The sequence below is a fragment of the Chiloscyllium plagiosum genome, unplaced genomic scaffold (assembly GCF_037043375.1).
Source record: "Chiloscyllium plagiosum isolate Xiang-an unplaced genomic scaffold, Cpla_swu_hap1 HiC_scaffold_32, whole genome shotgun sequence".
Lineage (NCBI taxonomy): Eukaryota > Metazoa > Chordata > Chondrichthyes > Orectolobiformes > Hemiscylliidae > Chiloscyllium > Chiloscyllium plagiosum.
Window position 1 is genome coordinate 10,859,032 of NW_028270170.1, and position 234,075 is coordinate 11,093,106.

A 234,075-nucleotide genomic window follows, 5' to 3' on the forward strand; every position below is an offset into this window, starting at 1 on the left:
AGGAGGGCAAAAAGGGGACATGAGCTAGTTTTGGCAAATAGGGTTAGGGAGAATCCAAAGGGATTGTACAAATACATTAAGGACAAAAGAGTAATTGGGGAGAGAATAGGGCTCCTTAAAGATCAGCAAGGTGGCCTACATGTGGAACCGCAGAATTTGGGGGAGATACTAAATGAGTTATATTGCCTCGGTATTTACTGTGAAGAAGGACATGGAAGATAGAGAACTTGAGGAAATAAATCGTGATATCTTCAAAAATGTCCACATTACAGAGGAGGAGGTGCTAGAATCGGTAAAACACACAAGTGGATACATCAGGTGTACCTAAGAATTCTGTGGGAAGCTAGGGAAGTGATTGCTAGGCCCCTTGCTGAGACATTTGCATCATCAGGTGAGGTGTTGGAAGACTGGAGATTAGTTAATGTGTTGCCATTATTTAAGAAAGATGGTAAGGAAAAGCCAGGGAACTATAGATCAGTGAGCCTGACAGTAGTAGACAGTTTGTTGGAGCTAGTCAGGATTTAAATGTATTTGGAAAGGCAAGGACTGATTAGGGATAGTCAACATGGCTTTGTGTGGGGGAAATCATTTCTCACTAATTTGATTGAGTTTTTTGAATAAGTATTGAAGAGGTTTGATGAGGGCAGAGCAGTGGACATGATCTACATGGACTTCAGTAAGGTGTTCAACAAGGTTCCTCATGGGAGACTGGTTAGCAAGGTTAGATCTCACGGAATACAGGGAGAACCAGCCATTTGGATACAGAACTTGCTCCAAAGTAGAAGACAGAGGGTGGTGGTGGAGGGTTGCTTTTTAGATTGGAGACCTGTGACCAGTGGAGAGCCACAAGGATCGGTGCTGGGTCCAATGCTTTTTGTCATTTATGTAAATGATTTGGATGTGAACATATGAAGTATAGTTAGTACGTTTTCAGCCGACACCAAAATTAGAGGTGTAGTGGACAGCAAAGAAGGTTACCTCCGAGTACAAAAGGAACTCAATCAGATGGGCCAATAGGCCAAGGAATGGGAGATGGAGTTTAATTTAGATAAATCTGAGGTGCTGCATTTTGAAAAGGCAAATCAGAGCAGGACTTATACACTTGAGTGGTAAGGTTCTGGAGAGTGTTGCTGAGCAAAGAGACCTTGCAGTGCAGGTTCATAGTTCCTTAAGTGGAGTCTCAGATAGACAGGATAGTGAAGAAGGTGTTTGGTACGCTTGTCTTTATTGGTTCAGTGCATTGAGCATAGGAGTTGTAGCAGTACAGGATATTGGTTAGGTCACATTTGGAATACTGCATTCAGTCTGGTCTCCCTGCTATGGGATGGAGGTTGTGAAACTTGATAGGGTTCAGAAAAGTTTTACTAGGATGGTGCCAGGGTTGGAGGGTTTGAGATACATGAAGAAGTTGAATAGGCTTGGAGTATTTTCCCTGGAGCGTCGGAGGCTGAGGGGCGACCTTATAGAAGATTAGACAACCATTAGGGGCATGGATAGGGTGAATATCCAAGGTCTTGTTCCCAGGGTAGGCAAGTCCAAAACTGGAGGGCATCAGTTTAAGGAGGGAAGGGAAAGATTTAATGGGGACCCAAAGGGCAACCTTTTCATGCAGAGTTTGGTGCATATGTGGAATGAGCTGCCAGAGGAAGTGGTGGAGGCTGGTACAATTGCAACATTTAAAAGACTTCTGTGTGGGTTAATGAATAAGAAGGGTTTAGAGGGATATGAGCCAAATACTGGCATATGGGACTAGACTAATTTAGGATATCTGGTCAGCATGCATGAGTTGGACTGAAGGGTCTGTTTCCATGCTGTATATCTCTACGACTCTATGACTTTACTCGGAAATGCCTCCAATGCCAGGATATCTCTCCTTAGATAAGGGGAGCAATGTATTCACAGTATTCCAGCTATGGTCTAAGCAGTGCCTTGTATAGTTTTAGTAAATCCCCCCATTTTTATAGCCAGACCCTTTGAAATAAATGTCAACATTCCATTTGTCTTTTCTACTCTGTTCTGAACTTGATGATTTTTGTTTTATTCACTCATGGAATGTGAAGATTTCTGAGTTAGCCAGAATTTATTGCCCATCTCTAGTTACCTTTGAGAAGATGGTGAACCACTGCAGTCTAATTGCACGAGGACCCTCAAATCCCTCTATGCTGCAGCTTTCTGCAGTCTTTCCTCATTCGAATAATATTCAGCTCCTCTATTCTTCCTACCAAAATGCAGATCATCATATTGTATTCCATCTGTCAGGTTTTTGCCCTCTCAATTGATCTGTTTATTTCCCTCTTTAGACTCATTGTGTCATCCTCAGCACTTGCCTTCCCACCTGTCTTCACGTTATCCATAAACGTGGCAATTGTGCATTTGCTTCCATCCCCAAGTCAATAATTGTAGTTCTGGCATTCCATTAGTTACATGTTGTCATCTACAAATATCCCTTTTATCTCAACTCCTTAACTTCTATTAGTAAGTCAATTCTCTTATCCATGCTAATAAACTATTCCTGACACCATGGACTTCTAAGTAGCTTTAAGTACGAATACGTTTTGGAAATCCAAATATGTTACATTTTCTAGTTCCTCTATATCTATTCTGCTTGTTACCTCCTCAAAGGACTCTAATAAAAGCTTCTCTCTCTAATCTATCCTACACTGAAATCTTGCAATGTTAAGTGTTTTAGATTGAGTCAGTGATGGAGGCAATACCTCAATGTTACCTTTGTATTTAAATAATTATTCCTGTTTGCATTTAGAAAAATGGTTTACAATGCTGTGTGAGCTTGAATCTTCTGTAAATATCAGCACATTTGCAAGAATCATTTACAAGTTATGAAAAATCCTGGAAATTACGGATATACTCTAAGGACTCAAATTGTACATACCTCAGGGACACAATACAACAATTGATACACCCCAGGGAGCCTCAGGGATCCATTACAGCAATTCTCACTACAGTCCCAATATGCATCCATCAGGGCCAATACAATTATTGATTTATCCCGGGGAGTCATTTCAAATCTTGTTGCACTCCCAGTGGGCATCTTCAAATGCATTGCTCCACTAGTTTTGTTGCTGGACAAATAATCCAGAGACCGTGAGTTAGGTAGCAAAAACAAGAAGGCAGGTTATTATCTGAATGGCTATAAATTGAGAGAGGTAAATTTGCAATCAGACCTGGGTATTACTGTACACCAGTCACAGAAGGTAAGCAGCAGGTACAGCAGGTGGTGAAGGAGGCAAATGATATGTTAGTCTCCATAACAAGAGGATTCAAGTACAGAACCAGAGATGTCTTGCTGCAATTGTACAGGGCCTTTGTAAGATCGTGCCAAGAGCATTGCATGCAGCTTTAGTCTCCTTATCTGAGAAAGGATGCCCTTGCTATAGAGGGAGTACAGTGAAAGTTTACCAGACTGATTCCTGGAATAGCACCACTCACATGTGAGTAGAAGTTGTTTCAGTTAGGATTATATTCTTTGGAGTTCAGAAGAATGAGGGGGATCTCATAAAAACAGGATCTCAGAGTAGGCATGGTGGCTCAGTGGTTAGCACTGCTGCCTCAGCACCAGGGACCCAGGTCCGATTCCACCTTCAGGCGACTATCTGTGTGGAATTTACACATTCTCTACTTGTCTGTGCGAGTTTCCTGTGGGTGGTCCGGTTTCCTCCCACCATCCAAAGATGTGCAGGTCAGGTGAATTTGCCATGCCAAATTGCCCATTGCATCCAGAGACGTGCAAGCTAAGGGGTTAGCCACAGACTAGAAGGATGGGGGTTGGGGGATAAGTCTGGATGGGAGACTCTTTGGAATATCGGTGTGGACTTGATGGGCTCCCACAATGTAGGGATTCTATGAAATGTATAAAATGCTACAGGACTACATAGGGCAAATACAGGAGGGATGTTCCCAATGACTGGAGAGTCTAGAGCCAAGGGTCACAGTCTCAGGATATGGGGTAAGCCACTTAGGGCTGAGATTATGCAAAATTTCTTCAACGAGAGAGTGGTGAGCCTGAGAAATTCTCTACCACAGAAAGCAGTCCAGGCAAAATCATTATATGATTTCAAAAAGGAGTTGGGTTTAGCACTTGGGGCCAAAAGGATCAAAGGATAAGGGAGTTAAAGTAGGAACAGGCTCTTGAGTTGGATGATCAGCCATGATCTTACTGAATGGCAGAGCAGGACTAAAAGGGCCAAATGGCCTATCCCTGATCCTATTTTAGAACAGAATACAATCCGTATATTCCTATCTCTGCAGGAATTCCTCAGGGAAAGGTTAGGGCTAGGATCAGCAGTTTCCTTTCTATTGACAAGACCAAATGCGGACTGGGTGACCACTTCCCACAATACCTCCATTCTGTAGGCTAGAATCACACTGAGCTTCCAATCGCTTGCCACTTCAATGTACTATGTTATTCTCCTGCAAATACTTCCAGCCTGCTGCAGCAAAGGCCAATTTCAAGCTGAGGAACAGCATGTCATTTTCCACTTGGGCATTTTACAGCCTTCAGCGCTCAATATTGAGCTCTGTCTTCCTTTTCAACTATTGCCCTCCTGCCAGTGTCCTGTTTGCATGAGTTCTCTCTCAGTAGAGCTGACCTACTTTCTGCCAATAACATTTCTCACTAATGCCTACATTGAGAGTCGTAGAGTCAGAGAGACGTACAGCATGGAAAGAGACCCTTCAGTTCAACTTGTCAATGCTGACCTGATATCCCAACCTAATCTAGTCCCATTTGCCAGCTCTTGACCCATATGCCTCTAAAACCCTTCCTGTTCATATACCCATCCAGATGCCTTTTAAATGTTGTAATTATATCAGCCTCTGCCACTTCCTCCCACAGCTCATTTTATACACGCACCATACTCAGAACTGAAAGGGGCTGGAAAATGATGGTTGAAAGTGGGAAGGAAGAGCAAGTGGAGCAGATGGAAAAGGTGCCCAGATCAAAAGGCAAAGGGTATACTCACCATGTATGGAAAAAGTTGACCTTTAGGTTTATTTTATATCTTTCCCTCTATGCCCTTGAGTTCTGAACTCCCCCACCCCAGGCAAAAGATCTTGTCTATTTATCCTATCCATGTGCCTCTTGATTTTATGAACCTCTATAAAGTACCCCTCCGCCTCCAACACTCCAGGGAAAACAGCCCCAGCATACTCAACCTCTCCCTATAGCTCAAATCCTCCAACCCTGGCAACATCCTTGTAAATCTTTTCTGAACTCTTTCAAGTTTCACAACATCCTTCTGATATGAAGGAGACCAGAATTGTATGCAATATTCCAAAAGTATCCTAACCAATGTCCTATACAGTTGCAACATGACATTTCTTTATTTCATCTGTATCAGTCCAGTGCTATCATGAGCACTCCCTTTGCCTTTTGATCTGGGCACCTTTTCCATCTGCTCCACTTGCTCTTCCTTCCCACTTTCAACCATCATTTTCCAGCCCCTTTCAGTTCTGAACAGGAGTCATAGTCAACTCGAAATATTAACACTGTTTCTGTCTCCACAAACATTGCCAGACCTGCTGAGTTTCTCCAGCATTTTGTTTCATTTTAAATTGAGGCTCTCAGATGGACCCAAAAAATTTCCATGGCACTTTCCTGAAGAAAGCAGGTTGGGTTCTTCCTGGTCAATATTTACCCCTCAACAAACAGATCTTCGGATCACTATTGCCTTGACTATGAAAACTTGCTATATGGTTCTCATTTTTCCTAAGGTTTAAAAGGGCTAAATATTGGCAAGTCGGGCTAATTAATTTAGGATATCTGGTCGACATGGACCAATTGGTCCGAAGGGTCTGTTTCCATGTTGTACACCTCTATGACACTGTGACTACCTTGCCAAAAGTGAGGACTGCAGATGCTGGAAACCAGAGTTTAGATCAGAGTGGTGCTGGAAAAGCACAGCAGGTCAGGCAGCATCCGAGGAGCAGGAAAATCGACGTTTCAGGCAAAAGCCCTTCATCAGGAATAGAGGCAGAAAGGCTCCAGGGTGGAGACATAAATGGGTGGGGGGGAGGGGGGGAGCTGGGGAGAAGAGTTGGTAGCGAGTCTGTTTCAGTACATGGTTGAAGAGTTTCAGGGCAGAGAAGATGACCTGGGGGTTGCAGTGGGAGAGAGACGCACTTTGTGGAAAGAGGAGGAGAACTTCTTCAAGGTAGGCATCTTTGCAAGAGGATTCACAGTAAGGTTAAAATCAATTTGGCAAAAGTGAGGACTGCAGACACTGGAAACCAGAGTTTAGAGTGGTGCTGGAAAAGCACAACAGATTAGGCAGCATTCAAGGAGCAGGAAAATCAACGTTTTGGGCAAAAGCCCTTCATCAGGAATAGAGGCAGGAAGGCTCCAGGTGGAGAAATAAATGGGCGGGGTAGGGGTGGTGGGATGGGGGGTGGGTGGGGCTGAGGAGAAGGTTGCAAGAGCCCCCCCACCCCCACCCCCATTTATCTCTCCACCCTGGAGGCTTCCTGCCTCTCTTCCTGATGAAGGGCTTTTGCCTGAAACGTCGATTTTCCTGCTCCTCGGATGCTGCCTGGCCTGCTGTGCTTTTACAGCACCACTGTGACTGCCTTCACCAACGACTTAATTGGGAAGTTCTGGGCGTGTGAAGTGTGCTGTTTGCAAGTCTGCTCTGAGAGAAGGTCACTAACCTGAAATATGAGCTCAGTTTCTCTGAATGCTGCTAAGGATTCCTAGCATTTAATGTTTTCATTTCTAGCCTTGCTTTCACTATTTTGGCTGCTGTCTGGAAGTATCCAATATCTTTATAGTATTCACAGTGCTATTGGTTGCTACAGGAGAAGAAGCAAGGCCTTTAAGTGCTACAGTAATGGCAAAAAGAAGTGTGCAACTGAAAATGAGAAATTTCAGTTGTAACTGGTTGAGATATTGTCTACAGTATTTGGATGGAATTCACCTTTGATCATCACTCTACAGTGCCGTAGTTATGCTGGTGTTTTTACTGTAAACATAGTCTCGAGCCACCATGTTTCCAAAACAGTGTGTGTGACGTGGAAACAAGGCACTGTATAGGCATAGGGACTAAAAGCAATGTTTCTTATTATAGCCAACAGGAAATCACAACAGATCGCATTACTGAAAGGGCCAGCAAGCTACCAACAGGGCAACTGAGTCAGCTGTGCTAAGATCAACAATCCCTTGGGTAGAAACTTTGAGCTCCAGCTGAATTTTGCTCAGTACACCAATAACTCATTATTTAACACAAGGTGGTAGATTTTAAAAGCAGAAAATGCTGAAAATACTCAATGGGACAGGCAGCGGTTGTTGAGAGCAAGAAACAAGAATGAACATTTCTGGTCAGCAACATTGCATCAGAAATCTCAAAGAGTTGAAGATCCTTACTACTGTCTTTAATGCATGTCCTCTGTTTACTTTCAAGAGTGGCACCTTTCTTGCATAGTGTATTAAAGGACTTGTAGCAACCCAGTCTGTAGCTTCCACATTGCTCCACTATTATGCCTATGTGCAGTTTGGTGGAGTTTCCTTGTAGGGAGGGGGCGATATTTGGAGCAAATTGAAAACCAGGGTGAGAATTTCCAAATCGAGGCATTGCTGCACCAAGAGGAAATGTAGATCAGCAAGCACCGAGCTAACCTACTTGGGACAAGGTGAAAGTTAGGATATGTGGAGCAATGCGGATTGGATAAGCTCAGAATCACACAGTGCAAAAGAGGCCCTTCAGCCCATCAAGTCTGCACCAACACATGGGATAAATTTAACCTCAACCTAATCCCATTTACCAGCATTTGGTCCATAGCCTTGAATGTTAGGACTTTTAAAGGTACTTTTTAAAGGATGAGCCTTGGTTGAAATGTGGGAGGCTGACCAGGAAAACACTGGATTCTCAATGTCAGAAGAGTAAAGCGATTCTGAAGAAGTGTCATTGGACTCGAAATATTAACTCTGTTTTTCTCTCTCTCCACAGATGCTACCAGACCTGCTGAGTTTCTCCTGCAATTTCTGTTTTCGTTTCAGATAAAGAAATAAGACTGAGTTATCAAGATGTCAAGAGCTGGATTACACATTCACTACAGTTTGGGCAATTTGTTCTAGCCTCAAAATTGAAGTAAATCTCCTTTCACCAGGTACTCAGTGTATGAGATGCCTATAGCTGCCACCTGGTTCTGCCAGGACCACCTTTGGGTAGACCTGCTGTACCAACCCATCTTCTAATATTAGTCCATAGGCCTTGCTCATATTTAATGGTGCAGAATTAACCACTAATCACTTTTGGCAGAAGCGCCATGTACTCGAGTAACAACAGGTAGATTAGTAAGGTAGCATGTAACATTAGCTTAAGACTGAATAACTATATGAACACTAGGAAAGAGCAAATTTTATCTCCTAGGGGTCTGTGCTACATGGTTATTCACTGCAGCATACAGACCAACAACTGACTATCGCCTTGTAGAGACAGTCATTTAAATATCAGTTACCAAAGCTCCACTTGCCCCAACCAATGCATCTAACCTACACATCTCTGAACACTACGGGCAATTTAGCATGGCCAATTCACCTAACCTGCACATCGTTGGACTGTGGGAGGAAACCAGAGCACCCGGAGGAAACCCACACAGACACACGGAGAATGTGCAAACTCCACACAGACTATCACCCGAGGCTAGAATTATACCCAGGTCCTGGTACAGTGAGGCAGCAGTGCTAATGACTAAACCACTGTGCCTTATACAACAGCAGTAACGGGAAGACAGGGGGTCACTTAGCTCAATTGACTGGGTGGTTGGTTTGCAATGTAATGTAATGTTTGCAATGTAACAGTGTGAGTTCAATTCTTGTACTGGTAGAGGTTACAATGGAGGTCCCTCCTTATAATTCTTTCCCCTCACCTCAGGTATGGTGACCCTCCGGTAAAACGCACCATGAATCATCTCTCTAATGAGACAGTGGTCCTCTGGGACTATGGTGACTTAACTATAATGGAAGGTTATAATACAATGAAGAATTCTGCCCCAGTAACAATGAGAGTCACAACTTTCAAATGGATGGATCCTGATGGAAGAGGGAATTAAACTGATAAAGTGGGATAGAATAAAAATGAAAAAAAGAATAATTTCACTACCAGTGTTTAAAATAGAACAAAGGGAATATAAAAGTTTGGAATCCCAGTGGGAGTTAATTAAAACAGCGCTATACAGTTGATGTCTTTCCTCAAAGGTTTAAAGTCAATAACCTGCAGCTATTTCTACTTGTCGGAGAAAGCAACATAAAAATATAATTATTTTGTGTGTGTTTCACAGGTTGGGAATGAATATGAATCCCAGAGGAATCCTCAAGGAAAATGAGAATTATTATTCCTCATTAGGAAGAGATTTCTCAAACCCATTGGTGGTGATTGGCTTGAGCATTTGAAAAGTATATGTACCCAGAATGAGTTTAATCTTTTAAGTCTGTTTAATTAAATCCAGTTGTTAAGGTGAACACTGGGACTGCATTTGTCTTTCCATCTTCATGTGAAGGCACACAGGGGCATCCACTGTAACTGTGGCAACAGCAAAGGATGATGATTTTGCCCTGAAGTTCTTTCCTCAAACATCTTGATGTTAATCTGTTCAAAAGGGAGAGAAGATGGAGAAGAAGGGGACAAATGGCAATTAGAGACAAAGTGATATAGAGACAGAGACAGAGTGTGTGTCTGTGTGAGAGACAGAGAGAGAGAGAGAGAGAGAGAGAGAGCTATGTTAAAACTCATGTGGTCCCACATTCATTCCCTTTCCTGTTGAATTCGGGTTGGGAAGCTACAACGGGCCATGGTTAGAGAGCGGCGGATAATCAGCCAGGGTTTTCAGCATCAGATTTCTGTAAGATTTCTGTTTCAGATCCTCATCCAGGGATTTGTGCTGGAAAGCCCCCCTCCCGGCAAGAATGGAACAAGTGTGATGTCTCCTGTGGTTGAATACCAACCGAGATCATTCCTGCAAAATGATCACTTGAAGGAAGATTTCTAGTCTCGATGTCGCAGGCAGCAGTACAGGCTTTTTTAAATTATTCATTCGCGGGGTGAGGGTGTCACAGGCTGGACGAGCAGTAATAGAGTCATAGAGATGTACAGCACGGAAACAGACCCTTTGGTCCAACTCATCCATGCTGACCAGATATCCGAAGCTAATCTAGTCCCACCTTCCAGCACCCGGTCCATATCCCTCCAACCCCTTCCTATTCATATACCCATCCAGATGCCTTTTAAATGTTGCAATTGTACAGCCTCTATCACTTCTTCTGGCAGCTCATTCGTACACACACCACCCTCTGCACAAAAATGTTGCCCCTTAGGTCTCTTTCATATCTTTCCCCTCTCAACCTAAACCTATGCCCTCTAGTTCTGGACTCCCCCACTCCAGGGAAAAGACCTTGTCTATTTACCCTATCCATGCACCTCCTGATTTTATAAACCTCTATAAGGTCACCCCTCAGCATTTGAAGCTCCAAGGAAAACAGCCCCAGCCTATTCAGCCTCTCCCTATAGCTCAAATCCTCCAACTCTGGCAACACCCTTGTAAATCTTTTCTGAACCCTTTCAAGTTTCACAACATCCTTCTGATAAGAAGGAGACCAGAATTGCACACAATATTCCAAAAGTGGCCTAACCAATGTCCTGTACAGCCACAACATGACCTCCCAAACTCTATACTCAAAACCTGCCCAATAAAGGAAAGCATACCAAATGCCTTCTTCACTATCCTATCTACCTGCGACTCCAATTTCCAGGAACTGTGAACCTGCACTCCAAGGTCTCTTTGTTCAGCAACACTCCTGAGGACCTTACCATTAAGTGTATAAGTCCTGCTCTGATTTGCTTTCCCAAAATGCAACACCTCGCATTTATCTAAATTAAACTCCATCTGCCACTCCTCAGCCCATTGGCCCATCTGATCAAGATCCCGTTGTGATCTGATGCAACCACCGTCCACTACACCTCCAATTTTGGTCAATGCCCATCCATAATTGCCCTTGAGACAGTGGGGGTGGTGAGCTGCCTTCTTTAACAATCAGTGCCTTTAGATGTGTTGGGGGGTGGTGACGGAAAGCAGGAAGGTAGGGTGGAAGTGAGGGACCAAAGCAATTGAAAAGATAAAAAGTAAGTAGCAAGTTGAAAGATTCAACAAAAAAATAGCCCTTGCTACTCCAAGGAGCAGTTGTTACAAGTGGCACCAATAAATGGAAGGGGGAGCCCGATAAACAAATGAATGAGAAACAAGTGGGAAAACATAATGAGGGTTAGATGGAGAGAGGTTCAAAATTGGATCCCAGCTCCCAGTACTGAATGATTAAAGCGAATGGCCTTGATGTTCTGAATGCAATACCTCCCTGGTCGTCTACCTCAAAACTCAATGTTCTGAGATCCGTGAAAGTTAGGAATTGAAAATGAAAAATACCTGTACCACAATACTGCAGCGATGTACCACTTTACACAACATCAGGGCATCCTGAGGTCCTGCAACAGCAAAGAGACGTGCACAGCAAGATCCCACAAACTGGATGTGATGTGTGACCAGGATCATCTGTTTTCAATGGCATTGATTGAGTGCTAGTTGCTGGCCAGGACACCAGGAGGTCACTCTGTTGTTCTGTAAATGTTTGCTGAGGGATCTTTGTCATCTACCCAGTTTCATGTCTCATCCAAAAGACGTTAGCTCTGACATAGAAGCACCTTCTCAGGAAATTTGGGATCCCCTGCCCTGGAGGTGGTGCTCAATGTTAAAAAAAAAATTGGATCTTGGAGTGAGACAAAGGTTATTTGGTCTACTGAGGGAGCTACCCACACCCTGCTCAATCCCCATAGCCATATAATGTTTTCTCACCCTTTCAACGATTTATGCAAATCCCTTTGAAAGTTAATCTTTTTTAGTCACTCATGAGATGTCAGCGTCACTGGCTGGGCCAGAGTTTATTTCCCATTCCTGGTTGTCCTCGAGAAGGTGGCGGTGGTGAGCTGCCTCCTTATACCGCTGAGTCCGTGTGCTGTAGGTTGACCGACAATGTTTTGAGGGAGAGAATTCCAGGTTGTGACCCAGCATCACTGAAGGAACAGAGATATATTTCCAAGTCAGGATGGTGAGTGTCTTGGAGAGGAAATTGCAAGTGGTAGCATATCCTATGTATCGGTTGCCCTTGGCCTTCTAGTTGGAAGTGGTTGTAAGTTTGGAAGGTGCTGAGTAAGGATCTTTGGTGATTTATTATTGGATTTGCCTCTACCAGCCTTTCAGAGAGGGCATCACGGGTTTCACAATTTGCAGGATAAAGATGGTTTTCTGTATCTCATCTTGCGCACTTTTGCACATGATCTTAAACCTGAGTCCTCCAGTTAGAGACATTCCTGCCACTGGAAATATTTCCTCCTTATTTATTATGTCAAAACCCTTCATGGTCTTGAGCACCAAATCTTCCATCCTGCTCCAGGGAGAACAAACCCAGCTTCCCCAGTATCCTTATAAAAGTGAAGTCCTTCATCTCAGAATTATGGAATCACCGAAGTGTTACAGCACGGAAGGGAACCATTCGGCCCTGATGCTTGCACTGGCTCAGTAAATGAGGATCATTACCTAGTACCTATTTCCTGACATTTCCACAAACCCTTGCACCTTGTTCCTATCCAAATAATCATCCAATTCCCTTCTGGAATGCTTCAACTGAACCTTCCTCCACCGCACTTCCAGGCAGTGCATTCCATACTGAACTCATGGTGAGGGTAAATGTTTATTTCTCATATCACCCATGCTTTGTTTGCAAATCACATTAAACCTATGCCCTCCTGTCCTTTATCTTTCATAAGTCAGAGCATAGAACATAGAACATAGAAGAATACAGTGCAGTACAGGCCCTTTGGCCCTCGATGTTGCACCGATCCAAGCCCACCTAACCTACACTAGCCCACTATCCTCCATATGCCTATCCAATGCCCGCTTAAATGCCCATAATGAGGGAGAGTCCACCACTGCTACTGGCGGGGCATTCCATGAACTCACGACTCGCTGAGTAAAGAACCTACTCCTAACATCTGTCCTATACCTACCCCCCCTTAATTTAAAGCTATACCCCCTCGTAATAGCTGACTCCATACATGGAAAAAGGTTCTCACGGTCAACCCTATCTAAACCCCTAATCATCTTGTACACCTCTATCAAGTCACCCCTAAACCTTCTTTTCTCCAATGAAAACAACCCCAAGTGCCTCAGCCTTTCCTCATACGATCTTCCTACCATACCAGGCAACATCCTGGTAAACCTCCTCTGCACCCGTTCCAATGCATCCACATCCTTCCTATAGTTTCATCCTACCTACTCTATCCAGCCCACTTATGCTTTTGAAAAACTCTATCAGATCTCCTCTGAGCATTCATCTCTCCAAGGAGAACAGGCCTAATTTCTTCAATGTATCCTCAGATCTGAAGTTTCTCAATCCTAAAATCATTGCTCCTGCGCTCTCAACAATGCATTTGTAACTTTCCTACAATATGCAACCTAGAACTGCACACAATACTCCAGCTGCTGCCGAACAAACGTATTAGACAAATTCAAAATCATCTCCTTACTCCATACCTGGATTAATAAAGCAGATACTGTATGCTTTACTTTCTGCTCTCTCTGCTTAGCCTGACACATTGAATGATCAGTGTCCATATGCACTCAGTTCCCTCTGCTCGTACACCCCCTTCAGAATTCATGCTCTATTTTTTATTGTCTTTCAATGTCCTTTCAAACAAAACATATCACATTACACTTTTCCCACCTACCACCCATCCATCCATTCCACCAACTTGTCAATGTCCTTTTGGAGTCGCACATTGTCCTGCTCGCAGCTCACAATTCTTCCAAGTTTAGTGCCTTCTGCAAACCTGTCTCTTGCATTTTATTATTAAAGTATCAGGAAAAGCAAGGGTTCCAATACTGACCTCTGGGGAAGTCCTCTACAAACTTTCCTCCAGCCCAAAAAATATCTATTGCCCATTATTCTCTGTTCCCTATCACTCAGCTAATTTTACATCCTCTTGTACATTTCTGATAAATCTCTTTTGTCCCCTCTCCAAGTCCTTGACATCCTTTCTAAAGTGCGGTGCCTGGAATTGGACACAATATTCCAGGATGTTGGAGCTGTTGCCCAGTGTCTGAGGTTAAGAGTTCCAGCTGTAACTGGATGAGATTGTATCGACTGTATTCGGGAGGAACTTACCGTTGAATCTCACTCTGTTACACTTACTGGTGTTTGTAATGTAAACACAGTCTCAAGCCACCATGTTTCCAAAACAGTGTGTGTAATGTGGAGACAGAGGAAAAGAGTGTAAGCAATGGCTCTTATCACAATGAAAAGAAACTCATAACAGACAGCACTATTGAAAAATCTCAGCCAATGGGATAGCATGAGTCACCGGCACTGAAATCAGAAAACCTGCAGATGCAAATGTTGATTTTATGATACAGAATGGATTGCATCCTGAATGCATATGGTACTAGATAAGTCTTGGCTCCATCTAGTTTGCCCTGCAGAATGGACAAGTTAACAGAGAAACTGCAAATGTACCTGCAACCCTTTGATAATTTGGATTTGTAACTCTGACGCCGGTGACTGCATCTTGTCCAGTGTGATCAAAACATAGGGTGTTATCATGTAGAAGGAGGTCATTTGGCACATTGGTTCTCTATAGAGCAATTCAGCCAGTGTCCCATACCCGTGCTGTAACCCCATAGCCCTGCTGTAACCCCATAGCCCTGCTGTAACCCCATAGCCCTGCTGTAACCTCATAGCCCTGCTGTAACCTCATAGCCCTGCTGTAACTCCATAGCCCTGCTGTAACTCCATAGCCCTGCTGTAACCCCATAGCCCTGCTGTAACCCCATAGCCCTGCTGTAACCCCATAGCCCTGCTGTAACCTCATAGCCCTGCTGTAACCTCATAGCCCTGCTGTAACTCCATAGCCCTGCTGTAACTCCATAGCCCTGCTGTAACCCCATTGCCCTGCTGTAATTCCATAGCCCTGCTGTAACTCCATAGATTAGAGTGGTGCTGGAAAAGCACAGCAGTTCAGGCAGCTTCCAAGGAGCAGGAGAATCGACGTTTCGGGCAAAAGCCCTTCATCAGTAATAGCCCCATTGCCCTGCTGTAATCCCATTGCCCTGCTGTAACCCCATAGCCCTGCTGTACCCCCATTGCCTTGCTGTACCCCCATTGCCCTGCTGTACCCCCATAGCCCTGCTGTACCCCCATAGCCCTGTTGTAACCCCATTGCCCTGTTATAACCCGTAGTCCTGCTGTCATCCCATAGCCCTGCTGTAACCCCATAGCCCTGCTGTAATCCCACTGCCCTGTAATTTAGTTTACTCAAGTTACCATCGAATTTCCTATTGGAATCACTAATTGCCTGCACTGCCACCACTCTCATGTACTGCGAGTTCCAAGTCCTTGCCACATACTCTATAAAAACATTACTACTATCATCCCTCCTGTATCTCGTGCACAAGATCTAAAGAAGATTTAGAGAAGATGCTTAACTGCTAGAGAAGTAGAATTAGACAAACTAATGGGGCCCCCTGGCCCTGTTGGCTTGCATCTGATGATCCTAAAAGAGGTCGCTGCAGAGATAGTTATAATTTCCAAAAATCCTTGGATTCTGGAGAAGTACAGGAGGATTGTAGATCTGTTAGCAAAGTCAAAGAGAAGTTTAGACAGGCACATGAACAGGCAGGGAATAGAAGGATACATATCATGTTGAAGCAGATGGGATTAGTTGAAATGGCAGCATGGTTGGCACAGCCATGCTGGGATGAAGGACCTGCTCCTGTGCTGTACTGCTCTATGTTCTTTGATCCCTCTGAGATCAGCATAAAAAGATCTCATGACACTATTTTGAAGACTCGCAGCAAAGTTCTGCTTGGAGTCCAGGTCAATATTTATCACTTACCAAAACAGACCAACTAGTCAATGTCACTTTGATGCTTGTAATAACTCGCTCTAAGTGAATTGGCTATTATGTTTCCCACATTGCAAAAAAAAACCCATAATATTTTAAAAGTACTTTTTTGGCTGGATCTCCTGAGGTCAAGAAAGATGTTGTAGGAATGCCACATCTTCCTTTACCTTCACAAAGTCGCATTTTACAAATTAATACCGAATGACCAGATGTATATTTCCCTCAATGGTTTGGTGATTAAACTTTGCAAAGTCCATTTGTTTGAATAGCATCCTGGGGCTTTGATCTCAAGAAGTGTAGTCATCCCCAATGAACCTCCCTACTCTTCTCATCACTTGAAACCTTGTGAGGTACCTTCCCCCAGTCTCGGACGAGATCCTTCCTGAAAGCTAGTGAGAATTTCAACTGTGGAATTATGGGCATGATTTTCACAGCTCAGCAACTCAAATAAAAAATGCCAGGAACAACACCAATGACCCTATTGGCCTTCATTGATCTGATCAAGGCTTTTGACTCAATCACTTAGGAAGACCTTGTTCAAGGTTGGCTGTCCAGTGAAATTCATCAACATTCTCTGTCCCTTCCATGATAAGATGTAGATGACAGTCCTCACTAATGGTAATATGATAGACCTTTGTGGTCAAGACTAGGGGCAAGTCATCATATCCACCATTTTCTCCATCTTCATCTTGTCAAGAACAAGCTTCCCATTGGTGTGGACGTTCTCGGCAGAATGGACAGGACCTCACGATCAACCCATTGAAAGCCAAGAAGAATATGACTCTGACCTTGCTTGTGGATCTTCAGTATACAATTGACCATGTCAGCTCTGCTCTCAAATAATCAACATGCCTTACGTAAAAGCCTACATGGAAGCATACCAAAGAATTGGTCTCAGCCTCAAATCCTTCTTCAAACTGTCCCAGGTCAGGTTCCGGGTCTATCCTTCCAGTAAGATTAATGGAGAAACCGTCCCAAATGTGGAACATCTTCCATACCTGGGAAGCTATCTTACATCTAGGGCTGACATTGTTGTGGAGATTCACATTGCATCCAATCTGCAAGCACTACATTTGGACACCTAAGGAGGGGAGTCTTCAGTGATCCTGACATCTGTGCTGATACCAAGGTCCTTGTGTTATCCTCTGAACGCATTTTTATGATTCCAAAACTTGGACTACATGTAGATGCTGCCTCAGAACCACCAATAACATTGTTTGAGGTGAATTCTCTGCATCATCTGGGCGTACTTAGTAGACAACAGAGTTATTGGTGATTATGCTGTTGTGATGAAGCCTGCAGTTCAAAGTCTCTGATACATATTCTCATCCATATTATAAACTACCCTTTGGTAAATGCGCTGGATTCCTACTCCTGGTCTGTGCTCAATGGCCCCTAACCCAAAATGTCCATATTGGATGAAAATTGGGTTCACCTTCAATGGTGTCAGTAGCCAACTGGCCTGAGAAGAGTCAGTGCCCAGACACATACTGGCTAAATGGACAATTAGGTTACCACTGGACAACAAGAGTCAATACCTTCAGGTAAAGGATATCTCTTACAGCCTACACACTTAAACATCCAGCTGAAGGAGCTTACTTGTCTCTTGTGATACAGCTTCATGTAGAAAGTATCACATGGTAATTCCCAGTTTAGAGAAAAAGCTCTTTGATATTTAGAACCTGATACCTATTATTTGGATGTAAATACCTGTTATGTTTACCCTTGAGCACAATCATGCAGAACATACTGATTCCACTGGATAGATCCTTTGTACAATAGGTCATTGTAGCAGACGCCAGAGTAAGTCATTTTTAAAGGGATGACCATTCACAGAATTAACCCTTCCATGTATGTCAGCATATGGCAAAAGCATTTCTTCAAATCAGAAGACTGATGTTCGTGTACTTTATTCAACAAGAATGAGGTGTAGTAGCAGCGTCAATTCACAAATAATAAATGGTCACTATTCTGCATGCACTACTCATTATAACTTCTCTCTCCAATATTCCTACTCCTCTTGAAGATTCTGAGTCATCCTGCAGTCAGAGGTTGTCTGACTTTCCAAGTAACCATTCCCTGCCCATGAACATTCTAGACCACAAGACCAATGGTGTGATGTTGCGTTCACCTCACTCCCACCCTCCTGTGCTCATCCATCTCCCTTATCAAGCATCAATCTATTAGTACATTCCAGCACAGTGGGTGGTTATTGGTGGGGACCAGTGACAGGTACTACATTCAAGGAGTGCCATGAAAGTTTGATTCTGGGAAAACAGCTAACTGCTACCCCATCTGGTATCAGTGGGTATCAACTCCAAACTCTACTTTGACCTGCACATTTGTCAAACCAACCTGTCAGAAGAAGCAGATTCCTGAGCAAGGAAAACTACCAAGCAGGCAAACCCAAGTCATATTCCAGAGGTTGTACAATGTACATATCAGCAGGGATAAAAAAGCAGCCAGTATCATTAGTTATGTCACCACTGAGTGACAGTAATGGACTCTGGAACAGTGGTATCATGTAAGATTTCCATTCTGGTGAACTGGATTCATTTACCAGATAGTGCAGGCTATTGAGTACATTTAAGATTTGGAGATGCCGGTGTTGGGCTGGGGTGTACAAAGTTAAAAAGTCACACAACACCAGATTATAGTCCAACAGGTTTATTTGGAAACACTAGCTTTCGGAGCGCTGCTCCTTCAACAGGTGGTTGTGGAGTATAAGATCATAAGACATAGAAACAGCTGGCTTCTTGAACCAATGCAGTCTACATGCTGGAGATAGACCCACGGTGGGGAAATGGCAAGGAATTTGCAACAAATATCTTTTTCAAAACTAAATCCTGAAGTGTATGTGGTATTCACTGGCCATTTTCTGGAAACAAAGTAGTCCAGCTGGAGTGTTTCTTTCAGTCAGAGACATGACAACCGGGTGTAAGAGTCTTGGAGTGGGTGCAAAGGAGATTTCCTCAAATTCCAAGGACAAGGGACTTATGTGGATGGATGAGAGAAGTTGGAAGTATTTTTCTTGCAGCAGAGAGGGCATGAAGAATTTGCATTGACGTTCTGAGGGAGAGGAGCAACGACAGGAGCGAGCAGGGCAGAAGATTAAAAGCTTGATCACGGAGAGGAGGAAAGGCAGGTGGAAATCTTTACAAAGGGAATCTCAGAGATTAGGTCTTGGCTGCCATTGGTGGAATAATTGAAACCAGGGACGAGTGAGAACCCAGAATTTGAGAAGCACATTCCTGGGAGAACTGTGGGCTTGAAGGAGGGACAAAGCCACAGGGATCTGAAAACAAGAATGACAATTTCCAAACTGACGTGTCGCTCAGCCAGGAGACAGAGGAGCTGGCCAAAAAAGAAAAACCTTGAGGATCCGAACGAGACAGGCAGGGAGTATTTTATTCAGTTAATTGATTGTTCAGATGACTGATCTGATCATAAACAAGCTGTTATTAATGAGTGCCGGTTATCCGAACATGCCTCAGTTATCTGGCAATGCATGCCACAATGCAGTTTAACTGATAACAGGATACTGAGTTGCCTAATGCCGTTTTTACGGGACCTTGAGATCTTGTTCAGATAATCTGAAATTCAGATAATTGATGTTTGGATAATCGAGGTTTCTCTGCACTAGTTTTTGTCAAGTTGGAGCACTTGGCTAAGACAAGGTCCCACAGGACCCTGGACCTTGTTGATACCTCACTCAAACAAATCACCAAATATGTCCAGCAGAGTTCCAGCATTTTATTCCATCGAGTAAAGCATCAAGATAAAGTTCTATCACCACTTGCATGTCAGCATAGATTGAATTTTTCAGTGGGATAATGATCAGGAACTTGATTGTTTGCTAACTTTCCAGATAATTGCTATCCTGAAACCAGACAATATCTAACCCAGGCTGGGAATCAAATTTGGATCTTCAGCACTGTGTGGCTCATTGCATATTGTGCTCTTTACCTACTGTGGGAACTAGGGCCCATTACAACTTGCAACTGTACAGATCATTAACATGGCCAAACGCCCCAGGCATCTTCACAGGAGCTTATCAAACAAAATGCAATCACAAGCCACAAAACAAGATGTAAAGTCAGATTTCCCAAATGAGAATACAGAAGGCACGGTTAGTAAATTTGTGGACGACACCGAAATTAGTGGCATAGCAGATAGTGAAGAAGGTTTTCTAAGATTACAAAGGGATCTTGATCAAATTGGTCAATGGCTGCAAAGCACCAGAAGAAGTTCAATCAGTATAAATGCAGGGTATTGCATTTTGGTACAACAAACAAGGGCAGGGCTTATACAGTTAATGTTAGGGCCTTGGGTCGTGTTCTAGAACGGAGGGACCTAGGGGTGCAGGTACATAATTCCTTTTCTTTGAAGTTTGAGTCACATATAGACAGGGTGGTTAAGAAGGTGTTCAGCACGCTTGCCTTCATTGCTCAGACCTTTGGCTATAGGAGCTGGGAAGTCATGTTGAGGTTGTACAGGATTTCTGGAGTATTGTGTCCAGTTCTGGTCACCCAGTTATAGGAAGGATATTATCAAGCTGGAGATGATTCAGAAGTGATTCACCAGGATGTTGCCAGGTATGGAAAGTTTGAGTTGTAAAGAGAGGCTGGATGGGGTGGGACTTTTTTCACTGAAGCATAGGAAGTTGAAAGGTGACCTGATAAAGGTTTATAAAATAATGAGAGATATAGATAGGATTAATGGAAGTTGTCTTTTTCCTAGGCTGGAGGATTTCAAGACTAGGGGACACGTTTTTAAGGTGAGAGGAGAGAGATTTTAAAAAGACTTGGGGGGAAAATTCTTTATACGGGGGTGGTTCACATGTGGGAATGAACTTTCTGGGGAAGTGGTGGGTGTGGATACAATTACAATGTTTAAACGATAATTTGGGTAAGTACATGAATAGGAAAGGTTTGGAGGCATATGGGCAGGCAGGTGGGACTAGTTCAGTTTGGGATTATGATCAGCATGGACAGATAAGACTAAAGGATCAGTTTCCATGCTGTATGACACTATGACTCTATAAAAGCATGGTTTAATCACTGGGTCATAGTCTAAGAATATGGGCTATTTAGGACTGAGATGTTGAGAAATTTCTTCATCCAGAGAATGGTGAGCCTGTGGAATTCTCCGCTACAGAAAGCGATTGAGGTTAAAATACTGAATGCGTTCAAGAAGGGGTCAATGGGTGTGAGGAAGATAGCAGGAACAGGGAACTGAGTTGGATGATCAGGCATGATTATGTTGAAGGCTGGAGTAGGCTTGAAGGGCTGAATGGCCTACTTCTGCTTGTATTTTCTGGGTTTAACATCCCAGTCCAAAGAAGACACTTCTGACAATGCAGCACTCCCTCGGTGCTGCACAGGAGTATTGGTTTACATACTCTGGACCTAGCTTTCTGATGCAGTTTCTGAAGTGTAATTACCAGTACATAATGGTAAGAGGACAGCGTTCGGGAATATTTATACAAGTAAAGGATCCATTAAAAATGATGAGCTGGAAGAAATACAGATCCAAAAGGATAGCAGATCTATTGACTCAAAATGAGTGATTAAATGTTTTAAGAACTCAACATTCTTTCTGCTCCAATTATTTTACCAACTTAGTTTAAACTGTTCAGCTTCCCTGTGGAAATAGCAGGCAGTGCATCAACTAAAATGTTTCTCTGCAAATATTGCCAACAATAACCTGCAAACTGAAGAAATAAAGTGGGACAAAATGAAGAGAAAATCAAAAATTAGGTTCAATCCAAAACCAAAAGTACTCTTCTTTGCAAAATGGCACACTGAAACTTTCTTGTTTCTGGGGATTTGAGTCAAGCTGTTGCAGCAACATTTTGGGCTGAGGCCAGGCTTTCCCTGGGCGTGGACTGATCATTTACCTGAAATACTGTTTTATTGCAGTGCCCCAGGGGATTGCTTCTCTTCTATTTGCATGTAAATTGTTGTGTAGAACTTTCCACCCACTCTCCTCCCACTGCACCTGTTGAAAGGCACAGCTTGCAGAATATAAGGACAGGGGTGCGGGTGCTCAGGTTCCAGCTCCTTCAGACGCCCAGCAAGCCTGTTTGCCCTTGAAACTTTTCCACCCTGGAAATACATAGAAACACCATGTTGTATTGGCACAACCAGACTGAGCATTACTGGCCAGCTCAAACAGAGCATTACCACCAGTATGTCACCACTAATGGAGGACGGTGAGTAAGAACATCACTTACCCACGGATGGCTATGTTGAGTATCTTTGCTTTGTAAAATAAACTGTGTGCATTGATTGTTCCTTCAAATAATGCAGCTTTATTTCAAGAAAATGTTTATAACAATGTACTTTATTGCTTCGTAGTTGCATTCTCTTGAGTCGGATGTTTGTGGGTTCAGGTCTCACTAAGAGCAAATATCTGGAGTGTGAGTGCTGAGGGAGGGTTGCAGTGTCAAAAGGTGCAATCTTTTGGATGAGGCATCAAACTAAGTCTCCATCTGTCCTGAAACAGAATGTGCTGGAGAAGCTCAGCAGGTCTGGCAGCACCTGTGGAGAGGGAAAGAGAGTTAAACATTTCAAGACTCGTATGACTCTTCTTCAGAATTCATCTGTCCCCTCAGACAGATGTAACAGGTCACATGGCATCATTTTGAAGAAGAGCAGGGGCATGATCCTCAGCATCCTGCTCAATGTTTATCTTTAAACCAGTATCACAGAAACAGGTTATCTAGTCTGGTCATTATCACATTGCTGTTTGTGGGACTTGAGAGTGTGCAATACAGATAGGTTGTCATTATTTCATTACATTTTGATACCTGTGCTTCAAAAATTCTTCACTGGCTGTAATGCACGTGGAACATCCAGTAATCATGAAAAGAGCTGTATAAATACAAGCTTTCATAATGATTACCACAGTAGATTTGTTTAAGTGCTATTTACATGCAAATTAAAGTCAAGGTTGATATTTTGGTCTTGGGTCAGGAAGATTGCAGGTTTAATTCCCACTGTGGAAGTTGAGCACATCACTTGAACTGATACTGCGGTGCAGCAGTGAGTGAGTGAGTGAGTGATTGCTGCAGGTGGGGAGTCATGGTTAAATAATTTATTACACCTAGACTCTATCATTTGTCGTCATAGCTCACATGAAACCTAAAGATCTAGTTTGGCCCTAAGCACTGTGAGCAGCTCTGAATCCTGCCTTTAGGAACGATACATTGGTCTTTGAGGGATTTACTTGAATGATCATTGTGCCCCAAAGTTATGAGAAGAATTTAAACAAGCCAAGATCACACTCTCTCGAATTTAGAAGTTTAAGGAGTAAGACAATTTTAGAAATTCCAGATTTTCAGTGCATTGCTACAAGTGACTACATTCAATGTGTAGTTGAAATTGCAATGTAAAAGACAATCTACACCCAGAAAGCTCATACAAACAACAATAAAATAAATCATGAGATACCCGGTGCCTCATCTGAAAGAAGTCACCACCAAAAGTATAGGGTCCCTCAATGCCACGCTGGAATATTGGCCCAAACGATTGGTTCAGCCCTAAAACTTAAAAACTCAATGATTTCAATGCATTATGGACAGATACATTTATTTTAATCTATTTTAGTTCTGGATCGTCCTAATCACAAACTTTAAAAGCTTTAGTAATTCTACAAAAGATAACATTAAAATATGTTGGCTGAAAGAAATTTCTCTTGGCAATTTCTCTATAGAGCATTGAGATGTTAATTAATGAGAATTAAGATTTGAGATGCCTGGGTGCTTGAGCAATCATTTGGAAACTGATTGAATTATTTTCCTTTGAAATTCTCGCTCTACATTTTGGTTTAAGTGAATGTCTCTCATCGTCTCCTGAAAGTATTATTACATACCAGTGTAAGGTTCTGCATGAGTTCCCTGTTACCTCGTCCCAAATCACATGCTTCTCATATGATCCTAGACAATGATCACTAGGTGGGCTATTCAGCTGTGGCTGCAGCACAGCAAATTCTCAATTTGGTCTGTTCCCACGCAACTGGGTGTCAGCATTCCACTGTGGCAGACATTTTCTCTTGTCCTGTGGACACTGAGCTGAAGTGTGATACTTCCAGGATCACCCTGGGAGAAACAAGAGATTGAACATTAAAACTACCCACTCCGTGACTCAGCAACATGGAATCAGCTACACAGGAGGCCATTCAGCCTGTCATACCAGAACCGGCTCTTTGAAAGAGCTCTCCCATCAGCTTTGCTCCCACATCCCTTTCCCGGAAATGCCTGAATTTTTTTGTGTTTAAACATTACCTAACTCTCTTTTGGTAGTTATTAGTGAATCTGCTTCCATTGCCTTTTCAGACATGGTTCACCAGTCTGTCAATGAAGCTAAAAACCTTGCAGCGTTGTTCTGCTAATTTAAGGAAATATATGCTGCTTCAATCTAGGCTGAGACTTCACCATATCACCGAGAAATCCCTCACTGCCATTTTTCACATAGGACAATAGAGTCGTAGAGTTGTACAGCATGGAAATAGACCCTTTGCTCCAACTCGTCCATGCCGACTAGATATCCTAACCTAATCCAGTCCCATTTGCCAGAATTTGGTCCATATCCCACTAAAGCATTCCTATTCATGTATCCATCCAGATAACTTTTAGACCTTGTAATTTTACCAGCCTCCACCACTTCCTCTGGCAGTTCGTTCCATATATGCCCAGCCTCTGCATGAAAACATTGCCCCTCTGATCCCTTTTAAAGCCTTCCCCTTTCACCTTAAACCTATGCCCTCAAGTTTTTGACTCCCCCACCCTTTAAAAAAGACCTTGGCTATTCACTCTAACCAGGTCCCTTATGATTTTACAAATTTCTATAAGGTCACCCCTTAGCCACTGATGCTCCAGGGAAAATAGCCTCACCTATTCAGCCTCTCCCTATAGATCAAACCCTCCAGTCCTGGCAACATCCTTGTAAATCTTTTCTGAACCCTTTCAAGTTTCACAACATTTTTCCCGTTGAAGGGCAACCAGAATTGTATGCAATATTCCAAAAGTGGCCTCACCAATGACCTGTACGGCCGCAACATGAATTTCCAACTCCTGTACTCAATGTTCTGACCAATGAAGGCAAGCGTGCCAAATGCCTTCTTCACCGTCCAATCTACCTGAGATACCACTTTCAAGGAACTAGGCACCTACACCCCGAGATGTCTTTGTTCAGCAACACTCCCCAGGGTCCGACCATTAAGTATATTAGTCCTGCCCTGGTTTGCCTTACCAAAATGCAACACCTCACATTTATATAAATTAAACTCCATCTTCCACTCCTCGGCCCATTGGCCCATCTGATCAAGATCCCGTTGTATTCTGAGGTAACCTTCTTCGCTGTTCACTGCACCACCTATTTCAGTGTCATCTGCAAACTTATTAACCATATCTCTTATATTCACATCCAAGTCTTCATATAAATGATGAAAAGCAGTGGACCCAGCACCGATCCTTGTGGCACACCTCTGGTCACAGGCTTCTAGTCCGAAAAGCAACCCACCACCACCACCACCCTCTGTCTGTTTACCTTCAAGCCAATTTTATATCTACTTGGCTAGCTCCCCCAGATCTCATGTGAACTATTTTTGAAAACCAGTCTACCATGCAAAACCTTGCCAAATGCTTTGCTGAAGTCCATATAGACAATATCCACCACTCTGCCTTCATCAATCTTCTTTGTCATCTCTTCAAAAAACTCAATGAAGTTAGTGAGACATGATTTCTCATACACATAGTCATATTGACCATCCCAAATCCATCCTTGCCTTTCCAAACGCATGTAAATCCTGTCCCTCAGAAACACCTCCAACAACGTAGCTACCAACGACATAAGGCTCACTGGTCTATAGTTCCTTGGCTTTTCCTTCCACAGCCTTTCGTAAATAATGGCACTTCATTAACCAACCACCTATAAAGTGAGGAACTTTTCCCTCACACGCTAAATGGAAGATGTCATGGCATTAATTTGAAGAAGAACAGGATATTTCCTCCCAATATTAGTTATTCTTTCACCAACACCGCTAAGATCAGATCATTCTTGTATTATCGTGTATGAGACTTTACAACTGCATATGGCTTTCAAACACCCTCCTTGTTCTTGGCTGGGATTAAGAATAACTCTGGTTTGATAGATTTGGAGATTGCTGTTAAGTCCAATGCGCAATCTACAAACTCTGCCACATATGGACCAGGTGACATAAGAACATAAAAGCATAAGAACTAGGAGCAGGCATAGGCCATTCAGCCCCTCGAACCTGGTCTGCCATTTTGTATCATCATGGCTGATCTCACCTCAGACTTAACTTCACTTTCCTGTCCACTCCCTATAATCTATCAACCCTATCTATCTCTTCCTTAAATCAATTCACTGTCCTGGCCTTCAACACAATCTGGGGTCATTAATTTCCCAGATTCCTGACTCTTTGAGAGTTGTAATTGCTCAACACCTTTGTTTTAGATCTGCTATCCCTTATCCTAAAACTATGACCTTGATGGGTTGGGCAGGTGAGCTGTTTGGGGGTGTTGTGTGCTCCTTCAGGCACATCATCTTCACCTCTTGAGTCTCGCTGATGAAGTCCCTTGAGGTGTTCAGTACTCCATTAAATGAGCCAGTCACTAGCCTGTGTCTCCCAGGAGCCAGCAAGGATTTCTTCAGGAGATCTCTGAAGCATTTCCCTCTGCTCTCCCCTGCTGGGAGCGAGTTCTGATCAGAACAACTCCTTTGGGAATCTGGCATCGAGTACAAGTTTCTGGTTTCTGCTATAGGAAAGATGTTGAGAAACATGAAAGAGTTCCGAAAAGCTTTACAAAGATGTTGCCAGGGTTGGAGGGTTTGAGCTATACAGAGAGGTTGAATAGGCTGAGGCTGTTTTCCCTGGAGCATTGGAGGCTGAGGAGTGACATTATAAAGATTTATAAAATCATGAGGGGCATGGATAGGGTGAATAGCCAATGTCTTTTCCCCAGGATAGGAAAGTCCAAACCTAGAGGCATAGGGTTAAGGTGAGAGGAGAAAGATTTAAAAGGGACCTAAGGGGCAACGTTTTCACGCAGAGGGTGGTACATATATGGAATGAGCTGCCAGAGGAAGTGGTGGAGGCTGGTACAATCACAGAATTTAAAAGGTATCTGGACAGATATATGAATAGGAAGAGTTTAGAGGGATATGGGCTAAATGCCGGAAAATCAGACTAGATCAGTTTACAAAATCTGGTCAGCCTGGACAAGTTGGACCAAAGGTCTGCTATATGATTCTACAACTTTATGCCTCAACAGCTCTAAAACACCTTGGGACATCCTAAGAGTGTGAAAGGTGTTATAGAGGTGGAAATTCTTTAATTCTTCCAACCTCAAGAGAAAATTTGCACCACAGAGATAGAATCGATAAGGAACAGGTCTCAATGTTACACTGGATGTTAACAAAATAGCAAAGGTTTGACTCCATTCAGTGAAGTGACAGGAGGTTCTTCTTTCAGTGACATGCTGCCGTTACCTCTCTTCAAGCATGAAGACTCTGCTCTTTCTTCAGACCATGACGCTAGTGCCATCACCTTCCAGTACGTCCTGGGTGCAGCCACATCACCTGCTGTGAAACTGCATGAGGAGACACTCACTTACCTTAACCAAGGTATGGGGAGCAAAACAGGTGAATCAGATAGGAAGGGGAAATATATCTGAGCTCAAGCATCTAAATAATCATTGCATACCACCCCTTCACTAAAGAAATCCTCTCCCAACTAACCTATCTAAAAGTCTGCTATAATGTTCACGTAATATGGACCTTACATCGGTTCCAAATTAGCCTTTCATTAATTTGAATCCATGTCACTTTGACTTACCATTTTGCCTGAAGTCATATTCTGAATTAGATTTGTTAATCAATTATTATCTTGCATTTCACATCTCTGAGGTCCTCCCTCAATCACCTCCTTTCTAAAGCAAAAAGCCGCTAGTTTTTCAACCCCTCCTCTTCAGTCAGACTTTGTTTCGATGAAAGGTCTGCAACATGATGTTACTGCTGTGTGCAAGCTGGAGTTGCCATTTCTTTCCAGTTGCTGAGTAGAGTCTAAGAGGCACAGAAAGTGATCATTCAACCCACGAATCCATGCCATCGAGAGAGAGAGAGAGAGAGAGAACAACTTAATCCCCTGCTCTAATCCCAACACCCTGTAGGTTTATTTCTCTCAAATACTCTCCCAATTTCCTTTGGAAATCATTGATTTTTGTCAATCCCATCACCCTCATGGACAGTGAGCTAGAGGTCATTATCACTCAGTGAATTAATACATCCTTTCTCATGATTCACACATGCATTCTTCCATTAATCATAACATAATCCTTTTTTCTTCCTGTTTAACTTTATCTCCTCACCCTCTGAGACTACAGTAGTTGCCTTGTTAGCAACATCGTACACTGTGTACAGGTGACAATTCTGAGTGTTGCCAAATTATTTGCTTTTGGGAAAGTGTTATATATAATCTCAACCCTGGTGTCCTTTCTCACCCACTTTAATTGGTGTCTTTGGATTAATCAACAGCAATTTGCAAATCTACATAGCACTTAGAATTTATTAAAACATCCCAAGGGGCTATAGGGAAGAGTAAGTAAATAAAACCTGGCACCAAGTGTCATACAAGGGGATTAGGATAGACCAGTGAGCAAAAACCTGGTCAAAGAGGAGGGTTTTGAAAACTGTTTGAAAGGAGGAGAGAGAAGCAGAGAGGTGTAGAGTTTTAGGAAGAGAATTTCAGAGCTTAGGACTTGAGCACGCAAGGAGCAGAGAGGTCTCAGAGGGTTGTCTATCTGGATGGGAGGCACCAAGGCCATGGAGTGGTAACTCTGGTTAACTTCCTTCTTTGGATGTTGCATACTTTGCCAATTTCCACTAGCACTGTCCCATTTGAGATCAAGCCAGGCCATGCCAAGCAGATATGACTCTTTTACACCTTAGATATCTGAAGATGTCAGGAGAGCAATAGACCAACCTGAAGATGTGTGAATGGTTTCCATGGTTATATGTGTGTTGTTTCTTGTTCAGGTCAATCATATGAGATCCGTATGATATGCAATCAAAATATGAGGGGACTGTTGGAACTGAATGGGAAGATGCTGAAGGTAAGTCCTCTAGAGTGAGAAGGGGTAACTATAGGAGAGGAGTGAAAAGAACAGGCAGCTCAAACATGGGTCAGAAAGTCCCACACCAACATTGAGAAACGACTTCAATCAATGTTAAAACAGGTTCTGCATCTGCTTACACATCTGATCTCTACGGTATATAAACAGAAAGTGCTAGAGAAACGCAGCAGGTCTGGCAGCATCTGTGGAGAAAGAAACAAAGTTAATGTTTCAAGTTGAGTGTGACCCTTCTTCAGAACCTGAAGACAGTTCTGGCAGTCGGATCCAACTTGAAATATTAACTTTCCTTCTCTCTCCAAGGATACTGCAAGACCTGTAGAGTTTTGTTAGCATCTTGTTTTCGATTTAAGATCTGCAGCATCCACACTGTCATATTCCTAAACAAAAATAGAAATTGCTGGAAAAGCTCAGCAGGTCTGGCAGCATCTGTGAAGAAACACCAGAGTTAATGTTTTGGGTCTGGTGACACTTCCTCAGAGGAGAGACCTGAGACATTAACTCTGATTTCTCTCCACAGATGCTGCCAGACCTGTTGAGCATTTCCAGCGATTTCTGTTTTGGTTTCTGATTTACTGCATCTGCAGTCCTTTTGGTTTCTGTTGTCCTTCTACTTCTACGTGGTACGCAACATCATAGAACCTACTCAACACAAAAGCAAAATACTGCGGATGTTGAAAATCTGAAATAAAATTGGAAACCGTTGGCAGCATCTGTGGAGAAAGAGGGAAAGAAACAGCAGGGGATGAGCTTGGAAACTGCAGGGATAATATCACCTTATGGCTGTCAATGCACCAACAATGATGGTGTTACAATTTGTGGTGTCTGATTTGCCCAGATAGCAAGATGCAACACCAAGACCTGTTGGGGAACAAATTATCGGGACACTGCATAGGTAGGGAATTCTGGAGTTTAAGGCCTAGGCAATCGAAGGCATGGAAACCAAAGGGGGAGTGGAGGAAACTGAATTAGACAAGAATCCAAACTCGGAATGGTTCTTATAGAGTGGATATAGTGGGTACATCAAGTGGTTTGAATGGGAGAAAATGTATTCCCTAAATTGTTTTTAATTCTGACTCCCTCTCTACAGCTAACTTTGCCTTTTATGTTTTTCTGTAATTCATGAAGGGTTTATGCCTGAAGCATCAATTCTCCTGAAAGATTGATTCTCCTGCTCCTCGGATGTTGCCTGACCTGCTGTGCTTTTCCAGCACCAAATTCTCGACTCTGATCTCCAGCATCTGCAGTCCTCACTTTCTCCCTTTTATGTTTTTGCAGAGTATAGTGAGGGTGGTCTTTCACGACAGGCGCTTACAGTACAGTGAACACCAACAGTTCCAGGGCTGGAAGTGGAGCAGACCCGGAGACCGACTACTCGATATCGGTACATCACAGAAACACTGTCAGCATTGTGGACTGTGAGCAGAGACTTCACTCAGACACATTGCCATGAGAGAGCTTCGGGTGCTGGGTGACCCTGGTGGACCCTGGTGAATAGCAAAGAAAACTGCAGAGCACTAGTACACAGTTAATTACACACTCCCAGGAGGGCTGCAGATTTTAAGGAGGGACAAAGGACTTCCACATTTCATCTTTCAGAAGACCTAACTGGATGCTCCATAATTGCCTTAGTTACAAAATACTTGGTGTGCCCAAACTGCTAATACCCAGATTGGGTTCCTGGTCTGTGCTGGACTCATCTGAATCAGATGGTCGGATTTTACGGCAGTGGTTTATTGGGGATTGCTCATAGTTTTAAAAGGGCTTTCAGCAACTCCTTACAACAACAAATTACATTTCTCTAGCGCTTTTATCACAGCCAAATGACTCACGTTTCTTCATAGGAGTGAAATCAGACAATAAACAGTTGGCACTGGTCTAAAGGATATATCAGGGCAAGTGACCAGGAAGTTTGGTGACAAGGTTATATTTAAATAAGATGTTTAATGGTAAAGAGAGAGAGATTTAGAAATGGAATAAAACAAAGAACTGTGGGTGCGGGAAATCTGAAACAAACAAAACTAGGAATTGCTGGAGAATCTTGCGGATTTGGCAGCATCTGAGGAGAGAAAGCAGAATTAATGTTTCAAATCCAGTGACCAGTCCTGAAGAAGGGTCGCTGGAGCCAAAACATTAAATCTGCTTTCTCTCCACAGATGCGGCCAGACCCGCTGAGTTTCTCCAGTAATTTCTGTTTTAGTAATGAGGTTTCCTTATTCAGGGACAACGTGAACAGTGGCAAATGCGTGAAAACATAGTGATTGATAATAAAGACAAAACAAGTAACAAATAGAATGTTCCCCCTCAGAGAGACACAAGATTCCCCCAGGCTGCAGACAGAGACTATAAAGATGGTTAATGAATAATTCTGATAATTGGTACATTATTAAATTCTTTGTGAGAACATGAGGAGAACTTTCTGGATTTGCAGCTAATGTGGAACACTGCCTGTTTGAGAGCACATATTGAGAATTTGGAATGACGATCACTTGGCTTCATTACAATTTCCCAACATGGAAATCGGGACAAATCTGCAGAGTGTATATTTGTAAGGTTTGATGCTCTAACTTGTCAACTGTTGATTAATGAGTTGGCTGCACAGGAGCAAGGCAGACCTGTGCTCACCTTATGTCTTGTTTTTATGGCATACATTGAGACTTGTTCCCTTGACATCTGATAACATCAAAGTGTTTTGTTGTTCATCATACAAGAAGGCCCTAACGAAACTGAGAAAATAGAAAGCAGCTTTTGTTACCTCAGTCATTCTTGACAGGATGAAACAACTGAATAGCTCATGCTTATCTTCATTCTCCAGGTTTATGGAGTCATAGAGTCATACAGCATGGAATAGATCCTTCAGTCCAACTCGTCCACGCTGACCAGATATCCCAATCTGACGTGATCCCATTTGCCAGCATTTGGCCCATATCCCTCTTAATACTTCTATTCATATACCCATCAGGATACCTTTTAAACATTATAATTGTACCAACCTCCATCACTTCCTCTGGCAACTCGTTCAATACACGCAGCACCCTCCATATGACAAACTTACCTCTCGGATCCCTTTTATATCTTGCACCTTCAACATATGCCCCCTAGTTTTGGACTCCACCACCCCAGGGAAAAACACTTTTTCTATTTACCCTATCCATGCCCCTCATGATTTTGCAAACCTCTATAAGGTCACCCCTCAGCCTCCGACGCTCCAGGGAAAACAGCCTCTCCCTATAGCTCAAGCCCTCCAATCCTGGCAACATCCTTTTAAATCTTTTCTGAACCCTCTCAAGTTTACCAACATCTTTCCTCTGGAAGGGGAACAAGAATTGTTCGCAGTATCCTAAAACTGGCCTCACCAGTGTCCTGTACAGCTGCGACATGCCAGATATATTGGCATAAAATGGATTCCGTGTTTGTGCCATTGCTGTCATTCTTAAAAAAAATCTTGTATTTCCATGGCACCCACCATGATTGCTGAATGAACCAAACCACGAAACAGAGCTGAAAATGTGTTGCTGGTAAAGCACAGCAGGTCAGTCAGCATCCAAGGAACAGGAGAATCGACGTTTCGGGCATAAGCCCTTCTTCTCGACGTTTCGATTCTCCTGTTCCTTGGACGCTGACTGACTTGCTGCGCTTTACTAGCAACACATTTTCAGCTCTGATCTCCAGCATCTGCAGACCTCACTTTCTCCTCAAACCACTATACAGCCAATCAAATAATTCTAAAGTGTAGTCACTGTTGTCTCTTATCACACAGCAGTAAGTCCTTATTGCTGTTTGTGGGATCTTGCAACATAAAAAAAAGTAAATTCGCTGTTGGAATGTGGAAACTACAGCAGTTAATATGTATGTAACAAAGAGATAAAGGTAAAGTCATCACCATCCTATGATCTGCTCTCTCATGAGAAAGATGACCGGTGGTGGCTTAACCTGAGGGTCAGCATGCCTCAGGTGAGGGGGGGAAGTTGTGAAGGATATTAACCTTAGACAGTGTGGGAATTGAACCCACACTGCTGGCATTGCTTTGTATCACAAACCAGTTGTCCAGCCACTCATTCTCCACACTGGCTAAGGTTACAATAAAGAGCTATCCTTCTCAATCTCTCTCCTCACCTGAGAGGTGGTGACCTTCAGATTAAAGGCGTTTGTCTCTAATGACAGAGAAGCTCTTTGGTCTGCTAAGTCTATGCTGACTTTGGATTATTTTACAAAATAAAATCCCACAAATAGCATTAAGGACAAACAGCTGAGCAATAAGAGACCGATAAATTTATTTTACTGATATTGAAGGAGTTCTCCAACTGGTTATGTAAAAAAACCTGTAACTCCCATCAGCCAGTTTTATACAACTTTTCAGATTATGCCAAGATGCATTATAATTGAAAACATAATTTTCCTGCAGAATGACTTGTATACTTAAAATCAACAGAATTTAAAGTAAAGGTTGTTTTTTTGATGCAAACCGAACTCTCCATCTTTGCTTGAATTGGCAAATATCTCATTGACAGAGGCAGTATGAATAAAATATTAATATGTACATAATGCTGCAAGCAACTGTGTAATTCCCAACTGCCACTTGCTATGATGGCATACTGCAAATAACGAAAAGTGCTCGGAAAAGGTACAGAAACACAGAACGGTTCAGCACAGAGTGAGGTTGTTCAGCTCATTAAGTCTATACCCGCTCTTTCAGATAACTATCCATTAAGATCCATTCCCCACCTCCTGCCCTATTTCCCCTCGAGGTATTCTCCTTCATTATTTATTCTATTCTCTGTAAAAGCTACTGATGAATCTATGTTGATCACTCTATCAGGCAGTAAAACCCAACTCCAAAACACTCATAATAGACTTTTTTTATCGTTCTACGGAAGACATTGCTCATCCTTCACATTTAAATTGCTTGCACATCTTTGAAGAAAAGCAGAAATATCTCTCACACTTGAGAATATTCTAGTTCTCACCAAATTTCTCTCACCATTGCCTGTACAGCAGAATACAATAAAAGACAGATATATATCCATCAACTGTGAATACTGTCCTTTTCGAAGAGTTTGGCAGAAAGAACTGGCCAAGCTGTCATGAACAGTCATTCCAATAAAAAAAACTAATTAGGCTATTGTGCCTTTTCTGTCTCCCTGCTCAAAACATGAATAATCCTGGATAGGTGTTCAGATGGTACAAAGCAGCCTAGCATTGTGCTCGCTTGCTGTCTCCCAAATTGGCAGCAGTTATCGCTGGCCCTCTCTATGCTTTACAAGAAAAGCAATTTCCTTTGATTTAGAGCGGACTGTTGGAGCTGGGATAGAGTAGCTCAGTGTCGCAGAGAAATAAAAGGTTTTTGCTCAGTCAGAGAAACAGCCTGCTTCTAGTAACAATCAGCAAGGCATTGCAAGAAGCATTCGAGATTCAGAATAATGCCCTGCATTGGTACGTTAGCAAGTTCCCTGATGCCATTTATTGGCAAATGCTTTGCAACTGCTCACATATGATAATTTCTTTGGTGCTGTCAAAGTGGGAGGGGAGGGGGCTTCTATTTCCTTTGCCACAGTTGAATCAAACGTAGAGACAGAGGCCTGTAGCATATTGCCTATTGTCCTTCAGCCAGCAGTGAGTCTTTGGTCTGAAGCATTCGGACTTAGTCGAACTAATCCATCATTTGCCATGGTTTTCTTTCACACTGTGACATTCTCTCTCTCTCTTTTCTAAATGATTTTGTCACTTCAGATATTCCTCTGTCAGTTGGAATTGTCGACCCGCGAGTAAACCCCACGCTGCTGAATGCTGCGGAGTTTTTCTGGGACCCAAAGAAACAAACCTCTGTCTCCATTCAGGTTTGTGTCTTCCTCACTCTTGTTCAATCCTCCTTCCTTTCCCTTTGTCTCATGCCTACTCTCTTTGCTTCTCCTCTAATTTTCTCTTCTACTCGCTTTTCTGTAACCTTCCCCCACTGTTATCCCTCTAGAATACTTGTACCCAAGTCTCTCACTGTCCTTTGCCCCATATTCCCTCCCCATGTGTCCTTGAGCCATATGAAGAGGGTAGGGTCCCACTCCTAGATTTTATACTTCCTGATCCACCTTCATGATGAGATAGTCCTCGTTATGCCTCATGGTTAGGTTTTCCTTTCCTCTCTGGTATAATGTCTCTGCTCTAATGACTCAGCAATATCTGATGGCCCACCATAGTACAACACTGGAATTCAACCTGTTATAGCACTGAGTTGTAGCGCTAGCCTCAAGAAAAACAACATTCATCACCTTTTCCTCTTTACAGTCTTCTTGTCAATTTGACAGAATAAAATATTCCACAAACTTTATCACTGACTGAGCCAGCAAGGCTGAACACCACATTGTTCACAATGAAGGGGCACATAGTGGGCAGGATGGTGAAATGATGTGATAGTGTCACTGGACCAGCTATCTTGAGGTGTGTACCAATGCTTTGGGGGTGAGGGTTCAAGTCCCACACTCATGGAATGTATATCAATTAATAAAGTCCGAAACTGACAATGACAACTATTGCCAATTGTTGTTTCAAAAACCCATCTAGCTTACTTATGCTGTTTGCAGAAGTAAGTTGGTCATCTTTACCTGGTCTAATGGGTGACAAGAAAAGAAGGGGTAATCTTTAATGCAATTTATCTTGATATCTCGTACTTATTTTAAAAATAAGGTTAAAAAACTTTTTTTGATGCAGTCAGTGCCTTAATAACTTCAATTTCAGGAGTGGAATATTCCTCACTTTTAGTCAGGAGTGAACTGCAGAATCTTGACCAAGAGTGGCATAGACACAGGTTGTGATGCCTTCTGTGTTGCACCAACTCCAATATTTACCTATTCTCTGAATTGGCCCGCATCACATGTCAATGTCCTCGTCAGTTAAGGTTAAGTGGAATTCCATTTAAATCCCTTCGAGACTCATAGATGTTTAGTCACACTCCAGCACCAAGAAATAACAAACTTAATTCCGTAGACTAAGGAATATCAGTCAGATCTGGAATCACATTACTAACTCTCCCCTTCGTTTTCAGGTTCACTGCATCAGCACAGAATTCACCCCCAGGAAAAATGGTGGCGAGAAAGGGGTACCCTTCAGAATTCAGATTGACACCTTCAAACTAAGTGAGAATGGAGACTACACCGAGCACCTGCACTCAGCGAGCTGTCAGGTTAAAGTGTTTAAGGTACCAAACCTTTCCACTGCAGTTTGAAACAGAAAGTGGTTATAACTCATTCATCATTGTCAAAAACCAACCCAGAGCTGCAGCAGAGCTCTGTATTTCACAATGTAGCACGTGATTTTGCTACATTGTGTGAGTAACCTGACCATGTAGTTAGACAAAGAATTTAAAGAACAATTATTATGAATTTATATTTCTTACATCATCTCCTTTTGGATTAATCAGATCCACTGAATTCCATCACAAATATCTTTTGCTTTTGCCTAGTTTTCTTTCTATCCATTGTTCAAAGTATTGAGCTGATTTGGACTCTATGGCCCTTAGAATGATTGTGGTTTAGTGGTAATGTCCCTACTCTAGAGAGCTAGGGCTGTGGGAGGTCACAGGTTCATAATCTCACTATGTAGAGCTTGAATTTATTAAATAAAGTGGTATCAGTGATGGTGACCATGACAACTATCACTGATTATACTTTGAATATCCATCAGGTTCACTGTTGCTTTTTAGGGGGAAGAAAATCTGCCATCCTCACCCAGGCTGTATCTTGGGGCTACAGCAATGCAGGGCCTTGGACAGGGATGGACAGTAGGACCCAATAACATAGAGCAGGGGCTGCTATTCTCAGGTCAGGGCCAGAATGGCCCAGGGAATGGCATCTGTCACTGACCCAGCAGCAACCCAGTGACTCCTAGCTTCCCTATGAATGGACAGCAAGCTACTCAGTTCAAAGGTAACAAGGCAACGATTCCCAACATCTCAGGAACGAATAAAAGAAAAAACTTCTTAAGACAATCTGAGAAGCAAAATACCACAAGTCGTTTTGCTATAACGCATGTATAGCTATATCGCTGTAAAGCGATTGTCGAATTGGGGACATTTTGTGCAGTGCAAACTGTTAAAGCATATATTGGCTTTGGCGTGATTCTGGCCCCAATAGTTTAAACGATGCTGCTATTACACGATTTCCTTATAACCTAGAACTGTGCGAGAACAGTGGCTTGGTGGCAAGCACTGCTGCCTCACATGACCAGCGTCCCAAGTTCGACTCCAGCCTCAGGTCTCTGTCTGTGTGGCTTTTGCACATTCTCCCTGTGCCTGCATGGGTTTCCTCCCACAGTTCAAAGATGTGCAGGTCAGGTGAATTGGCCATGCTAAATTGGCCATAGTGTTAGGTGCATTAGTCAGAGGGAAATGGGTCTAGGTGGGTTACTCTTCGGAAGGTCGATGTGGACTTGCTGGGCCGAAAGGCCTGTTTCCACACTGTCGGGAATCTAATCTAAACCGAGCTACAGCGGAATCGACTGTATTTGACTGCAGGACAAAGAGGCAGATTAGCCAGGATGCCTGTGCCTCACTGCTGACCCCTAGTGTATGATTCTGTTATTTCCTAATCAACCTGAATCAGATTAAAAATCACACATCACCAGGACAACCACCTGTTGGGCTATAACCTGGTGTTGTGTGATTTTTAATGTTTAACTCCAACACCAGCATCTCCAAATCATGACTAACCTGAATCAGAAATGTTATTACCCACCTCTGGAGCAGGTGGTTCTTGAACCCAGTCTTCAGGCCTAATGTAGGGACATTACCAGTGCACCTCAGGAGCCCTTTAGTGTATGGTTATTGGGTATGGCTGTGATGTGCCTATAGGCCTTCACCACTCCCAGCCTTACACATTCAGGAGAGGAAAATCAAGACTTTTTTTTGAGAAGCACTTGCACTGACAGTGAAACGTGCTCCAAGTCAAAGACTCCTTTAGCTTGAACATTGAATAGATGGGTGCGAGACCAAATGGGCAACATTTTCCTGTTGTTGAGCAGAAGCAGTCAGTTCCAGATTACTCATTTATTGAAAGACCTGTATTTCAATAAAGTTGAAGAAGTACATTTTCTGAAGTGGGTTTACCATTGTAAAGCTGGAAATACGGCAGCCAATTTGTACATAGCAAGCTTCAATAACCAGCAATGCAATAATAATGAGATAATCTGTTGAACTCCAGCCGAAAGGTGCTGACAGGAAACTGAAAACTGATAAGGAGAAGATAGAGAAACGGTCTCCACAGGAGAGGTCCAAGTACCAGCCAGCGTACGAAACCACGGTGCTGACTGAGGTGAGGCATTAGCCCTTATTAGCTGTACGGGTTGTAAAGATTTAATCCTGACATATTCTTCATAGATTATTCTTTCATTGTTTCAATTAGTGTTCTCCCTGGCCTGACACCCCACCCTGTACAAATGTTAGCCCAGCTGGAAGCCCAGGGTATAGCCCAGCATCTCCAATTCCATTCAACATCCCAGAAGGGTAAGTTGCTGCTTATTCTGAATTTGTTGTGAACACAAACTGTAACTCAAGTCGTGCAAATGTACGGGGTGAAGTTAGAAGGTCATGCAGGCCATCAAAACCCATTGCTGGAGGTGCATGATGGGTTTTGATCGAAACTGGGGAGGTGGGGGTTGAGGTGAAAGTTAACAGAGGATTCAGAATTGAATTGACTAGCAAAACAATTAGAGAGCAGAGTAGATCTTCCCATCATGAGCTACTCAAGTCACTGCCAAGAAAGATGATAGAAAGATGATAGTAACATTCACAAAGAAGTTGGATAGCTATTTAAAGGGATAATAATCACAGGGATAAAGGAAAAGAGAAGGTGAGTAGGATTAATTGGATAGTTTCAACAAAGGGCTGACACAGGTATGATGGGCAGAATGGCCTTCCCAGCACTAGGCCATTGTATGTTTCTTAAAAAAGCAAAGTATTCCATTGTAGACTCCATGAATAATCATTGAATCCACTGAGGAAAGTTTGTCACATGTCTCCAGTGATTACTCAGTACGGTGGCTCAGTGGTTAACACTGCTGCCTCGGGATCGGGTTCGATTCCATTCTCAGGTGACTGTCTGTGTGGAGTTTGCATGTTCTCCCCGTGTCTGCATGGGTTCCCTCTGGGTGCTCTAGTTTCCTCCCACAGTCCAAAGCTGTGCAGGTTAGGTGGATTGACCATGCTAAATTGCCCATAGTGTCCAGGGATGTGCAGGCTAGGTGGGTTAGCCATGGGAAAGAGCTGAGGGGAGGATGGGGGTGGGTCTGGGAGGGATGCTCTTTGGAGGGTCAGTATGGGCTGCATGGTCCGCCCCCAAACTACAGGGGATTCTATGATTCGAAATTCCTATTGCCAAAATCTAACAAAGGAAGAATAAACCCACTGAATTATGAGGAAGGCAGATAGTTTGACAAAAAAAATTCCTGGTTTCAAAGTGAATTTGACATTTGGAGATTGAACATGTCATTCAAGTCTTGAGTCTGTTTGGGTGAACTTGGATGGCCTATAGAGACAAAAAGACCAGATATAAATTTGATGTTCATGCTTCCACTAAATGGCATGAATCCTAACTGGCTTAGCAGAGGTTCTTTGCACTTAATCATCAAAGAGGGAATGGCGATTTTTAAGACCATAAGACCATAAGACATAGGAGCAGAAGTAAGGCCATTCGGCCCATCGAGTCCACTCCGCCATTCAATCATGGCTGATGGGCATTTCAACTCCACTTACCCGCATTCTCCCCGTAGCCCTTAATTCCTTGTGACATCAAGAATTTATCAATTTCTTCCTTGAAGACATTTAGCGTCCCAGCCTCCACTGCACTCCGCGGCAATGAATTCCACAGGCCCACCACTCTCTGGCTGAAGAAATGTCTCCGTATTTCTGTTCTGAATTTACCCCGTCTAATTCTAAGGCTGTGTCCACGGGTCCTAGTCTCCTCGCCTAACAGAAACAATTTCCTAGCGTCCGCCCTCTCCAAGCCATGTATTATTTTGTAAGTTTCTATTAGATCTCCCCTTAATCTTCTAAACTCCAATGAATACAATCCCAGGATCCTCAGCCGTTCCTCATATGTTAGGCCTACCATTCCAGGGATCATCCGTGTGAATCTCCGCTGGACACGCTCCAGTGCCAGTGTGTCCCTCCTGAGGAGTGGGACCCAAAACACACACTCTGTTCCTGTTCCAAACAGGACAAACTAAGACATAAGAAATGCAAATGTAAATCTTGCTAACTTGTTTGGGCTTTATAGGTCGCATTGCCCAAGGTTGAGGATTTTTTGTGGATTATTGGCCAGCACATTTGATTATCCTGTGTTGAATGGATGGGGTGAAAATTGAAATATGTGATGATTTTTGCTTAGCTTCCTTTTGCTGAAATAAATAGGTTCGAATACAAGATCAACCAGGACATTTTTTTAAAAATTTGCTCTTGTGTTGTGGTCATTCTTGGCAAGGGGGTAACATTTATTGCCAGACTTCATCTGCTCTGGAGATGAAGAGGGTGGTCTGCTCATCTTGAACTGTTGCAGACCTTGGGGTGATGTAGGTGCAGCCACAGTGCTGTTGGGGAGGGAAGTTTCAGGAACTTGGTGTTGAGATACTGAAGGAACTGTGATATTTTTCCAAGTCTGGATGTTGACAGACTTGGAGAGGATTTGGAATTTTGGGAGATGTGGAGAGGATGTTTCCTATTTTGGGGCAGTCTAGAATTCGTGCTTGCTGTTTACAAAATCAGAGGTTGTCCATTTTAAACAGAGATTAGAAACATATAACCATAGAAGATAGGAGCAGGAAGATGCCATTCAGCTCTTTGAAGCTGCTGTGCCATTCATCATGAGATTGGGTGATCGTCCAACTCAATAGCCCAATCTTTGATCGCCTTTGCCCCAAGTGCTTTATCTAGCTGCCTCTTAATGACATTCAATGTTTTGGCGTCAACTACTTTCTGTGGTAATGAATTCCACAGGCTCACCACTCTTGGGATGAAGAAATGTCTCCTCATCTCTGTCCTACACGGTCCACCCTGAATCCTCAAACTGTGACCCCTGGTTCTGGACGCACCCACCATCGGGAACATCCTCCCTGCACCTACCCAGTCTAGTCCTGTTGGAATTTTATAAGTCTCCAAGACATTCCCCTCACTTGTCTGAACTCCAGTGAAAACAATCCTAACCCAGTCAATATCTCCTCATCCGTCAGTCCCGTCATCCCCGGAAACAGCCTTGTAAACCTTTGCTGCACTCCATCAAAAGCCATTAGGCAAACATCTTTCTCTCAGAGGGTTTTGAGCCAGTGCTGCTTGCAAAATCCTCAGACAGCACCTTCCAAACCCATGACCACTTCCATCCAGAAGGACAAGACAAGCAGATACATGGCAACGTCACTGCCTACCCCACCAACCCACTCGCCATCCTGACTTGGAAACACTTCACCGTCCCTCCAGTGTCGCTGGGTCAAAAATCCTGGAATTCCCTTCCTGACGGCTTTGTGAGCTCTCCTACAGCAGGTGGACTTCGGTGGTTCAAAAAGGCAGCTCAGCATCACATTCTCAAGGGCAACTAGGGATGGGCATTAAATGCCAGCCAGCAATACCCACGTCCCACAAGAGAATAAATATAATGCCAGCTGCCTATATTTTTCTAGTTGGGTAGAGGTCAAGGGATTGGGGGAAGAATGATGGCCGTAGACATGTGTGTCTGACTTTGCAGGTGGAGTAGAGTGATGTCTGATAGAAACATTATTTATTGCAGGAGCTGTTCATCTCCAAACCATCAGGTGGATGGATCAGTACAGAGCACAATGGAGGTCAGTATTCTCTCTTTCTCCTGCATTGAGCTTTTCTCCAAAGAAACCAGAGCTGCAGAATCTGATAGAACATTAGTTAGCGTATGACTGACATCTGAATAAATCCATCTGTGTAATGTCTGAATGGAAGGAAAATCTAAATGACTCATCCTCGGGTGGCATTAGGAAAAAACAATGTCCAAGGCGGTATATTTTGTCTCTTAGGTAGCAATTTTTATGATGATGATGATGTTGACAGGTTTGCCCATGCCCGGTGGCCTGCAATAATCTTTGATTTGACACCTGATCAAATGCTTTCTGGAAATCTAAGCACAATGCATGTACTAGATCTCCCTTACTGACAGCACCCACTACATCCTACAAGAACTCCAGTGAATAGACAAATTGTGATCTTTCACAAAACCACACTGACATTGACCGATTACTTTGAACTTCTCGAAATATTGTGCTACAATTTATTTAATAAAAAACTTCTAATATTTTCTCTGTGACAAGATGTGAAGCCTGTAGTTTACTGCTTTCTGCCCTCCTTTTTGAATAAAGCTAAAGTTCACCATCTTCCAACCTACTGGGACTGTCTCCAAGTCAAGGGAGTGTTTGAAACTTCAGACCAATGCATCAACTATCTCACTTGGTACTTCTTTTAAGATCCGAGGATGAAATCCTTCAGGACCTGGACACTTGTCAGTGCACAGCTCCTACACAGTACCAATTCTCTAGTGATTGTGATTTTCCTGAGTTCCTCCCTCGTTTACATTTCCTCATTTATTGCTGCCTCTGGGATGTTACTTGTATCCTCTATATTGTAGACTAATGCGAAATACTTATTTGATTCATCTGCAATTTCCTTATTTTCCATTATTAATTCTTCATTCTGGCTTTCTACAGCGCTAGTTCTCACTTTATTAAGTGTTTTGTTCTTTAATTATTTACAGAAACTCTTACTATCTGTTTTTATATTTCTGGCTAGCTTTCTCTCATACTCTAATTTGTCCCACCTTATTTTTTGGTCATTTTTTGTTGTTTCTTGTATTCTGTCCAATTTTCTGACCTGCCACTTGTCTTAGTACAATAATAGCCTTTTTCTTTAATTTGACACTATTTTTAACACGTGGAATTACCAATGGATGATAGGTGCAATCTTGGAATTTTGTTCACTTGCTCAGATGTGCACCACTCCCTCAAATGACTTTACTATATCTACACATTCTAAAAGATGAAACAAATTTAGCTTGAGTTTTTCATCTTTTAGAATGATAATTTTAATTTTGGTTTCTTCATATGTAAATCCCAGAACTTTTTAAAAGTTACATTCTCAAGATAGCTTTTAACAATAGGTGCCATCTCAGCTCAGATAATGCATTGATGGTATGAAGTCCCAATGTTAGGTCAGACTGATTCTATTTCTAAAGTGTGATTTACAGAATCTTACATGGATTTATGCAGTTTTTGAGCAAAATAAAATGTAATTCTGCAAGTACAAATTCACCCCATATACTTGTGTGTGTGTGTGTAGGAGAGACCGAGTGAGTGTGTGCATGTAGGTGTGTGTGTTGGGGTGTGAGTGTCTGTGAGAGAGAGTGTGTCTGTGTGTGAGTGTAATAGGGCATAAGTCTGTGAGAGGGAGTGTGTGTATGTTTGAGTATATAAGAGAGAACTTGTGTATTTTTTTAAGCTCACCCACCCTCTGAAGAGTAACCCACCCATAGCCAATACCCTCTGACTAATGCACCTAAAACTATATGAGAGAGGGTCAGTGTGTGTGTGTGTGTGTTTTTATACACGCGCGTGTGCTTGTGTGCGTCAGACCTTCAGGTGACTATCTCCAAGGCAGACTTTGGGATAGGCAACAACGCAGAGTGGCTGAGCAGAGGCTGATAGCCAAGTTCAATAGTCATGGGGATGGCCTCAACCGGGACCTTGGATTCATGTCACCATACAGGTGACCACACACACACACAGACGCACACACACACACACACAGACACACACACACACACACACACAGACAACCACACACACACTCAGGCAGACCCTCTCTCATACACAAGCTCTCTCTCATACGCTCACACATACACCCCCACACACAGGAGAAAGTGAGGATTGCAGATGCTGGAGATCAGAGCTGAAAATGTGTGGCTGGAAAAGCGCAGCAGGTCAGGCAGCATCCAAGGAACAGGAGAATCGATGTTTCAGGCATTCCTGAAGAAGGGCTTATGCCCGAAACGTTGATTCTCCTGTTCCTTGGATGCTGCCTGACCTGCTGCGCTTTTCCAGCAACACAGTTTCAACCCCCATGCACACACCTACCTGCACACACTCACTCAGTCTCTCTGGCACACACACACATATAAGTTTGTGGGGTGAATTTGTACTTGCATTTTATTTTGCTCAAAAACTGCATAAATCCATGTAAAATTCTGTAAATCACACTTTAGAAATAGAATCAGTCTGACCTAACATTGGGACTTCATACCATCAATGCATTATCTGAGCTGAGATGGCACCTATTGTTAAAAGCTATCTTGAGAATGTAACTTTAAAAAAATTCTGAGATTTACATATGAAGGAACCAAAACTAACATGATCATTCTAAAAGATGAAAAACTCAAGCTAAATTTCTTAAATTATAAAATTCCATGACATAGCAATCCTGTTCCTATAAATTGTATGTTGTATGATCCTGCTCCACAGCCACCTGATGAAGGAGCAGTGCTCCGAAAGCTAGTGCTTCCAAACAAAGCTGTTGGACGATAACCTGGCGTTGTGTGATTTTTAACATGGATCTTGTAGGCAACTATATGTTCCCATATTTAAAAATTAATAATGAAGCAACTCCACTTTAAACATCCATCTGGCAGCTTACTTGCTCATTTATCTATCTTCAGATTACCAAAATATTGAGTTCACAAACATGGTTACATTGTGACCCCTAATCTCCAATGCACAGAAGTGAATTCAGATACTGAACTGTGGTGGGACCAGAAAGGAATGGTTGAATTGTGTGTAATTCAGGGGATGCCTTCAGGGAGTAAACCCCTGAAATAGTTCCAAGAGTGAAATAACTCCATGAAGGCGGTATCCCGTCACCATGTCACCTCTGTATTTACACATAGTGCACAGTTCATGACACTGACCCAGCTAGCGCAGAGTGAGCAGTATCCCTGGCACTCCTGTTTATTTTTTTTCTCTTCTTTTTTTTCTGGTATCCCTTTACCAAGTCACCCTGTATTTAAACATGGACAGTCCTTGACACTGATGCAGCTCCCTCAGAGCCAGCTCTCAGAGTGAATGGAACTCCTAACACTCCTGTTTATTTGTTTTTTTTTATTTCCCCCCACACTACCGCCTAACTGCAGTAGTGCTTATTTTTTTCCCCAGCACCCATGTTGTGTGTGCAGGTGTGAGACACAGTGAGAGACACAAGGTGTACGAATCTTTATTCAATTTCCACCACCAGGAAGATAGGAAAACACCCAGGTGGCCAGTGACAAGCAGTGCCCTTCACATTAAAGGGCAATGCCCTGTGATCAAAACAGTGAAGGGGAGGGTAGGGATTAAATCAAAATCGAGTTGGAGGGGGAAATAATGCACTCCACTCCCTGCGGCGCCCACCTCTCCCTGAACAACTCCAGGGTGTTGGTGGACACCGCGTGCTCCAAGGACACCCGGGCCCTAACGTAACCGCGGAAGAGGGGCAGGCAGTCGGCCCTAATGACCTCCACACTCCTGTTTGTATCTGTCAGCCAGAGCTCTCTAATTGGACCAGGTTAACAGCTGCAACCAGGGATCCACCTGGTTAATGTCATTCCTAGTCATTACAAAGAGTATCGCTGGATAACCTTAGCATCAACATCATTAACAAAGTGGAGAGTGTGTGTATGATCAAAATTCCTGTTAACTGAAGCAAGCTGTGGTAATTTTACAGCAGCTGCAAATATGAAGTAATCTTGATTTGTCAGTGAGATTTCTCTCTGTCTTGCAGCATCTGTCACCAACGTTAACAATTCAGGAAACGCAACAGTGGCTTCATTTACATCGATTCACACCTTTTTGTAAACTCTTTGCAAATTTCTCAGGTAAGAGTCCTGTTCACTGATGGCCCAAAGAGAATGGATATAGTGACAAAGAAAGATGGACAGTCTATGGCAATGATTGAGATTAGGCAAGAAAATGAGGAATACCCTGGAGAGGATCATTAGTTTGAGAGCTTTATTGCCATCAATGGTGGCTGCAATGCATCAATAAATTGAGAAGTGTCTGCAATAACTTTATTATGTTGGGGAATCACTTCCTAGCAGTTGTTAAAATGCAATGATTACAACAAAGAGTTCAAATGACTATTCAAAAAATGAATAGTTTGCAGTTGACCCTCTGTATCAGATTGCAGTATTGTCTCTGAGTTACACAATTTCAACTTCACCAGATTCTTTTAGCAGTCAGTTTTTGTCTTGTCTGCTGTCTATTGGAATTTTTTTCCAATCAGTTGATTTGCAATAGTTTTTCCACAAGACGTTAGGTCATCTATACCTTAGCTCATAGTTACCTTTATCAGGGAGGAATTCTCTTCTATATGTACCAGAAGTATGTCTATATATAATATCTAAGTGTCGTGGACTTATACTTACTTCAGGGCTTTGACTAGACAGTCCTCTTTGTCCAGAAATTTCATGAAATGCTAAAAACAGTGAGTAGTTTATTTCCCTACTCCCCACCATCTGTCTGATATTGTCTGTCTGTCCACCATCTACAAGGCGTAAGTCAGGAGGATGATAGAATATTCCCCACTTGCCTGGATAATGCAGCTCCAACAACACTCAAAAAGCTTGACACCATCCAGGATACAGCAGCCTGCTTGGTTGGTACCACATCCACAAACATTCTGTCCCTCCATACCGACGCACAGTGTGTACCACGACCATCTAGAAGGTAAAAGGGTAGCAGATACATGGGAACCCCACCACTTCCAAACCACTCTCCATCCTGACTTGAAAATATATCCTCATTCCTTCAGTGTCCCTGGATGAAAATCCCAGAACTCCTTCCCTAACAGCATTGTGGGTTTACCTACAGCACGTGGACTGCAGTGATTCAAAGAGGATGTTCACCACCTCCTTCATAAGGGGCCCTGCCAGTGACACCCATGTGCTGCGTGAACATAAAAGAAAGCCTCACTCCTCAGATCTTCCTATAATGTGCCAAAACAGCCCGGGTTGAGCATCACTTATCACTTATCTTTAGGAATGATCTCCACTTCTTCATCATTGAGTTTAACCATGGGTTGTATCACACATGATGGAGCCTTCATTTAGTTCTAAAAGTTGGGGTAAAAGTCCTTTATTTTAAAATTAGAAGCCCATTCTATTCATTCTGTATGCTGACTGCCAGACAGACGACACAATTGGATTGATTTATTGTTGTCACGTGTAACGAGATACATTGCAAAATGTTGTTTTCCATGCTATACAGGCAGATTGTACCTTACAAACTGCATCAGGGTAGCAGTGTTACAGAATACAGTGTTACAGCCACAGACAAGGTGCAGAGAGACAGACCAACAATAACATTTGAGAGGTCTGTTCATGAGTACGATAACAGCAGTGAAGAAGCTGTTCTTGAAACTGCTGGTATGTGCTTTCAAACGTTTGTATCTTCTGCCCAATGGAAGAGGGTGGAAGAGAGTATAACTGCGGTGGGAGGGGTCTTTGATGATGTTGGATGCTTTCCTGAGGCAGTGGGAAGTACAAATGGAGTTAATAGACAGAAGGCTGGTTGTGTGCAATGGACTGGGTTGTGTTCACAGCTCTCTGTAATTTATTGTGGTCTTGAGCAAAGCAGTTGCCACGCCAAGCTGTGGTGCATCCGGTTAGGATGCTTTCTATGTACATCTATAAAAAATGGTCAGGGTTCAAATGGAAAATGCTGAATTTCCTGAGGAAGTAGAGGCATTTTTGTGCTTTCTTGATGATAACATTGACATGGGTGGACCAGGACAGATTGTTGGTGATCGTTACTTCCATCAACTTGACGCTTTCGACCGTTTGTACCTCAGCATCATTGATATGGACAACGGTGTACCCTGCACTTCCTGAAGTCAATGACCAGCTCCTTCATATTGCTGACGTTGAGGGGGAGATTGTAACCTTTACAACATGCCTCTCAGCACTCAATCTCTTTCCTGTATTAGAGTTATAGAGTCATAGAGATGTACAGCATGGAAACAGACCCTTCGGTCCAACCTGTCCATGCCGACCAGATATACCAACCCAATCTAGTCCCACCTGCCAGCACCTGGCCCATATCTCTCCAAATCCTTCCTATTCATATACCTATCCAAATGCCTCTTAAATGTTGCAATTGTACCAGCCTCCACCACTTCCTGTGGCAGCTTATTCCATACATGTACGACCCTCTGTGTGAAAAAGTTGCCCCTTAGGTCTCTTTTATATCTTTCCCCTTTCACCCTAAACCTATGCCCTCTATTTCTGGACTCCCCGACCCCAGGGAAAAGACTTTGTCTTTTTATCCTATCCTTGCCCCTCATAATTTTGTAAACGTCTATAAGTTCACCCCTCAGCCTCCGCCACTCCAGGGAAAACAGCCCCAGCCTCTTCAGCCTCTCCCTGTAGCTCAGATCCTCCAACCCTGGCAACATCCTTGTAAATCTTTTCTGAACCCTTTCAAGTTTCACAACATCTTTCTGATAGGCAGGAGACCAGAATTGCACACAATATTCCAACAGTGGCCTAACCAATGTCCTGTACAGCCGCAACATGACATGTCTTGATGTTGTTTGAGATCCAACCTACAATGGGTGGTGTTGTCAGCAAACTTGTAAATGGAGTTGGGGGTGAAATTTGGCCACACAGTCATGACTGTAACAATGTATAGATTTAAAGCCAACAGAGTGTGTGTGTGTGTGTGTATATATGTATATAAAAGAGAAACCTCTGAGCTGCTTTTGATCACGTGTAGGGTTTATTTTCCAGAGCCTGATTTGCCTTTGAGGTTTATTTTGATGCTTTTTACCTGCTGCAGTAGATTATAATCCGCAGCGGGTGAGTATGAGGAGGCCTGGGGTCACGGGCTTTGGGGCATGGTGTTGGGGGCGGGAAAGGAGCGCTTAAGTAATGATGGGCTGCCCATCAAAATGTGCGACACACTCAGATGACCAGCTTCATCAGTTTTACAAACTTGTACGTCTGAATGAATCGTTCAGGATTTTAACATTTCCACAAGGTGGATAATGAAGCTTAAGAGTACACTCCTGTCCTTAGCAATGTACATTACAACATTAAAGACATCTGGATGGGTACATGAATAGGAAGGGTCTCGACCAATATGGGCCAAATCCTGGCAAATGGGACTAGGTTGGTTTAGGATATTTGGTCAGTATGTATGAGTTGGAGCCAAGTGTTTGTTTCTGCGCTGAACAACTCTGTGACTTGATGTGTCTATACTCTGCTTCCTTCCAGTGTTGAATTTTGTTATTGTACAGGCAGCATAGAAAGTTGGAGCACTTAGCTGAGATATGTTAATAAAATGACAGAGTTAGAGTCCTGCAAACATCTCAGTGAGTTACTGTTCATTTTATTCTTGCTTCCAGCTAAGATTTAATTGACAGGAGGGGTAACTATAAGATACACTTTAGTGAAGGCCAATGGCTCTGTGCAAATCTTACGGTACATTGCTGAAGGCAGCAAAGACAAGGCATGTCAAGTTGTCACTCTCTGTCGGTGGAGCAACCCACTACAAATCAGCCAACGTATCCACTAACCTGCAATGCAGTAACAACATCCGCCTGACAAAAGGGAATGAGAGAGGAGGAGAGAATGGGAACTGGGAGGTGAAAACAGCAAGAGGATGTCAGGTGTGGAAATTTGAAATGAGAGGCAGGAAACAGGAAGGCAAAAACGAGAAAGAGGGAAAATACCGAAGTGCTTGAGAGGTTCTGACAAAGACGACGGGTCAAATGAACGGAAACTGGAAGGGTGTGATGGTGAGGGGATTGAGACGAGACATCAAAGGCCATGTGTCAATCTGATGGATTAATGGAAATCGCAACACAAGGAGCCTGCAAGACACCAGTCGGTTAAAGAAAGTTATTCAACTAAATGACAGGATGTTATTGGCTGTATCAGAACATGAGCGAGTGTACTTATAAATCTCTATAAGGTTACCCCTCAGCCTCTGACGTTCCAGGGAAAAAAAGGGTTAACAGCCTCTCCCGAGAGCTCAAACCCTCCAATCCTGGCAACATCCTTGTAAATCTTTTCTGCACTCTTTAAAGTTTAACAGCATCTTTTCTATAGCAGGGTGACCAGAATTGAATGCAGTATTCCAAAAGTGGCCTCACCAATGTCCTGTACAGCCACAACATGACCTCCCAACTCCGATACTCAGTTTTCTGACCAATGAAGACAAGTATGCTAATAGAGGTTTATAAAATCAGGAGAACCATAGATAGGGTGAATATCAAGGTCTTTTCCCCAGGGTAGTGGAGTTCAAAACCAGAGGGCATAGGTTTAGGATGAGAGGAGAAAGGGCGACTTTTCCCACAGAGGGTGGTGCGTGTATGGAATGAGCTGCCAGAGGAAATGGTGGAGGCTGATATAATTACAGCATTTAAAAAGCATCTGGGTGCATGAATAGGAAGGTTTTAGAGGGATATGGGCCGAATGCTGGCAAATGGGACTAGATTAGATTAGGATATCTGGTCCGTGAGGTTGAGTTGGACTGAGGGGTCTATCTCCATGCTGTATAACTCTATGACTTGTCCAGGGTGTCTGATTAGCTATTTGTCAATAATCTCTTTCTTCTCTCGGCTTCCCAGATAGAAACAGTTTGAGAGACCTGCGTTGTGTTAATAATTAGGATGAAAATAACTCTCTGGTGCAATAGTGGAAAGCAATTGTCTTAAAAGCAGCCATAGAAATGGAGTAAGTGTGAAATTCTACCCGGAATCAGGGAAGGTAGTGATGGTGAAGGAGCTGTAAGAGTGGACTTGTTGAACGGAGGGAAGGACAGATTGTTGTTGGTCTTGCAATACAGGAAAAACTCTGAAGGATTGAAATCTAAGTGGCATCCAGGAGACCACATTACTGGAATGCAAGATGACTGGACTTTGTGTTTACTGAATATGTGAGGATGTTAGAATTAGAACTAAATTTTATTGTGACGTGTATAAAGGTGACTAGATACAAAATCTTAATTATAAAGTAGAATAATAAAGAAATAAGTTAAACGTTCAACATGACAGTTCTTCTTTAGCTAGATACCTGCACACTGTGTTTTCGAGAAGATTTATCAGTAACATGGACAATCCTGGGCACTGAGTGGAGGTATTTCTAACATAAGAGTCCTCTTGATCGTTCAAAAGGAGGGGACAAGAAAAGTGCAGGACACCAAAACTCCTAAAGAAACATACTCAACAGAATGACATGAGCAGAATGCTCATCAAAGGCAAGGATCAGGGAGGGGCACTGTCCAGTTTAGTTCGTTCCTGGTTTGAAATACCACCGAAGAGTGATTGAACATGTTCGAGTCGTGAGACAGGTTGATCCATTTCAACAACTTGAAATACTGGTTCGGAAGGAAAAGACAGCTTGGAATTTTGGGAATTGTTCACACCCACAAAATACCTGCACCATCCTCTGACCCCAGAACCGACCAACAGGTGAGGGCAAAAGAAAACACAGATCATGTCAGAAAATTGCGGTGACAGCAATATAGCCCAGAACAATTACAACAACCCACAGGCAGAAGACTCCAGCTTGCCAGCAGTGTGGTATTAATAACAGTCTGCCAGAAAAGAATGAGAGAAAGGGAGATAATGAGGACAAGCTGAAAAATAAGAGCAAATGCAAGTGAAATAGGGATAGAATTGCCAGCATTCCAGGAGCTCTGGAGTATTCACAAATCAATGTTAATCTTCTGGACATGGCAGCGAGCAACTCAAGACTGAAATGTGGGACTTCATTTCATTTTCTTTGAAAAAAAATAGTTATAGGAATTTTGGAGACAACACAAAGGTCTATTTGGGCTGAGGGAAGTGTTGAAGCCTCTAGTAATACATCAGATGAGAATTGACATCAATAACTAGAGTACACTAAATTATCAGAACACAGGGAACAAGAACTGTACAGATGGAATAAAATATAAGGAAGAACAAATAATTATTTGGTAATGTGGAACTTGAGTATCGCTGAAAAAATGACACATTTTGTCAAAGATTTTCATCTTGCGCTAATGAGGACACCTTGCAAGAATACCACTCTTTCACCTTGACAACATAAGTGACAGCCATATGCAGATTCATCTCTCAGGTTGATAATCGGGAAGCTGGAAGAACACAGCAAGCCAGGCAGCATCAGGAGGTGGAGAAATCAACATTACGGGTGTAACCCTTCTTCAGGGAGAGCTGCAGATAAAGGGGGTGGCGGGGTCAGGATGGTGAAGTGGGGACAGGTGAAGACAGGCAGAGGGTATGACCTGTTTGGTCAATGGGAGGTATGAATCCGGTTGGTGGCAGGGAGGAAGAGGTGCTGGGAGGGGAGTTGGGGGAAGGGATGTTATTTGAAATTGGAGAACTCAATATTGAGTTCTCCAGGCTGAAGGCGGCACAGGCAGAAGACGAGGTGTTGTACCTCCAATTTGCAGTTTGTTTCATTCTGGCAATGGCAGAGGCCAAGGATAGTCATGTAGGAAAGGGAGTGGGAAGGAGAAATAAAATGGGCGGTGACTAGGAGGTCTGGTCAGCTCCTGCGGGCCCAGCTGAGATGCTCGGCAAACCATTCCCTAAATATATGTTTCTTCTCCCTGATGTGGAGAAGACCATATCGAGAGCACTAGTTTGGAAGAGAGGTGGGTGAACCTGTGTCTCACCTGGAAGGACTGTCTGTTGACCTTGGATTCTAGCTTCTGCAGTTTGTTTGTCTCTAACCAAGTTCATATCCCAGAGCAATGGCTTGATCAATCAGATTTAACCTGCCTGGCTTAATGTTTTAATGAAGCCTGGCTGTTAACTGTCAATCATTAACTGGTTACATCTCCATGGTAATGCCTTTACCAATCAATCCAAGATCACTTGGACAGCATTCTCCTCTCTTCCAGTATAAACACTGTTTTCCCTTTACATTGGCATTCTTGTGAAGTGTTCTGATGTGGGAAAGATGAAAGGCTTCGAAAAAATGTCTTTCTTTTTCAGCAACAAGGAGGAAGAACTTTGGAGAGAGGGCAAAGTCTGTGAAACAAGATAAAAATAGCAATAAAGAAAGAATACATTATGGCGAGAGCTTGGGGGCCAGAGAGCTAAGGGCATGGCATTCAATTTGGAGTTTGATCCGAAATGGACAAAGTGTGATATCTCTGAACTACATTGTCCTGTTTGGGTACATACAGAGTAAAGCTGCTAAGCAAGTTTCTTACCATCTACCAATGTCCACAAAAATGATGATTACACCTGGTCCATCTTCCTTCCCACCTATCAGCTCCACCCTCCCCTCCGACCTATCACCATCATCCCCCCAACCCGCATCTACCTATTGCCTTTCCAGCTACCTTGCTCTGAGCCCCACCCCCAACCTTCTATTTATCTCTCAGCCCCCTTTGCTCCACATTCCTGATGAAGGGCTTATGCCCGTAACGTCGACTCTCATGCTGCTAGGATGCTGCCTGACTGGCTGTGCTTTTCCAGCAACACACTCTTCGACTCTGATCTCCAGAATCTGAAGCCCTCATTTTCTCCTAGTCTTAAGGAGCATCTACCTGGCTAATATTGACCAATTACAATAGATTAGTCAATGAAGAATGCACAAGAAAGACTGAGGATTCATGTGTCATCTTTATTTAAAAAGGACAAGAATATTTGAGATTTGATTTACTGGAAACATTTTTTTGTATCTGAGACAAGTTAAACTTGATTTCTGTTCAGGAGATTACTTTAAAATAACCTATCCCAGTGGACTGGGAAAGGTTGGTGAGTTGATTTATTTGATAAATTGACCTCTCCCTGCTTTTGATCCATTATTCAATGCTCAATTACCTGCCCACCACTCACCCCACCCCAAGTTGGTATCATTTTATATGGCTCCCTTTAACTGTTACCAGATTGTTTTGTAATTGTTCCATGTTCAACCCTTAGGGGCCGATCTACTTAAACTCTCACGCGACGACATCATTCAAATTTGCGGGCCAGCAGACGGAATCAGACTCTTTAACACACTGCGATTGAGGTAAAGCTGTCAGCGTCTGCCACAATGTCTGAACAAATTAATGATTCCTCCGCTCTGTTTTGACAGCTGGCCACACAGCACCTAAGGCACTCAGTGAAGTCTTCAGGTTTCTAAAAGGGGGAGATGCAGAGAAGATATGTCCACTTGTGGAGGAGATTGAGAACTGGTTTATAAATCAGAGATATTAACCAGAAAATGCAATAGGGTATTCGTGAGAGACTTCTCCACCCAGAGAAGGGAAATGTTTTAATTTGTGGATTAAACATAGATATCTAACATAAGAGCAGGAGTAGGCCATTCAGTCCGCTCCACCTTTCATTATGATCATTGCTGATCGTCCAACTCACTAAAGAGATATAGTTAGTAAGTTTGCAGATGACACCAAAATTGGAGGTGTAGTGGACAGTGAAGAAGGTTACCTCAGATTACAACAGGATCTTGATCAGCTGGGCCAATGGGCTGAGGAATGGCAGATGGAGTTTAATTCAGATAAATGGGAGGTGCTGCATTTTTGGAAAGCAAATCTTAGCAGGATTTATATACTTAATGGTAAGGTCCTAGGGAGTGTTGCTAAAGAAAGAGACCTTGGAGTGCCGGTTCATAGCTCCTTGAAAGTGGAGTCGTAGGTAGATAAGATAGTGAAGGAGGCGTTTGGTATGCTTTCCTTTATTGGTCAGAGCATTGAGTACAGGAGTTGGGAGGTCATGTTGCGGCTGTACAGGACATTGGTTAGGCCACTGTTGGAATATTGCATGCAATTCTGGTCTCCTTCCTATCAGAAGCATGTTGTGAAATTTGAATGGGTTCAGAAAGACTTACAAGAATGTCGCCAGGGTTGGAGGATTTGAGCTACAGGGAGAGGCTGAATAGACTGGAGCTGTTCTCCCTGGAGTGTCAGAGGCTGAGGGGTGACCTTATAGAGGTTTACAAAATTATGAGGGGCATAGATAGTGTAAATAGACAATGCCTTTCCCCTGGGGTGGGGTAGTTCAGAATTAGAGGGCATGGATTTAAGATGGGGGGGGGGGGGGAAATTTAAAAGAGACCTAAGGGGCAACTTTTTCCAAGCAGAGGGTGGGGCGTGTATGGAATGAGCTGCCAGAGGAAGTGGTGGAGGCTGGTACAATTACAGCATTTAAAAGACATCTGGATGGGTATCTGAATAGGAAGGGTTTCGAGGGATATGGGCCAAGTGCTGGAAAATGGGACTAGATTAGGTCAAGATATCTGGTCAGCATGGACGAGTTGGACCGAAGGGTCTGTTTCCGTGCTGTTCTCTATGACTGGACAGGCTAGATGCAGGAAGAATATTCCTGTTGTTGGGGAAGTTCAGAACTAGAGGTCACCATCTAATAATAAGGGGTAAGCCATTCTGGACTGACATGAGGAAGAATTTCTTCACTGAGTTGTGAACCTGTGGAAATTTCTCCCACAGAAAGCTGTTGGGGTCAGTTCATTTACATTTATTCAAGAGGGAACCAGACATGGCTAAAGGGATCAAGGCATATGGAGAGAAAACCGGAATGGAAAACTGAAATGGCATGATCAGCTGTGATCATATTGAATGGCGGTGCAGTATCGAAGGGTCAAATAGCCTACCTCTGCAGCTATTTCCTATATTTCTATGTTTACAGGGATATGGGCCAGACACAGGCAGATGGGATTAGGTTGATTTGGGAAATCCAAGTGGAATGGACAAGTTGGACTGAAAGGACTAATTTCCATGCTGTATAGTTCATTGTGCCCTGGTTCCGGACTCCCCTGACAATGGGAACATCCAGGCAGCATCAGGAGGTGGAGAAGTCAATGTTTCGGGTGTTCAGTCCCGAAGAAAGGTTATACCTGAAACGTTGACGTCTCCACCTCCTGATGCTGCCTGGCTTGCTGTGTTCTTCCACTCTCCTGCTTGTCCACCTTGGATTCCAGCATCTGCAGTTTTTTTTAATCTGTAATCAGGAATACCCTTCCTGCATCAAACCTGTCCAAGTGGATTTTTTTTTTTTTTTTTTTTTTTTTACAGGTTTCTATGAGAATCCTTCCCTCATTCTTCTGACTTCAGGGAATATAATCCTAATCAATTCAACCTCTTTGAGGTGGAGAGCATGGATACGTTTGAACAGCCAGGGAGATGTTAGAGAGTGAAAAGATTTGGAAAGTTATGTTAATTAGGTTAGATGAAGGAAACTAGCAAGGAGTATAAACACTTATTTAGACCATTTGGACTGAACAACTTGTTTTAGCTTTGTAACTTCAATATGATTAAAAGATAGTGAGGATCAAAAGGGTCATTACTCCCAGTGATCAGTGACATCAAGCTCCATTATTTAAATCTTTGTGGTCTGCAGATGTAATCTCTTGGTCAATGGATCCATAATCCATGCATAAAACCTACCGATAATGTATTCCCCTGTCTTAAAAATGACATTAGCTAGTACAAAATTATGAAGTTAATATTAGTGTTAAAACAGAAGGGGAGAGAAATGTGATGTTAATTTTTTGTCAATAACATCACCAGCTGTTATTGCTTGGTTTCACTATATTAAGATTTACAGTAAAAGTTTAAGGTCTGTGACTTTTTATTTATATACTGGAGAAAAATTGTCAAGGCAGGCTTTGGTCATGGTCACCTGGATATTCGCTAGAAAAATGTCCCGCATCAAACATTTTGACTAAAGTATTTGTCCAGTCTGTGGTCCAGTGTCATGACAAACCTGTTCAGTATTTAGGTAAAGAGTGTCCTCTAGAGGCAATGGAACTTCATTACTGCTATCTTTCCACGATATGAAATAGAGGTCTCTATTGTTCAGACTGGAATACAGAAACCAGTTTCCCTTTCTAGCATGCGAGTGATTTTGAACCATTTAGAACAAAGATAAAGCTGCAAATGCAGCACTGCATCTCTGTCTTTTAAAAGCACTTAAAATTTGCTGCCAGAAGGAGCTGGTAGAAGCAAATACAAAGGCAATGTTTAAAGAACCATTTACATGAACAGACAAGGAACAGAGGGATATGGACCATGTCCAGGCAGATGGGATTAGTTTAGAATGGCAGCATGGTCAGGACAGACAGGGTGGGCTGAAGGGGCTGTTCTTGAGCTGCACTATGTTTGTTGTCCAAATCTAATTTGAAGAAAGGTGTAATGGAAGTTGAGAGACTGAGGAGAGTTTTGGGATTACCAAGGGATAGTGCAGGGAAGTGGAATTAAGAAAGGTGCCAGTCATGATCCCATTGAATGATGGAGATGGCTCTTGGGGCATAGGAAATAGGAGTAGGACTATGCCATTCTCTCCTTGAGCCAATTCCAACGTTCAAACTGATCATGGCTGAGCATCTTGCCTTTCAAAAAAAAAAGTGGTAGGGTAGCTCAGTGGTTAGCACTGCCACCTCACAGCACCAGGGATTCAGGTTCAATCCCAGCCTCGGGCGACAGTCTGTGTAGTTTGCACATTCTCCCAGTGTCTGCACGGATTGCCTCCGGGTGCTCAAGCTTCCTCCAAAGATCTGAGACGGGTACAGCTGAGAACAGAAGTGAGTCAAACAGTCAGGGCAGGCAGGGACAAGGTAGGACTAATAAATTAAATTGCATTTATTTCAATGCAAGGCGCCTAAACGGGAAGGCAGATGAACTCAGGGCATGGTTAGGAACATGGGACTGGGATATCATAGCAATTACAGAAACATGGCTCAGGAATGGGCAGGACTGGCAGCTTAATGTTCCAGGACACAAATGCTACAGGAAGGATAGAAAGGGAGGCAAGAGAGGAGGGGGGGTGGCATTTTTGATAAGGGATAGCATTACAGCTGTGCTGAGGGAGGGTATTCCCAGAAATACATCCAGGGAGGTTATTTGGGTGGAACTGAGAAATAAGAAAGGGACGATCACCTTATTGGGATTGTATTATAGACCCCACACCTTACTAGTTTAAATCCTATCAAGCAGTTCTAGCAAATTTCCCCTTCCAATATTAGTCCCCTTCCAATTTAGGTGCAATCCGTCCTTCTTATACAGGTCGCTACTACCCCAAAAGAGATTCCAATGATCCAAAAATGGGAATCCTTCTCCCATACACCAGCTCCTCAGCCATGCATTGATCTGCTCTATCCTCCTATTCCTGCCCTCACTAGCTCATAGCACTGGGAGTAATCCAGATATTACTACCCTTGAGGACCTCCTTTTTAAGTTTCTGCCTAACTCTCTGTAATCTCATTTTAAGAGTCTCAACCTTTTTCCTTCCAATGTCATTGGTTCCAATGTGGACAATGACCTCCTTGCTAGCCCCTCACCCTGTGAGAACATTCTGCACCCTCTCTGAGACATCCTTGATCCTGGCACCAGGGAAACAACACACCATTCTGCTTTTTCTCTGCTGGCCACAGAAACATCTGTCTGTACCTCTGACTACAGAACCCCCTAACACAATTGATCTCTTGGAAGCCGACATACCCCTCGTTGCATTAGAGCCAGTCTCAATACCAGAAACTTGGCTGTTTGTGCTACGTTCCTCTGAGAATCCATCACCCCCTACATTTTCCAAAACAGCATACCTGTTTGAAATGGGTATATCCACAAAAGACCCCTGCCCTCGGTGCCGACTTCTCTCACCTTTCCTGGAGTTAACCCATCTCTGTGACTGTATCTGAGACTTTCCCCCCTTTCTATAACAGTCATCCATCACATACTGTTGGTTTTGCAAATTCCTCATCGCTTCTATTTGTCTCTCCAACTGATCCACTCGATCTGATAAGATTCGCATCCAATAGCATTTATGGCAGATATAATCCGCAGTAACCCTTAAACTCTCTCTAAACTATCACATCTGACAAGAAGCACATATCACTGTACTAAAGGCCATTTTTGCTCCTTCACAATCTACAGACCCAGAAAATAACACCATCTTATTCCTCTACAAAACACTGCCCCAGGTTAAATTAATAGCTATGGCTTATATTTTAAGTTTAATCAAGAGTTATCTCCAAAAACATATATTCAAGAAAGAATCCACTATACTCACTACTGCAGCCTCTCTCTTGGACAGACTTAAAACAATTAACTTATCTGATTCTGTGCTGTGAACTTTGCCCAACAGTTCCTCCAAGATTAGTTGTGAATTTCACTGTTTAATTTTCCCAGGTGCACTCCGATGTCCAGCGATACACGAATACAAACAGCAAAGATGGTAACTGTGCAGGTTCTCTCTCTCTCTCTCTTGCACTGACCTCACCATGTGCTTCCTTTGTCTGATCTTCTCCCTTTTAAACTGTGTTGTTTTGACTTTTTTCCCCCCAAAGTTCCAAAACAATGCAACAGCATATAAAACAGTAATTGCTGCTCCTGGAATTCGAGGAAATCACCTCCAACACCTTGATGGGAAAAATGAACTGCTTCCAAATTCTAGGGATTCTATGATATACAGCTATACCATTTTTCCACATTATCCCCAGATCTGGTCTGCTCTTGAGCCTGGTCATTACATTGGGGAGCAAACAGTATTTTTCTTACCCCACACTCTTTTCGATCTTAAATAGAGTTGAAGTGAATAGCAACAAATTATGGTGAATTGAGACCTGTTGCAGATGAAATGAGCTTGTATAATGGCACGTGTGGTGAATGAACACTGCCCTCCCCACCGCAAGGGACAGCAACATTTTCATATCATTTCTAATTTGGTAAAACACCCCTGAGCAATTTACAGGAACCTTAGATGACAAGTTTTAACACTGAGATCTTGATGTATAAAAGGAGATATTTGGACATTTTGAGAAGGATCTTTTAAGAGGTTAAACAGTTCGAAAGACAAGTAAAAGAAAAGATCGATTTGCCTTTATTTCAACATTTTCAGGACCTTGGGTATGCCAAAGCATTTTACAGACACTGAAAAACAATTGCAATTTGGTCATCATTGCAAAGCAAAAAAAAAAACAGCTAATTTCTACAACAGCAACATCATAACCAGATAATCTGTTCATATAGGGATCAGCATTGACCAGGCACCTGGGAGAGAAGTGCTGTTCTCTTCTCTGAACAGTGCCATTGAAACCTTTGCTTATACCGAAGACAAATGGTTCTCAGGTTAATGTCTCCAATAACACAGCACGGCGCTCCCTCGGCCCTGACCCTCCGACAGTGGAACAGTCCCTTCACACTGACCTTCTGACAGCGTGGTGCTCCCTCACTGCTGCTCTGCAGCTTAGATTCTGTATTCAGATCTCTGGAATGGAATTTAAGCACAACATTGACAGCATGGCGACAAGAGGTGGAAGATGTGATGAGGTTTTTGTATTAAAATGCCATAAGCAGAAGCTCTGATTAGAAAGCATCCCCCTGACGGTACCGTCTCTGTCCACAGGTCCATTCGGCCACGTCTCACCATTTACATGTGTCAGGAGCCCACACAGGGAAAGGAGAAAGAAGATTGCCAGGACTCCCCCAATGCTGCCATGTGTGGTAAGTAGCCACATCAGGGTCAGGAGCACTGCCAGGGTGACCGAGACTGGTCAGCTGTCAGAGGAGGGATGGTCATGGGCCTTCATCCCCTTCCCCAAGGGATGCTCCCTCTCCAGGGTTGCCCAGGAAGCTTCAGGAATTAACATTTCATATCCTGGGTATTTGACTAACCTAGGAGAAGGCATCCCCCTTACCTTGTAGTTTTTCAAGTGACGTTCAATATGGTTTAGGGTCCAAACGAGGCAACGGCTTTCGTCTATGTTCAGGTATACAGCTCAAGAATGACTATTCAACAAAAGGTGGTTTCTTTATGTACTTATACAATTTACAGTTGTAATTTTACTTAGGTATACAAATGATCACTTGACTATAAACAGCACAGGACAATTACAGCATTGATTCTCAGTTGACGACTGAATTGTTCCCAAATTGGGATAAAGGAATTCCAATGCAAAGCTAATCAGCTCCTGCTGTCCAGTGACCATGAAAGTCCATTGAAGATGTAAACTGTTTCCCATTTGCAGCAATGACCTCTCTGAAGCATTAATGGGTTTTTACTTTACATACATTACCCTGACTCTGTCTCATTTGCGTAGATAAATGGCTCAGGTCTCTTCATAAGAAGCCTCATCCTCAGTATTTTCCTCCCTAGTTTACAAAGAAATCTACTTGGAAGATCTAACCAAAGCTGAACTAACCAACAAGTTGGCAGCTCTCTTCAGCATCTCACCGAGCCAGATCCTTCAGATCTACAGACAGGGAGCAGCTGGGATCCATATCCTGGTTGGGGATCAGGTGAGTTATTGAGCACATAATCAAGTAGGGCCAGAGGCTTCTGCACAGCTGGAGTTTCAGGGCACACACCGAGAGATTTTTTGGCTTAAACAGAACGCAGAGGAAAAGTGATGTTCTAATATTTTATAAATCTGTCTTCCAGATGATTCGGAATCTTCCAGATGAATCCAGTTTTATAATTAACTCGCTGAAAGGTAAATGAATTGTATCTGCACTTTGGATCATGAGCTCTCATTAATAAGGATACACAGGCAGGGTAGGGCTCTTGTAGTCCAATGGTAGTACCCTATCTCTGAGCTAGGAGGCCCAGGGTCAACTTCTACCTGTTCCAGAGGTGTGTCAAAATTTGTCCAAACAGGTTGATATTAAACTATATAAAAAGGATTGAGGGTCTCATGATGTAGTGGCAGTGTCCTTACCTCTCGGCAAGAAGATCGGGCCAAGTTGGTTAAAGGTATCCTGGAAGAGCCAAGCTGAGTCTCACACATTTTTGCAAGACAAGGAATCACTTCACACACAAAGTGTCACCATTAATCTCTCTATTCCCAGTGCACTGGGGAAGAAACAGGAGGTGGTGGAGGTGGTGGTGGTGGTGGCGGGGGGTGGGGGAAGGGGAGGGAAGGGGAGAGAGGGAAGGGAGGGGGAGAGGGGGAAGGGAGGGAGGGGGGAGAGGGGGAAGGGAGGGAGGGAAGGGGGGGGGGGGGGTGTTGTCCTTTAGCCCTAAGAATTAGATCTAACTCCTTCTTAAAAACATTAATATCTTGGCCTCAACCACTTTGTGGCAGAGAATTCAACAAGCTCCCCACTCAGTAAAGACACTTCTCCTCATCTCAGCACTAAGTGGCCTATCCCATATCCATAGACTGTGGCCCCTGGTTCTGGAATCCCCAGTCAGCAGGAACTTTCTTCCTGTGTTTGTGCTGTCCATTCCTGTTCGAATTTTATAGGTTTCTATGACACCCACAGCCACCTATTCTTCTAAACTCCATGATCTTACTCTTCATTTAAAGAGATTAGACCACTAATAATTTTGGGAATTGGTATATTTGAAATATTTTGATTAAACTCTCCAAAGTTTGTTATTAGATTATATTGATTTGTAATTGATTGTAAGTGGAGCATACAACATAATCCAATGGGCAGTTGGACATTTGCCCTTCTGTGATTTTGCTGTGGTGTTACAGATCTGTGTTCTTCCCTTGCAGTGGATAGCTTAGGTGGCTACTACATGATTTTAAAATAGGAAACAGGGAGCTGTTACATCTGGAAAAGAATGAAATCGGTGAAGTTGTGAACTTTCATCTTTCACTCCGAGAGCAGCAGGAGCACAGATCAACCTAAATTATTGCACAAACAGCAACTGATACCACAGAGCGGTACTTCCACCACTGTCACGTCATTGAGCTGGACAGCAAGATTCATCTGATGCTTGCTTTGGGAGCATAAGATGATGCATGATAAGATATCAAATTCTTCCAACATCTGCTTGGGTGAATTATTGACTATGAGACAGACGTAACAAAACAAACACAGAAAACAGTCAGTGAAACGATATTCCTATGACAGGTTCTGGCTCTGAGCTGCACTGTGTTTCATTTCTAAAAACGATCCTGTGGAGGTGTGCATGTCCTTTCAGTGGATATCAGAATGCAATCACCTCCAGTTTGGGTGGGTTGTGGGGGGTGGGGGGGGAGGGGGAGGAAAGAAAGGGGCGTGTTATGATACCTCTTCTCGTTTCCAACACCTCGGACTCGTGATGCGTCTGTCTCTGACACCCTTTGGGCTCACCATGAACTTGCAACAAGATTTCCAGCTGAACACTGCAACCCAACTCAAACACAATCCACCAACTGTTCCCCAAGAGGAATGTGAATCAGGCAAGTTTGTTAACAATAGTAGACTATTGGAAAAAAAGCTGTTGGAATTTTACATAAAAACAGCAACTAAGGAGGATACATTTTAAAGTCAATCTATAGTGACTATCATCAGCATCCTCCAGTAGATGTTATTAACATTCAAAAACTATGTAATAACCCATTCACTCTCCATTGGTAACGTCAACATAATGCCTTATAGTAATACATTTAATCATTGTAAAAATGTAAACATTTCAAAAGATATGAAACCCTTTTTATACACAAAAGGTTGTGACAAAGATATAAATAAGACATTACACCATTTCAGCTCAGTCTATTCTTTCTAACGTCAATTTCTTGGGTTTACAGCAGATTGCTGTGACTGTGTGTTGGAATATTTGAAACACAATCAAATGCTCCTCCATAACTCAGTTTGGAAAAGCAAAAAGAACTGACTGTCTCCCTCATTCCTCCCTACTTCTTATTAAATCATACTCATGATTGCCATAACCCTATCTGGAATCGCATCCAAGTGGACTTCTAGCTCATAGTAAATACCAGGAGACAACTGAACATGGATGGCATCCAGCTGTTCTCACTCATCTGTCCATATCTGATCTTTCTAGATTGTTCAGTTAGCAGGCAGATATATTAAAGTGCCATCACTATGAATAGATAATCCTGCACATACTCTAAGTCAAAGCTGGGATCATCTGGGCAATGGGGCTTAGTCCTACAACTTACTACATACTCTGGTCTCTCCTGCCACCTCACTTATTGTTTCTCTTTGCTCCTGTCTTGGACACTCATAGTACTTAACACAGCAACCCCTCCTTCACACAGGGTAGCAGCACTGAGAAGATTGTCCATAAACTTTTATAAATCAGAGCAGACTGATAAACGTAAGTCACAATCCCAGACAAAATCTGCAAGTTATGCTACAATCTAATTAGGGTTCGATAACTTTTAGTTTTATTAAAATGTAGACTAAAGTTGAAATCCAGAGACTAAGAAAATAAAGAATTAAGATTCAACAATTTAAAACAAATAACGAAATTGACTTTTTTAATGCTGGAACTGTAATATATTTGACAACTTCAGTCTGGCATCCAGAATTATGTAGAAAATGTGGGTAATCAACTGCAACCCCACACCGCACTATGTACATCAAATAACAGTCCAATGGATTTCTCTAACTCTACATCTCACAAAAACTTCACAAGGGATTACAGTTCTTTACCTTTGTTGATCTGGCCTTGAAACTCTCTTTCAAGAGATGCTCTGACAGACTACCTCAACAACCGCTCTCATTCTGGTTGTTCATACTCTCTTTCAGCCTACGCTCCCCCAGACTCCAAAACTGCATTCCAGCCCGCATTCACAATCATAACTCCAACTTTTCATCCACAGCTATCTTCCAGAGCCTTCACACAGAAGCTGTGTAACTTCCAAATCTCCCTGGCATAATGGCCTGCAAATCAAGCCCCACCATTCCTAGAGTGGCACAGAAGTTGATGGTTGTATAAAAAGCTGGGCAGAAGTCTCCAATTTTCTTTTCTTTTTAAAGAGAGGTTGACAGAAAGCAAGAACCGAGTTTCTGTACTTTGACGATCATTACTATTTATTAAATATAGATTCGATGATGTGGAGGTGCCCGTGTCAAACTGGGGTAGACAAGGTCAGAAGTCATCATAAACAGGATTGTTTCAAATCACAAGCTTTTAGAATGTTGTTACGTAACCTGACAAAGGGGCAACGCTCTGAAAACTTGTGATTTCAAAAAACAACCCGTTGGACTATAACCTGGTGTCGTCTGACTTCTTACATAGATACTTTGAACAGGTAAATAGTATGAACCACCAACACTATTAATTAAAACTATAACTGCCTTTTAAAACTCCCCCTTTACACACACACACACACGCATATATATATATATATATATATATATGCAGACAAAAAAAGTGTTATTGTGTGGAGGGAAAAACTGGGGAAGCAGTTTAACAGTTCCAGTCCACATAGGCCACTGAGAGGATCCTATGGCCCGTCAGGGATTGCGATTCATCAACTTCATCCACAGAAACTTCAACTTGCTTGTAGAAAGCACAGAGCGACTGATTCACAACTTATAAAGTATTTAATGAAGTGGTTAAAAATTGCAGCTGACAGAAACTGGTGAGGGAAAAACTAACAGTCAGCCTTCGGGCTTTGGAATTTTTTTTTTTAAAACCGGAAGAGGCAGACACCACTTTCATTTCCAGAGATTCGAAGGCTCCTGCTATCTTGTTCACACAGAAAGGCTGGCTTCCGGTTGCTGAACAATCACATCATCGTTGGCAGGCAGAAGGCCTTTGTCATCAAGACCTGGTCATCACTCTGCAGACCAGTCATTACTTGCTGCTGGCCAAACTTCATTTTATGGATACCCCTGGTGCCAGTTCACCTGCAATTAAATCTCTCCCCCTGGTTGGCAAACAACAGGGTAAACAGTACTTACAATAAGTGCTGACAGCTTGCCTTTATAACGTGCAGAAATCCCTTCCACAATCCTTGGTTCTTTTCCAATTTTCAGTCCACAGTCAAATTACAGAACAAGATAGATGCTTTATAAGCTCAATTGACTTTTCAGTAGTGCAGCTTATTTCAGCCTTGTGCTTGCTTCTTTCTCTCCTAGGACTTCCCTGAGCCCCAGCTAGACAGAGCTATTGAGCTGCTCTCAACTTCTACACAAACTCAATTAGCTCAGATCCCTTTCTTGTACAAAGTTAAAAATCACAACACCAAGTTATAGTCTAACAGGCTTATTTGGAAGCACTTGCGTTTGGAGTCTACTCCACAACCACCTGATGAAGGAGCAGTGCTCGGAAAGCTAGTGCTTCCAAACAAGCCTGTTGGACTATAACCTGGTGTTGTGTGATTTTTAACTTTGTCCACCCCAGTCTAACACCAGCACCTACAAACCCTTTCTTGTAGTATAGCTAAATATCAGCACTTTAAGTTGGAAATTCTCTTTCTGGCTCAATTTCATTCAGTCCCTGTCTCTATCATGTTGAATTACTCTTCCCCAACCCTGAACTGTGCTGAATACCCTGTGAAAAACCCCATCCCTATCAAAGGGCAGAATTGAATGTTATCACTTAGCAATTCCGGAACAGAGTGTGTTCTGAATGTTACATTTTACAGAAAGTGCTGACTTGCTCAGTGCAAAAGAAATGGATATAACCAGAAGATTTCTTTTCACAAAATGTGTGCACTGCTTCTGAAGCTTAAAATATGTTTGAATGAAGAGTAAAAGATGCTCAATTTCAATTGCCGTCTTGCACTCAACACAAAAAACTGAACTAATAACAAAGGTTTCGGGAAAACTTCAGTAGGTCAGGCAGCATCATAGGGGAGAAACAAAGTTAAAAAGGTCTTTAACCCAAAATGTCATCAGACCTGAACAGAATCAAAACATTCGAGTTTTTAAACCTGTGGAAGTTGGAAATGGGAAGCAGCAGCTTTGTGGGATAGGATTGAGGCCAGGGCAGTTAAATAACAAGATTTTGTGAATAGCTATAGTACGAAACAAAGGGAATAGCCCACTAGCACATGAATGGACTGCATAAAAACTTAATGACTATAACAAGGAATAAAGAATGATTCAAGACAAGGCCAGCACAGAGAAAATAAAGATGAAAGCTTTTTGCATGGAAGACAGTGTACTAGGGACGACTGAGGAGCGTACTAGAATGTCACAGCCAGTAACAGTCCCTCTCGAAGAGGAAGAGTGTTTAATGTTAGCAATGGGGATAAGCTGCTGGAGATGCAACACCTGTCTTTTCACTTCCCCCACCTGTCTCACTGGCCATTGCCCTAAAACTCTCCTCCTGAGTGAAACAGCTATTTCTTTGTACATTTTCAACTTAGAGGAGAAAGTGAGGTGTGCAGATGCTGGAGATCAGAGATGGAAATGTGTTGCTGGAAAAGCGCAGCAGGTCAGGCAGCATCTAGGGAACAGGAGAATCGACGTTTCGGGCATTAGCCCTTCTTCAGTGACCTCCAGTATTTTCAACTTAGTTCACCGTAGTCTCCTTGGAATAACAGACTGAGCAACAGCTTTGCAGAATTTCTCAACTGTCTGCTAACATGACTCCGACCTTCCAATTGTTTGCTATTTTCATCGCACGCCTTGTGCTGAGCTTTCTGATCATGACTTCCCACAGTGCTCCAGTGAAACTCAAGATTAACATGAGGAACAGCAGTGCATCTTTCAAATCACCCCTCCACAGTTTTCTGGACTCCATATTGAGCTCAACAATTTTACATCATTACCTCGGATTACATGTTATGCTGCGTCCTTGGTTTTGTTGGGTTGGTCTTTTTCTGGTTTCTTTTTATCCCCTCATGTTTGATATTTAGCCATTCTCCCTTCAGTTTTGTTTGGACTAGTACCATGAATATTCTTTGGCTGTTGCATCCTGAAATTATTATTTAATCTTCCCTATCCTCTGCTCCATGTATTTGTCTCTCCTGCCCTTCACACCGTTGATAATCTTTCATCTGAACTATAGACCATCTCAACCTGAAAACAAAAAAATGCTGGGGATCAGAGTAGGTCAGGCAGAATCCTTCTCTCCACGGATGCTGTCTGACTCGCTGTGACCTCCAGTATTTTTGTTTTCGGTAGACTCCAGCATCTGCAGTAATTTGCTCTGACAAAGGTTATTAACTGTTTCTCTCCATTGATGCTTCCAGAGCTGCTGAGCTCTTCCAGCTTTGATTTTATTTCCATTTCAGAGATTTCCAGGGTCCATTATATTTTGAAGTTGTTTTACCCACGGTCTCAGAATCAATTGCCTATTCAGGTCATTCCACTTTAATGAGTGTATCATTAATGCAAATTCACTATAACACAAATCAAGGGCACTGTTTCTATACCGCAAACTTTTAATAAATTCTGGCATCTGAGTTTAAATGGCGTTGCTATTACTGATTTTCTGCTAACATGGGATTGCACAAGAACAGAACTACCGCGTTATAGCAGAACCGACTGTACATGAAAGAAGATCTACCTTTCACAATTATTTTGTTTAAACACATTTTAATTTTTAACTTGAGACGTTATCTCTCCACATTCCTTCCTGCCCACCCCCAGTTTTAAACTTCTTGTTATGCTACCATTCTTTATTTCAATGTTTTGCTGCTCCTAGGCACGCTCCTAGCTTTCAACAAATGCAGCCTGTTGTTCTTTCAGTTGCCAGATCAAACAAGAACACTTCAGGAAACTGAAATTGCCAAATCGCAATTTCATACCCCAGCTCAAACTTTATTGTTCCCATAAATCAAACAATACAAACAAAGTGAAGTAAGTGTCACAAAATGTACAGCACAAGATTCAAGCAATGGTCTACAGTGCAAACGCATTAACTTTCACTCCTCCTAGCAATGCCCCAGTGACTATTTAGAAATATGACTACAGCTCATTGATGAAAATATGGTTATGCTTTTGGAGGTAATTCCAGAGTTAAGCTGAAGGCGCAGCTGACAATGGTGGGTGCACAAAAGGCCAGAACTTGAAAGGCAGTGAAATCTTAAAAAAAAAACTGCGGGGTGATAGACATGAGGGGGAGGAGGGGGCAAGGCCATGGAAAGATGAGATTTTGAAATTGAATAAGTTGCTGGTCCATGTAGATCAGCGAGCATACGAGTGATGGATGATTGGGACTTGGTGTAAGCTAGGAGGTGGACAGCAGAGTTTGGATGATGCTAGCAGAGATTTACAGGGCACCAACGATAAACTAAGCAAGACATCAGGAGGCATTTATTATTTCCAGACTCATTGCCATCTGATAAATGATTGTAGAGTCATAGAAATGTACAGCATGGAAACAGACCCTTCGGTCCAACCGGTCTGTGCCAACCAGATATCCCAACCCAATCTAGTCCCACCTGTCAGTACCCAGACCATATCCCTCCAAAACCTTCCTTTTCATATACCCATCCAAATGCCTCTTAAATGTTGCAATTGTACCAGCCTCCACCACTTCCTCTGGCAGCTCATTCCATACACATACCATCCTCTGCGTGATGAAACATGTTACAAGAATTCAATGTAATTCTGAAGAATGTAAAAGGAATTCCTTGCAAAGTACTTCTCTTTAAGAAGAGAAAGGCTACAGGTCAACATAATAATGGAAATCATTAATCTTCAAAACATCTTGAGCTTTATTTGCCTTAGGAGTGGGACAGCAAATTCCCTGGTGCCTTCACTTTCCAAAATATAAGGCTTGCTTTATTCTACTTCTGTTGCGTCTCAGGTAAGTTTGCAACAAGCCTATAGGTGAATTTTGTGCAACACAGCATTATCCCTGAGGAACTCCAGCTAATGGGCCAGTGACTGTTGGAGGTAAAAGGTTAATCCTTGAGAAATCAAAATTCAATTGTCAGTTTGGGTTCAGATGTAACGTTAATCCCAGGATCCATGTGCTACCGCAGGTGATGATAAAGATCCCATGGTGTTATACAAAAAAGATAGGAGATACTTGCCTCACTAATCATCACTTTTCAACCAACATTAATCACTGAAGCAGACCATTTATTTATTGCACCACTGTTTGTATGGAATTTTCTGTTTGCAAATTGCCTGCTGTACTTCCTACAAGAGTAAACACACTTCAAACAAAAGCATTTAATTGTTGATGAAGTGCTTTGGGACATTTCCAAGTTGTAAGAGGCACTATATAATTGCAAGTTTCTTTTTCCTTTGCTATATCGGGCTTTGAATGTGGTTTAACAGTATGTTGCTTTATTAACAAAACTCCCCCAGTCCCAACAAACACACTTCTATGTTAGAATTTGACATATGTGAGCAGCATGGTAGCTCAGTGGTTAGCACGGCTGCCTCACAGGGCTAGGGACTCTGATTCAATTCCAGCTTCGGGCAACTGCCTGTGTGGAGCTTGCATATTCTTCTTATGGCTGTGTGAACTTACTCCGGGTGCTCCATGTTCTCTCCCTCCTCTCCCCCGCCCCACCCTCCAAACAGGCCAAAGTTGGTGTGGTTGGGAGGATTGGCCATGGAAAATGCAGAGATGAGGGCCTGGGCGGGATGCTCTCCAGAGATTTGATGTGGACTCGATGGGCTGAATGGACCGCAATGTCCCTTCCCACGTGGTTAAAGATGCCCTCCAACGCATCTCGTACACATCCCGCACCTCCGCCCTCAGACCCAACCCCTCCAACCGCAACAAGGGCAGAACGCCCCTGGTGCTCACCTTCCACCCTACCTTCGCAAAAACCAAATCATCCGCCGATATTTCCGCCACCTCCAAACAGACCCCACTAGCAGGGATATATTTCCCTCCCCACCCCTTTCCGCCTTCCGCAAAGACCGTTCCCTCCGTGACTACCTGGTCAGGTCCACGCCCCCCTATGATCCACCCTCCCATCCATGCACTTTCCCCTGCCACCGCAGGAACTGTAAAACCTGCACCCACACCTCCTCCCTCACCTCTATCCAAGGCCCTAAAGGAGCCTTCCACATCCATCAAAGTTTTACCTGCACATCCACTAATATCATTTATTGTATCCGTTGCTCCCGATGCAGTCTCCTCTACATCGGGGAGACTGGGCGCCTCCTAGCAGAGCGCTTTAGGGAACATCTCCGAGACACCCGCACCAATCAATCAAACCGCCCCGTGGCCCAACATTTCAACTCCCCCTCCCACTCTGCCGAGGATATGGAGGTGCTGGGCCTCCTCCACCGCCGCTCCCTCACCACCAGACGCATGGAAGAAGAACGCCTCATCTTCCGCCTCGATACACTTCAACCCCAGGGCATCAATGTGGATTTCAACAGCTTCCTCATTTCCCCTTCCCCAACCTCATCCTAGTTTCTAACCTCCAGCTCAACACTGCCCCCTTGTCTTGTCCAGACTTATCCGACCTGCCCAGCTCCTTTTCCACCTATCCACTCCACCCTCTCCTCCCTGACCTATCACCTTCATCTCCTCCCCCACTGACCTATTGTACTCTATGCTACTCTCTCCCCACCCCCACCCTCCTCTAGCTCATCTCTCCACGCTTCAGGCTCTCTGCCTTTATCCCTTATGAAGGGCTTTTGCCTGAAACGTCGATTTTGCCTGTCCTCGAATTTTGCCTGTCCTCAGATGCTGCCTGAATTGCTGTGCTCTTCCAGCACCACTAATCCTGAATGGTCTGCTCCTATACTGAAGGGATTCAAATCATTCAATATAAACAGAGTCATAAGCTCGGAAACAGAGCCTTCAGTCGAACCCACACATGCCAACCAGGTTTCTTTGAACTTAACTAGTCCCATTTGGCCCATGTTTCTCTAAATCTTTCTTATTCACTTACCTGTCCAAAATGTACTTTAAATATTGTAATTGTACCTACCTCTACCACTTCCTCTGGCTGTTCTTTGCCTATGTGCAGCACTCTGAAGTTGCCTCTTCATCCCCTTTTAAATCTTTCCCCTCTTGCCTTAAACCTATGCCCTCTAGTTTTGGACTCAATGCATGTTGCCTTTTCTTGACTAACCAGCATTTGTCCAAATGACTAATTTACATATGGGACTACAAACAGAATTTAACATTAAAGTAGTTTTATTCCTTTAAATAAAATAATTAAAGGCAACACTCAAAGTTGACAAAAAAGTAGATGCAAGCAAACATGGAGGGGTCTAGGAAGGGACATTAGGTTATTGGGACTGGAGAATTTGTAAATCAAAAATTAATGAGGTTTAATTAATAAAACTGAGGGTCCCAATGATTAACTTCTTTGTAGTGGAAAAAAAAATCAAGATGGTGAATACGTGGATATTCATCTTTCAGAATTCTATATATTCTGCAGAGTGAAAGATTGCATTTATCCTATCTATTTAAAAAGGGGGAAACTGGGGAACTACAGACCTGTATGGCTATCACAAAGGATGCGATAACAGGATACTTAGAAAATAAAGTAAATAAATTTGAATCAGTGGAATAAATGAAAATTTATGATGGAAATATGTTCAATAAATTTTTAGAAAGTTTTTGTGGTGGTCACTGGAAGCGCAAATAAGGGGAAGTCAGTGAATGTAATGTATTTGAATTTTCAGAAAGCTTTCAATAAGGTTTATATAGGTTAGTAAACAAAACAAAACTACATGAGAGGTAATGCTCTGGTCTGATTGAGAATTGGTTAATGGTGGTGTGGTAACCCACAGATTAAACCACCACCAATCTTCTTTCACTAATGAGAACAGCCCTATGGTGGGTAGGATTATAGCAACTTTACCTTATTGCATCGAACATTGGTGAGAGGACACGTTGAGTTGTGTGCACCATTTTGATCCCTAACATTAACAAAGGATGCACTTGGCACACAGACTAATTCCTGGACTGACCTATGAGGAGAGATGGAGGCTGGGGCTGTACTCTACGAGAACAAGAGGTGATCTTAATCATGTAGACAAAATTCTTAACAGCTGGACTGGACAAAGCAGAAGGGACACTTTCCCTGACTGGGAGTCTGGAACTAGGAGACAGAATCTCAATAAAGAGAAAGCCATTTAAAATGAAATGAGGAATAACGTCTTCACCTAGAAGTTAGTGAAAGTTTAGATTCTGTGGAAACTCAGTCATTGAGTAGGTTCAAGGCAGACATTGATAGATTTCTAGATATAACTGAAATAAAGCAATATGGACATCGGTTGGGAAAGTGGAGTTGAGATAATGATCAATCATGGTCTCAAATGATGGGAGCTGGCTTTGGCTAAATGGCCTACAACTATGTTCTTACGAACATTGATGAACTTTAGCTGAACAGGCTAATGGTTATGATATTTAAAATAGAATCACTCAAAAGTCCCTTCCTATACATAAATGTCAGGTCATTGAGCTCCTGCAAGACATCAGTAGATCATATTTTCCAGTTTTACCACCAGTTGCTTTGTTGTGCTCCATCGCATCAAATAATATATACAGTCTTCCATCATTCTTTCCCAATTTCAGAACAGCACCATTGCTTTATTTCCACAGCAACTACCGTTATAAATCTATTGAGACACCAGCTGATATAAGGTATTTGATCTGTGAGCACATATCCTTTGGGACTAGGTGAAACAATCCAAATAAATTTCATCCTGTAAGAAAGACAGTGATTTATATCCTATTAATCTGGACTAGGTTTGAATACAAGGTCCAGCAGCTAAAGGGCAATGTGCTAAACCAGTGGGGTACAGTAGCATAGTGGTTATAGAGTCAGAGTCCTACAGCTGGGAGACAGGCCCTTCAGCCCAAACTAGTCCATGCTGACCAAACGGTCCATCCATACTAACCCCATTTCCCTGCACCCAGCCCATATCCTTCTAAAGCTTTCTATAAACTATTTGTCCAAATGCCTTTTAAAATATTGTTAACATATCCACCTCAACCACTTCCACTGATAATTCATTCCATACACGTATCACCCTCTGTGCAAAAAGATTGCCCTGAAGGTTCCCTTTTATTCTTTCATCTCTTACCTTAAGCTGATGCCCTCTGGATATCAATTCCTCACCCTTGGTGGGCGGGGGGGTGGGGGGTGGAAAAGAGACAGACTGCATTCATCCTTTCCATGCCACTCATTATTTTACACACTTAATATTTCTCTCACCTCTTTCTCTCCCCCCCCCCCCCCCCCCCCCCCCCCCCGCCGAAGTCCTAGCTTGCCCAAGCTCTCCCAATAACTCAACAGACAACAAACAGAGAAACCTGGACTGATGAAATGGTGACATGCATTTAATTCCTACGCCAATAGCTGAATTAAAATTCAATTTAAAAATCTGCAAATCAAAACAAAAATAAAAATGGCATTAGTAATGGACACCATAAAACAATGGATTGATGTAAAAACCCATCTTGTCCATTGCTTGCATTAGGCTTTGCCTGGTCAAGATGGGTCTGCAGACCCAAAACAAGTTGACTATCAACTTCCCTCTGAAATGGCTTAGTTAGGCATGCAGCTCTTTTCAAGAAGCAGCTTACCACCATCAGCTTCTTGAGGGGAATTATAAATGGTCAATAAAAATGCTAAGCTCACTAGCGATGTCTCCATTCACAAACAAGGTAAGAAAACAGCCTCCAAACCTTTGAAATGGAGAGAAACATTTTCTATTTTAACACTTCACATCTCAAGGGCTCATTTGGTTGTAATGCCTCATAAACCTCTCAAACTTGTTAACCAACAAATTTTGAAAAGATTTATAGCTCAGGTTGTGGATATGGATGTAAGTTAGCTCGCTGAGCTGGAAGGCTTGTTTTCAGACGTTTTGTCACCATGACGAGGTGATATCATCAGTGAGAGCCTTTGGTGAAGTCCTGGTAGAATGTCCCGCCTTCCTATTTATAGGTCTTGGTTTCTGAAGGTGGGTGATGTCATTTCGGGGTTTTTTAAAAAAGGGAAGGTGGATGGGGTCTAATTTGATGTGTTTCTTGATGGTTTTTGGGTTAGAATTGCAGGCCTCTAGGAATTCTCGTGCGTGCCTTTGTTTTACTTCACCTAGGATTTATGTGTTGCCCTTCTTTTGTCTGTACGTATGGAAACTAGTGATAGTGGGTCGTGTCTTTTGGTGACCTAGTTGGTATTCATGTATCCTGTTAGCAAGTTTTCTGCTTGTTTGTCCAACGTAGTGTTTATGGTTCTTACATGGTATCTTGTAAATGACATTTTTGGGTTCATTAGTTGCTGTTTAAGTGTGTTGGTAGATTTATGGGCTACCATGATGCCACAAACCTACCAACACACTTAAACAGCAACTAATGAACCTAAAGCATCCATTAGATACTACCAGTAAAACTAATGTCATTTACAAGATACCATGTAAGAACAGTTTAAAAAAGAAACACTAAATTGGACAAAAACAGGAAACTCGCTACCAGGATACAAACACCAACTAGTCACCAAAAGACACGACCCACTAATACTAGTTTCCATACATACAGACAAAAGAAGGACACCACTTTGACTGGGACAACACATAAATCCTAGGTCAAGTGAAACAAAGGCACGCACAAGAATTCCTAGAGGCCTGCCATTCTAACCCAAAAACCATCAAGAAACACATCAAATTAGACCCTATCCACCTTCCCTTAAAAACAGAAATGACATCACCCACCTTAAGAAACCAAGACCTATAAACAGAGATGGGACATACCACCAGCGTTTCACCAGAGACTCTCACTGATGATGTTACCTAGTCATGGTGACGAAACATCTGAAAACAAACCTTCCAGCTCAGCAAGCTAACTTACATCCATATTACCGTTAGTTATTCTTAAACAGCTTCGTGAAGAAATTGGAATATCAAAAGTTGGTTTATGCGTTAAACCCTGGAATAGAATTATTAAATAGTCAGCAATCACTTTCAACTTAAATTGTTATACATTTTCAGAAACAAAAGAGACAGAGTAAAGGAAATACTTCACTATTTAATACATTGGCATTATATTATGAACACTCAGTGTTTGAGAATATTAGCACAGATTACAATATAATTGGAATACAATATGTACAACACAGGTTTATATATAAGGGATTGAACAAGATTTCAACCTATTTACCAAACGTAACATTTAAATGTAACATGTTCTTTCAAAGCTGAAACACAAATCATCAGGTTATTTCTCAATAGTAAGGCCTGTATGGTCACTCAGCAGCAATGCAATGCCTAACCCACCTCAGTATTGAGAAATGAGACACAGCTGACAGCCTTTACTCACACTCAGTGGTTAAAATTTGAAGAAAAAAAAGTGTTAAGACATTAAAAGATTGACAAAAATGATTCAACTCAGATTTTCAGAAAATTACAAAGGGGAATGGTCAGAGAGAAAGAAAAACAAACTTTTAAATCACAGGTATTTATGCATCCAATCAATGGATAGTCCCACCAGACGTGATGTACATAGGAACCACACGGAAGGAAAAAAAATTTATCATACATCAGTTTAGGCACAGGGAACAATTCCTGACATTATGCCAGGCAACCATACAGGCCTCACTGTAAACTGGCTCTAGACCAGGTTTGTTTTGAAACTCATTTCATTCTCATTTCAAGATGGAAAAAAAATGTAAAAAACCCCACAAAAATAGTTCTACATATTTGCACTCCAACCACTCCCTGTTATTAAAGTGTATCATCCCTTCCACAGGCAGTGGCACATTGACTAGAGTGTCTGTCAAATGTCACATCCTCAATAACTAAGAAGTCTTCAATCTCTCACATAATTTATAAAGAGAATAACCTTGATGATTAAGGCCACACATCACGCTAATGAATTTTTAAGTGTTTTTTTTTTCTTTTTACAAAATATGGACATACTTAAAATGATTTTTCTTCAAGTAGCCTTTACCTTGCATAAATGAACTGCATTGTTTCATCAGACAATGGTAAAACAACGTTTCAACTCCTTAGATTATGTTGTAGCTTTAAAAAGCTTTTTCTCCTGATCACGTTAACCCTTTCACCCACTCTCTACATCACATTAAATGTTCTCATTGCAGCAAGGTCCTCTATTTATCTCTGAAGTTAAGCTTGTATCAGCAGTGAACCCTAGCATGCTTAGGTGAACACAAAAAGGTTTACATAATATCATCTTACGTTTGACTTCAGTTCTGTCCTCTTCCTTTCCTCACTTGAAGACGACTCACATTTGGGTTGCAGCTTCTTTGAACAAGCGACTGTTTAAACACACAACTCTCTACAGGTTGTTATGATGAGCCTTAGTCTATTCTTTTAACACTTGTCCTAAAGTTCAGTTATTGCAAGGCATTCAAATTCCCTTACTGGACTCTTCACTCACCTGGCCCATAACATGGATTCCAAATGTAGCTCCAGTTGACCATCCGGTTGACACTGGACTTAATAGTTTCATTTATGCTGCTAAGTTTTCTTTCCCCACGGAGAGAATGGAAGGATTGGGGGAACAAGCTAGACTTTATTCCAGAGAAACCAATGGAACTTGGAAGCTTCAAGCATCAGAATATAGGTGGGAATCATACTTTCCAATTACAGGCTGAAGTGCTGTTTCACGGGAGGAAGTTCAAAGCTTTAGCTGATGGTTCCAATCAACATTTCATGGCATTTTTTCCATTTGAATCCAATTTTAATTCCCAACTCAAAATAGTCAATGTTTTGTCATCACTTTGTTCACTTCATTTCCCTCAACAAGTACACTAAAGCTCGAAGAATGCAGAACATTAAAACATTTTCCATTTAAGATCGAAAAATATCCTAATGAGTTGCACGTGCATGGCTGCAGTGATCACGCTGGATTTCAAACACCACCACCACAGCTCTGGTGTCAAGCTAGCATAGAAAGTGGATACTGTCACTTTAAAAATGGAAATAAATTATTCACTTTTCTGTAAGGTCACATTGCAAGGAAGGTCATCTCCTTACAGCACTTACTGGCACCTTTCCAGTAAGAAAAGTCCAACCTTAATGTTTACACAATGCTCCATTGTCAAATTTGTCTCAATTTCCAATATATCTGGTCATTCTATTGTTCAGTTTAAAAAGGAAGCACCAAGTGGCACAGTAAAGCTTTGCAGCTATAACAGCAAAAGCCAAGGGCCACTGATCCATCCCTTAACTAGATTCAACTTTGGCTGGACAACTGAAGATAAACATATGGTCAACTGAGTTAATGACCAGGATTACCAAGTGAACTCAGCATTCATGGCTCGGCTTTGTGCAAATTCAGAGCTTAAGAAAATATTTACTCTCCAGAATGCAACAGCTCAGGCAAATCACAGATCAATTTGCTGAATATTTAACTTAATACCATGCCTTTACAAGATTAGGCAAGCACTCAGCAAAAAAGAGTCAGCAACATTTCCATATTTTGTGCTCCAATAACAATCTTCAGAGAATTGTGAAACTAACACTGATCTGGACTGATTTTTGTTTTGAAGCTATAATCTCATGTTTTACATGGAATGCATCTCAGTGTTCACAGCAATTTTGCAAAGCAGCTTCATCTGATGAGATCATCCACTTATTTGATCTAAGAGGTGTAGAAAAGCCATTTAAAAATACTACATCCTCCATTTGACTGCTGTGTTACTTCACCCCAAATCTTCTTTCTAAAATGATTTTTTTTTTAAAAATCAATTAGGTGAAATGAAGCGGCCTGAGTGATTGGGTTTTTATTAGTCAACACTTCCACATTATTCTTCAACTTTCTTTGTTAACTCACTCTAGTCAGCTATTTCTAATTAAAGAGCTTCCAGTACCTTCAAGTTTAAAATTCTAAATATATCATACTCTCACCAGGCCACAGGAGACTCTGACATTGTTCTATTAAAATAGATGAATTATCACTAAATAAACCCCAATGAAGGTACATTATTCATTTGTATTCAAAATTGCACACCATGGGGCTGGTGGACTGTACTGATGCGACATATCTTCCATTCACATGCTTTTGAAAATCTTGCACATGTTCAGAATAGCACCACAGGTTCCACATCAACACAATGCTGATACAGTGGAACTAACGAGGAGTGAGAACTCAGTCCCAATCGCAGTGACAGCACTGTTTCAAATTCCTGGCGTTCAAAGATTTTGTTGCTGTTTATTTCATTTTTGAATTCATCCATATTGTGTTACATTAGCGACCCCACCCATCGCCTGATACTCAGCAATATCCATTCCTGTATTCGTCAGCCATATTTCATCATAAGTAAGTTTACAATTTCTAGCCAAGCTCAATGAGACTAAATATTCATGAGGTGGGGCTTTTACTGCAGCAGGTGATGGCCAAGGTCAATCTTTGCGGCACCTATCTTTCAAAGAAGTGACTGCTGCCTGCTAGATCTACATAGAGGTCTTGGCCTATTGCTCAAAAAGTTGACTCATCAGAGTGCTTCTGTGGAAGTTCTCTATCTTCCCCAATGTCACAACAGAGCAATAACCTGCTTGAGTACTAGCCAGTGCTCTTGAATTCTTGGGCCACAATACTTTTAATGATAAGCCAACTAGGAGTCAGCAAATGCCACATGTACCCACCTGGCACAAGCCAAAATTGCAAGTGGAATAGCTGGCCCTCCAATCATCCCCAAGCAGTTTTACCATTATGTTGCTATTTCAGTAAAATGGAGGGAAAAGCCACCAATTAGCTCAAATGTATCCATCCAGAAAAACAAATCAAATACCCTTCCCTGTTCCTGCTTGGGCATGTTTTGAAGACCATTTATTTTTAATGGAAGTTAAAATGGACTAGATTGAGATTCTGCAAGAATCTTAGAAGCACACTTTATAAAAGCATAAAAGTAAGTCACGTCAGTCTCTTGAACAAGTTTCACCATACCATCCCTCTACTCTAACCTCTGGGAGATCTGTACAGGTGGTAGGGCATCCAGAAGAGTAGTGAACAGTAAAACCATACATGCAATGCTAAATATTATGTCAAAAAAAAAAGTAGGAAGTATCTAACAAAACTGATCTTAAGTATGTGACAAAGGCTGTTGACCAATCAAATTATATCAATTTGCCAAGTATTTGTTCCAGATATTACCAAAGCAGAAGACATTGGTAGCCTTGTCAACAGCTTTAGATGCCACTGGCAGCAGGTAGGAGTGCCACCAAGATGACTAAACAGCAAGAATAATCTACATAGAGCATTCAATAGTGTGAAATATCAATGCACTGATGTAGACAGACAACCTACAGGGACACTGATCACAAGATCAGGTTTTAAACTAAAAATACTGAACTGAAGGGCCAAGCATAAATTTGTATGTCTGAGAATTAAACCTTGCATTGTGCCCACATATCCTGATTCCAACAAGCAACAAATCAGAAGTACTTCGGTCTTACACTGGAAGGAGATGCAGCCACACTTCTCTTAATTAGCTACATGTCATCAACAAAAACCTCTTGAGGTTACCCTTATAGTAGGGGTGGTGAATTAACTGGATGGCGCAGCACTGATACCTAAGTTAGTGCAGGACATCCTGTACTGACATTTCAAATACATCCTCGTGGCATATTACGAATATGGCATGCAAGTCAGCTGTAAATACAAGCAGCTGTTGCTTAAGAAGGACTCTCAGTACAAAGACATTCCCATTAGGCAATATCTAGAACAACAAAAATACAAAAACTGACGGTTTCAGCAGTCTCAAAAGAAATACAGTTGCGCAGTGAAACTGCGAGTGAATTCAAACCAAGTCAAAACCACCAGAAACCAAGGTCATGCAGAGAAGCAAGCCACAGCCAGTACAAACTCAGCAAAATGTGCTCTATTAAGAAATTGGCTCGCTCTTGAACGTGGTCGTAACTCTAGTGGAAAAGCCAAGTGTGAACCCTAATCATAGGTTTAAGTGTAAACGTGTAAAAATTGACTTCTCACCAAAAGTTACAGCCACCAATCGTGAGCACCCAAAAATAAATCTATGTTAAAAATAGGTGTGACCCAGAAGAAAAATAAACCTTATTAATTATTTGGTAAAATGCATGGTGCTCAAAATATATAAATAGCAAAGAGGGAAATAAATAAACTTAATGCACAAATCCTTAACTACCATCTTACCATTGTTTTTAACTTCCATACTGTTGAAATGGGGTCTAAAGTGAAGGAACACTAATTTTAGTTTTCAGTTCTGTGAAGATCTAATCTGATCTTTTTTTGAATAGGTCAAAATGTACTTTGAACACTGAATTCATTCAGCCCTTTGAAGTCATCATGATTTCGGCTGAATGACTAGCAAGTCACCTGGGGAAAGAGTATAATAGAGGTGGTAAGGGGACAATTGAGATGATGGAGAACAGAAGAGAAGCAGATTGATTTGAGGGGGAAGTGTGCCCTAACTGCAGAGATGCTGTTATTAACAATCAGTCAGGGCTCAAAAGAAGACAGTGAGAAGAAAGCTCCAAAAGGAGAAAGTTTTGGTTGGGGGCGGGGGGCGCAGTCAGTAGGAAGACATCCTAAACGCTACTGAAGACATGAGGTTTAGGAAAAGCACTTCTAGCGATGCATAGAATATTTGAAAGGAAAGCGACTATAGCCACACCAGCTGAGCAAGAATCTTTATGCAGGTGAACCTTTGCTGATATTCAAGAATCTGTTAAGTGTATTGCTTGGATGAATGGGATGAATGTTTCTTTTCAATGAGATTGTTACTGTAGTTGTTTCTCATGTCATAGGGTTCTCTTTTGAGTAATAAACTGTTCTGTTCTTTTGTTGAACATACACTGGCAGCATCTTGCTAATATGTTTAATGACTGATTACCATAGCAAACAAAAAGTAATAAATAAATCTTAGTCTACCAAGCCAGGATCGACTTAGGATTTAAATTGTTCAGTACTACCATCAGTTAGGGTAGTAATAGTATAAATGCCAGGATATATATACCTCCTGCAATGATTGTTATTTACACTGTTAATAGATGTTCCCTGTACAATTGATTTGTAAAGGCCATATTTTGAGGGACTGGGCTGGTTGTCCAGCTAATGCTCTGAAAATAAAAATGGTCACTGGGCTCAAAATGTTAACTCTGACTTGTCTCCATAGATCTGCTAAGCTTCTCCAGCAATTTGTTTTTATCACGTTCCACAGCCTTCTGTTCACCACTGTACAAACTTAAAACAGTACGGAGACAAGCCACAATACAGCAACAGCTCCAGTCTTTATTTCTCCAAAATCTCGCCGTATGTACGTCCTACTTCCTCCATTGTAAAGGCAGCCCGAAAGTATCAATTACAGGTGATACAACTTACTCAAGGATGTGGGACGTGCTAAGGGCTGGGCTTTGAAATAAAGATGGAGCTATTTTCATATTTCTCCTTTATCTTAGTACTGCTTCATCAGCAAGCTTCTCCAGTGAACAGAAAAGACCATGAAATGTGAGATGGAAATCAATCCCAGTCCCTTCAAAACCACCTTTTAAAAATGAATTGCACAGGGAGCACCTGTAGAAAGCGTAAATAAAATAATCATTTCAGTAGATACATATATCCTGGAATTTGGATCATTATAATCCCAACCAATGGCTCAGGAATGTGTAACTGATCTTGTTTCAAACATGCTCCAACATGCTCACTAAAAATGCAAAATACGATGCATGCCTTCACTTCCCTCAAATAAAAGTGAAAAACTTTAAAATTACACTGTCCAATGAAGATGTTAAGAAGTTGCAGTTTATTTAATTGCAGCCCAACATCATGAGATATGCTTTAATGCAAGTTTTGAATCCCATGAATATGGAAAAACAACTTACACGTGTTGGTGTGACACATCAAGGGCCGAAGGGCATGTACCGTGCTGTACTGTTCTATGAGACAGCAACCATAAGCTTGGGAGTGTCAATGTGGAGTAATACAGTACAAGACAAATAGAATTTACCAGATAATTGCTACAACATTTGTTCCACATTCTTCAAATTACAGAACAGGTTGTCCTTTTTTTAATACTCAGAAATAAAGAGAACCATTTAGCTAGCAGCTGAGTCATACAAGTTTTTAAACCTCTCTTCTGTGTTGAATTTGCTGGTTTCAGTCAGGGGATGAATAAAATATAATCGTTTTCTTGGCCGTGGTCACTGAAACAATTTCAACTCAGGTTCCTGATTTGCATTTCTACCAAAGGCCCAGGCCACATTTCAAATCGAAAACAGACTTGTGCCTGAACTGAATCCATCTGCTACCAGCACAAGTATATTCAAACAGCCCACCAAACCTACCAGTCAAGATTCTCATTTTTTATGATAGCTGCTTGATTGTGGTACATAAAACTGCCATGCACCAAGGAAGTTTTCAACATGGTCAGGTGGGGAGAGTCAAGGAAATAACCTTTTTTTTTTAAAATATAAAGTTCAGAATATTAAAGGAGCTATGTTGTGCAGAAACTAAAGAAATCTGTAAGAGTTGCACTTCTGTAAGTGGCATCCTTCCTTCCTCAGATGTAATAGCAGGACCGGCAATAAACTCAGTACAGAATTTCAGAGCCAAGGATTCAATTGTGCAATTCTCCCCATTTACAATGCAAAGTGACATGAGTGAGCAAAAGGGTTAGTACACAGTTTAAAACTTGGTTATGCCACACAGCATTCTCGTGCTGCCAACTTGAGTTATATCATTCAGAAACAGGTTAAAAGATTTTTCCCCACCACAATACATGAAAACCAATTTCTTTTTTAATCAGACATTGATTTAAAAAAAAATAAATTATCCATATTCTTGGGAAATCTCTGAATAGAATCATACAGTGACAGAACTAGTATATGGCTGCACTCACTAATATGGGAATCACCCACACTGCCTGGTAATCATGTGATCAGTCGTAGCCACAGTGATTGGACAGCCCTTTCTGTACAGTACCACAGTCCACCAAGATCACCACTGATGATGCATTCAATCGTCTCCATTCTAACGCTATTTAAATAGATTTGTAAAAAGTAAAGTCGGTGTCATAGAATGATGCAGCACTTGCAGAAACGCTGGCGACCACCACTCACTGATGCAGGAGGGGTCACTGGGGCGAAGTAAGCATGGACTTTGATGTTTGGTAGGTGCGTCTGCAATTAATTAAAAAAAAGACAAGATGCAAGTTTGTGAATTGAACATATTCAAACTAAACAAATAGAACAACCTTATAATTAGCCACAAGTCTAAATACAGGTCGACTGGCTATAACGTGCATTTCATCAATGCAAATTTGCTTTAACGCGATTGATGAATTGAGGCAATGTTTCTTTAGCACAAATTTTTAAAGCATGGATTGGTTATAAAGCATTTCCAGCCCCATTGGTTTAAATGGTGCTGCTATTATGTAATTTTCTTATAGCAGGAGATTGCATGAGAATGGAACTAAGGCGTTATAGCAGGACTGACTCTATTATCCATACAAGGCCCAATGTCATCAGTTCACGTCTATATGGCAATGCATTGTTTGAGGACATTTATCAATTTCTGCTGTCAAAATCACTTGTCATGTTTTTACAGGAGAAGCCAGTGTGGAGGTGGAAAGGTTTTGATGGTACATTTTCACCCCAGGGGCTATGACACAACCAAGTCAGAAGCTTGTGGTTTCAAAGCCTATTCCAGAGTCTTGATGCCAAACTCCAGGTTGTGCTTCAGTGCAGTATGGAGGGAGTATTGCACAAACAGAATTGTTGTTATGATGCTTCATTTGAAAGACCAAACTCATTTCGCTGTCAGGCAGATGCAAGAGATCTATTTCAAATTGAGAGTTCTACCCTAGTCTCTTGGGGCCAAATACTTCAATCAGATGATTAGAACAAATTATCTGGTCTTTAATTATATTATGATTTGTGGGACCTGTATGCGCATATTGGCTGCATGTTGTGACTACATGTCAAAAATATTTAAATTAACTATAAAACATCCTGGAGTCATGCAAGTTGTTGGAATGCTCCAATCAGGAGGATTGCTGAAGCTCAATCATTCAGCATGGTCAAGACAGTGATAGTTAAATTTATAGCTGCTAATGACATCGAAGGGAAGGAGGACAGGTGGATGATCCACCACGATCTAGAAATGGCACAGCACTCTAATGGCTCTTTCTGCTTGTATGTTCCTATGAAAAGTTCCTATGAACTCTAGATCTTCCATTCAAGGATCAACAAGTCAGCATCTTAAAATGGAAGTAGAAAAAGATATTTAAGCAAATCATCCATTCGTCATTCTGTAATTGCAGACCAGTACCACTAGATGATGCTATCCATCAGTGAGAACCATTTTGCCGGAGTATATTTTTGATCTACCAGCAAGGTAGATGAAGTGGCAATACCTGTGGAGCGTAAAACAGAGTTAACTTTATACTGGACTCGAAACGTAAACTCCGCTTTTCACTGCATGGATGCTATCAGGTCTGAGTTTCTCCAACATTCTATTTGTTTCAGATTTCCAGCATCCACAGCATTTTGCTTTTATAATGATACTTGAATTGTTCAGATGCTATATTCCTTCTGAACTACGCCCTTGAATTTAGGCCGATCCTATTCATGGCATATGAGTACACAAATATGAACAGAACTACACTGAGAAAAATGTTTGAGCGCGCAACTAGTACCGCAATATCTGCAGGCTCTCAAGAGACCCCCACCAGCCAATGAAATCATAAGACAACAGACAGAAATTCCTGGAAAATCTCAACAGGTCTGTCAACTCTGATTTCTGTTCACAGATGCTAACATCTTGGGTCCAATGACCCTTCCTCAGAACAGATTAAAATCATGGATCTGATCTCTGACCCAAAAGGAACTTCTGAAATAAGTCATCCAAAGCTTACACATCAACTAGACTTCATAGGTCACATATTCACAAACTATTTGTGTGTTTATCCAAAAAACATGGCTTTCCTTCTAAAATTGAAATCTTTGATCTGCATAATAAACACCAAGCAAGTTGTACTCTTATAATAAAAGCCATTAAGATGAAATGAGATATAATGGAAGATTGTGGACCATGTATTATACTCTAGGGGCAAACTAAATAATGAAAACAAGTATATTTCAATCAGACAGGAGAAAATGACACTAACCCGAAGTCTCTTGATCCCAGCACGGGTTATTTGTTGACAGTCATATAGCTCTATTCTCTCCAGACTATGACAGTTCTTTAGATGTTCGAGTGATGCATCAGTGATCAGTGGGCAGTTATCTAATTCAATCACTTCTAATCGATCGTGAGCACAGGCCCCATTCCCGAGATGGCGAATTCCGTCGTCAGTGATCAATTCACAGTGCGATAAACTCTGCACAGGGGGAAGTGTGTCAGATACATTAACTCAAAATTTGTGCAGTGCCTGCAATAGCAAAAAAAGTCTCAAATATTTAAAAGAAGAAAAGAATGAGATGTGAAAACAGATGCCATGCCAGGAAGGGACAGATCGGTTGAGGGGCTTGAAAGTTTGGTTGAAAAGAAGCTGTGAGAATATTTAGGGTGAGGTGGTCAATCGGGATTAGCAAGGGCATTTTGGCACCCACTGTTGAGATGGCAGAAGGGAAGGATACAAATAAGGCTAGAGTCAGAGATTTGCAGCATTCAAGTGAAATAAGTGGGAGAGAGAGCGAGCCCCTGGTCACATGGCACTGGGAGGGGTGGAAAAGGGATTTAAATCCAGGAGTTGAAATAATTTAAAACATAAGTTCTTAAAGCATAGAAATGACAGTGGGGTAAAAATCTGTTACATTCAGGTGCAACTAGCCCACATTCCTATTTAAAAATGTTCCAATCACTACGGTGATGAGTTTATTTGTTTTTCTATCAAATGGAAGTTTCTTGCAAAGGATGCTTAGTCACACTCCAAGTATGTCGGAAACCTTTGCCTTCCGGCATTTGTTGGAAGAGAAGGAAGAGGAAAGCAGCACATCAAGCAGAGATGAAATCCTAAAAGTCAGTAGCATAGAAAATGTAAAGCCATTATAGCAGAAACAGCAGTAAAGTCATCTCACATAATTAGGAGGAAACATTTCACAAGAACAGCAGCAAGCCATAAATCTCATTAGCAGAAATACGAGAACAGAACCGTTTAATGAAATACAAACAGTCAAGCAGACAGATAAAAAGAGGCATATAAATCTACTGCTGAATTTTTATTATCTAACTTGGGTGTCCGCCACTGTCAACGTTTTACTTTTATACGGCCTAAGTAGGACTTCTTTAGGGCAAAATTGGACATGTCATGACACAAAGTCTCTCCCAGTGTCTGTGTGGGTTTCCTCTGGGTACTCCGGTTTCCTCCCACGGTCCAAAAATGTGCAGGTTAGGTGAATTGGCCAGGCTAAATTGCCAATTTAGTGTTAGGTGAAGGGGTCTGAGTGGGTTGCTCTTCGGAGGGTCGGTGCGGACTTGTTAGGCTGAAGGGCCTGTTTCTACACTGAGTAAGTAATCTAAGTAAGTAATCTAATCTAAGTGGTAGATTGGAACAATCAATCACAAGAGGTGAATTTCATAAACCCAACAACTGAACCACATAGGTTCCCATCAGTCTAGATCACTCAGTCTGAAACACCAACGCATACTTAAGACCATAAAACGTAGGAACAGGAGTAGGCCATTCAACCAGAGCCTGCTCTGCCATTCAAATCAGATATTCCTCACATCCACTTTCCTGCGTATTCTGCCGTAACTCTCGATTCCACTACTCATCAAAAACACATCTCAGCCTTAAATATACACATGACTCTGACCCCACAACTCTGTGGCAAGGAGTTCCAAAGACTCTCAATCGTCAAAGAAGAAATTCCTGATCATCTGTCTGAAATTGGCACCCCTTTATTTTGAGACAATGCCCTTTGGTCAGAGATTCTCCATGAGTGGCAAAATTATCTCACATTTACCCCAACAAGCAACAAGGCCAGTCTTGCTATACGACTTAAATTATCACTTCAAGTCATTGCCCAGTGACCAGAGTGGTCCTCGCTGGAGGATCATCAGGAAATGTGCCATTCTTCCCTTCTGAAGTTTTAACAGCACTGACACATACTCGGTATGGGAGGAAGTTAGGGAGGAGAGCAGGGAGGGGAAAAGTCAAAGGAATGAAGAGGAACACAAAACAAAATTGATGTAGAAATTAGCAATTTGCAAATTGAGAAGATTTTGCATTTTAATGCTGTGCAGGCTAAAATTTTGAGCACACAGCGAAATATTATAATCTCACATCAACCTTGAAGAAAGCACCTCATTATAATGGACATTAGGTACAGTTACTGGATTAGTGGTGCTGGAAGAGCACAGCAATTCAGGCAGCATCCGAGGACAGGCAAAATCGACGTTTCGGGCAAAAGCCCTTCATCAGGAATAAAGGCAGAGAGCCTGAAGCATGGAGAGATAAGCTAGAGGAGGGTGGGGGTGGGGAGAGAGTAGCATAGAGTACAATAGGTCAGTGGGGAAGGAGATGAAGGTGATAGGTCAGGGAAGAGAGGGTGGAGTGGATAGGTGGAAAAGGAGCTGGGCAGGTCGGACAAGTCCGGACAAGTCGAGTTGCTGGAGGTTAGAAACTAGGATGAGGTGGGGGAAGGGGAAATGAGGAAACTGTTGAAATCCACATTGATGCCCTGGGGTTGAAGTGTTCCGAGGCGGAAGATGAGGCGTTCTTCCTCCAGGCGTCTGGTGGTGAGGGAGCGGCGGTGGAGGAGGCCCAGCACCTCCATATCCTCGGCAGAGTGGGAGGGGGAGTTGAAATGTTGAGCCACTGGGCGATTTGGTTGATTGATGCGGGTGTCTCGGAGATGTTCCCTAAAGCGCTCTGCTAGGAGGCGCCCAGTCTCCCCAATGTAGAGGAGACCGCATCGGGAGCAACGGATACAATAGATGATATTAGTGGATGTGCAGGTAAAGCTCTCAACAAACAGTATTTCAATTCCATCTCAAACATCAAAAACTGTAAGTACAACAAACTTTTATCTACCCACCTCCTTAACCAGCGCTCCTCAAACATTCCAGAAGATTCCCCTGGCCTCCGAAACACCATTAGCCATGTGGCTGATGCAGCTACCACCCCCACGCTGATTGATGATGTCACTTCTGCTCCCCTCATGGCCACTCCCACAGCCACTTCCGGCCCTCACATCATCGCTGATGCCACACGCTCAGTGACTTCCGTCACCCCTACTGCCGTGTCTGCCACCACCTCCACCCCCACCAGCGCCACTCACCTGCATTCTGCTGACACGCCCCCCACAGACCCCACTGTCACTATCCCCACCCCCCAGAACCCCGAGGGGAACACTACCCCTGCTCATAACTCTACCCCCATTCCCCCCACCATCACACCCACTCCAGGTACTGGCTCCGACCCCACTCCCAGCTCTACACCTACACCAGCTCCCGGCTCCCAGCCCTGCCGAGTTTTCACCATCCCCCCAGACCTCCCCCTCACTGAGGACGAACGATCAGTCCTTAGCAAAGGACTCACCTTTGTCCCCCTCCGTCCACGCATCAATGAATTTAATACACGCCGTGACATCGAACAATTCTTCCGTCGCCTCCGCCTCCGAGCTTACTTTCACAATCAGGACTCCCGCCCACCTTCCGAGGACCCCTTCGCCCACCTCCAACACACTACATCCACCTGGACACACCGCGCTGGCCTATTACCTGCCCTCGACCTCTTCATTTCCAACTGCCGCCGGGACATTAACCGCCTCAACCTGTCGACCCCCCTCCCCCACTCCAACCTCTCACCCTCACAACGCGCAGCCCTCCAATCCCTCTGCTCCAATCCTGACCTCACCATCAAGCCAGCAGACAAAGGGGGCGCAGTGGTAGTCTGGCGCACTGACCTCTACATCGCTGAAGTCAAACGCCAACTCGAGGACACCTCTTCCTACCGCCCCCTTGACCATGACCCCACCCCCCATCACCAAACCATAATCTCCCAGACCATACACAACCTCATCACCTCAGGAGATCTCCCACCCACAGCTTCCAACCTCATAGTCCGGGAACCCCGCACTGCCCAGTTCTACCTCCTTCCCAAGATCCACAAGCCTGACCACCCTGGCCGACCCATTGTCTCAGCATGCTCCTGCCCCACTGAACTCATCTCTACCTACCTCGACACTGTCCTATCCCCCCTAGTTCAGGAACTCCCCACATACGTTCGAGACACCACCCACGCCCTCCACCTCCTCCAAGACTTCCGTTTCCCCGGCCCCCAACGCCTCATCTTCACCATGGATATCCAATCCCTCTACACCTCCATCCGCCATGACCAGGGCTTCCAAGCCCTCCGTTTTTCCTCTCCAGACGTTCCCAACAGTACCCCTCCACCGACACTCTCATTCGTTTGGCCGAACTGGTCATCACCCTTAACAATTTCTCCTTTGAATCCTCCCACTTCCTCCAGACCAAAGGGGTAGCCATGGGCACACGTATGGGCCCCAGCTATGCCTGTCTCTTTGTTGGCTACGTAGAGCAGTTGATCTTCCGTAATTACACCGGCACCACTCCCCACCTCTTCCTCCGCTACATTGATGACTGCATTGGCGCCACCTCGTGCTCCCGCGAGGAGGTTGAGCAATTCATCAACTTCACCAACACATTCCAGCCCGACCTTAAATCCACCTGGACCATCTCTGACACCTCCCTCCCCTTCCTGGACCTCTCCATCTCCATCAGTGACGACCGACTTGACACTGACATTTTCTACAAACCCACCGACTCCCACAGCTACCTGGATTACACTTCTTCCCACCCTACCTCTTGCAAAAATGCCATCCCGTATTCCCAATTCCTCCGCCTCCGCCGTATCTGCTCCCAGGAGGAGCGGTTCCACCATAGAACACACCAGATGGCCTCCTTCTTTAGAGACCGCAATTTCCCTTCCCACGTGGTTAAAGATGCCCTCCAACGCATCTCATCCACATCCCGCACCTCCGCCCTCAGACCCAACCCCTCCAACCGCAACAAGGACAGAACGCCCCTGGTGCTCACCTTCCACCCTACCAACCTTCGCATAAACCAAATCATCCGCCGACATTTCCGCCACCTCCAAACAGACCCCACCACCAGGGATATATTTCCCTCCCCACCCCTCTCCGCCTTCCGCAACGACCGTTCCCTCCGTGACTACCTGGTCAGGTCCACGCCCCCCTACAACCCACCCTCCCATCCTGGCACTTTCCCCTGCCACCGCAGGAACTGTAAAACCTGTGCCCACACCTCCTCCCTCACCTCCATCCAAGGCCCTAAAGGAGCCTTCCACATCCATCAAAGTTTTACCTGCACATCCACTAATATCATCTATTGTATCCGTTGCTCCCGATGCGGTCTCCTCTACATTGGGGAGACTGGGCGCCTCCTAGCAGAGCGCTTTAGGGAACATCTCCGAGACACCCGCATCAATCAACCAAATCGCCCAGTGGCTCAACATTTCAACTCCCCCTCCCACTCTGCCGAGGATATGGAGGTGCTGGGCCTCCTCCACCGCCGCTCCCTCACCACCAGACGCCTGGAGGAAGAACGCCTCATCTTCCGCCTCGGAACACTTCAACCCCAGGGCATCAATGTGGATTTCAACAGTTTCCTCATTTCCCCTTCCCCCACCTCATCCTAGTTTCTAACCTCCAGCAACTCGACTTGTCCGGACTTGTCCGACCTGCCCAGCTCCTTTTCCACCTATCCACTCCACCCTCTCTTCCCTGACCTATCACCTTCATCTCCTTCCCCACTGACCTATTGTACTCTATGCTACTCTCTCCCCACCCCCACCCTCCTCTAGCTTATCTCTCCATGCTTCAGGCTCTCTGCCTTTATTCCTGATGAAGGGCTTTTGCCCGAAACGTCGATTTTGCCTGTCCTCGGATGCTGCCTGAATTGCTGTGCTCTTCCAGCACCACTAATCCAGAATCTGGTTTCCAGCATCTGCAGTCATTGTTTTTACCTCTATTAGGTACAGTTACTATGGTGGAACAGCAAAAAGTATCTTTACTGATCAACATAATCAAGCCTTTTCAAGATGATAAAAATAGTCTATTGATCATGAAGAGGAACTATTGAACCCTAATTTCTGAAACGGAAATTCAGAACATGGTACATAAAAAGTAAGAGCTAGACTGTGCAGCAGTGATATCAAGAAGTACTTCTCCCCACAAAGGGCAATGGAAATCTCTGACTGTCTCAAAAAACATTTCAAGACTGGAGATCAATTGAAAATATCAAAATGAAGATTGATAATGCCCTTGCCTAACAAGAACCTAGTGATTACGAAACCATGGCTTGTAGGTGCAGTTTGCTCCAGATCAGCACAACCCGACTGCAACGATGCAAAAACACAAACTCAATAAACTACTTCAGTTTTTAGCTTTCTGTTTCTACTCACCAATACTTGAAGCCGTGGGCAGTAGATGGAAAGCTGAATTAAAGTATTGTCTGTAATCTGTCAGAGAAACAGAAGTAAATTGAATTAGTGAACATTGGAAACTGAAATATACTATTTGTGCTTTCCTAACACCATGGAGAAGGTAGTTTACCAGTACCTTTTCAAAGGCAAATACTGGGTTAGCCAGCAACACTACATCCATGAATGAAGTTTTAGAAAAAAACAGTTGGAGTCCAATAGCTACATTACCCTCTTTTTCTGATGGGGGTGTAACATTGCCTCTTTTGATAACAGATCGAAGAGATGGTGCCATTCTTAGATACTTTACAAAGATAACTGTTCAAATCATATATTGTTATTACTTAAAAACTGGAATTCTTCACTTCAGTTGTAAGAGAATCATTCAAAAGAACAAGAAATGAACAGCCAGCTTGTGCCAAGTTAGCAAGGTTTATGCAGGGAGGAAAGTAACAATTTTTTTTTGGAGAAAATACACTTTAATCATTTGCTGGATGCAAGCTTTGGTAGAGGCCCAATAGTTACCATCCAATATTTGATGTAATGAATGGCTTTAGAGGGTAATTCAGAGGGGAACAAAGCAGTCAGGAATACGAGTTACATATAGGGAAGAGACAGATAGAGCATAGCAGGCTTTCTTCCCCAAAGTGCACTATTAAATCAGTGGGTTTTCAAAGCAGTGACAATTTCATGGTGATTTCTACGAATACCAGATTTGTATTTGCAGACTTTAAAAAAAAAATCAACATTTTTGAATTGTCATGACTGAATTCATGCTTTCAGCATTAAGTGGAGATGCTGATGTCGAACTGGGGTGGATAAAGTCAGAAGTCACATGACACCAGGTTATAGTTCAACAGGTCTTGGAGCACTGCTTCTTTGTCAGGTGATGTGGAGGGAAGTACACAGGCCTGTGGACAACCACCTGATGTTTTGTGGTTTTTGACTGGAGTAGCATAACAACTACAATATTACACCCCTGCATGGGTTCCTGCTTCCAGTTACTACTCAGTGAAGGCCCAATTTTGAGTTGCCAAATCCACCCTGACTCTATCCAACTTAGCATGGCAGAAGGGATTCTCTGCATTATGGTCCAGCCACTATCCCCTGCACAGGTGCTGAACATTCCACCAGGACCCCATGCAATGACTGGTCATTAAATGCACATGACGTTTGAAACCCTGACTTTGGAAGAAGAATTGCTCTCTTTTGTAGTAAGAACAGTAAAAGGGTAATGCTGCTGGGAAAAAAAAATCCTATTTGTTGCAAGTTACACATGACACAAGCTGCATGTTAAATACCAGCTTTGTTACCAGACAAATATGTTATGAGGAAAACATTAAATTATGATTGGTGCAAACAGAATTCCATATCGTTCAGAGTTTCCAGGTCAGCTACTTTACTTTTTTCAGGGATTGTTTAATCAGTCACTACTGAAGTCTTGCAAAAACAGATATATCGTGGATTATTTAACACTTGATGGGTAAAAGGTGACCTTACATATTTCAAAAAATGTTGTAACAACTTAATTCTTGTTCCTATGACGAAGTACATCTGAAAATTAAAATTTTCAATGCTAAAGTAAGGCTGGAATGAGGTCAATGTACATACTATGGTCCTAGAATTGTGTGGCACCTAAGGCAAGTAAATACATTTTAAAAATATTCTTTCATGAGATGAGAGAGTGCAATTTGTTGCTCATTGCGAACTGCTCTAGAGGTTCTAAAGCTTGTTCTATCTACTGTTGAACAGCAAGATGTTCAGTCATTAGAAATAAAAAGTTTAAGTTGTAGAATTTCTGATGTGAATCATAATGGGAACATAGGAGCAGTATTAGATCATTCAACATATTGTTCTCCAAGAAAACTGTTGAAAGATTAAATAAAAATGCGATCTATTTCAATAAAAACCCCTTCAATCACAAACTACAAATGATTATCCAAAACTAAAAAATAGCAAACTATGAAAAAGGTACTAAGCTTAAGTCTTTGAGCAAAACTTGCATCTACTTAAATTTAATAACCTGCAGTGGGAGACATGTTGAACATCTGCACAGAAAAACAAATAAATTTTTTTTGGGGCGTCATTGGCCATTTGTCTAAATGCTTAGCCCTATCAATTGATTCTTAACTGTAAAGATCATACAGGTTTTATATTTCATTGCAATTACATTGTGATTTTAGATTAATGCACCAATTGAACTAACTTTCCTCTGCATTAGGATATTCTGAGCTCCAGCCAGGGGTTTAAACAACTTATCTTTAGCTTAAAACACCAGCACAACACAGAGAGAGTGCTGTACTGTTAGTAATGGCATTCTTTAGAAGATCACCCAAAATTCTATGCATTTCAGTGATTCAAGTCAACGTTGATCGTCTCATGGTTCTGGTCGACATGCCCCACCCAATCCTACCCAGTCCAAACAAACAGATAAATTGGTCATTCATCTCTCTCTAGAATGTCACAAGCACAGAATGGCACCCTGGTTCCCAAATGAAGTTAATTTGAGTCATAGAGATGTACAGCAAGGAAACAGACCCTTCGGTCCAACCCATCCATGCCGACCAGATATCCCAACCCAATCTAGTCCCACCTGCCAACACCTGGCCCATATCCCTCCAAACCCTTCCTATTCATATACCCATTCAAATGTCTCTTAAATGTTGCAATTGTACCAGCCTCCACCACTTCCTCTGGCAGCTCAATCCATAACGTACCACCCTCTGCGTGAAAAGGTTGCCCCTTAGGTCTGTTTTTTATCTTTCCCCTCTCACCCTAAATCTATGCCCTCTATTTCTGGACTCCCCGATCCCAAGGAAAAGACTTTGTCTATTTATCCTATCCATGCCCCTCATAATTTTGTAAACCTCTATTAAAGGTCACCCCTCAGCCTCCAGGGAAAACAGCCCCAGCCTATTCAGCCTCTCCCTATAGTTCAAATCCTCCAACCCTGGCAACGTCCTTGTAAATCTTTTCTGAACCCTTTCAGAGGTATTTTTGAATAAGATAATAAAATGCCAGAAAAACATAAGAATGCTTTTATTATAGATGCACAATGTGAAGTACTTTATTACTCATTTACTGTACTGACTAGCTAAGGACCATCTGCGAATGGCGGATACCAATTCTGAACTAAAGATGGTCATGTGCATTCTCAGCAGCTGCTCGAGAGAGTTTTAAAAGCATTGAAGCTCAAAGCTTCTCTTGTTTAGTCAGATGTAATCTTGATCATAATACTTGTGATACAATTTGGAGAATACTTGATGCAACTGATAATAACTGCGCTTAGTTTCCACTTGTGATTCTGTCGTTGAAGATAGATCAAGTGTCAGCTACAGCACCATCATTCCAATCAATTAAGCATTGTAGTAAGACAATTTGCTTTGCAAGTACAGTGAATGGAAGCTGAACACCACACAAATATCAATTATAGAAACTGGAATGGAGGCAAAAGATAGGGAGAACACAATAACACAGTATGGTACAGCACCGGGGTCCTGAATACAAAAACAACAACTGGGAACAAGAAATTGATGCTGGATTCCTCTTAGGAACCAAAGAATGGAGATACTGACTTTCCCCTCCGGCAATAAACAGAATTATCGTTGGGCTTGCTGCAGTTAAAAATCAGCTTTGACTAAAAATAAAACCTGAGGACAGTGTCATTCAATGGCCTCTCCTAATCCCAAGAATTAAAATGAAGTGCATCAGATTCATTGGTTTTCTTCTCATGCAATTATGTGTGGTCAACATCCAGTACAGACTGGGACATTACACTAGACTATAATTTGTGCAGCTCGGAGATTGAGCTCAGATGTTAGAGAGAGTATTACTGTTGAACTGCAGCTGATCTGCAGCAAAACTGCAGTCATGAGAAAAATTAATCACCATTCATTTCACAAAAGCAAGAGTTTGTAAAAACACTGGAAATTGAATCACCTGAACACACTCTTCCAGATCCATCTTCTCAAGTTCATGGCAATTCTGAAAATGGAAGCAGGTTGTGTTAAGAAAAGGAAAATGCAATGACTCCCCTGCTCCCCAGTAAACAATCTTTATATGGTCATTTTCTGGGTCCAGACAGATTTTCTGTTTAAATGCTAAAGCAGCGTCAATAGATTAAAAATTCAAATGAGGGCAAGAGAAATCTGATCTGCTAGGACAATTCAGATTACGTATGAGTCAAGATGTTTGACTTGTTTTGTGTTTATACTCTTCTTTGAAGAGGATGATGTTTTGTCACAAATATTAGTCAGACCAACAAGCACAGTCACAGACTCATTCTGAGCAGCAGCTACTTTCTTGAAGCAAACACTTCAGCAAAACAAACAAACAAAAAAAAGCCTCTATGATGCTGAGGACTTAATCATTATTGTAGTGTATATTTTTCAGACACTAACCATTTACCGTCTAGGCACACAAGGCATTGCTTCAATGTGCAAGGCTACAGTTGGGACATGTGCACTTACCCGAGCTAATGTCGTAAAGCCCACATCTGTTAACTGTGAACATCTAGCAATTTCTAATATCCTGAGAAACAAATAGAAAAATCACTCAAAAAGGGAAAAAAAAATCACTAATTTGTCCTTTTTGATTAATGTCAAGCTTCAAATCATTAGATGTACAACTGGTGAAACAAGGGAATTATTTATTTCAAAAAGTACTCTATTAGTGATAACTTCATAGATATACCTTGAGCTTATAGAAAAAAAAAATGCATATATAGTTCTTTCCACAGCATGTCTTCAATCCAAGTCAATTTGGTTCAAAGTACAGGTTAATGCTTTAACAAAATGGCAACCTATCCCTTCCTTTTAGACTGCAAACAAAGAATGAAAGTACTAACTGCCAGAAATAAACAAACTTATAAGTTTCCTTTTCTTTTGAAACATCATATGATTTGAAAGAATATTTTAATGCACTGTAAATTGAAAAAACATTGGTCTAAAAGATCCAGTTTACTCTAATGAGTTCTGCTGACAAACTCAGTTGTTCCATTGAATGTTGTCAACAGAAGACTAAAACAGTCACTCAAAAAGCAAAGCACAATGTTATGAGAATGTACATAAAAAGAGGAGCTTCTCTTATGACTGATGTAACAGTGAAATGACAATTATAATCTTACATTCAGGTGGTTATGCTAGATGAGTGCATCTGGATTGGCACTAAAACAGGTCATTACTCAGCTGCTTCTGCTCGTGTTATTGTACCTACCTAAGTCGAATGCAATTCTGTCCCAGTGCATTCAAAATAGCATCAGTGATGTTACTGCAACCAGAGACACACAGTGATTGTAGTTTATGACATCCTCTGCAAATTGTAATCAGTCCCTCATCTGTGATTTGCTGCAAGATTACAGAAAAACAGAAATGATTTACAGGTTGTGGATGAGATGGTGAAGAGACACATTCTTTGAATCCACTTGAATTCTCTGCCAAACAACTTGCCAATCAGGTCAACATATACCAATTTGGGCTTGGCTTCTAACGATAGGTTCAATAACAGCACCAGCAGATTATGGACAGCAAACCGACTGCTTGTCCTGTCTTTCAGGAAAGAGGGCATATTGTTGGAACAGGAAAAGCAACAAAAAGTGACCAGCTAAAAACAAAACAAAAGAGAAAGTCAGGCCAATAAGGGAGTGTTAAACTGTGGCTTCAGAGTTCAAAGGGTTCAAGTACTGGTGATTGAGAGAGAAGGGAAGGGGGTGGATGCCAAGATGAAACACAGGCAGACTTGTTAGGTCAAATAACATTGCTCCATGTCTATTAGTTCTGATCTGCTTCCCAGTACCAATGACCACAACATTAAGCAGTTTCTATAAATGACACCCAGCTGGAGGATTTCCTGCAAATAAACATTTGTATGAACTTTTAAAAAAAAAACATTAAGATGGGCCTCAGAAAAATTAAGTTTAAGAGCTTTAAGATTCCATATTAAAAGGGGAAACGGCTCTCAAATGACTCAACTTACATGCTTCCTCTATGAGGAAATGCTATAAGGAGCAATTCCCCTAAAAGATACAGAGCAAGTACAAGCAGCTCCATGACTTATAATGTAACCAGAGTGGAAGAGGAGACGTCAAAGATATTTTTTAAAGCAACCTGTTCAGTGATATTACACACCTTTTGAGCCAATAGGACTTGAACTGGGCCTCCTGGCTCAGAAATAGTGACTTAACCACTGTGCCACAAAGCCCTAAACAGATCCACTGCTAGAAATTATTGGAACAGGACTCAATCCGTCAATCTATAGATAGCATCCAATTAACTCATGATATAACGGAATAGTGGCTGGTAACTCAGTATCAGGGCAGGGCAGTGTTTTTAAAACATAAGGCAAAGAGTAAATTAAAGAATCACAGCTCAGAAAGGTGACCTAATTAAATAACATTTATTACAATGCAGAGGGGGATAAAATACTTTCACCAACATGTTATTTCATTGAAGGTCTGCAAAGTTCACTGGCTTAACTATTTTGTCATTAATTGCAATATTACAAAAAGGTATTGACATCTCCAGGCACTCCATTTTTGTTTAAAAATACATACAGGTACTGATACATCAAGATGACTGGATTTAATTTATATGGTCCAGGTTCCCTCCCTGGACTGTGCCAAGAAGCACAATTAGTAGAGAACAACATCAGCTACTACTGTTTGCAGTAATGAGATTAGGGAATAATGGAGTGTCATTAAGAGTTCTCACTCTTGTCCAGCATGCAGTGGAAAGCAGTGTGTTAACACTAGCCAAATGATGCCTTTCACAGTTGAACAGCCAACAGACCATTAAAATGTCTCTTGAGCAAAGAGCCATCACTGAACTCCGCTTTCTTAGTTAGGCAGCAACACTCAAAACAATGTGGAGGAAAATTTTAAAAATAGTCAAAAAGACCCAAGGTACTGAGACTTAGTTACAACTTAATTGTTCTTAACAGATTAAAATACAATATATTTGTGTGACTGGGGTGTCACTTTGAATATTCCTTTTGAAATGCTAATATCCAAGGTTGGAATTTTGATGCAAGCTGTGCAGAAATCAGAATAATTGACACAATACAATATTTTTGAGAAGAAGTGAAACACTACTTCTCAGTAATAGTCTTTGAGATACTTTTTTGCGAAATGTATTTTGTTCTCATTGAAAACACTGAACTTTAACAATGTTTAGTATTTTATCTTTAAATGCTTTAGAGAGTTGCCTTATTACATGTACTTACTGAGCAAGTCTGGAGGTTCAGCGTGACCAACTCAGGACAGTGAGCACCAATGTATTTCAGAGCTTCATCTTCTAGCTGTGTGTATAGCAAACAAGTACAACAAAATAGTAACTTAGCAGTTTAACCATTCTTGGTTAAAGAAAGTCTGTGCATTAACTACAATTCAATCAATCACAGAAACAAAACATTTAGCTACAGCTGCTAATTAAGTCATTGTTATATCCAACCTTCAGGAGATGAAGAGAGGCGGTAAATAAACCCTATTATGACAGCCATGACAATTTTTGAAAACTGGGATAACGTTAAATCACGGAATAATGCTATTTTTGAGTTTAAGGAACCCGGGTGCCCAGTATAGCTTGGACAGGAACATTTCACATCGTCTCAATTAGTCTTTTAATAAAAAGTAATCCTACGCACAAGTCCAAATCTTGAAATTTCCACAAGAATGACTTCCACAAGTGACAGCACTGCAAATGACATAACTTTATTCTTAAGTTGTAGTTTTACAATACAACTAGCAACAGCACTTTGTAACTGGACATTGGTGAGTACATACATTTGCAATACAATTTAATGTTGGTGCAGATTTATGACTGATGCTCTTTTAAATTAAATTTTAAATAAATTTTGAAATTCAGGGCGAGAGACAGTAACAAAAAGGAATGTGTGATCGGCTGGTTTTGCTAGGGCAGACTTTCACTCTCAGGCAGGCAATTAAAAAAGACAAAAAAAGAGACAGTGACAGACAGAGAATAACACCAAGAAGAGTTATAGCTGCTGCAGTCAGATGAGGCTGGGACTATTCTCTGCACATTTTGCCTGTTAACTGACATTCTAGGTATATGTTCTAGGAAGATAGAAAATTAGACAAGGAGTTGGTCATTTGGTTCATTAAACATGCTCAACTAGATCATACTGATTTACATAAACACCATTTTCCTGCACACTCTCAGCTTCCTCGACGTTCTCTAGTTAAGAAAATGGACCCCATGGAAATTTAAGCTCACAGGCAGATTCACCTTGCCGAGGCCAGGAGAAGTGAGATCTTTTGACTACAGGTTGGTTTGGGAATTCAGAAGGGGCAGAGGGAAATTACTTTTGGTATACAACTCCAGTAAGTTGAGAGAAATGAGCCTTTGGAAGCTGGAAATAACTTTGGACTGTTCGCTGAAACAACTATAACTCTGCAGAGACTGCAGCATAATGTGGAAACATTGTTTTGGATTACTGGTTGCCATGAAACTATAAGAAATTACTTAATATACAACTAATACTCTATTATTTAGTCAATATTAATTTTAGTTTATTTGTAACAGTAAAGTTTTAAAACATCAAATGTCACATGATTCTGTTAAGTCAGAGTTTCCATTGATTGACTATTTTCCTAACAAGGTGTTTTCAGTTATTCAAGAACACAATGTGTATAGCATAAACCTGATCAGCTTCTGAACTGAAGCAGAGACATTTGGCTCAAGGGAGCACACTTCACCACAACACTATCCTCAGGGCAATGCTGAGTCTAGGTTAAGATTTTATTTACATTTAACTGCAACTGCACTGAAATGCAATATTGCTCCACAATATTTTTTTCTTACTGGAAATTACAATATATTAACAGCACAGAATCTGGCTATCCAGCTCCACAGATCCAAATAGTGTTAGTCCTCCACAAAGACAAATTTCCTCCTATTTATCTTCATCTAATCCAATCAACACTTCTACTTTACTTCCTGTAATCTGTTTATCCAATAGATGGGGAGGGGGTGGCATAGTATTAATGCCATTGGAATGGCAATACAGAACCACAGATTAACGTCTTGGCAGATATGGTTCGATTCCCAGCAGTAAAAAAAGTGTGAAATCAATTTTAAGAAGTCTAGAATTAAAATCTGGCCCAATTCAACCACTGTCAATCATTATACAAGCCCGTCTGGTTCACTAATGTCCTTCAGGGAAGAAAAATACCATCTTTACCTGGGCTGGCCTACACGTGACTCCGGGCTCAGTGATGAGGGGGACTCTAATGCCCATCCGTAATTGTCCAGGGGGCAGTGAAGTTCCCAGATTTAGATTTATTAGTGATAAACATCACTAATAGTTCTGGTCCTCATCACGAGTGGAAACAAATCTTTTCTACCCTTGCAAATCCTTTCATAACCAAATAAAAGCAAACTCTGGAAATATTCTAAAGAAAACATGCTTTCACTTCTGGGATCTAATGGAGAGAAGCAGATCTCATCAAATGTATTATCCCATTTGTCATAAAATACAATACAGGAAAGAAACAGAAAGAATAGGCCATTAATGAAGGAGGACAAGCCAAAAGAAGCACCAGGCAAATCCAAAAATCAGATGTCAGCCTGCTGAAGCTACAAAATAGGACTACTTGTATGCTAAACAGAACAAGTAGCAAGAAAAGACACATGGCTAAGTGATCACACAACCATGGGAGCCTAAGCTCAGAGTCTCGGCACATCTTTTCATGACTAGTAGTGGACAATTAAATACCTCGCTGGAGGAGAACCACTCTATAAAAGTTCCTCAAAGTAGTGGCTTAACTCAACTATCTTAAGCTGCTTCAAAGACCTTCCTGCCATCCTAAAAGGTTAAGCGAGGAATGTTCACCAATGACTGCACAATGTTGAACACCACTCACGACTTCTCAGAAAGTGAGGCTTTGCTTATCAAAATGCAGCAAGGACTGGAATAACATCCAGATTTGGGCAGATGACTGGCAAATAATCAGGCAACAACCATTTCCAACAGAGAATCTAACTACAAGTTCCTGAAATCCAACTGCATCATCATCACTGACGTAATACCCCACTTCATCATTCTCATGATTACCATTTAATAAAAGTTGAACTCGACTAGCCATATAAATACTTTGGCTATAACACCACGTCAGGTGCTCGCAGTGCACTGAATAACTAATCTCCCGATTCCAGAAAGCCTGTGCACCATCCACAAGGCCCAAACCAGCAGTGTGATAGAACAAACTCCAAATTGTCTGGATGAGTGCAGCTTCAACATTCAAGAAGCTCGACTCCTTTCATCACAAAGCAATCTGCTTGATTAGCACCACATCCATAAACATCAATTCCCTTCACCAAATAGCAGTAGCAGTGTGTACTAAGAGATGCACTGTAGACATTTAACAATGCACCTCCTAAACCTACAATCACTATCATTTAGAAGGACAAGGGCACCAGCTATGTCGAAGATCACCTGTAAATTCCCTTCAAAGTACTCTCCAACCTGACTTGGAAGTGTAGTGTCATTCCTTCAGTGTTACTGGGGTAAAAGACCTGAAACTCTCACACTAATAATATTGTGGCCTAACCACACCAACTGAACTCCAGCAGTTCAATGCAGTAGCTCACTACCACCGTCTCAGGAATAGACAACAAACACTGGCCTACAATTCCTACCCCCCCATTAATGCATTAAAAAAGCCCAAACTTTCAGGTCAGATCATTCAATTAGGCCACAGTTGATCTGTATGTGCATTTACCCACTAATTCCATACATTTAATACTCTGAACTAAAAAATCTAATCGATTTCAGGTTTGAAACTTTCAATGAATCCAGCATCAACAGGTCTTTTTTTTGGAGGGGGGGGGGGGTGGGGTTGTGGAGTGAAGTGTTCTAGAATTTTACTATCCTTGTGCAAAGAATTGCTTCTCACTTCATGCGTTAGAGCAACCTTGCTTTCTTTGTAAAGCTGTATCTGAAAAGGATGAGAATTGTGCAAAGATTGCAAGGTGATTACTGAAACACTTACAGGCAGTTTTGTAATTCTAAGACAATAATTACTGCTGAAATACTTCTGCAATACTCCAGTTCAATCTTTGTATCAATCACGTTGCTTTAGTTCAAAACAAGCATGTGACCACAGGAGAGAAGCTAAAAAGCCTTTAGCATTTTAGTCCAGTGTAGTCAGCTGGAGTATTTTTTTTTAAAGAAAACTTCACTGTTGTTCCAGCAACCACACAAAATAATCCATTTACATGATGGATCATTACACAGACCTGTGTACATCCTTTAAGAAACAGAGCCTTCAATCCACCGCAGCCTCTCACTAGTGCCTGTATCCCATCCTTCGTCACCTGGTCACACCAGGATATATTCAGCTGTTCTAGAAGTGGACATCCCTCACTGAAAACAAACAAACCTCTTTAAGAATAACTGTAGACATGTGACAGTGGTTAAAAATTGCACTTGTAACTTTAAGCAATATGTAAAAGGATTGGTCCACTGAGTTTGCAGCAAGAATGCTTAGCTCACTGGCACAACGTAGTTCTCCCACCAATCCAATATTACCTTGTCAATTATCTAACCAAAGCTCGAGTGAAGCTCCTTCTAAAAGTGCAGGATCACTGAATAAACACTCAATGAGAAAATATCAGTAGAATTACTTTGCTTAAGCTAAAAATAAGAGCAAGTGAAACATTTTTATTTAAAATCAGATGATGAACATAGGATATGAGTTTGCAATGTATTAACAGGCTGAACCACATCAACATGATCAGTCACAAATGACAAGGTTCAAATTTAAATTGTTTATTAGTCAACCCCAAAATGCACTTTTACACAATGCAGTGTATTCTTATTTAAAACTTACCAACTTTGTTTGTTCTTTCTTCCACTATCAGAACTGAGTAATAATGCTGTATTAAATGACTATTTAACAGTGGGGTGATAATTAACAAGACGCAAGCAATGTTTTATCTTCTCTAGTTATTTGAGAGCTACCCATTTATAAATAATGTTAGTTTTCATATGAATACTGATGATGCATACGCATGACTTAGAGATTGTTGCTAAATTATCAGACCACTTATTCAGTACATCCAGTACTGGAGGAACAGAAATTTCCTCCAATTAAGTGCTAGAATAATTGAAGGCATTGATTTCAATCCACATTCAAAATTCTGTCTCTACCTACTGACTCCATCCCTTTCCCTGCCAATATAGAGACTAAACCATCCTGTTCAAAGTTGGTAGCACATTTAAGCCAGAGATAAGTTGCAAATTCATACTGGTGTGGCATCATGGTGGCACAGTGGTTAGCACTGCTGCCTCACAGCGCCAGAGACCCGGGTTCAATTCCCGCCTCAGGCGACTGACTGTGTGGAGTTTGCACGTTCTCCCCGTGTCTGCGTGGGTTTCCTCCGGGTGCTCCGGTTTCCTCCCACCATCCAAAGATGTGCAGGGTCAGGTGAATTGGCCATACTAAATTGCCCGTAGTGTTAGGTAAGGGGTAAATGTAGGGGTATGTAGGTTTCGCTTCGGCGGGTCGGTGTGGACTTGTTGGGCCGAAGGGCCTGTTTCCACACTCTAATCTAATCTAATCACTAAGACAGTCTACTTTCATCTCCCCAACATGCCCCCTGTCTCAGCTCATCGATTGCTGAAATGCTCATTCATACCTTTGTTATCTATAGGCCTGACACTTCTAGCACACTGCTGGCATTTAACATACTTAATTGATCTAGAGTATAGATAGATACAGCAGAAACAGAGCCTTTGGTCCAACTCATCCACCTGACCAGATATCCTAGATAAACCTAGCCCATCTGCCAGCCTTTGGCCCATATCCCTCTAAATGCTTCCTATTCATATACCCATCTAGATGCCTTTTACATGTTGTAATTGTACCAGCCTCCACCACTTCCTCTGGTAGCTCATTCCATACATGCACCACAATGTGTGAGAAAATGTTGCCCCTTAGGTCCCTTTTAAATCTTTCCCCTCTCATCTTAAACCTTTGTTCTCTAGTTTTGGACTCCCCCACCCCAGGGAAAATACCTAGTCTATTTATCCTATTCATGCCCCTCATGATTTTAAAGGTCACCCCCTCTACCGCAGATGCTCCAGGGAAAATAACCCCAGTCTACTCAGTCTCTCCCTGTAGTTCAAACCCTTCAACCCTGGCAACATCCTTGTATTTTTTTTTCTGAACTCTTTCAAATTTCACAATATCCTTCCTATAGCATCTACTATTGGTGCCAATGATTTCAGTTGCCTGGTCTCCACACTTCGAATTTCCTCTCTACACTTTTGTTCTCACTTCTTTCCTTTAATACATTTGTTCAAAGCTAACTCTGACTATGACTTTGGTTCATCCAATCCAAAATATCATGAAGCTCAAAGTCTTATTTTGCTTCATAATACTCCCTTGAGGTACCTTGGGACATTTCATTATGTGCTATATGAATATAAATGGTTAATGCTGTAGATTGAACCGGAGAAATTTCAGCTACTTGCTTGAGTAATCACTTTCAAAATTTCTTTTCTGCAATTTACACACCCCTCCCTCTCACACAATGCCACCATTAATTCACTGAGGAATTTCATCAGAGATCTCAATACATTAGAAAATAGAGTAGTACAACTTTAATTTCCCTTGTGGCCTAGACATGTAAATATTTCATTCCTATTATGGTCACAGTGCTTTAAAATCAACTTTCTTTTTACAGCCACACAGACAGAACAATGCACTTTTGTCGTTAATCTACTGCAAATGATTCCCCAATGATATAAAAGATATTAAAGAGAATAAAGAACCTCCAGAGAGCATCATATTCAGAAATTGGAACCTTCCAATTATGGAAGGAATCAGAAGCTGCTATTTAGTTGTAAATAAATTAAACCAGTGCACAAGATTAAAAGAGATCAAGGCTGTGGTTAATCTCAGAGTTTAGTTGCCACTCCCATGGACTTTCAAGGTTGGTTTAAAATTTATGCTACAAATTCTAAAACCTCTTCTGATTACATTACATATTTGCAACAGATTTCCTAGGTTCTGATTTATTCCTAGAATTTGGGCATCACTAGCCAGGCCAGCAATTATTACATGCCCCTCACTGCCATGAAGCTGGTGATGAGCTATCTTATCAGGAACTGCTTATTCTATGACTTGACTCAACCGAGTAGCTGACTGGACCATTTCCATAGGTCAAACCAGGTAAAAATGGTGGGTGGCCTTCCCCAATAGACATTGGTGAAACATTTGTTTCTTTTGATCAAGTGGCAAGCCAATAGCTTGGTGGTCCCCTCAAACTGAATTCTCCACCTGGACTGGTGGAACTGGAGCTCAAATCCTTTGGTTATTAATTTAATAACATAATTACTGCCTAGGATGCTGCCAATGATGCAGTTTTAGAACTGCGGCTTAGTAATCCTCCAAAATTATTGCTTAAGGCTCCTGGATGCAAATCTCAAGGTTATAATGCATGAAAACTACTACAGCTATATTCAGTTGCCGTCCTTCTTCAGATAGGTATTACCTTTAGAATTGCAGATGGAGCTTGTGCTGTGCTGTACTGTAGCAGAAGTCACACTTGCATACTTCCCTTCACATTTTTCATACTCTACTGCATTTCCCCAATTAGTGCTCTATTTCATGTCAGCATTAACCTTTGCATATGGTTAGTTACCAATCTGCACTGACAGTTATAGAGCATTCAGTTGGTCATACCCATCACGAGAGAAGAAGAAAAGGATAACCAACTCCCATTCCCAGACGTGATGGTACAGAGAACACCGAACGGAGAATTCACCACAAAGGTATACAGGAAAGCCACACACACAGACCAAGTCCTAAACTATGAAAGCAACCACCCCAACACACACAAACGAAGTTGCATCAAGACACTATTCAAAAGGGCCACAACACACTGCAGCACACCAGAACTGCAAAAAGAGGAAGAGGAACACCTGTACAAGGTATTCGCCAAAAACGGATACCCGCGCAATTTCATCAACAGATGCCTAAGAGAAAGACATCGGAACGAGGACATGCCGCAACCCAAAGGACTAGCCACACTACCATACATCAGGAGCATTTCAGAACTGACAGCCAGACTACTGCGACCACTAGGACTTATAACAGCACACAAACCAACAGCCACCCTCTGACAACAACTCACCAGAATCAAGGACCCGATACCCAGCATGAGCAAAACTAATGTAGCGTACAAAATCCCATGCAAGGACTGCACAAAACACTATATAGGACAAACAGGAAGACAGCTAATGATCCGCATCCACGAACATCAACTAGCCACGAAACGCCACGACCAGCTATCCTTAGTAGCCACACACGCAGACGACAAGCAACATGAATTCCACTGGGACAACACTACCATTATAGGGCAAGCGAAACAAAGAACAGCCAGGGAATTCCTAGAAGCATGGCACTCATCCACAAACTCCATCAACAAACACATCGACCTGGACCCAATATACCGGCCACTACAGCGGACAGCTGAAACTGACAACCGGAAGCGGCAGGGACAGGCCACTATAAATGCCGGAGGAAACACCACAGAAGCACTTCACAGGAGGCTCCCAAGCACTGAGGATGTCACCTAGACAGGGGACGAAACGTTTGCAACAAACATTTCCAGCTCAACGAACAGAACCACAACAGTTGGTCATACTTACTATTCTCAACAATGAAATCAAAAAAGACCTAAAAACAAGCAATAGACTATCCAATCACATCACCTGACATAAAATGGCACTGTATATCACTAATGTCAGTTGAAGAATTATTATGGAGTTCTGGAATTATAAAAGGATTGTGGGTATGTTCACCGAGTTGGGAAGTTGATTTACAGAAGTTTCATCCCCCATCTCGGTGACATCTTCGTGCTTTGGAGCCTCCTGTGAAGCGCTGCTGTACTGGCTCTTCTTGGATTTATTTGGTTCAGTTTTTGTTGCTTCCAGTTGTTTGTTGTAGTGACCGGTACATTGAGCCTAGGTCAGCGTGCTTGTTGATAGAGTCCGTGGCTGAGTGCCATGCCAGTCCTATGTTTAGCTTATCCTATGATTAAGTGAGGACCGCAGATGCTGGAGATCAGAGCTTAAAAATGTGTTCCTGAAGAAGGGCTTATGCCCGAAACGTCAATTCTCCTTCTCCTTGGATGCTGCCTGACCTGCTGCGCTTTTCCAGCAACACATTTTTAAGCTCGGATCCTAGGATTGTTGTGTTGTCCCAGTCGAATTTGTTGTCCTTGTCATCTGTGTGTATGGCTACTAGGGACAGCTGGTTGTGGAGTTAAGTGGCTAGTTAGTGTTCGTGGATGCAGATTGCTAGTTGTCTGTCTGTTTGCCCTATCTAGGGTTTCCTGCAAATACGTTCGTTTTGCTCATGATGGGTATAGGGTCCTTTGTCCTGTAGAGTTGTTGGCTGAGCATACCTATACGTTTACGGGCTGTCATGGATCCCAGTGGTTGGAGAAGTCTGGCTTTAAGTTCAGAGACTTTTTTTTTAAAATGTAAAGGTAAACATCTCTGAACGGACAGCCAGACATCTCCAACCACAGGGGTTCATGACAGTCCATAAACTGACAGGCACACTCAGACAACAACTCTCCAGGATAAATGACCCTATTACCCATGTGCAAGACTAACGTAATTTCCATGCAAAGACTGCATGAAACACTAGATAGGGCAACCAAGCAGGCAACTAGCAATCCACATCCATAAACACCAACTAGCCACTAAATGCCATGACCAACTGTCCCATGTAGCCATACACACAGATGACAAAGACCACAAATTCAACTGGGACAATACAACGACCAAAGGACAAGTTAAACTTAGTACTGCCAAAGAATTTCTAGAAGCATGGCACTCAGCCACAGACTCTAACAACAAGAACACTGATCTAGGCCCAAAGTACCGGTGACTACAACGAACAACGGAAGCAGCAGAAACAGAACCAAACAAATTCCAGAAGAGAGACAGCACAGCAGCGCTTCACAGGAGGCTCCAAAGCACTGGAGAGGTCACCTAGACAGGGGATGCAACATCTGCAAGTCAACCTCCCAGCCCTGCGAACATATCTACATCCTGCACCAGAATCACAAATCTTTACATAAACCTTGAATTACAAAAAATTATATTGATCCAAACATGATTTACTTGGGATAACAGCTTTCCTTTCTGCATTGAAGTCTTACTTTAGTATGCTTGCCTGAAGAGGCTATCAAAGTTTCCTTTTGTGCCTCTAACCTTCCTGTCCTCCTGAAAGAACAGCACATCCTTACAGTGGTGTTGCCAAAACTTTAGACCTCAGTAGTGAGAAGGTTGACCTTCACAATCCCAATTGTCTGTCACTGTGCTCGGGTATTTCAAATTTCGTGCAACATTGGGCTCTCTCAGAGCAGCTGTTAACCAAGTTCAAATCCAAAAGAAGAAATTTGGCTTTTATTTTATTTAAAGACAATTAAGTCAATTATGCAACCTCACCTCTTGTTACTCATTTAACTTGTGCCAAATGATGGTTCAGCGCTTTGGAGAGGAAAGGACAATAAAATGCAAGAAAAAAGGGATCGTTAGCCAAGTGTTCAGATCTTAAAAATGTTGGCTCTGAATTGGGAACCACTAAAATAATGAAATGTTGCTGCCTCCTCCTTTTCCATCCTCTGTTTGATGGCACATCATGACAAAGGCCACATTTTAAGGGGCAACTTTCCACCTCAGCAGAAAAGTCAGTGGGGGCAGCAGCTGTGATCCAAACAGCTATCCTGCTGCCATTTAAATTAAGAACAGTGCCAATAGGTTTAAGGCAAAACACCCTCCCTACTTCAGGAGAAAATCCCACCATGTAGAGCTGACAACCTTTTAAACCAGCCGCTCCATATACCAACCGATGCCAGTGAAAATACTGGGACTATAGGTAGTCCCAACATGCCGAGAAGCCCGAGTAACTTCAAAGTTAGGAGTCTTAGGAAGCCAGGCAAAGGAGCATGATGGGATTACCTTTTGGACTGAGAGAGTACAGGGAATACCTCCCCAAAAATATCACTCTCCTTTCCCAGCATTAGCCCTCATGGCTAAAACAGAAATTGCTGGAGAAACTCAGCAGATCTGGCAGCATCTGTGGGAAGAAAGCAGAGTTAACATTGAGTCCAGTGACTGAAGAGTCCACTGAGAGTAAAATACTGGCAGCGACAGGACAAGACCCTTATGTGGCATTAATTGGCCACTTACATGCCTCAATAAGCCCAAGGGTGGGTGAGTGGACTGCACAGCATCTCTCTATTCCTGCCCCAGAAAAGTTTCAGACAGAGTGGGAAGGCCAGGTAAGCACCTGCTGGATTTTACATGCCCCACCAGCTTTAAGCATGCTGTACTGGAATGAACTTTCTGAAAGTAGCTCCCTCTTAGAAGGCATTTCAGCCACTGCAACCGAACACAATCCAATTATTATTGAAAGAGTCAATTGGTATTACGCATTCAAATCTTGAAAATGTCTACCTTTTAAATTACAATTTACCAAAATTCATTGCATATCACAGATGTAAAAACAGGTTCACAGATCAAACATTAAACACAAAGTACTTACAAGCTGTACTAAAAGTTAACTAAACACAAATTAGTAATTAATTGAAATTCTGAATCACAAACTCACCTCAGAGCTTTCAAAGAAAGGTTTGTTATAGATGTGCATGAAGCTAGGTCGAGACTTCTTAGCTTGGAGCAGAATTTACTTAGACTAGTACAGGTTCTGTAAAGAAGCACAACCCATAAGTTATCAAGAATCCAATTCCCATTCCACCACAATCTCATTATTTGAGAGCTATTCTCCAATTATTTTGGCAAGGATTCACCCTCCTTTGTTCTCTCCACAGTTCCTGTCTAACACACTGACTATTTGCAGCATTGTCTCAGTTGTGGTAATGGTAAGAGCAGGCAGACAAAATCCTAACAATCATGGTTTTGCTTAACAGCAAGATTTACTTACATGAAAACCCGACTTGCTGAGATAAGTTAATTGCACTCATTTAAAACAGAGTTAAGTCATGGGAAAAGTAAACTGACCATTCAGCATGTTAATTTCCTGCACTATGGATCGAAGAATGCAGTTAGAGTAGAGAACCTGGGTGAGACGGGATATCGAAAATGGCAGAGAGAACAAAATCAATTTCAGCAACTATAATTAAAATTAATCTAGGTCTTTTACTATATCATGCGATTGCTGGTGTGCACACCGATTTATCGTTGTCGCCATTTTTTGAGAGGGGAGAGGGCGTGAGAGCGATCATGAGAGAACATCGCCATGGTGCAAGCGCAAGGAGAGAGCGAGAGCGAAAGCGAGAGAAGCCAAAGACATTGGATAGCTACAGACCCGAGTCTTGGAAAAGTAGTGGGAGTTGGTCGCTCAGAACAAAGCTGACTAGAGAGTTTTCTTCAACTTCTGAAGTCATGCCTGACCAATCCAGTAGGTTTTCATTTAGAGAAGTCAGGAAGAAGATAAACAGACTGTAGACCGTTGTACTGTAGAAAATTTACAGGACAGGCTACAGAGGTGGCTACTCAAGTCCATAGTGACTGCATGAGCAGAATAACCCAGCCCTATTATTCTAACTCCACTTACTAGCACCTTTGTGTAGCGATGCAGGATTATGCTGTTTCAGGGGCAGATCCAGATTCCTTTTAAAGTGTGAAGGTTCCTGCCTCAACACCTCGTGACTGTCTGTGGACATTGTCTGGATGGAGTTTCAGTTGGAAAGGTTTCTCATGACAGGGAGATTAAAAATTAACAAATGTCATAAGGGTACCACAAACCTTGCTGTCATGCTCGATAATTGCTTCAGCGGTAGGAGTCAGGCTGATGATAAAGAGTACATAATGATTGGTGTCTTCTAGTGTCTCTTATGGTTCCTCCAGAGATCCCTGCTCACACTTCAGCTTTTCATTTTAATTATGAAGGATATAAACGAAGGAATAGAGAATTGTATGTCCAAGTTCACTGACAACAGTAGGTAACTCAGTAGAGAGTGTAAATGGGAGCAGAAGCTTGTTAAAGGGACATTGAAAAATTAAGTATAGTACACGTGGAGTCTCACACTTTATAGGAGGAAAAACAGATGTGAATATTTTCTAAGTGGCATAAAGCTAAGAATTCTAGAGAAACAAAGAGGCTTTGTACCCATATACATGGGTCACTTAAAGCTACTAGGTCAGGGACAAGCAAACAGGAAAAAAAAAGGTTAAAAAGAATACCGGCCTCTACCGCAAGGACTAAAATACAATGGAGAGGAACTTTTTGCAGCTGTACAGCACTGTAGTTCTACATTCATTCAAGCCAACTTCCCAGCATCAAAATTCCTGGTCAACGAAAATATGCTAAAGTAGTCGATTAATGCTATGTAAACTATTCGCTACTAGAGAAGCACTCCTATCAATAGCAGAAGCACACATTCAGAACTTCCCTTTTCCCCCACTTCACAATACTGACTAAGATATAGTCCCACAAATGCACAGTTCCCCTCATGTAACTCTTCATGTGTGAAATGGTTATTCAACCAAAGTAAAAATTGCACAAGTTTTTTTTTTCTTGAATGAACATTGCCCATCATTACACCCACTGAGAGCTATTACTTCCCAATTCATCCCTTTTCCTTGCCTTAGCAGGCATAGCAGCCTCTTGCACTCCAATACTTGTTTTCCTTTCAATACAAACCTGGATAAGGGGCAAAGGCTACAGCTAGCTCTCAAATGACTGCACGTAGCTTACTTACGCATCTGTGATTTTTGTGCATCCATTCAGGTTTAACTGTTCAATATTCCTGCAATTCTGAGCAAATGTCCTAGAGCAATAACAAGAGACAAGACAGAGAGCAATTATTACAAGAAAAAAAAACTTTAGGTGCACTGCAGCACTAGTCAAAATAAGAAGAAATAGAATATTCCACCAAGTGGTGTTGAATCAATACTCTTCTTCACTCAAAACCACAAGACGATTTAAATTTGTAAAGCATCCTTAATTGGAAAAACCTTCTTGATTGCTTCACAGGAGTATCATCAAATTTAAAGTACATCAAATATATAGCACATTAATTGGTTCATAAAGAGAGTAAATATTTCATGACAACACATGATTGAACTTCTATTCTCCCCCTGTTTACCTCAACAGGTAGTTTGTACCCATGAGGAAAACATCACCAGGTAAAGATCTCACTTCGATATTCCTAATTGATTGAAATGTTATGCTAAACAGACAGCAAGATTAAAAATAACTCACAGGGTAACGCTCAGCCCACAAACCAGAATCAAGTTCCAAAAATCATTCACATCAAAGAATGGATCAAGTTATACACCACCAGCAGGCTGATTATTCAAGGTTTTACTTTTAAACATGGTCAGAGCAGAATGGGGACTGCAGTCTGACAGTCATAATTAGTTGTGGCTGGTTAGTTTTTATTTTCCCTAAAGTTAATCATTATTTTCCTAGATTAGCCATGAGCTATCATTAATATATCCATGTTCAAAGTTACTATTGCTGATATTTAATCATAACAGCAATAAAGATAAAAAAAATACATTATTGAGCCCGGACTTGCTTTTTATTTGTGGAATATTTATATCATCTTTTGCCTGAATTTTTGCTTTTTTTTTAAAATAAAGCAATGGAAGGAGAATGATGACAGTTGTGGGGGAAAACAAAAAAGTGTTTTCCTCAGCCAAAAATAACAAGGAAGAACATTCTTATTCCAGCTACAGATATCTAAGTTCAACAATTACATCAATCACAAAGATAATGTGCCATCAATCTAAAAGAATCACACTGCACAAGATGGTTAATATTAATTACTTTCCTCCTCCAAGTCCCATTAACTTTTTATTATTCATTTGCTGAGTGTGGGCGTCATTGGCCAGGTCAGTATTATTGCCCATCCGTAACTGCCCAACAATAGTAGTTCAAAAGCAACCAGATTGCTGTTGAGTTGGGAGCCACGATGAGGCCATATTGGGCAAGGATAGCAGGGGCCTTTGGCTAAAAATAAGTCATTAGAGAACCAGATCGAGTTTTCTGATAAGGGTCTGACGATTGTTGCTATAATCTGATGCCGGATTTGTATTGGATTTAAATTCGGCCATTCTCACATCATTGTTATGGCAGTTACTTCCAGATACAAAACACAGCATGACAATCTCCCCCGCCCCTAACACATGGACATTTTTTAGTGAATCATATCCCCCACCCACACCAATGAAGAGGTTTGTCCACAACTAGGTGCGCTTTTGACGATGACCAAGAGCACAAGAAACCTGACAAGGTATTTGAGGATTAGATTGTGTCACGAGGAGGATTAAGGATCGACCCCAAGCAAAGTTTGCCAGTCAATTCTAGGGGAGCATTCTACAGAAAAATCCAGAAGCAGACAGATTACACAATTTTGAGTTGCACTTCTTGAGTAAAACAAAATTGAGAAGTGATCTGACTGGAGTATTTCAAATTTTAAAAAAAGTATTTGATAGGGTGATGCGGAGAAACTGTTTCCTCTGAAAGGGGAAATCAAGAGTAGAGAGTCAAGATCTTAAAGTCAGAGCTGTGCCATTTAGGAGCTAAATCAGGGAATATGCCTTCATAAAAAAGGCTGGAAGAGTTCTGGGAAATGTATCCAGAAATTACTGTGGAATATCGAGACAGTTTGAGGTTTCAGGATAGTGACAGAGATTGTTGCTTAGCAATGATGTGAACAAATGGGAAGAAAAGCCATTATATCCAATTAAAAACTCTTGTGGCACAGTGGCAGTGATCCTATCCTTGGACTGGAACATTCATGTTCAAGTTCCACCTGCTCCAGAGGTGAATAACAACATCACTAAATAGTCTGATTAAAAAAAAAGGTTTAAAAGTGGAAAAGTTCTAGGAGTTGAAAGGCTTATTCCTGTTTCTAAACTTCTTGGCAGTTGATGGGCTCAGTTCAAACATGTCTTTCTACCTACATTTAGTCTGAACATGTTTCAAAATTGTGGATGCTTTTCTAGGAAACATCAAGGACCATGATGTGCCTTGGAATTCTAGAAATACCCAGTGTTATGCTTGGATTCAAGCTGCAGTAAATAGCAAGGCTTCAACCCACAACAATCAAGCTAACACTGAAGGCATATTACAATCCTCAAGAGTGCAGCATCACATTCCTCACAATAAACATGTAGCTAGAACACATGGGACATATGCCAATTAGGAGTGATGCTTAACCCCATTCTACTCTTTTCCAGCATCTTAGCCTCACTCAAAGCCTTCCCCTACATCACCATTTGGGGAAACAGTCACATGCCAGTACTACTAATTCACCCATCACTAATAAATAGATTTAATTCACAGTTTTACCTTAAAGAGTTGTCACCCACTCCAAGACATCCTCGCAGACTAAGCTTCCGTAAAAACCCACCACATCTTTTGGAAATATTCTCTACCACTCGGCCCTGTGTTATCAAAAAAAATAATTTCAAAACCAGGAATGTTTCCTTACAATATGGAACTTTGACATTTATACAAGTTGAGCTGAGAAGTCTAAAAGTGCAATTTCCAATATTGCTTTCAAAATGCAATAGAAACCTGATCAAATATTTTAATTGAAAGGAATTTGACCTAATGTAAATGAGGGCTCAGAACAATAGAAAACAAAAAATACCACAAATGACAGGGGATGAACCAACACTCAAAAAGGTAAAAAGGACAGGTTAATATTTAAAGGTCCTTGGAACTAGGTTTCCTGATATTCTCAAAAATTCTTGTCTCTCCACCAGAGATTTACAGACATGAAACCATAGCCACAAAACTGTAAAACAAAGTTTAAAGATGAATAAAGAATCAAACCACATTAAAAAGCCTACTAAATGAGAGGTTGGTAAAAAGGCATTGTCCATGTTCCTACACAAATTAGAGTTAGGAACACAAACCTCCCATCAGACTTGTCTGATGATCTGACACACCCACCAATGTCTCTGTTGCAATCCTTTGCAAGGCTCACATAAGGAAAAGTCAAGCCAATTTAGGAATTTAATCTCCCAACATACTAATTCCCGAAAAATCCGTGATCAAGTAGGAAAATGTCCTAAAATACATCATTTCAATTAAATAGACTCTACAAACAGGATGTTCCGAGTCAGCACAATTATTGAAAAAGTATTGCATACAATAAAAAGATTTGCTCAACAAAGGATGCTCAGAGATTAAAAAGATTAGACAGCCAATGGAATGACAGATATGCACACTGCTGCCAATTTAGGCACTGGAATTGCCTCAACAGTCAGAAATGCAGACCAACTGTAAATGTCTGGCAGTCTGGACTTTGAACTCCGTATTAAAAACAGAAAATGTTGGAATCGCACAACAGGTCTGTCAGCATCCGAAAACGAGAAAGATAAGCAGAAAAACCAGTCCCTTCAGGGTTGGGTGGGGCAGTTTGACTATTTCTTCTTCCTTTATCACCACTACTCAAACCTGTTCAGTCCCATAGAACAACTCACTTTCCATCCAATACTGAAGGTAAAGCAACATCAACTTCCATCCTAATGGGTTTGCATATTTTCCAGAAAATTTTCCACTTTTCATCTTCAAATCAAATTAAAATGATCTCTGTGACTGAGTTAACAAAGACAGCCGTCAATTAAATCTGCCACAGAGTTAACTAGAACAGAAACAGGTCCTTTGGCCCATCCAGACTGCGCTAGCACATCATCTTTTTAAATTAAAAAACCTTTCCACTACACAACCCTTATCCCTCTATTCCCTGCCTATTCATGAATTTATCAAAATGCCTCTTAAAACGTTACAATTCCACCCACCTCCATCACCTCCCCAGCTCTTACCACGCTCTTTAAAAAAAAACTGCTTCTCACATCTCCTTTAAAAACTTACCTTGTTTTACGTTCAACTAAGTCCCCTAATAATTGACATCTCTCCTGAAAAAGACTTCAGCTATACATGCCTCACAATTTTGTAAACTTCTATCTGGTCACCCCTAATCCTCTGACAGTTGAGTGAAAATAAACCAAATTTGCCCAATCTGTCCTCAGCTTCTATCCTCCAAACTAGGCAACATCCTAGTAAGCTATTTCTGTACTCTCTCCAAAGCCTCCACATCCTTCTGGTAGTGTGGCAACCAGAATTGTACACAGTATTCTAAAAGCAGCTGAACTAAAGTTTATACAACTGCAACGTAACTTGGCAATTTTTATACTTCATGCCCCAACTGATGAAGGCAAGCATGCCAAATCCGTTCTTGCCACCAATTCAATTTGCATTGCCATTTTCAGGGATCGGTGGGCCTGTATGCATAGACCCCTCTGTGTGATAATGCTCTGAAAGGGTTCTGCCATTTACAAAATACTTCCTCCTGCATTAGATCTTCCAAAATGCATTACTTCACATTTGTCCAGATTAAATGCCATTTTTTCACTCAAGGCTCCAGCTTATTCTCTTTTATCCTAATGTATCTTCTGGCAATCTTCCTCATCACCCACAGCATCGTCTGCAAACTTACTACATTCACTTCCAAACAACAAAGTTCCCAGCACTAATCACAGATCTCCAGTCAGAAAAAAAACTCTTCCATCACTATTCTCTCCGGTCATAACTCAGTCTGCAAACCTGGTTCCTGAGCAGCCAAACTCATGTCCCTTTTGAATAGTGACATCACCTCAGGAGCTCTGTACCTACATTCAGCTCCAAGCTGCTACTTTTCACTCCAAAGGTTCACTCTTCTTCGCTCTGTTGTGGCTCCAGTCACTGCTCAGACTGACTTGAGCAGTAGTTGAATGGTAAACCACTGACTGACAGATTCAACTGGCTGGAATGGCGCCTGCAAGTGCTCTCTGCAGATGCTGCTGAGCAGGTAAATTTAATTACAGATACGAAAACAAAATCAGGGGCATTGCATTATTACAGATAGATGTACTTTTCCAAATTTAAATACTTCATTTTTGCATCACCACTTAATCTGAACCACTGGTGGCTTTCCCAGAGCATATCATTTCACACATTTTAGAAATCTGGGACAGAGGCTCATCTTTAGCAGTCATCACAGGAAATGCCCATGAAACACACTGCATAACACGAAGAACTTTGGAAATAACCATTAGGTACAGCTGCCCTTTGTGCAATTACATAATATAGAAAAGCCAACGGCATAGTTACACCATGCCCTTCTTTTAAAAAAAAGAGTGCAATGAATGATTATAATGCACTCAATTGCTAACTTTATTCCTTCATTTGTGGGATGTGGACTTCAGTAGCTCGGTCAGTATTTGTTGCCCATCACAATTTAACTTGGTGAGCTGCCTGCTTGAAATACTGCAGTCCATTTATACACAGTCATAGAATTGTACAGCATGGAAACACTCTTCAGTCCAACGTGTCCATGTCGACCAGATACTTTAAATTAATCCAGTCCCATTTGCCAGCATTTGGCCCATATCCTTCTAAACCCTTTCTACTCATATACCCATCCAGATGCCCTTTATATTTTGTAATTGTACCAGACTCTACCACTTCCTCTGGCAGCTCATTCCATACACACACTACCCTCTGTGAGAAAATGTTGCCGCTTTGGTCCCTTTTAAATCTTTCCCCTCTCACCTTAAATCTATGCCCCCCCCTAGTTTTGGACTCCCCCCACCCCAGCGAAGAGAGTTTGGCTATTCACCATTTCCATGCCTCCATGATTTTATAAACTTCTATAAAGGTCACCCTTGATGTAGAGCTGAAAATGTGTTGCTGGAAAAGCGCAGCAGGTCAGGCAGCATCCAGGGAACAGGAGAATCGACGTTTCGGGTATAAGCCCTTCTTCAGGAAGGGCTTATGCCCGAAACCTCGATTCTCCTGTTCCCTGGATGCTGCCTGACCTGCTGCGCTTTCCCAGCAAAACATTTTCAGCTCAGATCTCCAGCATCTGCAGACCTCACTTTCTCCTCACCCTTGATGTAGATTGTTCTTAACCACTTTGTGAATCTGAGTTCCAGGATTTTGACTAAGTGTACAGAAGTAATGGCATTTTTCTTCCCTGCCCCAAATCAGTCTGCTGAATGGCTTTATGGGGAACTTTGAGGTAGTGGTGCTGCTGCCAAGTCTTTCTAAAAGATAACAGTCAGGAGTTTGGAACTGTTCTGTCAAAGGAGCTTCAGTGAATTCTTGTCGTACATTTTGTAGATGATACATACCGTTGACACTGTGCAGAGGTAGAGTCATAGAGATGTACAGCATGGGAACAGACCCTTTGGTCCAACCCGTCCATGCCGACCAGATATCCCAACCCAATCTAGTCCCACCTGCCAGCACCCGGCCCATATCCCTGCAAACCCTTCCTATTCATATACCCATCCAAATGCCTTTTAAATGTTGCAATTGTACCAGCCTCCACCACTTCCTCTGGCAGCTCATTCCAGACAAGAATGTGATGCTAATCATGCTTTGTGCTGTACAGCAAACTGGACTGTTTTTGGAGCTGAATTTATCCAGATGAGTAGGATGTATTTAAAAACCACACTTGACTTACACCTTATAGATTGTGGACAAGCTTTGCGGAGTCAGGTGTGTGCAACAGTGATGTGTCTGCCCTCTGCATTACGTTTCTACTACTTAGTAAATGTGTTTTGATTATGTGGACTCCTTCACCAATAGGGACACTCCTGATCCCGTAGGTGCCAGTTAATACAAAGCTTGCTGCAAGGTTTCTCTTCTCTGACCTACTTTTGTAGCCACAGTATTCCTGATGAATGGCTTATGCCTGAAACATCAACTCTCCTGCTCCTTGGATGCTGCCTGACCTGCTATGCTTTTCCAACACCACACCTTTTGACAGTTTTTGTAGGGCTAGGCCTGTCAGTTTCTGATTAATGTTAACTTCCAGAATGTTGATAGTGGGGCATTCAACTACAGTAAGCCCATTGATGTCAAGAGGCGAGATTCTCTCTTGTTGGACATGGTTAGTCCCTTGCACTCAGATAGCCTAATGTTAATTGCTGTTCATCAGTCCAAAGCTACATACTGTCTGTAGGAAAGGTCATTGATAAAAGGAGTTGTGAATGGTTGGGCCTTGGACTCTACCCTGGAGAAGCAGGACTTCTGCAGTGCATAAATGTTCCTACCTCTAAACCAGGAGGTCTGGGTTCCAGTCCCATCTGCCCCCACTCTCCAACAAGGACAGACATAAGTGCTAAAATGAAAATGAAACTTTACTCCCCCACCCCCAACCTCCTCCATTTTTTATCTTGCTTTCCATTTCACCATGTCAAGATTTCTATTGCAAAGTGTACAGCCTGGATTGGCCTTTTTCTTTTCTCCTACATTTTATATCATCTAAGCATTTGCTGAGATCAGGTACTGGGTGTTGTATCACACTGATCCTTCAATTCCTATTACCAATGTAATGTTGTCCTTTCTGCAGAAGCAAATCCTGGACAATACGGTAGAACACCCAGAATCTAGAAGGTTCTCAGAATAATGTGCACACTTGGCTTGTGAAGGGGATGGAAAATGTCAAGAGAGACATTTCAGTTTGATATTTACGTCATGACATTATTACTGAGAGGCAGTGCAGACTACCAGCATTTTCTCACAGCCCAGAAGCAGGGCAAAAAAAATGTAACTGGAAGAGGGTGTGTGAAACTGATCAACTGAAGTGCATGGTCTCAACAACAGGAAGGCAACATTTATTGACATTACACCCACTGCACCTCCCTAAAATGTTTTTTTGCATGGAGCAATTTATTGGCCAATAAGGAAGCCCCACATTAAGTTGCTGCCATTTAATTTGTAAAGTTGCTAGTGACAGCATTTCTCTTTTTAATAAGGCTACCCGTAATTAAAACACGTGCTGTATACAGATGGACTTCCAAGGTAAAATTCTGTCATCCACTCATATCTTTACTTTTCTAATAGCTCCCCCCACCACTAAGATTTTGTACTGAAGAATCTATATCTAGGTACCCAAGATGGTACTGTACATGGTCATTTGTACTCAACTGAATACAGTGAAAAGTTTACATGTGACAATAAGCTAATTCTGAATCCAACATCATTAAAAAGATTTCAGGAACAAAAACAAACTGGCTCCCTGACAGGAAAGGAGGAAAGTTTCTGTTCAGGCTCTCTCCATTTAAAAAAAAAATGGGCATAGACACCCTCTGTTCTACTTGGTTTTCTGATACTTGAGCAGTGCCTGCAACCAATTACATTTAAAGCTTCCCACACTGCCTAATCTGGAGCTCACTGACCGACTGTGACTACAATATTTTAACAGCCACATTATTTTCTTATTTTAATTCTCTAATGCACCTCTCGTTTTCCCAGTACTCCTGAACTCTGGGACTGCAGTAGGTGATGTTGAACAGAAATCAGGCAGCCACACATTCTTGGAAAGCTGCCAGTAATTCACCACCACACACCTTCGAGGTGCAAAGGCCATCAAGCCTTTTTCCACAAAAGGCAGTTGGAATTACTCATTTTATAAAAATGTTGAAACACACCGTGGGAAACATTTTATTGAAAGCTTGATGCTTCTGTTATTCCTGGATGCATGACAGAAAGGAATATACCACTACCTAATTAAATGGACGATGGAGAACACATTTATGGATCAGTGCAATCACTCCCTCCCTTACTATATATTTTTCTATTCTATTTGCTAAGTCTATTTAAATGGTGCAAGGGGAAGAAGAAGTGGAAAGAAATTATCAAAAATCTGAAAATAAATGTTAAATTATAAATGATTATTTAGTACGAGTCCAGAACAGCAACTTTTTTTGGGGAAGGCTCCAACTTGTTCATGACAGTAGACCTTTGGAACTGCCATAGCAGGATGATTATCATTATATCACTGGGTAAAACCTTTTCTCTTTCCTCACTAAATTAATTTATATAAGCAATTTCTTGAGTTTAAAAGCAATTACACCAATGAAGTAGCACAGAAAAATATTGCAACTACCACTAACCTTAGATATTAATCATTTACTACTACGCAAAGATCACAATCATACAAGTCCTTGGTTGTAAATTACACAGAACTAACATGATTAGAACTTTTGATAGGGACACATGAGAGTGACAGAGGCAGCTGCAGTGTTAACATATCTTTCACCATGTCAGCTAATACCCATCTAAAAAAGGTAAATGAGGAGCTTGCCCTCATTGTGCCAGCTCCCATCTTTTAGAAATTTCTGAAGCATTACAAAACCAACAAATTATATTTGTTCTGCAATCAGCAGTTGGCTATCTAGTAAAAAATGTTGCCACTTTTCACACAGTAAACGTTCCATAAATGATTTGCTGAATTCACAATCTTTTTTGGCACTATTAATTCAAGAAGAAAAAAAAAAGAGCGAGAAACATTAGCCCCTTTCTGAATGGTGCTACAGCATCTTTTGTACGACACACTGGGAAAGGCCAACTAGCACTCAGTGTATTGTACCACCACACCTGAAGGAAAGCAACTATTGCAAAGCCACACAGTGTTTCAAATCTTGAGAATGGGGCTTGAAATCACAATTCACCTCAAACAAGAGCACTACCAATTGAGCCGAGTTGACACATTAAGGAAACTCTTCTCCTCCATGCATGTGAAACTGGGTCTTGTGGTATACCAAAATAAAACACCACGATTGTCTTCACCTAATAATTTGTGGAACATCATGGTGCATAAAAGGCTACATTTTATGACTGTGCCGGTTGTGATTACAGCACAAACATAATTCATAGACTTTATAATGCTTCAGAGTTCCAAAACAATGAGTGCAAGCTCCTTTTATTGCATCCAAACAATTACGACCAAAGCACATCTCATTACTCCCCCATGAAATCGTACTGACAAAATATAAAATACACTGCAAGTTATTTATTTTTCTCTTGCAGTTTTTAGCATTTCCATCAGCAATTCATCGTAAAGGTCTTGAGCACAGTACCTCTATATCTCTTTGGAAGTCAAACAGATCGATTCTTTGCCAGTTACTACCATCCAGTGCCAGGACGTTCCAGTACTGTAAACACAGAAGAATGCAGAGAAATTGAGAAAATGTAAATAAATTGACAAATGAAGAAAATAACAGATGGAAGGATGCGATTAACTGGAGGTCAAAAAATATTTTCATTTTGCAAATGAATGCAATTGGTTTTGTCCCCAAGTTATTAGCCCTGTTAATAAGGGTTCTGCTATGACGTATGGTCCATTAGGGGTGCTGAAACGTGCGGTGCTGGAAAAGCACCAGTATTTGAGGAGCAGGAGAGTTGATGTCTCAAACATAAGCCATTCCTGATGAAGGGGTTATGACTGAAATATCGCCTTTCCTGCTCCTTGGATGCTGCTTTTTTCCACCACCACTCTTTTTGACTGACTCTCCAGCATCTGCAGTCCTCACTTTCTCCATTAGCGATGTACCAATTTTCTAAAAAGAAGTGCGCCAATAAAACTTGAATGACCTAGGACATTATCACAATCAAGGACACTATCCTTTCTGTTTATCACTGAGGTCTCAGTCCAGCCAATCTGTTCAGTCAGGATACCTTGGAAGTACTGAACCCTGTGCAATCTTGAAACAGATCTGTTCGATATATTTATATATGAGTTCCATTTTTCTTACCACTCTCCGGATGGCTTTATGCTCTGAACAATATAAAACAGCATCTCTTTCAGTTGGCAAGTAAGCTCAAAGTTCCGGATACCATGGGTATCATCCCAGAAAGTCTGAGACGTAAATGTCTAAATACAGAAAATTCCATGTTGTGCTCTCTCCAAATTGTGCTCATGAGTAGTTATACAACACAAAATCCTGTGTTACAAGGGGCAAGAAGGTATGTGACAAGCACTAGCAACAGTTGGAGCCAGTGTTTCTTGATGCTAGCTCTTGGCTGAAGCACCCTTTATTCTATTATACATTTTTAAAGAGAATATTATAGATGGACGGTGAAACAATCAGGTCAAAATTACTTCCACTATTTTTCAGTTTTAGGGACTGGGGATTGTATTCATCATTTACAGCATAACATTAACTGCTCATCAGGCATTAAATTACTTGCTACATGCTGAGTTTTATTAAAGCCTACGTTTATTCTATACAAATTTTCTACCAACTGGTACTTCATTAAAGCTGGGATTGATTACCAGATTTTAGTAACAAATATGTCAACTCACATTTGATTCATAAAATTATATATCGTTCTTATGTGGCTAAATGTTGAACTTTAAAATAGAATAACCCACTTCTTATCTCATTCGCAATGTCTCAAGTTTCCACAGAGACCACGCCCTATGGGAACACAATAGCAGGAAGTTTCGACAGCAATTGCTGAAAGGCACAGCAGTGGAGTATTGGTAGAAGGATGAAAGTATTCTTTCAAACAGTATCTATGCCCTGCTATAATTAAATTGTGTTTGCATTCTTGGCCAATCTCTTTCAAATCTGGTTCAATTCAGTTTGTACAGCTTTCATCATGGCACTTATATTCCACTTCTAAAGTGGAACAAGCAAAACCAATCAAGAACAAGGCAATACAGCAAGACTACTGTACCAGTGTCTTTTGACGGGGGGGTTATGCACTCTTTGTAAAGATGGTCACTGTCTGATACTTTTGTGAAACTAATGCTTTTCGTCACTTCATGCTTGAATGATTTCATGTTAATATTATATATGGGTACCGACTGCCAAATTATCCGAGGAATTGAGAGTTTAACTGAATACTATCCAACCACTCAAATATTCCCACTTCAGACATTGCAGTGGAGGAAGATCATGAAAGAAACAGCTAAAGACAGATGGGTCTTGCAACAGTAGACTAGGATCAAGAGGTTTAATCTTGAACAACCATAACTATCTTCCATACAAAGTTAAAAATCACACACCAGGTTATAGTCCAACAGGTTTAATTGGAAGCACACTAGCTTTCGGAGCGACGCTCCTTCATCAGGTGATTGATCACCTGATGAAGGAGCATCGTTCCGAAAGTTAGTGTGCTTCCAATTAAACCTGTTGGACTATAACCTGGTGTTGTGTGATTTTTAACTTTGTACACCCCAGTCCAACACCGGCATCTCCAAATCATATCTTCCATACAGCAGCTTTGAATCGAGCTATGGGACAGCTGGTTTTCTGACCCACATTAGTGTCAGTTAGGATTTCTTAGTTCCACAAATGGTGGAAAGCTGCCTTGATGGTCAAAGCACTCACTCTCCTCTAACCAAAAGAGGTCAATGGCTGCCCACATTTGGATCAAAGTTATATTGAGATCTGGACCAAAGCGCGCCTGATATCCCTCAAACAGGGAAGGTTAGTGGTGACCAACTGCTACCTGATAACCCTCAATTCCAACCACCACTTTGCTAATGAACAAGAATATATAGATAGTACATTTGGTTGAGTTTGATCTTTTGCATTTTTGTAGATTCTTTTCTCTTTATGCCTTCATGGGATGTGGGTATGCTGACAATGACAGCATACCAAGTCCAACTTTAAATTGATCTTGAATGGGGTGGTTAGCTAGGCCAGGACAGAGGGCAGTTAAGGGTCAGCCACGTCGATGCAGATCTAGGTTCCCATACAGGCCAGACCAGGCAAGGTCGACAGATTTATTTCCTTAAAACGAGCATCTGTAACTAGATGGATTTTTACAACAATCAATGTCTGTTAACATGTTCACCATTAGTGGATTTTTTAAATAACAATTCAGATCAACCAACTGCAAATCCTGCCGACTGCCATGGTGATGTTTGAACCCATGCCTGTGCAGCATTACCCATCCTCTGGGTTACTAGTCCAACAAAACTACTGTCATGCCACCAAAGAAATATTTTCACAAATTGGCAAAATTATTTAAAATACCTTTGCCAAGCAATGAATTTATTTGTCAAATGATGCACCCCTGTTCTATTTATAACTACAGGTACTGGGAACTTACAACACAACCAAACATGTCCTTGGATGTCACAATCAGACAAACCATGGAAAGGCCAAGCTCGAGTAGATTTTCCAGATTAGAAAAAAAAAGAAACCAAGTACAAACATCAGATTGCCATAACACATGTTCTAAATTCTAATCCAAATAAACAATACTTCAGTATTGTTACATCCACAATTAGATGTAATGTCATGCAAGGTGAGGTAAGTACGTTATTGCTCAAAATGTGTAACATGATTGGTGTGGATTTGATCAAATGTAAACAGATTAGGAAAAGCCATTGTTCAGAATCCAGCACAAAGGTCTTTCAAACTCTTTTTGGCTGTCAAACTGTCTCACACTTTGCAGTTCTACAATCAAACATACAGGCAAGTTGGACAGCACATTTTTAAGGAAAAAACTCACTAACGTGAAAAGGCTCCTAGAATTTCTTCCCTAATCAATTAGTATCACATACACACACTGGCTTCTCTTTTCGCTCTGCCACCTTTCCATCTCTTTCCTCCTTCCTCAGCCATATTTAACATCCATCTACTGGTTAACTTTTCACTTCCAGATGTACCACACAGTCCTGATCCACCATTCAAAAACAACACACAAAACAGCCCTCCTTCAAACCTAATTCCCCCCCGCCCCCCGAGACTATTGGAATCACTGGGGTTCATGTACGCACAGACATAGATTGTTTCTGTATGCTCACTTCAATATCACTGACCAGATGAACAAAATTAGGAAGGTAAAAAGGTCGAATCAAAGTAGGTTATAGTCAACTCCCAGACTCTAGCCACATTTTCGAATTTCCTTGGACTATTATAAGATTCATTAGCTGCAAAGTGTGAAACACTAAACTGCCCTCGCATCTAAAGAACCTACAATATGGGGAGGCACGGTGGTACAGTGGTTAGCACTGCTACCTCACAGCGCCAGAGACCCAGGTTCAATTCCCGTCTCGGGCAACTGTCTGTGTGGAGTTTGCACATTCTCAGTGTCTGCGTGGGCGTGCTCCGGTTTCCTCCCAGAGTCCAAAGATGTGCAGGTTAGGTGAATTGGCCATGCTAAGTTGCCCATAGTATCAGGTGAAGGGGTAAATGTAGGGGAATGGGTCTGGGTGGGTTGCTCTTTGGAGGGTCGCTCTTCGGAGGGTCAGTGTGGACTTCTTGAGCCGAAGGACCCGTTTCCACACTAAATAATCTAAGAAAAAATTACCAGAATTTCTACCAAGTCACTTAGACTACTCAGGTTCAATCCCAAAGCACAACCTTCCTCTTACTTGTGTGCCACAGCTCTTAGACACCCTGGTTCCATCTAATGTCATGACCCAGATCCTGCCGTACATGTACTGCCATTTTGTTACAATGTTCAGTAGTTTCTCAAAGGCAAAAATCAAAACTTAATAAATTCGCAGAGAGCTGTCAAAAAGGTGAACATCACAAGACAAAGGATTAAGGACAAAAGACCTTTTAGAGACAAGGATGAAGACAATGCATTGGCTACAAACAGAATCATAGAAATCACAGAAATGTTTACAAGTTACATATAGAAAGAGCAAAAGAAAAAGGAGTGGAAAATAAACAAAAAGACAAGAGGACATTGAAGCATTAGAAATGGCATAGGGAGAGTTGTGCAAAGTAGTTTATGAAGAGATAATTGGTGTCCCAATGAACAATGCAATAGAAGATCTGCACCCACTTAGCTCAAAGATGAGAGGATCCACGATATTAAAAATTTTACATTCATCCATCCAGTTGCAAAATTCCCAAAAGATAGAATCTTTGAAGTCCGGCTGAGAATTAGACAGCAACAGCACTTTGAACCCAATAGAAAATCTCGAAGAGGAAGGTGATGGAAAAGAAACGATCTGAAATGCTCAGGGATGTGGGCTGTACAGGCTATAACATTAATCTTTTACACCACAAGACATCTCATACAGGCCAAACTAAGAAACTTCATGATCTCATCGCTTTGCAGCAATAAACGTCCAGCAATTCCATTTTATCAATCACAGCCCATTTCACAATACAGTAGCGACTCAACAAATAGCCTTACTAGGAACATAATGATGTGAAACTTTCAGAGTAATAAGAATTTCTCAGACTATTTATTCTGTTAATAATAAAAAGAGGGTTCCCTATTTGGTATCTTGTTCTCTGGTCATTAACCTGTGCAAGAAATGCCAAAGTATTTGTCACAATGATTTTAGATTCACTCTCACTGGTGTTCAGATGAAAACATACCATAGATCTTTCTTTAAAATTTAATATCTCCTCTCAATTTTGATTTAAAAGATCCCTTTGATGATCATTATGTAGTTAAAGATCAGGCTAAGATAGTTCTTTCTGAATTAATTCCAATGATCTATGGTCTATGGAGTCTGTTCTGAATTACAGAATAAGTAGCTCATATCCAGTGTATATAAATTTTGAGAATAGGAAATGTTATAGAAGGTTAAATGCCTATTCAGCAAGAAATAAATATTTTTACAACTTTACTCTTCAAAAGATCATAATTAAGAGGCACATTGTCCACACATGTGCCAGTTTTCCACGTTACAAAAATTCCAACTTTTAAATTTTTTGAAAAAAAAAGAGGGTAGAAATTAAACAAAAAAAAAAAAGAACTGCAATACTGAATGCAGTTGCAGAATCTCTTGGTACAAAATTGTAGAACAAGCTAGGGGAACACAAAGGAAGTGGAAAATCTAGCTAGAATCATTAAGCATACATTTAAAATGAGAAACAATGGAACAAGCAAAATGTTAAGCTTCTGAATCATTTTCAATAGTTTTTACTTCATGCAATCCCAAAAACCAAATCTACTGAATCCCAACACCAGAGAGACCCCAAGAGCTAACTGCTGATAGTAGCCTTGGACCATGAAACACAGGTTACTCTCACTGAGCTCAGAGGAGATGAAGACCAAGTAGCCTTTGGATGAAGTGGGCAATTACTGGTCACGTGGTTATCACTCCAGCCCCATTTTAAAAGACCTTCCATGGCCTATTTTTGAAATTTTTTAATAGTGAAATAGTAAAATGAAATAGTAAAAATACAAAATGAAACAAGATAGAAGAGACAGTTAACATCATCAACACCCTCACAGGCAATAAAGTTCACCAAGGAGGAAGAAACCGACAACAAACTCGCCTTCCTGGACGTCACAGTCGAAAGGACAACGGAGAACTACAAACCTGCGTATACAGAAAACTGACAAACACTGACCAAATACTTAACACCAGCAACCACCCAAACACACACAAACGAAGCTGTATCAGAACACTATTCCAACGAGCCACCACACACTGCAGCACAGACAAACTTCGGAAAACAGAGGAGAACCACCTATACAATATAGTCAAGAAGAACGGATACTGAAAAAATACAGTCCGCAGATTCCTCAAGAACAAACCACGACAAGCAGACCAAACACAGCCAGAAACCCTAACCACCTTACCAAATATCAAAGTAGTTTCAGAAATGACAACCAGACTACTAAGACCCCTCGGAATCCTAGTAGCACACAAACCCACCAACACACTCAAATAAAAACTAACAAACTTAAAAGACCCAGTACAACCCATGGACAAAACCAACGTCGCCTATAAAATTCAATGCAAAGACTGCCAGAAAGACTACATAGGACAAACAGGGAGAAAGTTAGCCACCAAGATACACGAACACCAGCTAGCCACAAAAAGACATGACCCTCTCTCCCTCATAGCCCTACACACGGAGGAAAAAAGCCACCATTTCAACTGGGACAGGCATAGCAAAGACATGCCAGAGAATTCCTAGAGGCCTGGCACTTCAACCACAACGCCATAAACAAACATAGATCTAGATACCATCTATCAACCCCTCAGAAAACAAACAGGAAATGACATCACCACAAACCAGGAACCCCAGCCAGGGCAAACATATAAATAGAAAGCAGGAGACAACAGCTTCGCTTCACTTGGAGATCGCCACTGATGAGGTTACCTAGCCAGGTAATGAAACGTCTGGATATCAAACCTACAGCTCAGCGAGCAAACCTACACCCTAAACCTCAACCGGAGCTACAAACCTTGCAGTAAAATGTGTAATTTTGTTATAGCATTATCATTTGATTTCAGTATAAGCTGAAAGGTAGGGGTTTCAAACAAAGACTTTACAATGTTATTATTGGGAGATAGTTATGATTACTGAGACAAGTTTACATAGGTTGTTCCCATTTTAAGTACAGACATTGAATTCATGACTGAAAGGCTGGTGCAAGAATGCCAAAAACAAATTTATGCACAGCAAGCTCATTCAGATGCATGATGTTAATACCATAGATCTACCCAATTCAAACTGAGGCAGAGGTACTATGCAGGTAAAATGTTATTCAAAATAATTAATAACTTCGCTATATTAAAGAATTTTCTGCTCAGAAATAGAAAGTTTTTACAAATGGTCTCATCCTTCAAGAAACTTGCATAAAAAGACATTTTATTCTCCAAACCCCAACGTGTAGATGGGGATAATAACAGCCCATCTTAGCTTATTACTCCACAAGAGTAATAACAAAACTGCCTTGAATAGATCTAGGAAATCTTTACTTATTTTCATATCTATATGCTTACCTTTCATCTTGGCTTTATTTGAAATAGATGGTTTGGAAAGGTACTTCAAGAACACTATTGCTCTACATTCTTCTCCGTCACTCCTCTTCAAAACTAAAAATCCCCATGTTTCTCCAGTCTTGTTTCATAACTTAGACCACTGACAGGAGAACATAAGAACTAGGAGCAGGAGGAGGCTGGTCAGCCTTTCGAGCCTACTCTGCCACTCAATATAATCATGGCTAATCTTTTTATGGGCTCAACTCCACCTACCAACGTTTTCACCATATCCCTTAATTAGTTTATTTATCAAAAAAGTATCGACCTTTAAAAGCAATTACTGAAGCAGCATCAAATACTTCCCTGGGCAAGCAATTCCACAGATTAACAACCCTCTAGGTGAAGAAATTCCTTCTCAGTTCAGTTCTAAACCTGCTTCCTCTAATCCGGAGGCCATGCCCTCTTGTCCTAGTCTCACCTACCAAATGGAAACATCCTATCTATTTCTATTTTATCTGTCATTCTGTTTCCCTATCCCCGTATCAGTCAAAGCAAACACTTACAGACACAGTATGGCTTTACCTCCTTCATCTTTATTTTGGGCTTTGTAGGGAGAGAGAATGATCGCCCATGTGCACAGAGATACAGGTTCTGTGTCTTTTCATGAACAGCAGATTCTTAAGGAATTATATTGTCACTTACAGGAAGCAGCTTCCACGTCAGGCAATATCTATATTGATTGGGTGACCATTACAATCAGCGAGCATCAACAGTAAAGATTAAGCCATCTGGCATTATACAATAGATGTTCTTAAACTTGTTAACTGGCTTTACATAATGAATGCTTTTGACCTCATTAACGCACTACCCTTGCCTCCAGCACCTCATTATTTATTGCAAGTTCTTATCTAGTCAGAGTTATGCTAACTGAGCCTTTGTTACACAACCCAAAACTTAACTTTGACCCTCCCAGCTCATACTTTATACACCCTCTCATTTCCTCCTTTTATCATTTCATGATAACAACCTAGATGGTACTACTAGCTTTCATACGACTCTTACAACCATATATAAGTTATTGACGCACAGCATACAATCTTTATAACAAAAAATTACGAGTCTGTGTAGTAAATAGTATTTCTAGGATCCTCCCACTTGGGAAGAAGTTCACCAGTAAAATTCTTAAATTCAAAGTCCTTAGTGACCACTCCATCCCCTCCAAGTTGAGCGAAAATGAGCCAGTTATCCAAGATAGTCTTCAGTAAAGTCCAACCTGAAAACAAAATCCAGTCTATCCTTCTACATCACTCCACAGAGAAAGCTGAAATCTTGGGTAAGTGCAGTTAAATACTTAAAGCTGATGAGACTTCAGTCCTTGCAGAGATGCTTCAGATGGAGGATTCCTGCAGCAGCAGGCTAGGTGAACATAGCGTTGTTTGTTGCTTCTGCTCCCACTGTGCTGTTAAATGTAACAAAGCCAACTGGCTGTTGTGATGTTAGCTTGATCAGTGAACCTACATATCCTTTAAATGGTCTAATGAGAACATGGTTTAAATGTCCATAGGAAGGCCACTGACAAAAAGCACACAGACCTCCTTTTCACTGTTGTTGGCTTCTTCACTTTTCATGCTCATGACTGGGGAGCTGATTGAATGCATTGGATCAGGTTGTGGAGAGGTGGGCGGTGGTCTGAAGGTGTGCTTCACTTGTGAATGGAGAAACTCTAGAGATGATGTTAGCTGCTGGAAGTATCTTTGCATTTCTTCTCTCATTCCTTCCTTGCCAAGGTGGTTATCAGTATGAAGACAGTCACACATTTAACAACACTAAATTGTGTCTGCCTATTTCAACATTCTTAGTAGTCATGAAATCTGTTACTCTGTTCACTAGTTATGACATTATCAAATTTTATATAATCCATAAACTTTAAATTGTACAGCCTAAACAATTCAGTCAATTATAAACAACAATCAATGGTCCTAAAATCAAACCCTCGGGGGAACCCATTCAGGGTATTCAAAATTATTTTCCTTTAACAAATTAATACTTGGCTAAAGTGAAAGCTGTCAGGAAAAGTATTTCCAAAATCTAGAACAGCAAGAAAACAAAATATTTCCTGTACTTTAGCAATTGAAGAGGCAGTTTCAGTTCAGATTTAAAATTTCAAATATTTGTGGGAAACAAATGCTGAATATATGTTGTCCAACTGACACTTCCTAAATAAAACAGTCGGAATTACAGTGGCAACTTAGGTAGAGATCAACATTCTTTGAATTTGCAATATGAAGGGGACCTATGAAGTCTGAACAATAATTGAACGAATTTAAACAGCCCAGCCTCAAGTTTTAATATTCTCTAGAAAATCTTAACAAAACATCAAACTAAAAATGCACTCTTCTTTTTGTGAACACCCTACATTAAAACACTGTAGCAAAGATGTTTTAAAACAATACACTTCTGGCTAAAGCATGACCACTGACCCAACTTTTTTTAAAAAAAAATAGGCATTGTAGATTTTCAAACAAATCAGGGGCTCAAGGCAATCAATTTGCTTAAAGTTTACAAGGTTGATAATTTTAAAAAGGACATAAGGTTGTACAATTTCAATGTAAATACAAAATCTGCCAATTACATAACTCACAAACACATTGAATTGAGATCCTAATTCAAACAAGGCAAAACAGTTACTTAAAAGGATTTTCTGAACCAAAATATTTAAACATCAAACACTCTCAGCATGGTACAATTTAAATTGAAACTTCCTTTTTTGACCCAAGCATTAGTACAACCTTAATTTCAATATTTCTCTTTTTTTTTTGAGACACTCTAGTCAGAAATCTTCTCATTTTAATACAGGGAAAAACACGCACACTTGTGACCCCCCCCCCCCCCTCTTTCATTTCACCCGGTGATGATCTATGAAATGGAAAATGAGTAGTCAAAAAAAAACACGGAGGTGGCGGCCCCAAAAGATCCACACCAAGGTTGGACAAAAATCAATCATGTCCGCAGACTCCAAATCAACCACTGTGGGACAGAAAAAAAAACACAAGCATTGGTCCAGATTCCCAAAGTTTCAGGAAACCACAGCACCTGGCGCTTACACACAAAAAGATCACAAACATCCGCGCCTCGGTCGAAACTGGACTAAGGAACACCACTCCACTACCAGATGAGGCTGCGAAGGAAAGACCAGCCGTACCCTCACGACGGAAATCACACCCACACAAAAAAAAAACTCGCAGCAGATCACATGGCACTGCAGTCCAAGCCACTCTCTTCCCCAAGAGCAAAGAATCGTACAGCCTCAAATATGACAAGAGGACCTTAACCCCTTTCTCACAGGAGCTCAAACTCTTTCTTTTACAAACTCAATGTCCGGGACTCGATATATAGTTTCTCAAAGTTATGAAGGGAATTGATAGGTTTCTATAAATATCCTCCCTCTAAATTCCAATGAATATAATCCCAGTCTACTCAGCCTCTCCTCACAAGCCAACCCCCTCAACTCCGGAATCAACCTAACAAACCTCCTCTGCACCCCCTCCAGTGCCAGTATATACTTTCCAAAGTAAGGAGACCAAATCTGTACACAGTACTTAAAGTGTGGCCTCACTAGCACCTTGTACAGCTGTAACATTACCCCTCTGCTTTTAAACTCAACCCTTTAGCAATTAAGGACAAAAGTCCATTTGCCTTCCTAATTACTTATTGTACCTGCAAACCAACTTTCTGCAATTCATACACAAGGAAACCCATTCGAGGCACACCACTAGTCACGGATTGCCAACCAGAATAGCACACATTTATCCCCATTCTTTGCTTTCTGTCAGTCAACCAATCCTCTAACCACACTGATACTCCATCCCCAGCACCATGCATCTTATATAACAGCCTCATGTGCCGCACCTTGTCAATCACATTTTGGAAATCTAGGTACACCACATCCACTGGATCCCCGTTGTCCGCCTTGTTTGAAATGTCTTCATAGAATTCCACAAGATTTGAGAAGTATGACCTGCCCTTCATGAACCCATGCTGCGTCTGTATAATGGGACAATTTCTTTGGAGATCGCTGCTATTTCTTCCTTGATAATAAACTCGAGCATTTTCTCCACTACAGAGGTTAAGCTCACTGGTCTATAATTCCCCATCTTTTGTCTACTTCCCTTTTTAAACAGTTGCGTCACTTTTGCTATTTTCCAATCTGCTAGGACTGCCCCAGAGTCCAGCGAATTTTAGAAAATTACCGCCAGCCCACCTGCTATTTCTCCCACCATCTCTTTTAATACGCTGGGATGCATACCATCAGACCAGGAGACTTGTCTATCCTTAGCTCCATTAGCTTACCAAAACTACCTCTTCCATAATAACTTCCAGCTCCTCACCTATCTTTGTCTTCGCGCCACTTACTGGCACGTTACTACTTTCCTCCACTGTGAAGACAGATGCAAAGTACCTGTTCAATGCCTCCGCCTTTTCATCATATCTATAACTGCCCCTTCTCATTCTCTAAAGGACCAAGATTCACTTTAGCAACTCTTCTTTGAGCTACACAAAATGCTTAAGTGTCTTCTTAGTGTGTTGACAGTCAATATCAGAAAGTATTTACACACACACAATAAAAACTGCAGAAGCGAGAGATCTCAAGCAAAAGCTGAAATTGCTGGAGAAACTCAACAGTTTGTTACTACCTGTGGGGGAGAAAGCAGAGTTGATGTTTCAAGTCCGGTCATTCTTGATCAGAACTAATGCTCCATGGCTCTGAAGGGTCACCAGACTCTAAACTTTAACTCTGCTTCCCTCCCACTTTCAAAAAGACAATAGACCTGCTGGGTTTTACCATCAATTTTGGTTTGTTTCAGGAAGTATTCAGATAGCTTGACCAGTAGACTATGGAGTACACAGATTTCATTACTAGGACTCCACAGTTTATATTTTGCTTGCTTTGCTGCCCTCAGCAACAATTAGTCATAGGGAGCAACAAATTCATTAAAGTCCTCTTTTCAACTTCCTCAACTTCATCTGACCCGATTCTCAAGTCACTCATTTTCCTCTTCTTACATTCATAAACACTTGTCAGTATTAAAATTTCATACTCCATCCTGTCAGCCATATTATTTTGTAGTTTCAGCTGCTTGGTCAGACTCAAATGCCTTTTCTAGGTTGGCAGCATCTATGAATTTGACCAGCTTGTATGGAGCTTTTGAATCAAACTCAGGAACACAAATTAGAAACAACAGAGATCTCAACACGAAAAGTTCCACTGACTCAACATTTCATCATCCCTTATTAACCCCACTAAGTGAGATACTTTGCACCCTTCAGATTACATGGAAATATGCAAGCTTTAGTATTTTCAAATGTTTCTTTCGGCTGATATACTGCTAGGAGAACAAAGCTGAAAATGTGTTGCTGGAAAAGCACAGCAGGTCAGGCAGCATCCAGGGAACAGGATCCCTGAAGAAGGGCTTATGCCTGAAACGTCGATTCTCCTGTTCCCTGGATGCTGCCTGACCTGCTGTGCTTTTCCAGCAACACATTTTCAGCTCTGATCTCCAGCATCTGCAGACCTCACTTTCTCCTGCTAGGAGAACAAGAAAGGTAGAGTACAAACACCACTTTCAGATAATACAACATAGAATCAGGATAAACATGAAGTGCCATCCAAAATAAAATTTTAAAAAAGGTACCAGAAATGATACAGGGAAAAGCAAAATTATTAATGAAATACAAAGAAATTAGTTGAAATGAAAGGTTTATAATGCAAAGAAAAATCAAAAGTTGTGTGGTGGGCACAGGGATACGACAGAGTGCGGAAAGCTCATAGCATACAAACCATTGAAAGGTTTGTATGAGGCGAGTCTAAAACATTACCTAGAATCTGATAGTATTGGAAGTCATTCAGCCCACGTTTGCCCTCTGGAATAACTTTTCAATGTATTGCAATCCCCAGCTATTTTCCTATTGCAGTGCTAACATTTCCTGTTCTACTCCATCTGCTTCCAACCCTCTGAAGGAGGGTTACCCCTGAAACATCAAGTTCTGCACCTCCTGATACTTTCTTACTTGCTGTGTTCTTTCAGTCTCCTGTCTGTCCACTCTCCATCACTCTTCCAGGCAGTGCATTTAAGATCAAAACAAATCACTCCATCAGAAGAAATGTTGTTAATCTCTTTTGTTCTTTGCCAGTTAGCTTGAACATTTATCCTCATCTTCTAATTTCTTCTCGTTTCTTCTAGTTCTTCTGTGTCCTTATCTTCCAGTTTTTTTTTAATTACTCGATCAAAAACCTTCATTATTTTATTCAAATGTTCCCTTAAATCTATCTGCTCCAAAGAATAACCACCTCAGCCTCTCATGCCTTTCAACTCAAATGAAGACCCCATCTACGGCACCATCCTAGTAATCTCCCATTCACCATTTCAAAGACCTTCATATTCTCCACAATTGGGTATTTGTCCATAAACTCCTGAAGCATACGCACATCAATGTTTGCTACATTCAAGTTTTATGTCATTTGCAACTACTGAAATAATGGCCCCCTAAAATTGAAATCCAGGACATTGATATATCAAAGACAGACCCAAAAATCCTGAAAGATATAACTACCCCCCAATACACACTTGATCAATTAAATTGTTTCCACATTGACAGTCTCCTTTTAATCATATGGACTTCAAAGTAGGCACAAAATAAAATAGCAGAGGATACAAAGTTTTAAATCAGCAATTACAAACTAGCCTACCCAAAGAGAGGGACAAAAGTTAGAAATTCATCTGCAAAACAGGATAGAAAGAGCAACAATAGCAGTACAAGAGATATTTGCATGTCAATTTAAGAAATTTAAGCTGAGAGAAAGGGATCAAATGATCTTCCATTCAAAACATAGCAGAGAAGAAGGTAACTTGAATTTATTTCCGGTTTTATATCCAACACAAAAGATGCAAAGAGATTCAATGACATTGCAAAAATGTTCAGAGGAAAATGCCATGTTTCTCATTAAACCCACATCTGGCAAATTGCATCAATATACAAAGTGTATAATTTTGCCATCAGACCTACTTCCAATTTAATCAATCAGTCTCCTCAGACATGCAAACCACCAGTTGTTGATCTCTTAAATTACAAATTGAAATCTATTACCAAAAACAATCAATCTACAAATTCCAAGTTATCAACTGAAGATCACAGTTTACATTATTTTTACCCTGACAAGCCACACGTTCTTGTTCTAACAGGATCAGAAGCAGAGCGTATGCAAAATGCTTTTTTTAAAAAAAATATATTTTTTCTGGCCTTTCCTCATCTACTTTAGAAGCTTCTAATATTAAGATGAAGTTTTGTACTAGTTTATTTTGGTAGGAGTCTAATAAATGCAGCCACCACCTTATTTTGAAGGTTGGGAGAAGAAAGGAAATCTAACCAAGACTTCAGATCTCAAAGCAAAATTGAGAGAAACCTTAGTATAAACCCCAGTTTCAGAATAAGGTGTCACCCATTTAAACAGAATAAAATTCTAAAATCACTGGCTTTCTTGTCCAAATTCTTCTCAAAGCACTGAGCATCTCAAGAATCTTGAAAATGCCAAGATGTTCAATATGTGGTCTCCCCAATAATTTGCATACTTGAAGATTTGTCTAATACTTGGAGTGCTGACAGATATTTCCTCAACAAAACTGAAGGTTTCAATATAATTGCTAATCAGCTTTATTTCCCCTTATTTAGTCAAAGGAATTACCCTCTCTTAGAAGCAAGGTCATGACTACCAAACTAATAAAGACCACGTTCTTGATGAAAAGTGAAAGTTGTCATAATCCCAAGCTCCATAAACTGCTCTCCCATTAGAGAAAGAGTATTAACTGGTGTCAAATTTAATCTGTGGGTAACAACATCTTAGGCGAGGTAGGAGGTTAAGGCAGGGCCTTCATGCCGACCTCACTACCATAGGATTTTAAGCCCCCACAGTTTGCATCAATAAGATATCAAATTTGCTGTCCAGTCAACTGAGCTAACTGGCACCCATGCTCTCGATATCATGTCTCTTGCAAGTGAATATTTTACAACACTAAATATCATTGCCATTGATACAACATGCCCAGTGTTTAGACAAACTACTTGAAGCAAAGTTAAAAATCACAACACCAGAAGCAACGCTCCTTCATTGCTCCGAAAGCGAGTGTGCTTCCAATTAAACCTGTTGGACTATAACCTGGTGTTGTGATTTTTAACTTTGTACACAGGGGATTAAATGTGGATTTCACTGCTTTTCTCATTTCCTCTCCACCCAACTTATCCCAGTCCCAAGCCTCCATCTCAGCACCGCCCTCTTGACCTATCCATCACCTTTTCCATCTATCCACTCCACCCTCCTCTCTGACCTCTTGCCTTCTTCCTCACAGTCATCTACCTATTGCAGTGTCAGCTATCCCTGCCCCCCCCCAACCCATTCCCCTCCCATTTACCTCTCAGCAACCCCCCAGCCCTCAAAGCCTCATTTCTGAGGAAGGGCTTATGCCCGAAACGTCAATTCTCCTGCTCCTCTGATGCTACCTGACCTGCTGTGCTTTTCCAGCACCACACTCTTGACACTGACTTCCAGAATCTGAAGTCCTCACTTTCTCCTAATCACTTCAATTAGCTGAGCCTTTGGCAACAGCCCAGATTAGTCCTTTTAAAGTGAGGAAGGTAAGTTTAAACAAAAAACCTTACCCTGGAAACCTGAGCACAGCGACACAAGGTGACCACATCCAGAAATGAGAATATTCTGTAGATAAAGAAAAAAAACAAAAGTTTAAACATAGCCAAAGTAGGGACAGGTCATCAGTACACCAACCATAAAATAGAGGCGTTGCAACAGGTGTACAAGTAACTGGAGATATTATGCCTCTCAGAATCCCTTCTAGTGGCTAATTTCAGATTATCACAAACTATTGTTGCCTATGGAATAGTTCCCTCTTTTTCTAGCACATTAGACAAACTGAGTATTACACAATTGTGTACCAATTGCTACTATAAAACCAGAGAGATTATTAGCTCCATTTGCCTTAGAAAAACAAAACCTTAATCTCACATCTGACCCTGTTATAGACGGTCATCAGGGTTTCGTTTTTCTTTGCTCTTAAGCCCTTTATAGTTTGGGCTTCAAATAGGGAGAAGTGTGCAGTTCAGGTTAACCTCCTGATATAAAAAAAAAGATGCAAATTGATGGATTATAAATTTGAAAAACTTTCTGATCCTGCAAATGGTGTTGCAATATCAATCATCATAATTGCTGGACGAATGAAGTGCATTTCCACTTCAGGTATCAAACAAAGGCAAGCATTAAACTGGAATTATTCCAAAGGTAAACAAATCAATACAATCAAATTCTAGCCCAGAAGAATCTATCATTGCCATGATAAGTCAAGTTTATCTGACCCAAGCTCAGCAGAAGGCCAATGGCCCCATTTAAACAGCACAACTAAAAAGGTTTCTAAGCTGAATCTACTGGCAGTTTAAGTGGATATTCATTGGTAGCAAAATTCATTCAAAATGCAAAAAAGTTAGCAATTGAAAATTTGCATGCAAACTAACAACGCATTTACATGTCGATCCAACAGTTAAACATGCAGAGTTTTGACAAAATTTCACCAAGTTAATGTGATTTCAACAAAAAAAATCATCTTTATTTAGCATCATTAACATGGGAAGACTAAATTGATAACAAGACCATAAAGATTGACAGAGATTTGGTCAAACAGCTATTTTTGAAAAAGTGGCAGCAAGCTTTTTCTGGTGGTGGTGGTGGGGGGGCACGTGATAAAGGACAAAAAGACAAGCACAGCGAGAATTAAATTTAGCAAGGGCTGGAGTCTGAAAGGCAACGATGGGGTGAGGTATGCGACAATGTATTAGAGGCCAGAACCAGAGGGATAAAGAATTCTCAGAGTGAAATACTCTTGAGGCGACAATGAAATAGAGGGATTCTAATGCAGGGATGGGAATTTTAAAATTGATCCTTTTGCAGACCAGAAGCCACTGTAGGTCAGCAAGTGTATTGTGATTAGTGACTGGGCCTGATGCACATTAAGAGTCAATCAACAATGTTTTAGGTGAGCTCAAGTTGATGCAGATTGGAAAAGAGGATGCTGGCCAGGAAAACATTATAATTATCAAGTTTGGAGGTAACAAAAGCACAGGTTAGGGGTTTAGTGCCAAATTAGCTAAGGAGGTGGGGTGTAAAAATGGCTGTATCATGAAGATAGAAGTACATAGTGAAGGGAGAGAGTTCAATAGGACACAAATTTTACAAAACGTCTGTTTCAGCTTGAAACAGTAGCCAAGAAGGAAATGCTATTGGTAGCATAGGAATAGACTTGTGGGGCCCCAAGTCAATAATAGCTTCTGGATTTAACTGGAGGAAATGTCCACTCATCCAATACAGGATGTTTGTCAAGCAACATGAAAACAGAGGCAATTGAGTTAGAGGGGAGATAGATGTTGGGGCCAGTGTAGAAGTTGAATCCAAGACCGCTCAGTCACGATCATTCCATCAAGGACTATATTACTAAGGAACTGGAATTGGGATGCAAGAATATATCCAGTGCAGGAGACAAAAAGAAGCCACTGCAAGTGATCTCTCCAGGAGATGCAATCTGACTGCTAGGGGTTTCTATTTAGGACTTCAGATTTCTAGCATCTGCAGTACTTTGCTTTTACCTCAATACATTCAATGAGTCAGACTTGCATGGAGGATATACTTAACATTCAAGATGATTGATTTTTGACAGGCAAAGCATCACATGGACCATTGTTTTTGTTTACAGAAGCATGTAGTCACTGCCAGTCAATGCCCAGATGTATTGTGATCCTATATCAGTGTAGAATTCACTGATCTTTGGCTTTGATAAATGCTGAGCCTAACAGAAGATTATTAAAATTAGGGCAATTAAAATTCCTTGAAAATAGAGTCACAGGTAGATAATAGTGATGAAAGCATTTGATAATGTTTGCCTTTATTGGTCTGTACATTGAGTATAGGTGTTGGGAGGTTATGTTGCGGCTTTGGATACTGTGTGCAATCCTGGTCTCCCTGCTATAGAAAGTAGGATATTATGAAACTTGAAAGGGTTCAGAAAAGATTTACAAAGGATGTTGCCAGGGTTGGAGGGTTTGAGCTATAGAGAACAGGCTGTGGTTATTTCCCTGGAGCATCAGAGACTGAGGGGTGACCTTATAGAGGTTTATAAAATCATGAAGGGCTTGGATAGGATAAATAGACAAGGTGGAGGTGTCCAAATCTAGAGGGCATCAGTTTAAGGTGAGAGAGGAGCAAGATTTAAAAAGGAACCTAAGGTCCAACTTTTACACAGAGGGTGGTGCGTGTATGGAATGAGCTGCCAGAGGAAGTCGTGGAGGCTGGTACAATTACAACATTTAAAAAAGGCATCTAGATAGGTTTATGAATAGGAAGGGTTTACAGCGATATGGACCAAGTGCTGGCAAATCGACTGGATTTACCTAGGACATCTGGTCAGCATGGACGTGTTGGACCAAAAGAGTCTGTTTCTGTGCTGTACATCTATGACACTAAATGTCTAACCATTTTGTTTGATTAATCTGAATTAAGCATTCATTTAGATACTCACCACTCAAGGCCAAAATAGTTTCTTTGAAAAAGGATATTTATTTCATTAAGAGCACTAGGATGGTTTTGAAACAAAAAGGCATGCCTCAACATACTGCTATGCAGAAAGCTTTAAAGCATCTTCCAACATTGCTTTCGCCATTTCCCTAACCTTTGATAGGATTACACGAAATTTCACAAGTCACAATTGCCTCAACTTGGTTAAAAAGACAAATTATGTCTGAAAAATAAAATCTCATGGTGCCCCCTCCACAAAACAAAATGACTGTTGAGATGTTAAAAAATCCACTGTGTACAAATATAGCACAGCAGAAAGACTAAAAAAGTACACACTATTATCATGCACTCAATCATTGCTAAAAGGGAAACACCGGACTCAAAGGACCCATGACCCAGAATGCTACTATTGCGGTTAGTTCTTTAAAAAGGTCCCACAAAGACAGAAAGGTATTAAAATCCATGAAATCCTACATACTGCTGAAGGCAAAATGCTTAGCAACATTACCATATATACCCATGTAAAAGTTGAATTTTGTAGACCATTTAAAGATTCAATTTATAGGGTCAACTATTATATGGGCACTAGTTTTGAGGGGGTGAAATGCAGACTGCAGTTCGAAATATGATATCATTAGCAGAAACTGATTTGCTCGCTCATCTTATCCCAGGGAAAGAAGAAAAACACAATGAATTACGATAAATGTAATCACCAGATGAAAGCAAGAGAAACAAGAATGAATTGGTAGTAAAATTTTACTTATACGTAATGGTACGAAGATTTAACATGTCAAAAATTTATTGAAATCCTACAAAATCACACTGTTCAACATAGTCATGGCCTAGTATAATGGCACACTTAAAATGAAATATTTATTAAATTCTGAAGGAGTCAGCATTGTGAACTTTCCCGCCAAATTCTTCCATTTCCTTCCCATTTACTCTTGTATGGGATGAACCTCAACAACATTAACAAATTTTTAAAAAATATATGTAGCTAATAGATCTCATTTTTATTCAGGTATTATGGCACAATTAACATGATTAACTTTTTGACAATATTAACTTTGTTCACTACACATCCAAAAGTGCGATAAGTACCAATAGACTTCATACTGGTCTGAATGAATGAACCAAAATGCCCTGTCGTACACCGTGAGAGCTAGGCGGGCGGGCGATGGATGAACGAATGAATCGTGATGCAATGAAATAAACAAAGAGCAATGAGTAGAGTTACTGGCATTAATGAATGAATGCAATTTAGTAGTAAGTGGGTTAATGGGAACATGCAGTTTCCTTTGTAAGAGGTTTATAATGAGATATAGTAGGGTCAACGTTTACTTGAAATATGGAGAATACAAGAGCTTTTGGCCAAAAATAAGGGGTTGACTTTTATATGAGTATATATGGTATTTTATCTGAAAATATGGTATGGAATTTCAGACAAACGAAGGTCAAAATAAAGCCCTAATGCTCATAAATGTGTGTTTGCATTCATTTTCAATTGCATGCCCAAAACAGAACTCAGAGGCCATCCTTGATCCATTGAACCTTGCCAAACCCACCCACAAAACCTGGAGAATGACATTCTATCTCTGTCTGGCTATCACCTGTGGTCACCTTCAGGTCACAACCCATTGAGAGTTGTGACTTCAAGGTTTTTCCAGTACAATACTAAAAAGGAATAATGCATTCTTGGAAGCAATGTTTTTCAGATGTTTACAGATGTCCTGTCTAAACCCTCAGGTGGATGTAAAAGGAGCTCAAGGCATTATTAAAATGAGTAGGGGTACTACTCTCAGTGCTATAACCAACAGTATTAATCCCTCATGCAACTTCATTAAAAATGAAGATTCGTTGGTCATCTCCTCATTGCTGTGCTTGGGATCTTGCCAGTGATCCCACTTGCAATAGTGTCTCCAACCTTACAATCGGAATCACACTTCAGAAAGAATTTCATTCGTCATAAAACCATTTTATGACATCCAGAGATGATGAATACAAGACTTGCTCTTTTTTTAAAAAAAAAATGGTTAAAATTGGTTGCTTGGGAAAGACCATTTACTTCCGCTGGGAGTAAATGTCATCCCAGAAAATAAAATACTATTTGGTCATTCTTGTAGTCACACCTCCCAATACTGCCTTTGTTTCAGTGCCTAATCTTACCCATCACGAGAAACCATCAGACTTTTTTTTTCCACTGAATCTGCTAGTTCTTTTGATGTAGGACTGCATTAGCAAATTTCAAATGAAGAACGTTAAATTTAAAACTATTGTCTTCCTCTGTCCCAAAAGGTGATCACAGCAAACATAGCATCTTTAAAAAGACCAAACATAGCAATAATTTCACCTACACTTAAGCACACACAGGCAATGTGTTATCAGAAGCAATGGCCAACCACAGCAGGGCCTGCAGTAGCTTTTTTTGTTTGCCAAAAAAGGAAAATAGGGCTTTATGTTTACATCATGGAAGGAAACAGACGTTCACTCAATAAGTTTGCTAGACTTGTTGAGGTCACTACTCAATTAGAGTAGAAGTGCTTCAACATTTAAAAAAAAACTGGTAGATAGTATCAAGGTTAACCCACAAATAGCTCCTGATTTCACAAGAACTTTAAAGTAAAGTCTTTATCAACATATGTGAAATTGAAGCCACTATTTAAAAATCACTCTGCATTGGTTTCACCATGGGAACAAACACCCAATACTGAGCATGAAGATCTAAAATATAATTACACTTAAAGGGGAAGAAAACCCAGCACCATGTATCCTCACTAACATGATCACTTCAATCCTGGAAATAACCAAGACAGCCAATGGGATGCTATAATACAAGAGAAACTTAGACATAAAATGAAGAATGGAATGCTTCAGTTATACAGGGGGTTGGTGAGATTACATCACCAAGAGTGTTCAGTTTTGACCTCCTAACAAAAGGGTGTAAATGCATTTAGGCAGTTCAGATGAGATGATCTTGATTGATGCTGGAAGGGAAGCTCGTCTGCAGGAAAGGTTGACCAGACAGAGCTTGTTTTCACTAGAATTCAGAAGAGGAAGAGGCGATTTGTTTGAAGTGTTAACATCTTGAATCGTTTCAATAAGTTGGATGTGAGCACATTCGCCCAAAGTCTGCGTGGGTTTCCTCCGGGTGCTCTGGTTTCCTCCCGCAATCCAAAGATGTGCACTTCAGGTGAATTGGCCATGCTAAATTGCCCATAACGTTAGGTGTATTAGTCAGGAGTAAATATAGGGTAGGGGAATGGGTCTGGGTGGGTTACTCTTCAGAGGGGCAATGTGGAGTTGTTGGGCCAAAGGGCCTGTTTCCATATGATGTAAACTGAGATTTATGCATCTTTTTAAATATCCCTTATTGTAAGTTTGGAGTTTTGGTTTTAGATTTTGTAACATGTGGGCTGTGTGTGTCTAACGTTAGTTATCTTGTAGCCATAGCGATTTCTTTTACAACAGTCTTCGAGGCCTAGCTTTAGAATTAATGCCTTCTTGTGCACAATTAATAGACTTTTGTTTACTTTAGATGGTTTTGCAACCTTGGAAGGTAAACAATGGAGCCTCAGAATATGTTAGATTTCTGTAACTTTCCCCCTTCTCCCCCCCCCCCCCAAGGAAAACACCCATAAGCTCAGGAGGAGCAGACTTTTGTTTAGTTGAGTTGTGCACAGTCACGTGAAGTCCTTGGATAAAGTTGACTAGTCCCATTCCAGAAGTTGGAATAAAATCTTGAAGTTACTTCAAGCTGAGCACATGTATAATAGATGTAAAATAGATGCTAGCTGCAGTTTCAGAATATTAAAGTCAGAGTCCTAAAGCTAACGAGGTGTCAGTGACAGGGACTGTGGTACTATTAATGTAAAAGTGATGTTTTTGTGTACAAGATGTGCCTTTTGAGGACTGTACCAAGGGTGTGTTTTAGGTACTATACAAAAGCTGTTGTTTTCCTTTTAAAAATTAAAAAAAAAAAGGGGGTTTTGGATTAGTGGGATTTAAAAATGTGTGTTTAAGCAATACTTGAATTTCTGTTACAAGTACATAATTTGGTTTATTCCATTTTGATCTTCCTTTCATTAAGAAGCTTCATTTTTATTGTTGCAGAGTTTATTATAACATTGGGCACTTCTGTTTCAGTGAGGCACCACTTTGTTAAAATCAAAAATATGATCCATCGCTCCAAGTTTCAGCCTGGAATTGGACTTGCCGTGCATTACCATCAGCTGGGATCATAAAGGGATATTTCCTCTTTTTCATCAATCCAGAACTAGGGGACACCTTTTCAGAGTTCTGGTGAAGAGATGCCAGGCTCCATACATTAACTCTGCCTTCTTGCTTTAGATGCAGCCAGAACCGCTAAGCTTCACCAGCGTTTTGTTTATGTTGCAGGTGACTTGGTGTACTCCTTTGGAGGGCATGATCCAAAAAATCATTTTACTACATTTGGTCTCATTACTGATTTGTTCACTGCAATAATTTTTTAAAAGTTCATTTCATGGAATGAGGGTGCTGCTGGCTATGTCAGCATTTAATGGCTATTCTTAGTTGCCCTCAAGGTGGTGGTCAGTCGCTTCCTTGAGCCACGACAATCTATGCCCCATAAGACAACCTACAAATGTTGTTAGGGAGGGATTTCCACACTTCCTTCTGAAGAAGTGTAAGGAGTCTATCCAAATGGCCCCCTCATTATCAGTAAGTTAAAAGGCTATTTGAGTATATGTTGCTCATACCCAAGCTTCATCATTTTTGCATACTTTCCCTTCGGGTCACTGGATAGTGATCAGGAATATAAACTACCTGCTAATTTCCAACCATACTGAGGAAAATTGCTACACTCTTGAAAAATAGTCCTAAGTTGAGATCATTGGTCAGACCCTTTTCTGATCTGCATACTTACCCCAGGACAGCGTACTTATCTTACAGGAAGAAAGATAGTAGAAGCAAAGTATTGCCTCATTGTGTAGAAAAACTACTCAAATGCTTTGTTGGCAATGCCATTATCTTTGGAAGAACATAAGAACTAGGAGCAGGAGTAGGCCATCTGGCTCTCCGAGACTATCCGCCATTCAATAAGATCATGGCTCATCTTTTTGTGGCCTCACCTCTACCTATCCACCCTCGCACCATAATCCTGAATTCCTTTGCTGTTCAAAAAAATCTTAGCTTTAAAAACATTTGAGGAAACCTCAATTACTTCACTGGGCAGGGAATTCCATAGATTCACAACCCTGTGTGAAGAGGTTCCTTTTCAATTCAGTCCTAAATCTGCTCTTCTTCCTTCTGAGGCTATGCCCTCTTGTCCTCATTTCACCCACGAGTGGAAACATTCTCTCTACTTCTATCTTATAAAATTATGAAGGGAATAGATACAAGATTGACCCCCCCTCCCCCCATTCTTCTAAATTCCAATGAATATACTCCCAGTCTACTCAGTCTCTCCTCATAAGCAAACCCCCTCAACAGGCATGTTTAAAGTGACTACAAATGGATCTGAAAAGTTTATAGAAGTAAAACTTGTCTTTTCTGATCACTGTAATTCCTGCTGTTAAGCAACTAAATTAGATTATTCTTCCAACTAATTCCAGTAGGAGTTAAATTTACACTTGACACAAATCAGAGTCCCCATCATTTACTCTACAAATCGTTTAAAAGGGATGAAGGGATAAGAGCAATTAAATCACAGTAAACTCATCATTTGTGTGATGATTAAAGGTTTATTATTAGTTTGTCTGTTGAATAAGACTATAGCGATGTACTAGAAATTATTTAACTTAAATTTGTATAAATTAAGTAGAGATGGCTGGTCAGGTGATGCGCTGTAGCTGTACAACGTGGGAGTTGGCTGATTTTATTGTGAACGGCAGTGACCACATCTGCAGCAAGTGTTGGTTGCTGGAAGAACTCAATCAGAAATGATGATCTGGAATCGGAGCTTCAAACACTGTGGCACATCTGGGAGGGGGAGGAAAAAAAAAGTTACCTGGACACTTTCAGGAGGCAGTCACATCCAGTAGGTTAAGTAATTCAAATTCAGTTAGTGATCAGGAACAACAGGGTGTGACTGCAAGTGAGGCAGGTAAGGGGATTCTGAGTTTCAGGAGTGGAGGAGCCTCAGCCCTTGACCTTGTTCAACAGGTATGAGATTTTTACTCCCTGTATGGATGAGGAAAAGGGCTGCAGACAGGATGAACCAGATGACCACGGCACCATGGTGCAGAAGGCCATTCAAGAGGGGGGGAGCAAAAACAGAGTATGGAGTCAAATAGAAAGATAAACCCTGCATACATTTGCTGCTTAAGTTCAAGGTAGACTAGGAATGAAATAAAAAAGGAATAATTTAGGACATATTACTAGAGATGATGGAAATCATGAGGATAAGAAAATTAGCATTAAAAGGTGCTTTACCTGAATGCTCATAGTACTCATAACAAAGATGAATTAACAGCAGAAATCATCATGAATGATTATGATGGGGTAGATATCACAGAGACATGGTTGCAGAGGGTTCAGAATTGGCAGTTAAACATCCAAGGATTTACAACTTATTGAAAAGACAGGAGGTGGGCAGAGTTGCCTTGTTAGTTAAGAATGAAATTAAATCTATGGCACTGAATGACTTATGGTCAGATGATGGGGGAATCTGTGTGGGTGGAGTTGAGGAACCACAAAGGAAAAAAACCATAATGGGAGTTATGTATAGATCTCCCAGCAGCGGTCAGGACCAGGGGCACAAGATGTACCAGGAAATAGATAGGGCAGCTCAGAAAGGCAAGGTCATGGTGATCATGGGGGGACTTCAATATGCAAATGGACTGGGTGGATAATTTTGCCAGTGGATCCAAAGAGAGGGAATTCATGGAATGCTTACAGGATGGCTTTTTGGAACAGCTTGCGATGGAGCCTACAAGGGAGCAGGTTATTCTGAACTTAGTGCTATGTAATGACCCAGACTTTATAAAAGATCTTAAAGTAAGGGAACACTTAGGAGGTAGTGATCATAATATGGTAGAGTTCAGTCTGTAGCTTGAAAGAAAGGTGGCAAAATCGGATGTAATGGTGTTACAGTTAAATAAAAAGGTAATTACAGGGGCATGAGAGTGGAACTGACGAAAATCGACTGGAAACAGAGCCTAATGGGGAAGACAGTAAAGCAACAATGGCATGAGTTTCTGGGTGAAATTGAGGACACAATACAGAGGTGCATCCCAAAGATATGGGCAGGGGTGGAAATTACACAGCCATGGCTGACAAAGGAAGTCAGGAAATGTAATGTAAATGTATCAAAGAAAATAAATGCGCCTATAAAGTGGCCAAGAGCACTGGGAAAATCAGAAGATTGGGAAGACTACAAAAACAGAGGGTAACAAAGAAATAAGGAAGGAGATGATCAAATATGAAGGTAAGCTAGCCAGTAATATTAGAAATTATAGTACTAGTTTCTTTCAATATATAAGAAAGAAATGAGGGGCAAAAGTCAAAATTGGGCCGCTCCAAATTGATGCAGGAAGACTAGTGATGAGAGATAAGGAAACAGGTGAAAAAAACAAGTATTTTGTGTCATTCTTCACAGTGGAAGACATGAGTAATATCCTAAGAATTAAGGAGTGTTAGGGAGTAGAGTGGAATATGATAGCTATTACAAAAGAGAAGGTGCTACAAAAGCTAAAAATAAGGTCGAAAAACTGAACTCTCCTGGACCCGATGCGCTACATCCTAGAGTTCTGAGGGAGTGGCTGAAGAAATAGCAGAGGCATTGGTTGCAATCTTTCAAAAATCACTGGAGTGATTGGAAAATCACTTGTAACCCCTTTGCTCAAGAAAGGATCAAGACAAAAGATGGAAAATTATAGGCCGATTAGCCTTACCTCAGTTGTAGGTAAAATCTGGAGTCTATGGTTAAGGATGAGATTTCTAAATTCTTGGAAGTGCAGGGTCAGATTAGAAGAAGTCAGCATGGAGTTAGTCAGGGGAGATCATGCCTGACAAACCTGCTAGAAGCCTTTGAAGAGGTAACAAGGGAGGTTAGACCAGGGAAACCCAGTGGATGCTATCTATGGAGACTTCCAAAAGGCCTTTGAAGGGGTGCCTCACGGGAGGTTGCTGAGTAAGGTGAGGGCCCATGGTGCTTGAGGTGAGCTACTGGCATGGATTGAGGATTGGCTGTCTGACAGAAGGCAGAAATTCGGGATAAAAAGGTTATTTTTCAGAATGGCAGTTAGTGACAAGTGGTGACCGGCAGGGTTCAGTCTTGGAGCCGCAGCTGTTCACTTTAATATATTAATGATCTGGATGAAGAAACCGGAGGCATTTTGGCTAAGCTCACCAATGATACGAAGTTAGGCAGACAGGCAGGTAATTCTGAGGAGGTGGGGAGGGTGCAGAAAGATTTAGACAGTTAAGGAGAGTGGTCCAGGAAATGGCTGATGAAATTCAACGTGAGCAAATGAGAGGTCTTGCACTTCGGAAAAAAACACAGGCATGGATTATTTTCTAAACGGTGAGAACATTCACAAACCAGAGTACAAACGGATCTGGGAGTGCTAGTCCAGGATTTTCTAAATGTTTACTTGCAGGTTGAGTCCATGGTTAAGAAAGCAAATATAAAACATTGTCATTTATCTCAAGAGGGTTGGAATATAAAAGCAGCAATGTGCTACTGAGACTTTGTAAAGCTCTAGTTAGGCCCCATTTAGAAACTGTGTCCAATGTTGGGCCCCACACCTCAGGAAGGACATACTGGCAATGCACCGTGTCCAGCAGAGATTACAGATGATCCCTGGAATGGTACGGCCTATCGTACGATGAATGGCTGAGGATCCTAGAATTGTATTTATTAGAGTTTAGAAGGTTGAGGGGACATCTAATAGAAACTTAGAAGAGAATGCATTGCTAAGAAAGGGTGGACACTGGGAATTTGTTACCGTAAAATGGGGAGACTAAGACCTGTGGGCACAGCCTTAGAATTAGAGGGAGTTAATTTAGAACTGGAATGAGGAGACATTTCTTCAGCTAGAGAGTGATGGTCCTGTGGAATTCATTGCCATAGAGCGTAATTGAGGCTGGTACATTAAAACGTATTCAAGGCAGAGATTGATAAATTCTTGATCTCGCAAGGAATTAAAGGCTATGGGGAGAGTGGGGGTAAGTGAAGTTGAAATGCCCATCAGCCACGACTGAATGGTGGAGAGCACTTGATGGGCCAAATGAACTTACTTCCACTGTGTCTTATGGTCTTATTATTGAATCGAGCCTGACCATTATACATACTTATATACTGTATATACTACCCAAGCTGAAATATTGGTACAGAATAGAGGTAGTCAGTGTGCAAAGAGCATTGCCTTTCATAAAAAGGTATTCAAAAAATGACCGATTACTCAAATGAAATGAGCATCATATCTTATTGTATGAACTGAGAAATGTACTAGACAATACCCCATCCACGCAACCCCCCAAAAACAGTTATTGTTTTATCTTTTTGCTGTCTGCAGTCTTCATTTGTGCCTACAACTTATTTTATTGGTGTACACAGGTCATGGCCAGTTGATTAAGCCTTCTACTAATATGAAAATGTGTATGTCAGTTCGGAAATACAATGAAAAAAATGTACTGTACTCTACAGGATCTCCTAGTGGCAAGACCCTGAAACTACTTCATGGCAGCTGGCACTGAAACAATGAATGGGAATGGGTAAAATAAAAATTTAAAAAAGTAAGCTTTGTGCAAAATGAAGGAAAAACTCATAACAATAAGCAAGATAAGCAAACAGGAAGTGCATTTTCTAAGACAGTTTTTATATGTTGCTATGTATTTACCAAAGTTCTCCTGTTTAACTTAGCACCAACATCTAATTCAGCATCAAATAATCTTGATGTTCGTCTCAAGTTACATTGGTTTCCCAATTTGTTATTTAATAGGCCTCCCTGCAATTAGATCACCAAGACCATTACCAATTGCAACATTCTCGGAACCACAGAGGACCGTGAGATAGCACTACACCATGTTACAAAGGCTTACTCAACTTTTGGATAAAGCAGTCTTCAATTTACATTAATTGCCATAGATTCCAAATATTTTAGCTGGTTAGGATAACAAATAGCTCACCAAATAGAATGGGCTCTAAGAGTTGACACCAGTTTTTTGGCTTCAACACCCTTGCATTGGAAAGTTGAACAGTGTTAATGGATCTGCTGTGTATCACGAGCACGTTCACTTACACCTCATGTTTGCTCACCTTAGTGGTGCATTTAGTAGCTATGCCATGCTACAGACTGTAGTGAGGTGACAACTCTTAGCTTTTTCTGTTCCAATATCACAACGATAGTGTGCTGAATGTGCATTTTGCAATGTATAAAAAATGCCAGCATCTTCTGACCCAGAAAGTTCTACAAACTGATACAGGTTCTTTAGTAATAATCTGTCTAAAGTGAATTGCAGCATTAAAGATGTTGTGATCCAAAAAGAGTGTATTTGTATTTACAACACGGAGAAATTTATAGTAAACTTACACCTACCAAGCTCAAATGCAGCATTAAAAGAGGCCCATCGGGATGAGTCGATAGATATCACTAATTTAGTGTAGTTAGCAAAAAAAAAGTATTATTTTTCCTCCACTTCTTCTCACAATGTTCTCCTGGTTATGTTGGAGGATGGGCAATTTGCTTTAAGACACTCATATTTCCAAAAAGTATAAACATCTGATGGTCCAGTGAGTAGGTCTCTCACAGGTCAGTCAACAGCACCGACAAATGTAAACAAAAAGATGATTCCTCAGCATCTTTGAAGAGGTGCCACTATTTAACGTTGATTTTCCCAATGGCCACCTAAGTGTGCTTAGAGTTCGTTTTATCAAAAAGGTATTAATTTTCATTACTTTAGGATATTGCAAAGTACTTTACAGACAAATAATTATCAGAAAAAAAGTTACTGTTGGAAATGTAGGCAACTGAACAGTCAGTTGTGCACAGTAAGCTCCCGCACACAAAGTGACCAGATTTCTTTTCCCTCCCAAAAAATGCTGCTCAAATGAATAAATACTGGCCAGAACTTGTGAAAATTTCACTGGCTTGTCTTCAAATAATGCCTCAGCATCCTTATATCCATCAAATGGGGCAAACTGTGATCGGGTTTAACATTTCATCCAAAAACACTTTGCTTGCTAGCTTGGGATGTAATGCAATGTCAATCCCATGTTCAACAAACAAACAAAACCATGCATGCAAAAAAATTTTTTTTTGAGCAGTTTTACAGAGATTCAGTCAGTGGACATTAACAGACAAGCACCATAAGTAATTTTGGAATCATGTCTGAGTCACAGATACAAAAGGAGAGCCAACTCATACAGTAAGGAGTCTGAGATAACTAACTTTCCCAAAGCAATGCCAACAGGCAAGCAGATGAAAACCTGTGTCAAGAATGACAAGATGAAACAAAATTTGTCCCACTATTTTGTAGTTTGGTAAGTACTATTGTACTCTTGACAATTGTTAGCAAAATAACAAAAGGCTAAGACCATTACAAAATTTTACCATTGTTGCTTACCTCATATTGTAATCACACTTATCCAGACTTCAGTTACAGAAAAGAAAATATCCTAAAACTCTTGCGGAGAATTAAATTAAAAGCAATTTCATCAGGTTTGTCTGTATTTGTTCATAATGCAAGGCTAACAGAATGGTTCTTTCCCATCTTCCCATCCCCACTCTAACACTGTACAAAACTGAATCAGTGCGACAATTTTTCCATCAACAGTAAACCAGAGGGGAAAAAAATATTCTAACGCAAGTATCCAAAACCAAGGTCTGACTACAAAGTAGGATCTGGTAAGTTGATTACTATGATCTATCCTTGTGTCGTGGAGAAAGAAAATAGTTTCACCTCCCTGGAAACAACCCCAAGGGGTGAAAATTCCTCCAAGGTATACTACAATGGTGCATCAAGTCCCTTCACCATTAAAGACCAGCATTTTTGTCATATGCTTAAACTCTGTTGGAAAACAGTGAGCCAACCGTGTGGGGGAAAAAGAAAAAAAAAGTGTTAGAAGTTTCTTAGGCAACAATGCCTTCCCTTCTATTTACTTGAATGAGCTATAGAATCTCGAAATGGTTACAGCACAGATGGCCACCTGACTCTGACTCTTGGAGACCATGCTGACTCACTATCTGCAAGCACATTTTCGATAATTTTCCTTCCTTGCATCATCCCTGTAGTACTACGAATGTTCTCCCTTCAAAATGATTATCCCATCCCTTTTGAAAGCCACAATTGGACATGCTTTAACTAACTTGTTTTAATCAATGCATTAAGATCACAACCAGTTGCAATACACTTTTCCTCATCCCATCTTTGACAAAAGAAAATCTACTTCATTGTGTATAATTCTCTACTCTTCCAGCGACAAGAGTAGGTTTTGAGCAACCATCAAATCTCTTCAATTAAATTTGAATCTAAAAGGCTAATTACTGCTTTGGAAAACCTAAGGGAGGGCTAATTAGTGAAATGCTGTGGCAATGTTTTTAAAAATAAAATAACTGTGTAGATCAATGTGCATTTTATAAAATGCTGGCGCAATTTTCGTCAATATCTGGCAACTTCAATAAGCTGGGTAGTCAAGCCAAACCATTGGTCAATCAGAAAACATTGATTTCTCAGTGATGGCAGACAGGTTCAGTGCCATGGTATACAAATGGAATTAATGACTATGCCAATTCTTCAATTCATTAAGGGCAATGTTTTACAGTACTGCTGACACAGGAAGCAGCTTTAAGAGATCTCTTGCATCTTGAAGCACTCAGAAGTTTGAATGGCAGATGCTATAACCATCAAGCCCTAGTCACCAACCGCCCCTGCCAACTGCAGTCCAATTAAAGTGGAGTTTGATGGGATAAGAGCTTGTTAGCATTCAGTTGTTGGAATTATACAAGAGCATCCTTTTCTGACAAAAAGATGTCAGTATGAATCTCATTAAATTGTTAGTTTTGTGACCATTGCATCACAAGATTAAAAGACAGAAAATATAGCTCCGATTAGCAAGAAATTGAGAAGTTGCACAATGAGATCAACCTGATGCTTATGCCTAACAGTTAAAATGAATTAATCCTGAATTAATTCTACCATAATACCTTGAAATTTCTCTACGGTAAAGGCCAGCAGATTTAATTCATCTTTGGCCACCTTAGCTGATCCAAATTACTGAAGGAATTTGGATATCTATTCAGATTCTCAAAAAAACATTTATAAAAGTGAAATTATCCTTACATTTGGGATTTATAAAACTAGATGAACAGCAGTTTACTGACTTAGCATATCTAAAACATGAAACAAATACTAAGGCAGTAAAAAGGTCTTAGCTCAGGAATTTAGTCCAAAAAAAATGGCACAGTCCATACCCAGCAGCAGGCAATGTAAGGTATCAATCATAAAACATGAATTCTCAAGTACCATAAATACTCATATATAGGTAGAGGTTTGAATTCCATTCTTTTAGGCTGAAATTAGCGGATTGATTTATATGCAAGTTATTGTTTGAGGGGATGAAATTCATGCTTGGCATTAGTCAAAAAAAACAAACAAGAGCCAGACCTCTACATAAAATAATAAACAAGGAAAAAGAATTATAGCTGCTATTGAATATTTATCTATGAAATAACTGTCTCCATTGTGCCTGCTACAGCAGAACAGTACTGTAATACCATATACCAGTTACCAGTACCATAAAGTGCATGTAAGTGCACACATACATACAAATGTTAACAGGCATACCAGCAGGTGGTCAGGCTATCTACTGGGAGTTATTTGTCCAACACAATTCATGAAATAAAAGCAGAGGAGCAGTAAAAAAAATGCTTGATCATACTTTATTTTAAAAACCACACGAAAAACTTAATATACGATAAACACATCACATCAAAAAACTGATATTCACAGCAAAAAACTTCTCACTGCAAATCAAATATTATGAGATAACTGCTTAAAACAAAAAGTTACCAGTACATACAAAAGTCCATTAGAATGCTTTAAAATCATTGTCCTCATCAGTTGCATTACTGTTTAATTCATTCCAGTCATCCAGGTCAAGCATATCGTCGTATGGATCATCTTCATCTGCACTCTCAAAGGGATAATCAATTGAGTTGTCATCATTTCCATCTGACCATGAAGTCATCCTTTATACCATCTAAAGCATTAGAAATTCCACATTTTTTTTTTAAAAAAGGCTTTCAGTTTTCATCTCCTTCCAGAACAAGAATCCACTCACACATGGTTGCAAGTAATGGAGCATGCATGTTGCCACCCTTTGTGAAGCTTTTTATCCCCTTCTTGCATCCAAGTGCCCCATTTCTTCTGTACTAAATCCTTAAAAAAGGTTTATTCATGCTAACATCCAGTGGGTGCACCATCCTTGGAAGACCTCCAGGAATCACTGCAATGTCAGTATTGTTAGTTCAAGGTTCACTGATAATACTTTTCAAATCTGTGATATGAACATATCCCAAACCAGTAAGCTTTTTCCCTTTAAGTCCACCTGGTCGCATATTCCAGACCTCCCTAATCCAAGTCTTGTAGCCACCTTAGTTTATCCAGCGTTTTTCATGGACAAGGACAACAAAGCCATTTTGGAAATTTTTGTTTGGGCAGACTTTTCCACTTAAAAAAATTACTATAGGCTTTAACTTTGTTCCATCTGCCATACAACCAAGTACCACACTGAATCGGCTCCTTTCACGGCCAGTAGTCTTAACCAAGTCTTTGCTCCAATCTTGTCCACAGTTCTGGTACCTGGCATAGCAAAGTTCATTGGTGTTTTGTCCATATTGCCAATGCATGAGAGCTTGTACCAGTTTTTCTTCCAATTCTGATTACAAAGCAATGGAACTGTATTAACTTGTCATTAAGTTCTGCTGGTAGGCAGAAAAGCAAGTTTGTCCAACATCTAAGCACTAAATCATACCTTTCATAAACTACTGCACTATCCAGCAGTGGCTTTGGAATCACTGACTCCATCTTTTATGGGCTTCATTTTTGGCGTATATTCTTATACGCTATTGAGACACTATGCTTCCATTCTGACGACACTGAATTACCCAGTCAACAATCTTTTCTTCTGGGCGTGGCCACTTGTTCAGCTTTCCTCAGCTGGCATACTTCTGTTTTGGCACAGCCTTTAACTGCGTGGCTTTTTTCCTCCAATCTCGGACAAGTTATTTTAGAAACAGAACTCCTTTGCAGTTATGCTATTGTTATTCTTCTCTACAACTTCAGTAACTTTTAGTTTAAACCGTGCTGCATAGTTGTTCCTTCATGATGCCATTTTGTCAGAAAAATTTGGGGGAGTTTTACGAGAAGTTCAAAGCACAATTGTATGTGACAACTATTGCTAAGAAACTGAGGTAACAGCGGGAAGACAAGGTCTAGGGCTGCCATAGGGTACCAGAGATATTTGCATGCACAGTTCAAATGTAAGTAACGATATACAATATATAGTTATCAACATTCAATTTAACAATTTGAAAATCGCATTGTGCAAGTATATACTGGTGCACTTAATGTGAATGCACAGGTATTGAATCAAAAATGTGCCAATCATGCCCTTTTAGGCTGCATATATGGTCAGGAAGAGATCCCTGAAAAGCTAGGTAAAAACAATGACTGCAGATGCTGGAAACCAGATTCTGGATTAGTGGTGCTGGAAGAGCACAGCAGTTCAGGCAGCATCCGAGGAGCAGTAAAATCGACGTTTCGGGCAAAAGCCCAGCACCACTAATCCAGAACCTGAAAAACTAGGGTCTGCTTAAACACGAGGCATCTGAAAAATACCATATTTTTTGGCCAAAATAAGGTGGCGACTTGTGTATAGGTTGACCTCATGTGCAAGTATATACAGTAGTTTAACATTGCAAAGGTCACCCAAAATCACAAGTAAAATAATTTCTGAATCGCAGTTCTGGCAATGATTTATTTCTGAAATAGAAACTTAGCTTTTGCCTTCATTGCACGATCAAATTGCTGATCCAATTTAAACTAAACTAGAGTCCTGCTTCAATCTGACTGAAATACCGAAAGAAATTTATTTTTAAAATGGCCTGTTAGAAAACAGTTACAGCACTATGTCAAAAGATGCTTTGTCAATTCATAGGAAAATAACAATGTTTCCAAAAGGCGGTGCTGGGCTTTGTAAGGGAATTTATGGAAAGATGACCAAAAGCTTGGCTTCAGTGATAGCATTTAAGGCGGTGCTTTGCTTTTGAAAAAAAAAACATTGACAGAATTCCATGAAGTTGACTCAGATGAATCCAAAGGCTCTGCTATCAGTTGGGGAAAGGAAAGGTGCAAGTATTCAGGTCATTGCTAAAAATCAGAAATATTGGGAGAGGTTTTAAAATTAAAAAAAAAACGTTCCCACCATTTTACGCACATCCTTAAAAAAAAAAGTATAACAATGAAGCTTTTAGTTGTAGTTCATTACTCCTTTTAAAGAACGAGTACTGCTATTTTATTCACATGATTTCTACCACACTCCAGTGTCTTTGAAAAGGGAAAACATTTCATCTCCACTACTACTTCTCAGTCTTTAGAAGCCATTACAAGCGTAAACAATGACTGGGATAAGGAATATTAGCATCTGGGACACTGACAAAATATGAACGAGTGTTAGTAAGAGGCTCGGGGGGGGGGGGGGGAAACTTTTGCACCAGAACTATTTCAGCTGTGTCAGTAGATATAATCCTGGACAATGACAATGTGCTCAGATCAGAGTTCGAATGTAAGCAACAATTTAATTTTTAAAAATTAAAGTTTCAAAACGTTTCATCAATATACTGGGCACAAACTTTTCACAGACATAACTGAATGGATACCAGACAAACAGCAAAACTAAGGTTTTCACATGAAAAATCAAACACTCCTAAAACCGAATTACAACCAAGCTTTTGCCTGCACACTATTCTGCAACAAATTTTAAAAATTTGATTGTGGATTTGGTTGGCGCTGGCAAGGCCAGCATTTATTGCCCATTTCTAACTGCCTACGGGGTAGTTAAGAATCATTCAAAATTGTTGAGAGTCTGGAGTCACATGCAGGCCATAACAGATAAGAACAGCAGTTTCCCTCCGTAAAAATGGGTATTAGTGAACTGGAGTCAGTCATACAACACAAACAGACCCTTCAGTCTAACTCATCTGTGAGAGACATCCCAATCTGATCTAGTCTCATTTGCCAGCATTTGGCCCATACCCCTCTTAAACCCTTCCTATTCATATACCCATCCAGATGGGTTTTAAATGTTGTAATTGTAAATGGGTTTTAATCCTGCTCACCAATTATCCCTAATTTCAGGGATCTGGCACTTCAAATTTAGAATAATTCTCATCCTCATGTTTAAATTATTAATGCCAAGATCTTTTCCACCTGTCTACAGCTGCTCTGATCCTACAGTGATCCCCACCATGTATATTCCATTTCTTTAGTGCAGACTCAAAATGTCATTTGTCTTTTGATTGTATCTGAGACAGTGACCACAGCTGCCTGGGTTCCATGTGCCGAATTACCTCCTTTAACCTTGGTGTCTTCATACCTTTCTCTTGTTCTATGTTCTACAGCCCAGCTCTTTGACTAAGCTTTTGGTCACTGCATTATTGTTTCAATTTCTTTTTTTGAGCGTGCGTCTCTCAGAAGAATCAAGGGATACATTCTCTACTTTAAAAAAAATACAAATGCAAGTTGTTGGCGATAGTAAACATCTCATATCAGGCAACCCTACACATTTGCTCTGTCTCATCAGTTCAACATGCCTTTACAAATACTTCAAATTTCAGAAGCAGTGAATGTTTGCCAACAACTGCAATAGTTACTAGGACACACAACAAAACATAGAAAGGTATTAAGTTGGCATTGCTTGCAGTACAGTGCCAGACCTAGACTCATTACCTTCCCATCTAGAATTGCCAGCTCAGAGTGCATTCAGCCCATGACCTCTTTTAATCCACCACCCTGCCTCCAGCATTCATCTAACATCATCCTGTTCACCTTCACAATACAATGCATTTTCAATTCAATTCTGAAGTGAACAAATTTGAATCAGATTGGATATTTCTCAACTTCAGTCAAACTACTCTTAGCCCTCTCCTTTCCCTTTGTAAAAAAGGAGTAAAGAGGAGTTAACACAAAACCTTAAAGAGCACCAAAATGTTTAATGTCCCAATGAACTTTCTACATGATTGCTCACATCAGATCACTAGATGTCAATCCAGGAGTGTTGACAAGCACAGCCCTTATTTCTGATGGAAAGTGGATTTATCTGCAAGTCAACAGGCTTAAAAAAAATGCAATGACAAAAAGACTGATTAAAGTCAGCGTTTCCATATAACCAACAACACAACGCAATATGCATAAAGAATATAAAAAATAGAAAGGAGCAGATGTAGGCTTGATTGAGCTTGATGGAGCTTGATGTCATTTAGATTATGATCAGATACTGAACCCTCAATGCTACTTCCCTGTAGCTCCCAAAACAGTGGTTTAACTATCCATTACAACAGAGTTTAAAAAAAAATCACAACACCACGTTATAGTCCACGTTATTTGGCAGAACTAGCTTTCAGATCACTGCTCCTTCATCAGGTAGCTGTGGAACAGGACCATCAGAGAAGAATTATAGCAAAAGATTACAAATGTCTTGCAACTGAAGATATATATTCAACAATCCTAGATTGCTGTTAAGTCTTTCATCTCTTAGAATGGGTTGCAGATTTTGGTTCATTAATATGTAAATCCCAGAGCTTGTTGAAGTCACATTCTCAAGACAATTTAAGGTTTTATAAAATAAAGTGACATCTCAGCTCAGACAATGTATTAAAGATGCCATGTTAGAGTCTGTGTATCCCCAAATCTTGAGTCAGACAGGTTCTATTTCCAAAAGTAGGAATTTATAAAATATTACATGGATTGACTGCCTGCAGATTGTGAGCTTTTTGAGCAAAACAGAATGCATCTGCAGATATAAATTTTGCAAATGCAAATTCACCCCATAGACTTGTGTGTGCACGTGCCTGAGAGAGACAGCAAGTGAGTGTGTGCACGAGTGTGTAAGTGCACATGAGAGTGTGTTTGCAGGTGTGTACATGCTTGGTAAGTGAGACAGAGTGCATAGGTGAGAGTGTGGGAGATATGTATGAGAGGGGGTCTGCATGTGCATGTGAAAGAGGGTACAGTGTAGTGGGGTCACCTCTAGTGTGACATGAACCCAAGGTCCCGGTTGAGTCCACCCTCACAGGTTCAAAAACTGGTTCGGAACCCATAAGAATGGCCTCAACCGGGACCTTAGATTCATGTCACACTACAGATGATCCCACTGTACCCTCTTTCACACACACAAACCCTCTCTCAGTGTGCACACTCACACAAGTCTATGGGGTGAATCTGCATAATTTATATATATTCGCAGATACATTCCATTTTGCTCAAAAATGCACAATCTGCAGGCAGCAATCTATGTAATACTTTATAAATTCCTACTTTGAAAAAAAGAACCAGTCTGACTCAAGATTGGGATACAGACAAACTCTAACGTGACAACTTTAATGCATTGTCTGAGCGGAGATGTCACCTTTTTTTAAATAAAACCTTAAGTGATCTTGAGAATGTGACTTCAAAGTAGTTATGGGATTTACATAGTAATGAATCAAAACCTACAACCCATTCTAAGAGATGAAAGACTTAACAACAATCTAGGTTTGTTAAATATATAATTTCAGTTGCATGACAGTTGTAATCTTTTGCTATAAATACTGTTTATGATCTTGCTCCACAGCTACTTGATGAAGGAGCAGTGTTCCGAAAGCTAGTGTCACCAAATAAACCTGTTGGACATTAACCTGGTGTTACGTGACTTTTAAACTTTGTCCACCCCCAGAACAACGCTGGGTCCTCCACACCATATTACAACATAGTCAAAGACTCAGTTCTGAGATGGAGAACTCAGAGATTCTCAACACTCGATAATATTTCATGTTTTCCTTGCATTAAATGACTGATGCATTTTTCTGAAACTGTGCCCTTTAGTTTTAGGTTCCCAGTGGGGCAACATATTCTCAGTATCTCTATGTAGTGTTTGGAATGCAATTTGGCCAAGTAGATCACTTCGAGTACATGTTCCCTAATTTGGGGCTGTTAATCTGGTCCAGTGAGGGAGTCCTGGCTTACAGATATAAAACAGGAGTCTCATGGATTCTGTTCACTCTTGGGACTAGCCCCGAGCTAGCTGGTCAGAGCCCACATACTGTGCACGTGTAAATAAAGAAAGAGTGACCTGGTGACGGGATACTGGCCTCTGTGGAATCATTTCACTATATTTGAAGAATTTCTTGATGTTATGTCTCAATACAATCACTTCACAAATTCCAATAAATTTGATCTAAACTGCTTTAAATCTTTCCTCATAAGACAATCTTCTTTCAAAAATCAACTTACTGAACCTTCACTAAACTGCATCCAATGCAAGGATATCCCTACTTATGCAAAACATGTGCACAGTTCCCATGGTGTGCTTTCACCAGTACAGTGTACAGTTGTAGAAGGCCTTTCTACTCTTATAATCCATCCCCTGTTGGAAAAGGTGAACACTTAAATTTAGCATGTAGTAATTGGGAAGGCAAATTTTCTATTTTACACGAGAACATTCCAACGCCTTTTGTACATCATTCTGCAGTTTTCTTCCAATTTATATTCTGCTGATCAAAATGCTAACCTCATCTTCAAGTTAGGGTCCACCTGCCAAATGTTTTACTCATTCACTTAGCCCATAATATATGTATGTTCGGCCTTCGTGCCTGATCAGAAGCAGCCCATTTCTAGTTGGGACAGCAACTTTTGAATGATATATAAAAACGCGAGCAAGATGGCATTAGGAATACAGGCTGGTTTTATTTTCCATTCCTTACTCCCCCTCGAAGATGTGCAATTTTGTTTATTCATTCTGAGTGCCGGTGACAAAACCAGCATTTGTTAAAGGTGGTGGTCAGTCACCTTCTGCGCAGTCTAGAGGTTTACTAACAATATCAAAGGATAAATAAGAATAAACACTGATTTGGTTCTGAAATCACAATAGGCCAGATTGTGTAGAGATTTCCACCTCTTGGTAATATTAGTAAGGCAGACAGGTCAGATAGAAATCAAATAGTTGTGCGTTCACCAATATAGATTTATTTAATTAACTGAATTTAAATTGCTTCACTGGAGGAGTGGAGGGATTGAACTCATGTCTCAAGCTCATTAGTCTAGCTCTATGGATTAGGCCCATAATATAACCACTACACTGCTGCTCCCATTGTTTGCTCAGAATTTAACAGACAGAACAACTGAGCAGCATTTGAAGGTAGGGAAATCATAAGCTTACTACACTATGACACAAGATTACAATTACACTGCTGCTTATGGCCCAACTTATTTATAAAACAGCATGTTTGTGATCAAAGCTATTGTGCTTACATTGTGTACATTCCACAATGCCCACAGTCCAATAGCTTTTAAGTTACAAAATACTTCTTAGGACTTTTCCACTAACTAAAATGTTTAAAATTACATTGTTTCCTGCATATTTGAATAATCATCTTAATTCAATTCTGTTTCCTGCCCAAATTATTTTTGGCAATTGGCAAAGTACAGGAGAAAAGAAAGCAAGAAAGGCATTTAGAAACAAATTTCAAACAGATTGAATAGTGGCTCTTTAAATTCACAGTTTCTAAGCATGGCTTCCCCAGTACAAAAACACAAAAGGAGTTTGCTACTACTGTTAATATGGAACAAAAATCTCTTTTTTTTAAAGACTTCAGAAATAAAGCTATCAAACCTATTCCTCATTTACCACTCTCTGATGATCAGAGCAAACCTCTTATTTTCCCATTTTCTAGACTAAGTTACCTTTCTAGCTGCACTGTCCTTGGGTCACTCAATCCTGGCTTCTTCCAAAAAGAAAACATTTCCATAACTACTTTGCATATCAAGGTCCTCCGTTATTTAGTAGCCACTTTATAGGCAAACATAAATGATCAACAGTGGGAAGAACAGGGACTGATTAATTGGTACGGAGTGGTGGTGAACAAAAATGTTGAGAGTACTTCTCTGCTGTTTTTTGAACCTGGACATGGAATCTTCAAAGTCATGTCAACCACTAGAAACGAAGGCGCAACCTCAACTTATTTTCAAGTTTAAGTCAAAAGAACAAAACTTTAAGAAAATGTAGTTGTTTGCAATTGAGTGCCATTGCAAATTAGATTCTGTTTTATAGATCTTAAAGTATTTCAAACAAAATATGTACCATTCTAATAACTGCATCAACAGCGCCAAGTCTTCAGGTTTATAAGTTAAAGGGTAAAATGAAAGTAGTGTCAAACATTGCCATTTTGTAACTCTCAAATCAGTACTTTGGATGAAATCTTTGCTGAAGCAGCTTTTCATATTCCAAAATAACTTTTATGAACACAACATTGAATAAAAAGAACCAGAAATTAAGTATTTTTAAAATGGTATTAAAAAGTGTAACATAAATAGCTTAAAAGAAAAGTAGGTGATTAATGTGATGAGTCAATAGTTTCAGCATTCAAGCACTAGCTATCTTAACCAAAGGCAATTTTAATTCAATTTGGGTCTCAAAAGCAAGTCAGGATTTGCCCAACCTGACATGGTCAGATTTTGGGACCATCTGCTCTATCAGGGAGAAAAATAATGGCATAGCATAACAGACCTAATCCCACATCTGGCAAACTTCATTATCCATGGTCAACCACACAGCAAAATTAATGATAAATGAACTAAAATAAATTGCAGTGTAGAGAAGCAACTTTGTTGGTGACATTTTCTCAAAAATGAAACAGCTGGGCACCACTCTCAGGGCATTTCAAAATGATGGAAGAAATATTTTGAGCCACTTTGGAAATTAAAAAAGGGCAAACAAGTCATATTGCAAGTTTACGAAAAGCAGCATCAGAGAAACCACATCAGGAAATGATTTTGCTGAGGACTGGCAAAATTCTGAAGGTATTTAAATATCTATTACAAATCGTTCAGAACTATTACATTGTGAAAAGAAAAAGCACAAAATACCTGCCAGGAAGTATGACTGGAACTCCAGACCTAAATCTGTGGTCTTTAGCAGCAATAAGCATACATGCCAGAGTTTTGTCGTTTGCTGCTCATTTTAAACTTTAATAATTCCTACCTTCTGAAAGTAGTCTTCAATTTTAAGAAGAGTGATACCATGAAGAAACTTTCCAATAATCCTATCGGTAACATGAAAAACACGCTCTTCTAGAGGGGAGGAATTACAGAAAAGCCGAAAGGCTGAGTTCCGTGAAAACTGCATACTCATGGTTCAAATGAGATAGTCTTAACGTAAAAATTGGTGATAATTTCTTCTGCTTTGAGTCATAGCTTAAACTTTAAAGTTATGCTGCCAATGTGCACTTTGTGGAAACATGTTTATAGTATTTCAACATAACGAATTTGTACATGTGCCAAATTTGACCATTTAAGAATTTGTTTTACTTTTTATTCTATAATCTTGACAGCAAAAAGGTTCCTTCACTGACGTTCAATTTATGTTATTCTTACCGGAGAAGCAGTTCCTTTGGGAGTTTTTTGTTTATCACAGCTTCATCGTTGCTCGAGAACATCTAGAAAACAGAAGGCTAGTGTTAGAACACGCCAGGAGCAAAACAAAATTCAAACAACAATAACAAGAATGGAAACAAATGTGGAGGCTCCATTCTCTACTCACTGCTGGGTGAGATAGCAGCCATTGGGAATGGGGAGTATGGAATTGATAGCAACCATTTCAAACAAGGGCCAGTCAGCTGTCCCGCAGACATCAGCAACAGCAGCCAAGCATTGAAACTATTATGTGAATGGCAAATTTGAATCATTACCTCATCAACCCCTGATCAAGATTAAGAGGAAAAAGTTCTGAAAAAAAAAATTCAGCTGTTGCACAAAACAGAAAATATGTAGCTCAGCAATAGGGAAGCTTAGGAGTAATCCTGGCTTTCAGTTTCCCAGGTCTCATCTGGGCTATCTTGTTTGTCAGTTGAAAAGAAAATTACAAAGTACCGATCCTATCTCCTAATCCTCACTCCTTCAGAGAAGAAATTACATATTGGGATAGGCAATGTATGAAGCTAAAATGATTAATTTTTTGATACAAATGTACCTACAGTTAAATGTGGTGCCAGAGAATAGTAGTTCACACTCTCCTCCCCTAGTTCTGCGCCGTGCCAATTATAACTGCCAACGTTGTGTAGGATACTCCAATTGAAAGCTAGATTTATAAAAAATACATGCTACATCTTCCTTGGTAGTTTTCCAAGTCTGCATGCATGGCAGAGAACAAAGACCTTCAGAACTCAAAAAGACGACTAGCTCAAATACTTTTTGTTAAACATGAACTATGTTACAACTGAACAAGTACGAATCCCTTCATTGGTGATTTTGACTCGATTTGTTCGATCAACACAGTTAGCAGACAGCTATCATTGAAATGAGTTAGCAGGGAAGCCAATGCCATTCAAAAATATTTAATTGAAAATTTTGACTGTTCAGTCAGCAATTTGGGAGCAAATATTAAAAAAAGGTGTTGACAGCAGTAACTCATTTAAGTTATTTATTTTTGTGTATTTACAGTTTAAGAAAAATAAACGAGCCCATTTCAATTTTTCAGCGTTTTGAACTCGAAACTAACAGACTCAGCAGACTTCTGAAAGGTCATGCTGTACATTGTGGAATACAACTCCCAACATGCTTCTCAGTGCAACTTCCAATCTGACTCTCACAAAGTTTGCTTTGAACCATAGAGGGGGCCTCTACAATACACCATTAATTGTTTTGTGACAAGTCAAACAATCATGCAGAAAGATATTAAAAGGCTGTTGCAACAACATCTGCAATATGCAACGGTACAGTCCACCTTCAAGCCACAACACAATGACATCTGTAAAGTGATTAATGAATAATGCATATATTGAATGAACTCCAAGTGCAAATGAAAACAAAGAATGCAGGGATCCAAACCAATGAAATGAATATCAGTTTTGGTCTCATGAGACCAAAACTAAGTGCAGAACAGATCCACCCCAAGAAAATAAAAATAGCAAGGAGGAAGAGGAGTGTTAACAAAGTTACTTCGTCAATTCTTGCACCTGTCTGCACAAAAGGGCAGCAAACAGGTTGCTAACGTCTTATAATCACAAAGATTGAGCGAGAAGGGAAGAAAATCCTTATCCATGATGCCTATGTTTCATGAATGAATTGTATTACAAATGTATACCACCCTTTAAAAAAAATTCTGGGTTACTTACCCAGTAAAACTTCATTTAGAAAACAATGGCTCTAGGCATTTTATTTGGTAACAGAAAGTACTATCGAATAGAGATTTTTGTTTTTTAAACTCCTTTCCCTAACTCCAAATCGTTTTAGTTTTTTTTTCTACTTGTCTTTACTTTGAACAAAAACCCCTCACTAAATTTCATCTCTCCTCCCTCTGAATCTACCAGAGACTCAGTGAAGTATTTTCTTTTACTTCTGACCTAAAAATAGCAAGGGTACTAAACTTCACATCAGTGAAAGTAGATACAATTATAAAATCTGTTGAGAGTACCCAACATCAGACTAACAACTCAATGATGTGCTGCAGTTTATAACAGAGGCACTTGTTACACATTAACACTGCTAAAGTCTTACAAGTCAGACATTAGACTTCAGCTCCTGGTTAACTTGAAAATTAGACAAATATCTCCAAACTAGACAATACACTTGCTTAGTTCCTCTTTATTACAGAGCAAAATGACAATTTAAGAATGAGATGCTTTACTTCTGGTCTCCATTTCAACATTCAAGAAACTCAGGGTTCACAAACCACTCCTAATGCCTTAGTTGCTAAAACTATTTTCCACAACGAGTCAGTAAACAAACTGATAATGCTCTCAAAAGCTGAAGCAAAAGAAACAACAAAAGCAATTGCAGTTGTGACACTTCAAATATCTGATACGGCCATTATCTTGTCAACCACAACAGGTGAATAAAAATACAATACGACATCTGGCACACAGATTGCAAAACCCACTAAAAAAAAGTTTCAGCTCACCTTAAGCAGGTTGTACAAAACATCTGACCTAGACTAGTAACAAACACTTTTTGTCAGCCACCAGATACAGTATTTCTGCTACTTGACCGAAAACCGTTCAGTTCACTCTCATGAGAATCAGTAACCAGAGGACAGATCTGAGACAGTTAAGGGAAATAAACTTCATAAGAGAAGAGGAGCAGTTTCTTCCCTCTCTCATGACAAAGGGTGATGGAGCATATTCAAAACCAACATGTAGCAGAGAATTGATTTCAAATAAACCTGTTGGACTATAATCTGGTGTTGTGCGATTTCTGACTTTGCCCACCCCATTCCAACACCAGCACCTCCACAACATGCTTCCAAAACAGCTTTGGAGATTGATAAAAAAAAAAGGTGGTTGTGGGTACATCCGATTGAAATATAAAATTGAGAGGACAAATAGAGTGTATAGAAACTTGATTAGGCTGAGCTCATAACCAGGGGCTTCAATTTAAGGCAAGAGGAAATAGTTTTAAAAGGGGATTCAAGAAAAGCTCTCTCTATGGTCTCCAATGAAGGGTTAGTGGGCACACCCAAAATGTCAAATTCTCCACCTCCTGATGCTGCCTGGCTTGCTGTGTTCTTCCAGCCTTCTGCCTGTCTATTTCGGATTCCAGCATCTGCAGTTTCTTGGTCTCTGAAAAATGGAGGAAGCAGCAGAAGGTCTCAAAGTACCTATCCAAATATTTTATATGTTAAAAAGCTTGCAGGTTAACAGCTGGAAACTGTGATTAAGATGGAAGGTTACCTGCAGGATTGCATTACATTCAAGCTACAATGTTAACTTCAACAATTCTATGGTGGCACAGCAGAGACCCTTGAATCATATATTTGTCTGCAGGTTTCCAGTCACCTCCAAAGGGAATCTGCATCCTTTTCGATCTTAGTGCTGAAATTTGAACTCAGAAGTTGCGTGGAATCATGTTCCTTCACGTTCAATATGCGATTATGTCAGTTACATTAAAATTGTTTGGAAAAACCATGCAGTTGATTAAAAAAAAAACTTTGCAGAAGTTGCCAAAGTCGATCCTCACCCAAGCCACCTCCACATTTCAGAATTTGTTAGCCATCCATACGAAACAGGATAAATCATCAACTGCAATTTTCCTCATCCATATGGCTCAAGTTTAGAGTGCACCTTTATAAACTGATCCAAAATGTAAGAGCACCTGCTCTTTTCTTAAAATGATTGGTTTGTGATCCATGCATAAAACCAACATTTGTTGCCAATCCCCTTTACGTAGGTATCGGGGAACCATCTCCTTGAACCTGAGCAGAGTACAAGGTAGGCACATCCACCATGCTAGGGTTTGAGAAGGTTTTCTAAGATTCTGACCCAGAGACACTAAAGAAACAAGAATATAATTCCAAGTAAGGATGGTGTGTAGCTTGGTGCAGAACTTGTAGGTGAAAGTCTTTCCATGCATCTCTACCCTTCTGCTCTTATGTTTGGAAATAGTCTTGAGTCTCTGCAATTTGGTGTACTTATTGTAGGTGGTGCACTTTGCTGTCACTACTGATGGAGGAACCGTTTAAGGTGTGATGTACTGAACAAACCTAGATTGCTGTTAAGTCTTAATCACTTAGAATGAGTTGCAGATTTCGAATCATTGGAGATGTCACTTTTTAAAAAATAAAACCTGAAGTTATTCAGGAATATGACTTTAAAGAAGTTTGGGGTTTACAAATTAATGTTACTCAGGAAGCATCTGCAAGGTTCAGAATGACAGAAGTGTTTTGACATAAGAGGGCCATTTGGTCCAATGTGTCTGCACTAGCACATTAAAATGAACATTACCTCGTGAATGTAGGTTTGCTCACTGAGCTGGAAGGTTCATGTTTCATCACCATACTAGGTAACATCTGAGAGTACTGATGGCATGGCCTGCTTTTGATGTGTGTTAAGGTTTACTTGGGTTGGTGATGTCATTTCTTGTGATGTCATCATTTCTTGTTCTTTTTCTCAGGGGCTGGTAAATGGGATCCAAGTCAATGTGTTTGTTGATAAGACTATCAGTTGGAATGCCTTGCTTCTAGGAATTCTCTCGCATGTCTCTGTTTGGCTTGTCCTAGGATGGATGTGTTGTCCCCAAAGTGGTGTCCTTCTTCATGTTAGTAAAGATACTAGTGAGAGTGGGTCATGTCTTTTTGTGGCTAGTTGATGTTCATGTATTCTGGTGGCTAGTTTTCTGCCTGTCTGTCTAGTGTAGAGAGTTTGTTACAGTTCTTGCAAGGTATTTTGTAAATGACTGTATAGGGTCCTTCAAGTTCATTAGCTGTCGTTTTAGTGTGTTGGTGGGTTTGTGGGCTACCATGATGCCATGGGTCTGAGTAGTCTGGCAATCATTTCAGAGATATCTTTGATATAGGGGAGAGTGGCTAGGGTTTCTGGATGTGTTTTGTCTGCTTGTTTGGGTTGTTTGTTGCAGAGAGAAAGAAAAAAAAGTCAGCAGACTGTTCATTGGGTACCCGTTCTTTTTGAATACACTGTATAGGTGATTTTCCTCTACTCTTCGTAGTTCCTGTGCTGCAGTGTGTGGCAGCTCATTGAGATAATGTTCTAATGCAGCTTTGTTTGTGAATGTTGGGTTGATTGCTTCTGTAGTTCAGTATTTGGTCTGTGTGGTTTTCCTGTAGATGCTGGTGTGAAGTTCCCCATTGACTTGGATCCCATTTACAACCGAGAAAAAGAACAGGAAATGACATTACCAACCCAAGGAAAACTAAACAAATAAAAAAAAAGGCCACACCACCAGTGCTTCATCCAGAGGCTCACTGGTGTTACCTAGTATGGTGACAAAATGTCTGAAAACAAGCCACCTAGCTCAGCGAGCAAACCTACATCCAGAACCTCAATATGAGCTACAAATCTTCTCAAAACGTACTAACATTATTACCAAGTGTCAATCTTCTGTGATGATGCAGAAGTAGTATGTACCACCTCAAGGAGAGTTTGTGATAAAAATTCCACTGGTAATCCATTCAAAGTTGATGCTGGAATGCATGAGCAAACATTGTTATATTTAGCATTTGAAAAATCCTCAAAGCAAAACTGACCAAATTTCCAAGTTGGAGGTCTCATTGTTGCTTTGTTGTGGCCAAAGAAATCAAATGAGAACTGGTTTGTGTTGACAGTGTGGCCATCTCAATGGGGTGAGTAAATATTAATCCATCTGGTCCATTCAAAGTCTCACCAACTATTTACATGCAAGTTACTTTCACCAAATCATGAAATTTGGAGAAATCATGGAGAATTGCCTCCTTTTGACATTGTGATTGGAGTGATTGGGCAGCTATGGGCAAAAGTCAAAACAATTAAGCATACTTCACGGGTGACTAATCTCAGGAAAAGTAATGGAAACACTACCCCAGAACAAAAGGAGACATGTCATCAAAACAAAAAGTCTGAAAATTTGCCATGAGTTCAAGAGACTCCTGATTCAGCAAGTGCATTTGGCATATGGGCAAAGGGGTTTTACTTGTTCATTGAAGAATCAAAACACGAAGAAAAATGGTCTAAATTATATTTTAAAAAAAGTGGACAATTTGCCTAATGACAACTTTTTGTAACTAATAAATACTTTAGTTATAAAAACATACTTCCATTAAAAAAATCTGGTATATTACTCATTCATACCCAGAATAAAACAATTTAAGTAATTCGCCTATCACTGCTCACTTACAGTTGCTAAGATCTGTATCCAATCAGATTTGTAGAAATAACAAAAAGTGACAGACATACTGAAAAATCTGACCTAGAAATAAACATCCTACCAGACACTGGAAGAAACCAGTACCGTTTTGTTTTGTAACATTACACACACACAAACAATCAATCAGTTACCCCTGGTGCTAAGGTGAAAATTGTTGGATAATATCAAGGTTAGGTTTTTAGAAACTCAGAAGGAAGACGGATGGTGCATAAATGCGATAACAGAATAACTATAGACTTTTCCCAAATGCATAATCCATGCTGGTTTCTTTTGCAAAGAAAATTTGAAAAGTTGTGTTTGGAATTAGATCAAGAAAACTCCTCTGGTCTTTGTATGAAGTAAGTGTTGCTGATTCGAGAAAACAAAACTGAAGACGAGGAGAATTATCAAATGTATGACAGGGTGGACAGAAATTCAATTCAATCCAGACAAATATGAGATAATGTATTTTGAAGAGAGCAGACCTGATAGGATGATGAAAAGCATCAAGGAAGAGGACTTTGAAAAGCATGACCATAACTCTCAGAGAACAAAAAATGGTTAAAGCAACATACAACATGTTTCCATATTAGCCATTGCATGGCATGCAAGAGCAGGATGTTTACGCTAAAACTGTATGAACCATTTGTTAGGCCACAGCTAAAGAACTATATACACTGTTAGTCAGTGTACCCTCCGAAGGATATGATTGGGAGATAGTAAGGACTGCAGGTGCTGGAAGCCAGAGTCAATAGATGTGGAGCTGAAGTAGCACAGCAGGTCAAACAGCATCCAAGAAGCAGGAAGGTCAATGTTTCAGGCTGAAATCCTTCATCAGGACTGGGGGAGGAGGAGGGAACCCAGAAGTATATGGGGGTGGGTGCTGATTAGGTGGTGATCGATGGACGCAGGCAAGGAGTTATTGTGATTGGTCAATTGGAAGGGTGGGAGTGCTTAGGTGAGTAGGAAGATGGCCAGGTTAAGACAGATCAGGGAGGTGAGATGGGGTGGGGCTAGACATGGGAACAGGCAGGAGGAGGAGGGACTTTGAAGCTGATGATGTCGATGTTGAGGCCATTGGGCTGTAAGCTTCCCAGGTGAAATATAAGCGGTTGTTCAGGTTTCCTGCTCCTTGGATGCTGTCTGACCAGTTGTGCTTTTCCACCTCCACAACAGATAATTAGAAAGGCAAATGGAATTTTGTCCTTCATTACTAAAAAGTTTAAAAGCAGGGAGGTTATGTTGCAGCTGTATAGGGTGCTGGTGAGGACACACCTGGATTGCTGTGTGTAGTTTTGGTCTCCTTACTTTAAAAAGGAAGTACTGGCACTGAAGGGGGTGCAGAGGAGGTTTATTAGGTTGATTCCGGAGTGGAGGGGGTTGGCTTATGAGGAGAGACTGAGTAGACTGGCATTATATCCATTGGAATTTAAAAGAATATGGGGGATTTTATAGACAAAAATATGAAGGGAATAGACACGATAGATGTTAGAGGATGTTTCCATTGGCAAGTGAATCAAGAACAAGAGGGCAGGGTCTCAAAAATAAGGGGGAGCAAATTTAGGACTGAATGGAGAAGGAACTTCTTCACCCAGAGGGTTGTGAATCTATGGAATTTCCTGCCCAGTGAAGTGGTTGACGCTACTTCAGTAAATGTTTTTAAAGCTAAGATAGTTCTTTTCTGAACAATGAAGGAGTAAGGGTTACAGTGAGAGGGTGGATAAGTGAAGCCGAGTTCACAAAAAGATCAGCCATTATATTAGTGAATAGCAGAGCAGGCTCGAAGGGCCAGATGGCCAATCCTGCTCCTAGTTCTTATGTTCCTCCAGTTTCCATTTGGCCTCACTGACAGTGGAGGCAGCCAAGGATGGACATGTCCTTCCGGGGGAATGGGAGGGGGAATTTTATTAGCAGGTACAGAGGAGACTTACAGGCTTGAGGGAAAACAAAAACAAAAAATGAACAGGCCAGTATTGTTTTCTTTACAACAGAGGAGCTGGTGGGGAGATTCAATTGAGCAAAAAATTAGACAGTGAATCGGAAGGACCTATTTCCCTTAGTAGAGAAGCTAATAACAAATTGGACTTAAGGCAAAAAATCGAGAACAGTTAAATTTTTTACAAAAGATGGCAATGGCTGCAAAGGAAGACAGAAACACATCACATTTATAAAAGACTAATGGAATAGTATAGGATAGATGGGCTTCAGATTGGTTCCATAGGTCGGCACGACATCAAGGGCCGAAGGGCCTGTACTGCGCTGTAATGTTTTAAGACTTGAAACACCATGGCCCAGAAGGCTGCAGACCAAAAGCTGGAAATGGAAGTGAAATTAGACTGGATAGCTTTCCTTTTTTGACTGACAGACACAATAGGCCCAATCGTCTTGTTTTGTAGTGAATTTTTATTATTCTAAAAAGGTGTGCAAATCTGTCCAGACAGCTATGGGTTTTATTTACAGGGGTAGAGGAAAAGGATGCAGCCAATCCACTGACACTTATTAGTCACCTGCAAGCTCATTGTATCTGCAGCTCTTCTCATTTTTAAGACAATAACACACAAGAGTTTGCAGCCTCACATTGCTGCCAAGCTATTTCATATCCAAGCCAGATCAAAAACAATTCAAAACAAAAGTTAGAGTTGCACCCTACCAATAGGATTGCCACATGAGACAGTGCTCATATTGGCTCCAGCATCTGGGTTAAAATGACTTTGAAAAGAACACCAAAACTTGAGCCACACTATCTTCAATACAGCTCACTGTTAGACAAGCACTGTAATGCTACTGGTTTGTGTTTTCAGTGTATTTTTAGAAAATTGTCAATAAAGTGGACCATTGGTATTAGCCTCAAGACTTTAGACACACTGGAATACTTTACACAGATGACAACAGTGTCTGGTGTACAGTCCACATGAAATAACTTGGCAAAACTGTTGTTAGATCATGTGGCTAGTTATTCAATCACTGACACACAACAATCCAAGTTTCGAAACATGCTGCATAAATCTATGATTTTTACTACAAGCATAAACTCCAGGGGTGAATTGGGAGAAAATCCATCAAAATTTTAAGACACAGAAAGCGGTCAATTGGCCCATTGTACCCATGTTGGCTGGTAAACAAGCCACCCAGACTAATCTCACTTTCCAGTAATTGATCCACACTACTGCCATTACAGGATTGGAAGTAAATACCCAGACACCTTTAAAATGAGTTAAGCGTCCCTTTCAAAGTAGCAAGTGCCAGACACCATTCACCTATTGCGTCAAAAAACCTCATCTGCTCACTAAACCTTCTAGCAATCACTTTAAACCTTCATCTGTTTAGATTAGATTAGAATAGATTACTTACAGTGTGGAAACAGGCCCTTCGGCCCAACAAGTCCACACCGCCCCGCCGAAGCGCAACCCATCCATACCCCTACATCTACCCCTTACCTAATAGTAAGGACAATTTAGCATGGCCAATTCACCTGACCTGCACATCTTTGGACATCTTTCCAGCACTGGCAACATCCTTAAATCTCTTCTGTACTCTCGTACAATTACATGCTTTCTGTAATAAGGGGACCAGAATGGCGCACAATATTCTGTTGTGACCTAACAAATGATTGAAACAGATTCAGCATTACCTCCTTGCTCTTACAGAAGATAACTCAGCTAACAAAGAAATGGATTCTACATGTCTTAACCATCTTATCTCCTGCCTTATCACCTTCAGGGGTCTGCAGATATTTACTCCAATGTCCCTCATATCCTCAATGTCTCACCATTCTCCCATTGTCTTCCTTTGCCTTGTTCAACCTCCCCACACGCATCACCTCACACTGCTCAGTATTGAATTCCACTTAGCACTTTCCCATCTACCTGACCAGTCAATATCTTCTTGCAGTGTATAGCGATCCCCCTTGCCACAAATAAGACAATTTCTGTAACTTCTTGATCATGTCCCCTACTTACAAGCAAATCATTAATACACACCACAAAAGGAAATGACCTAGTACTAAGCCTGGGTGGACCCCATTGGAATCTGTACTCTAGCTGCAATATCAACTTTGGCCTTTTGTTTAACACCCTAATCAACTCTGTATCCAGCTGGTTTCATTGCCAGGATCCCCTGAGCTTTTTCTTAAAGAAACACATCAGCCTGCCATGTGGGGTCTTGTCAAAAGCTCGTTAAAATCCAAAGTGCACTAGCCTAAAACGCTTCTTGTTATTTCCTCAGAAGATTCAAGTTTTTTAGCAGATTTGTCACTCCGGTGGAGGTTCAGGTTTAAGTTTGCTCGCTGAGCTGGTAGGTTTGTGCTCAGGCTGTCACCATGCCAGGTAACATCAGTGAGCCTTCATTGAACAGCTAGTGTCCTGGCCCGCTTTCTATTTGTCTTGGTCTATTAAGGCCAATTTTATCATTTCCAGTTCTTTTCCAGAGGTTGGTAAATGGGGTCCAAATCGATGCGCTTATTGATGGAGTTTTGGTTTGAATGCCAGGCCTTTATGAATTCCCATGAAGGTCTCTGTTTAGCCTTTCCGAGGATGGAAGTGTTGTCCTTCTCAGTCTGTGCGTAAGGGTACTAGTGATATGACCAGCCATCACTGGTATCCTTACACACAGATGAAGGAGGACACTTCGACTGGGAAAACACTTCCATCCTAGTACAGGCTAAACAGAAACACGCACAGGAATTCCTAAAGGCCTGGCATTCAAACCGGAATGCCATCAATAAACACACAAACCTCTGAGAAAGAAGTACTAGAAATGATACCACCCGCCTTAACAGACCAAGACAAATAAAAAGTGGGACACAAAACCAGCACTTCAACAGAGGCTCACTGATGTTACCTAGCATGGTGATAAAACGTTAGGAGAACAAACCTACCAGCTCAGGCACCAAATTTACAACCTGAACATTTTCACTTAAGAAATCCATGCTGGCTATCCTTGATTAATCTATGCACTTCCAAATGACAGCTTATGCGGTGTCTCAGAAAGGATTCCAATCAGTTGCCCACTACCCAAACTCTGAGCTGGCATGGCTTGTCAAATTATGTATTTCAAATTGTTGACCCACTCCCTGTAATAGGGACAAACCACTTGGACTTCAGTCAAAATATAACCACAAAAGGACACCATGCATACATACTCAGATGTGCAGCATGGAAACAGACCCTTCAGTCCAACCCGTCCATGCCAACCAGATATCCCAACCCAATCTAGTCCCACCTGCCAGCACCCGGCTCATATCCCTCCAAATCCTTCCTATTCATATACCCATCTAAATGCTTTTTAAATTTTGCACTTGTACCAGCCTCCACCACTTCCTCTGGCACCTTATTCCATACACGTACCACCCTCTGCGTGAAAACATTGTCCCTTAGGTCTCTTTTATATCTTTCCCTTCTCACCCTAAACCTATGCCCTGTGGTTCTGGACTCTCTGACCCCAGGGAAAATACTTTGTCTATTTACCCTATCCATGCCCCTCATAACTTTGTAAGGTCACCCCATAGCCTCCTACGCTCCAGGGAAAACAACCCCAGCCTGTTCAGCTTCTCCCTATAGCTCAAATCCTCCAACCCTGGCAACATCCTTGTAAATCTTTTCTGAATCCTTTCAAGTTTCACAACATCTTTTCGATTGGAAGGAGACCAGAATTGTATGCAATATTCCAACAGTGGCCTAACCAATGTCCTGTTTAGCCGCAACATGACCTCCCAACTCCTGCACTCAGTACTGACCAATAAAAGAAAGCATACCAAATGCCTTGTTCACTATCCTATCAACCTGTGACTCTACTTTCAAGGAGCTATGAACCTGCACTCCAAGGTCTTTGTTCCGCAATACTCCCTAGGACCTTACCATTAAGTGTATAATACAGTTGGAAAAAAACGAAAGTGATCAGTTGCTGGCATGCGACGTGAGGAAAGCAGAAACCATGGCGATTTGTGTAAAGACTATACAAACTATTTAACAAGGCTGAAATCTAGACTCCTGACAGGGTTTACCCTTTTCTTTGACTTGTTCTTTTCAGCTTGCAACTTGTTCCAAGCAATTTTTTTTTTTAAAAAAGGGCATGGAAATAGTGGATAGTCTGGATATCATTTCTCAATCTTCACTGGATGCAGGATTAGAGCACTGCTAATCTTGCAACTTGCATTAAAAGCAAGTGGGGATAGACGTGCAAACCTTCAGAGACATCAATATCCATCTGCCAGGCAATAAATTATTCCTTACTAAATATTACACCATCTCTTCCACCTTGCCTATTCAAATTTTTGCCATGTTTGATACAACACGAATGTGGTTGCACAACAAAAGCCTTCAAAAATAAAAATAATGGTTATCCATGTGTCTTTTACAAAGAACCTGTAGGTTCCTATTTGGACAAACTGACTAGCTCTATTTAGTCTACATTGATGGATTAGATTGCTGAACAAAGTGTACAGCAGACACTGCCGTGTAAAACAAGGAATTAAGTTCCAACCCTGATTGAATAGTAAAAGCTAAACTCGTTTTGTATAAGAGGAATTGAGTCATTGAACATAACCAATGTCACAGAATTCTTCACTTTGCCAAGTATTCCAATGGTGATTTGTTTATGCTTTTGTCAATTACTACGGTTCCCGTGTTTTAAAATGCAAAAACTACAGATAGAGGGAGATGTTATTAACAGAAATCTTGCACAACATCGATGTTTAATATATTCTGGTTCCAAGGTTCAGCTGTGTTTAATCGACCTGGTCCCTTTTAGATCTTAAAACTTAAATTATTTTAAATCCAAGTCAGGTACGATTGCACAATGGCAAGTGCTGGTAAATTTCCAGCTCCAGGTAAAAGCATGAAAACACTGCCATCTCCATTTTTAATACTTTCTAGCAATTTGAATTATTGGCCAATGTGCACAAAGTTGTGCAATAAACCCAAGGTTTAATATTCTGTACTAGAAGATCGGTTGTTGCCATCATGTTTGTGATGTTGGTTTATCAGTACAATGTTGTTATCTCCATATATCTCTGCATCAATACGTGTAAGACTCATGCCATCTTGCTTTATCTTTGTATCTGTACTCCAACTAGAAGACCTCCAGACTCCATTCCAACAAATCTCTGGGTGCCTCCCCAACCTGCTTGAGGTCAGACAAAGTTCAGCTGTCCAGGTCACAGAAAGCCCCATTCCTCTATCATTGGGTTCACTGACTAATACTGGGTCTCAGATAATGAACATTCCAACTTCAAAATTCTCATCTTATCTCGAAATCCCTCCATAGCTTGCTTGGTCTCTCCTTACTTCAATCATCTCTTGCAGTCCCACTCTTGACTGTTCTAATTCTGCTCTCATACATTATAATTGCTCTATCAGTAGCTGCACTTTCAGTTTTCTAGGCCTTAGGCTTCAGAATGCCCTCCCTATATGCCATACTTCATTTAATAATGCTCCTATGAAGTGTCATGGAGCATTTGCATTTTGTTAAAAAGGGTGTGATATAAATATTAAAAAAAGTGATCTCCTTCCCATTGCAAAAACTACATAATCATGTGATGCACTGCTAGGACAAATAGACTGTCAATTAATGCACAAAAAAATTGTTATGCCAACTTGCAAGGGTGTAGGTTTATTCTTTAAAGCTACAAAGTCTAACGTTTAAGTAAAAAAGGGGTTTTAAATTATTCAGAATTTACTGCTGGTTGGGCAGGAAACTATGGAAATTGGACTAGAGTCATACAGTAATAAGAGATGTACAGCATGGAAACACACCCTTCAGTCCACCTTGTCCATGCCGACCAAATATCCCAACCTAATCTCGACCCCTTTGCCAGCACTTGGCCCATTTCCCATTCATATACCCATCCAGATGCCTTTTAAATGCTGTAGTTGTACCAGCCTCCACCACTTCCTCTGGCAGCTCAATCCATACACACACAACCCCCTGCATGAAAAAGTTGGCCCCAGGTCCTTTTTATATGTCCCTTCTCACCTTAAACCTATGCCCTCTAGTTCTGGATTCTCCCACCTCAGAAGAGACTTTGTCTATTCATCCTATCCATGCCCCTTGTGATTTTATAAACTTCTATAAGGTCACCCCTCTCAGCCTCCGTCTTTCCAGGGAAAACAGCCCCAGCTTATTCAGCCTCCCCCTATAGCCCAAATCCTCCAACCCTGGCAGCATCCTTGTAAATCTTTTCTGAACCCTTTCAAGTTTAACTGCACATAATATTCCAAAAGTGGCTTAACCAGTGTCCTGTACAGCCACAAAATGACCTCCCAACTCCTATTCTCAATGCTCTGACCAATAAAGAAAAGCATACCAAATGTCTGCTTCACTATCCTATCGACCTGCAACTCTACTTTCAAGGAGCCATGAACCTGTACTCAAAAGGTCTCTTTGTTCAGCAACACTCCTTAAGACCTTACTATTACGTGTAGAAGTCCTGCCCAGATGTGCCTTTTCAAAATGCAGCACCTCATATTTATCTAAATTAAACTGTGCTGTTCCTTTGCCGAATGATGTGCTTTCTCAATGTACTAACTCTCAAAAAATACCTGTAATGTTACTCAAAGCGAGGTGCAGAATAAAGTGTTTTATACCATCAACAATCATTTAAACGATTTTCTTTTATGGGAGCATTACAAAACTGCCAATTTACAATTTGTTAAAGCATATTTGCTCATGTACTCAACTTTAATGACTTACTGTTCTTAAACAATGCACAATACACTAAAAGATGTTCCAAGCAGAAGGCATGTAACAATTTAGGGAGGGGTGGGAGGCAAAACAATTTGATAGCAACAGCATTCCAGGGTTCTAGGAGCAGTGCAGTGTCAGCATAGAAGATAATGACACTGGTTAGTTCACAAAGAGACTATGGAAGTGAATGCTGGGTCATGGTAATACTGAAAGGAAGTTTTTGATTTGGATTAATATATTATAGTGAGTATGGAAACATTTGGCAAGGGATTTACTGAGCATGGCAATCTCAGGAAGAGAATAATTAGAGGTGCAGCAGAAAAGTATGGAAGTAAGTCAAAGAGAGATTGTGGGGCTCTGGGTAAGGTTGCTAGCTTTTAAAAGCACTGCAAGGATGAGACTGAACTGTTAAAGGGGCCATTGAGTGTGGTACTGTTATGTTTACTGGGTGGAGTCGGTTGGTATTTTTGGAAACAGTGAACAAAAGCAAATTCACCTTATCCTCAAAATAGCATAAGGTGGTTTCCCAGCACAGGGGTGGACTGTTATCTTAATTAAGTGCTTATGGCACTAACAATATTGTCAAATACTATGTCAGTGATTAGAATACAAGCATGCTGTACACTTTACAGGCTCTCTGGCATTCGGCCAGGATCCATTCATAGGAACCCACCCAGCTCACAGAAAGGCCTGGGAGCCAACAAGTACAACTATGCTTTCAAGGTCTCTGCTTACATCCCAGAACGGAATGATAACTTTGCATGGAAGTTCTTAGTTGAGGCAGAAGTGCCCAATTCTCTCAGACTTTTGGTGATTAGTACTGTAGAGAACAGCAAATCAAAAGTTGGAGGAATTGGTTGGCATTATTCAGAGGAAGAATGATCCAAATCGGAGGCAAGTATAATAAATAGGCTTAGATATAGGAAGTTTAAGGGTGACAGAAAGTAAATGTTACACTTACAGGAAGTGGTGCTATGCACAAGAGAGAAACAGATATCTTCTGGTATGGTTTTCTTCGAACGTAGCTCAATCACAAAATACAAATCGCTTTCTGTGAAGTCAATTATATGTAACAGGTAATTAGGTACATATTGAAGAGGACAAGTGTTAAAAGGATATGTAGAAAGAGCAGGGCAATGGAATTAGAATAGTTCCAATGTGGAGCTAATAACCACACAGATTCATGGTCAAATCACTCCTCTTCGGTATTGAAACTTCATATCTCTGGGAGAAAAGAGCCAGAGTAGATTCCATTATAAATCTTGTATTATTCAACACTGTACTGCTCAGGAGTTTACAAATTCTGAACTATGTTTCAGTTTTTAATAGGAGACAGAAAAGACACCAAATCAGAAGCTCCAAGCCACAGCAGAGATAGTAAAATGCAAAAGAATTGACTATAGAAGACAAATATTGAAATGAGGTGGTCCAAGGAGCTGTGGCAAGTGATCCCACATGGGTCTACATGGGGGCACCATCTTTTTACAATTTACATTAATAATTTGGATCAAGGGAACTAAAGCATGGTGGACAAAGATAGGTTGGAAAAGTGGGTTGTATTGAGCCTGTAAAAGGAAATTTATAAGTCGAGTCTGCATGAATCTGGCAGATGGAATACAATATGGGAAAATGAGGGGTTGTTGTTCATTTTGACAGGGAGAACGAAAAAGCAAAAAGTTTTACTTGCACAGAAAACAACTACAGAATTCTGAATTGCAGAGATATCTAGGTGTTCTAGTGTAGGAGTCTTGAAAGGATAACTGGAACAAGTTGGGCTCATTCCCACTAGAGTTCAGAAGTGTGAGGGAAGAGTTGATTAAAGTATTAAGAATCGGAAAAGTCTTGGTAAGTGGACAAGGGGGGGGGGAAAACTTTCTTCCTGAGCACGTCCAACGCTGGAAGGGGAGGGGGCTAGAGGGTACAGATTTAAAAATTTAGGGACAGATGAAATTTTGTTTTCCCTCTCAGAGGGTTGACAGACTTTGGACATGCTAGTCTTAGAAGGCAGTGGAAGTGCAATCATTATGTTTTAAAGACAGATGGATAGATTGTTGTTAGGAAAGTGAATTCAAGGCTAACTTGCAACGAGACAGGATTGTAGAATGTGAAACTTAAACAGATCAGGCACAATGTTGCTGGGTTACGAAGGAAGCTCAATAGGCCAAATGGACTTATTCTGCTTTTACTCAGTGTTTACATTCAGTCTTCAGCTTCAAAACGCAGATAGCACAACAGTTGGCACCTGTAAATGGTTGTATATGTACATTTTCAACTGAGTGCTTGTGTAAGTCCATACTGTGCCTGGTAGAGAAACAACTGGGTCTCTAGTGTGACCAGAGAGATGTCAGGGCTCAGATAAGATTGTAACAGTCTGAAGAAATGCTTTCTTTGGGCTTCCACACGCTAAGTATGGGGCCTCTTTGCTTTTCGTTTGTTTGGCCTTGCAGAGGCCAATTTACACGCAAGCTAAATATTTGGCTTTCTACACTGCCAGGCAACTTAGAAGGCACATTGATCTGGAGTGTTGGTGGGATAGGTTGAGGTCAAAGTTCAGAAGGAGGTCAGAAATCTACAAATGGTGATCATATGATGATTTAGCTCTGGTTCTGGCTGCCTCAGGCTGAAATGAAAATTCCAAGAGGGAGCAGGGATTAGCAACATACATGAATCAAGGCCTAATGCTGGCCTTAGACACTGATAAAGGATGCCTCTTGTTTGGCCTTTGTCAAAATGGTATTCAATTCAGTCCATACCAGTATTCAGAATGCAATGGTGCTCCCATTTTGAATCCAAGATGGTATCAGAAACTTAAAACTGAAAGTCATGGCACAAGGTTTTTAGCACTAAAAGAAAAACTGTGCAGAAGTAAATAAAGTAACTAGCTTACAAAATTATAAAACTAAAATATATCCACTTAGAAAACAGTAGAAGGACATTAACTTTCCCTGATGACTTCCCTCCATGCAAGAACAGAAAATATATTCTAAATTAATTGGTGCCCCAAGTCTACTCCTCTTGACACAAAGATATCTAAATTCAAACTAGTAACTACTATATTTTAAGAACCAAGCTTATTTTGCCACACGCTCAATTCAAGTTATTGGAGAACCACTTTTGAGGGAGACTAAATGCACAATAACACCATGTTAAAAAAAAAGAGTAACCAGAAGAGCTTTTTTCTAGCCATCTTCACCTGAAGGTTGAGTCGCTACAGCATAGAAGCAAGCCATACTGCACTTTTGCATGTCCAGCAGTGAATTTTCAACAGTAAACTACAGAGTCAGAGAGATGTACAGCACAGAAACACATCCCTCAGTCCAAATCGTTCATACCGCCCAGATATCCTAAATTAATCTAGTCCCATTTGCCAGCATTTGGCCCATATCCCTGTAAACGCTTCCTATTCATATATCCATCCAGTTGCCTTTTAAAATGTTGTAATTGTACCAGCCTCCATCACTTCCTTTGGCAACTCATTCCATACATGCACCACCCTCTGCATGAAAAAGTTGCCCCCTTTAGTCCCTTTAAAAACTTTCCCCTCTCCCCACAAAAACTCAAGTCTGCTAGTTCCAGACTTCCCCTCTTCCCCCCCCCCCCCCCCCACCTCCCAACCCAGGGAAAAGACCCTGGATATTTACCCTATCCATGCCCTTCATGATCTTATAAAGACTCCGTTGACTTAATTATCCCCAGTTCTAACTACGTGGAGCAGAGTATGCAGATATTGGACATTTTGCAATGGAGAGACAAGGCCAAATCCTGTTAACTCCTCAGACTAACAAACTTCCATAATCATAATATTAGACGGACAATGAAACATAGCTTTGAATGTTTTAGCTGCATACCATGTAACAAAAGTAATGAAAACTATTAAAAAAATACTTTCAGGAGTTTAGATACAGCATCTCACCTACTGAACTTTCTTTCATTGCAGTGTGTGAAAGTTAAAAGAGCCAGTAAGGTGTCCCTGGTCATGGGACTAACAGTCCTGGGTTCAATTCCCACCTGCACACCTCTGGAGCAGTAATATCTCTAAAAAAGGTTGCTTGGATAGTATCCAGAACAGTTAACCTCATGTCTAAAATTGGTGTAAAAAGTGATAGGGGAAAAAAAGTTAAAAATACAAATCAATATTGTACTTTCCTACTTTGCTGAAACATCGAAAAGCACTTTACACAATGAATTATCTCGAGGTTCAGCGCCTCTTAATACATTAGAAAATCAGTCATTCTGCAGGAGTGACATTTCACGAACAGCAACAAAAATTAGTTAATCTGTAAAACTAGGGTACACCAATACACAAGAAACATCCTGCTCCCATTTAAAATAACAAAGAATCTTTAACATGCATAGAATAGACCACATTAACATTCACTTGTAAGATTAATATCCGTCAAAAGTTGGATCTTGTCACAAGGGTTATTTATGAACTGATTACAGTGCACAAGTTACTTCTGACAGTCATTTATATTCTATAGAACAGTGATGCCAAAAGTACTTAAATTATTAATAATGGAGAAAAAATTCCACAGCATCAGGCCCATGTATTGACAAAAGTTAGCTAAGCAAGGAATGCTGTAATCAACGCCAAATTCCTACCTCCAGCTCTACTACAGATTACCAGTGTGATTGCTGTCTGCTGAGAATGGATCTATAAATAATCCCCATGGATGATGCCACAGGGTACACCTTCAGCTAATGTAATAAGGATCAACAGGTGCCCTCTAGAATATCTTAAGCAATGTTAGATGTTTGGGATCAGATTTAAAGATTTGATTCAGTCAGCTGTATCAAGAGGGACCCAATTCTTCTCGATACAAACAATGGTTTACACAATCTGACCTTAACAGTACATTCAAATAAAGTGTACACCCTTGATAGATTTTCTTTGGTTTCATTGTTTTTGGTAAGTTATCTTGATTGTATTCATAACCAAATAACTCAATTTCAAAAGATCTTTCAAACAAAAAAGTAATAACAATTTAATTTCAGCAGTTGTGAAGCCCTTAAGAAAAATATACAGAGTAAGAGATGAACATTGAAACCTTCAAGTTCAGAGATCAGCCAAATTCCCAGTTTGTTTATATCAAGGGAAAAACACTCTAAACAGAAGCATTTAATAGCAAAAACAAACCCAAAAACTGAAGCATAGCATTTGTAGCTTTGGATTTAAACTCTTATGGACTGGAGATTTATAATTCACTTTAATCATAATATTCAGAACAACTAAGAGACAAACTGATTATTTATTTTAAAAACAATGCACAACGAATGGCCCCATATGGACAGATTATCAAATAAACAACACATTTAGCCTCATTGACCTCTGTAGATAATTAATATAAGGAAATTTATTAAAAGTGTTTTACCTATGCACTTTGGTCTCACAGTATGTCATTTCCTGCCTTTCTGAAAAGGCAAGGCAATGTGGTAGGCACCCATATGATCTCCAGAGACCAGTATGCCATCATTAGGAGTTAATGGTTAATCCAGATAAAGTAAACCAAATGCTCCATGTTCCAAAGATGTGCTCTTGGTCAAAAAGATACCCAGTCTGTTTAAAGGAAACTGCTTATGATTCATGAAGACCAGACAAAGGCATGAGGAAAATCTTTGAGCCATAAGCTGTTACCTTGCTTGAAGAGCTTTTGTAACACCAAACACGAAAAATGCTATGCATTGAAAAGAAAACATTTCATCTTATCAGAGCCACAGTTTGGTATTGTTCCAAAGATGGTCTCTACTACTATTGTGCAGTCTAATAATACTGAAAAGTAATCTAGTTAGAGAGTTAACAAAATGTTAGTCACCAAGTCAACAGGGTCACAGTTAAGTGAATCTATCAGCTGTTCAACAGATGGGCAAAAAAAAAAGTGATCTGCCTCTTAGCCTTAAATGGAAACCCCCAGAGATTACTATGCAAAAGATGCCTGTCTCAACAGTTTGAAAAATGCTTACAAACACTACAAGAAAAAAAAAACTGACGCAACCAGCCCACTACATCATTAACTATAAGGTCAGCTCCATAAATTTAAATCCAAACAGTGATAGTCTATACTCAAAATGAATTACATCATCTGTAAATACAATTACAATGAATTTATTTTATCTTGTTAGTTCAACTTCGGGGAAAAAAATTCTGTGCACTCTATAAGCTTCATAGAACATTGCAAGTTTTACATTTCTAATACAGCTTGTATTTATAGCACACCTTTAAATGTTCAGAAAAGGACTCAAAGAGAACATAATCCAAGATAAAAGGGAAGAGAATTTTTTAGCAAGGGATGCATAGAGCAGGACTTCGATAAAAATCAAGCAGTCAGTCAGTGGTGGCTGAAAAGTGGAAGGTGCAATTAAAAGGGCCCAGCCAGAATGGGATTTCAGGGAAAGGTTACAAATTGGAGTAAGATACAGCACAAATAGCCAGGGACCACAGATGTATATAAATAGTTACACTAAAGCCAAGCAAATATGTTTTATCAGTTAAATCAGCAAAAACTAATCAGAAAAAAGGTGACCAACATGAGATCCACTATTTATTAAGTGAGAGCGCCACGATATTCTGAATAGGCAGATGTGATGCATTGTAGGGTCTTGAGATAAACAAGGCACATCTTTAAATTGATCAACACTTGATGCACTGCAACTGATCTTAATGCCTGTGGGCTTGCATAGGTGTGGGGAAAACTGAAATAAAAGAAAGTTACTCTGGGTTTCTATTCCCAAGTTGTTATCCAGTTACCACTGCTTGACATATACATGGATACTGGAATATGAATATAATGGGATGGGGAAGGCAGGAAGAAATGAGAGAGTCAGATGTGACACCCCAAGGACTCCAGTGGTTCATGGTAGCGGTGTACCAGCACCTTCATCTGGACAGTAGAGATAAGCAATAAATTCTTGCTTCGATAGTAATGCGCACATCGCAAGAACATTTTTAAAACTGCATCATCTTCTGATCTCTCTGCCCATGAATTCTGTGTGCTTCCCGCTCACTACAGCTGACCAAGAGGCTATTCTGAAAGCTTGGAATTTCAAATAAAATTACTATAACCTGGTGTTGTGTGACTTCTGAATTTGTCCACCCCAGGCCAACATCAGCAGCTCCACATCATGAAAAATGATCACATAGATGATGTGCCAGAGAGCTCTTTGCAAATGTGAACCCCTATCACACTGACTTACTTTCAGGAAAGAGGGCCAAAGGAGGTTGAAGGAAAAAAAAAGCATTCTTCTCCTCTGGCACCTGATTAAGATTTCAAGGAGTTATTGAGTTTGGAATAGAAGAGAGCTGATTTAACAGTTGGAGCAGAGACATTATTGGCTTGCTAACTACCTCCATTACATTTAATTAATTCATTCAGTTACCTCATGCTATCAAATTTGGTAATGACTTCATTTTCAGTATCTCCAAAGTCATCAACAAACCCCTCTTCGTATTATCACAACATCTGAACTACAAGTTTCACTACTTTGAATTATGTTGTGCGTACAATCAGATTTCACATACCCTGTTGATATTGCCATTACTGGGTGTTTTGTAATCAGAACCATTGCCATTTGGGAATTGTTGATACATCGCATTTTCCGCCTGCTCGCATTTGGGTTTGCTTGGTCTCAGAAGCAAAAAACAAGATGCTGGAAATGCAGAGCCAAATTCCATCTAAACATGACACAGAAGAAAGAACGCAAAGATCCTTGATAGGGGGTGGGAGGGGGAAGAAAAGGTGTGTTCTTCACCTGAAGATGTTTAGCAAACCGATGTACATTTGATGTCAAGAATTGCTTTTTACAGCGAAAATCCAAAAAAAAAAGTGATCAGATGGTTAAAAACAACAACTTGATAATGATGTGAGCTTCACTGCTTCAGAGGACAAACAAACAATTTGAGATATGGATCTCCAGGCACCGGGCCTAGACATGTCAGTCAAACTGGTGGGCAGACAAGTATAGACTCTCACTTGCTTATCCATCCAAAACAAGCAACTGTAGTCCATCCAACAGGCCTTTTACAGCAGATTTAATTCTGCCCCAGGGTTCATTCAGTGACCCTCAATAAATTCTTCCCAGCATGTGTTGTTCACTGGTTGCCCCCTTGTTATTAATCTCCTTTCAAGTAATTATCCATGGCTTTCCTCCACGCTCTAAAACCTCCACCATCCATACAACCCTCCAAGATTTGTGCTCCTCCAACTCTGACCTTTTGCACACCCCAACACGAAAATCACTCCACTAGGAATGGCTCAGTGGCCATGGCTCAGCTCTGCAAAATTCTCAATTCACTCTACCTTCTTTAGGACTCTCCTTAATACCTACATTTCATCAAGCTTTGAGTCAAATATTCCCATATGTGAATAGTATAAAATTTTGTATGAGAACATTCTTGTGAAAATGCCTTTGGATATTTTATACAGTAAAGAAACGTTATATAAATGCAAGATAATCTTACAACTGCTTAAAACAACCCAAACTATTCATTTTCAACCTACTGTTGAAAGTATGGTGCTGGGAAATCACAGCAGGCCAGGCTGCATTGGAAGAGAGGAGAATTGATGTTTTGTCTATAAGCCATTCATCAAGGAATCTCATGATAAAAAGAGTGTATGCCTGATTCTCTTGTTCCTCAGATAATGCCTGACCTGCTAGGTTTTTCTAGCACCACATTTTTTACTCTCCAGCATCTGCAGTCCTCACTTTCACCATTTTGAACCCATGGTCAAACAGAAGCCTCCAGTCTAGTTTCACACTGTGTTCAGACATTGAAAAATGAGAATTGTGGCTATAACAGCAGGTCAGACGCCAGGACTATTGCAGAAGTATCTCATCTCCTGTCTCCCCATTGCCTGTCCATCATCTCCAAGACACAGGTCAAGAGTGTAACTGAATCCTTTTTTTTTTTTAAAAAGAAAGTTTGGTTTTGTAACCAAGATGACTCTGGAAAATGATGATTTTGTTCAGTTTTATTGTACTCATGTATGCCTATACCTGAGCACATGTGACAAAATCTAATTTCTTGGATGGACAAGAACTTGACACCATTCAGGTCAAAATCAACTGCTTAAATTAATAGCCCTACTCCTCAGGTGCTGCCTGACCTGCTGTGCTTTTCCAGCACCACTCTAATCTAGACTGATCTCCAACATCTGCAGTCTTCACTTTAGCCTACCTTCAAAATTGAGCCCTTTTATATTACATTATATTACCTACAATGGGGAAACAGGCCCTTTGGCCCAACAAGTCCACACTGACCCTCCGAAGAGTAACCCACCCAGACCAGTTTCCCTTCTGACTAACGCACCTAACACTATGGGCAATTTAGCATGGCCAATTCACCTGACCTGCATATCTTTGGATTGTGGGAGGAAACCCATGCAAACGCAGGGAGAATGTGCAAACTCCACACAGAGAGCCACCTAAGGCTGGAATCGAACCTGGGTCCCTGATGCTGTGCCGCCTTACAGTGCTCAGTGGCAGCAGAAGGTAACATGGCACAGAATGGGCCACAGCAACTCAATAAAAGGCTTCTTGGCCAACATCTTGCAGATCCATGACCTGTACTGTCTAGAAGAACAAGGGCAGCAGATGCAAGGAAAACAATGCCACCTGCAAGTTCCCCTTCAAGCTACTCATTAGCTTGACTTGCAACTATCATGCCTTCATTGCCACTGGGTCAAAATTCTGGATCTTCCTTTCTAACAGCACTGAGGTTGCACCTATTCCCCAAAGACTGCAGTGTTTCAAGAAGGCAACTCACTATCACCGAGAGAAAGTGAGGGCTGCAGATGCTGGAGATCAGAGCTGAAAATGTGTTGCTGGAAAAGCGCAGCAGGTCAGGCAGCATCCAAGGAGCAGGAGAATCGATGTTTCAGGCATGAGCCCTTCTTCAGGAATGAGGTGTGCGCGCCAAGCAGGCCAAGATAAAAGGTAGGGAGGAGGGACTTGGGGGTGGGGTGTTGGAAATGCGATAGGTGGAAGGAGGTTAAGATGAGGGTGATAAGCCGGAGTGGGGGTGGGGGTGGAGAGGTCAGGACGAAGATTGCAGATTAGGAAGGTGGTGCTGAGTTCGAGGGTTGGGACTGAGACAAGGTGGGGGAGGGGATATATGAGGAAACTGGAGAAATTTCCTAACCTGCAATCTTCTTCCTGACCTCTCCACCCCCACCCCAGCCTATCACCCTCACCTTATCACCCTCATCTTAACCTACTTCCACCTATCGCATTTCCAACACCCCTCCCCCAAGTCCCTCCTCCCTACCTTTTATCTTAGCCTGCTTGGCACACACTCCTCATTCCTGAAGGGCTCATGCCCAAAACGTCGATTCTCCTGCTCCTTGGATGCTGCCTGACCTGCTGTGCTTTTCCAGCAACACATTTTCAGCTATAATCTTTGATACACAAGTGAACATTTCTAAATATTAGAATGCTTTAACAGGGAAACAATAAAACATAATTGCACAACATGCACTCTTGCACTAAACATCGCTCATTTTCCCCACTGTCTTAATGCTTACAGTCTTAGTTCAATGAGAGAAAACTGAATCCTACTACCACCTGTAAAGACGTGACATGACAAGAATCTAACTCCAATGCAGATTCACAAAAGATATCGGGCAGGTAAAGCCACACTTCAGCTCATGGAATGTTGAAGGGTAATTTACAGGAACTATTAGTACTACAAAAACTATCTAGTATGTAACTGCATTCTGGATTTTCAAAAAAATCATATGTTTTTTAAAATCCGAAATTGATTAAAAAAAAGTGCTGGAAAAAACACAGATCAGGCAGTATCTGAGCAGCAAGAGAATCGATGTTTTGGGCTTAACCAGACGAAGGGTCAAGCCTAATCTGTCAACTCTCTTGCTCCTCAGAGGCTGCCTGGTCTGCTGTGCTGTGCTTTTTCTAGTGGCACACTTTGCGACTCAGACTTCTCCAACATCTGCAGTCCTCACTATCGCCTCTAAGATCTCTCCTAACACCTCACTTCCTGTTTCAAGGTTAAAAGTCAGTTTCTCTAACCAGTCACCCTGTGCTCTGTGGTAGCAAACAAAAAAAAAAAAAAATTGTGTTTCTGAATATTGCTCAAATACTGCCCTGGCATCATTGTAACAAGAACTAGGCATCCTATTCAAACAGGGATTTGATATAACTATAAAATTTGAACCAAACCTCTGACATATGGTTCAGTATTCAGTTTGCTTCATGAAATGTCGCTCTGCAGTGCGATTACACGTGCAAAGTCTATTAGCACCTCCATATCTCTCATACCACTAACCATTACCTATTTTGCCCTCAAAGCATAGAAAGCATTCACTTTTCTCTGCCAATATGTAGTACCTTATATTTATGGCTGTTTAAAATGTTAATGTGCCACTTATTATTTTATATAGGCCCTCTTGTAGGTTTAATCAAAACAGTATAGCTAGAGACCTGGAACGAAACAAACAGCATCACGCCAATAACACTCCATTCCACAATTGATGTATTGGCACCTTACATTAGTACAGCAATGTGCTGCTCACTCATTTTAAAATTGCACTCACATGCAATAATATCTTATTACATTAACACTCAGGCTCTCACCCCAGCCCGCAAAACTACACTTCCAAAAAAAAAAAATGCTCAAGAACAATCCAAAAACATCAATAAAACTTGCGATTTCAGGTACAAACCAATTCATTAAATATTAAACCACTCTTATTGATGAGTATTGTATATGACTGCATTGAATTTTTGCCAATGTTTACTTACTGCCACTTATCAGTGCTTTTGCTATAAGTAACGAGTAGAAAATTAATTTCCTATGAATATTGACAAGTATATCTTTTAAAAAGGTCTCCTGGAATACATTTGGGCTTATTTGAGCTCACGAGCAAGGTGATCAAATAACTTCCAAATGAACATCAAATGGTACATTGTCCACTGGGAGCCATTCCACAGCACTTGCTGTACAATACAAGCTAAATTCACAGTGCAGTTATTTTAGTAGAAAGCCTTCGTTAACTCCTCTCCCAGCACATTTACTAAGAAACCGCAAGAAGCAGTGGCTTCAGCGTCTTCGTATAGATGCAATGCAACAGACTGGATTTCATTTCAAATTCTTTATTTCTTCCTTATCACCAATTACTACATTTCTTAACCCCCATTAGGTGCTCATGATTTGGAGGTGCCAGTTTTGGACTAGGGTGTACAAAGTTAAAACATCAGGTTACAGTCCAACAGTAAAACACTTTAGTGGTCCAGGACATTGACTCTCGGACATTCGGGTAACCATCTCTAAGGCAGACTTCAGCACAAGCAACAACACAGAGTGGCCGAACAGAGATAGCCAAGTTCGGTACCCACCGGGATGGCCTCAACCGGAATCTTGGGTTCAAGTCACATTACAGGTGGCCACATTGCATCACACACCCCTACACTCACACAGACCCTCTACCATACATACACACATACACACACGTTTGTGGCGTGAATTTGTACTTGCAGAATTACATTCTATTTTGCTTAAAAACTGCATGAACCCATGTAAAATTCTGTAAATCCCTTTTTCAGAAATAGAACTAGTCTGAACATTGGGGCACAGACAACCTCTAGGAGGAAGTGAGGACTGCAGATGCTGGAGATCAGAGCTGTGTTGCTGGAAAAGCGCAGCAGGTCAGGCAGTATCCAAGGAGCAGGAAAATCGACATTTCGGGCATGAGCCCTTCTTCAGGAAGAAGGGCTCATGCCCGAAACGTCGATTCTCCTGCTCCTTGGATACTGCCTGACCTGCTGCGCTTTTCCAGCAACACATTTTCAGCACAGACAACCTCCACAGGGCACCTCACCTTCAATGCATTATTGAGCTGACATGGCACCTATTGTTACAGTTCACCTGAGAATGTAACTTTAAAAAAAAAAATCTGAGATTTAGATATGAAAGAACTGAAACCAGCATGGTCATTCTAAAAGATGAGACTTAAACAACCCCAGTCTTTTTCAATACTGAATTTCAGTTACGTCACACTAAACATTTGCTATAAATTCAGTCTTACGATCTTATACTCCACAACCACCCGATGAAAGAGCAGCGCTCCAAAAAACTAGTGTTTCCAAATAAACATGTTGGACTATAACCTGGTGTTGTGATTTTCAACCTATTAGGTGCAATTTGAGCAAGCTGTCCTGATTTGTGCCATCCAGATTGCAATGAAAGAAAAACTTGAGCCAAGACATACTCGATTCCTTACTAATGGATTATGGAATTCTCCATGAGGAGTAACACAGATGGGGGATGTAGGTCGCTCAAGCAATCGAGTCGTGCATCACTCCATGGTTAACATGATGCAAAATCTCAATGAACAACAAAATTCATTTACATGCATGTGCACATTTGTGCACTCCATATACCCTTATTGCTTATTTCATCAACAGTCCAACAGGAATGAACTGTTTGAACTGCAACTAAAGTGAATATTAAGCAAAGGTGAACATTGGGGAAAGATGCAGATTGACAAGAGGCATAACGTTAAGCTCCTCAAGCAACAGATCACTCCCCCACCACAGACAGGAAGAGAGTAGATTGACATATGCCATTTTAAAAAACAAAGCAAGAGCTCCACAGATGGTTAGTTCAAAGTTTGTGCGAAGATTTGTAGTTCGGGTGCTCGTTGTTGTGGTTCTGTTCGCCGAGCTGGGAATTTGTGTTGCAGACGTTTCGTCCCCTGTCTAGGTGACATCCTCAGTACTTGGGAGCCTCCTGTGAAGCACTTCTGTGATCAGAAATATACACATAGACAAGAAACTATGGTCTCATTCGATGTAACGGCACTGTCCACCTCTATCGACAAAACCCTAGCCAGAGAAACAATAGCCAACCTACTGGACATACAGAACAGACAACAAGACGGGGAACCTAAACAAAGATTGCATACTCAAACTATTGGACCTGTGCCTCACAACACACTTCACATTCAACAACCAAACATATGAACAAATCAGCAGCACACCCATGGACTCACCCATCTCTGGACTCCTAGCAGAAGCAGTAATGCAAAGATTAGAACAAACAAACAAACAGTCTTACCGCAAATTCAACCCAAACTCTGGGTCAGATATGTGGATGACACCTTAGTAATCATTAAAAACACAAATAGAAAACACACACCGGATCATCAATGACACACTCACAGGAATCCGATTCACTAGGAGGGGAAGAAAAGGACAACCAACTCCCATTCCTAGATGTGATGGCACAGAGAACACTGAATGGAGAATTCACCACAAAGGTATACAGGAAAGCCCCACACACAGACCAAGTCCTGAACTATGAAAGCAACCACCCCAACACAACCAAAAGTCGCATCAAGACACTGTTCAAAAGGGCCACAACACACTGCAGTACACCAGAACTGCAAAAAGAGGAAGAACACCCCATAATGTATTCGCCAAAAACGGATATTCCCACAATTTCATCAACAGATGCCTAAGGGAAAGACAACGGAATAAGGACATGCCACAACCCAAAGGACTAGCCAAGTTACCATACATCAAGAACATTTCTGAACTGACAGCCAGACTACTGCGACCACTAGGACCACTATAACAGCACAAATCAACAGCCACTCTCAGACAACAACTCACCAGGACAAAGGACCTGATACCGAGCATGAGCAAAACCAACGTAGTATACAAAATCCCATGCAAGGACTGCATAAAACACTACATAGGACAAACAGGAAGACAGCTAACGATCCACATCCATGAACACCAACTAGCCACGAAACGACACGACCAGCTATCCTTAGTAGCCACACACACAGATGACAAGCAACAGGAGTTTGACTGGGACAACACTACTATTATAGGACAAGCCAAACAGAGAACAGCCAGGGAATTCCTAGAGGCATGGCACTCATCCACTGATTCAATCAACAAGCACATCGACCTTGACCCAATATACCGGCCACTGCAGCGGACAGCTGGAACTGACAACCGGAAGCGGCAGATTCAAACCACTATAAATGCCGGAGGAAAGATCACAGAAGCGCTTCACAGGAGGCTCCCAAGCACGGAGGATGTCACCTAGACAGGGGACGAAACGTCTGCAACACAAATTCCCAGCTCGGCGAACAGAACCACAACATATGGTTAATGAACTTGTGTAATATTCATTTTAGAAAAATGAAAAAGTTCCTTAACAGTTAAAATAGCTTTCTATTAAAAAGGACCAAATCATCTACCAAATCAAAACTTGTTAAAACTGCAATGGGTACACAAATATTGCTCTAAAATTTGTTAAAGAATTACTTGGGAGATTTATGATCTTACTGAAAGGAAAATAACCCCAGGGGAAATTATCTGAAATAAAAAAACGTTGGAAATACACAATGGGTCCTTCATATTTTACGCTTGGGTCATTAGAAGAACTCTGGATACATTAAATCTCTCTCATTTAAAATGCTGACACCCTCATTGTGAAGCTTTTTCTGTTGCACTTGGACATTGACAGACAGTTGATGAGGGCTTTTGCCTGAAATGTCGACTCTCCTGCTCCTCGGATGCTGCCTGACCTGCTGTGCTTTTCTAGCACCTCACTTTTAACTCTAATCTCCAGCATCTGCAGTCCTCACTTCTGCCATTTACAGACAGTTGTAGGCTTTTGTTTTGCAGCTTTTGGCCTTACTGCACGTCCAATATTTCGGCATTATTAAGGCACATTAAGACTCAAGACAATGGCCGACTGAAAAGGACACATTTGCACAGCGAGGTTTTGAACATAGGGATCTGTGCTAAGAACCACAGAGCACAAGGTTTCCAAGTAGTGTTACATCAATAACATGCCAGCTTTTTATCAATGGACTTGATCAACTGGGCCAACGGGCTGAGAAATGGCAAGTGCAGTTTAATTTCAATAAATGCAAGGTGTTGCGTTTTGGTAAAGCAAACCAGGGTAGGACTTCCAGTCAATGGCAGGACCCTGAGGAGTGGTATAGAACAAAGATCTCGGGGTCCAGATTTATAGCTCCTTGAAAATGGAGTCACAGATAGATAACATGACGAAGGTGGCTTTCAGCATGCTAGCTTGCATCAGTCAAAGCATCGAGTATTGGAGATGGGATGCCTGGTAGCAGCTGTGCAAGACGATGGGGAGGCCACATTTTCCGTGGCGTGTGTAGTTCTGGTCACCCTACTACAGAAAAAAAGGATATTATTAATCTAGAAAGAGTACAGAAAAGATTTACCCGGATGCTACCTAAACTGGAAGATTTGTGTTACAAAAAGAGGCTGGGACTTCTTTCCCCCTGGAGCATAGGAGACTGAGGGGCAATACCTTGTAGAGGTATATAAAATCATGTGAGCTATAGATAAGATGGATAGCAGACAGTTTTCCACATGGTAGGGGAGTCTAAAATTTGATGGCATAGATTTAAGGGGAAAGAGGGAAGAAATACAAAATGGGTCAGGGGTAATTTTTTTTTACCCCATACAGAGGGTGGTTAGTGCCTGGAATGGGCTGCCAAAGGTAGAGGGGGAAGCGAGTACCATTTCAATCATTTAAGAAACATTTAGACAGGTACATGGATGGTATAGGTCTGGAGGGATATGGACTAAACGCAGGTAAATGGGACTAGTTTAAAATTGCGTAAAAAGGATGGTATGGGTAAGTTGGACTGAAGTGCCATTTTTCATCCTGTAGATCTCTATGAATGGAAATAAAAAGTGATTAGCTGTCAATAGGAAAAAAAGGGAAATAAAAACACATTCCAGGAAAATGCAAGGATTAAGATTGATGATCCATAAGACGTAGGAGAGAAGTGGGCCATTCAGCCCATCAAGTCCACTCTGCCATCCCATGAAATCATGGCTGATCTGATAACCCTCAGTTCCATTTCCCTTGCCTTTCTCCTTAACCCAAATTCTCACTGATTAACAATCCAGTCCATCTCAGCCTCGAATATCCTTAACAATACTGTCTTAACGGGTAACTTGAGGACTTTGGATAGCTTGACTAAATGGTCTCATTTGTGATGATTCCAGGAATAGTGGGGTTTAATGTCTACTATGCAAGTGAGTGGTGACAACACAGAACTTTTGTGAAATAAAAAGCTGCAGGGTAAAATGTTTATAATCACAGATGAAGGATCTCTCAATGGAAGTGAATTTTAAAAAGAAGTGTGGACCACGGAACAAACTCACATAGGATATTGGGTTGCTTCAGGGAGGAGTATAGGTCTTCAAAAATAAAAAGCCAACCCAATTTTCCATACTATCTAAATTCATATTGATGGAAACATCCATTATTCCCAGCTAATTCTCCCTCATTCTCTTGTAACCCCACAAGGAGGACCTAGTTTTGAAACATTTATAGTTTACATTGACAATTTAATGCTAATGCAAGTCCCAGACTTGGGGACATGGGATGCAGAAATTGCCTGCAAGCTTTGTAATGCAAATATAAACTCAACGCTTGGCAGCTTTGAAACTGCACACGACATAACAGGAGAATATCAGAGGAATAGACAGAGTTCTGGAGTCTATTTGGGAGGTCTAAAGCAACAGTGACAGTACTAAAATGTTGTACCTTGTTTCCACAAGAAACTGTTCCAAAGTGATACTGCAGGCATTAGGTCCAAATAACCCATACCCTGTGCATCCACAACCACTGACATCACAAATCCTGCCCTCATATTATGCTATCAGATAACAGATCATTCAGTTCTCCATTATGATTCAGATCTAAAAACTAGGTGGATAACTCAAGTGACAACAAGACTTCTGCAATAATTCACAGATCCAAAGCAGTTTGTCAGTCCAAAAGATTGTTCCAGAATTTATAGCAGTAGAGAACCCAAGGCCACAATAATTAAAAGTAATGATAATACATTCAAATCACTCAAATACCTCACTTCCCACTTCAAATGTTAGTGTATTACATACCAAAGTTTTTGGAGATCTGACCTGCAAACTGAAATTAAACAGATACAAAAAAGTTTTATGACAGAATTAAACTGATTGGTTAAGGGCACCTGAGGTCTGGTCATTCATCTGTCATCTTGAAAAGGATGCACATGCCCCATTGTCAGAACAATTAAATGATGCATCATATGGTAGTAATCACTCCTGTTATTATAAACCAGCGCACCATCAAACAGTGGCCAACACCATGGAAAATCCGCTAGCACTGACAAATACTTTGAATGCAGAATGGCCATGATTTGTAATGTTGGTTATTGGTCCATCATACATTTAAACAATCTTGCGACTACAAGTAGTTCTTCTGTGACGCTATGGTTGCATTCTCGTGCAACCCCGCATTATAGAAAAACCACACTTTAGAAACAGCATTTAAAGTGTTGGAGATGTAATAGCACGTTAGCAAAGTGTCCCCAACTCAATTGCATTACAGCAAATTCATGCGCCATAGCAGAATGACCTGTACTTGTAATTAAGTGTCATTTCATACGGAGCACCATACCTAAAAGAACCGTAGCATGATTTTTCACTATTTTAAAATCAACTGGTTCAGACAGGTTCTAAGACTGGCCAGGTGGGATTTTTATACTTTTACAGTTAATCACTGTGTACTAATTTCTAAAGAGAGTTCAGGTAGCTCAGTTGACTGGCCAGCTACTTTGCTATGCAGAATAACACTAACTTAAGAACATTGCAATTAGTGTCACTGTGTGTAAAAGAGCCTAATTCTGAGAGTCTTTCTGAAAATCCACAAACAATTATCAGAAACTCTCAAAGGCGATTAATTCAATTTTACAGCTTTAGCTTTGCAAACAGGACTAACTTTCCAGTGTCATGTTTTGATTCAGCGTAAGAGATCATGGAAACTCTACTTATGAAGAATGGAAGTCGGACTTCAATTTGAGCGAGGGAATCAAATGCAATATTTCCAAGTTTACTGATGACACGGAGCTATTTGCTGAGAAGGATGCAACAAAGAGCTTTCAGGACAATTCAGACGAGTTGAGTCAATGGGCAAATGCATGGCAGAGACAGTATGATGTGAATAAGGGGATAATCAGGAAGGTCAATGGACTGTTGGTCTTTATCTCAAGGATTGAAAATTGCGGCGCTGGAAAAGCACAGCAGGTCAGGCAGCATCCGAGGAACAGGACAGTCAACATTTCATTAGGAATTTCTGATGAAAGGCTTATGCCTGAAACCCAGATTCTCCTGCTCCTTGGATGCTGCCTGACCAGCTGCGCTTTTTCAGCACCACACTGTTAGACTCTGATCTCCAGCATTTGCAGTCCTCACTTTCTCCTTATTTCAAGGGGCCTGTACTGCAACTGTACAAGATGTTGGTGATATCACACCTCAACTACTGAGCGGTTTTGGTCCATTTAGAAGGAAAGATATGGTTTCATCAAAAGCAATTCAGAGAGGGTTTACTACGGTGATCCCTGGTATGGAGGGATTGCCTTATGAGTGAAGACACACAGGTCAAGAGACTTTATTCAATGAGAGGTGATCTCATTGAAACATGTACCAATCTTATGGGACTTGACTGGATAAATGCTGAGAGGATGTTTCTTTGTATGGAAAAGTCCAGGACTTGATGGCACAGTCGCTGAATAAAGGGATGCCAATTTAAGACTGACCAAAAAACAAAAGAGGAATTTCTTTTCTCAGAGGTTGGAGTGTCTTAGGAACTCCTTGCCACAGAGAGCGGTGGAGGCAGAGTTTTTCTTGCGCATATTTAAGGGGGAAGTTAGATTCTTGACCAGATGGGGAATCACTGGTGACACAGGAAAAAGTGGATGCGAGGATTGTCAGATTGCCCATGACCCTACCGAACGACGGAGCAGGCTCGGGGTGGTGAAGGGGGCAAACAGCTTACTCCTGTTCCCATTTCTTCTGGTATGTGAAGTTATCTACTTCAGCTGGAAAAAATACAGATTTGCAGAGTATTATTTAAATTGTGATAGATTGGAAAATGCCCGTGCATTAAAAAAAAACAAACCAGAGTGTTCCTATACCCCAAAATCACTGAAAGCAAGCATTCAGGAAAGCAAGTGGATAGGAAACCAGATTGATTAGGTAGATAATTCATTCAAAAGCAAATGGCCTTCATTGTTAAAGAGGTTAGAGTACAGAAATGAGAAGTCTCACTAAAATCAGTGCGATTACACCTGGAGTATTATGCACAGTTTGATCTTGTTGTCTAAGAAGAGGTGTAATTGGCTTAAATGGGGTACAGTGAAGGTTCACCAGAGATTCCAAATGACTGACCAGCAATTCTAGTGGAGGTGGAATCAACTGGACGTGTAGTCACTGGTGTTTAGAAGAAACAAAAAAGTTGACAGGGCTGAACAGATTGGTTACAGGTACAATGTTTCTCCAAGCCAAGAGGTCTTAGTCTCAGGATACTTAGGTGGTGACTTTAAGCAAAGATTGAAAAAAAAAAATGTCTTCACTGAGGACGGCGAGCCCGTGGAATTGTTTACTATGGAAGGCTATGGAGGGGAGTCAGAAATATATTTTAGAAAAGGAAGAGATAACTTTTTTTTGTAGAAGCTAAAAAGGTGCCAAGGTGAACACGGAAGAGAGCAATATTATGGCATTGCAAGAGGGGACCAGCCACAACCATAACAAATAGAATGAATAATGAGCTTGATCGGCTAAATAGAAAATGGCAACAGGCATAGACCATGTTTCAAATTTTTAGATTTTTCTTTATGATTTAGCAGATTTAAGCCAGCGTATACAAATTAAAGTAAGGCAAAACTCTAGGCAAAGCAGGTGATTAATCTCATTCAAGGTGCAAGGGCAGCACGGTGGCTCAGTGGTTAACACTACTGCCTCATAGCACCAGCAACCTGGGTTCGAATCCAGCCTCGGACGACTGTGTGGAGTTTGCACGTTCTCCCCATGTCTGTGTGGGTTTCCTCCAGGTGCTCCGGTTTCCTCCCACAGTCCAAAGATGTGGAGGTTAGGTGAATTGGCCATGCTAAATTGTCTATAGTGTTCAGTGATGTGTATGTTAGGTGCATTAGTCAGGGGTAAATGTAAGGTTACTGTTTGGAGGGTCTGTAGTGGGCCTGTTTCCACACTGTAGGGATTCTATTCTATGAACCGATGACCACTCTTAAATCCCATTTAGACATGCAGAAAACTGACGCGCGATTTCTGCCGAGATAAAAGGAGCCCTAAAGAGTACTACAAATGAGGAGAACCAGCTCAGATGCCAACAGAACAAATAAAATGGAATCAATTAAAAAGCAGCTATTAAAGTGTCTGAGAGACCAATTCTCATTACGGGGCCACCACCAAAAGCAGTTCTGGCTTCAGCAGCAGCACTGCCATATAGAATGATTCAGTGTTTAATGCCTCCAGCAGCACATACAAATAAATGTCACACAGAGACAGACACACAGCCAGCCAGTGCCAGCCCACCAGACTCTCTCTGGGAGGTGCAGTTACATCAGCACCAGGATAAGCCACTAGCTCCAGCATTATGACCTGCCTGCTGTTTTTGGAATAGGTCATGTATACAGTAGCCCTTCTCATCTGTACAGCCTTAATGACTTTAATCACCAAGTCATTAGGCAAGCTACATTATTGCATCTTAGCACAATAGGTCACTCACTTCCAGACTCAGTGGAGAGCTTCATTATTTTCTAACAGAAACAGCAAATCAACAAACAACTGCTCCGAGGATACAGCAGCGAGGGAGAAAAAAAAACATTAGTGGCCTACAGCTGCAGTTGACATCTCTTCCACATCAGCCAGCGGCAATGAGTGTGAAATACAGGCAAGACTGTATAGTCCAATCTTTCCCAAACTCACTCAACAGGTCACCTTTGCCTGCTTTCTCTCTCCGTATTTGGCAGGCAGACTACGGAATAAAACAAATACTCAACAATAATACAAGCAAGTTGATGAGGTGAGGGCTTCATTTGCAAGAATCAACCTTTTCACTTTCTGTTTAGAATCAAAACGGTCAGAGTATCTCCAAGGAACATCAATTTGAGTTGTCAAATCTGTAAACATTTTCAAAACCAGTTACTTTAAGTTTAATTCATTTAAAATATAATACAGAAGCTCATTTCAACACAAAAACGACATTTAGTGATTTCCAGTCTCAAATAGCTTTTAAAAAAACTTTTTGAAATATAGTCACTGCTACAATGGAGGAATAACCAGCTGGTTCACAGTTAACAGCACGGTGGCTCAGTGGTTAGCTCCGGTTTCTTCCCACAGTCCAAAGTTGTGCAGGTCAGGTGAATGGGCCATGTTAAAATTGCCCATAGTGTTAAGGTACATTAGTCAGAGGGAAATGGGTCTGGGTGGGTTACTCTTCAGAGGGTCGATGTGGACTTGTTGGGCCGAAGGGCCCGTTTCCACATTGTAGGAAATCTAACCTTATTAAATTCTCAAAGAGCTAAGATGGAGGAATTGAATCAGTGATGTTTCTTGAGGAATAAACTATGACCACGACACCAAGGACACTTTGTGCTCTTCTCCAAACAGGAGGAGGATTTGTTACATCCATTGGAAGGGGAAGCTTGGGCCTCAGTTCAACATCTCCTCAAAGGTGGCTCTTCAAACAATGCATCACTTTCTCCGCATTGTATTAGGAGTGTCAGCCTGGAACATGGGCTCGAATATCTGTTGTGAAGTTTGAACCTATGTTCTCCTGACTTAGAGCAAACAGTGCAAGTACTGACACTATAATTACACAAGATAGAGAAACAAAGCTGGGCATGGGTAAATTGATGTTAGCAATGCCCAGAATGATGCATAACGGCCAGACAGAGTCTGACTACACAAGGCATTTCAAAGTGTTATGACTGGGTTGGTATAAAATTGTGGCTGAACCAACTGATTCAATAGTTTTGTTGGGAAAATTAATCAGAGGGCAGCTTTAAAAAAAAAATGCAAATTTTAATCCAAAAGACCTTGCTATTTAATTCTGCAATACCAGCAAACATGCAAACTGTTAAAACTCCAAGCAATTACCACTTCTAATTCTGTTACCATGACCAGCCCTAACCTCTTCTTTCTCTCCTGTGCCACAGCCCTTCACTGCCACTACCTTCAGTCTGTTAAAGTACATCTCCTATGAGAGTGTTATGATTCAAATTTAGTCAGCAAGAAATGTGCATTGATTTAGATTTAACAGTATTGTGTATCTAGCTTATGCACATAATAGGCTTCCTTCGTAGATTTAGCATTTTGAAGGAATAACTTTGACAAGTTATTTATTTCTGCTGACTTAAGATTGAAAAAAAGATGCCTGCTCTTACTACAGCTCGAAATGAAAGTTAACTTTGATTTATATATCACGTGATATATATCACATATTGATCAAAATATGTGATCAAAGCAAGTTATTGGATAGAACATTTCACAAGACAGGGGTTCACAATTTTTTAAAAAATATCTGGAATTGACAAAACAACAGACCTCCCATGCTGTTTATGTCAGTTCAAAGTCAAACTGTTTCAGAATCAACACATTAATAATTACTGTTGTGCACAGAAAACAAACACCAAACCTACAGCATCTGTGTAGGCCCAGGGCTAAAAGACAGGTTGGAGGAAAATACCAGGCTACTACAGCTGATCACTATTCAGATATGTGCTGAATAGCATGAAGTCACAAACGCTGATAAAGGTACTGATGAGTACATCTTGCTATTGGAGCCAACCCACAATGGGTCATTACATTGAGCAGTGGAAGGGATGGTGGAAGTCACATTACCTCAAGACAACATTCCCTCACAAAACTACCAACTCTGACTATCTGCAACTGAACTCCATCAGTAGCCTATAGCCCTGCTCCACAATACACAAAGTCACCACAATAATTAATCGTGTAATGCCATGTCCAATGTAGTGGGTGGGGAAAGTTGTTAGAATCCACAATCAAAGATTTGGTTAGTTTAAAACAAAAATCTCTGCAAAGGAACAGGATCAAGACCAGAGAAATAGTTCTTGGTTCAATAAACTACTAATGTTTCAGACAAGTAATTTATATTTCTGAACAGCTAAAACCAGATCATTGCCTTATGCCCACTCTCCCAAGCACCTCATTTCTACAAAAATATCAACACTGTACAAAATCATCTGCAAACAGTTAACTCAGCACTACACCTTGTAAACAAATAGCTTGTTCTAGGAGAACAAGGTCCAACAAGGAACAATTGTACATCATGTTCCCAAAATAAAATACACAATGATTTGCAAGGACAAATACATTTCTGTATATGCAAACAAGCTCTCATTTGGAAGAAAAATTGAGACAAGATGTTCATATCAGCCAACATTTAAATCTGCCAGTCATGGCTTACTAGCCATTAAGGGGGAAACGTGATAGTGTGCAAATCAATGGCAGAAATTAGACAGAAAGGAAAATGAAAAAAGTACCACAACTATGCCTAACCTCTCCGATTATAAATGGAACAAGTATCACCAACAGAGGGCATGAGGATTAAACGGCTTCCCTCTTCCCCACAGCACACAAAAAGCTCTCAAAATATGCCAAAAGGTCGAGATGTCACAGTAATGCAGCGCAGGGTAAGGCTCCAGGTACATAGTTTCAGGTGTTGTCCCAGCAGCTGCTGGAATTTAATTACAGCATTCTAAAACATAAAATTTGTCTCAGACTTTTGACAATTGTGGTGGGTTACTGTAAAAACTCAAGTGGTTCAATAATCTCCTTTAAGAAAGGAAACCTGTATCCTTACCATGATCTGTCCAGGTGTCATCCCATTCCACCTCCCACTACCACCCCCCCCCCCCCCCCCCAAAGCAAAAACACTCAGTAGTTTTACCTCCTCCATCTTTATTCCAGGCCCTGAAGGGAAGTGAGAACAATTGCTTGTGTCACAGACACATGAGTTCACACTCTTCTCTGGAACAGCAATTTCTCAATAAGCTATATAGTCATTTTACTGAAGGACCATCCAGATAAGGCAACATACATTAATTGGGTAACCACTACATTCAACAAGGATCAACAGTAAAGATTAAGCCATCTGCTGTTACAGAATAACTGGTTTCACAAAATGAATACTTTTTACCTAGTTAAACTAGCTTACATACTGAACGCTTCCAGTATTGTTAAATGGCTCTACATAATGACTGCTTTTCCATCTTGTTAGCCCATCACCCTTGCCGCCAGCACCCCATTGTTAACTATGTTCTTATCTAATCTGAGTCATGCTCAGCTGAAACCGACTGCTTGCAGTGGCTTAGCAAGCCACTGGGCTCACAGCGATTTGGGCCTTGCCAGCAATGCCCATATCCAATGAAGGAAAAGAATGAAGACACTTTAACATGCCTTAGCAAATGTGATGTGGTTATGTCGCCCTGGAAAGCAAGTCTGAAAAATATATTCTAAAAAGTTAAAATAACCCTTGAAATAAGTGAAACTTCAGCACGGAATTAATTTTTAAATTTAGGAAATCAGTAAAAATTTTTTAAAAATTCCCTTTGTGCCTTGTGCAGCCTAGAATATTACCACTCACTTACAACCTAGGAGGTTTGAGCTGAAGCCTCAAAAACTAGAGCCCAAATGCGTATCATTGGCAGTCCCTTGCAGGTGAGGATGACTCGCCCCCACTCTCAGGGAGAGTCTGTAGGTGGCTGAACAAACTGATGCAGCTACCACAGACTCTGTTACACTTGGGGCAGATGGTGGTCACAGGAAGCGATGGTTGGAGGGTTGGTGTGACAGTGTGATCCTTCACTGTTTGCACCTGGCTTCCATTTCTTTCCCCCCCACTATGAGAAGTCTCAAGGTGCTCGACACCTTCCCAGATTCTCCTCCTCCTCCACTTTGGAAGGTCTTGGGCCAGAGACTCCCAGGTGTCCGTAGAAATGTTGCACTTCGCCATGGAGATCTTATGCCCATTTACTACACTGCTCTTCACTTCAGAATTGGAAAGGCTGTGAGTTCCCAGTTGGTCTCGTGATGCCACAATTAACCAAAATCTAGTCAAAGGATTCCTGCAGGGGTGCAGGACCTATTTCATGGTTTTGCCCAATGCTCAGAAAAAAACAATAAGTTTTTCAATAAGTTAATCAATAGCTTCATCAGCATTTATTGCACCTACATGGAAAATTATTCCAACTACTGCAAGAGAGGAAACACAGCAGCCAGTTTTGCCAAGAGGAAGATCATATAAATAGCACTGTGATAACAACCAGAGGCCAGTAACCTGTTTATCTAGCAAAAGGCGGTTGAGACACAAATATTGGTCAAGATACCACAGAAGTGCCAAACACTTCTTTGGAATTGTACCAGTGAATCTTTTGCATCCTACAAAGCAGGCACTTCCAACTGTGCAGTGCTCCCTCAGTACCAAATGTGAACTTGTACTCAAATTGCTCGAGTGTGTCTTGAATACATAACCATCCCATGTAAGAATGCACTATCCAACCTCCTCAAGGCTGCAATTGCAGACCAAATAAACTTTTCCATTCCTGCATTATCTAAATCAAAGCATCATGGCTAATTTGGATTGACTGACTACCCTAGGTAAATAGCAGAGGTATGTTAATTATAGCCCAAGGACAGTGCATGAGGCCAGCAGCCAAAGTCAAGACAACTCATTTCTACTTGATACTACATTATCGAATCCATTCCTCTTAATGGTGTGGCATATCTGGATATGTTTTAAACATTTGTTTTGTAGATACAATGGATAAATGGTAAATCAGAATATCACAATCTAGTATGTGCAGCTTGGGATACATGGAGATTATTTAAACTTGTACATGGCCCTTTAGGATCTAAGATAAGCATCTAAGGTGCTCAAAACGATGCAAAGCTTGGACAGTCTTGCTTAATAAGATTCTCTACACAGATTTGAAAATATAACCCAGCTGGTGAGGAGTGGTGTGTGCTCCATGATTCCCTAACAAACTATGACTTCAAGAAACTCAAATTCCAATATTAAATCAAATTTAAAAATGAAAGCAAGCAAGCAGATGAACAGGGTTCTGTTGCAAGATGTTCAGTAATCTCTATAATTAAACATATTTATTCAAATTGGGGGCAATTCAAAAAAGGCCAAAATAAAACAAATTGGAAAGATGTTAGTAAATAACAGACATAAATTGTAGAGGATGGGGTTTACTGGGAGTGGATATCACACACGAACCTACAAATCAGGAGCCCAAGTAGGACATTGGAGAAGGTTTGAAGGGCCCCAATCGCTCAATAAGTTAATGGCTAATCAACAACTTTTGATTCCTTTGCCTGTCCACCTCCATCACCTTGAGGCAGCAAGTTCCAAATTCTCATAACCCTCAGAGAAAATAAAACAAAATCTTACTTCTACCGCAAACAGCATTCCCTAACTTTAGAACAATGCCACCTCGTTCTGCACTCACCCACAAGAGGAAACATCCTTTCCACATCCAGGATTGCATACACTTCAATCAATTCATCTTTTCATGTTCTAAACCCTAGTGAAAACTAGCCAAGTATATCCAATCTTTTCTCAAAAAAGATAAACTGCTCATTTGAGGCATCAAACTCATGAACCCATTCTGAAATCGCCTCTAATGTATTTAGATGTTTCCTAAAAAAGAGACAGCAAAACTTTACACGCTATTTCCGATGCGGTCTCAACAATGTTCTGTTCAATTGAAGCATTATATCTTTATTACAAGAGAATTGAACACAAAAGTAAGGCCAGGATCCCAGAAGCCTCCCCGGTTATGTGACTCATACACCAGGACTTCTAGACACTAGTACACCTCAAAATACCACAATCATTCACCCTTAAAATCTGCTTTCCACTATCCAAAACGGACAAGACATTTTCCTAGTTTGCTTCCTTGTGCAAGAGTTCCACATTTTACAAGATCTGAACTTTGAAATTAAAACCAGGAGAATATGGTGCCAGACACCCAGTGGGAATTGAAATAGTACACAATCATCTAGTTGCAGAAGCAGTTATGGGGAGTGTGTTACTGATCATAACTAATGATATACAAAACACACAAGCATTACTCTAACCTTTTTCTCCCTATGGAAATTACACTGCTGTCATTGATCATTGTCAAATGCTCCACTTGGAATAATACACCATTCCACAGGGACTGACATCCATAGACAAATATACCTTAGATCTCATTGTTACAGCAAGTCCACACCACCTAACGATGCTAACACACTCCACCCAAACTGTCTTTGACCACTCAAAAATAAAGGAAACATGGACAAAAAAAAGTTTAGCTTAATTTAAATCTGTTCAGCTACTAAATAAGCATTCATAAAAATGACTATTCTATTAGCTCACTTTATTCCCTATCCCCTTCCCCAGGGACTGACATTTTATATGGTGTGCGCTATGTAATCTGCGGCCAGCAGGGAGCTGTGAATAAGCATAAATTTTTAAAAAGACCAATTAGCTGCTGCATGCACTAACATGTACCTCACTGCCACTGAGAGGTAGACACTTGGTTGGTTTCAGCAAAGTTAAAATAAAAGCTTCCCAAGTGATCTTTAAACTGCTCTCCCTTCAGACACTCTCTTGCAAGGCAGCTGGATAATCAATTATTCCAAGCTCACCCAACATCATGATGCCTAGATGAAAGGCAATTTACAAACATGAAGCAACAATTGCTTAAAGTATACTAAACACTCCCGAGATGTACTGCTTGAAACCTCTACCGCAAGTTAGAGAACCAAGATGAATGAGAAGGCAACAGAATGGAAGCTCATCCCTCAAAACTCCAACATTCCCCACTGAAGCATCCATTCCCTCAAAACATTCAGTGTCTACATACTGAGCTTTGTCCTTTCAAGCACAAGACCATAAAATATAGCAGAATTAGGCCATTTGGCCGACTGAGTTAGCACACCATTCGATCACAGACGATATTTTTCTCAGACCCATTCCCCAGTCTGTTCCCTGTAACCTTTAATCCCTTTGCTAATAAGGAACTTGTCTCGGTCTGAAGTACACTCCACAGCCCTCTGCAGCAATGAACACCATGGATCAACTACTCTCCACCCGAGAATATTCCTCCTCATTTATGGGCGGCACGGTGGCACAGTGGTTAGCACTGCTGCCTCGCAGCGCCAGAGACCCAGGTTCAATTCCCGACTCAGGCGACTGACTGTGTGGAGTTTGCACGTTCTCCCCGTGTCTGCGTGGGTTTCCTCCGGGGGCTCCGGTTTCCTCCCACAGTCCAAAGATGTGCAAGTCAGGTGAATTGGCCTTGCTAAATTGCCCGTAGTGTTAGGTAAAGGGGTAAATGTAGGGGTATGGGTAGGTTACGCTTTGGCGGGTCGGTGTGGACTTGTTGGGCCGAAGGACCTGTTTCCACACTAAGTAATCTAATCTAATGTTAGTTTCTAGGAGAAAGTGAGGACTGCAGATGATGGAGATCAGAGTCGAGTGTGTGGTGCTGGAAAAGCACAGCAGGTCAGGCAGCATCCGACAAGCAGTTCAAGGGCTTATAGCCAAAACATCGATTCTCCTGCTCCTCAGATGCTGCCTGACCTCCTGCATGTTTCTGGCACCACACTCTCGACTCATCTCAGTTTCGGAAGGGTCATTCCCTCAAGCCAAGGCTGTGCTTGTTTTCGTTAGATGAGGATCCATCCACTCCACGTCCACTCTATCCAGGTCTCTCAGTTTTCTGCAACTTTCAATGATATGACCCCTCACCCTTCTGAAGTCTCAGTACAGACACAGAGTGCTCAAATGTTCCTCAAATGAGGAGCTCTTCATTCCTGGGATCCTTCTTGTGAACCTCCTGTAGAGCCATCAAAGGCCAGCACACATCTCCCTTCAATACAGGGCCCAAAACCATTCACAATATTCCAAATGCAGTCTGACCAAAGCCTTCCGCAGCCTCATCAGTACATCCCTGCTCTGGTACATTAGCCCTCTGAAAAGGAACACCAACACTGCATTTGCTTTCCGAGTAAGCCATTAGAGAACCCTGAACTAGGACTCCCAAGTCCCAGTGTACTTCAGATTTCCAAAACTTTTTTACCCCCATTTAGAAAATAGTCCACACCTCTATTCATTCTACCAAACCTCAACTTTGCCCATATTATATTCAAGCCTCCACTTCTTTGTTCACTCTCCTAGTCAATCAATTTGTTCTTTTGGTATTAGAAATGGTAATGCAGGACTTGAGTCAGTCACATGAAACCAGCCAATCTTGGCTAACATACAAACTTGAAATAGGCCTTTGGTACCCCAGGGATACAGTTCTATACTGCTGACATTGAGGGCTGGAGAGGTGTTTTTGGATAACGTTGTCTCTTTGACTTGTAATGACAGCTTGCTCTGTCTCAAATATGCAGAACAAACTGTTGAGACATGGGTCTGATGGATCAATAGATAAAGGACACTGTTGGGGATAACAGGCACACAAAAGCACCCAAACAAGTTTGATAACTAGCTCATGTAAAGTTAGCTGACCTAAACCAGGCAACTGGTAAGGATTTTAGTGTCCCATGGCTGGACAGATGAAGAAAAGAAAAAGAAAAATAGATCCAGCAAGAGTCTCATTCTTAACAAGAAGACCATACCCAAACACTGTTGGAAATTACACATGGATGACCAAGTATAAGTTAAGACTGGACTGCAATACCCTCTACTACTGATCGAAGCAATGAGATTCTTCTAACTCCCTCATTGGAAATGGCTACTTTGGACTTCAAGTCCACCTTCACCCATATAATGCACCCCAAATAGGCAAGAATTTTAAAATGGGGTGAATAAATACCTCAAATGTTTTAACCAGCAACAGCACTGCAGGGAAATGTATCATAACATGTAGCACATTAGATGATAGGTAGGTAGAGCATCACTCCAGAATGACTTTTTAAACCACATCTACTTGCCAGCAAGCTATTCCAGTGTCGGGGAAATCATTACAGATCAGCTTGCTGTTGCTTACACATATACCATTTATCACTGGACAATGATTAATAGCAAGAACTATGATTATTTCCCCTCTTCCACCTCTACTGACGCTGGAGCCAAAATTAAATAGTTCATCACAAACTGATGATTGGGTCAAGATACATTACATGTTACCTTAATTCTGACAAAGGTCAAAATGATTCCTCTTAAGTTTTCCAAGTAGACACTCAGAATGAAGAAGTCACTCTGCTTTACTTTTTCTCGCATTCCTGTCAAAAAAAAATTTTCATTCCTAAAACTGTACCATTCTCGGTCTGGGCAAGTGCTGTGTTCAAGACACTTTTGGAAGACTGGCAAGGATTGTAACATTGAAGCAAGAGCAAAAATAAACAAAGAAAATTTATTTTGGCAGTATTACCTTACAATTACGCAAACAGACAAATATATAAAATTGCCATTAAGTCAAGCAGTTCTGCAGTCACATAGTTCAATATAATCTCCGATTATGGTTCATGGGCAACAACCACACAAAGCAATTTTCGTTGGCCTTCAGCTAGTCCACAAAATGCACTCATCTAATATTGTTTCTTTGGTTCTCTCTTCTTTTAATGTACTACTATTGCTTACCAGACAGTCTAATAACAAATCGTATTAAAAACAACAATGCAAATTCCTGGCATCACAAGAAAAGCTTTTTCCTGTATCACTGGTTCTTCCTGTCACATGCAAGAATATACTCAGACTCCCATAGTAATGTCTACTCTACCTCTGCCAAGAATATGACAGCATGTTTTGTGAATAAAGGGCATTCAATTCATCAAGTTCCTTTTTTGGACAAATTAACTCATCACATCGTTCAATCCTTTCTCATAGTAGAAAGACAGATAATTTGTAACTATTTAAAAGGCATTAGGAATTTCATGCAGCATGTTGAACAACTTTACTGGTGTGGCCACCACTGCTAGCATGGCACAATTCAGGGAGAAATCAAATTTGTTGTCCCGAATTTTCTTGGAGGGGTAGGGAGAGAGAAGAGAGATTGAACTTTATTTTTGTTGTTAATTTTTTGACAGTACTGGACTTGGTAATAACATCAATTTATCTCATTATACATTAGAATACAGCAACATGAGCTAATACACCAATCTATCTTTTCAAGACCGTCACTACGTATTTCACATTGGATTTCATTATTTTACTCTCGCTACTTTTTGTGAAGGCATGCATCTTCATTGTATGTATACATACAATCAGGAAAGGACTCAAAATACTGAAAGTACAGAAGATACAGAAAGTGCTTACAACTGGATAGAATTGCCTATATGCACAGAGCTAACGATCTCAAATCTTGATATTCAGAATTAACCATAGCTATACACTATAACTAATGGAACCCAAGGAAACTACCCAGCTACAACTGCATCTCTACATGTTGAGATATTACAACTACCTGTTACCTGTAATAAGCTCTGTTAAAAATGCCTCCAACACAGTGCAAAGCAAATGTTTCCTCATCCCCATCCAAATTAAACTCAGTAAATGCAGACAAAAATCAAAAACAATGAAATATCATTTGTGTGGAAGATATCACCCTTACAGTTCATATTCAATTATTCAGTTTTTCATCCTGTTCTATTTAAGCCCTTTTGTTCTTTAGTAATCATTAGAGATCTAAAACACAAATAGCAATTATAGTTTTCAAGAAGCTGTTTATGCAAAAAGGAAGAAGTTTTTGAAATCATAATGCTAAACTCAGTACTTGGGTGTGTTAAAAACACCCAAAACTAAAACAGTCTGATGTTAGTTTTTATTGCTTAATAAATTTTTGTTTTTTTTTAGAAAATTAAATGCCAAATTCACAGCACAAGGACAGGAATTGTGTTTAAAATGCCCAAAACAATCATGCAAGAATAATACCTCCAAGCACAAAATGCTAAGTTAAACATTTAAAGAAAGTCACTCAAATTAAAAATCATTTTGAATACTGAATTCAAAACAATGATTCACATTTAGAAATCCAAAACAATAAAAAAAAGTATCTGCTCACTTTGTCAAAAAAGTCAGTTGAATGAAGAAGGTTCACTTGCAAAAAACAGAAAATGCACATTTTGTAAAGATAAAGATCAGAAAAATGTCACTTTGTAAAAACAAAAAATCAGGAAAATAAAAAATGCCCATTTTTATTACACAGATCAAGAAAAGTGAAAATGAACGTTTACTTCCATAAAGTTATATCAGAGATTAAAAGATTTAAAAAAAAAAGGCCCATCAAGAAAAATGAGCAGACGACAATAAATAGCACACTGGCTTTTGAAAACATTTTCATCAGCTGTTGCACATCACACAAAGGAATAAACAGCCTGCTCCAAAAGAGGAATGATGAAAGGAAGTGAAAAGAAAAATCCTTTTACGACATCTGAGGTTGGATTTATACGTTTTTACGAAAAAGAGAAGTGGGTGACGAGGAAGAGAGAAGCCAGAGTGTGTTTCGGACACAAGGGGAGGTGCGCTTTGGAAGTGGGATCACATTTGGGAAAGGGTCGGGGAAAGGGAGAGGAATGCGGTACCTCTGCCGAGGCCTGGCTCAGCGGGGAGACAGCAGTAAAGGGTGAGGGTGAGGGGGATAGGAGCTGGGGGTGAGGGTCTAAAGGAGAGTTGGGGGGGGGGGGGGGGGACGGCCTAGCGGAGGCAGAGGCACGGCTGAGGCCTCTACTCCTACCCTCCCTAGCAACCACCGACTGACTCACCTCGAACCTGCTCTTGGTGACTCCATTCATCCTGCCGCCGCCGCCGCTTCTCCCGTAGCCACCTTCCCCCCCCACCCCCCTCCCCCAACCACCACACACCGGAGGGAATTATCTCTCGGTCCCTGTGTCGGTCTTTCTCTCCCGTTGCCTTCTTCAACTTTTCAACAAAAACATTAAAACAAAAACAGACACGACACTCCACCCACCTGCCAACATCCTCGCACCTGATTGGACCGCAAGCCCGGGCCCCCCCCCGGCTAACCGGTTTATTTACAAATCCGCTCCCCAACCCCTGCTCCTTCCCACCCAACAGCTAGGCTCTCCTCCCCTGCTCTATAACCCGAGGCCGGCCGACCACCCGGACCCTGCCTTTACAAGAATAGATCGCGCTTTAAAACCCAAACGTCGCCTTTTAATTCCAGACTTCCGCCTCGGGGCATCAGCTGACCGGCGCTGGCCAATCAGCGTGCTGGGGGCGGGGCCGAACGTGTGGGAAGACCGGCCTCTGCGTCTATGTCATCTTCGCGGGAGAATCAAGAATGAATCCCGCCCCTTTCCTAACTGAGCTCCACCCCAGCCCCCATGAGCCCCGCCCCTTACCCATTGAGTCCCTCCCTTCAGTGACCCCATTCCGTTGAGCCCCGCCCGTTATCCATTGAGCCCTTCCCCTTCGAGTCCCTGGTCTCGCTTAGCCCCGCCCCTTCATCGCTTAGCCCTGCCCCTTCACCGCCTAGCCCCGCCCCTTCACCGCTTAGCCCCGCCCCTCCACCGCTTAGCCCCGCCCCTTCACCGTTTAGCCCCGCCATTCACCGCGTAGCCCCGCCCCTTTAACGCCTAGCCCCGCCCCTTCACCGCTTAGCCCCGCCCTTCACCGCCTAGCCCCGCGCCCTTCGCCGCTTAGCCCCGCCCCTCCACCGCTTAGCCCCGCCCCTTCACCGCTTAGCCCCGCCCCTTCACCGCTTAGCCTCGTCCCGTTCCCTTCAAGGCGAAAGTGAGGACTGCAGATGCTGGAAATTAGAGTCTTGACCTCCACCCTTCCCCTGACCCCGCCCATTTTCAAATTAGCTCCGCCCCTTCCTTATTATGCACCGCCTCTTTTCACTCCCCGCCCCCTTAGCGGATTCCTCGCCCTGACCCCCCCTGGGTTCCTGGATGCTCCACCCCTCGCAGGTGTGCCCCGCCCCTTCCTTGAAGCACCGCCCACCCTTGTTGTGGCCCCGCCCCCTTCCAATGTTGCCCTGAGAGGTGTTTGCTGCTGGTCACTGGTTGAGAGTGTGGTGCTGGAAAAGCGCAGCAGGTCAGGCAGCATCCCAGCAGCAGGAGAGTGAGGCTCATTCCTGAAGGAGCAGTGCTCCGAAAGCTAGTGCTTCCAATTAAACCTGTTGGACACTGAGGTTGTCACCTGGACTGGGGACGGAACATCTGCAACACAAATTCGCCAGCTCGGCGAACAGAACCACAACAACGAACACCCGAGCTACAAATCTTCGCACAAAGTTATAACCTGGTGTTGGGTAATTTTAACTTTATTCCCAAAACGTGGACACTCCTGCTCCTCGGATGTTGCCTGACTGTGCTTTTCCAGACTCTGATCTCCAGCATCTGCAGTCCTCACTTTCTCCTTGCTGGTCAGTGGTGCCGGACATACACGAGACATCAGCAGTAGAGCCCAGTTCCCCTTCCTTTAATTTCAAAAATAGTTATAATAATGGTTACAAATTACACTGGCAACCAGTTTAATTGCAACAAGCCGAAAGAACTGTAAATCAGTGTGCATCTAATTGCAGCAAGCCTTGAGGCCATGATAATCTCCCCATAACTTCCCCGGCATCGGGCAAGGCAAATGCTTAGGACAATAAAACAGAGGATCTCTAAACGTTAACTCTGTTTCTCTTTCTACAGATTTTGCCACTCCTGCTGGGTTTCTTTATTTTCTTAAAGAATGGCATGCCAGAGATCTGAAACACATCAAAAATGAAATGCTCAAGAAACTCAGCAGCATGTGGGGAAAGAAAGCAGAGAGAACTTTTTGAATACAGTGACCCTACCTCAGAATTCAGTGTTCATGATTCCTGAGTTTTGACTGCAAATCGTCTTCGTCCGCTCAAGGAAGACACTCGCATAAGAGGAGGTTAAAGGAAACATTTCAAAGACTTGCTGAAGGCTTCTCTCAAGACATGTAACACAGATACCCAAGTATGTGAGTCCTTTGTTCAGAAGAAACTGACTTGGAGGAAACTTCTGTATGTAAAGACACAATTCTTTGAAAACACCCATCAGTAAAAGGAAGTACAGAAAAGGAACCAGAGATAGGAATGCAAGCGATCTCAAGGCAACGGACGACTTCCACTTCCTAGAAACACCTGCCAAAAGTGAGGTTGGAGATGTGGCTCAAAGATCAGGCTCATCAGCCACACAAGGATCCACAGATCCTGTGTCCAGTGCCATGGAATGTCTACAGTGGACAATCATACTTGTTAGCAAATTTATCCTGACAACGCGGGTATCCGACTGGCCAGCATTTATTGCTGATCACTAATTACCCCAAAAGAACTAGGAACTGGAGTATGTAATACATCCCTTTGAGCCACTCAATAAGATTATGGGTGATCTCATTTCAGTCTTTACTCCACTTTCTTTCCCACTCCCAAAACCCTTCAACTCACTACTAATTAAATGACTGTCTATCTCCTCCTTAAATTTACTCAATGTCCCCTCCTCCTCTGCACTCCGGGATGGTGAATTCCACAGATTCGCAACCCTTTAAGTCATTCATCCTCATCCCTGTTTTAAATCAGCTACCCCATATCCTAAAACTATGACCTCTCAATCTAGATTGTCCCACATCTACTTTGTCAATTGCCTTTAGGTCTCATATACCACAATTGCTTGCTAAGACCATGTCAGAGAGAAGTTAAAAGTCAACCTTATTGTTGTTGCCAGGCCAGTCAAGAATGGCATATTAGAATGAAAAAAAGAACTGCAGATGCTGGAAATGTGATGGGAATGTAGGGAGGCAATGGCCTATCATTAAGGAGAAAGTGAGGTCTGCAGATGCTGGAGATCAGAGCTGAAAATGTGTTGCTGGAAAAGCGCAGCAGGTCAGGCAGCATCCAGGGAACAGGAGAATCGACCTTTCAGGCATAAGCCCTTCTTCAGGAATGCCTATCATTAGACAGTTAATCCAGAGCCCCAAGTAATGTTCTGGGAACCTGGCTCTGAATCCTGCCATGACAGATGGTGGAATTTTAATTCAATAAAACTCTGGAAGTTAGAGTTTAATGATGACCATATGTCCATTGCTGATTATCAGGAAAAACCATCTGGTTCACTAATGTCCTTAAAGAAGGGAAATTGCCAGCCTTACCTGGTCTGGCCTATATTTAACTCTAAAGCCACAGAAACGTGGTTGACTCTTAATGGCCCTCTGGGCAATTAGAGATAGGCAATTAATGCTGGCCTCGTGAATAGAACATAGAAAAGTACAGCACAGAACAGATCCTTCGGCCTACGATTACTAGTTTAAAGTTGAGATGAGGAGAAATTTCATCTCTCAGGGTTGTAAGTGTTTGGAACTCCTTGCCACAGTGAGCTGTGTGTCAGAGTACTTGCATATATTTATGGCTAAGAGAGATAGATAGGTTCCAGGAATCAAGAATTATAGGGCAATAGCAGGAAAGTCAATGTGAGGAATGTGGGACTGTCCATGATCCCATTGAATGGCAGAGCAGGCTTGAGGGGCCAAATGATCTACTCCTGTTCCTATTTCTGATAGTCTAACAATCAACCACAATCTCATTGAATGGTAGAACCAATTCAATGGGCTGAATGGCCTCTCTTCTGCCACACTGTGGGGGGGGGGGGGGGTTGGAGAGCTGGTTGGAGACTGAGGGTGGGGAAGAGGATTGTGCTATAAAAGTGCCATTTGGGGACAGAGGTCAGGCCATCAGAACTGAGTCAGAGGCCAGAGAAGACCTTGCAGGCCTCCCTCTGCTCCTATGTCCTTAGGTCTTAAAAAATAATACTGATTACTAAGGATTATACCAACAACCAAGTCACTGAATACATTCAAGAAAGGAATAGATATATCTTTAGATTTTTAAAGACATCAAGGGTATGGGGAAAATGACATTGAGATAGAAGATATACCATGATCATTTAACTGGCAGAGCTGAATAGCCTACTCCTGCTGCCCATATCTATGTTTCTAAGATTATCAGTCAGGCCCCTGGTCAGGCTGGCTAGAAGCTACATTGGCACTTCTCAGGAACCCAAGCCAGGGGACCACAAACTGCAAGGCCACCTCTGGCTTCTGATTCAATTCTGATGGTCCTCCCTCAGTCCCCAAATTACACTTACTCTCAAAGCACAACCCTCATCCCCACCCCCCAGGCCTCCATCCAGCTCTCCAACGCACCCCCATATGTCATTCTACTCCACCCAGCCCCTCAAACACTCCATCCTACTGCAGTTCTCACAGGTCTCCAGCCTGTACCTCACTTCCCTGCTGCACCCATGGTCACGGGACTTTCCATCACCCCACACTCAACTTCACTACCACTTCAATTCAAGACTCAGCAACTCTCTTCTTTTCTTTGAACAGAATATTTTTGGAAAACAAATTAATATAAATGTTAAATCTACTGATCAAAATATAAAATGCTAGAATTAGACAGGCCAGTCAGCATCTGCAAAGAGAAAAGACAGGTTGTCTGTCAGCAGAGATAACTGTCAAACTACAACATGAACCCCAGCTAATTTTTAACCCTCCCACTACTGCCGTGTAGTGGAGCATTCCCACTGCTAACATATCTGAAGTCAGTGAATTCAACATAGAGCAATAATACATTACTCACAGCTACTTTCTAATATTATTTATGCTTCGCAGACGGTACATTTATCCACTAAGCCAGCAGAATCTATTCAGGTCTATCCATCAGCATTTATTCCAAACTCAGTATGGTACAATTTTATTGAAGGGTCCGGACACAGGTTTCCTTTGCACTTAAGGAGGCAAACAAATCCCTGTCAAAAGAAACCCTATAACTGTGCAAACATTCCTGAACCATGCAATACCACAGTCGATATATTGCATTCTTCTTTGGATCATATGATTGCTAAAGGAAGGTGCATTTTTTTTGCCAAATGAGTCATGTTGCAATTTCCTTGTTATGTTTAGGGGAGCAACTTCTGTGATTGCTGCGTTAGCCTCAACTATCTTGCTTTAAACGTAAGTACTGCTACTGCCAAGAAAGGAAGAAGAATATTCAGATACAGTTTGTTGTAATGTCATTTCTAAGAGTGTTCTGGATGTAAGTTTGCTCGCTGAGCTGGAAGGTTAGTTTTCAGGTATTTTGTCACCATACTAGGTAACATCATCAGTGAGCCTCCGGTGAAGCACTGGTGTTAGTAACACGCTTTCTATTTATGTGTTTAGGTGTCCTTGGGTTAGTGATAGCATTTCCTGTTGTGTTGTCATTTTGTTATTTTTCCCTCATAAGAGGAAATGGCATCACCATGGGAAATGACATCACCACTGGAAATGATGTCACCAACCCAAGGACACCTAAATACACAAATAGAAAGCAGGTCACTAACACCAGTGCTTCACTGGAGGCTCACTGATAATGTTATCTATAGGGTGATGAAACATCTGAAAACGAATCTTCCAGTTCAGCGAGCAAACTTGTATCCAAAATCTCAACCTCAGCTACAAATCTTCTCAAAACTCTCTAAGAGAGTGTGTCTTTGTCTTCCTGCCTTTGAGTCAGAAGATGTCGGAGTTTCTACCCTGGAGCATCCTGATTATTGTAGTCTAGTTGATATCCAATGTCTCTCCATATTCTTGCCTCCCCCGGATCTGGATCTTCTTGTACAACTCTCTGAGTTTCTTTGGGTTTCTGAGAATTGCCCATAGTTCCATTACCTCAGCTTTGACACGCTTGCTTTCAGCAACTTAGCCTTTGACTCGGGAGTTCCATCTCTGAAGCTCAATGATTCAGCTTCTTTAAGACACTCCTTAAAACCCAACTCTTTTATCAATGTTCCGGTGTATGTGCTAATGACCCTTTCTTTAACTCTATTTCAATCGTCCAGCTTACACTGCTGTGAAATGTCTTGACACACCTTTTTATGTTCAAGTTGTCACCATTAAAATCAGTGCTGTTTAGTCCTGTTGTGCAATGTCATTCAACATTAAATACTCCTCTTCATTCTCAGCTTGACTGCAGTCTTTGACAGAGCTGACCATACCTCCTCCACTAATGTTTCTTCAGTCGTTCAGCTAGGTGAGACTGGACATTCCTGCTTCCATTATTTTCCACTTAACTTCTTCTTCCATTTCCTCCACTTATTTTGGTCATCTCTTTTTCATCTTCATGCTGAAGCCCTCTGTGATATAATGTTAACAGGAGCACTGTCAGATTAAATGAACACTGACAATGTCCAATTCACCATTGCCTCTCTCAAATGCCCTCCAATGAAATATTGTGAAGACCAAAACGTTGGTTCCTGTCACAAAAACAGTTTATAAACTCCTCAACACACCAGGTTGTTCTCAACATTGCTGTTATATTTGACACCAAGATAAACTTCTAAATGTATATCTGTACATTAGTAATACCCCCATCTCTGGGCCAGGAGTTAAGGGTTCACTGAGACCATATCTACAGCACACTGACCAGTGTATTTTTTTAATTCATTCATGGGACATGGGTGTTTATTGTCCATTCCTAATTCCCTGGGCATGGTGGTGATGAGCTACCTCCTTCAACCGCTGCAATCCTTGAGATGTATAGAGATCCACACTGCTGTAATGAAGGGATTTCTAGGATTTTGACCCAGTGACAGTGAAACAACGGTGATATGGTTCAAAGTCAAGATGATACATGGGTTGGAGAATAATTTGCAAGGGTGGTGTGCCATTGCACTTGGTAGAGTTTGCAGGTTTGGAAGGTGCTCTCAGATGAGCTTTGGCGAGTTATTGCACCTTGAATATGGTACATGTTGCTGCCATGTCTGTCTGTGCCCCCATCTTTAGTCCTTTCTTGTAACTGCAGTATTGACGTGGCTCGTCCAGTGCACTTTCTAGCCAATGATATATGCCAGGATGTTAATAATGGGAGATTAAGTGATGGTAATACAGTTGAATGTCATGGGATTAGAATCCCTACAGCGTTCAGCCCAGCAAGTCCACGGCACCTCTCCGAAGTGTTGGGGAAACTCAGCAGGTCTGACAGCATCCATGGAGAGAAACAGAGTTAATGTTTCAAGACTGATATGACTCTTCCTCAGAAAGATGTTTGATTAGATTAGATTTGATTCCCTACAGTGTGGAAACAGACCCTTCAGCCCATCCAGTCCACATCGACCCTTCAAAGAATAACCCACTCCGACCCATTTCCCTCTGACTAATGCACCTAACACTATGAACAATTTAGCATGGCCAATTCACCTAACCTGCACATTTTTGGAATGTGGGAGGAAACCGGAGCACGCGGAGGAAACCCACTCAGACACGGGGAGAAGGTGCAAACTCCACAGAAACAGTCACGTGAGGCTGGAATCAAACCTGGGACCCTGGTGCTGTGAGGCAGCAGTGCTAACCGCTGAACCACCGTGCCGCTCCACAGCGTGGACCACTGCCAACTTTCTTGTTTTGTCACTCAGCAGCCAGGGTTACTGAGCTTACCAGTGGGGCCAATGAGGAGACACGACACCAACTATGCACCAAAAATACGTCAAAACGTCATAGTTACTCCCGCCAAACGGAAACTTGAAAGGGTTCAGAAAAGATTTATATGGATGTTGCCGGAGTTGGAGGGTTTGAGCGATAGGGAGAGGATGGATGAATAGGCTGGGGTTGTTTTCCCTAGAGGATGGGGGTGACCTTATAGAGGTTTATAAAATCATGAAGGATATAGATAGGGTGAAGGATCAAGGTCTTTTTCACAGGGTAGAGGAATCCAAAACTAGAAGGCAGAGGTTTAAGGTGAGAGGAGAAAGATTTAAAAGGGACCGAAGGTTTTTTCCCCCTGGATAGGGGAGTGTAGAACTGGAGGGCAGAGGTTTAAGGTATGAGGAGAAAGATTTAAAAGGGACCGAAGGTTTTTTCCCCCTGGATAGGGGAGTGTAGAACTGGAGGGCAGAGGTTTAAGGTATGAGGAGAAAGATTTAAAAAGGACCGAAGGTTTTTTCCCCCTGGATAGGGGAGTGTAGAACTGGAGGGCAGAGGTTTAAGGTATGAGGAGAAAGATTTAAAAGGGACCGAAGGTTTTTTCCCCCTGGATAGGGGAGTGTAGAACTGGAGGGCATAGGTTTAAGGTGAGAGGGGGAAAATACAAAAGGGACCGAAGTGACAATATTTTCACGCAGACGGTGGTACATGTATGGAAAGAGCTACCAGAGGAAATGGTGGAGGTTGGTATAATTACAACATTTCAAAGGCATCTGGATCGGTATATGCATAGGAAGGGTTTAGAGGGATATGGGCTGATAAACGTGACTAGATTGATTTAGAATATCTGGTCAGAATAGACGTGTTGGACCGAAGGATCAGTTTCAGTGCTGTACATCTCTATGACTCTATAAATGGGTTGAATCTTGCCATGGCTGATGGTGGAATCTGGGGAAAAGAAATCTGGAATAAAAGAGCCTAATGAAGACTATGAAACCGTTAACAGTTATTGGTAAAACCCATCTGGTTCATGAATATCCTCTAGGGAAGGAGATTTGCCATTCATACCTGCTCTAGTTTGGAGATGGTCATTGCCTAGCACTTGTGTGGCATGAATTTTATTTACCACACTATCAGCCCAAACAACCACAACCATCTTCCTTTGTGCTAAATTTCACTCGAATCAGTGGAGAATTCTGCCCCCGCACCACTCCTCATATCCCCCTCAATATCCATCAACTCCAGCTTTGCTAACACCCTTGATGCAACATGTACTGTGATATAGTCTTGATGTCAAAGGCTGTCTGTCACTCTTACCTCACCTCTGGAATTCAATTCATTTTTCCCTGTTTGGACCAAGGACCTACGTATCCCAAGCAGAATATAAACTGAGCATCACTGAATAGGTGCATGTGCTGTTTGATAGCATGTGAGTTTTGCACAGACACAGTGCACTTTACAATACTTCAATGTGAAGAAGGGACCTCAGCTCCACAAGGACTCTGAGGTGGTCACTGTTACCTATATTGTCATGAATGGATACATCTAGAATAGGTAGATTGGAGAGGAGGATGTAAAGTAGATTTTTCCTTTGTGTCGGTTCCCTCACCAGTCATGCAGCTATGTCCTTTAGAACTTGGCCAGCTCAATCAATAGTATTGCTACTGATTGAACTCGCCAACTCAAGAGTACATTCTCTATCCTTGCCACCCTAATTTAAACAGGCCGGCCCAGTGGCTCAGTGGTAAGTACTGCTGCCTCATAGCACCAGGGACCCAGGTTTGATTACAGCCTCAGGTGACTGTCTATGTGGAGTTCGCATATTCTCCCTGTGTCTGTGTGGGTTTCCTCCAGGTGCTCCGGTTTCCTTCCACAGTCCAAAGATTTGCAGGTTAGGTGAATTGGTGTATTAGTCGGAGGGAAATGGTTCTGGGTGGGTTACTCTTTGGAGGGTCAGTGTGGACTTGTTGGGTCGAAGGGTCTGTTTCCACATTGTAGGGAATCTAATCTAAACTCTTCCTCCCCAAATTCCAACAATGACTTTTGTTATTGTTGCCTGACAAAGTTCAAAGATAGTACCTAAGACTTCACTTGTTAGTCACCCCTCTTCCCCATGTCTATGCTGTCATTTGGTGGAATCCTGCAGGGAAGAGAATCTATTGTGTCTATTGCAATGGCAAACAGTGCAAACTCACAGCTTCCTCTGTGCCATCACATTCCACATCTGACATAATTTTTCCATGCATTTACAATTTCTACCAATTGAAAATCAGGAAGACTGGAGCAATTGTTTTTACTTGGTTGGCACTGACTTTACTGGTTTCTCTAACCTAACACCATGATTTCATGGGGTCAACATTGAGGACTCCTACAGCAACTCCTTCCCGACTGTATTCCCCTGTAGTTAGGAGTGTCCTACTGGTGGCAGAGTACATTGTGATGGTGATGGTATCAGAGACCGTGACAGTAAGGTATGATTCCATGAGTGTGATGATGCCAGGTTGCTGCTTGAATGGTCTGTGAGACAGTTGTTCTAATTTTGGCACAAGTCCTCAGATGTTAGGATTTTTTTTAAAAAAAAGTAAATAGGTAAATCTGGTAAATCTGGAGTCTGAACTGACTAAAGTCTTCTCTCACCCACCCAAGTCAAGTGGCTTGGAAAAGAACAGATCAGACAAATGGGATGCGTTACATATATGGAATGCCATTGTTGTACATAAAGACAGTTCAAACAAGTTTCCAAAACCTGAATTCAGTTATACACATGCCAAACAAAGTCTACAAAATGCCAGCTGACAAGGCTGTTTTTGTAGCTGTTTTTTTCCAGTGCCGAGGTTGATACCAGGTGTTCTGTCCAGTTTGCCAACTTTCTTTAGGCATTATAACTGTTTGATACAACCGAGTGGCTAGGTTGGCCATTTCAGTGAGCAATTAAGAATTCTGGGTCTGGAGTGACACGTCAGCCTGACAAGGCAAGGACGGCAGATTTTTTTTCCCTGAAAGACATTTGTGAACCAGATGGGCTTTTACACCAAATAATAATGTTTGCCATTAGGCTAGCTTTTAATGCCAGATTTTATTGCATTCAACTTTCACCATCCACCAAGGTGGAGTTCAAACCCATGTCCCAAAACATTAAAAACTGAAATGATTGTGGATGCTGTAGATCAGAAACAAAAACAGAATATGCTGGAAAATCTCAGCAGGTCTGGCAGCATCAGAAGAGAGAATTCAGAGTTAATGTTTCAGGTCCAATGACCCTTCCATAGAATTGTTCCAAACATTAACCAGGGGTTTGGATTACAATTCCACTGATAGTTGCATTCTGCCACCAATTTGCCAAGGTCAATTACTGATAGAAAACAAATTTTGATCTGGCTGAGAATAGTCACATCTTGTGTTAGAATAAAACATTGCCAGTTTTAAAAATAAAATTTTGTTATTCAAGGAAACATCGCATAAAAATTTTGATTTTATTTCTGAGAGGTTATGAGAGCAGTGCAAAGAGGAAGTTCCAGACCACACAAGATGTTATCTCCATGTTCACAAACTAAATCTCATAAGTCTGATGATTCCAACTGTGTTTCAGGAAATCATGTGGGTCAGTAAGTTTAATATGCGTAGATTTCAGATAAATAAAAAAGGAAGTAAGAATTAGATGTGACTTCCAAGTTCATGAAAGGTAATCATCAAAACAATTTGCAGACTTGGAAAAAGACTAAGCAGGCTCAAGAAACCTTTACATTCAAGAATGCATGTCTATCTGACGCCCCCATTGAAGGTTGGAAATAGAAAATAAAGTCACTGGAGTCCCATAGGGTTTTTCTCTCATTACAGAGAGAGAGAGAGAGCATGCACAAGAGAGAGAGAGAGCATGCAAGAGAGAGATGACAGTTGATGAGTTTAACCTGGGGGTCACCATGCCTCAAATGAGAGGTGATGTTGAGAAGGCGAGATTGTCATGGTAACCTCGGGGTGATGAGTAGAAGGGGATGACCATTTTCCTAATAAACTGTTTCAGAGATGTTATGACACACCCCTAGTGCAGGGGTGTGACTTGAACCCAGGCCTCCTGGGTCGGAGGTAGAGACACTATCACTGCACCACGGGAGATGCCATACAGGGAGATGGGAAAGATAGCAAAATAATTTTCAGCTTCCAGGACTTGACAGCGTGAAAGATATAGTCACTGTGATCAGATCTGGTTAGCCCAGAAATAAATAAATGTCTCCAACCAGCAAATTGGGATAACACAAGCTGTTGAACTCCTTCAGTTTTAAACGCTTGCTGACCAGATGAGTACACTGACCATTCATCAGGGATCAGAACTAGGCAGATCCCAGACTTGGTTACATGTCAATATTGGCTCAGTAGTAGCATTCCTATTATGGCTTAAATAGAAGGTTGTAGGTTCAAGACCCACTACTGCAACCTGAATGTCTAACTCAGGCAAAACAAAACTCCCTCTGTGTTGAGGGAGAACTGCTCTGTCAGAGTTACTGCTTCTCAGATAAGAGATCAAACTTGGGCCCTGTCTCCCATCTTAGATTGATGGAGAAGATCCCACTGCATCTTCTGAAGAGCAGAGGAGGCTATTATTTACTCCCCCACTCGGCATTCTAATACAAATTATCTCTTTATTTGTCAGAGCTTGCTGTATATAAATTGGTTGCTTCTTTTTAACATTACCTGTCCTTTAAAAGCATTTAATTTGCTGAGGTGTCCCAGAAGTTTAAAAGTACTTTACAAACACAAATTCTGTATTTTGGAATTAGCTGACATGACTGGCCAATCACCTTCATCTCCTTCCCCACTGACCTATTGTACTCTATGCCACTCTCTCCCCACCCCCACCCTCCTCTAGCTTATCTCTCCACGCTTCAGGCTCTCTGCCTTTATTCCTGATGAAGGGCTTTTGCCCGAAACGTCGATTTTGCCTGTCCTCGGATGCTGCCTGAATTGCTGTGCTCTTCCAGCACCACTGATCCAGAATCTGGTTTCCAGCATCTGCAGTCATTGTTTTTACCACTATAATTCCTGAGACAAGTAAAAGAACTCAGTCATAATTTGACCACTATTCAATTAACTTTTTTACTAAAGTATAATGTTTGGGTAGTACAAGAATTTGGTAACTTATTCTTTCAAGCCTCCAAGACCCCATGATACACTGCATTTTTTTATTCAATCATATTCTTCATTTAAGTTCTTGCTCTATTCTTTTCTAACAAGCTGAAAAATCATAAGACTGGAGCAATTGTTTTACTCCTTTGCCACTGGCTTTACTGTTTTCTCTGACACTTGCTCCAGTCAGAAGACTCCCAGCTCCGAACAGCAGGCGAGCCCCAGGTGGACACAGCAAGCGTTTCCTGATACACTTAAGGAATCACTGGCCCACGACCATCCAAATGGAGGAGGAACATCCAGGGAAAAATCAGAAGCCACGCGAAAATAGCGAATGCAGCATGCGGCCACACCAATGCTCTGCCCACCCGTTCCTGTGACCATCTTCTGGCCCAAGTGCAACAGAGCCTGTAGAAACCACATCAGTCTGTACAGCCACCAAGACTCACCCAAACAGCACAAGAGAGTCATCCTTGTTTGCGATGAACCACCAATGATGATGATGACAGCTGAGATTCACATCCTATTTGTCACCAAAACCCTTCAGTTCTTCATGGAGAACATGACCAGTCTAGCCCTCTAGCTTATCACACAGTACCCAACATCTTCAGTCACCTTCAAATTTGATTCCAAAGTTCACGATGCCTTCACTTAAAATTCCAAACTTGGTTAAAAATGCACCCTCAATATTTAATCATCAACTTTTGATTTCATGAACCTCCTCATGCCTTACTTTGTCTAACCCCATTTCTGTTTCATGTATTTCTGCAATTTCACAGTAAAAGGTAGATAGAAACTGGTAAGCAAGAAACAGTTCTGTAAAAAACAAATTGTGCCAAACCTTGCCTTTAAATTATTGGATGTGTTACATTCAAAGTGTTACTTCATAGTATGAAAGTATATTCTTCCGTGAAGAGTTTTGCAGGGGATTGCCCATGTATACACAGTGTCCAGAAACACCTGGTGTCCCTTCAAGGAGCCTAGTGCCAGATCCGTATTTATTGCAATATCAGTTAGTAAACAAGAAAATTCTCTTTACAATTTTAGCAATGATCAGGCAAGTACAGTACATTTCAAAAATGATGTATCATGACTGCTACGATCAGGGCATTGATAACCTTTAAGAATTGATCCTCCAATTCTCTTGATTCTTGACAAAGAGATACCACTCAAGCCAAGATGATGGAATCTTAAAATTACAGAATGTTGTATCCTTTTCAATAAAAATGTTTACATTATATACAGGAAGGTATCAAACAGGGAAGTGTACAGACATGTCCTTCCACCCTTGTTTTTTCAGAGTTATAGATTCACAGAGAAATATAACATAGAAACAGATCCTTTGGTCCAATTCATCCATGCAACCAGATATCCTGCATTAATCTAGTCCCATTTGCCAGCATTTTGCCCATATCCCTCCAATCCCTTCCTATTCATATACCTATCCAGATGTCTTTTAAATGTTGCAATTGTACCAGCCTCCACCACTTCCTCTGGCAGTTCAATCCATACACACACCAATCTCTGCGTGAAAAAGTCGCCACTTCAGTTTCTTTTGTATTTTTCCCCTCTCACCTTAAACCTATGCCCCCCCCCCCCCCATCCAGGGGCAAATAAACCTTGGCTATTCACCCCATCCATGCCCCTCATGATTTTATAAACTTCTATAAGATCACCTCTCAGCCTCCAATGCTCCCGGAAAATAGCTCCAGCCTATTCAGCCTCTCCCTATAGTTCAAACCCTCCAATTGAATGCAATATTCCAAAAGTGGCCTATTCGATGTCCTGGAAAAGCACATCAGGTCAGGCAGCGTCAGAGGAGCAGGAGAATCGATGTTTCGGGCATAAGCCTTTCACTCATTCCTGATGAAGGCCTCAATTCTCCTGCTCTTCTGATGCTGCCTGACCTGCTGTGCTTTTCCAGCACCACACTGACTCCAATTCACACTTTCTCCTTACCAATGTCCTGTACAACCATAACATGACATCCGAACTCCTATACTCAGTGCACTGATAAATAAAGGCAAGCACACCAAATATCTTCTTCAATATCCCATCTTCCTGCGACTTCACATTCAAGGAACTATGAACCTGCACCCCAAGGTCTCTTTGTTCAGCAACTCTCTCCAGGAACCTACCATTAAGTGCATAAGTGCTGTCCTGATTTGCCTTACCAAAACACAACAACTCACATTTATCTAAATTAAACTCCAGTTGTGTAATTTGGTTATGTAATGTATGGGGGACAATCCCAGGTTATTTTAGGACTGCCATCATAACTAGTCATATGTGAACACATGCTTAATCTTGGTCCATTTAAGCTTGAAGTCTCATCTTCCTTTAATTTCTTTAAGTGCAAGCTATTATTGTTAAAAGACGCAGAAATGTGATTTTTATGAACAAATAGAATTGGGTATAGATTTGTCACACAGGTAATTATAAGTCTAATGGTCATGCAGATTGGTGGGTGCCTTAGGTTTCCAACACTTGCCATCACCCTCATTCAGTACATCAACAGTGGATTAGATTCCCTACAGTGTGGAAACAGGCCCTTTGGCCCAACAAGTCCACACCGATCCTCCAAAGAGCAACACACCCAGACTCATTCCCCTAATTTTACCCCTGACTAATACACCTAACACTACGGGCAATTTAGCATGGCCAGTTCACCTAACCTGCTCATCTTTGCAATGTGGGAGGAAACCGGAGCACCCGGAGGAAACCCATGCAGACACGGGGAGAATGTGCAAACTCCAGACAAACAGTTGCCCGAGATGGGAATTGAACCGGGGTTCCTGGCGCTGTGAGGCAGCAGTGCTAACCACCGAGCCACCCTAAAGTGACTTTGGTCTCTTACCAACGACAGCTCCAGATGAAAATTTCCACCACTTCTGTCTCCACAGGATACTCTAAGTCAAGTGGGAAGACTGATGAACAAACTCCAGTTTCTTTACTGAAGCCAATTCTTCCTGCTTTGCAACTACGGCCACATGAAATTAGCCTCACTGGTCTGAACACGGCATCCACATGCCAAATTACTAACTTCCAAAGCACTGCCACATGGCAAAATTTAAAGTCAACACCTACTTTCAAGAAGGACAAAGACAGCATTTTAATGACATTCTGAAGGTCTTCCTGAACAGGGCAAATTAACATTGGTGCATGACATAGATTGGCCGCACAGATAGGTGTATGCCTACAGTATGCACCAAAATGTGCGTATCTATTGGGTGCAGATAGAGGGGTGTCCATTGACTGCACCAATGAGTGCCTAGCGGTTCGGTAGACAAATGAACTCTTATTGGCTCCACCAACATCTTAGGTAAAAACAAGGACTGCAGATGCTGGAAACCAGATGATTCTTGATTCTATTCCTGATGAAGGGCTTTTGCCCAAAACGTCGATTTTCCTGCTCCTCAGATGCTGCCTGAACTGCTGTGCTTTTCCAGCACCACTCTAATCCACCAACATCTTATCCATGCAGCCAACTGGTAGAAATTTAACTGCAGATTATTTTGCCAATAACAAAAGTTGACAAAGGAATATTCCAGTGGTTACAATGTAAATCTTGAATAATGCTACAAAACATTCAAGAGGAATTCTTCTAAATTAAAAAGCTGTTCCGCAATATCATTAAGGATAAGCAATCAAATTACACTTTTAGAATTTGCATCATTCAAAATTGCTAGTTTTCTTTGATTTCTTTACTTACAAGATGATTTCTCTAGTGATTCAAAGTATTTTAATTATCGACCTTTCCCCCTAGAGATATTGAATCATGCAGCACTCAAACACCTGATCAGATCAGTTTTGTACATTAACGGGCATAATTTTCTCCCTTTATTCAGCCCTTGAAACAATCCATCAATTCTTGATCAATTTCTGTCAAGCAATCTGCTACACTAGATTGTATCCTTAGATTCTCCATTGTTTGAAAGGCTCAGCGTCGCATAGGTGTGATGGCACCAGGTTCAATGCTGAGCTTGACAATGTCAAAATGGATGGAACTGCTATCTTAATAATCCCAATTCCTGTTTTTTTTTCCCCCCTCTGCATCCCTTAGTATGATAATTGCTAAATAACTATCTCCTTTTTCCAACACCTCAGCTAATTTTGCATCCATGACCTTCTGCACCATTGCACAGTCAATACCATGTGAGAAAAAAATATTGCCTCAATTCCCTTCTAATCAATTTAGCTTGAGATATAAAGTTATGCCTTCTTGTTTAGAATTGCTGTTTGGAGGGCAGAGTATTGTCCTATACACCATATATCATTATTATAAAGACTGTACTTAAACAAGGTTTGTCTCAAAAGATATATAATTCAAGTTGATCTATGGTAAGCCAAGAATTAAATGGCTGTCAACTCTTGCAGGCTATCACTTGTAGTATTGTTTAATTAATATGATTGGATGGGTTTAACATGGATAAACCCAACAGGCCAACTATAGCATCATATATTAAGCTCTAGTCGTGCCAAAGTAAATTCCAATACATTTCATACATTAGTTATATCTGACCTAGTTAATCATGCATGTATTAGTGGCTGCATGGATCTGTAATTTGGATTCTGAAGATTAAATGTGACTGGAGACACAGATTAGTCATTCCTACGACACTTACACTGCAATGAACAAACATATTTAAATTCCTCTCATTTGGATGGATCATTACCAATTACCTCAACAAGTGCTGCAGTCCCATAAATATTTTACAAGTTTATTTTTCAGGCCACTCATTGGAAACATGATTAAAAACGTACCCAAGAGTGGTACTGTTTATGAATGTTTTGACTGTATACCCAAGTATTTACAGGATGCATCCCAGACAATATTCAAACATGTAAAACTTACGAAGGAAGAACTTGGATTGTTGTAAAGCCTTTTGTGCATTCAGGGGATGCTCCAAAGCAATTCGCATTGAAATATTGTCCAGGGCACCAGAAAAATTCCCTTGGCACAACAATCCTTCCAATCAGAAAGGCTCCTGGTTCCGGTGTGCTATATAAGTGGATACTCCAATTAGCTCCAGCAATCCTCAGGTAGGAAGATGGACATAAGTTTGCACGAGCATTTTAATTTTTCAAATTCATTCATGGAATGAGGGCATCACTAGCTAGGTCATCATTTATTGCCCAGCCCTAATTACACAGAGGGCAGTTAAGAGTCAACCACATTGCTGTGGATCATGGGTCACGTGTAGGCCAGATCAGATAAGAATGACAATTTCCTTCCCTAAAGGACTTAAGTGTACCAGATGCTTTTTTCCAGCAATTAACAGTGGATTCATGGTCATCATCAGACTCTCAATTCCAGATATTTATTGCATTCAGATTCCACCATCTGCCATGGCAGGATTCAAGCCTGGGCCCCCAGGATATTATGTGGGTTGCTGGATTAACAGTCCTGTGATAACGTCATTAGGCAATTGCCTCCCCTGAATTGTACCATCACATTTTTAATGCCCACCAGAATAGGCAAACAGGACCCTGTATGAATTACGGTATATCTGACTGTATTAATTAGAAAATGAAGTGGAAACCTGACTCAGCTACACATTGTCAGAATCAACTACCCACTCTACATACCGTCAACTAACGATAGTTAAATCACACCTCTCATTCCATTCTCAGATTCCACTCCAAGTTACAGAATGGTTTTAGCGGGACTGCAGTTAAACATTCTCATATTTAGTTTTCATGTTCTACTTCTGAAGTCAAGACTTTTGCCTCTTTCCAACTTTCGCTCTTCCGCAAGAACTGTTAACATCTTGCTTCAACACAGAATTGGAATCACATATCACAGGAGAAGGCCTTTCGGGTCATTGTGCCTCTGCAGACTCTTTAGGCAAGCTATCCAATGAATATCATGAGCTTCTCAGTGAGCGTTGATGCTTCACCTGTTCTCTGCTGATCCTTTCTTGCAGTGCAGCTCACGTGCATTTGCAGTGTCAGGCACCAGATTACTACCAAGAAGCATGAACATTGTCTTATCTTTTGAAGAATGTTGAAGCTGACTGAAGCAACCATTCCACTGCTCCAGAGGAGATCATCTACCTCAATTTAACAAGGTTGCAGGCTCCAACACAGTATAAACTGTAGGGCTCCCTAAAGCCACCACCCAGCTAGCTTTCCACAAGAGGAATTTAGCTCATCCAACTCCTCCATGGTTCTATAAAATGTTTCCCTTTAGACCCTTACCCAATTCCCTTTTGAGAGCCACAATTCATCGATAATAAACCCGTTACCCTCGAATACTTTATTCTCCTACATTTTTGTCAACTCATTCTTGTTAAGAAACCTAACATCTGAAAAGGCTCTCTTAACTCTTGCAAACCAACTTAGCAAGCTCCAAGATCATTTTCAAAAACTGGCTGGAAGTTTTTTTTTTGGTGTAGAGTGCCTCAGTGATTCTATTAAATTTCCTGAGTGTGTAGCAAAGCTGTCATTTTAAAAAAGTTATTTTGTTTTTGGTTTTTTTCAAGACAGCTCAAAGGCAGATGTGTCGATATGTCTACTTAAACAATGGGAATGTCCAGTTCTCCCAGTTCAGGTATTTTCTAATTTGGTTTAGTTGCAACAGTGAGAAGCTGCTGCAGTGCAGAGAAAGGTTTCAAGTTTCAGCAGACGATTCTTGACTGCCTTTTCTCTCTGAAATCTCTCCTGCCTGTAAGAACCTGTATTTGAACTCACCTTTTGCCAAGGGGTGCGTTTATGGGATGTTACAGGAATTGGAACAGCCCCTTAGTTAAGTTGCTGCATTGATCAGTTAAGTTTTCCAAAAGTCGTTATTCTAAATTCCATTTTTTTTGTTCGTATTTCAACTATCGTGTTTAAATAAAATGTTTCGCTTAAAGCCAGTGATTTAATCAGCTGCATCAAACCTGAAATATCCAATCACATCTGCCTTTAAAATAAGAAAAAGTTAGGATCCAGACTACC

General features: G+C 41.2%; 2 protein-coding genes and 1 pseudogene across 7 annotated transcripts; 2 read left to right on the forward strand and 1 right to left on the reverse strand.

Annotated features, from left to right (window-relative positions):
• Positions 1 to 22,035: 22,035 nt before the first annotated feature.
• On the forward strand, positions 22,036 to 62,739 carry LOC122539798 (transcription factor CP2-like). 3 transcript variants are annotated; one of them, XM_087977775.1, is made up of 15 exons: positions 22,036 to 22,170; positions 27,456 to 27,625; positions 29,018 to 29,094; positions 30,391 to 30,496; positions 34,843 to 34,949; positions 36,149 to 36,301; positions 38,301 to 38,411; positions 38,502 to 38,602; positions 41,874 to 41,928; positions 45,914 to 46,007; positions 54,071 to 54,161; positions 60,509 to 60,606; positions 61,259 to 61,401; positions 61,544 to 61,595; positions 62,607 to 62,739. In XM_087977775.1, exons 1-15 carry the CDS (start codon positions 22,085 to 22,087, stop codon positions 62,642 to 62,644), a joined length of 1,482 nt encoding a protein of 493 aa, XP_087833901.1. In that variant the 5' UTR covers positions 22,036 to 22,084; the 3' UTR covers positions 62,645 to 62,739. The 3 variants fall into 3 exon arrangements, with proteins under 3 accessions (XP_087833901.1, XP_043530794.1, XP_043530795.1); XM_043674859.2 differs by having other exon boundaries at positions 27,456 to 27,607; XM_043674860.2 differs by lacking the exon at positions 27,456 to 27,625 and having other exon boundaries at positions 22,039 to 22,170.
• Positions 62,740 to 75,689: 12,950 nt separating this feature from the next.
• On the reverse strand, positions 75,690 to 214,400 carry LOC122539800 (F-box/LRR-repeat protein 20). Of its 4 annotated transcripts, none has more exons than XM_087977777.1 (15): positions 214,338 to 214,400; positions 165,828 to 165,889; positions 139,304 to 139,358; positions 123,024 to 123,098; positions 115,453 to 115,547; positions 112,853 to 112,921; positions 110,740 to 110,835; positions 103,343 to 103,469; positions 99,309 to 99,383; positions 97,305 to 97,435; positions 96,560 to 96,620; positions 96,030 to 96,074; positions 92,073 to 92,129; positions 85,788 to 86,000; positions 75,690 to 83,799 (listed from the first exon to the last, which is right to left on the reverse strand). In XM_087977777.1, exons 1-15 carry the CDS (start codon positions 214,365 to 214,367, stop codon positions 83,692 to 83,694), a joined length of 1,299 nt encoding a protein of 432 aa, XP_087833903.1. In that variant the 5' UTR covers positions 214,368 to 214,400; the 3' UTR covers positions 75,690 to 83,691. The 4 variants fall into 4 exon arrangements, with proteins under 4 accessions (XP_087833903.1, XP_087833902.1, XP_043530796.1 ...); XM_087977776.1 differs by lacking the exon at positions 214,338 to 214,400 and adding an exon at positions 213,638 to 213,712; XM_043674861.2 differs by lacking the exon at positions 214,338 to 214,400 and adding an exon at positions 211,765 to 211,872.
• LOC148141744 (exosome complex component RRP40-like) lies at positions 171,292 to 171,794 on the forward strand (annotated as a pseudogene).
• Positions 214,401 to 234,075: the final 19,675 nt, after the last annotated feature.

Excerpts from the sequence above, each read along its gene's own strand:
- LOC122539798 (XM_087977775.1), top strand. The coding sequence starts at position 22,085 with ATGTTGTATTGGCACAACCAGACTGAGCATTACTGGCCAGCTCAAACA. Across the intron at positions 22,171-27,455 it reads GTCACCACTAATGGAGGACG|TGACATGCTGCCGTTACCTC; the intron begins GTGAGTAAGAAC and ends TTCTTCTTTCAG. Across the intron at positions 54,162-60,508 it reads TTTAACACACTGCGATTGAG|GTCCATTCGGCCACGTCTCA; the intron begins GTAAAGCTGTCA and ends CTCTGTCCACAG.
- LOC122539800 (XM_043674861.2), bottom strand. The coding sequence starts at position 211,857 with ATGCGAGAAAAAGTAAAGCAGAGTGACTTCTTCATTCTGAGTGTCTAC. Across the intron at positions 165,890-211,764 it reads TGACCTTTGTCAGAATTAAG|ATGTTCTCGAGCAACGATGA; the intron begins GTAACATGTAAT and ends TCTGTTTTCTAG. Across the intron at positions 110,836-112,852 it reads TGCACAAAAATCACAGATGC|AACCTGTACTAGTCTAAGTA; the intron begins GTAAGTAAGCTA and ends GCTTCTTTACAG.